The sequence below is a fragment of the Cygnus olor genome, chromosome 5 (genome assembly GCF_009769625.2).
Source record: "Cygnus olor isolate bCygOlo1 chromosome 5, bCygOlo1.pri.v2, whole genome shotgun sequence".
NCBI classification, from domain to species: domain Eukaryota; kingdom Metazoa; phylum Chordata; class Aves; order Anseriformes; family Anatidae; genus Cygnus; species Cygnus olor.
This window is the reverse complement of record NC_049173.1, coordinates 62026222-62270014: the sequence shown is the minus strand read 5'-3', so window position 1 is coordinate 62270014 and position 243793 is coordinate 62026222. Positions and strand designations below refer to the sequence as shown.

General features: G+C 36.4%; 2 long non-coding RNA genes across 5 annotated transcripts; one reads left to right on the top strand and one right to left on the bottom strand.

Moving 5' to 3' along the window:
* The first annotated feature begins 6001 nt into the window (after nucleotides 1-6001).
* Nucleotides 6002-155120, top strand: LOC121071423. 4 transcript variants are annotated; one of them, XR_005820590.1, is made up of 5 exons: nucleotides 6002-6184; nucleotides 58760-58897; nucleotides 111355-111452; nucleotides 154495-154634; nucleotides 154961-155120. It is a non-coding gene; the product is annotated as an uncharacterized LOC121071423 (long non-coding RNA). The 4 variants fall into 4 exon arrangements; XR_005820591.1 differs by lacking the exon at nucleotides 111355-111452; XR_005820593.1 differs by lacking the exons at nucleotides 154495-154634; nucleotides 154961-155120 and adding an exon at nucleotides 126631-126716.
* A 23923-nt stretch (nucleotides 155121-179043) lies between these two features.
* Nucleotides 179044-181187, bottom strand: LOC121071422. The gene is made up of 2 exons (XR_005820589.1): nucleotides 181101-181187; nucleotides 179044-179930 (listed from the first exon to the last, which is right to left on the bottom strand). It is a non-coding gene; the product is annotated as an uncharacterized LOC121071422 (long non-coding RNA).
* Between the last annotated feature and the right edge of the window lie 62606 nt (nucleotides 181188-243793).

The window sequence follows — 243793 nt, the reverse complement described above, 5'->3', positions numbered from 1 at the left end:
GTGATACAACTTGTTCTGGAATTAAGTTTGTTAACATTATAAATTGTCTCATTTGACCAGAGGTTTAAACACCTAGAAGATTTTATGCATGCAATTTCTTAAAGTATTTCATTTCCATTAGGCAGCTGCTGCTTTACAGTATTCCACAAATGAAATTGTTTCATCACATCAATAGCTGCACAAAACAACTGTGACAACAAGAAGACTGTTCTTGCCCCCATCTTGCAAACAACTATCATTCAAATCAATAAACTCTGGCAACCAGATAACGCCAAGAGAAGATATTATTTAAACTCATTTTTAAGCACATCTCCAAATGCTTACACTGATGCAAAATTCTAATTCAAACCAAGGAATTTTCATACTGTCCTGTTCAGTTTCTATAGAAATAATCCATTCAGTTAGCAGCATCTTAATTAGAAAACCAATAAATATTTTCATTTTTCTTTTCAAAGCAGGCAGTTTTACCGTATGTGATGTGAAGTTGTCATAATGAAGACTTTTTTTTTTTTTTTTTTTTTTTTTTTTTGCATATGATGGCAAACAGTGTGATTGAATTGCCATATTTTACCCACAGGGAGAAAAAGAAAGACTAATATTTTTCTTTTCTTTTCATATGTTGTCAGTATTACCATGTAACCGAATGTGATATCAAAAAACCTGCAAAGTCAGCACACCTTCTAAAACATTTGCTGTATGCTGCAAAGCCTTTGGGTACTTCACTAGTTACCTATGAGTTCATACTTGTGATCATATTTGACTAGGCTAATCCTACGTAACAAATAAGTCTTAGATGTTTTCAGTGAAACAAAATCAATAAGTAGTATCACTGAAGTTTAACAGTATTTTATTGTTAATTTATTAAAATCAGTTGGTGCAACTGATTGATTTGTTTGTTTGTTTTTTAATCACAAGCCTCAGGTGTCAGGGAAATTTCTGCAAAGTTGTTTTCTTGGGCATTTTTCCATATGTCTGCTGTTTTGCAGGAATTACACTGTTAGGCGTGTATTTTTCCTCAGATATCTATGAAGGCATGAATGCACATACACACACATGTGCTATGTTCTTTTTTTTTCTTTTTTTTCATACTCACACAGGGTCCAGATGTCCCCTAGCAACCTGGAAAAAGCCTGATCAGTTGAGGTATCAAAACCCATCCTAAAGCCAGGACAGGTTTTGGTCCTAAAATCTGTTGCAATGGGAGAGCTACAGAGAAGCACAAGAGAAAATACTGTCAAATTGCTAATTATCAGTACGATGCATTTACAGATTTTTTACAGCTTTATCCCAAATGATATTGCTGTACCTTTTTATTCAGGGCTGTAGTTGCAAAAATTATTTACAACCTCTTAACAAGGAAAACCTGAAGTGCTTGCTTAGGGAGTGGTATTTTGCAGTTGAGAAACTGAGGCCTGGGTCAACTAAGCAATTTTCTGAGAGGAAATCCATGTCAGAACTGAGAGTTGGAATTCTTCCACAACCTTGTCAATTGCCTTTATTAAAAAGGAATCCTTCCCTTATATCTGACTCTCCCCTAGACTGTGAATAACTTAGGAAAGTAACAAAATTTGTAAATTAAATATCCTGAACATTATTCATCACAGTATTCCCAGCCATTAGACACAAGCAACTGCCACTTGCATATTCTTCTGAAGCATGTGTAGCTATGTAAGAAACTCCTGATATAGGTGAATTTCAACACAGATTATCTTCAAGCATTAAAAATTCTAATTTTAGTTCCTTTTAAACTCAGAAAAGCTGATTTCCAAGTTACATGAAACCAATAAAATGTAAGTTTTCTTTGCACTTCAAAATGATCAGAATATATTTGGAACATGAAGTCCCCCAAAAGGAACAAGATTTGTCATCTGGTCAAAAAAGATCACTTTCTTCTTTCTTCTCACTGGTCATTAAAAATCACTTTCTTCTTTCCTACCAGCACTTTGACTATACAGCACCAGACTATACATAGATGTGTGCATATATACATACACAGATATATATGTATACCTATCTGTCTTACTCTTAAACTTACCCCAGCACAATACTTCTAACTGATAAACAAGATCTATCCCCTATAATACATTGCCTGCTTGATTTGATAGTGTTTTTTTCCTTGCTCTTCATTTGTCTGAGCTAGGTTACTTTTACCATTTGCTTTGAGGTTTTGAGGATCTCTTTATTCATTTCTGTCATTTAGTAATCTTTCCCCCCCATGATTAATTGAAATTTGCTTATGGGGGGGATAAGTTTACTGAGGTGCTAAGCAGTGTGTCTTCAGTCTTCACTGAGTTTTTGTGGAAGTAATGTTCCTATTAATTTCAGTGGAATTTTTGCTCGATTAAGGACTAAGGATTTCAGGATTCCATCCCCCCAGCCTCAGAAAACATCAAGTAAAATGTTTATTGCAATTATGCTAGAAATAAAGCCTGCAGTAATAAACTATCACAAGCACTGATAAATCACAGAACTACAGTAAAGCTTCTGAATAGATCAGGAGACACTTAAGGAAGAATTGTTGTTTGTATGAGCCCTGGAGTCATCAGCAGTATTTTCCTTTCATCAGATAGTGCTGCAATTGATTGTTTTGATGGTTTTCTAGCTTTACGTTACAAATGAGAAATTTTACACAAACAATTTTACCTCAATTTAAGAGACATAGGACATGAAAATTGGCAATGAAAAATGGTAACACTTTTGTTGCTTGTAAAATATCTTACTTGCATAAGTATTGATATGACACAAAATAGATAATAAAGACATTTCCAAAGTAAGTTATACCCCTGTTAAAACATAAAAAATCAAGTTTTGTTTAATATTCCAGCATTTTATTGCAGAAAACAGTAACAAAAACTATTGTTAAATATCTGAAGAGATTTAAAATATTTGTCATTTTCCTTATTGTTTGATGCTGAAATAAGCGTCTTCAAAATACTGAGCCAAAACAGAGGAAATGCTGAATTTTTACCCTGTGTTTTAAATACCTTCTGTGGGAAAATAAATATCAGGAAAATTCTGGGGTTACTATTCCAATATGTACACACTCCAGACACAAACAAGATAAAACAAGAGTTTTATCTGAACTCTTAGCCCACATTAGTCCTGTGCAGAAACTTGTTCCTGAAATGATGGACCTGTTCAGGTCCACGGATGGAACAGGAAGCTGTGTGACTTGGCATGTGTAATGCTGATTGAATCTGGGCTGGAGTCTCATTTCTTACACATGTAATGTGTACTACTTTCATCTATCACCCGATACCTTTAATCAGCATGGAATTAATGCAATGACGTACCTTAGGCAAAGACTAAGCCTTCCTTGTGTTTTAAGCTTATGAATCATCCATTTGAATACTGTGTGCTAGTTCATACTTTAGTTCGTATATAAGACAGTAACTGATCATAGCTTGAAGTAGCATTCAGCTTCTGTAAGGGCTGCAGAATCAGGTCCTCTGATATTTACAGAAAAAAAAAAAAAAAAGGAAAAAGAGGAGTGGGGTTTGATTTCAGTTATGTGCTTATAAATCTCAATAATTCTATTTAATTTAGAGAAGTCACTCCAGATTTACACCAGTGCTACTGCAAATCAAAATCTGGCCCATTGTCTTAGCAAAATACACCAAGTCAATATCAGTTCATTACAGAGAGGGAGAGAGAAAGGGAATGAGAGGGAAAACAAGGATTTCGTTAGCAATGCATTCTGTAGTATAAAAGATAAAAAGGAATATCCAATTAACACACCACTATAATTGCTTGCAGACATTCTTTTTTATTTAAAGATGAAATAGCTAAGAGTTCTCATCAAAACTAGGGTCACAGCCTACATATTAAATGAAAGAAATTGATTGGGCTTTATTACACCCTGACTACTGCAAATGTGCCTCAATCACTGATTGCTGTAAATTTATTCTTATAAACTACTAATTGCCCAAGTCATAATGGTAACAATGGTATAATGAAATTATCTTGATCAAGCTGATGCACAAATTTTGCTTGACAACATGAGCAGTGTGAGAAAAAAGGAAAGAAGACATGCATACAAATACATAATGTTTCATTAAAATTAAAACCAATGTTAAAGCAACTGTTCTCTGAAGTATACAAAGTTCTGTATTAGAAAGGCTTCCTTTAAAAAAATCATTTAAGAAGACAGGCATTTACATTTATAATAGAATGATCTTGCATTTTTTATTTGTCTTGAAAATTAATGACTTACTTAATCACATTTGATCAAAGGAGATAAGTTGATGTAGTCATGTGTTTCTGATTGCATTAAACCTGATCCAGAGTGGCATGATGGATATTTAATAGTCTTGCTGTCCCTCTATATCTTGTCACCATTTCTTGATATGCATGGATACTGTAGAGCACACCACAGCACAAAGCTGTACTTTTAATAGAACAGAATAAGTTTAGAAAAAAAAAAAAAAAAAGAAATTGTGTTGTAGCTTACATGGTGGAGCTTTTAGAAGTAGGTTATCCACTATCAGAATACTTTCCTAAAGACAAAACCTCATGCTCTATGTAGTTCAAATCATTTTCTCCTTTTAAAAACACATTTTGCTTCTTCTATGCTGGCTGTGTTAGAAGATATCCCTCTAATAGCTTTCAAGAACTAGGCATAGAGAAACTATGTATAAGCAAAAACAGCTATCCAGAAACTGTATGAAATTTCTAGAAGCTGGAATGCAGAGCATTGTGTAAAATGCCAAAAAGTGGTGCTATTTATGCTGAGCTAATAGCTGTTTCTACAAGTGTCAGCTGAATCATTCACAGGGAATGTTGGTATGTATGAGAAATTATTACTGAGTAGTTCAAATGTAGTCCCAACTGTTTCAGAATTAATTGTACTAAAAAATATTTAAATTCATGTCTAATTCTTTCTCAGTAGATGCAACATTATGAAAGTGTTTTTTTTTTTTTTTTTTTTTTTTTTTTTTTTTTTTTAATATGGGTGGGTCTAAAAAGCAGGGCTGCAAACTTTTATACAATGCCATCATTTTTTCATTTGTAAAACGAGGGGCTCCTAAACTTGGTATAGTTGACACAATCCTATGGGAACATAAAAACCAGAGCTGAAAGGGTTTCCAGGGGTCATGGAGCTAGGTCTGCAATCCTAGCACAAGCTGCGTGGAGTATTTGATAGGCTGCCTCCCACTGTAACTGCTGTGGTCTCTATTTTTGCCCCTATTGCCAGGAAGCTTTTCACTAATGGCTAACCCAATGCCCTTTTGCTGCAGTTTATACCCAGTGACACATACTTCACCTAGAATGGCCATGGAAAAAGTGGTTTATTCCTTTGCTCTTTGCAATACTTTTTACATACTGGAAACACGTGGCTCTGCATGACCTGTCCTTTGCACAGGTGCGTTGGGGCTCCTGCTTTGCAGGGTCCTACCCTGCTCCTGACCCCAATAACTAAACCCAAGGAGAAGCTCACCCTGGCTTAATTACGATTGGCAGAGCCCAGGTGCCATATTAATCCTCCTCAGCAGCAGTGTAACCCAGAGGTGATTGCAGAGAATCAGGATACCAGAATGAAGACCGACAGTAAAACCTGGCTGTGGTGGATGCTGTATCTGATTTTGTGTGCACGTGTGCTGCTTTCCTCGGGGTTACCCCCTCAGGAAGAGGGCCCCAGCACAGGCCGGCACGCTGCACGCACACAGCTAGCAGTGCAGGAGCACGTTCCCTTCCAGCTTCTGTGCTATCTGAGTCTAAGGTCTGAAACCATGACAGCTGTTTTTAAAAAATACGTATATTCAGGGGCAGCGTGCGAGAGCTCAGGACAGAAAATCTGCACCGTCAGCCAGGAGCAAACAACCTGCTTGCTGCAATGTGCAGCACCTGGCGGGGCAAGGGGTGACCCGTCCACAGCCACCCGGCCACACTAGGGAAAACTCGCGGCACCTGGGCCGCTGCCTTGCATTCTCCTTCCCCCCCCCCGCCCCGGGACGGGAAAGGAAAGGCCGTGAGTCCTCCCGGTCCTTCGCGCACCCCGGCGGCCCTGCAGGTAGTGGCTGGGGCTGGTTGTACGGGCCTCGCGCCCAAGGGCTGCCTGCCTCGCGGCGCCCTCAGTGCTCGGCTGCCCGTCGGCCAGCAGAGGACAGCGCTCCCTCCCGATGCCTCCTCGCCTTGGCTGCTGATCCCGAGCTGTGTGCCGAGCCGGTGGACAGACTGCGAGCAGGTAGGTACAGGGTAAGACGTTAAACAAAATTAGTGCCTGGGCGCGGAGGAAAAGGTTTGAAGTTTGTTTGTTTTAAGTCTTCCCTCTTCATCCCAGCTGAGGATCCTCGACCTTTAAGTCAAGGTTTTCTAAGTACGTGATGAGTTTTCTTCACTTTAGCCGATTTTTAACACACGTTAGTGGCTCGGTGGAAAGCCGTAGCTCCTTGAACTAACCTGGAATTTATCAGATAATTAAAAATGGCTTTTGTATGGGAACATCCAGCCTCTGAGCATTCCTTGAATAAAAGTACATGCATTGTTTCAAACTGCTTGGTTGTCTCAATCCACCTCGCATTAAGTGGATTTCCCCCAAAGCATTCACCGGCTGACTTTACCTCTCCACCGGGATAGATGGATTTGCTGGTTACCCCGAAGTGCTTGGGTTAAAAGTAGTTTTTTTAGGATTGATTTTGGGTGACTGGATTTTCTCCCTTGCAAATGGCTTTATTTAATAGAAGCAGAGTAATATTTTGGGGCACAAAATTACTTAAAGTACCAATGCGATAAAGATTTTGTTAATTCTGTGGCACTAATTCTCTTGCAACCAAGCGTGTGGTAGTAGCTCATAGGGTCTCACTGAATCACATTCCTGTGTTTAGTGAAGTATTAGAACTCTGTTGTGGTGTTAATTCAGGTGTGGGTAGTTCGTGTAGGCTTTTGTTTGTTTGTTGTTTTTAATAAACACAAACCATCAAATTTAGTGGTGATTGACCTTTCTTGGCTGCTCAGTGAAAGGCCAAGTGTTGTGGAACAAGGAAACTTAATTAAGCTCTATCACTAAATATTATTTCTTATATATTAATGAGACGTTCTGTAGGCATAAGCTACTCCTGCCTCTAGGTTACACATTCTATGCAGATATGCTATGCAAACATATGTATTTTAATGTTCACATTGGACCAGATTTTGTTTTCCATTATATCCATTCCACAGTTGCATAAACAATGGATACTAAGTATTATAAATGATGTGAATATTAATAGTTACTCTATGTTATTTGCTATCCTTTCTTTTATTATTATTCTAATTTTGTTCCTTTTTTTTTTTTCTTATTGTTATATTTTAGTCTGGGTGGATGGAATTGCTTTAGCTTTTATATATATATAGGCTGCTAGATGGAATTTTGTAGAAAAAAACATATTTGCACACCTGGAAGCCTCACCCTTCTTTTTCTCTCCCTTCCACTGGCTTTTCTTTATTATTATGCTGCTAATTTTAGTTGCCTTTTTTGGGTTGCATAGTTCTGTTTCCAGCTAGCACTTAGAAAGAAAGGTATGTGTACTTGCAAGTGGTCATGTTTATAAATTCAGATTTTGATAGATCTCTATGAGAGATAGTGGCCTGTACAGAGCATAGGCGGCCTGAAAATTACAAATCTCAAAATCAGTGTTAGAAGACAAGAAATCGTATAATAACACTCACATGGATGGTAGGGGTATTTCTGAAGTGTTAAAATCAGAATTTTAATCTGATGCCTACTGAGAAGCCAAGAAAATTCCTTAATATTATTAGTATGATCAGTGCATGATGCCTGGAATGCTATGCTGTGAAATGTTAGCAGTATTTCTGGAACTTGTACAACAGGAGTGCAAAAGCTGGATTTTCTAAATGGCCTGTTCATGTAACATTGTAACACTTATTCTCTGTCTTACTCATCCATTCATTTATCCATCCATCTCTCTATCTATCATGAATGACAATTCTAACTTACTTTAAACTCTCCAAAGGTATATTCTTAAATTTTAATGTTGGAAGAGCTTCGTGATGACTAGTACTTTGGCTTAATGTGGTATAGCTTCTGACAGCTGCCGCTGTAAGAAAAGCAAAGGATGACTGCATTACTGTCAGTTTCTGTCAGATTCTGGTTGCCAAACTCTTGCAGGGATGATGACAGTGAACCAAACAAGAGTGACAAAAGGAGTCAAAGCTGTGATTTTAAATAAGGAAGAGTGGACACTTGCATTGCATTTTGTTCATGGTGTTCATTCTGTTCTACACGTGGACTTCTTTGTGCCGTGGTCCTTGTTCCCAGTTTTTGAACTCACTCCTCAGGACTTTTACCTGAGAAATGTTGACAAGCACAGAGTGGTTCAGACTATAAACAGAAGAATAGCTCATACTGTGGAACGTACTTGAAAGAGAAGAATTGTCTCTGAGGTTTGACCCCAAGAACACTGAAACCCTTCTGGATAGCAGCTTGTAGTTATATGAGTAGTGAAAATGTGACTTTGCTTTCAAACCAAATGAAAGTGAGGGACGTATATAAAAGTAATAAACTATATCCTCATTAAACACTACTTAATGTTCTTCACGTGAATTTCTGTATCTTCATTTATCCCAAGATTGCTTTCTGAATGAGTTTCTGAACAACAGAAGCAGTATACTTCTGTGTGTTAGGTGCAAGTAGAACAGCTGGGGCAGGTGGTGTTTAAGCACGGGATAGTTATTGGTCTCGTTCAATTTATTACAGTATTTCCAAACCATCCTACTCTAAGATGTCAAAGTAGCAGAGCAAAGAAGCACGAGAAGTTAAACCATTTGTTTTTATACATTCTCAGTTTTGTATAATATACATGTGTTAAGGGTAATAATAATGTGACGCTACCTCCTTTTGCAACTAACTACGAATTCATCTTTGTGCCAGTGATCCCCAAGATGAAGGGTGAATCTGAGGCTATGTCTGAATCTTGGCAACAGAAGTCTAAAGGATGCCGTGCACGTATCTTGCATGATCGTATTTCCCTGCTTTCCCTAGTGTCCTCTACCCCCACCCTTTCTATCTGCTCATGATGCTAGAGCTGTGATGAATGAGCTGACTGAGGGGCAATGACATAGATATTTTGTTGACCTAGGGTTTAAAACAGTTTTTGCTGTACTTGTTTGCTAGGTAAGATTTCTATGGTGGTAGGTGAGCTTCTGCAATTGACAGAAATATGGCTAAACTACAAAAAAGCTCTGCACATGGTGTTACTATTTTATGGATAGATAAGCTGGGAGGAAGTAAGTGGGGAATAAAATCAGTAGGTAAGCACTGAGACTGTATTATCCCCGCTAAGATAACACTATTAATTCAGTACTCTGTCAAATGCTATTGAGAGTTGGTACATATAGATTACTCCCTAAATTTATATGAGAATGTTACCAGACTAAATCTACTATGTGTTTTGCATTTTGTGTCATTGTTATTCAAAGCTAAGATTTACTGTTTTCCTTGTATTCTCTGGTATCATCAGCTGAAACGTGCTGAACAGTTGCAGGAGAGAATACTGTAACACATTGCAAAATGGTGTTGTTTATGTTTCAAGATCCATTAGGAACAAGTTGTTTTTAAAAATATATATCAACTGTGGTATTTCAAATTCTGGGAAGTGTTTTGCAAAGGGTTTTGTACTGGGAGATAACAAAAGATTTGTTTAGTTCAAAACTAAGCAAAGTTAGTTCTTGAACTAGAGAATTTTTGTAATGTTTGAAGTGGAGCCTAGCTGAGCTACAAGCTTGCTCAATCTTGATGATGTGTGTGTTCCTAGTTCTAGCACAGCAATCAAATATCCTTAGAAAGAGGGCTTTACTGAGAACATATCTTGTTGTTTATTCTGGGAAAAACAAAATTCTATTGTTTTTCTTGGTATGTACTTTTTTGAGCATCAAAAGAGTCTCAAAATGTTGTTTTGTATTCCTAGGAAGGACACATGTAGCTCTGGCTGAGTTCCATGGAAACACAGCCCATGGTAGGCTACCCGTTGTTTGTGTGCACTTAAGACCAGCTTTGGGTTATCAAAGCTCAAAATTTGGAATCAGAGACAGACCTTGCATAAAGAAGGATTGTCCTTTTACAGACTTCCTTAACCATCATACTTGTACTTAAGTTTCTCTGCAGTGACAAAAGCCTATGTGGGTTGAGTGGTTAGATTCCTTTATTTTACTCTCCTTTGATTGTTGTGGTCACAGAAGAGCTGGTCAGCAGAGCCTTCCTTGAATCTTGTTGGCATCATGGTATTTTTGTATGATCTCACTGTCTTATGAAGGAGTTATGTGCATGTATGTTAGTTATGATAAAACTTCATGATTTGATTTTTCTCCCTCCTCAGACCCTTAAATGTACAGTATTATATTAGTGCAAAATATGCCATGGGTATTATTTCAGTGAAATATGCTCTCTCACTTCTAAATTTCTTCAAGTTTAACATAAGTACTTATAGTCCTAAAACAAGAGCATGATCAAAGGTCACATAGTAATTAACTCTTGGACACAATTCATTGACATTAAAAGGGTATCCTTCAGTTGTTTTGTGATGCAGAACAGATGCTTCATTAATCAGAAACATATCAACCTGAGACTGAACACTAATAAAATCAAGTGCAATGGCTCAACATTGCTGGGGACACAACTTAATACACATTTCTTCACACAATCTTCAGTGTAAGTATCCAGACTTTTTTCTTGAACATGAGGATTTTAGAAGACTTTTTTGCCTCTTTTAAATAACCCAAGACTCATGAAATGATTTTATGGAACCAAAACTACCTTCAGAACAGGAAAGAGTTACAAACGGTCACAGCGAGCTACATAAATACTGATTATGTTATAATGATTGTATTTTTTTTACTCTAGTGAAAATTTTCCATGCATGCAAGCTCTTGAATATTTTGTTCTATCTTTTTTTTTTTTTTAAATCTGGAAGGAAGGATGAAAAAATGAGACTAAGATAAAACTCTTTTTCCTAGTGGGGTAGAATTGGAGGAGCGGAACACTTGAAGTCAACTCCTTAGTTGCCTTGCTATTAAGCCTGGGCTCTGAACAGACGTAGTTTAGAGTGTGGTGAATCTTTTATTTATTTATTTTTTATCTCACTGTATCTTGTAATTTCAACATGCATCACAGTTTTAAGGAAAAACAGTGGAGCTAGCAAAGGGAATATTTTCTAATACGAGATACGTAGAGGCTTCTTAATACTGATCATTTTTCTCTCTGTATCAAACATGTTAACATATCCAGACCTGAAGAACAAATGTTTTTTTATTGTTGCTCTTAAGCCACCTTGAAAGTAGTTTTCTCAGCTGCTGCACTAGTGTTAGGAAAAAAAAAAGTCTGAACACAGACATAAGACTGGCTATCATAAATGAAAGTTGGCACAGAGCACTACAAATAACATCTTGTTGTTTTATGGATTGTTGGTTGCCACTTTGCCATTTTGATGACTATCTTTGGAATATGTTACTATTCAAATGTGTCATCACAGCACAAACCATTTATGACCTTCCTTGATGTTACCATCTGACTAACTCGTGTTCCTTCACTGTACTCCATATACTTTCAAAGAGCAGATTGTTATTGCTATCACTGTCATATTGTTTTCCATTTTGTTCTTTCTAGGACAGTGGTAGAAACAGACTAGGTATAATGTTTTGTAAGTGGATGAATGATTAAGATATCTTATAAAATAAATATTTAAGCTTTCCATCTGTTCCACCAATCTGTTTCTTTTGGTATTTGTTATCTTAGTTTAAAAGATTTAAAACTCCAAAATATTGTCTGAAGCTTCTAGAAGCTTCTAATGTTTACTTTCAAAAATGTATTTTACCTAAAAGGAGAAATACTGCAAAGATAATGCCAATACTTCTTTCTCAAAACCTTCTTTGTAATGTACAGGCCACTTTACAAATGATAGTATAAGGTTGAAAGTACAATCAACCCAAACTTCAGGGTTTGGGTTTTGAAAATTTATATTCTAAACATCAAAAAATGTGCTGCAATTGTGTTGCCAACTATGTTTCAAAACAACAACAAAAAGTCACAGTGGTAGGATTATTTTTAGTCATCAAAACCTATTTAGGACAGACCTGTCTGTCTGTCTTAATTAGACCTAGTGATGCTGAGCTGAAAGCCCACTGGAGGCAAGTCAGAGAACTTAGTTTGCTGTACTGGGGAGTGTGAAGCTATGTGCTGTGGAAACTGACTTGAACTGAGGTAATTCCTTAAAATCATAGTAGGTGTCTTTCTAACTCAACTGGCCACTGCTCTTGCCTTTCTCAGGAAAGTGTGAGATTGCCCTTAAAAGGGCTGCTGTAAGAAAATGTCATTTCAGGGATTGATGGGATGCTTACCTGAAAAAAGTCTTTCTCACACCTAAAATTTCAGTTGTCTTGGAACATAGAGAGATAGTGGTCTTTGCTGTCTTCAGTTGTTATCTCTCTGCAGAACAGAATACTGTGCTTTATGGAAAGAGAAGAGATTTTGCTCTGTTGTGAAGGTTGTTTTTGTTGTGTTTTTTTTTTTTAAGTATTGGAGGAGACGTTTCTTGGGACTTGGTAACTACGTTGTCCGAAAATTTCCTTATGTAATTTTTACATAATTTTTATGTGAGATTTCAGACTTATGGTTTCCTAATGAATTGTTAAAGAGATCTCTTATACTCCACACTAAGTTACTGGAAGAACTAGACAGTATGGGTTTTAAGTGTTTTTGCAGGCACTTCATATAGAACCCCACTACAAAGATGAGAAATGGAGCATGATAGAGGGTATAGCTCACCTGGAATTAAAAAAAAAAAAAAAAAAGTGTATTAAAAGTAGATGACAGAAACATTAGGATTTTTATTTGTACCATACAGTGATAGGATAAATTTTAAAAGTTGGTGAGGTAGAAAATATGAAAAGAGAAACAGAGTATTCTATAATTAAATGAAATGTAAGGGGAAAAATACTATTTGAAATAGAAGGGTAAAAATGCAAGACTTGTTAATTTTGTTGGTGTATGTTGCATATTGTAATGAGAAACAAAGCACTGATACCACGATTAATCATGATGATGTTCCTTTTTCACTGTCATGTCTAGTCTAGCAGCCTCAGTACCAACATCTCTGGTTCCTAAATTGATGAATAAATTCAGTTAATCAGCATAAAGTTCTAGGATGAAACTGGGCTCGTTTCTCTCCATTCTTAGAGAATCTTGGGTTCAAGTTATATATCCAGCACTTAGGAAAAGTCTGAACTCAGATCTTCTGCTCCCACCAGCTTTAAAGTTTGTGAAAACTGTTTCCAGCTCAGCTGTCCAGGGGGAATCTGTTATGTCCTTTGTCTTAACTACTCCTTTGAGAAGAACTCCACAAGCAAGCAGTTTTACTCTTCATACTTTGTTTTATCCCTCCATACTCTTAATCCTTCTGTCTCAGCGCTAAACGTAGTCGTCATGTGCTTCAATAGTTTTAACAGTCCATAAATTATAGACAATAAAATGCTTTGCACTTCTCCACCCATCCATTTGCCCCTTTATGTCCTTTGCTGCCTTCATGTTCTGATCTTTCCGTCCTTCTGCATAGACAACTGTCAGTGGTTTTTATTTCTGTTTTTCTGGCTTTGACTCTTCTGTGTGCAAATTTCACTAAACTAAACCTCTGTAGGGCTGACTCTGCATTCAGTGTCATTTGTCAATTTTCATTGATTAATCTTTGACCAGCAGTGTGAGGGGAGACTTGCAGAGTCAGCAGCTAGTAACTGGCCTTTTCTAGGATTATACTGTAAGAACTTCCAAATTAAAAACAGAGCTTTCTGATTCCTCTGCAGTGGAACTTTCAAAACAAATAAAAGTCTCTCAACCCTCTTGCTCCACTCAACTCTATTTTTTTTATTAATTCCTTCTCGTTTTCCATAAGATGACTGTCTTTTTGAAAATAAAATTGTCTTACACATTAAAATATTTTTTTGTTCTATTTCTTTTTAGAGTTGTACATCCATGCAAGTAAAACAAGAAAGCCCTTCATATACTAGACTATGTCCCTACCCTACTTTGCATAGAAGGGCACAATCTAAGGTGAAAGATCCATTTCAAGGACAGAAAGATACACAAAGCAAGAACACTATACACATGCATACTCACACATATCAGAAAGGGTTCTTTTACTTGCATTGTCTCCATAATCCACATAGGAGAGTGTGACCTTTTTAGAGAAGGCAGAACAGATGGTTAAGTTGGAGATTAATATCATTCACTGTCAAATATCTGATAAAGGAAATATTTTATTTCAACTGAAGAAAAATTTTTAGTGTTTTGACTGCTGCAAAGTCTCCTTAAACTGAATTTATTTTCTTAGAGGTTTGGAATTTTTTTTTTGAAGCATAAAGTCTCTAAATAACTCTTCACTTAGGACTTCCATGGGAGCTTGGATGAACAGTTCTTTTCCTGCCTTGTTGCCCCTCTTTCTCTCCCTATGTATATACTCCTGACTCTTGCCTCTTTGTCAGGAAGCAGGTCTGCCAATTCTATGTGAAGTGTCATTATTTTGTCGCAGCTAGAGGAGCTCAAGATTTGCACAGTGGGCAGTCGCCTATCTGTATTCTATATTGACAATTCCTGGATACTGCTGCGCTAACAATTCCATGTGAAGCAAATGCAATTGTTTGGAGGCAAGACATAGACCCTCCGCATTCCCTTCTCCTCATTGCTCTCTTTCGCCTTTTGCTATTTAATAGGACTTTACATAAAAGGACTTGTACATAGAAAGAGATGGAGTTAAGATGTCAGACTGTGCAAGCATTATTTGTCTGATTTCATACAGTGTGGTGATTTATCTAAATTCAGTAGTGAAAATACTGTTATGTTTGCATTTATGTCCCTGAACAACTGTTTGCAGACGTAAGGCCTGTGTTGTCTTTGGAGAGAATAACACAAAAAATTAATCCCTAAGTGAACATTTAAATAATGTAAAATATTATTGCCAAGAATGACAGGGGAATACATTTTTTTGGATTTAACAGTTGTGAAGACCTGTGCTTGGCAGATGATCAAAATACCTTATTGGTCTCTTTTCTGCTCTTCAAAGAGTACAGAGCTCTTTTGGAGGATCATCCTGGCAAAGTTTGTTAACTAATTGATGCTTATTTAGCAGGCTCATGATCAATAAAAGTGATGATGGTACTGTTATTTTGGAGGAGGATTTACTGAAGGTATTCTTGTATTCTAGTAACAAATGAGAAAGGAATCTTATATGGTGTAAAATCTTACGAAGTTGGCCAACTGCAGTTCATTTTCCTTAGTAAACTCTAAACTCCTTCCAAATGGAATTGTAGTTTGTAATGTTAAAAAAAAATAAATTAAAATTCCTTTGGGCTTAAAGATAACACAAACGGCTTTTCACTCTGTAAAGTTGATCAGCAGTATTTACAAACAAAAAGGACACAGGCACAGGGAAATGTTATTGTGTTATTTTGTTTTTCTACCGTGCTTTAGCTATTGAATCTTTTTAGTGTGGTACTGGTAAGATACAAGTTTCATATTGGTTGTCTACTGTTGTCTTTACCTGAGCAGTAATATATGAGCATCTTTCGAAGTGCTTACACCTCTAGAAGATTTAAATAGTATCTAATCTGCCTTTTGAAGGATTGTACAGCCCCTTTCATTACTGTGCTTCTACACATCTCAAAACCAGAAGTGTAGGAACAACAATAGTATGATTTCACCCTTCCAAATTGCTAGGGAAACAACATTATTAACTTACAAAAAATATGTTCCACTGTCATTCTTGAAAATAATATTTTAAATTATTTTAATGTTCACTTAGGGATTATTTTTTGTGTTATTCTCTCCAAAGACAACGTAGGCCTTAAGTCTGCAAACATTTGTTCAGGGACTTAATGTTATAATGATCTGCCCCCAAGCTCGCACCCACCCTTCTAATAATGATTGACAAGACATGCAAAGCTTGTAATGATATCTCGAGATACATGGGAATGAAAGAAGACAGATGCTGTAATATGGTGGATGCACAAACATTCTAGTAGGACAGCAGTAAGAAATGGGTCATTGAGAACGAAGAGAATATAGAATTGCACCAGCATTGCTGTAGTTGGAAAAAAAAAATCTGTGCTTAATGGTTCACATCTTTTTCCATAATAGAGATCTCTTGCAGTTACTACTCTTTAAGGTCCTTTTCAACCCAAGATTCAAGTGCACAATTCACCATTGTCTCAATCAGATTTACTCTAGTATAAAACTGGAAGAGTGCAGTGATAGAACTGAAGTCTCCAAATAGGGTGAGTGACTAGGAGAGAACATTATATCCTAGGCTAACTGTAAGGTAATTTGGTTTTGGTGAAGAGATTCATGTCAAATGTCACCATTTTATAGGAAGGTGATAATGGCAGTCTGAAAAAGCTACTGAAGAAGGATCTCATACTGCCTGAAAAATGATTTCAAACAAGCACGAAAAATCCCACAGAATCCTGTGGTTCATAAAGATGAATAACTGTCTAAATGCCTTAATTTTGGGATTTTTCACAGCTGCAAGCTGTTGCAAGCCTTTTGACTGTTTTGCTTGGCTTAATCCCATTAGAACAGAGCTAGGAATGCAGCAGTGATATAGACAGCAGATAGTACACGGGTCAGCTTTTTATTCTTATACAGGGAAATAGAAAGAGAAATTGTGCTGTCAGATCAGGACACTGGTTCTCCACTTATTCTTTATGGCTAAGATGTATTCCTTAGCTCTCAAATTTCCAAATGCCAATCATCTGTTGGGCACGATTAACACCTGTATAAGAGGCCTTATTTCTAAGCAATTTGCAGTCCTATTCCATGTTCTGTCTCATATGGCTTAAAAATAAAGCCTAAACAGGAATATTAAGCGTGTCAATTATTAGCTTTGATTACTAGAGAAACATGCAGTCTTGCAAGAACATGTAAAGCCTCTAGATGTACAATATAACATTTTGTTGCAGTTCAGATTGTAAGAGTTGGACTCTTAAGGCTAAATCTTTTCATTGACTGGAAAAGGTTTTGAAAGAATCCTCTTTCATGACAGCAAAATAAATGTGTAATTCAAACAATTTATTTTAGGGCTCAGTATGTTCTTTTGGTTATTTTTGTTCTGTTTTTAATACTCTTTCTTGCTGTGCATAAGGCATGCAGGATTGAGACGATTCATACATAAAATCTTCCCTTTCTCCTTCATGGGTATAGCACAGCTATGTTGCGGTGACAGAGACTATGATGTATGTGCTTGGGTAAACTGACTATCAGTGTTAGAAAAACAAATCTATACATCTAAGTATGGATTTTCTGTTGATTTCTTCATACAAAGTCAGTCGATACCTTCAAATATTTAAATAATCTGTTAATGTTGTGGAGAGTTAAGCAGAGTTTGAAATGCTGCTGATTTTACAAACTTAATAATAAAAATCTGCTGACACAAATGTATTAGAAAGAAACCTCTATAAAGGAGCAGTTAACCCAGAACTATTGTGAGATTTATTATATATTGTTTGACATACTTTCATATGAGCAAGCAGAAGTACCCCATCCTTTAGACTGTGGTAATGTGCCTTATTGTTAAATTCAATAGGAAAAGCTATTCATACTGTAGTATGATTGAAAAGAAAATTGAATCCTTTTGATGTTATAAATGTGTCTATTACTGCATGTGCACACAAATTTTCCATGGAAATTATGGTGAAAGTAGTGATTCTCCTAGAAAAATGCATTAGTGTTGACATGTTCAATTTTAGCCACATCAGAATATAAATACCCTTTAACCATGGTCAAATTGTTGAGAATGTATATAGTGTAGCTACATAAGTCAGTTGTCTATCTAAAAATACATGTTCCTGTAGTCCAGTTATGTTCTCTGTTTCAGTGGAAAGGGAAGTTAAAAACAGTGACTCACACATATCACTATTTTCTTACAATATCCCATTTTAATATGTGAAGTATATTTTCATGTAACAGTTCATGATTACTGTGGTTTTTCAAAATTAAAAATTACTTAAGATTTTGGTTATGAAGCAAATATGTGAGCAGTTGACTGTCCATTCATTTGCATGGCAATTGGTCCTGTGTATGTAGTGCTAAAATTACTTTTAATGGTGATAAAGTCTATGCTACTTTGCACTGACAATTAAATAAGAGTGTATCCAATAGCTAAAGATGTCTGGTAGTAGCGCTTTCAAAATTTGCAGTTTGTCCAGCATCGTAACTAGGAAAGACAAATGTTTTTTCTATGAAGTCTGGTGTAGGCAGTCAGCTAAAATTGCCCACTGCTTTAAAGTGAATCACTGAGGCACTTTACGTATTAAGGTACGTTAAGTAATATAGCATAATGCAGTAAGAACTAACCTGACATAAGCAGACAAGAAAACATTATTTATGCTGCATCATAATTATATAAAAGCACCCATTCTTTTTTAGGAGGGAAAACTTTAATTCTTCAGAGCTCACTTGATACATCTACAGCAGTAATGTTTCCTGTTGTTTTATCCCAATAAAGAGAAAGCTCTTTTTTTTTTTTTTCCAGGCTTAGTGGACAGATTTAATTTGCAGAGTATTATAACTTCGTAAAATGCTAGAAACCTTAAAGAGACTTTGAAGACCTTGCAGTTCTGTATTTATATGACAGACAATTTTGTATCATCTGTGTGTTTAGTGTCTGGCCTAACATCAGTTCCCCATACTACTGCAATGTAACTTTTTTCTGCTGAATTAATGGAACTAGTTAGTGAAAAAGACTGCTTCCAGGAGGTCTCTCTTCTTGTGCGCTTGTATTCAGCAACATCTTCAATATTTTTAATTGAGAAGCTTTTCTTTTAAGGTGACCGAAATTTTATTTTTTCCCCTAGAAGCCTGAAATTGCAGGGTTCTAAACGTTTATCCTTGGAGTGAATGACTCCTTGTGGCAGGCCCTAATACAGCTGTTTGCATTCTTGTAAGTGGATTATCAGTCTCCTAATATTTTGATCACATATAAAAATGTATGCTCAGCTTATGCAAAATCCTGCTAATTTCCTTTTATCCTTTAGGACACAATGCTGGAAAAATAATACAAAACTTCAATTGGTGTAATTTTTCCATATATTATTATTTTGATATTTAAAACCCAGTGAAAACAATGGAACAGAAATAGTAGAGTGATAAAACTAAGTAAGAAATAGTATACGTGGTTAATTGGTAGCATTCCAATACTGGAAGCAGCTGTGTTTCATGGTAAATCTCTAAAGTTCCTATTTAGCAAAGAAGAGAGCAGCCATCAAATAGGAAATAAATATACTAATTAAGAGGGAAGTACTTGTGCAAGGAGTGTACAAAGAACAGAAAGGGTCAATTTCTTTTACTGTAAACTGTGGATTCTTCTGACAATTCAAGCTGCCTTCAGTGGTTTAGACCCCTGTGAAACAAGGAACTCAGTATTAAATTATTTTTAACACAGTAACTTCTGAACTCTGATTATGACTTCAACAGTGAAAATGCCTAAAACTCAGTTTATTGCTTGCAACTTGGTGGAGACATGCATGAGTATGTGAGAAAAAAGTAAATCTTGTTTCGCAGAGGTAACATTTTACTGCATTTAAATGAATGATTGTAATTGCAATTGCAAAAGAAGAAAGACAGTGAGAATTACATTATTATATTGATTAGCTCAATTATGTCATTTGTTCTAAATCACTGGGAAGCTGTAGCTAGCTGAAGGAGGAGAGGTGAAAATATTTCTCTTTGCTCTACTTTCTTTTTTAAGAATAAGGAACAATAGGATATTCAACCATGTTTTAATGACTGGGGAGAAGGAATTCTGTTGATGTTTAATAAATCATACTCCTAAACAGCTAGGAGTTTTTTCTTAACTTCTTTAAATCTAGCCCATGGTTCCTCGTGTTTTAGTTTCCGTAACTCCACCAAAATATCTCTTGGTCTTAGTATCAGGTGAGACCGTCGTCGAGCATAGACAGTGATACCCTCAATGATTTTAGGAATGCAAATTTTTAAAGATCCTTCTTGTCTTCCTCTTAATACTTTATTTGCAAGATAAGCCAAGATATTTATATAAATAAATTATAAATTAGTGTTCAAATAAATTGCTGAATATATTTAAAAGTAAGTTAGATAACAAAAAATAAACCCCACGAAGTATCATAAGCAATGAATACTTACAAAGGCCTTGTGCAAGGAAAAACAGTGAACTTAAAACTCAAAATGAAAAACTCCAGATTTATGTATGCATTCTGAAATGCTACCACATCTGGAGGAACAACCTATTGGGCGTTAAAAAAAGTAATAATAATCCAGAACTACAACTGAGATAAACATAGCCTATTTTAGAGTTAAAATTTACTTCATACCTGTCTGATTCCTCCTGGTGTTCTAAGTTTGTTATGCTCTTTGGTACAGTTGAAATATTCTTTGTGATCTTTTAGAAATATTACCCCTACAGTACAATGGTAATTTCAAAATCTTTATTTATAGTCAGTTATCTACCATAAAATATATCTACTGTATAATTTTTGCTGTAGTACTTGAATACATTTCATAAAAATTAAATGTATGAATCTGTCTTTTTAACACTGCCAGCATGAACAAATTATAAAGTTATGATTTGAATGTAAAATGTATTGATAAGTACTTAGCATTCTCACAGCTTAATAAGATTTTGGAAAAAAAAATGTACTTTTCTTTGTTTTCATTCCTTAGCTTCTCCCTTTCTCTCTCTGCTTGTCAACTAAGTTAATGTCTCTTTTCTAAATTGTTCAGTATCCAAGTATGGGTGGATATATTTACACAGTGAATTACGGCTGGATGCGTTCCTATGTCAACATGTGCCACGTTGATTTCTTGTAAAGTAGATCATTATTCTGTGTGGCATAAATAGTATTACCAGACTGATATGATTAAAGCCAGTGAGTCATTAATTAGCATCTAATTAAGAGATGAGTAATGTACACCAGCTATTGTATTATGTTTTTCTTTAGAGAAAGTGATTCAGTTTTGCATGATACTGTGCAACAGTTATACTTTTATGTTGTATATTACATAATAAGGTGTGTGTGTCGGAGTATAATTTGTCAGTTTTGCTGAAAAATGTGTTAGTTTTACAGAAATTAAATCCTAGGCTATTTGATAAGTGTACTTTGGCAAGGGATATCTTTAAGGAGAAATTTCTCTGAACGTATTCAAGGTAGTAATTTTGTCATTGTGTGAAGGTACTAACACGTGAGTAATTAATGTTAACTTACATGAAACAGAAATACAGTCTTTTTGTGTTCTAAGATATTTGTAAAATAAATTCAAGGGGAGGAAGGAAATTGCATGAGTAGAATGAGCCTGCTTGAGCCTAGGCAGTCTCCTTATTTGCCACTTCTCATTGTCAATTGATTATTAGCAAATCATAATAGGTCTCAAACAGTGCTGGCAGTTCAGAAGAATTTTGTTCATATGAATAGCAAAGTATGGAGATAAGGATTTAAGAAAATCCATTAAGTGTGGGTGAAATATTTATACTAGTATTTCGGATTGACAGGTTTGCTTGAACATAAATTATAGTTTTACTGAATCACGTGATACATACTCATAGTCTGTTAATAATTTGATTTTATTCCACTGTTTAAAAATCCATTATTACTGTATTTTTAAGACTGCATAAATGAAACTGTGACCAGAATGTTATTCACATTGACAACTTCTTCTGACTTTAACATAATGCTTTAAATTGTTTTTGTCTTTCATGTTTGCAGCCTGTACTTGACATTTACATCGGAAAGTTGAGTGTGAAATCTGAAGACTTTTTGCAAATACAGATTTCAGACAAGTTCTAATAAATCATGATTTATACTGGTTTGTGCACTCTGATGCATCAGAAACAGTTTGGGGAATGATTTGTCCCTTGCTCAAAGCAAGATATAGGTTTAATTCCTATCAGTATCGAAATTTTCAAAAAGGATGTCAGAATCTTGCCTACAGACTCCCAGGTGCAGTGAACATGTAAAAATTGAACAACTAGACTTGTGTAAAGAATACTAATACCCACAATTTAGCCTTAACCTACTGTAGTGGTCATCTTTGGATAACTTTGTCCAAAATGTGTTCTTTCTAGTGTTTTTTCTGTCATTCTCCCCTATATCCAGGCTTCCCCTGTCACGTTATGAATGCCTTCTGAGGGTTCTGTAAAGTCTCCCATTGCTATCATTTAGGCTAGTATATTTTTCATTTGGGGTTCTCAGAGTGATTTCCTGGCATTAATTACTAAAGCTCATTAAGTCCCTGTTAGCTTATAATAGATGTACTTATTCAAGTTATATTTTTACATGAATAATTTAAACCCAACTTACTAAAATGTTAATTTTAAGCTCAATATAATGCTAAGTCTCAGATGTCTTGCTCTCCAGTTTTGAACCTTCTGTTAAATATGTAGATTTTTTTTTCTATGTAGTGCATAGGAAAGAATCAGAGTAGGACTCAAAATTTCAAGTTTCATCAGTGTGGAAGGAAAATACTAACAACAAATGTTTTCTGGGTATCCTTTTCAGTTTTATTAGGCGCCTCAGAGGACATTTGCTCTGTTGTACTCTTCAGTCAGGCCTAGTTTTCTAGATCCCTCAGGCAAGAAGTGGGTGAGAGAAGCAGAGCCTAGTGCTCTCAAATCAGAGAGAGATGGTTTTTGAAACTTAGCCATTCCAGACTTGAGAGGGCTTTGTTCTATGGTGGTTCCCCAACCCTGGTGAACACTGAATTTAGGCAACTAGATTCTGCTCATCCTGCTGTTGGTGCTGTTCAACTCCGTATTAGGGCTGGGAAAATTTTTAGTTGAACCTCTAAGTGAACAATTTGGCTGGGTCCAAAGAAGTCACATTTTAACAGAGCTGCAGAAAGCATTGTTCTGGTTCCATGTCAAAACTACCAAAATAGGTCTTGTCATAAGTCATGTAGTGCAGACAAATATGTTTCCTATCCCAAAATGAGTATTCAAAACCAAATGGAAGTCATCCCTTTTCCTTGAAAGTAATTTTAAAGGGTGTAAACCACAGAGTCAAAATTGCCAGACTTGACGTGGTTTCACCACTTCTGTGGTGCAGTTCTTAGAAACAATAGCTTTGCAAAGACTGCCAAAATAAGCTTTAAAGTAGGTATGTGTATACTTCATTTCTAACAACAAAGTGAAAGTAGGGCATTAGAGATGGATGCTCTTGTGAACGATGTGGGAAGAATCATTTAACATGGATAAGTTTCTGTGGGCTAATGAACATTAGGCATTCTAAGTTAATGCCTACACATGTATCCTTGCCCCCAGCAAAATAGCTGTGTCTCTTTTATTAGAAGGTTAGGTGGCTTGTATTATTTCATGTTTATTGTGGAATGTGTAGGACAGAAAAATGATGGCTAAGGTACAGAGAAGAAGCGGTTGGCACTGTCTTGTTTGTAAACCAGAGATTGCACCCAGTCCTCACTTTACCTTTCTACAATGATCACACCCTTAATTAGCCTTACTAAGGGTACAAGAAATGACTGAGGGTAGCTGAGTAGAGCTTGCTGTATACAAGTAGCACCCAGGAAAGTTGATAAGTAAAATGTCTAATAAATTTTTCACAGTTGTTGTTATAACAACAGTTTGAGTAACAAATGATGAATTAAAGCAACTACTTCTGCTATTATTTACCTTGGGGTAGGGCTAAGTCTGGAAGTCTGTAAAATAGGTTATACTTGTTCACAAGTCTGTGTAACTGATAAGAGAGCTTAATTTTCTTACATCGCTTGTTGCTTACTGATGTATATTCCTCACACCAGTAATATTTTGGGCCTTATTAATCTAGCAAGTGTCTTTTTACCCTAAATTCAGGGAATAAGTGATAATAAAGGTGGTGGTAAATAATAGTTTTATTCTAGGTGATTCAAGACGCAAAGGAAAATTTGATTAGGAAAATATCCATAGTAGCCATGCAAATGCAGCTTTTCAGTTGAAATCAAAGTTGTGGACAGTCAACAACTCCTTAGGAACCACACTGCCATCTCACAGCTGAGGGTGTCTAACTGCCCTTCATGTCACTGAAGTTTTAAGTAGAAGGAGGTACAAATTACTTTGTTTCTCATCAGTCAGCAACCTGTTTATTGCAGTAAATGAGTCATGGCCCTGTATTTCTACCATACTAGTTCAGAGGTCTACAGGTGTGATACCAACAATCAGAGATCTTATTATAGCCTGTAGGTGTAAAATTATTTCTTTCTTTGCATTCCTGCATAGATTTCATTTGCATTTTTTCCAGTATGCTTTCACATCCATCATCAGAAGTTCTCAGTAGTGATTATCAGCTTTTGTTGTTGTATGTTGCTATTCTGCTATCTGGTAGAGTCTACTTTTAATATTGCTTCTGACTAATGCGTGTGCAGGCTTGTCTCAGCAGTTCAATCCTGAGTGTCAGGCATTCAATTAAACAGGGTATTTTATTTGAGAAGACTGCAGTGTGTCTAGCCCAGTAACTATTTGAGTGAGTAAGAAGGAAGGCAAATATTTCTCTTGAAAATGGCATAACATCTGCAGCCAAATGTGAAAAGATCACAGGATTAGCTTTTCTTTAACACTATTATTTCCTTTCAATAGAGTGTAAAAGTTTGAGGGATGAAGTTTAATACTGTGTGTTATTGCAATAAGATTACTTTTGCATATGTGACATAGCAGCAGTAAATTTGTACATCAGTTTTGGTTAATACCACTTGGGTGTATGTGTTATCGTTTTATGGTTTTGGTGAGTTCTTGCACAAGATCATCTCATTTGTAGGTATGTATACATTGATCTGTGTGTAGTATTTTTAAAGTTTGAAATTTCAACAGTTTTTTTAAATACATTTGAAGTTTTTGACTTGGACATTGAAATTTGAATGCAAAAAGATTATTCAGATGTGATTTAAAAACAGTTTAAAATTCCATACTTTACAAGTATGGTACTGATGAAATAACTTCATATGAGTAGTTATTACTTAAGATGTAGATTTTTCTGAAGCACACTGTGACTTAGTAGCTGGTGACCTGCTTTTGAAAACAACTTTACATATTTAAGATCATAGCTGGGTTGTCTTTTTTTTAACTGCACCTTAAGTATGTTTCTGAAGTTCGGCATCAGCATCGCATTCATCACCTTGCCAGCATTACCTGACCACTGAAGTAAGAGTGAATGGAGGTGTTTTAAATAGTTTAAATACATTTTTGCCAAGTTGAATTGTGTTGGCTGAAACTGGTTACTAAGTGTTCCCAGGAGTAAGCTACTGTTAGAGCAGAGGGGACAGAGCTTGTATGAGCATTTAAATTGATGACGACTCAAGCTTATACCCCTTCACGTACCCCAGCTACAAGGGGAGAGTTGCCTGTGTCCATTACATAAAATGCCTTTGATTTGCTACAGGTCTACCATTTTTTTGGCTAAAAATGGTAGACCTAAATCCTGTTTTCAATAGTGGCTTTACAAATAATCACACAAAAAGTAGTCTTGGTACAAGAGTTACTCATCCAATTGGCATAAAATCTATATTGTTACATATATTCCTATGTAAACTTTGAATGTAAAATATCAAATGGTCTAAGTGATAGTACAACTAATAATTTTAGGTGGTTAGAACACTGTCAGCTGTTACTGTACATTTAGATAATGTACAGAGTGCTAAGTATACCTGCAATCAAAGCCTGCATTACAGTTACTTGCTGTTCAGTAGCAGTAATCATCAGTGTTTTCCACTGGAATATATTTGCAGGTCAAATGTCAGGAAACTGGTGATGTAAAGTTCATAGGTCCAAAAATTTAAACAGCACAAGACAAGCTTCCTACTTGCATACAGGACTAGTCAGCTGAACAATTTAATATTGTCTACCTAAAGTGGAATTGGCATGTGAGTGTAATTTTGTTACACAATGCACCCCTGGTTACCTCCAAATTTCAAAGATGCTAACAGATCTAGTTTTACTCTATTTCTATAAGCCATCTCTTGTTCTTACTCCTCAAGCTGATAAACTCTTACTTCTCAAGCTGTACTATATTTTTCAACCTTAATAAAAAAAAAAAAGTCAAAAGGAATGACTTTTTCCTCAACAATGGTCTGCCTTTTCTTTTCAAAGATAATGCCTTGTCAAGAGCTGAACTAGCTCCTGCTGGTGTATTAATTAATACTACCACCTGGATCTATCAACAGCAAGACAGGCAGATTCACACTAGGGGATAAAAAAACAATCTGCACCTTGTCAGCCCTGCCACACTAGGAGTAGTCACAGGTCTGCAGCCCCTGGTAATTACTCACCCGGGTCTTCACACTGCCTGCATTTCCATTTTGATTGTTGACATTGCACAGTACTGCCTCATCTGCCTAAAAAGGTGGGAAAAAAGTGAACAAAGTATGTCAGGCCTGGTAATTACACCACTGTCACCTTTCACTCTTCTAGCTATTGGACCCCATCAGCAAAATGATAGTTGTCAGTCTTCTGTTAACTGTTTCATTAAAAGGGAATGATTATGTTAAGTTGAGTGAATGAGTTGACACTAAGAATCAACACCTTCTGAGCAGCTGTGAAAACATTTAGAATGGATTTATGTACCAAAACCCTAAGTGGAATGAGAAGGAAAAACTACAGGTTGTACAAATTAATAATAAAAAAAAATCTTAATTCAAATTAATCTTGTGTGAGTGGGTGAAAGAATGGGGTCAGATTCCTGAGAAGAAAATAAAACCTGCATTTTTTAGGGTCTGCATATATTTAGCAGACAGCACCTATGAAGTCATGAATTAAACTCCACTGAGAGGATTTCTCTGTTTTGTGCCAGCTGATTTACATTTTGAATATATTCCACCCTTTTAAAGCATTTGTGGTTTTCATCTGTTGGTACCAAACAGTCAATTTGTTTCAGGACACGAGAAAGAAATGTCAATGGTTTCTGCAGGAAACAGACACTAGACTAAGAATATGTCAACAACTCTGACTCAAGTTTAAGGATTGGCGACAAAATTCAGTGCATGCTTCTATTGCAGGTTCCACAAGATTTGTCTGCAATGTTCATTAAAACTTGCTGTTTGGATTTCTTAACATAGGAAGTATATCAAAGCTGACTTACAGTATAGTTAACAAGCTGAGCTGGGTGAATGTGCCAGTGAAATGATTAAAGAAGTTCAGACATTCTTTTTTTTTGTTAATTCTATTCAAATTGTACAGAAAACACCTGTTAACAATGTTGATATGTTGTGAGAAGGCTATGGAGAGAGATATTTAAGAGGATCTTGTTTCAAGCATTTGAACATGTTCATCACTTGTGGGTTGTTGGGAGGTGACAGGAAAGGAGGTCTTTGAGTCAGAAATCCAGCATAAGACCATTAAAACTTGGTGTTGTTCTCTGTTTCTTAACAGAATGAATTGTCTCAGCTGAAGAGCAGCTATCTCTAGTTTAGATAAATGTGGAAAATGCAACCTTATGCATCATTAAGGGAATGATGGATAGATGCTACTTAATGGAAAGTTTGGTGCTTATATCTCAAACTGAGTACTTGCTGTAGCAAGATGAAAATAATTTTTATTTCAGAGTCACCTTTAAATCCAAGGGATTTCCTACACATAACAATAATCAATATGGCTTGCCTAGCACAGAATCATCTAGGTTGGAAGAGACCTCCAAGATCAGAGTCCAACCCCTGACCTAACACTAACAAGTCCTTCACTAAACCATATCACTAAGCTCTACATCTAAATGTCTTTTAAAGACATCCAGGGATGGTGGTGACTCAGCCACTTCCCTGGGCAGCCCATTCCAATGCCTAACAACCCTTTCAGTAAAGAAGTTCTTCCTAATATCCAACCTAAACCTCCCCTGGCGCAACTTTAGCCCATTCCCCCTCGTCCTGTCACCAGGCACGTGGGAGAATAGACCAACCCCCACCTCACTACAGCCTCCTTTAAGGTACCTGTAGAGAGTGATAAGGTCACCCCTGAGCCTCCTCTTCTCCAGGCTGAACAATCCCAGCTCCCTCAGCCGCTCCTCGTAAGACTTGTTCTCCAGACCCCTCACCAGCTTCGTTGCCCTTCTCTGGACTCTCTCGAGCACCTCCATGTCCTTCTTGTAGCGAGGGGCCCAAAACTGAACACAGTACTTGAGGTGCGGCCTCACCAGAGCCGAGTACAGGGGGACAATCACCTCCCTAGCCCTGCTGGCCACACTGCTTCTTATGCAAGCCAGGATGCTGTTGGCCTTCTTGGCCACCTGAGCACACTGCTGGCTCATATTTAGCTGACTATCAACCAATACTCCCAGGTCCTTCTCTGCCAGGCAGCTTTCTAACCACTCATCTCCCAGCCTGTAGCTCTGCTTGGGGTTGTTGTGCCCCAGGTGCAGGACCCGGCACTTGGCCTTGTTGAATTTCATACAATTGGCCTCAGCCTATCCAGATCGTCCTGCAGAGCCTTCCTACCCTGCTATGCCTACCCTTGGCGTCGTCTGCAAATTCATTATTCATTACTTTTTGTCAAAGAGAAGGTAATGTTAACAGTTATTTATGATCACTTTGTAGAAGCATGGAAGCCCTTTTATCCTCTGAAGGAGAAATCCCTAACCACCACCAAAAAAATAGAGTTCCAGACAATTTAAAACCTGGTAATGTCCATTTATCATATGCAGCTCTGTATTAATGTTCTGAAGCATGGATTTATTTTTTTAACAAAAAACGCCTCTTTAGATAGTCAAAATTGCAAATTTGTTGAGGCAGAACACTTCTAAAAGGGTCAAAGAGAACATGTTGATATGCTCTTATTGTCAAAAAAATTCTACAAAGGATATCTCCTAGGTGCTCTAGTCCAAGACAAAAGCTAAAAAAGAAAAAAAACAAACAAACAAAAAAAAATGTCAAGGCAAGGACCAGCCTTTCAAACAAAGTTGGATTTGCAGTCAAATACAATCATTAAATCCATAGAGAGACCTCAAATGGTCATACTGGGATATGCCACTGAGTAGGGCATACACCAATGCACAGTACTTGGCTTTCCATTTATTTCTGTTGAAATTTGTTTGAACTATGTGACTGACAGGTTTGGTCCTCATTGGAGAAACATCTCTGTCTGCTTTGAAATTCAACAATAAAGGGGTTCACACTGCAGCTCCCTCATATTGTGAGGCAGCTGTTGAGAGAGCTGTCTAGGTGAAATGGTTTTAACTTCGTAAGTTTATTTTAATTTGGTTGTTTTTGTGACCTTCAATGTCTTCTGCCAACTCTAAGTCAGGACGTAGTAAATATCAACATACGGAGTGTGAAAGATTGAAGGGGCATTGAATGTGTAGTTCTTCAGACTCTTTTGGGAATGGAATATTTCTCTAGAATTAGAAATGAGGGACGTGTTTCTTATACTACACTTCTCAGGCTGCTTTGGTGCTTGAGAGGGTTGGGATGGCTGGTGTTGCTTTTAGGGACCTCAAATCTTATGTCTCAAAATACTGTGTGTTATCGAATCTCTGTCCATTGTTAATGAGGAGGATGATTACCAAACCAAGAAATTGATAGGTGTGCTATTGGTTTATTGAAGTATGCCCTTCTTGTACCTGGTGCCAAAGTAATCAGCTGTGTATTGACTTGTATAGCACCGAATGAGGGAATCGGGAAAACCACCATAAATAAGTTAACCATTTTTGGCTGAAAGGTCCTGGTTCATGCAAAATAAATAAAAAGAGTTTGGAAGCAAGCCTTCCTGGAAAAAAAAAAAAAATGAATTCATGAAACCAAATTCCTTTATGAAATAATACACAAAATGATAAGCGTAATTTCTAATGTCAACTTGGTTAAACAAGAGAAGGTGGGAACAGTGCATATATTTGCACTAGCAGTGTTTCTATTCCAAATAAATATTGTGTTTATGTATCTATTCATCTTTCAAAGCAGCAAAATAATTATAAGAGACTGATTAAAAATTAATACTCTGACAGCACTTTTGTGTCCAAAAGTGCTGCTCGTTCTAGGCCATCTTCCTATTAACTTTTCTGTTCAATTTCTTTCTTCATCTTCAGCCATGTAGTTTTAGTATGAGAAGTGAAGTGGTAATGTAGTACTACGTCCTCCTTTTATTTCAACTCATGTTTTGAGTGATTGAGTCTAAATAGATTTTGAAATAATGTTGGAATGATGCTTGTAAACCAGAGCAAGACACAGTGAAGTGTCAGAGTGAAATTGCTGCACTACAATACTGGGGAATCATTTTAAAAACTGTGAAATGACTTATGATTTTTATTGCGTTTTGAAACGTGTTAAGGTTAATGAGTTTTTTTTTGTTTGTTTTGTTTTTTAATTTCATTTCTCTGCTCTCTTCCCTCCTTCTTTAAGGTAATTGTTACATCAGGTCACAACCCCCTTAAGTAGGAGTTGTATAATAGTAACAGAAAAATTTCCCAGCTTGAACTGAGTCTCTAGATCTGACTCAGCCTAGTGTTGAAGCTGGTTTTTTTAAGTCAATTTTTGGTATATCAATATACTCAGGAAAAAAAGGAGGAAAATGTCCCTTTGATCAAATTTAATTCATTATGAACCATAAACCAGGTCATAAATAGATGCATCCTAGTGATCTTGTACTCTGAGTATTCTTACCTCCTATCAGAGATTCTGGGAGTTCAGAAATTCAGAAGTGAAACACTGTCCGTAACTATTCAAAAACTGATGAACATTCAAAGGGAAACAGTTTACTATACAGAACTACCATGATACTATCTTTAAGGAGTGAGATAATTTGCATTTGAAATGTAGAATTGTTGGTACAAGCTATTCTCTTGGAATATTGCTTTGAGTTATAAACCTACTTTTTTGTCTTTAGTATTTGTCACAATAAAACTTTGATCGAATCTCTTCTCTTGCATATTTTCCCTGGCGTCTTTACTTGCAATCTATTATTAAAATGCTTATTTGAATTGTAGGGTAAAGACAAACTCTTTTCCTCTATTAAAAGTTTCTCAATGTGCAGGCAGGTACCTATGCAGTGTACTGCCTTGCTGAGTAAAATACACCTAGGAACATATAGATACAGAAAGAAGTCTTGGGAGTTTTTTGTTGATTAATGCATTCTTCCAATATAGTTTATCCATGCAAACAAATTTAATTTTTAAAAGCGTTCAAAATCTTAAACTTTAACTCTGTTGATGCCATTAGTACCTTATCTTCTGGAGTTCTTCCTCAAAATGTTGTTTTTCTGCTAGTAAAGACAAGCAGCCCACAGGTGAAAGTCCGATATATTATATTCTAAATCAAACACAAATTAACGTATGCTGACTCATAGACTGAACATTCTCAAATTACACATATTTTGTTCCTTAGCTATTTTAGACTATGTATGTTCCCATGTGTACGCTACAAAACCAAACATAAAACATTTAAAAAACACTTAACAGTTTTCAGTGGATGCACTGTTTCATACTCCTCTGATATAAACAATATGAGAAACATACACATTGTGTATGAAAAGGACCAAATTCTAGTTTTGATAGATAATTAATATGAGAATTCTGATGCATTTTTTCTCCTTCTCAATGATGCGTTTTTCTCACAGATGTCAGAAAAAATATTCAGTGCTTGTTTTTTTTTTTGCTTTTTTGTTTGCTTTGTGCGTTATTTTTTGAAGGTAATGGATACTGTGTGAGAAGACTATATAGATTTGTATTTGAACAAGCTATCTTGAAGGAAGAGCCTAAAACTATGTTTCTTCTGCTAAAAGTATTATTCAGGCTCCAGTGCTTTCCAGAGAGTTACATTAGATTAAAAAGGCTATGAAAAGGTGTGGCTTTAGAATTACTTATTCCTGAATATTTTATTTTTCAGAAAAAAAAGTCACAACATTCTTAAAGGGATATCAATTCTAGATACTACGCACAACCCTCTTCTTACCACCACCCCCATTCCCCCAGGGTACAGAGGAAATCCCTCCCGATACTGTAGAGCCTTTACTAAAAGTCAGTAAGATGAAATATGACTTCTAACCTAAAAGATTTTATTTTAAATAATGGGGGAATGGAAATAGACATATAAAACAAACAAGCTTCCAGAAGTAGTAGTCATAATATAGTTCTGGCAGATGAAATTATGTCTTCAGCTCAAATTTCATAGGATCTGAGGGAGTAAATCTCTGGCTCAGAATCTTAAAATTCTGCACCCTGTTTTGCAGCCTCCTGGTACAGAACTGCTACAGAATTAGTCCAGTTCCATGGATATTCTAATCATGGAGAAACTAGAATGCTTTGGGCTTAAGTCTTTAGATTTAAAACTGTAAAGAGAGAGATTCTCTTACCAGCATTATACTGTAACTGGATCTTGCTGAACTGAATCAATAAATCTGTATATGTTTCTGTTTCTTTCATAGCATGGAGAATTAGAACATTTGCATCTTGATCTAGCATAGCTATTGGAGTGGCAAAATATGAGTGATGGACATTGAACAGGACCAAGAACTAAAACGGGGAAAAAGTGTCTTTTTTTTTAATCTTGCATGAAATCTAAAGATGCTGCAGATTCATTCTTTTCACTTCGATGTTTACCTTTTTATTGGTTTAAGTGACAGGAGTCATTTGGCGGGGGGCTGGACCAAATGGCCTCCAGAGGTTCCTTCCAACCTCAGCAATTCTGTGGTTCTGTGAGTGAGAGCAACAACTAATTTTCTGCCTTGAAAAAGGTATATAATGAAGTGTTATGAGATTAAATGCATTGCTAACCAGGGAGAAGTTGAGAAATTTATCATGATGGTATCTCTGTAAATACACAAACTTTACTACAGTGTGTTTTTAAAAGCAATGATTTTGTGTGTCTTTGCTTGACTGGTTTAGTAAATGTTACAAGGTTGTAGTCAGAAGATAACTCTAGAATTTTAAGCTATGCCAGGCAGAGTATTTTGGCCTTTTCCCTCGTATGTCTAGTCAAATACCTCTTAACATTAGCCATATGTAAAACTACATATCATAATTCCTTAGATTGTAAGACCTGGAAGATGATACCCGTCTGGCACCATGTATCTAGCATCTGATTATTTATTTAATATACTACTGGCCTAACAGTGTTTTGTGAATATGGATTCATTCATTTTAAGCAGGCAAAATCATTACAGTAATAACACATGACAGTTTGGGGTTTGTATTCTTTCAGCATCTGTAATTAAAGCAATGTGCTTTTTCTTAAATTGTCAAATGTATGCATTTTATATGGCCTTTTGTATACTTACGTGTTTCCAACTCTGGAATCTACTAGTGAAGAAGCAAGAATATAAACTGACCATGACTAGATAGCAAGGTGCTAACAAACTATAAAGTATATAATTTGGCATATTTTTTGTCACTGATATGACCTATTTCACTACCATCATATGGAAATTAGCCACACAAATGATCTGCACATCAATATGGAAGATTGCTGTCTATTTTTAGAGATCCTAATTTTTAAGCAAGTCTGTCACACAGACATTATGCAACATGCATGTATGTGGATTTCTACACAATGAAGATATATACATTTCTTTGAACGATATTAGTATCCATATCTTTCCAATTCCCAGTTGTTCTCTTCTTGCTTGAGAGCTTCAGTCCAGCCATGTAAAGTCCATTTATGTACTGTATGCTAAAAAAGAGGCTCCCATGTGTGAGCAGAACTCCTTTCATCATCATGCCTGTGGAGGATTGAAAGTGAAGTGAGAATTTCTTTATATTGTCACAATCCTAGTGATTTAAAAAATAAACAAAGCAAACCAAAATAAAATTAAGCAGCAACAAAACAACTGATGTTTTACAATAACATTGCAGTTTCACTTTTAATAGCAGGGATTTCCATGACCTGTTTCCCTCCATTTAAAAAAACAACAACAACAAAAACCCTTCCAATGCAAATCAGAAAAGTCAGGACAATTGAACCAGTGTACTGAAACTGTCTTAGAAAATGCAGTTTCTTTTCTACACAGTACAGATGTGTATTTTGTTTTTATCCCCCTCCAGACTTTTTAAAATCACATTGTTATCTTAGTCTTTGAAATGTAAAAATGCTGGGACATCAAAGAAATATTGTGATGGTCAAAGAAATTTAGAAGGAGATTGTATATAATGAATACTTAACACTGGAGGTTTACTACATGTTTTGTGAAGATATCCATTGTAGCAACTCAGAGCTGGAAAATGAGGCATGAAATTGTTTGTAGAAGGTTCAGTAATTTGAATGTTAAGCATTTGTATGTTCGTTGCAAAGCTAAGCTTGAAGTTTTAGTCATAGCATGGGTATTTGTGCTGTAGCTTGTTTAACAAAAAGCAGATAAGAAAACCTTACAGCAGCTGAGGAAAAACATTCTGAGAAATACAAGAAGACTATAAAGACCAACTCTTGAAGAGAGATAGATGAGGATAGCCTATTTGACTTAAGTGGTGTTTTACTCTAGCTGAGGATCTGAGAAGCACAGCAAATTAACCTTCTCAAAACTTTTGCAATGGGATTCAAACCCAACCAGTGATCTAAAACCAGATAAGCTGACATTAATTACTATAGTGAGCTGCTCAAATCTTACTCCTGCTATGTTTATACAGCTTTTAGTATTTGAGGTTTTTTGTATAAAGCTTGTCAATGCCTTTGCCAATCATAGCATCGTTTAGGTTGGAAAAGACCCTTAAGATCATCAAGTCCAACAATCAACCTAACACAAGTCCACACCTAACCCATGCCCCTAAGTGCCACCTCCACACATCTCTTAAATACCTCCAGGGATAGCAAATCCACCCCTTCCCTGCACAGCCTGTTCCACTGCCTAACCACCCTTTCTTTGAGGAAATTCTTCTTGATACCCAGTCAACACCTGTGCTGGCACAACTGGAGGCCATTTCTTGATGTTCTATCATTTCCCACCTGAGAAAAGAGACCAGTCCCCATATTGCTGCAACCTCCTTTCAGGTAGTTGTAGAGAGCCAGTATCTCCCCGCAGCATCCTTTATTTCCAGGCTAAACAACCTGACTTCCTACAGCTGCTCCTCATGTGTTTTGTTTTCTAGTCAATTCATCAGCTTTGTTGCTCTTCTCCAAACGCATTCCAGCAAGCTAATGTTCTTCAGTCTCACAGTACTTGCCCTTTAGGAAGTTATGCTTGCAGAAGTCTGCATTTTCTCTTTTGATTCTGTTGACTTCAGTCAGGATTGTCTCTTTAGTACAAGATTTCCTCAAAGTTGGTAGTTGCATCATGTGATGAGTAGTCATGTTCTCCTATGACAGAGAATGCCACATGACCTGCTATATGACAAGAGGTACACATGATTGGGACTCCCAATGAATGTTAATGTGATGGATGGTGTTTTTGAAATAGGGAAAAAAATACCATGGAGTGGCCTGCTAAAGCTATTTATACCTCGTGTGTGTTTATTTTCTAACACAAGAATTCCCTAGGACAGAGGACAATATAGTCAAATGAATGTTTTGCTAGCCTGAGATTAGTCCATGTGCTGTAGAACATATATCAGTTTCTCATCCTTTTTCTCCAGTTACTATATAAAGCAACTGTAGCACCTTGAAAATTTGCATGAAGGTCAGCTAGCCAAAGCCAGCAGAATTGCTGAAATTGTTTTTTTTATTTCCTCATTGCTCTCCCACAACCTTCTGAAAATAAAGATTTAAATGTTCTCATGACACATTTCCAAAGTAAGTATTTCAGTCATCTAGAGTTGCTGTAGTCTAAGGAACAGATCTGTAGTATTACGAAATTCCATGGACTTGCAGTAAAGTTGAGTTTGGGTCTCTGGTGGTAGCTGTGCATTAATTATCAGGTAGTGTAATGAAGTCTCTGATCATAGTGGTAGTTCTGGTAGCAGTTAAAATATTTCAGGGAATAGGTTTTATGGGTAAAACCAATCCTGTGGCTTTTTGTATTATGTGATATTTGTAATCTTCTTTCTTACTTCCATCAATCACTTATACTGGGTTTGATTCTAGTCATCCTTACTGCATTCTGTAATTCTGTCAGCCTAAGTGTTTTTTTTTTTTTCTTAATCTGGAAGCTGCCAGGGTATTGCTAAAACTTTGATTTGTGCACATTACAGAACTAGCGAACATGATGATTAGTCATGCCTGTACTGTGGGAGTATTCACAACTAGGCTGACTAACTTCTGAGGACTCACTATGGTGTGTTGGATTTTGCTCTACTATCGGTGTCACTAAATTCATACAAAACAGGGAGTGGGTACATCATTGTGAAAATGGAAAAATGAAGTGGATGGTAAAGTTCCAGTAACTTGAACTGTCAGGCTTATTTGGACGTGGAATCCATGAATTATGTTCCAACACAGCTGTGTTTTTTTTAATTGTTCACGTAGATGTTCTGTGTCATTTTCCATTTCCCTCAGAAAATAGTTGAGATTCATGAACCCTTGATAAATTGATTTGATTTTTTTTGGTCTTTGCATTTTAAATTGTGTTAAAACTATATTCTGTACAGTACCTGAGCAGCTATTTGAATCTAAATATTATATTTAAAAACAGTAAGCTGCAAGACATTCAATAAGCGTTATTCTTTTCTCACTGGCATGTTAACATCCCAAATCTGTATTGATATCATTCTAGAGATTTATCTTTTCTGAAGGTTGTTAAATTACGTTCTGTAAATAGTTGATACGACTTACTCTTCATTCATCCAAATATGCATTTGCTTAGGTGGACAATGCTGTTATATTGCTTTGTCTTTTACAGAGGCAATTACTACTGTGTTACATCTCATCCAGTCACAGACATCTATCTACAAAGATTCCTATTATTGCAGACTGCTGTTTAGAATTCTTTTTGACTAGTTATTGTCTTGCACGATTTTTCTTTTCCTTTTCCTGACATTTTTCAATGATTTTTGACATCTGAGAAAAATATACGTTCAGATGATTAGAATGTTGCTGCCTGGTCTCTGCTCTAGTCAACCACAAGACAGCTAAAAAAAGCATTAGAGAAAGATCGTGTATCACTGCCTTTTAATTTCCTCTATTTTCTGTGCTGTTTATTGAAAGATTGGGGGGATGTTATCTAGAAAATGCTTTTGCCTTTCTTTTTTTTTTTTTTTTATTATTGGTTGGGTGTTGTTTTTTGTTGCTTTTTTGTTGTTGTTGTTTGTTTTTTGATCAAGGTATTCATGCCCATATATGTGAATCTCTGCAAAACTTAACATTGACTACTCTCCACATGTCAGATAAGGTCAATTTGGGCAATTTACCTCTGTGTTTTAGTTTTTATACTTGCCAGCATCAGTAGAGGCATTATGTAATTTTGTACAATGCTGAAAAATTGTCAGAATTTTTCCAAAAGGGATATCTTCTCCTTTTCCTAAGTGGAAAGAACGAATGCTAAGAATTACTATAGATATGCGAAGTTATCACAAGTAGCTATGAGGAGGACCATAAAAAATTAGTTTCTGTTTTGGTTTCTGTTTGGCCTTTTGTTGGGGATTCTGTTAATCACAAGGTCATGATGCATCCAAACCTTCTTTTTTTTTTTTTCTTCGTAATACTGTTGTACAAACATCAGTCCACCATAATACATGGTAACAGGCAATCTGTTTGCAGGGCAAATGTCAAATATTAAGTGTTTTTCTCCTTTAAAGAAAAAGAAAAGAAAAAAAAAAGATTAGACAGCTACATTAGCAATTGGCCCAGAAATAGGGTGGAAAAAATCCTATACCGTTTTTCTGTTACTCTTCTGCCTGCTTGCATACTTGTTTGTGTTGCTGTTTGACTTGTTTTACTTATTTTCTGTGTACTTTTGCAAGTGCTGAATTTAAAGCTGTTCACTCTTAAAATACCTTTTACAAATTAGCACTTTTTGTTCACTTAGCGATAGGTTTGTAAGGAAAACCAGCTGAACCAATAAGACAGGTTGGTAGAAATCAGCAAAACTGGAACACTTTGCACATAGAGAATCTCTATCTCCAAGATATTTTTAAAGAGTCCCTATATTCCTAATTTGGAGACTCAGATAAAGACAATGAAGATGTCATATTTGAAACAGAATATGATATGCAGCACATTTCATCCCTAGCCTACATCTTTCTAAATATTTGTACGTATATTGGGCTTAATTATCTTTCTTGTTGTTTTAATTAACGTAGAGAAAATAGTTTTTCTCCATCTAAGTTTTAAGTAGTTGCTCCAACAAAGAGAAACATAGCTGCTATGTGTATGGAACTGCTCAGTATATGCTAGCTCACCTTGTCAGGACAAGTGCAGGAAATATGCTGAGAATCATGACAAGGTTTACCCATAGTTCTTTGCTTTCCAGAAATCTCCAATCCATCTGCAGACGATTACCAACTACCAAACTTAAGAGCAGCCATCAATGGCTTTATATTTCATGGCATATAGTGATGCTATTTATGAAAGATCAGGAAATCTCATGAGGCTGTCTTCTCCCCTGCTGTGCGGTTTCCAACTATTACTGTTACTTTTATGGGAAAAATCTGAAGAGGGCAGAACATCCCTTCTCAATTTACTCCCTCATTTATGCCAAGAAATCTTAAGCCAGAGTTGTTCTGTGGTATTGTAGCTGAGGAAAAAAGTTTGAGAATATTGAGAAAGCTGTGAATTCACAACACATTTAATCACCATGTTTTCATGAAGCTGTGATTCAAAATAAAATGTCAGTGGAGCCAAGACTTCGATTCCAGGTGGATTGAAGAATTCTGATCAATTCAGATGGACAGGAATACTCAGTATATCAAAAGAAACCTGATTCCTTCCCCCGCAGGTTTTCTGAAGGCTGATGTCATATGTGATGTCAAACATGTTTGGACGTATTTTGATTCAGAATAGTATTTTCAAGGGAAGACTCCCAGTATAGGCAGAGTTTTTATGTACAGTGATAACAGATTATTTTGCATATTTAGTCTTTTGTTGAAAATGCATGTATTTGTTGTTCAAAATGGAATTTCTGCTGCTGTATATGAATTGCTTCAGATGCACTCCTCATATATACTTTATCTAACACGTCATTGTTTGTTCAAGTCATAATTCGGATACCAGCTTTATATGAAGTTTAATAACTTTAAGAATGAGCTATAAAATAAGTGTATTGGTGTATACCTATAATTCTATATTATCATCCCTCTGTAGACACATTTCCCAAGACATTAAGTAAATACTTTAAAGACTCAGGAGTAATTTTGGTCTTTGGTGCAGTACTCGAGAGGGTAGTTGAAGAAAGTCTATTACTCCTTCCTCCCTCAGGAAAGATGAAGAGTGGTGGGAAATTAGCTCCTATTGCCCAATTATACTTTATCCTGGAGGGGTAGTTGAAGAACTTCCATTCTTCAGTCTTTTGTATCATATATTGCATGCTGACTTTCTTCATTCACTGAGAAGGTGGTGGTTTATACAGGATGAGAGAACAGGGAAGGTAACATCCAATTGGTATCTCTCATTTACATGCACATCCACACATTATAATGTTAGTTAATTTTATCATGTTTCATTCATTTCAGCATATAAAACTTGTGCAATTCAGTGGCCAAGTTACAAAAATGTAATTACTTTTTTTTATTCCAAGGAGCAACATACGTTCAACATATTTGGCTTTTGAGGATGCGTAATATTTTAGGCCGTTTGAAAGATGCTACCAGTTTCAGAAGCTGCAGAGTATGAAGACAGAATGAACATACTCTGTACAATCAATCAAAAAATGTAAATTTGTTCTACTTTGTTTTCACTGATATAACTCTGTAATAATACATTACATCCTATCATTTTCAATTCTTTACAATGCAGCAATTTAAATCTGTTGTAACAAAACGTGTGGAAGGATTACGCCTCCTAATTTGCTCTCCCTTTTTATTCACTATGCACTGATAGGAGTTCTTATACAAGATATTTAATACTGGGGTGTCTCATCCAATCTATTAACTCCTGTCCACTGATTTTTACATCAATTAAAAAATAATCTTTTATGTAGATTTGACTAGGTCATCAAATGTGGCTGGATTTTCTATTTTGATAGATAAGTGATGGTATTAGCTCTTTAAGAGATGTCCCATTTACTTTTAGATTTTATGTTAAAAACATTTAAACTTTTTTTAACGATCTCACTATTTTTCAAAGTTCATCTTTTGATTCCTTAAGGAAAAAAATCTGTCTCATTGCAGTCTCGAAATGTGAAAATTGTAATCTTAAATCACCAAAGTAATATTGATTGAGATTTTTTTGATGTTCTAAGACCACTTAGCCCCACTGTAGATGAAATCATTTGTGCTTCTGCTCTGCACTGAGCTAGACATAATTCCAGCTGTTATATAGAAATATATAGAGAGATATATATATAGAGAGAACAACAATCTTAGTGACCACACAGTAGGTATGTGCTTTTTAAGGGTATTTTTTTCTTTGCTATTCAAGGCAATTATTGTTCTATAATTAGAAATCAGTCATATTTCATATTATACAAACAGTGACTCATTAGGCCCTACAGGATAGATAACTAGTATCGATAATTTCTCATTGGTTTCTGGATACTTTCCATCTGTATTTTAAGTGAGCTTTTGTTGTTCCGGTTAACAACAACAAAAACCTCAGCTGGATTCTGAGCTACTTAGTAACAATTGCACAATTTTCATCCTCACATCCTTTCATTTCAAAATTGCTTGTGCAGGTGGTGGCTATACAGCTCTCCTCCTTTTACACAACCGTAATGCATGTGATCATTGTCTATCTGGTTTTAGACCAGGCTACTTTGCAGGAATTGCACTAGCAGAAGTCTTTAATGATCAATTCCTTGCTGATCACTGCTAGCATCCCACAGAAGCATTCTCAGTGCCTGTTGTGGTAGGTCTGATTGACCCTTTGACGTAGTTGAACAGTCTATTCTTTGCAGCTTTTTTGGCATCAGTGTTCAAATACTTCATTTAGTTAAGTCTGAAACAAGTGGGTGTGCAAACGAAATTGTAGGAATTTGCTTCCAAATTTGAAAAGCTATTTTTCCACAATAGGTCTGTGTTCTGAGTCTCCTTTCTACTAATGTCTCTGTTCTTTCTCTTCTTCTAGTGTTTTTCAGTTGTATGTCAAAAAGCTCTCACATTCCAAAACACTATTTTTTCGTGACCTTCAGGAAAAGGACAGGACACGAGGAATGTTTCCAGTTAGGAAATTATGTTCTGCTTTCAAGATAAATGAGTGAAATTACATCTGTATCCTCTATTAATATTTTGATGTGTACATTTCTACATAAGTCATTACTTCTATTGCCAAGGAAATACAAAACCCCCATTTTTTTCTAGCAATGCACTCCAGTCCTGACTCAGAACAAGCTTAATCAGCGTGGTGATTTCTGTTCTTGTTGTATTCTTTCTTATGAACGTGCAATGTGATTGGCATCTTTAGGATATAAACACAGTACTGTTTCCAGGAGTTGGAAACCACATACTTTACAAAGTGTATAGCATTTTTTTAGATGGCTAGACACAAAGTTCCAAGGCAAAGCTATACAATTTTTCAAACTAATTCCATATCTGAGTCCCTCTTCATAGATGCTTATTCACAAGAATACCTTGCTTGTGCTTATGCATTTTTGCATGAAGACAAGATTGTTCATATAATGTTGCTTGCTTGCATCACATTTGAGAATTCATCTTCATTTGTTTTAAATGCTTTTGATAACAAATGGTGATTGCAAGTGTGATGTGACCTGCCTTTCCTGTAATACCTCTAGGAGGAAGTAATCAAACAAGGTATGCAAAGAGAGACAGCTTGGTTGTCAGCCATCTGTTTAAGAATAGGCCTTGTCCTTACAAAGTACTTAGAAGTTTTCAAATGGATAGCATTAGAAAAAGATAATTCTTATCAGCAGTTCAGGCATATTCCCTCCAGTAGAGGGCATTAATACCCGAACATACAAGTCTAAATTCTCTGGGAATAGTGTTACTGACAGGAGATAAAGGATGAGCAAGGCAGCATGTCTTTTGGTTTTTCAGGGTGGGAGAAAAAAATAATTTTGTTATATTCATAACTATGTTTTCAGCTGCATCTTATATCTCCGAAGGAACTGAAGAAACAATTATTTTTTCAGCTACCCACATTCAAAATGTGGAAAGCAATTTAAAGCAAACACCAATAGTAAGCAAAAGAGAACATTTTGAGGACTGCTGAAATTCGTAAGCTAGGAATATAGGAGAAAACCAGTGCTTGGTGTATATATGAGCTCAGTGAAAATGTGACCTATGAAGAAACCTGTAAGGAAGATAGTGGACAACTGTAGAAATGGTAACTGACTCTAGGATCATTAAAGTAAAAGTGGTTCTTTACTAGATTAAAACAAACTATCTTACTTAGAATCAGAAAAGTGTCATTAAGCATTATGGGATCTGAGCACAATGATGCATACTCCTAACAAAAACAAACAAACAAAAAAGCTTATCATTAGGAGATGGCTAGCTGACAACCAAGGGTGACAGACCTGAACAGTGACGGGACTGGAATCCTGGGCCTTGGTCTCATGCTCTGGTAGTAACTGGTCTGGCTTCTTCCTAGCATATACTCTTCAAACAGTTGAGTCCTGTTTGCAGAGCTTTTGCCATAAAGCTGTGGTGATACTCAATGGGAAGAAATAACTCGGTACAATAGGTATTCTGGGGAAATGCTCACAGTGCTAGATCATGCTGATTCAGTTCCTTACAGTCAAACAGTCTCTTCTTTCAGGGAGGAGAGAAAGGAAAAGATCAATGAGGATGACACTAGTGATCAAATACTCTTTTTTTTTTTTTTTTTTTTTATGTCTAGGAGAGATCTGGGGATATTTTCCTGTAGGAATGTGTTTAGTTTTATAGCCTTGTTTACTTATGCAAGTAAGTGACTGTATGATCTAGCAACCTGAGTTGAATAGCCAGTCCTTTTGGTCTTTCACAGGCTATGAATACAGTAAGAGCACTCAACCCTTCTGAAGATATGCAAATGCAGGCATTTAAAAGATTTACATTCATCTTTCACAGGCCTCAGAAATATAAATATGAAATATCCAGAACCTTGTCACTTCAGTAATAATTAAGCTGATGGCCTATTATGTTCGATTGCAAATCAATATAGTATCTTTTGGTGCCACTTGAGTTCTTGAGGGTTGGCTTGGGGCCAGCACTAGTTATACAATTGAAGAGCTGCAGCTGCATCTAAAACTTCTCTGCCATTTCCATTCAGAAAGAATAGACTGGTAACAATGGTGGCCAGCCTCTTCATAGTAATTGTGTGCAAGTACACATTTTGAAATAGTGTTTTTGTTCAGCAGGTGCTGTTATTTTAGTTTAATTTGAATTTTGAAATATGGAGTAGAGAAGGGGCCTAATCTTAACAGCATCTAACCTACAGCTGTTCAGAACAGGACAGCAAACAGCATATGTTGCTTAGATGAAAATCATAATTGCTCATTCTTCCTGGCATATTAGCAGACCAGTGCTGAGCCTCTGAAATTATCTAGCATTTTCAGGCTTTTACTTTTCAAAGTGATCTATAATACTCTGGAAGAACAATTCTAGAATATCTGACTATAAGTTTTCCCACAAGCAGCTATGTGGCTTTACATCAGAAAGCACAGAATGATTAGATAGTTCACCAAGGCAGTGTCAGAAGTACTGACCTCTGGGAACATCATTACTGAATTGCAAAGTCTGTTAGCTCAGTCCACTCCAAAAGCTGATGAAACACCTTGTGTAATGATGATTTATTTGTTCATTGGCCTCTTCTCCTTTAAATGGAAAGAAAGTCCATTGGGATTTGAGGAGGACAGAAGGGTCACAAATTTTTGGAGCATATACATTTCTCAAAATTTACTGTTTTTTTGTCCAATTTTCTTTTTTTCTATGACTACTTTGTTGTTTAAAATCTGAGTTTAACAATTTGTATTTCTTGGAAAAAAAATTTCTGTAAATGTTAGAACACAAGACATACTAGAAAAGGCAAAAATGGAAAGACATAAGAGGTGGGATTAGAGTCAGAGTTAACATTTAAAGTCTGATTATTATAAGTCAGTCCCCAAAATCTGCCTAAAAATGTGATTAAAAAGGTGCTGACAGTGACTTACCCTGAAAAGTCATAGATGTGAATTTTAAACATTCTCAGTCATTTGACAGAACTTGTGTGGTCTACATTAAGGTATGATATTTAGCTCTTTGCATGATCAGGTCTTAAGTGAGAATTTCAGGTGATATACATTTGAAATTGGAACACTTATTTAGATGCCTTAAACCTGATCCTTTTCCACATGTGTACCTGTTTATGCTTGAGTCTTCTTAGTAGTCAGTACAGAATTAATACTACTTAACTTCAGTAATACAATGTTTTGGCTCAAGCAAATTCATTAAAAAGCCTCAATAACCATTCCATGTATATAGTAGTATTTATTAATTTTTGCTTTTGGATTTATAAAATGAGTTTTTTTCACAACTAATATTCTGTCAAAGTCATCAAATCATTTCTAGCTGTAATTTCATTTAGACCAAGATCCTGAGGAGGGGAGAGACATACACGCATACTACTGTGCTGCTCGTAAGCCCCATTGAAGATACTGGTTTTTGAACTAACCTCTGAGAGAAACGTGAAATAATGCACCTGCAATTCAAAATGCAAATAAAACCAAAGAATAAGGTTTATTCATGAAATGTTTCCCTGGAAAGCTAGAGATTTATTTGTTGACAATATTAAAGGGGAAAAAAAAAAGTATGGTACATGTGAAATGCACTGTCTGGTTTTGACAAAATAACTTCTTTTCAAAATGAGGTGCTTTTTTCTTCGCATTTTCCAAAGGAAGGTAGAAAGTGAAAAATAGTGAATTATGAACAGGATAATTTTTTTCATGCAGCTTCTGGGAAGGCTGACTAGGTGAGGTGCTCATTTATGTTTGCTTCTCATGAATAAACAACTAGTTGAGATACAGTCAGTGGCAGTCTTTGCTGCAGTGGCCAGGAAATGGTGGAATGTAAGACCCAGAGGGAAAGTGATGAAGGTAAGTAGCAGAATAAAAACCCTGTATTCCACCAGTGCTTCAGCTTATTTAAGGAACTGAAATGTGAGGTCCCATGCAAGGCTGTTCTTCAGGGCAGAGAATTTGGTTGATCGTCAGGAGTAGCCACCTCAAAGCACATTAATAGCCTATTCCTGTGGACAGGAAAATCAGCAGGTGTGGCAGAAAGCCATCTTAATTGAACAGTCAACTCCTGATCAGGCTGAAATTTAAAAAGGAAGTGTATGAGAGGTGGAAGCAGAGAGAGATGGTGAAAGAGAAACCTGCCTGCAGCTTTGGGAATGTAATTATGAAAGCCAAGACTTAGACTTATTTTCAAAAACAGGCAAGAAAAAAGATTTGAGAAACAAGAGGCTGGTTAAACTGGAAAATAACACCAAAAGTCTTTATGGAAGCTAAGCACAAGAAAGACAAGAAGGTGTTTGGTGAGTCTGTAGACTTATCAGGGGGTAAGTCATTTCTGACCAACCTTGCTGCCTTCTCTGAGATGATGATTAAATCTGCAGAAAATCAGAAGAGCACTATGCATCACTTACTATGGTTTTATCAAAGTCTTTGTCATGTTTTGCACAGTATCCTTATAGCCATATTTGAGAGACATGGACTGCTGTGGATTGGTGGGGTAAAATGTTAGTGGGCAGCAGTTCAGTCTTAATTGGTGCTGGTTCTGAGTGGCTTTCATCTGGGCTGATAATGGGGTGTGATGCTTTTTTAGTAACCTCATCAGTGACCTGCACAGCTGGCCGGAATGTATTCTTGTCAAGTTCATGGCTGATCTGAAATTAAAGAGAGTGATTGCTATGATGAAGGTAAATGCTGCTGTTCAGAGGAACCTTACCGGGCTGGAGAAATGGGCTGACAAAAGCCTTACTGAAATTTGAAAAAGGCAAATGGAAGTCTTCTATCTGGGGCAGAACAACCCCATGTATCGGTAAAGGCCATGAGCCTTTGAAGTTAGCTCTGCTTGCAGATGACCTCCAGCGATCCCTTTCAGCCTTATTTTTCCTATTATATAGGCAATCTGGAAATTCATGTTCTTATAGGTCATTAAAAATTGGTATCTTGATTCTTCTCCTTCGATATCAAAGGAGGTATTTTGGCCTTTAACTTCATATGTTAAGCTGTTGTGATCTAGAACATTTTGTAGTAATCTTTCTAAGGATGTTGGTCTACTGTATATTTAATGAGGGGGCAGAAGCTTTACCCCTTCATCTCCAAAGTGACATATCAGTGTGGTTGCATTGTGTTAGTCAGCCCCATACACAATGTAGGAAAAGCTGGAACTAGTTGAATTGTTCTTAACATTTAAAAACAATAATGGCATCCAGAAGTGTTAGATGTTTCTTGTTTGTTGTTTTTAATGGAATTAACCTTACCATATCGTATGTAATTCCAACAGGTACTTTAAAATTGCAGTGATAATCAAAGGAAAATTTGTGTATCTGTGTTTCTCTTACTATTTTACTTCCTTGGTCAAAGAATATCTTTCTGTATTGTTTGGTACTTCTGACTGTTCAAAAGTTTGTCTAACACTTTGTTATGGGACAATGTTTTGGGAGCTTTTGAAAAGTTTTGATTTGCCTCTTGATTTGCAGTTCAGCATATTGGTTGCCTGCATCAGGTTGAATACGTTTGAGAGTATCAGCTAAAAGAGCTTAACTCTGTTCAAGAGAGAGACAATTTTAAAAAGGAAAAAAGTTTCAATAGCATTAAAAATTCCTATTGGTCTTTCCTATTAATCAACATATTTTAGTACTGTACATTTCTATCTTTGAGTGGTTTACTTTTTAATTGTAGTAGTATCTGAATCTAGTTTTTCCTCTGTATATTCAGGAACTGAAGGTAAAGGGGGTTAATCATCAATGATGCCACATGTTGCAGTGTACAAATGTTGTTAGAGCATTAATGTACGAGGCAGACCTGGAAATTCAAAATAAGGTCACAAGCTTGACAATCTTCCCATTGTGTATTTGCATAAATTTTACTGTTCTGAAACCACTTAGAATGTGCATTGGATGTGATTGAATTGAGCAACAGTAATAAGCAACACTGCTTTGTAATTGCTCTCTCAGTAACAGTTATGTCTTACAGAGAAGAAGCAGGGAATTAAAAATAACTAAATATTATCATTGAATTTTCTTGCTGAATGAAACACTGAGCTTTTTAAAGGAAATGTTTCATTCTGTGTAGGGTATGGAATGTAAAGTGAGACATACGAAAAAAGAATGAGTAAGGAGATTAAGTGCAGAAACTAGATACATAGATAAAACTGACTGGAAGTTCATACAGTGGGCCTCGACTTGTATTTACTCTTCTTGAGTGGGGGTTAGTAAACTGTTTTGTATTGCTCAAATGTATTATGGCAGGTTGACGGCAGAGCTGACTGTCTGAAGCCAGTATGTTATGAAGGCTTACGTGGACTGTAGCTAGCTACTTTAGAATGAGCACAGAAGGAGCCTGCTTTGTGCAAAAAGGTGTTTGAGATCTCTAGTTTGTCTATGGGCTGCCCAATGAACAGTAGTAGGCGCTTCTGTAGGTTCCTGTGGTCAGAGGTTGGAGAGGGTTAGGTTTTTTGTTTTTGTTTCCCACTCCTCTCAGTCCAAATAATAATAGAAACTGAACCACAAAATCTTAATCACATTGTCCAGAGTAACATGTACAAAGAAGAAATATTATAATTACTTTGATATTCCCTATTCAGTCCTGGATGTTCTTGTAATTCATTAGAACTGTCCAGACAATGTAGTAGTATAGTTCCAATTTTTGCTATTTCATGATGTGAGCCTGGATCTCATGACCTCATTACACTTCCCTCTCCACTGCTGTTAAGGATTGCACTGAAAAAGTTTCCCAGTGTTTCCACATTTAATATTTCCAAGCCTTTTTCCATTAGAGAAATCACCACAAGGTGTGTTGGGTAGATATCCTTTGATGGCAATTATAGTCCTTCAAAGAATAGAGCTATACCATGGAGAACAGAAGATATTTAGAAAGAAAGTTAGACCATGCATCAACTTTAAAAATAATTTCATCAATCATTCTAGAACAACAAAACAAATGAGTTATGTATTATTTCAGCTAGCAAGTTAGAAATAGGAGACTGAAGATAGCCAACAGATTTAATCATCAATGAGACTGCTTGTTGATGACAGTATTTTTGGTAGAAACTGGATCAACCAATATTTTACAGAATTCCTTTTCATACTGAAAACGATTCTACTCTTCTGTTCCTTCCTCTTTTTCTCTTTTGCTAGCATGTCTCCAGCTGGCCTGGGAGGCTTATCACCTCTATCTGGTTATTAACAGTCCATTTGCTTAAGTACCTATCTTAATTACTTTCTGTAGTTCCTCTGAGAGACACTTCATTTAAAGAACTCTAGGAAAAGTTCTGGTCTGACTGATGACCATGCAGTCACATATCTGCCACCTGCTAGCATCTCTTAAGCCAAAATAAGTTTGTGGGGAGAGATCCTGTGCTGTTCTGTGTTTTAAAGGTTTTGTTTCCCAGCTTTCTCTTCACATTCCCCAGTCCCCTTTCAAACTGCCTTCTTTCCAGCTTTAGCTCTTTACTGAGTATCAACAGTGTATTCCAGTACAAGCTGCTGTTCTAAACTTTGTAGGTAAGATACTGTGTAACACATACAAATTGGAGGGATTGCCTGAACTGAATTTACAGGAATTTGGATCAGAACAGACAAAAGAATACAGTGAGTAAAGGTCCACAGTGTCTCCTGAGGTATCTTGAGGACAAAAGATCACAAAATGGCTGTAGTGTGTAACACAGATATGGAGAATGATGTAAGATGTTCTTATTGTTCTTGAGGTATTTTTGCTAGCTTGTAGAAGCTGTATTCCTTTGCAGGAAACACAAGCATCTGGCTTTGCCTTGGCATGGTCATAGACTCATTAAGGTTTGAACAGACTTCACCCTACCATCACCCTACTACCAATATCACCCACTAAACCATGTCCTTAAGCAGCACGTCCAACCCATCCCCCTGGGATGGTGACTACACCCCATCCCTGGGCAACCTGTTCCAATGCCTGCCTACTCTTTCTGAGAAGAAATGTCTCCTCATTTCCAACCTAAACCTCCTCTGGCACAACTTGAGGCCATTTCCTATAGTCCTATCACTAGTTATCTGCTAGAAGAGGCCGACCCCCAGCTCCCCACACTATCCTTTCAGGGAGTTGTAGAGAGCATTAAGGTCTCCCCTGAGCCTCCTCTTCTCCAGACTGAATATCCCCAGTTCCCTCAGCCGCTTCTCATAGGACTTGTGTTCCAGGCCCTTCACCAGCTTTGTAGCCCTTCTCTGGACATGCTTCAGAACCTTGATGCCTTTCTTATGGTAAGGAGCCCAAAACTGAACACAGTACTCAATGTGCAGCCTAATCTCACCAGAGCAGAGTACAGGGGGACAGTCACTTCCATGGTGGCTACACTATTCCTGATTCAAGCCAGGATGCCGTTGGCTTTCTTGGCCACCTGGGCACGCTGACAACTCATGTTCAGGCGAGCATCAACCAACACCCCAGATCCTTTTCCTCTGCACAGCTTTCCAGCCACTCTGTCCCAAGCCTGTAGCATTGTATCTCTTACAAGTCTCTTCCTGAGTGTGTGGAATACTAAGCCCATCAAAGTCAGTAGAAAGAGTCAGTGTACTTGGGTACAAATACTTTATTTCGGACTTCATTTCCTTTTTTTTTTTCCCTGTGTTCCTAAGAACAAAACAAAACTTCTATATTATGTCAGAATTAGTAGATTCACTCTAAGAATTCTGAATGCAATTCAACTGCTGTTTTCTATAGGAAAGCAGATGTTTATCCACCAGATGTGACTATAATGACTGTAGCTATTAAAAAAAAAAAGTGCACACTCATTATGCTCAGGTTAGCTGATATGTAACATTGCAAACATTCTTGTTCAGTCATTCTAATGCACCACAATGTAAGCACAATAGATTTGTCTTGTGGCCAGCAGAGCTATGCCTCCTTATTTGTATTGTAAATGTTTCAGTCAAATTAGTGTATTGAAAACAAGTTTTGGAACCATGCATAAGGCAATAATATGCATCAGAGTTGACAAGTGCCATAAAAACGGCCTTTAGTGGGTCATTATATAATTTGTACCTATTTTGTAAGTTTTTTCTTGATAGTTCCAGAAATAGGAGCTTACACTGAAGACTGACAGAAGTTGAACTGGAGAGGTGTGAACAACATTACTATGGCAACACTAAATGTTGTGTATGTGAAGAGGCAGGTGAGACCCTTGTGGATCATCAAAAGCCAACCTGGCTATTATAATGAATGGTAATTGGTTAAATTATTAAGCATTCTATTGCTTATCCCACAGTAACTAAATGGCCTTGCAGTTACCATATAATTACTGAATGACTGATGGTCTGTTTTCTTCTTTGTAATTTTGTAGAGTCTAATTTGTCATGATAAGAAAAAGAGTCTAAAGCTTTCTTACCAATCACAAGTCCTGTAAGGTGCTGAATGCCTTTGGTTCATTGATAAATAATGAAGTTGGCACACTGAGTTTCTTTGGGGATTGGTCACTAGTGTTGCAAGGTATTCATGTGGCAGCAGGAAACTGGTTAAGATACTAATCTGAGATTTGAGGTCTATTTACACTGTTTGTTAAACCCAACGGAGCCTGGGTTTGCGCTCTATAACTTATCATGTATTCAGATTAGTAAAGCTCTGATTATAGCTTTTACCTGCATAAGCCCCAGGGTGAGTGGTAACTTTGTCCACTTCATTCAGCTCAGTTCTACTCTTTGAACAGCTGCTGAGCTGCAGCCAAGAGTCACGTTTGAGAGATGCTCTTAATTGCTTCTGAGCCATTAGGTGCCACTTCTCCGCTGAAATCAAAGCCAAATGCACATATCTCCTTTTCTTCATTGCTGAAGTGGCAAATTCACATCACATCTGGGAAAGGGATGCTGTTAGCTATTGCCTCCCATAGGCATAAGGGAGGAGTGCAGTCCTGTGTTTTTGCTTAGTTTTGGCTGTGAAGTTGTAGCTAACAGCTATGACTTCCCCTTTGAGACCAGAGCTATAGATTACCTCCTCCCCTCCATTATAGTGAAGTAAACTGCAGTATGAGCTGAGAAATATTTTCTTAACTCTCAATGTTAGCAGAATTTGATTCCCAGTAATGGAAAAAAAGAGAACTTTGTGCTCTTAACTCCAAGTTCCCTTGTTAGCTACTGCCTTGCTCAAACTACAGACAGTGAAGTCTGACTTTGAACACAATAGGACAATAGATTTGTTAGGTTACGTCTTCTGGATCAAACTAGATTTGATCTCTATTATAAACACAGACTTAAGAAATATGGATCCACTCTCAGGTTTGGCTACTGACTTAACAGATGCATTTGAATAAGTCTCTTTCTGTTTCCATACTCTATCTGTTAATCTTACATATAGCACTTTCTTTCGTCACCCTTTGTCTAGCTAGTCTGTTTAAAATTAGTGATGTGAGTGGGAGGGTTGTGGGTTCTTGTCTATTTCTGAAAGACTTGGTCACTAGACTGTCAATTTGGGTCCCCTGGGTAGTATCATAATACGTTGAATTTTGGTACAGAGCATACAGCTCATTCTGCTAGTCTGTTTTATACTGTATTTGATCCTCTTTACACTTGGCTGTAGTAACCACACACTGGGAGGGTGTTGGACACAGCTGTGTAATACAAGAACTGAGTCAGGTATGCCAATTCACTGAAACAGCTTTAGAACTAGTTATAAAAAGAGGTTATGAGTTTTATTCTGGGTAGATTCATATCCTTCTTTTCAAAAGGACTTAAAAATTCCAGGCTATCTAATCAAATGTAGCATCAAGCATATTTGAAGCAAGCTGATAACAGAGCAAAATAGTCTATCTTCGCGAGAAATGGTCAGGGTAAACGTGCCCTTAAAATAGAAGTCAGTGTTCCACTTTCTAGTGGAACCACTGATCTTTCAGGACTTACCATCTCCTGAATATAAGTGTTGATCATTGCCCTCTCTCGTGCCTTCATAGTTGAGGGTGGGGTTTGGGGATTTGTATTTTAGAAGATCTGGCAGGTTACAGTGATAGTGTTAGGAGGGGTTTTGAACCTCTCATAAAGAAGAGGGATGTGCCTAGTGATTATTTAAGGACTGCAACTGGCAGTAAGGACTCAGGTTGAGAAAGCTTGGGGCTATAGAACATGGACTCATTATTCAGCAGTGCCTCAGTATGACTGTGTATAGATAGCAAGATTCAAATAACTTATTTTAACATTTTTTGCAGCCTTCATTGCTATTTTTTGCAGACGCTTAGGCTGAGTTTTGAGAATGGAACTTATGTTTGTTAGTGGAAGAACAACAGAGTTGAGTTATTGCAGTAATTTGAAGGGTTCTGTCAAATAAATTGATGTCTTGATGTCAGATATGCATATCTGACACATAGCTGCAGTGCAGTGATTTATTTCTTTCCCATTAGGAGGGTAGTGGAGAGGATTAGAGTTAGGGAGAGTTAAGGACACAGGAGTATATATTTGAATTTTTGAAGGCAAACTGAAGAAGCTTCATCAACAGATACAACTTTTCACTTAGTTTTTCAAATGCCAGAGCATGCAATTTTTAATTTTTTTTATTTTTTTTAGTTAAGTGTGGTAGTTAGAGCTCAGCAAGACTGCAGCCTCTGTGCATGTACTGTTGACAACTTCAGCAGCATTCGGAGTCATAAAGTGTGAGTGGTTATCAATGGATATGAAAATCCATTTATTAAATTGCAGTCATTATGCAGTTCACAGCCTTTAGGGAAGGCTAGGATTAGGGATAGAGGCTGTAAAGCCAAAGTAGTTATTGTAGTTGGAAGTTCTGATGAAGAAAACTGTGAGTAGTTGTCTGTAGAAGTGAATGTCTTGTTCATTTTGGGGCTGTGGTGTACATCAACTCTTAACTTTAGCCTTAGTCTGCGATATAAGCAAGCTTAGGATTACAAAGTGCAGATCATGGCTGATTTCAGGCAAATGCACTCACACAAGCTCAGGGTGGCTAGCTGTTGTTCTATCTTCTAGAACCTGAGTGTTTTCCAGTTGGACCTGTAGTTGAATTTTAGAAGACCCTGTATTACTTCTGTTTATTTTTCATGTATCTGCAGGTGCCTATTTTGTATTTAACTCTCTCTTAGATGTCATAATCTTTCTCATTTTTTTTGTTGGCTATGGTTTTAGAGAGAAAACATTGTTTCTTCATTAGAAAAATATTTCCATTTTTCCCTAGCCTGGTATTTATAGACTTCAATATTTCATTTTTAATTTTGGGGAGCATTTGGTTGGACAGGCTGAAGCACTGACATGAGATGTGTGTGATGCTGTGGTGCATATCCCTCTTCCTGCCAGAGCTTAACTTTGCAACTCCCATGTGAGTGTCCTAAGTATCTGCTTATAAAGGAGGAATATGTTCTGTTCCCATGAAATAATTAAATATTCACTGGACTGAAAAGGTAAACAAGAAAGAACTTTATGACCCAGTGGGTGGGATATTAGTGTGTAGACAGGTGAGTGAATCTCTAGCTGCTGCTTTGGTGAATATTTAATATAAAATACTTAGATATTTTGGAGAGCAGGAACTGCAACCCCATGATGCTTCTGCCTCTACAATATTACTGTCCTAACCAGTGGACTATGGTGTGTTCTTTCTTTCACCTATTATTATTGCAAACTGGAAATCAGAGATTTAAATATCATGTAAACTGTACCTTCATAGTCTGAGCAGTCTGCAGTGGCTATAAGGCTACATTCTCTGAGATAGAGATGTAATTGTATGACTTAGAAACCCTATGTTTCCTATGTTCTGAGTAAGTATTCACCGCACTGTTTTGTTCAGGTACAAACAGTTAATACTCTACATATACTTCACAAAACCACGGACAGTCTCTGAGAATGCCAATATAGTAGAACCCACAAACCAAGTAGCTAGATGAATATTCACTTGGTGAATTCTTACAAGACCTAGACATTACAGCCACAGTGCAAGCAGAATAAACATTCTCAGTAGCAGGTTTTATTTAGAGCCACAATGGTGGCATTATAGGAACTTTTGACCCTGCAGGCACTTGGCAACAGTTGAGAAGAATTAAATGGCCTAGGATTTAGGCACTGGGGTGTCAACTCGATAGCCAACTCTGGTTTTGGATCTAGCTTTTTTCTTTTTAATATTTATGCACTAGGTCTAGTTCTGAATTAGGCTGATGAATTTAGATGACTTGTTAATCTGTCTTGAAAATGTTTTGGACCTTTTCTTAAAAAAAAAAAAATAAAAAAGCTAGAACCACAAAGAATAAAAGATAAAAAGCAAGAACTGAAATTTAGCCTGAATTAAGCTGAAAAATTGTCATCAAGTGGTGTTTTGTCATGGTAGGCTTTTTTAAGGAGCAAATGTAAATAGATGCAACTAAATAATTGTTATATGTTTCTGTTAAACCTGTTTCAGACTTGCCTCAAAGGTACCTGACAAAAACTGTTACAACAAAAACAGGAAATTAGAGACAGCTGACGTGTTTAGGGGATGCCAGTGAAGAACCCCATTTTAAAGATTCAAAGTAACTATGAAAATGTATTGAAATTGTGATTACATATTGAAAAAATGAGCCAAATCCACTGTGCACCAATTGCACCCTTCTTACAGCTCCTTGGAGTAACTCTACTGAAAGAGTGGAAGAAGAAAGGAGTTACCATCCTGTTTCTACTCTCAAAGAAAAAGTTTGGAAAATGCTAAAATGCTAATTCAATGGAAGCAGAAATATTTTGGAGATTTCTATGGGAATGAGAAAACAAATGCATAACTGTATTAAGCAAATACTTATTTTAAAAAGTTCTAATATCCTTCCTTCATAGAAGGATATGTTTATACAGGCTCAAGTTCACTAGAGATCTTAAGAGCATCCAACAGTGTTTTCAAGTCTGTTAATCAACAAAGCCGAACAACTTCAATACACAGCTGTAAGCTAATAATGTAGATTTCAAATGCAAACAGGTTAAAAAAGGCACAGCAAGAAGACACACCAAGTCCATGCTCTTCATCTGCCCCTCAGTTTCTGGATGTTTGATGTATTGAATGAGAAATATGTTTTCTACTCCCCATACTGATTACATGCAGATGTAATAAAGACATTTCTAGTGCTTCAGGCACATCTGTCATGATATCATTTGATATGCTATCAATGGAAGAAGAAAGTATCAAATGACTGAAGTAATTATGCTTCAATATTACAGGACAGAATATATATGCTCACGATGGGGCACGGTTTCAGGGAGTAGAGAAGCATCTGAATTAAATTCTTGATGTAGAAATGTTTTGAAGAGAGTGTGTTCTGAAATTGAAAAAGCATCTGCTGACCTATCTGAAGTCAGAGACTGCAATATGGCCTCTATTAGTAAACATAAGAGGTTATCATGTAGTTAAATGCTATAATAATAAATTAAAATATGTATAATAGAATCTTTTTGTCTTCAACATAAAAATACAGTGCTAATGATTAAATGATGCTGGAGTTTAGTATTAACAAAAATGTTTTATATAATAATACAAATCAAGATTTCTCAAACAGTTTAAAATATTTTAAATACATTATTATTAGCTATCGCTATTGTTATATTTTGTAAATTACTCCAAAGATAATCCTGAAAAGTTAATGCTTTTCACCTTCAGAAGTTCAAAATACATTCCCCTCTAAGGATTTGTCAGTCTAAGAAATAAATCATCAGTTGTATTATATTTTATATTTTGCAGGCAAAACCTCCAATGAAACTCTGCAAAATGTTTTTTGATTAAGGTTTGGGGGCTTTTTTATTTTTGTGTGAACATATTTGTGGTAGGGATATGGGGAAGGTCTTGTTCATAGATTTGTACTTTTTCTTTAAAAAAAAAAAAGGTCATTTTTTTTACTGTGTGTCAATGTTGTTCACTGTTGACAGTGAAAATCAAAAGATCTGATTTTCCAGAACAATTCAGTTGACGTTTCCTTTCCATACTCTAGACTTCCAGAATGTTAAGAGTATTGATTAAGCATCTGGTATTTTGGTAGTTTTCCCATATCTTTAAAAGAACAGCTCTCAAATGATCCGGAGACTGCAACAATGTGCTGTTGCTCATTTTAGAGTAATTGAACGTATTTTGTGCAGAGGGGGTGGGACATAAAACTTACAGGAAGTTTTTGTTGTTACTGTTTTTTCAATATCGTGTTCTATAAATGTGTGTGTGTGTGTGTGTGTGTATGTGTGTATATATATATATATATATATATATATATATATATATGAAATACTCCGAGGGCATCTTTTTTTTTTTTTTGGCATTTGCTATGCCTAAAAGGCTTCTTGGTCTTCTGAGGAAATGACAACAATAATCAAAAATATGCCTGTAACTTTCTACCATTATCTAAGAAATCCCATAGAGCATTATGTTCATGGCTGTCTAATCATTCTTCTGTCTCCAAGAGCAGCCAACAGTAGAATCCTACAAAAAAAAATGGATCAGTGATCGAGGAACACCCTGGGCCAGAAGTACTGCCTGACCTACTAATACTCCATGAACTTGTTAAATCCATTTTTGAATGTTTGTTCTTTTGACCTCTACAACATCAGATGGCAATGAGTTTCACAGTATGATTATATTATATACTGCATGGAAAAGCATTCTGACTTGATTTAAATCTGCTATCCCCATTATTTCCTGGGGGTGTTCCTTCATTCCTATGTTTTGTAAAATAGAAAATAATTGCTTCCTCCTCATGCGCTCCACATAATTCATGTTTCTATAGACCTCTATCATCAGCTACCTCTTTTTCCAAACTAAGAAATCCTGCATATACTTTCCTGGTATGGAAACTTTTAATTTTTCTTGTTGACATCCTGTGATGTAAATATTTGTATAAACTAAAAATACAAAATAGTAGGCAACAGGTGAAAGCAAAAATTGTCTGGAATTCTGCACCACGGGTGGACTGGGTTATGTTGCTAGTGCAGTGAAATTCTTTTTCTGGTTAAAATAATAGCATGTTTCAGTGGGGCCAGTTCTCACTCTGGAAGTATATAAAGCATTTCAGTTTTGATCTTTGCAAATCAGTTGTGTAAAACTTGGGGAATATTCAAATTGCTGATGTGCTACTGCAGCTTTCTTGTCGTCGCTCATTTATATGTTGTATCTCATGGTTTGTACTGTAGATACTTGTTTGAATTAGATGATGCAACCTAAGCAAGAACCACCAAAGAAGCACAAATGGAATTATCTGTTTGGTTTTATGGTGAAAGGAGGAATGTTTTCTTCAGAACTTAATCTAAAGCGTGAAGGTTTTTTTGTTTGTTTTAATATATTCAAACAAATTATAAGCTTGTTACCACAGTCTTATGTTCTCGAGAAGGAAAGGAAAAGGTTCGCCTCTGCACAAACTCCCCCTCCCCTTGTATGTTTATCAGTGCACTCATTTAGATTGCTTTCCCAACTGTTAAATCCATAAATAAAGTTACATATTTAAGTCACCACCACCATGCTCTTCAGCTGCTTGTAAAGTCTGAGGGCTGAATGAATTTCAAAACTGATATATCTCATATTCATAAGTTCCAGGACTCAACTTTTAATTCAAGATTTCTCAAAATTTAATCATTCAACTGTCAGCATACAGGTCATGAAGTAGTAAAAACAGGTCAGATATGTGAGCTGTATTGCTTCAGGTACAAACTTTCTCTTCTTTTTGGCCAATGTAGCTGAATAGCCAGGAATGGAAGCAGTTTTCAAGGTGAGCCGTGAATGCATGGAGCTCACATTAGGACTTAGTTATTGAGTAGGTTTTTTGGTGTTTTCTTTTATTTCTGTCGTGTTTGACACAATGAAATGTGATATAAAGAGAAAACAAAAGCTTGAAAAAAACTTGTAACAACAGGGTAATTGTTATATCACTAGTGATCCTAGTGCTGCTTATGGGGTGAGGGAAGACCAGCTGTATTAATAAAATCTAGTTAAAAATATTTAGTACGATAATTTTCCAAAATTATATTTTTGTTGAAATCAGTGTTGTCAGGGAATGTTTGTTTTGCCAATATTTGTAGTATAGAAAATAAAAAATAAAATGCATATGTAAAATATTTTTTTTTCTTAGTGTTTTTGATAATGATAGTGCAGCAATAACTTTTATTTTCAGGAAAATGCATCTTTTTGATTTTGCACTTTGAATTTCCTCTCAATGTGCCTATCTTTTAAAATGCATATCTTTAACATTATATTATTATATTCATTACCATTGTAATTATTTAATAAACGAACTATAGTTGCAACTGGAGTGGCAACATTGTCATATGGATAAGGTGCCTTGCTGGGTTCATAAAGAATGGATGTTAAGAGAGACACAAGTTTTCCAGAAAGACAGGTGTGTCTTTTTAAAGTATGTTTACTCCTTCTTTGTATAAAATTATACATGATTTTGAATTCTGCTCAAAGATTGAGAACCATGGGTTTTATCAGAAGGATTACAAGTATTCCTTATGTTCTAATGTGGCTACACATTTCTGGAATGCTGCATTTAGTTCACTACAAAACCCAACGATAACCCGTAGGTAAAAACAGCATGAAATCAAAACGTGATCCACTTTGAAGAAGATGCTGGTAAAATGTTGGTAATTTATGCATGGTGAGATGAGCATACATTTTAAAGAAAGATGAATTGTGTCTGACAGAATTTAGCAGTGGTAGCACTGCAAAGATCGCTCAGCTTGAATAATCATTTCAGACTTTTTTCAAGGTTGGTTCTAAAGCTCATGATTTTTTTTTTCATTGTTCCCAAGGAGTTTTGGATCAAGCTCTTATTGAAAAGTGGCTGAAAACAAGAGTTCTGGGATAGCAGAGAACTTCAGCAGAGCTTTGATTTTTTGCCTGTTTAATTCCAACTCAGTTGTCTCTTCTGGATCCTGAATTCTGAAAAGGTGAGAGAAAATCACTGTGGCTCAGCCTAATATAGAAAGTGGTTAAGGCAGTTAGAGAAATGTGGATTATTACTGCTACCAGTGGACTGTTCTCTTGTTCTTTCAATTTCACTCCAAGAACTAAATGGATCATTCAAAATCTGGCTAGCTACCAAAGACACAATCAAACATCTGTGCACCAGATGCATAGAGCATTATGTCCAGCTGTGTTACTGCAGCTACATCTGCAGAACACTGCATATGTCAATTGCCCTGGCCAGCAGGCTTTGGGAATACTATCTACAGGAATTAAAGCTTGCAGCAGAAGTAAGACGAGAGGGTGTTTTACTTTGTTTTTAATGTTTTTCTCTCTCTCTCTACATTTCTTAACTGATTTGCTTGCAAGTTTAAATTAATGGAGGGAAATAGTATATGATTTTTGCCAGTGGAGACCTCGCTTCAAGTTGTAATAAGGTTTTATAAATAAATGAATGCATCTCACCCTGTATTTCAAAGTTGTACTTTTATCTTAGAAAATAGTATGATGGAAGTATTCAGGAAAGTATTCTTTTCTTCCTTTGGAGCTAGTGGAAACCAGTATGTTAGCTGAGGAACTCTGAGAGGGCATTTATTCCAGAGGTCACTAAAGCAAACTTACAGAAAAATTTGAGAATTCATTTGATTTGCTGACGCAATGAGTATTTATCAGTGGGGTATGCCATAGACTTTTCCACAAAATATTCAGAAGCATATTCAGACTGCCTTCCTACTTAAAGTAACAATGCTGTTTCATTTATTACATATTTCCCTCATTTCCTTTTATATTCTCCTGAGGAATCTGTTGCAATTGTCATAAAAGTGTGTGGGGGATATATATATATATATATATATATATATATATATATATGTAGATCTTCTATTTCCCCTTCCTATCAGTATAACTGTGCCTTGATAAGGAGAGCAATGTCAAGTTAACAAAATAATAACATTTTCTGTTCAAAAAGGAACGGAAGCAGCACTTGATGGAGATAGATTAATAACGGTGGCTACTCTTTTGAGCTGGCAATATTCCTAGCAGTTTTTAGGAAGGTCTTTTTCAATTATATTTATAATTCTTAGGAAAAAAAAAAAAATGAAGTGCTAATTTCACACTACTGAATACATAAAACCCCTTTTTCCTACTGGTAAGCTTGCATGTCTAAACTTAGTTGGTATATTTTTAATTTAAAATCTCTTGTATTTCTAAGTGTAGAGCTACTACTGGAACAGTTCCCAATTCAGAATTTTTTTGTTACAAGGAAAAAAACAACTGTACTTTAACATTAAAGACTTATTGATCTGCCTTTTCAATTTTAAGTTGCTGAATCATTGTATTACAGAAGTTCTTTATCTTCAATGAATACTTGTGTTCAATATACTGGGTTCAAACTTGAGGCTGTATTGAACACAATAATGCATTTTCAGAATTTGACCACATGCAAATATGTTGAAAATTTAAAACAATTATTATTTGTGGATCATTTTATACAGAGAAAATGCATTGAAACAAGCTTAATCAAAACCTTCTAAAGTAATGACACAATGTTATGAAAAAAACACAGATTTGCAAAGAAAAATTAACATAAAATCAAGATGTTTCACTTGTCTACTGGTACCAAACCATTTGTACAGCTGCAAATACTAATTGCTGATTAGATCTTACATATAAAATCCCCTTAAGCTTTAATTTAGTACTTTTGCTGTTTATTTTTCAACCATCTTCCTCTCTGTTTTCTACTCTTCCAGTAGTAATTTTAGTAAGATGTGAGACACATCTTGCCCTGCATATTTGCCTTTTCTGACACTGTCAAGAGCAGAAGAACGTCATGGTAACAGGAGACATAAACAAGATAAAACTAATTTATTTTCTTTGACTCAAATCATAGGCAATGTTATCTAGGCTCTGAACCTAGTTTGTTTCCAGATAATAATGGGAAACAAGATGAAACATTTTTGTTTCCGTTCCAGGCCTCTTAGTAGCAGATATTTCTCATTAGAAGAAATGTTGTCAAGCCTGGTGATTTATTTTATGTTTTTTTGTTTATTTTGTTTGTTTCCCTTCTCTAACTTAATGGACATTTTCTCTCCTAAAATGAATGTTCCACTCTTCTAGTTAGTTGCAGCTTTTGTGATGCTTTGTATACTAAGCTTTCTGGAACTAGAATATAGGATACAAATTGTGGTTCACATGGGTTTGCTGATGAGGTTAAAATTCCTTATACATTAAAAATATGGTAGAATCAACACCATTAATATGATCTATAATAAAAATAAATAGTTGTTTGATTATTCTTGGTTAAATTGTATAAACTTGTTAAGGTTAGGGAGAAGAGAAGCTGATAGTGTTAGTCATAGTATTATCACATTTTTATTTTTACAGTAGTAAAAAATTAATTTTTGTATTTTACTTTTAAATGATACTCAAAAAATTCTCCACTGATTAAAACCTACTCCATGTCGTATGCAAAACACATCTGAGATAAAATTACTACAGTAAAAATGTGGGAGAACAGAATTTTGTTCCAGGATCAGTGTTTTCACTAAGGTTCCAAGCTACCTGTACACTTCTAGAATATTTCTGTATTGCTTTAAAGTTTTATCGCTGTATTTTTGAAGTAACCGTATCAGTCACACTTGCCTTTTGTTTAGAGTGTTTTGTCTCCTCCCTTCATTGCCTTTTGAGTTGTTCTGCAAAGAAAAGAGAGTGGAACTGTGTGAAAGTTTTCCTTTATTGTTGATGAATATTGTTCTTTTGATATGATAGATGTCTAGGACCTGTGCACTTCTGAGCTGAAACTCAAAACATATTTGTAAAACTCTGTTATTAATGTTCAGCACTGTCAGATATGCAAGAGTGCTTAAGAGTTACTATTGAAATAATAGATGGACAGATTAGGATAAACAGAGGAAATAAGGATGAGATAGAAGGTTACAAAAAAAAAAATTACAAATTCTTGATGTTCTGAAAATAAAAACAGTATCTTTCAAAAAATGTTTTAAAACACCTGGAAAGAACAGGGAAGAAAAAAAGTACTTCTGACAGCTGCAGTGAATATTCAAGGTAGGAGCATAAACAATGCTAGGTACAGCTGGAAGAGAGATGGTAAGACAAAATAGTATAAAAAGCTCTTACCATGGATTGTAAAGTTGACAAAAGAAAGCCTGAAACAGTTAACTGATCAGAGGAGGTTGTAATTACGGTATTATTGTTCTCTAGTTTGTATTAAGAACTATTCTCAGTGCTTTGAAAAAAAAAAAATAAAATTCTTGCTTATTCAGAACTTTAGCAGATCTAATATTTGTGTGATAGTATATAACAGATGTTAGAATTTTTTCTGTGTGACTCCATAATTGTGATCACAAATAAAAAGCATCTTGGAAGCAAAATTGAAGTTCTATAAATAATTTTGATTAATTTGTGTTAAAATAGGAGTAATAAATCTTAGCCTGTGATTTGCTTTGCTAGTACAGCCTTGCCTGGAATTTCAGGTTGGTAATTTTTGTTACTATCATAATCTTATAAAATCAGTCACACAGAAACATAAATAGGTAAAGGTGTCTTCAAATAACCTTTTTATCACTTTGTGCTGTAGAAGTGTAGGGTTTTATTCCCAACCTTTTGAAACCTAGGAGTGATCTACTACTTAGTACAAGTACTTTAGAGCTGCTAAAAGTCTTTGTTGATACATGAAGTGCTAACCAGTTTCCTACAAGAAATTGTTATGAGCTCGATTAACCTTACAGAATGATCATGAACAGTCTCCAGACTATTTGCTTGCATTTTTATGCAGCAGCTTTGTCAGGCTACCTAGAACATCTGTAGCTGACTTGTTTCCCTCTTTATCTACTTTTCTTTTGGAACACAAACGTTACCAACTTCTAAACTACCAAGATTTAGTCTTTCCTTGAAGGAAAGGATTCTGAAACAATGATTTTTCTCAGGTCAGTAACATCTCACAACCCTATTAATGGCCACAGTGGTAAAACTTTCTAACCCAAATTACTTGTAGATGGAATTTAAATCTTTTTCAGAATTTTATAACAGTTTTAAATTATCCATTGTATGGATACTGCCGTTTGCGTAGCGAAGTCCAGGTCACACTTCACTCGTAGACAGATAGAAATAGGGAATGGCAAAGAATCTTGCTTGGAATATTTCCACTAAGGTGGTATAACAGCTTTTTTTTGTGAACTTGCATGATGAGGAATTTTCCACCCAAGAATCTTACTTATCTCTTTCTTATAAATAGTAGTCAGTTGTTGTTTAGGAAGTGAGCTTATCTTGTGGTACTATAAATTCTCTATTTTCTGTATCCGTGAATATTCCGTGCTGTGTTTTCTTTTCATAATCATCTTGTTAAGACTGCGAGGTGATTCTTGTTGTTCCTTTCACATCATTTTCAGTCTTTCAGTTCACATATAAAATGTATATCCCTAAAGAAGGAGTCATTACTCTGAGATACAACATGGTGATTATTTAAATTATTATTATTTTTTCCACAGCTAGGAAATTTCTGAATCATCTGGGTTCAAAACTTTGTAACGACTCCGTGCTTTTTTTATACTGGTACACCATTGTCATTTACCTGTTATTTCCTCTGAGATAGAATTCTTGCTGAGGGTTGAATTTGAAACCAAAGATCATAGACACCTTCTAGTCCTTGCATTTTCTTAAGGACTTTTATGACCGTATCTCATACTTCCCTTTCCCCTTTACTACGAGGCTAAGTTTTATGAGATTTTTATCTCGTAAGGTAAGTCTCATGTAAATGAGGACAGAATTATCTGTAGATGTTGATAGTCAACATCTTCTAAAATAAAATCTTAAATTCTAAGTAAAAATACTACAATAATATTTTTCTTACTTTTAGATTTCCAGCTGTAGAACTGGTAGTCAGGTCACCAAGCCATGAATAATGCTTCCATCTTTTTTTTTTTCCTACTTGTATCTTGTTCATAGCATCAGGAACATTTTATTTCCTTCCTCCACTATTCTTAAAATTTGAGCCCTGAAAACATTAAACAGTATTGTGTTATATGCCAGTGTCAAAGGATAGTGTAAGCAACACATAGTGCAATTACTATAATCATTCATCTACAGGACACACAACTGAATGTAGTGGGATTATGCAAATGTTTCAAGCTAGGGGTGTTCTTTCTGGCCTGTTTTTAAAGGTAGTCATTCTGCCACAGATTTCTAATAGGGTTTTGTTTTCATATTAAGCAACTTGCTTTTGTAGCACTCTATATAGTGTTTTATATAATAACTGTTAGATGCAAAGAACTTCTGGTAAGTGAACTCTAATACATTAGTGTCATCCTGCTGTAAGCATGGGAGTTCTATTTTTAAATTGTGGTACATGTTCCTCCTTGTCTTTGCTTCTTTTATTTTTTGGTATGCCATAGCACTGATATCTGCTATGATTAACATCATGCCCTTGTAATTCAACATTCTCACTGTATGGATGACATTTTCCTTTAACACATTTCATAGAAGGGCAAGTTCTACTTTGTAGAGAGCATCACTTATTCAGAACTGGAAAAATTAATTTATTTGGTCAAGGGTTCCTAGGTCTTCAGTCAAGGGTAGATATTTTTTTAGCATCTGAAAAATGAAAACCCTTTTTGTTGAAAAGATTTCAGATCATGTGTTATTGTTATGCTTTGTTCTGTTTTATTTATGTATTTAGTTTTATTCTGTTTTTCTTAAAAAAAATTACCAACGAGGGTAAATAAAGTGGTAAATATCATAGGAATAAAGATTAAAGTCAATATGTTGTGTCGTCTTTAAGCAGTTGCAAATCGTTGCCTTGAAGCTTAGCAGAACCTAAATGTCATTGCTCTCTAACGAAAGCTCTCTGGACAGCATGAACTGTGTTGATTGTTTCAGTGCAGTTCTTGACAGATTTAAAAAGAGAAAGCTACAATGACAGCCAGACTGAAGCCATGGTACAGTTATTTAGCTTCAGCAGTGTTTCCTTCTTCTCAATTACTGCAGTACTGTGTTTTTCATTCCCTTTCTAATCTAGATGAATTCCCTGAACCACCTCAGAGTAGTCCACAGAGAGCTTTAGCACCACAACTCAGAAGTGTAACAGTTGTATAACAACTGTTGTGCATAGGTGCCATTTCAGTTGGTTTTGTGGCCATCAGCTTTGCATTGGGAAACCATGTCATCATCTGTGAAGACTACTGGTGAACAATACAGTACCGTTGCAACTAGCAATCTAGAGGAATTGTATTCTGAAAAAATTCCAACCTTTTTTTTAGCTGTGTATTTGAATAAAAATAGAAAATACATACTTGTTTCAGTATTACAAATTATTTTGGTACTATATTGAAAGAACACTAACATCCAGTTCTATTTCTATTGGACCTATAACTCAGTGTAAAAAATGAATGATCTATTTCTGTTACTAGATCCACTTCTGTGAATCACATCTTCTGAATATTCAGTCTGTAAATCTTGCCTTAATGTATTTGAGAAAGAGATCACACGTTCCTAAGACTTTTGTGTAAATGAAAATTTGCCATCCTGACTATTTTATGAAACGTTAAGCAAAACAATAATCAAGCCAAAATATTTTCAATGCAAAACATTTTTTCGATCTCTTTGAAAGATCTGGGTCTGTTGTAGTATTTGAAAGACATGGTCTTTGGTTTTAAACTACTTTAAGACTACAAAATACTTTAAATCTGAAATAAAATAATAATTCTGAGGTTGAACAAAATATTTATTACAGACTAAAATAAAGTCATCTTCAACTTTTATTAACATGGATTTCTAACGCTGCTTTGAAATTGAACTATTTTTTTTCCCTTCTCCAGAATAAGTAATGCATATGAATTTCAGTTTTTTTGCTGGGCTATAAACATCAAGACCTATTTTGATGATTACACTTCAGTTTTCTACCTTATTAGAATCTAGTCAGCTAGGAATAATATTTCTGATTTTTCTGTGGATTGCAAGTCCATAGCCATATACACAGGCTTAGGAAAAAAAAAATGCCCATGAAGTATTTTCAGTTGCTGTCCAGGTTTTTTCAGTAGCTACTATTCAGGTTGTTGTAAATCTAATGTATGAATTAGAATTTTGACACAGCTCTCAACATAGTTTCTGATGCACCATAGCAAGGATTAGGTCTTCTGGGCTGGTGTTAGTACATGCTGATCACTTTTCCCAAAAGAATTCTCAGGAATAATTTGTTTTTGTACCTAACCCAGACTGTCCAGTGAACTAGTCCTGTCTCCTAACACTTTCTTAAATGTCAGATGATGATTCACATTTCTAAGAACATAGTGCTTCACACCATGGGGCTGGAGAAAGTGTAATTGTATCCTACTCAGACACAGTTGCCTGCCACAGCTGTTCTAAGTTTTCTAAATGAAGTCCTTTTTAACCTACCATTTTGGATTTTTTTGGCCTTCCTTTACAAAAGTAGACCTGCAGTTAGTTATTACTAAGATTTCAGCAAAATTGGTAAATGTGCTGTTACAAAATGTTGTTGGTGATCTTGTTACATGTTTTAATCACAAGAACTGTGTGTCAGTGGTGTATCGTTTTTTGTTTCAACTTCTTGTGTAGTTGGTATTTTTTTTTGTTTGTTTTCTTCTCACTTGCTCTCCTTTGAGTACTCTTTTGTTTTCTTTATGCTAAGGACTGGTCTTTAGGGATTCTTAATGTTGCATGATCATTTGCGGCTTGGCCTTCTCTTCTTAGGCTTGTGTTCCATTCAAGTCACTGGCAGCTAACTTCTCTCTGGGTTTTTACGTACTGCTGGAAGGCAGAAAAAACAGTTTTATCCACTGTGAAGATGAGTTGCGTGAGATTACTTACCCAATCTGCTTGGGGAAAAAAAAAATTACCTTTCTTCTAAACATACATTGTCTATTAAAGGCATTTATAAGACTTGAAAATACTACACCATTTCAGAGAATAGTTTATGTGGTATGAAAAACAGTAGGTCTATTTGAAAAACATCAGTTTTGAATATTTTATGATTTTAAATTACATACTTTAAATGGATGAAGTGACATATCTTACTACTGGAAATCCAAATAAGCAAGTTGTTTTAAATTAGGTAGTCATATTCATTTAGAAATGGAAAGTAGAAATGTTTTCTATTGATAGTCTTCATGTGTGTTGTTTTTTATTTTTTTATTTTTATTTTTTGCTTCTCACTAAATATCATTAAGCTGCTAGTAGCTGCAAATCTTGTATGCAAGAATACAAGATAACTGCTTTTCCCCATCAGTGAAGGCATGTTTGCATTTTTGTTTAATAACAACTTTGATCCTTCTACTGTTGGCAATGGTCATTGAGAAATCCTGACATAAAGAAGGTATCTGCAAGATAAAGTTCTACAAGGGATGATTAGCAGCACTTAAGTTTTCTTTCTGTTGAAAGGAAGAATCCCTGATTGAACAGTGCATTGAATGATATGACAAGCAAGTACTTGATCCCTGTCCAGCTGGAAAGGAATTGTATTCATCAGCAGCTTTTTAGCTAAGGATGTCTTTATATTTTCACTCTTTGTTTGAGTCTCTCCAGATCCTCCCTGTACTTCATGTCAGCACTATATAGTAGGTATGCCAAGTGGTTTTGAAATTTAAATTACAGTCTCTTTTTCAGATGTTATTGGAAAGAACGTGTAATTTATAACCACGTGTTAAGAGTACAGGATGTTCATGGTTCACTGCCAATTCTTCTTTTGTAAAGTTAATAAAACTTTCATAAAACACTTATACACTTGTATATTTCATGGTAAAGATTTTTTTAAATCTCATAGGCTAATGTAAAGATTTATTAAAAACATTTTTTTGTTAAGAGGAGTGTCAATAGTTTGCAGCTGAGTGTAATTTTGAATTCCCAGTAGATGACAGTCTGACTGAAAATGACACTAACAGCTTTGTTGATTTAGCACTAAAAATAAAGGATTCTTTCAAATGATATAAAGCTCTAATACCCTGAGTATGCTGAAATACACTTGAGACCCTTAAGTAGAGTTGCAGTGAAATATTCTCCAGCACTACGGATTCCGGTGAACAAGCATTAGCATGCTTGCTGGCACTGACCCATTGGGCTCCCACCTAAAAATGAGTATGAAGGATTGAGATACCACACTAACAAGAGAATCTGATATGTCTAAATATGGGAACCATCAGACCTTTGGATAATGTCATGGAATAGGCTTCAGTAAGACTTGTAGTAAGACCTTGTGACATCATTTTTAATGTTTTTGTTCTTTTTTCCTCAAAAACTGAGTACTTGAAATATTTTATTCAGTAGCAACCCAAAACTACCACCATCTGAGAGCTATGAAGAGGTATGTGAAAGGAGCTGATGGTTTTATGCCAGCTCCTGCAGGATGGTTGTTCACTCTCTTTTTGTGATGTGATAATTGATAGCTTTGCCGGCAATCTTGGCAAAGAAGCTGAGGATTAAATAGCCCAAGAGATGGAACTTTCCTAGTCTCCTAAGTGAGAAACAGACATGTTGGCCAGGCAGTGTGGAAGTCTGAAGTGCTTCTGCTGTACTATGCTGTACTATAGATAAATACCGTAAGAGGTTTTCCTCCATCTTTGAATGGTCTTTATTCAAACTAAGAGTGCATAGAGCTATGTACTGTGGATCTTTGTCCATCTTTAACCTATTCTTCACTTTTTTTCTGGTATAAGCCAGGTAATTTAGTGATATCAATATTTTCCACAGTAGTCCACCCACCCTAAGCATCTATGTCAGTGTAAAGGAGGTACAAAACTCTATGCACAAAATAAATAATAATAAAAGAAAGTGAGAATGGGAGTCTGTTCTAGACATAACATCAGAGTTGGTAACAAGTGGGGACACTGATGAATTTGTTGCTTAAAGGATCCAGTTATTTTACACTCCCTATCTTCGTGGGAAATAAAGACAATACCTCTCTTAATCTGATAGCTACTACCTAAAGTAAATAAATAAAAATCATTATTTACTCTAAGCCTGCCAACATTTGATATGTCATCCATATGTTGTGACTACTGTAGTACATTTTTGCTGTCTTTAGTGTTGATTTTTAAAATGATTTCTTCCTGATCCACAAGTGGCTAATGCGGAGAACAGAAAGGCTACTTCATGTAATCTTTGCTAGATATAAATATCTGAAAATAGTAATAAAAATAATAATACCTATAAATGGTAATTGGAGCTGTGAAAACAGTAGCACTGAATACAGGAGGAAGCAGAGATTTAGGAAAAAAATAAGAAATTGTTGTATTTTTCCATTTTATCTTGCATATGTGATAAAAATAAAATAGGAATGTAGATCCTTAGAGAATCAATTAGTGTGCATAGAAATAAGGAGGTAATTATATAGAGGGAGTTAAAGACAAAATGGTTGAAAAATGAATGTTTATAATGCAACCTTGAGTGACTGCTGATTCTTGACCTAGATCGCATAATGGTCACAGATTTAAATAAAATCAGGTTTTTAAGTCATGTTAATCGTGTTTTTATACCATGGAGCAGCTTCTGAATTAAGAAGAGCTTGTGGATCATTCATATGTTTCTCAGACTGACCTCCCCACACAATGTGTGGAATGTATATACACACACCTACCACACCGTAAGCTGTGTTTCTGAACATAAATTGGCCAGGTGGTTGTTCTTTTCCTTCTGCAAGCATGGCTTTCCAGATTCACCAAAAAAAAAAAAAAAAAAAAGAGGGAGAGAGACAGATGATTACATCATAGAATCATAGAACAGTTTGGAATGGGAGGGACCTTAGGGCCAATCCGTTTCCATATTTTCCTAAACCATCTCTAAATTTCCAATAGGCTAAATGTGTTTGGGATATCATCTGAATTTCTGAAGCAATCCCATCAACTTTTCAGAAAGACTTTTGCTAGATCAATCTGCTACAATAGAGCATCTTGTGAATAATAAAGTATAAACTACTATAGCTGATATGTCATGACTGCGTTGTTAAAAGAGAGGTGGGCCTTATAGTGACAAAGAAGGGCAATACACTAGAATTTTCCCTTTGTGATATGAACAGAAGAGTTGCCCATGCACACTGGTAAATCTTCATTTGTGCAAAAGGCTGCTGCTTTCTGAAGCGGTGGTTTCACTGTATGTAAGGGGCCAAGTAAGCCAAGTGCTACCCTCATGTGATCTTCCACGAAGACTCCTGACTTCTGTATCCCATTCTCTCTCTTGATTGCTGGAGCCCTTTGGAAAGAGGTCTGCCATTGACTGAGTGTTGATGCTTCTCTCCCATGACAACATATTTTGCAACCGCACCTCATACTGAGCCCTGGAGAAGGCTGCCCAGCTGATATCTTTTCTCTGGGTGAATACTAGGTCATTGCTAACAAAACCAATAGGACTATAAAAACTAAAGGATAAAGCAAACATATTAGGCATAATGCCTTTCAGTGATGTAGTTACTTGTGCTAGTACAGACTTAGTTAAATGTTCAGTGAAAATATCTTAAGGTGGTTTGAATTTTTATTTTGTTATAAAATATGTTAGAAGATTAAAGCATGTACAGAACATTCCTCCCTCTCATTCATGTCAAAATGAAATTGATAATTGCCAGTTTTTAACCAGCTCAAAAGATGCTTTCACAGCCTTCCCTTTGCAGGAGATTACTTATTGTTGCCTTTGAAGTTGACATTATTTAATAGAGATCTTTTTTTCCTTATGAATTGTTTCAACTTGCTCATGCTGTCTTCAATTTAATGAAGCTTTTGAGAAGGAAACTGTAAACAAATGAGATAGGATGGTTTAGGAAGAATGTGAATTGTATTCTTTAGCAAGAATTGTTTATGATGATGGTTTCATAATATATAAAACATATGGACCACCAGAAATCCAAATGTCAGAGCCTTAGGTCTTTGATTTATTATTTTGTTGTTTGCATTTTATTCACGTTTCTAACCCCCCTCTCCCCCTTTCTCTTTAATATTTTGCTATTTGTAGCAATAGTATATTTATGAACAAGATAGGTAAGTGTTACAGGACTATGCTAGTCATTGAAAAACACAAGAAATGCTGAAAGCAAGCTACCAGAAGTTATGATCTTATAGCTTATAGGATGTCGGTGTTACTATTGAAAAGGACCATAAAACCTATCCAGCTTTTCTTGTGATCTCTTTTTAAAATGTATTAGCAGGTTCATCCATGATAGTTTTCCTGATTCTTACATTAAATCTGAGTCAGTTTACCATGCTTATTTATGCTTGCATAATATCTGTCAAAGCTGTTTGTGTTCTAAGAGTCATTCAGAACCACCTCTCTTTATTGCAAAATGACCAGAACCAAATCAGTTTTCCATATTCTGGCTTATTAACTGAGACAGTAAATCATGGTTTTCTGCAGCTTAATTATGAGTGCAAAAGTCTGTAAAAGTAAACACACTGCAGAACTATAAAACAACCACTTACCACCATCTTCATTTAACATTCATATTTTGCATGCCAAGTAGAGGAAAACAGTACAGAATTAGTGCAAACTATCACCACGTCACTTAATTTCTTTTATGACATGGTTACCCATCTAGTTGATCAAGGGAAGCCAGTAGATTTGTTTTACGTATTTATTTTAGCAAATCTTCCAATATTGTCTCTCATAGTATCCTTCTGAACAAAATGTCCAGTATACAGCTAGATGGGTGCATAATATGATTGGTGAACAAATGGCTGATAGGTTGGGCTTAAAAGGTTGTGGTAAATGAGGTTACATCAGGCTGGCGACCAGTCAGTCACTAGTGGGGTTTCTCCAGGACTCAATTTTAGGGCCCGTGCTCTTCAATACTTTTATAAATGATCTGGTCAAACGTATGCTAAGTTTGTAGATGATACCAAATTAGGAGTAACTGTTGAGTACCTTGAGGGTATAGAGGCCTTGCAGAGAGATCTTGACAAATCACCAACCATATGAAATTTAGTAAGAGCAAGTGCTGGATTCTGCACCTGAGCCAGGGACACCTTGGGTAGACATACAAATGGGAGGGCTAGAGGCTGGAGAACAGCCCTGTGGAAAGGAATCTGGGGATTTTGGTTGATGGCAAGTTGAATATGAGCCAGCAGCGTGCCCTGGCAGCCAGGAGGGCCAGCCTGTACCCTGGGGTGCATCAGGCACAGCACTGCTAGGTGGTCCAGGGAAGGGATTGTTCCACTCCATTCTGTGCTCTTGTGGCCTCACCTCAAGTGTTGTGTGCAGTTGGGTGCCACGACATAAGAAGGACATAAAACTATTAGAGAGTTTCCAAAGGAGGGCTACAAAGATGGTGAAGAGTCTAGAGTGGAAGACACACAAGAAGCAGGTGAGGTCATTCAGATTGCTCAGCCCAGAGGAGAGCAGGCTGAGGGGAGGCCTCATGGTGGCCTGCAGCTCCCTCACGAGGGGAGTGGAGGGGCGGGTACTGAGCTCTACTCTCTGGGGACAGTGACAGGACCCAAGGGAATGGCATGGAGCTGGGACAGAAGGTCAGGCTGGATGTTAGGAGAAGATTCTTCACTGAGAGGGTGGTTGGGCACTGGGACAGGCTCCCCAGGGAAGTGGTCACAGCACCGAGCCTGTAAGAGCTCAGAAGCATTTGGACGATGCTCCCAGAAATATGGTTTGATTATTGGATGTTCTTGTGTGGATCCAGGAGTGGGACTTGGTGATCCTTGTGGGCCCCTTCCAACTTGGTATTTTCTGTGATTATGGCATATGAAGCTTATTTTGATAATGCCAACAGATACCAGTGCGTGGGATTCAGAAGAATGAATTTATATCACATCCCTTTGCCTTTGAGAGTGTGATTTGTGTTGAGTTTACCTCAATTTTAGCATTCTTGGAAAACAAAAATGTGTTGCTTGTTCTATGCCTGTAGACATTCTGCTAATTAGCCACGCAAATTCAGATCAGGTATTGACTAACATGAATTAATTTGTTGCCCAATAAAAGAGAACCACTAGCGTGGAATTGTCATCAGGGAAAACAGAAAAGGAAAGAAGTTGAGAAATCTTTGATCCTGTTTTCAGTCAACCTCTCCTGTATGAATGAATGGGAGATCAAACATGAAAAGATGTGTGCTATACTGCGTTTTAGGAATCCAATACTCTAAGAATCATGTGCAAGTGAAAACAGGAAATCTGCCAAGAAGATAATAATTAGGTAGAAATTATAATTGAGAAATGCAAAAATGTGGCTTGCATATTTTCCTGGACTGCTGGACTTAGCTGAAGACTGTATTGAGCTGTGGTCAGTCACAGTTCCGTCTATGTATCGTATTAGATTTTTGAGACACGTGTTACCCAAGTAGAACATTGCTAATACGGCATAATATGATATTTTTTCTGTGGGTGTGTTCATGAAATCTGTAATTTCCTGACTATTTCATAACTATTGTCATTAATCACCTCTTCAGAGTTGTGCTTTGACTTTTGAATATGAAATGATTCCTTTTGAGGAGATTTCTGTAAACAAATCAGTTACAATGGGTCTTAAGGTTTTCCTGTGTTCTTTTTCAGCACAATTAATTATTTGCTTATTTTTAACCCTTTTGCTGGAAAATGAGGTTTTGGTGACTTAAGATACTTATATGTATTTTCACGTAGACTAAGGTGGTCTTTATACACTGTATTCTCCTGTAGCTTGTTAGGGTTACAGTCAGATTGGTTTTCTTTAGAGTTGAAATAATTCATACCTGTGAATATAGTTACACCACTGACATGAAGGTTTTCGTTCCCATGTAAAGCTAGGCTGGTAAAAGCATTTGTACATATGTACAGGAGAAGTATGTCTGTGTGTGGAGGAAGAAGGGTTTGCACCATGTTATTACATCAGAATCACTAGGCAATACACATTTTGTGTGTAGAGGAAGCCTTATATAAGCAAACAGGTTCAATGCCCACTGTGTCTCAAAGTGGGTAGCTGATAAACGGAGTAGCAACTGAAATCAGTAGAAAGAAGTTTCAACTAAAACGTTGGAGTGGATTAAACAATAATATTTTTTGTTGTTGTTTTTGTGTGTGTGCTTTTACAATCATATGTTGTTGAGGCTGAGGAGGCTTTGTTGTTTTGAATGTAACAGCTAACAAATAAGTCGTGATTTTGCTTCTCAACGCTGTTACCTTGCTCACAGAACTCTTAGTAAGGTCCTTCTGGTTCTTTGGAATGACACCTGTGAACTGCAGCTTTCTACAGTCTCCTGTGTGTATTTGTATGTTGTCTGTGTTCAAATATGTTTGTTAATTTCCTGCTGAGTTGGGGGGAGCAATTTTAATGAAAAGATATGAAGGCTAAAAATGAGTTTCAGGTGACATCCACCTAAGTACTGCTTCTCCTCCTTCTACTGCTCTCTGCTGCATCCTGCTCTTTCAAAAAATTGCATTTTTTCTAAAAACTTTCCACACCTTTGTGAGAAATTTAAATATTGAAGCATCTGGATGTGAACTGTTTAAGGATCTAGTCAGCTTCCTTTTACCACGTCTAATCCTTCATCACTGTCACTCCACCCTACTTACACTACCCACCCAGTCTTAATTTGGTTCCTTTCATTTGTTCTGTAATGGAAATATTCTGGATTCTACCTGTTACTGTATGTACCGTGCATTAAATGTGTGTTGAAGGGCTTTAAGAGAAATATTTTCCTATGGCATTTTAAGTTATAAGTTTTTGAGAGCTTTATTTTTTTTTTCCCACAATGTGCTGTGTTGTTGGGCCAGAAGGATATTGTTATATTTATGACTGGAATGCCTAGTCTTTCTGACATTGTGAAATGTGTTGATAAGTTGCTACAGGAGTTTTCTTATGGCAGCAAAATTATTTTCAACTAAAGATTCCCTTTTCCTTTCTCCTGTTATCTATTTATTTTTTATTCTTCTAGACTCTTGGTTTTCAAATTATTTTTTCAGTATTGTCTCTTTAATGTCTGTTCTCCCTGCTGTGATAGTTAGCTCCCTTCTCTCTGCCTTAGCCCACTAGGCTGCAGCACAGCCTAGATCAGTGTTAGGTCAGTTAATAACTGTGAGCATTCTTCCGCACTCAAGAAAACAGGCCTGTGCAAGCAGCTCTGGCTGATTGTGGGGCAACCAGGGAATGGAAAGCTAGCTTCAGCAGTAACTATGGAGCAGATTTTGTTCTTGTGCAATAGCCTAAGTGATGTCAATTCATAAAAACCTGCTGCACCAGTGCTGGGAAATCTACGTATGCTGTATTTGAAGTGTCTCATGTGGCAGTAGGAAAATAACAATTGTAGAAGGCCCAGCTGCCTGTCAAGAAAGACAAAGCGGGCCATTACATGTTCAGCTCCTATTCCTACAGCCTGTGCTGACTAAAATCTGATCTCCACTGCTCTGAGCCATCATGTTAGACCATCATATGTCATATTCTAGTAACACAAATGCAAAATATTTCTCATTCCAAACGACGATGGCAGCATTTTCCGTATATTTTACGGCGGTTCAAACTGATAGAATCAGTTTAGAATACGAACCATCCATTCAGCAACTCAGCTGCAACTGAATATAGATATCCTTTCACAGTAGTCAGGCACTCACAATGTGCTGCTCTATTATGTGAGTCAGACTAAGCCTTTTAGTGCTCTTCTGTGACTGTGCTTTGGTATATATCAGTGTGAATATATTGGCACATGAAAATCTCATTGTGGCTTTAAATGCTATAAAGTTGGTTTCTTAAGCACCAATGACCAAAGACAGGAGTAATTATATGTGGCTTGAACTTAGTTCTATTCAGAAATAAACATATAATTAGGAGATAATTATGGCTATGAAATAATTTGATATAAAGGAGATAAAAATGTAGATTTTTGGATAACTGTCACTACATTAAAAATCTTGTTTACCTGTTGTTTTGTTCAGCTTTTTAAAACAGCTCTTTCTGTTTATGACTTCTGATAGGAGGAATTAAGTGGTACAGAGCTATACTTCTGTATGGTTTACAGCTTGTTAATAACGTGCTAATGTTTCAGTGACAGATCTGTATTCTGCCCTTGTTGCCATAGTGTGAGGACTCCATGGTCCTGAATCAGGCCCCATACCATCAGAAACCACTGGAGAAAGACTTTACTCTACCAACATAGATTTGACGTTAATATCAGAGAAATATATATGCTGTTTTCTGGAGCTGGTACAAGGAAATGTCAGTTACACCTTTCTGTGAAACGAGGCCTTTTGAGCTGCTGGGAGGAACGATTTCCAGAACTGAATAGCTGGTGTTTCTGTAATTGGCACTTGGTTGAGAGCAACATAGGCAAAAGCCCCTTGTCAGACAATACCCCACTTTCTGAGTTATACTTGCCTCTGAAAACTCCTGAGGTGAAAGGACTGGTCAGTCTAACACCTCTACTGAAGATATTTATGCGCCTGTTAGCTGATTTCAGTTTCTTTGACAGTCGTAACTTTTGTGTTGCTGCAGTCTCCTAACTGTGTAAGAGTCTACGTCTGTCCTTTGAGGGCCACACCAGTAAGAAAAGTCTTTCAGGACTGAACTTGGTGTGTGTCTTGTGCTGTCAAGCTAGTTTCAGAAAATGGGATATAAGGAGTGGATACAAAGATACAATTATAAGCTATCTCTTACCCCCAAAGCATGTTGTAGATGTTGAAGCCTAAATTCACTACAGTAATGCAGGCAATTGTGGTATGAAATTCTTCAGCTACTTACTGGTTCAAAACAATGGGTATAAAGAAAGGTCAGTGGCCTTAAAATGAAAATGGTGTGTTATGTATAATTCAGTGCCTCTGTATTTTATTTCAGCTAAATGAAGTTGAATGAGACAGTTAATACTGGTGTAAGACAGTATTGGAAATTTTATACAAAACAGTGCATGGCTTTCAGGGAAATTTCAGTTGTGACAAATATGCTGGGAAATCAGGATGACTGACTGGTTCAGAAAACCAGTCAAGGTTTAGTACTGGCCAAGCCTCTACATGGTTTACAGCTTGTTAATAATTTCAAGTTACAGAGAGAGCTTGGAATCCCCAGTCAAACAGTAGAAAACCAAGAACATTAAGAAAGGTAAGAATGGAGCTCCTAGCCCTTTGTTCTAGCCATTACGTGTTACTTTCACATGGTTACAGACACCTTGGCTTTGCCAGATTGGAGCTTATTTCAGCGTATATAGCTGTTGCTCTTAAGCTCCCCTGGACTGTGAAAATTCCATTTCTACAAAGTAAATGAACATGTTCACCTGCAAAATATTTTCCCTAGCAAATAAAATCTTGTTAGCTTTCATACAGTGGATTATTTCAGCTCCTTTTATGTACTTGGGGTGTGGGGGGGAGTCCAACTTTTACCAACACGATTTTGTCTGCAAAAGTGTTTTTTTTTTTCCACAGTACTACTTTTTTTTTTTTTTTAGTATGCATGCCAGGATTTATGACTGAATAAACCAAATATAGAACAGACCACTTACATAATATTTAACATATGTTATAATGTCAGATGTGAGTTAATTTTAGAAAGAGTAATGGAGAGAACCAGACAAAATGGATCATCGCTCAGCCCTGAATGTGATTAAGCAAAGAGGAAGGATTCTCTCCCACCCCACCCATGTATTCGGCATAAATTTCCTGCAAGTCCTATAGCAGAGGAATATAAAACTCTTCCAAGTGAATATAGACAGATGTTGGGTGGTCCTATTTTGCACATGATTACTCAGTGCTCTCATATAGGAACACTGGTTCTCATCCAAGTAAAAAACCTGAAAAATAAATTCTTCATCACATTGTCCAATGTAAAGGTAATGTATCCTGTTAAGGAATAAAATTCAGCTAAAACATGCCACAGCTGTTAATGAAACATTAAAAATAAGATTAAAACCCATTTGTTGCAGAATTCTGAAATCGTGTAAGTGTTGTACTGCAGACTATTGAGACTCTTATTTTGTATGCACAATGTGTTACAGTGATGTCTTTCAATATTATTCATGTAGAAGAAAATTTGTTAGAAAATGTATTAAATTCATGTCTGAAAAGAAGTAAGAGCCAGACTCTGATCAATCCACATCCTAGATACCCAAGTAGTAACTGATGTATGTAGTCTTATGTTAATAGATGCTCAACACTGTGCATAATGTGTATTATACTCTGGGCATAAAATACCAAGGTCCAGTGTTTGGCAGTTTTCTCGTAGTTCACACTGAATCTGAAACACGCAATCCTGTGCAAAATGGTGAGATAATGAGAACATTTTACAAAGCCATGCTGATTGTTTTCTTTTGTTTTGCAAACCATAGACTGGTTATATTTAGGAGTATCTGATATACTTTCTCTGACCAAACTGTGAGTGGAGTGAAGAATATTATGGATGTGATCCTTTTGGACCCTGTGGAATTTTCTATGGCACAGGATCATCTCTTCTGGTTTTTGATACCTGTTTAAGGAAATAAACATGCAAGTCCCTTTTATATAGGATATATAGTTGTGAGACACCCAAAGTGGTTTTTTGGGGAAAAAGTAGAAAGTCCAGGAAACCTTTCTTAATTTTATCTCATTCTTTGTTACCGTTTTACTGGTTGTTTCATATTACTCCTTCTCCTAACGTTTTTTTTTGTTTGTTTGTTTGTTTGTTTTTACATTTATTACTTCTTCCCTTAAAATATTTGTAGACCAGTAATTTTTCATAGCTGTTTTTTGTTTGTTAGTTGTTGTTTTTTGGTTAAGCCAAATCATTTTAGGTTCAACTAATCTAAGTTTGAGTTCAATGAGACAGTTAGTACAGGAAGATCTTGGGAGATTAGTTATAGAAGGAATAAGTAATAACTCCTGAAGTTTTTGAAAAGTCTTTAGTTTCTGGGTTCTGTAGAAGGCAATACTTAAGATATAACAGTAATAGAAAATTTTTGAAGCACTTCAAAGTTTTAAATATGCTTCAGGTAATTACCTGTGCTCTTGTTTAACTTGCTTAGATTTTTGATTGTTATTTGTTGACTTAGTGACAAAACTTCAGAGTGATGAACGGATTTTAGAGCAATATAGAAATTCATAGAATATAGAAAAAGGTTGTTTTGAACTTTAGTTTTCGTATTTAAAAAACAAAACGAAATCTTGAAATAACTTTGAGAACTCACTTGTGAGGGGTGAAGAGATCATTCCTTTCAGTACTTTGACAGCTGAAAATTAGCAGGCATTCTGGACTGTCTATAGATAGATCAGATACTGTATTTTGAAATGTAGAATTTCAAACACCTCCTCCTCCACTAATGCTTTACTGAAAGCACTGTATAAGCTGAATTTGTAATGCAATATTCCTCAAGAAAAGTATGTGTACAGTTCAAAACGTCACAAGTTGTTCTATGTTCTCACAGTTTAGAAGAACATTTCTTAAACATAGTAAGAAATTAAGCTACCACTTTTGTAAAGCTATGTCAATTACATTTGGTAACAGGATATCAAATGTCCATCCTAAGGGCAGGTTTCACAGATGTCAGAGCCAGTGTTACTAACTGTAGGAAGACTTTTTCAGTCACAATGGTGCTGGGTTCTGTGGATGCTGAACTTATAGAATGTTTGTGGCCAGCACTTGCTGTGGCCTAACTGTGTGGTGGGCTGAGTCCTACATAATGGCTGGGAGTCCTGATGGAAACACTGGCTTGTTGTAGTATAGTTTGTTTTGGTTAAATGAGGTTGCAGACTACAAGCCTAATTTTAGGTTATACCAATGGAAAAATTACATGTCACAAACCAAAGTGAGCAGTTTAATTTGACCTTTCCTAATGAAAGATTGGGCAGTGAGAGAAGTACATGGGAGTATTTATTAACTAGAACACATGATTAGAAGCAATTTTATTTATTTAGTATTTTTTTTGCTCTGATTCCACAGAGCAAATAATAAAAACCTACCCCAGTTTTTAGGATATACTAAAGCTAGAAGGCCATCTGGGTACAGATCTGTGGATGTAGATAGTGTTGATTCCAGATTCTAATTTGTCGGGCAAATAATTTCATTTAATTAATGAACTTGTTATTTTCAGGATCTCTTACTTCTGATGTGTTGTTGCTAATGAATAAAAGTGACAAAAAAAGAAAAAAAAAAGCATCTTGCTTTTCTTTTGTAGTCACAGTATCTGGAAAACAACACAACTGTGATTAGTAGCATATATAGCTAAACAGGTAAGCAAAAGAAAACTCAGCTGAAATTTTTTAATAAATAAAATAATGGGTAAATAATTTCCCTTTTATTTTGCTGTTCAGATATGTATCAATTCATTCATTAGTCTAACAACCTGCTTGATAGTTTTTTTTAGCAGTGATTTTGTAGGTCAAAAAGTGAGCTCAAGTCTTGAGAACAGTCAACAAAAGCTCTACTAAATGCCTCATTCTCTTACCCTGTATTTAATTGTAGTTGACCCACTACAGATCAAGCTCTGAGTGCAGAGACTGCTCTTACTTAATCATATTACAGCTCTGATTGCTTTACAATATTAAAGTGAAAATAATCAAAGCCTCACTTTTGTTGTATTCAGATTCATTGATAAGATTTGAAAATTAATTAGGCAGAGAGTCTTTGCAGATAATCACTACAATGTTGATGTAAGGTTTGAAGGCAAAACTCTACTTTTATTTTGAATTATGGAAAGGGTTTAAAAGTCTGAACATAGAGCTTCATGACTGGCTGTCAGTGATGTCATGGCCATGTCAATAATGCCCTTTAAGTGCAGGAGTCTGACTCTCTCTTCATCTTTTTTAATTTGTAAGTTCCATTTCATAATAGCAAAGAGACACTTAAAGGAATGTCTTGGGTTTCTTGCCTTATAACACCACCCAAGGCATATAATAATCTTCTGAAAATGCACTTCAAAAAAAGCAATCTGTCATGTCTTATTGCTTAAATATAGGCTAGAAAAATCTGCCTTACTGGACAGGATGATATAAGTGCTACACTGGAATGGACTCTGAGGGTGGGGAAAAGTCTAACTATATCCTCAACTTCCATAGCAGCAGAATCCAGAATTGCTCCATTTAGAGTTCAATAATATGGATGCGGGGTAAGAATGCTCTCTCTTCACTAATGTTCAAATCATGCAATCAACATTAACCTTGGGACAGGCCAGTAGAGCAGCAAAGCATATGCTTCAAGAAAGCATGTTCAGGGCAGACTGCTGCAATGTCCATTATTTAAGTATATCCTTTGGAGTGTCTTGGACTCCTTGTTTTTATTTTGGAAAAAAAAAATGCTTTAGATCAAGGTGTAATGTAGTTTCCTAGGAGAACTTTGTGTTCTTAACAGAATAGTACCTATGTTTTAAAGATGAATATCCAAGGGATGCGTGTCATCTTTGGTGATGGGGGGAGTGGTGGAGGCAGGAAGGATTTCAGGATGAGAGTACATTCAGACAAAGGAACTGACTAGAGGAGTAGTGCTCTGCTTATATTGGCTTGTTGCCTCCACTTTATCCTTACCTGTGAAAGAACACTGTTTGGAGTCTGTGGCTAAAGATAGGGCATTATAAGCAGACTTGCTGCTGAAGGCTCTGGATCAGGCTCTTAGGTCAGGGTATATGTTCCGGTGGAAATGATTGTAGTTGATGGCTGGGGCTGCAGAAAGCTTTTATTTGGAACATATTCTAGCAAGTATCATAGGAGAAAATAATTTGGTAGGCCAAATTTACCTGTAGTGAACTATTGTCAAGAAACCTCTCCCCTTCTCCAGCCCTCACCTTGTTAATTTGACGGTTATGATTTCAGTTGGTTAATTTTTTAAAACAAACACAGTTTTTAAATAACTAGTTAAATAACCACGGGAGAACTGGAAAGTCTTTTATTTTCTTCTAGGAGGCTCTATTACTTATTTTATGCTAAGCTGGTGACATTCCAATGTTTTTTTGATAAGCATGTTAGCCACGACCAAAGACCATGGGAACAAAAAGAAAATGGCATTGTGGATTATGCAAGTAAGCATTTTTGTTTTAATTTCTGCGCAAGATGAGTGGTATTGCAAGATGATACAGACCAGAACTCATTGTTAATGCATTTTTGCTACGAAGTTCTCAGAAGACAAGGGGTTTCTGGAAACTAAGCTTTCAGACAAGGTCAAGGGTAACAAAATGTTTCTGGACACTATTCTTCAGCAGTCTAGTCTGTATTTTTCTCATACGCTGGCTGGAAAAAAAATAGTTTCATTATCTCAGTTGAAATTTACTGCAGCATGAAAAGTATACTGTCAACTTCATTAAAAGAACTAGCAGGTACTCTCTCTTTGCCCTTTAGTCTGTGTGCCATGTTTTGCCAATTTATGATAATTTTTCTACTTACAAAAAAAAAAAGTCTTCTCTCATTTCTCTCTGTAGGCTTTACCAAAAGGTGATAAACGGAGGGCACATTTGTACCATGCTATACAGAGAATATCTAGTGAAATGAATTTAAACCAAACAGATGTCAAACACACAAAGTAAATAAAATACACAGACTGTGTTTTCCCACTAAAACCTTTGTATTTACAGAAGTGCATTTTAGGACAAGAGATAAAACAATCTATTATGCTTCTATGTGCTAACTGTTCTAAATTGATCATATTCCTTTAATTAAAGCATTTATGAGCTAGGTCACTTATGTCAAAACATCTTTCTTTGTCTTTTTGCTAGAAAGAATCTTTTGAAAGATAGGAGAGCCCAAGAAAAGTGAAAGCTCTTAAGACTAACATTCATATTTAACAAATAGGTCTTTTTACATATGCAATAAATCACCTGGCATATATCACGTTATCTTCTGTAAATGTTCCTATGAAGTAAACCTTTTCTTTTTGTTCCTCCTTTAATATGACTGCCTTCAACTGCATCCTATAAGTCCTACTCACTGTTCCATTATCAGACAGCTTATTTTTTTTCCACTTAAAGACAGAACTAACCTGCCTCTTAGATATGAAGAAGCATATCTACAGTAAAGTTAGTGTTCAATTTCTGATTGTAGAACAATTGGTTTGTGGTAGAAAACTTAGATGATTCACTATTACAAATTAAATTTAAAATGGATACTTTGTTCTGTCTTTTAGACCCTTTTGTTATGTTCTCAGTAAGTGGATGTTGTGGTCAGTTCAAGATTTCCTCTTCAAGTAGAATTTGTGTACAGCTTAAATCTGAAAACAAAACCAACCCCTCCCTCTGAAACATATAATAGTTGCCTATCTTTGTTCTTAGGCATTTTTTTCCAGTGTGTGCCAATAAGTAGTGTTCTTCTGACAGACAGTTCTGTGTATAATTATCCTTCTTTGAAGTTGCTGCCAGTTACTTTTAATTAAAAGAAAACTTTCTGTAGTAACGATGCTCTCTTGCAAAATGACTTCCTTTTTTTTTCTCCAAGTAAAACTGCAGCCAGTATACGTAGTATAGGTGATTCCTGACAGTTCCATAATGTCTATTCCACTTGTTATTGACTAAGAAAAAAAAAAAAGGATGCATCCTTATGTTAAACTCATTTGAACCTTTAGCTGCAAATATACATGGATCATTTTTGTATGATTGTTTTGTACAGAAACTGTAGAGAAGATTTAACCTGTACTTCTGTGGCTATAACCCCATGACCATTTCCTGTAACGCTCACTGCAGCCTGCACCAAGAACATGGCTGATATTGCTGGAGGCAGCCACAGCTGAGTTTATACTTGCCGTGTCCAGATATGTTGGTACGAACTTTGCTAGCTTCAGAACACGGAAGTTGGCTCTAAGCTGGCTGCGTCCAGGCCCATACACAATTCAAAGGTGGGTTGCAACTGTCCTCTTGAAAAGGGCCTCAACAGATCTCTATTGATCTTTTAACACAGCAGTTTCCCAAGTCCACCACAAAAATCTTCATGAAAGATGTGTAACTGTTTTTTTTAATTTCATATCTTTAATTTGAGAATTCATTGCACGTTATAACAATATTCAAAAAGCATGACACTTTCAGATTTTCAGGCGAGAGTACACCTTTTTATATGGTACCCTTTTGAGACAGCCCCACTAAATGACCATTACAGATATCTTTATGTATCCATTATGGTTCAGATTATTATCGTTGTAATTTATACAGCTGTATCTGGCTGAGAGACTGTTCCTAGGTATGACTGCTGTCTACTCATGAGCTTGTTAAAATGTGTCAACAAAGATGGACCATTCCATATGGCAGAATATAAGCTGAAAGGAAGAATACAGAATCAATGAAATCTCTTCACCCCATCTCTTGTCCTCTCATCCCTTATTCCAACATCTTGTCACTTCTTCACTCATCCTCACCTTCTGCTATAAACTCAAAGGGGCATATTCAGTTTCAAAACTTAGGTGTAAGAGGTTGTTCCTCACAAAAAGAGCTTTCTGTGTGGAAAAAACAGCTTCCTCAAGGGCTGATCCAAGGGCCAGTGCTTGGAATAAGTAAGATGGTGCCTATTGTGTTTGAGTGACCAGTAGTGCTGGTTGAATCTCTGCCTTCTCCAGTCTCTAGTGGACTGCTAAGAAAATTACTTTTGTCCTTCATGCTGTTCCTCATCTCATACCATCCCTTTTGGCCTTCTTCCCTCATGTAGTCCTGGTGTTGGCTGAAGTCATTCCCCCCACCCCACCCTCTTGGAGGGGGCATAAGGATGGAAAAGCCTAGCCTTTGTTGCTCCTGTGGATAGAGCGTGGGACAATGCTTGCTAGCTAATGCAGGTAGTGTGCTTTGTATGGGTGTATGGCAATGCTGTGCTCTCAGACTTGTGCTTCCTGAGATGTGGTCTGCCATTTTCATCTCATTTCTGCAGGCTGACAGTATATGAAATGGCAGAGACTGTGTTGTTGAGTCAGTCTCTGAACTAAAGGCCCACTGAGATTTAAGGATACTACTGTGAACCCTGATTTTGGTCTAATGCATGTTTCCTGTTTATGTTTCCTGTTTTCGTGTTTTCCTAATGTTTCCTTTTTTATGTTTCTTGTGGAAAGTCAGAATGCAACTTGTCAACGTTCTTTTTTTTTTTTTTTTTTTTTTAAGTGAGGGAAGTAGGGGAAGATAGATGGGCAAGCATTGTTTTTCCAGGCTCTATGATTCACTCACAGCACAGTTCCACGAATTGTCAGCACAGTGAGGCTGGTGGCAAGTTTTGCAAAGAGTCAGAGGAAGAGCCCAGAGGCTTTAAACCAGCATTACTACTGAACTCCCTGTGTCATCAAACCATGACATAAAAGTTAATATGCATTTCAGAGGGAAAGCTACACTATTGTTAACATCTCCATAGATTTAACTTTATGTGGATCCTTCCTCTGCTGAAATACTTATGAACTTCAATTTTGAATATTTCTTATATATGTCTTTTCTTCACAAGGACAGCAGCTCCTTCTTAGAATACCAGTCATCATTTTTGCTCAAGAAACCTACTCTAATACGAAACTCACTCATTCAGAAACGGTATGGTTATGGGCACTGTCTCAACCAATTTCCCATCCTAAAAAATTCAGGAAGTCATGCAGTAGAAGTTAACAGAGCCATATGAATTTTGGTTAGCAGGAATACACCCCTAAGTTTTCTTCTTTCAAACCTCCAACAGAGAGCAGGCCTAGGATGTGGGGGGGAGACATTTACATGTAATTATGAACATTTTTGTTTTCAATTGCTGCTGAAAAAGATTCAAAAGGCAAGAAATTGAGTATATCTGAGCAGACGATGAAAATCTATTTTTATCGCAACATCTGAACTTTCAGAATTTATCTTCTTTGCTGGAATGAAAACAAATCTCTTGAATGTTCTTTTTGCACAAATGGAATTGAGTAAAGTAGAAGGGTGTTTTAGTGGACTGGGATATCTGACCTGTTTCTCACTTGTCACATAAAACTTTCGTGTTAAACCAAATGCATCTCTGCAGTCTAGCTTTGATAAAAACAGCCTTTTCAAAATCTGTTTATCAGAAGTTGAAAATATTTTGACTACTTTTAAGAATAAGACACAATGAAATACCCATGAGTAATTCTTACAGTTCAGGCTGTAATGTAGTTTTTACTGCAGCTAAATTGCAAATAGTTTTGGTTTTGTTCCCACAACAATTTTCACATCACATTCTAGTTGAAGGATGTCATATGTGTACAGTACATATACATAGTAATAATATGCACAGATTCAACATGACATGTATTCGGTTCTAGGACCTAATCTGGAACAGAACATCTGCAATAGCATCATTGTTTTTGCTATTTCTAGTTTTTATGTCTTTGTCTTGTAGTTATTCCAAGCAGATAACTACAGACTGAGGGATTCCCTGGATTAGCTTTTTTTTTTTTTTTTAATATGGATGAGAATGCTAGTCATAAATGAGGAACTGCTAGTCGTAAAATGAGGAATTTAGTCTCATAAATGAGATTAAATTGTTCCATGACAATTCACTGTTTTTAGTACAATGGATGGTCTTCTTCCGTAGCATTCAACGTATGAATGCAGGTAGGTCTGCACAAGCAGCCATGAATCAAGGGAACCATAGACTAAGTGCAAGGTATCTGTCTCAAAGCAAAAGTCTCTAAATATTCGTATCTGACTAATGTCTCTGGCTACGTGATGAAAGTTAAAGGTGCGTGTTTTTCATGAAAGGTTTTTTCAGAGCTTTCTGAAAAAAATGTTTCTTTAAATCCTTTTATGCTGAAGAAAGCAGGTCAGTTTTACAAAAACTAGGTCATGATATATACATTGCTTCAGCTATATGTGCATGTAACGTGGTTTTACTAGATTTTGAGTAGAGCCAGACCTAAGTATATTTTCAAAAAATGGCAAAGTGGAGATGATGATGTGTTCTGAAGTGGTCCTCTCTCTTGATATTAATAATGTTGATGTTGGTCTTTTAATATGACAGATTATTTTAAAGATGCTGAATAACTTGTGGGAACATGAGACAAAGTGGCATTTCATTGTTAAGGAGTGCTGTTAGGCCCACCCTTTTGGGCTTAATTTCAAGACAGTTGATATGCCCATGTTTCCCTCGACTTTTCTTTTTGGAAAGTAGAATCATTAGCCTGGTAAAATATACACATTTTTACAGGAATACTTGTGCTGTCTATTCCTATAAAAAAAAAAAAAAAAAAAAAAAGGCAAATTAAGTCCACTCTTGAGGTGACTATTTGGAGACTGTGTGGAGCATCTAGCCCACAGCACCTGTAAACTGCCTTTGTTATACTGCCTAGCTGGAAGGTGTCGTGCAACTTTAAAAATTAATTTCCTTTCAGTTAGCAGCTGATTACATTTGATGAACTACAATGTTGTTTTCCCTGTGAAGATTATGAGTCAACAGATTCAATCAGATGTTAAATCTTACTAAGCTCGGAAACAATAGGTGTAGTGATTAAAGTTTGGACAATTTGGTCATTACAAAGGAATCTTCCTTATCATCAGAAAGTAAGAAACTCGAATAGCTTGGTGTAGCCACTGGATTTGCCCAGACTAGACAGACAATGCAGGTAAATAACATCACCGGACAGTGGTCACTTTCCTGAAAAGAAATATCAAAGTTTGACATGATGCTAATAGAGGTACTTGGCAGTTCATGCACTTAAAAATAACTTTTGATAAGAGATCATTTTAGTCTCCTTTTTTTTTTTTTTTATCAGGAGCACTCATACCATCTGTAAATATGAATGTGTTCATGCATGTATTTATTGTTGTCCGAATACTGAAATGGAAATCTGATATTTAAAGGATTTCAGTTTGTGCCTGGAAGGGTTTTGCCCTGGTTGTTTTACGTTGAAATTAACACGTGGTGAAAGTTCCTTCTGCTGCATCATGAGGACACCTCAGTAACATTATATAAAGAAATAAGTTCTGTTGTGAGCAGATCAGTATTATCAGCTATTTAAATCTTTTTCTGCCTTGATGAGGTCTTCCTTGTAGTTTAGGCACAGGCCCAGGGTTGAAGAAATTTGGCTTTGAATTTCCTGTTTCACAGCATGTTTCTGCTAGGTGATGGTCCTTTCTTTCTTTATGCTTTTGGCATTCTTGATTGCAAGGGCAGTGAAACTTAATTTCACTGACTGATGCCATGGGGAATCCTGGGTCAGGGCCCATAGACTGCAGAAATAGAAATACCGAGAATGTAAGAATAATGCAGTATATTTGTCCCTTTGTCCCTCAGAGAGATAAAAGGCAGACCAGTTGTATTTTTAGATGGAAAAAGAACTAGTTGCTCTTAAGTGTCCTGGGACTATGATGTTGCTATGGTTATTTTTTTATTCATTTCTTAGATTTGAAATGACCTAGTTTTCCAATTAATAAGCCAAGTATGAGAGATGGAATAGAGACAGTTTCACAGTTCAGATCCTCTTGAGTCGTAGTTTGTCATATAGTAAAAGCAAAGGGTCATATTTTGGTTTTACTTTGTGAAATATGTGGTGGAAAACATAGTGTCACGGTGAACAATTCATCACAGGGAGGTAAGCAATATGACATCATCTCCACCCTTTTCTACCCTAGGAAAACTGTCTGTGCAGTACTGTTATCACCAGTGTATTGCTGGAGCGGTGTGATGGTTATGATTAGAAGACAACTGCTGTATTTAGCTGTATTTGTATTTAGCTGCTGTATTTGTCCCTCCTTTTTATCATCCAGTGAGCTTGTTGTACACTCTCCTGTGCATTTTCTGTTCCCCTTGGTAAAGAAAGCATTGAAGGCACCATACTTTATAGAGTAGCTGTCCTCCAGTGTTAATTTTCCTGTTAAAGACATCTTTTTTGGGGGAAAAAATGAGCAGCTGTTAAGGAAAAGCAGTTCACCATCTTGGTTCAGGATTGTTAGATTGAATTTCATCTCTTTTATCTGTCCACTGAAGTCCCAGTGTTTTTTGTCTCCATGTAAATCCCAGCATTCTAATGATGATGGTTGTTCACCGAAACAGTCGGCCGAAGGAGCTAGTAAACCCACTCCTTTGGATTTTTAAATGATTTATCTTAATTCCACTTTGGAGAAAATTCTACTCTTCATTTATAAAGATGTCAGATGAAACTGCCAATGTGATCTTTTCTGGCTTTGGAGTCTAGAGATGCATGGTAACTGACTGGAATTTACTGAAAGTGATTCCTGGTGCAGGTTTTTCTCCTGATATAAAACGTGGTAGCAGCTTTGGCTTGACTGGGATGTTGCCACTTCAGGAAACATCCTCTGTGCTCATCTTATGATAAGCTAGGTGGATAGTAGCACTTGGGGGGAAAAAAAAAGGCAAAAAATTATTTCAGACAGCCAGGAAAAGCGTTGTATAAAATTGTGTTTCTCTTGGGCCAGCAAAATGGCTGTTTATTTTCATAAAAGATTTAAGTTCAGAGCTTAGTATGTTTTCACTTACTATAGTGCTTACACAGGATCTCGATCCTATCAAAATACATGCTTAGAGTTTAACTATACTGATTAGGATCGACTGAAAGCATGCGCATGCTTAACCTGTGATCTAAGATTCTGTATGAGATTTTTTGTACAAGCCGTGTTTCTAAGTTTAAAATCCAAAGCTCTGGTTTTGAGGGTTTTTAAGTGAAAGTTCAGAATTAGTCAGTTCCTCTATCTTCTGCTGTGTTTCCAAGAACTCAGGCTTGGAACGAATCCCATAAAAAGGTCATTTACTGTTGGCATATTTCATAGAAATTATAGATGAAAAGTATCTGCTTGGTCATCAAGTCCATGCTTCTAATACTACATGTTTGCCCTTGTTTTGTTTATATATTCTTTCTCATAGGCTGCAAGTTAAATAATGTGTACTTTTTTTTTTTTTATAAGAGCAGCCTAACACATCTAATTTCTGCAATTTCTACCTATGGTTTTCCTCTTAAAGGTAATTTGTTTCCTTTCAAGTAATTACAAATAGTACATTTCCAGTCACATTATGCCAACGTCAAGACTGATAACTAACTAGTTTGATTCCACTCTTATCAACGTTTTATGAAAATGAGAAGTGAAAACATCACACTGGGACCTTTAGAGTTGCTTTAAGTTGTTTTGAATAAATGAGTCTCTTATAGCTCTAATGATTAGAACAGCTAAAAAGATTCCGCTACAACATAAAATGCGTCTCTTTTTATGCTTTCTAAGAACCACAGAAACCTGTTTATCCTGTTTATTTCACTTGTACTGCATAGTAGCATTCTTAGAGGTGGAAGTGAATACTGTTTTAGATTCTTGCATTGCATAAGCTATACTGCATTAGAATACCCTTCTTTTAACTAGTATTTGAGATAAATCCTATTTGGGGAGAAACATTTCAGATTGATTTGGTGAATATCCATTCACAGTTATCATTTAGGAGAATCATTTTTACTGTCTTTTATTCTATACAAACTGGATGTTTAGTGGTAAAATCTTTTTAAGAAATTGAAGATCCATGGTATCTCTTCATAAGAAACAGTGTTGCTGATCAAAAGCAATTTCTAAATTCATGGATGAAGCTACTAAAATTTCAAAAACAAATTAATGTCTTTTAAATGGTTTGAGAGAGGGAGAAAGTGGAGGAGCCAATGGTAAAATTCTTAAATATGTTTTTGAAAAAATAATAAGTACTTGTATTTTTCACTCGGATTAGTCATAAGTGGGTTTTCTATAGCATCTCTCTTCTACAGATTGAGGAGCACGTTCTAAATGACAGTTTTAAATATCTGTCCCAGAGTATTCATCTGCACTTTTTCCAGACATTAGACCAATAAATTCGCAAAGGAAGCCTAAAATACAATAGCAGTTCTGTAATTTCCTAAGAACCAATACAATTTCCCATTCTAACTATAATACTTTATTCTACACATCTCTTCTAAGGTTATCTCAAAGCACTTCCTAATTTCTAAAGAAATATGTGCAAATGCCATTTTTAGCAAGACTAGGTTTTTCTTTTCCTTGCACAGTAAAACTAGAAATCTAGAACACTTATCACAAGCTCTTCTGTCCTTATAACAACTTCAGTTGCCCTCAGACTAATTATCCAATAATTCAGGATAACTGACTGTTTAACAATAAAACGTAAAGCGTTCACTTCTCAGCTTTACACATGAAAACAATGCAAGGCTTCCCTCCAGTATCATACCTTTGCTCAGAGAGTCACTAAGTTTTTATATTTCTGTGCTATTTTTATGTATATGTACACAAATAGGGCATGTGAATGATGCAAACATAGAGTTAAAATAATTAAAATTAACAGATGAAGACAGAGACAGAGAGATGAACAAATATAGTGTCTTTGTTAATAAATCACCAACTAAAATGATTAAACAAGAAAATACAGTATATACCTATTTTCCAGTTCTCTGATAAGCAATATGGTGGGAATAATTCTTTGGCTCTCAAGTTACATTCCATGTTAGTGGGTTAGTAATGGGTCACACATGACTGATTTAACAGAATAAAGGCTAAGATTAGATTACTCTTCTTAATAAAGTGAGCATACTTTAGATGAGACTGTTTTGTCTATTAATCAAAATTATGCATGTGGTGCCAGGCATCCTCTTCTTTTAAATGTACCTCATTGAAAACACAGGGAGTTAAACAATCTGACCATGTGGAAGTATATTGTAGCTACTGTGTTTTTATATATATCATGAGAAAAACAGCAATGCGGTATATAAGGCTGGCTTCTAGATACCAGTTTCAAATATTAAACTAGTGCCTGTAGTATTTTCTTCATATATAAATGGAATACACAGTATTTATGTGCAAATAGCAGAAAGGAGAAAAAATTGTTACCAACTATAACAGATAAGGCTTTGAGGTTGAGACAGAGGTGGAATTCAGAAGATGTAACTTCTGATTTTCTTTGTTTTTATTGTTTTATTTTTTAATTGAGCCAAATTACTTCAGGCTAGCTGCTAGTTATAACTAAAGGATACTCAAGCAGTTGACAATTGCATTCCCTTATCTTAGGACCTACTGGCTATGAGGATGTGTGAATTTTGAGTTTCTCAGATGCTAGGCAAAGCAACAATATTGGAAAGGATAAAATATAAAAATGAGAATGGCAGCTTCTCTGTGAGGCAATGTATGTATTATCCTTTGATCACCTGTGAAATGCACTCATTTTGTCACTTAACATGCAATTCATGTTTGCAACTGTGAATCACAGAATGGCTTAGGTTGAAAGGGACCTCTGGAGGTTTTATGGTCCAACCCCTCTGTTCAAGTATGATCACCTAGAACAGAAAGGACCATGTCCAGACAGCTTTCGAATATCTCCAAGGACAGAGGCTCCTCAGCCTCTTCAGACAACCTGTGCCAGAGCAAGGCTATTTCCAGTGGTGCACAGTAATACAAGAGGCAATAGGCACAAACTGAAACACAGGAGGGTCCATCTGAACATCAGGAAGCACTTTTTAACTGTGAGGGTGACTGAGCACTGGAAGCTGTCTGATTTTTAAAAGGCCTCAGTTGGTTAGGCCAGGAGGTTGCGTTCAAAATATGGCATCAGAGCAGGTAACACCTGAGAGGGTACATGTGAGGAGAAGACCCAACAACATCTGGAATTAGTCTGGAAGGAGGAAAGTTGACAACAACCTTCAAAATAGGTTGGAACAATCAAGGAAAGAATGATGACCTGCTCTGTATGACATATTGCTGGGTAATGTTGCCAGATGAGTTAATAACGCCACGGCCTGATTAAACCACATCCTTTGCATCGTGCCTTCCTGCACAGTCAAGCTGTGTTCTTTCTGGCTTGTATGGTATCATCAATAATACAGATTCAACAACTACATCATCTGTTGGTGGTGCATGAGTTAAAATAGAATACAGCTCACTTCCTTTTTGCTGTATTTGGTTGCGCAGAGCTAACAGGAGTAAAAAATGATGACAATTTATTTTTATCACTTAAGTGAGTACATTTGGACTGACTACATATGGAGAACAGATCTACTGAATAAGACTTTTGCCTAGTAACTTTTTCTGACTGTGCCACATTTAATAATTGTGGATGAAATGCTGGCTTTACATTTGAAAAAATGTTGACAAAGTATCTTTCACAAATAGGAACATGCTCACATAATTCTAAACATATGCTACACTCCTTTCCCACATCTACATCTGTTTCTTTAATTGATAATGTATTTTAATTATTTTAGCTTATAAATACTCAGTAGGGCTGATAAACACGTTTTCTCTCAGATGTTTCTGGAAATAAAACTGTTTTCATGGTTACTTTTTTGTTAAAATATTTGTTTCCTATGGATTAAAAAAACAACCAACCAAACAAACAAACAAAAAAACTCCGAAACTTTATAATGGATTTATTTCTATTAATTTTTTCTGTGTAAAACTATGCCAAGGTGCAAAGTGTTCAAATCTAAATAGCGAGATGATCTCCAGCCTAAAAAAAGGAAGATCATGATAGGAGAGTGTGTGCTACTGTGCAGTACATTCATTTTTGTTCAGAAACAAAGAAATGATGCTATTATATATATATATATATATATAAATATATATATATATATAAACAAAATTAGCTACAAGTTAATTCTGGTGAATTGCTGAAGCAAAACAGCAGCAATGACCTATGCTGTAGAGTTCTAGCACTTATCTCAAGACATAACTGAAACAATCTAGAGTTAGAAAAAGCAATCAGTAGACATACTAAATTAGCCCCTGCCACTACTGACAGGTGAATGTCTATACCTGAAGATCTCTATTTCACAAGGTTATGTCTTTGCATAGTACCCAGTCCTTTTTCTTTCTCAATTAAATTCATGGTAGATTGATAAGGGCTTAATTTTTCAAAGAGAGGGAAAGGATTAGCTATTATGCCAAACATGGGTCAGAATTGCAAGTGATGTCCCACCCAGTCCAGCACTGATATTCCTAAAGGATTTCTTCAGTGATGGCCTTATCAGTCAACTGTTTGCTTTTATTTACTTTAGCAGTTCCTTTAAAAACTTATTCCAACATCTGACTAAAATCAAGAGAGAGAAGTAAATGTATCTGCTCTATCTCATTAGTTAACAGAGACATACAATGATTTGATATCAGTTTATGTCAGACTATTCTATAATTTAGCACAGACCATCATCAATTCTCTGTAAGAGTGACCTGGAACGTTGAAATGTTTTTAGTTTAATGAAATACAATTGAATTAGGATGAAGATTTTGGGCCAAATGTTTTGATGGTGTCTTGAGTCATAGCTCCACCAGAATCAGTGGAGTCTCACAGCAGCAGCAAATTTACCATTTTATGCAGATGCCTTCCATATTTTAATTACAAAAGCTGCTACTTCCTTATACTCAATTATTGTTTACATTTCAGTAGTGAAAGCCCTGACTTTTTAAAAATTCATTTAATGACTGAATGGTGTTGGCATCTTTAAGGAAATAAAATACCCTGACTTTGACCAAAGTCACAAATATGTCTTGAGAACAGCCAGACAGCCTGTATTCCCACACTGAGTGAGAAAGGCTGGCATATCATAATTGAAACGCATGGCTAAAGAAACAACTAATGCTATAAATTAAAACTCATGGTTTAAAAATGACTAATGTAATAAATTACAACAATTGAATGTAAACATGGAGTGTCAAATAAATTGTATTTTTTTAAGCCCCAAGTCAGTAAAATAGTTACTAACAGGCTTACAGATGATCTCAGTTCTCTTGAGATTCGTAGACTTCATCTTTGCCCAGAGAAGCTGTGGATGCCCCATCCCTGGAGGTCTTCGAGGCCAGGTTGGACAAGGCCCTGGGCAACCTGATCTAGTGGGTGGCATCCCTGTCCATAGCTGTGAGGTTGGAACTAGATGACCTTTAAGGTCCCTTGCAAACCAAGTTGTTCTATGAGTCTATGATATATGATCTTTGCTGAGAATAGGTGACTTACAATCATTGTTTCAGTGAATTGATCAGAGCTTGCTCTTTCTTTTTAAAGTGAATCCAGTGATGCTGATGTCCTCCTTTTCACAGTAGTAATTAATGTTTAGAATACTTAGAGAATCATAGAATGGCTTGGGTTGAAAGGCCTCCAACCTGGCCTTGAATACTTTCAGGGATGGGGTATCCACAGCTTCTCTGGGATGTTATCAGTCAACTGTTCCAGGGCCTCACCACACACAGAGTAAAAAAAAATCTTCCTTATTTCTAATGTAAATCTATGCTTTTTTAGTTTAAAGCCATTACTCCTAGTCTTATCACTACACTCCCTAACAAAGTCTCCCCAGCTTTCCTGTAGGCCCCCTTTATGTACTGGTTGTTATAAGGTCTCCCTGCAGCCTTCTCTTCTCCAGGCTGAATAATTCTGTTATTGTATGTTATTATGAATGTCAAATCATTTCTCTTCACATTTTTGACCTTTGTCCAACATATATCTTGAGTTTGTTCATTTGTGTACAAATACTTTTATACATGAAGTTCTGTGCCTATTCTTTTCCACAGTTCTTTTTCATTATTCTGTAGATTTTATTAAGGGAAATGGAACTGAGCATATGAAACTTAAGATGTTGTCTGCTACTAGGGAGCATAAGTAGCTGCAGATAAAAAGGTTATGGCAGCTTGTTTCCTCCTCCTCTTTAATTATGAGACCATTGTGGCTTCTGCTTGGTGTGTCTTTGCCTAGCCTGCAAAGTCCCATTCAAAGAAGGGAGCATTAGAAACACATTTTCACCCTGGTTACGTGGTGCAGGTGAGAACTGGCAGCAGCCTTACTTTCTGGAAAAATTGCTTACATTTGCATCTGAAATTCTTGGAATGCTCTTCTAGTAAGCCCACTGGCATTTCCCCTTTGAGCAGGAATTATTTTGGTTTCTTAAGATTTTGTATCCATTATACCTGAATTCTGCATAGAAATAAGCCTCCCTGATACATAAGGTAGACTGCTAAAGGTAGGGAAGAATGTCACAGCTTTATTGCTTTTTGTCCTAAATGCTGCTTTTGTGCTTCTGCCTCAAAGACACAAACAGATTATTGCAAGAGAAACAGGAGCAGAAAGCAGCAAACAAAATGCTGTTCCCAACACCCCTAACACTTTAGCAAGTACCATTTTGGATATTCTTCATGGAAATGCTAAGCACCTAAACCCTGGCTACTTTAAATACTGAACTCTGCATAAATTAGGTTTAATCACTCTTGGCTGTAAGCATAGTCAGAGAAGAGAAATAGGTACTTCCAGACCTTGACCTGTAGGGTCCTGAACATAACTTTTTTTTTTTTTTTGTCAAGAGTCACAGATTAAGCAGCTTCCGTGGATAACCACATGTTCCATTTCTCTTTCTTTTGTACCAGTACAACTGTGATGCTATACTGTGAACCCAGATGTGGACTAAAAGTAATTATTTTCATCATTAAAATATACAATGTATTTCCACTGAAAGATATACAAAACCAGAGAGCAACAAGCCAAACAGAAAAAGTCACAATTTCATATTTTGGATCAGAGTATACTGAATGAACCACCTTTTCAAAAAATATCTCAAGTTCTGTATCTCAAAAAAATATTTTCCTACTACTGAGAAACCAGTAGTGAGTCTTTGACATAAAAATATAATGAGGTCTATATTTTGGTCTGTAAGGAGAAATGTGTTTTACTGTTAAGTTGTTGCTAGATTTTTGTGGTCTTCTGCACTGTACTGCTTGATGATTTCATATATATTCATGACTTTTTACATTGTCAAAATGGATGTTATCCTATTCCTGTTCAAATAGATCAAGTGTATGGTATGTGCATGTATATAAAAATATTTTATTGATGTAAGATGGAGCCTAATTGTCCTCTGACACAGTGAATTGTTGTCTATATTTTGTGTGTAAGAAGCAGCAAGGAGACATTAAATGATTAAAAGTTTCATCTAGTATTATACCTATGAACATATTGCTGAGGGTCAGAACTGAACTATCCTTTGCCTCAGGCCAGCATATCTTTGCTTTCAAATTAAAGTTCTCGATTGAACCTAACATAGAATTTCCTCTATAATAGCTCAAATATCTGTGAATTTCTATGAGCTTGGTGACTTTAATTTTCACCGTTTGTGTCCAATAGGATGACAATATTAGTTTTCATTTATTTTCTCACACATTCACAGAATCACAGAATGGTTGAGGTTGGAAGGAACCTTTGGAAGTCATTTGGTTCAGCTCTTCTGCTCAAGCAGGGACACCTCGAGCTAGTTTCCCAGGACCACATCCAGGTGGCTTTTGAGTATCTCCAAGGATGGAGACTCCACAACCCCTCCGGGCAACCTGTGCCGGTGCTTGGGCACTCTCACAATAGAAAACTGTTCCCTGATGTTCAAATGGACCCTCCTATGTTTCAGCTTGCACCTATAGACTCTTGCCCTGTTACTGGGCACCACTGAAAAGAGCCTATCCTCTCTGCACCTTCCCTTCAGGATTTTATATGCATTGATAAGATTCTCCCCTGAGCCTTCTCTTCTCCAGAGTATACAGTCCCAGGTTTCTCAGACTCTCATTATGTGAGAGATGTTCCAGCCCCTTAATCATCTCTGTGGCCCTTTGTTGGACTTTCTCCAGTACACCCATATTTCTCTTGTACTGAAAAGCCCAGAACTGGACACATTACTCCAGGTGTGACCTTGCCAGTGCTGAATAGAGGGGAAGAATCACCTCCTTCAACCTGCTAGCGATACTACTTATAATGCATCCCAGGATAGCATTAGTCTTCTTTGCTGCAAGGACACATTTCTAGCCTGTGTTCAACTTGTTGCCCACCATGATGTCCAGGTCCTTTCTGCAGAGCTGCTTTTTAGCTGCGTGACTGCCAGTGTATACTGGTGCCTGTGGTTGGTCCTCCACAGGTTGCACTTGCCCTAGCTGAGCTCTGTGAGGTTCCTGTCAACCCACTTCTCCAGCCTGTCAAGGTCCTTCAGGATGGCAGCACAACTGTCTGGTATATTAACCACTCCTCCCATTTTTGTATTATCAGCAAACTTGCTGAGGGTGTGCTGAGCGCTGTCATCCCGATCATTAATGAAGATGTTGCATTGGATTGGATTTGGTGTTGACCCTGTGGTACACTACTGGTTATTGGCCCCCAACTAAACTTGCGCCACTGATTACCACCCTCTGGGCATGGCTATTCAGCTAGTTTTCAGCTCATGTCACTGTCTACTTATCCAGCCCATATTTCAGCAACTTTTCTCTATCTTATGGGATACTGTCCCCTCACCTAGCAGGCCAGTCTTTTTGTCATAGACAGCTATCAATCTGGTCATGCATGAATCCATGCTGAAGATTTTCTTGTCCTTGTGCCTGGCTTTCCAGGATTACCTGCTCCATAACCTTGACAGGGATCAAGTTGAGTCTTACTGGACTGTAGTTCCCTGGGTCCTTCTTCTTGCTCTTCTTGAAGATAGGAATGACACTTGCTTTCCTTCAGTCTTTGGGGTTTTCCTCCAGTCCTCATAGTGTCTGGTCACAAAAACACGACCAATATATAATACCCAAAAGCACTGAATGGGTGTTGAGATTGTGTCACAAAATGACAAAAGTACGGATATGCACAGTTAAGTGGAACATGTACCATGCTGGCCAGTACAACAGCACAGTAAATGAGGCACTTTAAGAAAGCAAGTGTAGTGCTTTCATTTTTCTTCTTCAGTATTGCTGACTTACTATCTAGACTCTAATGAAATCTTAGATTTTCTGCAGAACTGTCCCTTCTGGAGCTAGCCCAGTCCTAGAGCTAGCCCAGCTAGCCCAGCCCTAGTCCTTGGGTAAAACCAGATCCCCTGGGGACCTATTAGTGTGGTCATACTGGTTCTTTAAGTAGCAGTCAGCTTACAGTGCAGTCCTGAAAAAGTCCATGAAATCCAATTGCATTACAACTTTGCATTGTTAGGCTACACACAATTCCTCAGAGTATACTACTCATGGATCTGACCACAGGGAAAGTTTAGGGAAAACTTAATGTTAAGTTTATGGAAAATATATTGCCCTGTAAATTAGCACAAACATTGGAACAAAACAGTAAACAGATTTGAGTTAAAATCTAACTTCTCTACAGTTTCAAAATTCTGCTTTCTTGTTTTAACTTTCCTGTGCAGTTTTAATTTCTAGGCTTCACATTTATGCCAACCTCTCATTAAAATTATGGGAAAACAATTTTAGGAAGAATTTTATAATTATTATTTTTTTAATATTTGCTGTCTCTAAGTTTATGTGATAATTTCTTTCCCAGTTGTGTTCTCAAACTATCAAGAGGGAGCATTAGTAAAAAATAAGTTAGTAACCACAAAAACAGCTCATTCCTAACTGCACAATCATGTGTAATCTTGTTGGATTGTGTACATAAAAAAAATTAAGCATAAGCGTGTGCAATATCCAAAAGGGATGACAATAATCCAAAAAGACATAATTTACATCATTGTTACTATGAAAGTGTTTCTGTGAATAAGCGTATGAATTAACAAGCTGTTACATAAAATCTGCTCCTGACAGGTGGCCTAGCTAGTGATAACACCTATCCCCAAAAGAACGTGCTCAAAAAAAAGTCAGAATTTTCTTTATTGTTTGACCTATTCAAAAGTTTTATACTCACTTAATTTACTTAACTAATTTTATTGATGATTTTTGTTATTTTCTTACTATGATGCAAAACAAATTCTGAAAAATGATTAATACAATTTAATGAATTTTGGGTTTAGGTAAAAAGCCCATCCTTTTAGAAAACCAATATTTTATTACAAATCCAGGTAACTACACTTTAGGAAAGAGAAATTTTCTCAAGTATGCTGTTAAAACGTTACTGGTAATACACGTGATTATTTTACTAGTTTATTTAGTCATATTATTGTTATGAGAAAAAAAAAAGCTTAAACTTTGAATGCTAATAGGTGGCAGATAATTGAGTATATGTTCAGCTGAAATTGAAGTCCCAAACTCTTCAGTTAACAAAGTGACTTGAGACAGAACACTAATAAGGTGGCTGATCATATGATGTGCTGCTGCAGATAGACTATTTAGACTGGGAAAACTGGGGTCTTAGGGTTGTGGAATGAAGGTCTGGTGTTATTAGAGAAAGAATCCTGAAAGGAAATAGTGGTCTGGAAAAAAAGGTGAAGATGTCAGCCAGAAGAAGGATGCTGGAAGTGTGGGAAGACCGTGGAGATCAGAGAGATGGGGCGTGTCTAGGTATCCAGGCCACTAACACCTACCCTTGGTAACTCTGTGGCTGCACAGTACAAACAAGCATGACTTTCTGCCCAGTTTTCCTGGACAAGTAGGGCTCTCTCAGCTTGGAGGAGAAGTTGAGAACTAGTAAACATAAGGTTGGGACAGTAAGCAAGTGAGCATGTGCATATGAAATAATTAAGCAGGGTAAAAGCTCTCATCTTGCTGGTTCTTAAGTGAACCCTTGTATCCAGATCCCCTGGAGTCTGTCGTTCAGTTTGCCTCACCTGTGACAATTATCTGTTCTTTTTTCTGCTTTTGACTTCTTAGCTGTGCAATGGTATTAAGTATCACTAAAGTGCCTATAAAAGCAGACTTTAAACACCAGTTAATCTGATCAGTGTCAGAAAAAAAAATGAAAGAAAATTGAAAAGATAACCTTTACATAATTTTGGAAGATTACTTTTACATACAAGGGTAGTAATACTTTGACCAGAATTTATCTGAGCAGTCTCTGCAGAAAATAATTCCTTCTCTGTGTTAACACTCCGTGAACCTTGTATTCACTTAATGTGAGCACAATGGGATCAGCTGTCTTGTCAAGTTAATCTATAACATTAATGCAGTGTTTTATCCCTCTTTCTCAGGCTTCATGCACATAAAACTTTAATATATAGTTTTCAGCAGAATGTTCTTGTGTCCATCAGTTACAGATGCATGGTTTTATCCCTGGACCGGTAAACAGCCTCTATACCTTGCTGTTACTATGTATGGTTGATTCCTAAATCTTTTACAAAAGAGCCTGTAAATTAAAATGTCTTCTGTATGTATGCTGACAATCAGTGTCTGGAATGTGCTTCAGTGCATATTACTACTTATGAAGTATTTCTGGTTGGTTCTTATGCCAGTTTGATAGAAAATAAAATCTTTTTGGAAAGTGTGAGGTTTGCCTTACAAAAGAGACAGCTGTGGTAATATCTGGCATTAAAAATGCATAGTTACATTTTTCGGGGCTTGAGCTGAAGTGTCTTACAGTTCTTTTGCAGACTCTCTGTACAGGGTTTGAGTTTTGTACTTTAATCAACAGCTGGCTGTTAGGGCTGCCACTGATTCCTGACCGGTAATTACCCCTGAACACCATACTGCTGGCTGGCTTCTCAGAGTCTCCTGATATGCATATGCTAGAAAGTTGAAAGTGGCAAGAAATCCTTTGCAAAGGTACCGAGAGATTTGTACAAATCAATCCAAACTCTGAAAGCACTAGGCCTGTTCTCCCTCCACTCCCCCCATTCGTTTTCCCTTCAAGTTGTTCTCTGCATTTCAGGTTGTAATTAGGACTAACAGTATAAAAACAGGCAAGTTTGCTTGAACCTGCTTCCAGAAGAAGATCCACTGGCAAACTGAACGTGTAATGTCCTTGCTGATGAGGCCCATGCTTTTCTGGTTTTCTGGTAGACTAGCTGATAATGTGTTTTAGTAGAAACTGTGTAAGGTTTCTGATGTAATGCATTTATTTCAGTAAGTTGCAACCATACGTGCACTTCATCAGTATTATAGATTTTAGTTGTCAGGAAACGTTTACTTCATTGTCAACTCAGTCTACTGTAGTTTTGAATTTTGAACTGCGTAGCACTGCCAGCCACCAACCATGCATTTATATTCCAGGATGAATGATGATTGCCAGCTGTGAGTTAGTTTCAGTTCTCTAGCCCTTTCATCTGAGAAAAGCAACTTTTTAAAAACATGCCATGTCCATCAGGTATGTGTTTTAGTAAACAAATATTCAAAGGGAAGGCTAGAACAACTACAGTTTTCATTGCTGTTATTACTCATTCTGTAGACAGCTCCTTTTAGAGCTGGCCATGATAAATAGCTAAATCTAGATTTATCCTTTAGCTGGGGGTAATAGTCTCACATCTGTTAAAAGATTATCACCTGATTAGAACAACTGAGATCAGAAGCACTTTACATCAAGCTCAGGTCTCAGCAAAGCTCACTCTCTGGTCCACTGTCACAGTGCATGCAGACAGGATGCTTACATGGAAGGGCAGATATATTTTGAATAGCTACACTTTAAGTATTTGGTGAACAGGTGATTGGAACTGTGGATTGTAAGGCAAACAGCAAACATGGGAGTTCTTTAAAGATGAGCTTCTGTGCATGTTTGTGTTCTGTTCATTGGAGAATGAAAAGTAGATCCAAGAGTTTTTAGAAGTTTTCTGATTTTCCTGAACTAAACGATATGCTTACGCCTTTTTAATGGCTCAGATCTTTTTTTTTCCATGTTATCATGAAATGCATCTTTCAGTATTGCTACAGTCAATACTTTAATAACCACAAGAGCTTTACTAGGAAAAAAAAAAACACACTATATTATTAACATAGATTGTTGAGAAAAATCATTTTTAAAGTGAACAGATTTCCATTGAGAAAAATCCTTTTTAAAATGAGTAGATTTCCAGTATGTAATATTAAGTATTTTTTTTTGGATAATCACATTAACTAAGTCTAAAAAGATAATCAGATCAAATCCACAACAGTGTGGCAGAGACTAAGATGGAAGTCAAACTCAGACCTGGTTTAGGTTTTTGTGGTTTGCTTTGTTATTTTTTTAGTATTTAATGGCCCTTGCTTACCTGTTATGCTCACATTAATTGCCCTTTTCTAATCTTGTCTCCATTCAGGTACCTGAAATTCAACTACACAGATGCTGAACTGAGTCTTTATGTGTACAAACAATTTACATGTAACAGTCTTCACTGATTTAAACCAATGATGGGTATTATTTTCCTATAAGGTTATGACATGGAAAGTTTCTCCTCTAATTGAAGAAGAAAATTAATATGCAGCAGAAACAAGGGTTATGCTATTTAGTTCCCAAGAAATTTTTCTCCATATCATAGAAAAATGTCTAGGCTGTAACTGAATTTTGTTAATTCTTGCCCTTGTCTCAGAGTCATCCTTGAAATTTTCCCTATGTTTGTTGCTTAGAAGGTTACCTCAGTTTAAAACAAGAGGTTCTATTTCAGTTCAGGAACCTGACTGCAGATCTTCATAGGTATTTAGGTCTTAAGCTGTTTTGGTGTCTCTTTTCCAATTAAATTGGTAGAAGATATTATCTTAAATTATTTTGTGGTTCTCAATCTAAACCTGTTAGTTTAGCAGCAATCGAATAATCGTTGTTAGGTTGCAGTCAGTAGTGGAGGACAAATTCTGGCAATGCCATTATTGCAGGCTGATTACATATCTGGCTTTTAGAATTGTGTATGAATTTGCTCAATTTTAGTCATGAAGAAGATGTAAGTTTTTAAGATGAGTCCTCATAAATGGGTGACAGTAACTTCAGAGTAGAGAGAAAAAAAAAAACACAACTCCTGCACAGGTCAACCTAGGATTATGCACAAAGTTTGAAGTGGAGGAAGGAAAGGAACAGAGCATTGCAAGTAGCACAATTCATGGAGCAGAATGTTATTTATAGGGAGTTAACTCCTGAGAAAAATGCAGTAAGCTATGATATGGCCTGGTCATGAGGAGTGTGAAATTCTAAGTTCACTTGGCACTTTCAGAAATCAATTGCCAGCTGGTAATTTCAGTTACTCTATTATTAAGCCTCTGGTGGGGTGTTCAATAAAGAAAGAGACAACCCTGAAATGTGATCCCCAGTTACCAAAATGGCTACATCAGCCTATGCAAACTTCAAAAATTCAGAAGGAAATTACTGCAGCCATCAGAATGCTTGAGTATATATGTAGTGACAAGAGCTGTGCTAAAGCCAATTTAAAATCAGTTAAACGCAAAAAAGTGGTAATAAGTTTTTTTTTTTGTTTCCTACCACTGCATTTCATACTCAAGCATATGTCATCTACAGAACGGGGTGCATGCTTTTAAAATAGCATTTGTCTTGTTAAACAACGTGAAAAATGCATTTTCTGTTTAAATAAGGTGTTATAGTTAACCTTGCCATAGAGAAGAAAAACAAAAAACAGAATGCCTTTGAAGATGAGAGATGAATGAACTAAGATATCTGAAGTTACAAACTAGGATCAATAGAGCATTTTGCATGAAAAACAATACTTCAGAAATAGGAATTCAACTATAATTAATTTTTTGGTAAAAGTGTAGCTGTTCTGTTGTTTTATTATTTAAAAGAAAACTAATGACAACAGCAAAAAAAACAAAACAAAACAAAAAAAAACACACAACCCAAACCCAGCAACCCAGAGTGTTTTGATAAGTTATTGTTTGTCTTTCCTGAAGCTTTGCAGGAACTGAGGAGAACTTAATCCCAAAATGTTTGACAAACAATTTCACCTGAGCTCAGCTTTTCAGTTGCTCATCAGATGAGACGTAAGATGTATTTCCCTCTTGTAGGGCAGGGGGCAGCTTTCTGTATGTGTCTCACATAGACAAGTACTCAAGACAAGTCCGGGAGACAAGCCTATTGTCTGTTTTCTCATTCCTAGATATTCCATGTTAGAGGATCAACTGGAATAGCAGCTGCCGTTCTGTGAATTGAAATATAGACCCCAAAATAACAGTATACCCTGGCCATGTACAGTAGCAGATTCCTTCCCAGAGCTGTAAGGTTGTATACAAAATTAAGTCCTCAAAATGATGTGGGAGGTAAATTCAGTTTGATTGCCAAAGCCTTTGGAAGCAAGGATCCAAGAGTAAATGTAAAGAAACTCGTTATTTGGTTATTAGAGGTGACACTGTAGTTTCTATTAGCTTGTTTCATAACATATTTTGTTTTGCTGCCTCTGTGCTTGGACATTTAACTTAGTTAACGTCTCCTGTGAGTATAATCCACAAACATTTGAGACTGCACTGCATTCGTAAGAATATTTTGCATGGAATATAATTTAAATGGTCATATATATATACTTTGAGTTCTTTATCATGCTGTTTATATCTATTAAGTGAATTACCATTTTTTAAGTCAGTTTATGAAAATACTGTGTTTGAACATCTGTCAAGGGATGAAGATTAGCTGAATAGACATAGGATGCCAGCACATTATATTTTATGTTATCCTGTGTACTGTAATTATCTTGATCCTCAAACAACTCTGCTAAACTTACGAACACTTTTGCAGACTTGTTGTTATTGTAAATTCAAAATTTATTTCATTTGAATCTAAATTAAACTGGTATGTAATAAGGCTTTTTTCCCCTCTAAGTCTTCTCTTTTTTTTTTTTTTTTAACATTTATATCTATAGATGATTATAAAGCAGTTAAACACTGTCCTGGTTTCAGTTAGGACAGAGTTAATTTTCCTCCTAGTAGCTGGTAGGGTGCTATGTTTTGGATTAGGATGAGAAGAGCACTGATAACATGCTGATGTTTTAATTGTTGTAGAGCAGTGCTTACACCAAGCCAAGGACTTTTCAGCTTCTCGCTCTGTCCTGCTAGCGAGCAGGCTAGGGATGCAGCAGGAGCTGGGAGGGGACAGACCCAGGACAGCTGACCCAAACTGGCCAAAGGGGTATTCCATACCATCTGACGTCATGCTGAACAATATATAGGGGTGGCTAGCCGGGGGGGGGGGGGGGGGGGGGCCGGCTGCTCGGGGATAGGCTGGGCATCAGTCAACAGGTGGTGAGCAATTGCATTGGGCATCACTTATTTCGTACACATTATTATTATTAATACTATTATTATTATTATTATTTTCCCTGTCTTAATAAACTGTCTTTATCTCAACTCACAGGCTTCACTTTCCCGTTTCTCTCCCCCATCCCAGAGAGGGAGGGGGGAGGGTGAGCGAACGGCTGTGTGGTGTTTAGCTGCCAGCCGGGCTAAACCACAACAAACACACATTCAGATTTTATTTAAAAGGCAAACTTGTTAAAATTCATTCAGCTTTGAGAGAGCATAGTAATTTTTTTCTGAGATGAAATTTGTTTGAAGAAATGGATAAACTAAGTAGCCAAACTTGGCAGAAATGTATGCCACAGACAGTAGATGTTCATGGAACTGAGAAATACATCTGAATCTTATTGGCTGGTTTAAGAGCAAGTGAATAGTCATGGTACCAGGGAAAATTTAAAAAGAAAGGGATAGAGTCCTTTATCCACACTTGTAAAGGTGTTCTGTGAGTTTCCCTAGGTCTTCTTTGCAACCGCTGATTGACCATTGAGGATGAGTAAAATGTTTGGTTTAGTCAATGGCAACAACCTGCACAAAAACAATTAGTCATCATATTTTAGTTTCACTGATAGCAAGCAGACAAAAAAGCTGCTGTGATCTTCAGAAAGGTGTAATTCACAAAGGTGTACCTTTGGAGTAGTTCCATTCCCAGTGTAAGGATAAGAATTCTTCACCAATTGCGCTCCACCACAGAAACAGTCCTCATCCCAAGCTGCTTTGCTTTATTTTAGGAGTCATTTTGTTACCACAACACTGTATAAAACAATCAAAGAGATGGAGTGAAAAGGTTGTTAGGAGACTGGGAACAGGCCAAAGTCTCCAGGGCAGGCCAAGTCTTAGCTTCTGGAGTGGGGCGTGTGTCTGGAGGAAGACTGTGAAGAGAAAGGAAAGGAGGGAGATTGTCTTGAGGTCTGGCCATTCTAGTCACATTTCATGAAAAGGACAATAGAATAGCAAGCAACTCCAGTAATGTTTATGTGGAATGTAGAACCCTTTACCATTGATATTCACCAGAAAGAGAAGGGAACCCATCACTCCTCCTGATGGCAAATTTGTGAATCTGAGTATGTCAGTCATGTATTTGGGTGAATTTAGACTCAGTATTGCTCATTATATGCTGCTTTACATGAAGTGTTGTGAAAAATACAATAAATTAATAATACAAAATATAAAGCAAGACTATTTTGATGCCCCCAGTAACTAAAACTAATCCAGCTTCATGCAAGGTCATTACCTTACAATTAGGTAAAAATTACAATTTTCTGATGTGTTGAGCACAAAGATGTATACTGTTACCACATGCATTCAGCAAACCTACTGCTTTGTGCAAAGTCTAGTGGGAAAGCTAAGGCACAGGGGTTAATGTTGACATAAAGGCCAAATCCTGATTTCTTTGATGTTGAGAGGAAAGTTTTCATTGAGCCCAATGGGACTAAGCTTTAGTGTACATGTTCTTGTTTCTTTCAAGTTACTGTGGTCTTAACATTACTCACTCAAATCTATTAAATAGTCTTTACTAGTTCTGCTTTGTTGAATAGAAGAAACATTTATGTTCAAAACAACCTCTTTACTCAAAAGTGTGTACCTGCCACATACTCAGAATTCTGATAGTTAAAACTAGTCTCATGCATGATACCATGCAAATAATTCCTTTTTCTTGTGTCCAACCAAAAATCTCAGTCTGAGAGGAAATTGCAACTGGATTTATAGATACTGATTTTTAAATCTTTAATATAAGAAATGTTTTGATTATTTACTTCTTAACCTGTAGGAGTCTATAGCCATAACAAGCATAAAATCATGAACATTAAAAAAGGGTATTTATAACATATCCTTTCCATCCCTTCAAGTATTGTTTAAAGACCTAGTTGTTTATGTAAGCAAACAAATAGTTTATCTTCCACGTTAAAGGATTTAAAAAACAAATAATTGTAGTCAGAGGCTATGGTCTACAGCAATTTCTTACCTGAGATACTGGTGATGTAGTCATGTAGTCATTAAGCACAAGAAGCAGCTTTAATGCAGATACTCTTCATGTGATTGACAATCACTGTTACGAGCAATAAGACATATCATTTTCTTAAATGTGCAAGATAAAATCTCCTTTAAAATTTCTATGCTGGAGAAGCAGTTAAAAACAAAGCCATTTACAAAAAGTCAAAATGGCTATGTACTCCAACACAGAGCCCAGAAACAGAAATCTTTTATGTCCTTGTATCTGGCAGAGTACACCTCTTACAGAAAAGTACTGACTTGGAAATGAAATAATTTGTCATGTTTTTGAAGAGTAAAAAAATATTGGACATAATATAGATTGTAGGTTTGAAGTCTAGGGAGATCTATCTTGCCAAAATTTCAATTTGCATTTTAAATCATTTTCCCCCCCCAAAAATTTATAAGAGAAATAAGCTTTCATTATTACAATAGACAGATATGCTAATTGCACTGATACAGTTCAGAAAGCATAAGGTTGGAACACTGACAACCTAAAAATGCATTTAAAATTGCTGTCTGTTTAACTCTCAGCAAATTTGGTTTTAGTTTCTTGGAGTACATAAAATAAACCTAAAATTACATGTATGTGGGGCCAAAGTAACCTCTGCTGTTTGACATTAAGTCCTAGAACGTAATTCAACTGCCGAAAAGACATGGCTGAGCAGCTGTACAAGCCCTCTCTCTCAGCTGGGGTAGTTTCACATTTGCAATTACATTTCAGAGATCAAATGCATTAAATTCTAAAGAAGCACAGAAAGGGTGACTACTTCAAAGGATTTTTAAATTGAAAAATAAACATAAAACAAAACTCAACAATTTATACAAATGTTTTAGAGCCAGTACAACTAATTATGTATGGAAAAAAGTGCCACCTGTTCAGAGAAAAAAATTAGCTTTTACATTTAAGCTAACACTGCTTAACCATTCGTTATTCTTACCATTCTACTCCATTCAGGTCTAAAAAAGTCCATAATGCATATATATGGCTGCATATATCTGCGTAGATTATACACTAAGCATTTTGGTTTATATTTACAATTCAACTTCAGTTTCTCAAAAGTAGGTCTATTTGCATTGCTCCTAATTCTGCAGTAGGTGGCAGTGGGTAGTGAAGAATATACAGTTTTGATGCCATCATATTTTTAAGGGAAGCTTAAAAAATGGCCAAGTATTTGCTACTTTTGAGTTATGCATATATCAACAGAAAGGAACTGTCAAATAGAATTTCTAAATTGTCATGCCTAAGCAGAAGCTTTTGCAATGTGCTATGAAAATAAATTAAACTGATAATCAAGTCAAATGAAGATACAAGTGCAGTATACATTTCTGTTACTAAGTATGATGGGGAGTCCACACAAGAAAACTAAACTGAAAGCTTAAACTGAGAAGTTTGGTTCTGCATTGTGTCTTTATAAACTAGGAGAATATACTGAACACAGTTTACAAACAAAAGAAGAAAACAGACGTTTCAGTTTTACTTGTATGTCTTTGTAAATCGTTTGTATTAATTTTCAGTGTTGAGTTGGCTTTTGAAATAGCACTGTCATTGATGAAATGGAAAACAGGGGGCTGAGAGAGGGTTTAGGCACCATGATGGCAGTGCAGAGTTTCAGTAGGTTGATTGTGGGAGGATAAATAGGAAAGAATACAGCAGAGCTCTGATTTTGCATTCCTTGCACACCTAAAACATGGTAGCTTGAGTGTACAGAGAATATGAAGTTGGATGGAAAAGAAATCTGTCAAAGAAGAACACTCTAAGCCTAGTTTCTTATTGATTCTTGTTTCTTGCTTATCTGAAAACCTGGCTTGGTTGATTTCTATCAGAAGTGCTCAGTCAGCACTCATGATTATTCACAAAATTTCACCAGCCCATGCCAGTGTTTTTTGAGCTCCACGTACAGAGACTGAGACTCTTAGAAGTGCCAGGCATCCATCAGCCCACATCTCAAATACCTTGAGTTCACCAGTAGTTAGAAGCAGCTCTTGTTTTGTTTTGTTCGTGTTTTAATCTCCAATGTTTCTAAGTGTGGAGCTGGAAGATAACGAGTGCACAGTGCTTTAAAAAACCTGGTCATACATGCTGCTGGACTTGGACTTTGGGACTAACCAAAGTAAAACTCCCATAGAAACTGTACAGCACTTTTTTTTAGTTTGATTATGTGGCAAAACTCTCTCCAAAGAATTTGTATAGTTAAGTAGTAAGAAAACATTTAACTAAATAAAATAGTTGTACTATTGATGTTAATTCTCTAATCATACCTTTATGATTAGCCAGTGATTAATAGATGTTATCTATTGTGTGAATGAATAGTTTGTGCTACAAATAGATATCAGCAAATCAGCAGAAACAGGCAAAATGCTGACTCATTTAAAGTCAGCTGGAGTTTTGCCATTGACTCAGTAGTAATGAGATTATTGTAATCTCATAATGGTAGTTATTCATCAGCTAGCTATCTGTACAATTAAAAATAAGAGGAATATTTTGATAAAACCAATAATAATGAGTTGTTTAGAATGTTTATGTATTTATTTATTTATTTTTAATATGGAAAACATGCCAGAAATTGAGAAATAAGGTCACATACTGCAAGCAATAGGCATCCTTTACTTTGTATTCTGGTAAAGGAAGACTTCAAAGTTAGACCCCCAAAGTAACAGTACTTTCATTAAAAAATACCTATTTTTCATTTAAACTAAAAGGAAATAATTGACACTATTAAACTGTGGTGTAATACTTTCTTGATTTACTTTTGCATTAATCTAGTTTTATGCTGATAAACTGAATGCTCTCAATGAAATTGTGCTAATAGAAGGTTGAAATCATGTATTAATATCTGTATGTGTGCGTGTGCATGTCCTATTCCTTGATACCCTTGTACGTTAAGATGCGACAAACACTGCATTGGCCTCTTGCAAACAGAATAGTAAACATTTCTGTGATAAATCTCCACTCATGCTGAACAGTAGTTCCCAAGACATGTCGAAGTTCTCTATAAAAGTATCCAGATTTTCCATTTTCTATGTTGTTATTTGTGGCTTTTCTTATACTTTTAAATACATTAAATTCTTGTTGTCTGATTAAACTTCTTTTTTTGTTTGTTTGTTTGCTATAAGTAAAAGGTTACCTATCAGTGATGCATATTTAGTTTCTATTCATATGATTTACCATCAACGTTTCTGCATTACAAATCCTTAAATGACTGCTCTTGCTGTGAGTAATTTTAGCAATTTTTAAAATCTGGAAGTTACTATTTTTAAGCATCCAAGAGTTCCTAATTTTTTCATAGAAAATGCTGCACGTGTCTCCAAATTATTATAAGTTTCTTAGGGGGAAAAATAAAAATCATTGTATAGCATTCAGTGTTAGCTACAAATTTTGTCATTCAGAAGTAGCTCTTAACTTTAAAATAAATGTTAACTGAACCATTGCTCCCTATGTGTTAAGCATTGTGGTTTTTTTTGTTTGCTTGTTTTTGTTTCTTTGTTGTTGCTTTTTTCTCAGATTGACCACTGTGTAAAATTTTCAAAAAATCACTGTTCAAAAAATCCACTCTTTCTGAGGTGAGTAGGAAGAGTTTGGAAAATACTGTGGTGATGAATTGGGGGCAAGTCAAAGAACTGAGTATAATATTGAGATATGTAAAAATACAAGTAATGGAGAAGACAAAAGTTGATGCACTTTAACACAATGTAGTTTAGTTCTTTCAAGAAAAAAAAATCATAATTGATTATATATGTTTCTAATAGATTAATGTAAATAAATTAAACTAGGGAAAGTAACTTTGGTTCTATTCCTAACCCACCACCATCTTTCAGCTTGTATAGATGATTGCAGATAAAAGCTCTTCAAGACACATGAATTGTGCTTGCAATGTCTATGAACATTAGCAGAACATCTGTTCCAGACTCGACTTGAAGGCAAGGTAAACTTAATTTGCCCACGCACAAACAAGCAGAAAGAGTTAAAGTCTGAGAATATCCCAGAAATGGTAAGGGAGTGCCTAGAGGCTAAAAATTATGAATTGGCCTCATGCAAGTCACAAATGTTTTGCACCTTTTATGCTTTGAAACTCTTCTGCTCTGACGTGTACAAATCTCTGTGGAATTTTCAGTACCCAAATCTCTTTCTCAGTGCCTCTCTGCTGTGTTTTCTTTGTCTGCCAGAGATAAGATACCATGTGTCAGGTTCCCCAGTGAGATAAAATGCAACCAGAGCCAAATTTGGCCTAATCTCTGTCTCCATGAAATGGTCGTTACTGTGTCTTACAGTAGTGAAATATTTGAGTAGCCATCACCAGTTTAGCAGATCCTGAATGATAGTTATCCAGATGATAGCGTGGTATTGACAGAGATGTGCTCTGACTGAATTCTTTGTCAAGGACACAGAAATATGCAGATGAAAATATCTAGGAAAATTATTAATGATGAGAACAGCTTCCTTTTTGCAAACCCACAGTAAGCTCAGAGCTGGGAATGATGAATGATACAGAAAATGTGAGTAGGAGGTGGCATGTTCTTGTACAGAAAGTTCTCCAGCATACTTCCCCACCTCCCTATGCAATCTCAGTTTTTAAATGTGTATGAGAATACATGGCTACTTGTTTGGTAGTGGAAAGACAACTGTGGCTCAATATTAGCACCATTTTTCCTTTTCTCCTAAAAGTTCACAAAGGATAAAATTGGAATGTAATCTTTTTTTTTTATTTTTTTTTTTTTTTAATGACTTAAACTATCATGAAGATTGAATTAATGAGGACTCACTGTTTTGACTTAATGTGAACAGTTGCATAAGTTAGTGAACACTTAACAGAGGTATAAGGATGCTGTTCTCTCTGAAATGCACACAATAAAAATACAAAGCTTGGGAAAAAATACTGGTAAGACAAGAGATGAAGTTGACTCCTCTTAATGCAATTATTTTCTCTATGCATTGTTTTAGTTTTGCATACTTATGTCCTACTGCTACCCTCCCTGCATCTAAAATATTTGGAGAATCGTTTTAAAAAATAATTTTCCTGAAAATCAAAACTATCCACATTTGCCTTCCTAGCTGCAGTCATGTCACTGGCATGTTCATTCCTAACACTAATGTGGCTAATGAGTGATTATTGCTCATCTCCTCACTTTCCATTTGTAATTTTCCCCTCACCCCAGTCCTAGTATGCATGTTCAATGTTTAAATGTGTTAAAAAAAATAAGAACTGTAATGTTCAAAGGAGAGAGATTGATCAAAAATACTCTGTTATATAGATAAAACAGACAACTGGATGGAAAACAGTGTTAACATACATTATGAAAATTCATCTCTGGCTAGTGAAAATTTTTCATTTCTTAATAAAATCAAAGACCTACATGGCATTTTCAAGGTCTTGTGATGTTTGTAAACTGCTCTGAAATGAAGTGAAATCTCACTTTAGTCAGGTGTTTAGTCCAATACTTAACCACCAAGCTGCCCAGTTCAGTGCAGTGAAGAACAGATTGAACTAGCCTAATAAAATAATAAAGATTTAGGTACAGTTCTGAGGCTCACTTTGTCTCGCTGTGTTATTGGTTTGAAACAAAGCTGTACATTGATTTCTTAGTAACATGACAGGGATCTACGGCTTATTCTTTTTTCCTTTTTTTCTTAGCTTCCAGTTTTTCTTCCTGTATGATTTTATGAAGGGTTATATATCAGCCAGTTCTAACCTCTTAACTTGCTTTTAATAGCTGCCAAAGGTAGGATGTCTCTTCCACTACTTGTCACTTCTTGTTGCCACTTACTTCCCCTGCCAGTTTCGAGCTCACATGATGGTAAAGAGGGGAATTTCTGCAGTTGCTCGTTATTGGGTTTCATTTTTCCTAAGTTTATCACTCATTGCTTCTTAAGCAGTTTTGCTTTAGAACAGAGCTATTTTTAATCCTTGAAAAAATATTCACTCAGTAAACACTTTGACCAGGAATCCATAAACCATTTGGTTCTGTATTCTAATTCAGGAGATGATCTGTCAGAATAATTGAGAATGCCTTAATGTAATCAAGTCCAGTTCATTAGGCAAACATTTAAATTATTAATTTAAACACTGGGTAGTTCAACAGCATTTATGACAGTAACAAATACCAACGTATTTTAATTTTTAAATTCCTCCTATGTACAGAAGGGATATGCTGCTATAGCTACTGCTGCCAGATATAACTGGTTTTCACCTTGCTCATGTTTTATCTTTTTGGAGTCTGTTAAAGTATTCTGCTCAAAAAAAAAAAAAGTCTTTTTTTTTTTTCTTTTTTAATTGTGGCTTTTAAGCACAGAACACTTCAAATTAATTAAGTAGGGTGTCATTTTCATTCTTGTAAATCTTTTTTGGATTAAGTAGAGTTGAATCAGGAAGTTTAGTTTCACACCATTTCATCACATACAGAACATTGTAAATTAATGTACAATTATTTAGCATAAATCCAGTGCTTTAGTATTTAGCCATTCCCACTGTTTTAGTGTTGAGAAAAACTCTTCATAAAATGAACTAATTCTGCTCCCACTTTCAATTGCCTTCTACCACTGTAATCTAGGACATGAGGATTCCCTGAAAATGAAATAAATAGGAAGGGGATAAAAGATGAGGACAGTTGGCTAAGGTGTCAGGAAAAAGCAACAAAGTGAATAAGAATGGCTTTGGGTTGAATAAATAGCATGTCTTGGAAAGGCTGTACTCATTGAACCCATTCAGTTGCTATAAATGCACTGGCTAGTGTCTTTCAGCTGAAACAGACATCTAGTTGCAGGAGGTCACAAAAAGCTTGAAACATGTAAGGGGGAGCTGTGAACAATGGTTCCACCTCTAGATTGGGGCGTAAAGATCTTCTTGCCAGTAGCTCCTTATGGAAAATGCTGGTGTAAATTAAGCATGGTAAAAATGTCAGCCCAGATGAGTTCTTCTCATTTTGATCATGTGCAACTCGTGAAGCATACATCCAGTTACTCAAATATTCATGTAATGACTTGGAAAATTGCCAAACAATTTCGGCTGTTTTCTTCTTGTGTCTGAACCTAACTGTTTGGACTTCCTACAGTGACCATGATATTGTGCCTATGTCACCTTGATTTTCCAAAGGTAGAGAACCAGGGCAGTCCTGTCAAAATACTTTCTGAATTCTGTTGATGAACAGTTCGAGGGCACTCTGAATTTACGTGAAGACAGTCCTTAGGTTAATGATAGGATAGATCATTAGTGAAAGGCATGTGTCATTTGTACTGTAGGGCCAAAAGGTTCCAAAAATACAGAAGTTGAACTTTCAGCTGTGGTTCAACCCTACTCTTTCTCTCCCTTTTCTATAAAGATATGTTGACGTTTACGTTGCAATATTATACATTAGTGCCCCACAGTTGGCATCAAGTGAGGTGAGCGTTATATCAGACACGATTTAGGTTCAGTAGCATAGAGCTCTGCATATTTTATCCTTATACGGCCAGAGATGGTTGCCACTAAATGTGTCAAGTAAATATTACCTAAGATGTGGTTGTTTTTAATTCCTGCTCTCTGAGTTGCCCACCTTGGCAACTTTAGCAACGTCCCTTTGCACACTAGGTTTGCGTGCAATCCAAGCAATCACAGTGCTGCCTTAAACATATTTGTCTATGTGGCAGTGAAAGTAGATTCTGCGGGGCTTCTGCCTGTGAAAACACATGTACAAACAGTAAAGGAGCGACTAGTGTCTTTGCCCTGTATTCCAGGGGCATGGCATCTTCACATAAAACAAATGGAAGCTGAGAGGCTTGCTGCTGTAATTTCTGGAGTATGCTTGCTGATGGGCCTAGAGGACCAGATGTAAAGCTATAGTTTTGCCATATGTCACCTTTGCTGTGGGAATTTTAATGCACAGTTTGTTTGTTATTCAGCATTTTTGATTGCAAGAGCTTAATTTTGCTTTCAGTAATATTTCTTTACAAATTTCACTTAGCTTTGAAATATGTTTGAATTGTATGTCCAGTCTAGTCTTCAATTTACTAAATTGAAATGCTCTTAAGGTTTTCTCCATCTGTTTTTTATTTTTTCAATTATTATAGCATTGCCAAGTATGGCACAGAGTATTGTTAGCATCATTATTATTCAGTGTGGTTTGCTTTTTTTCCTCAGTGTTCAAGTTGACTTGAATATTAAAAATATTTGTTTAATAACGAGTAAGTCTTTGCAGCCTTTGCTGTTTTCTAAGTTGTAGCTTGCATAGGTTACATTTATAGAAATGTTTTGTTACAAGTGCCATCTAAAGCAGGGCATTTTCTGTCATTATTTTCTGTGTTGCTGGAAGGAAAATGACTGTGTCTGAAAAGAGTAAGCTTTACTTAATACACATTATGCACAGAATTAACAAAAAGAACATTCAAGCTTAATGTTGCGTTTTGAGCTGGGGAGGGATTAGTGAGCAATACTCAGATGCAAGAGATGGATTTTAAAAATCCTTCTAAACAGAAAGTGTACTGCATCAGAGAAGGCACAGAAACTGACATTGGTTTCACACATAGAGCAGAAAATATAGGAAGAAGACACAAATGTGGGTAGCATCTTTAGAAAAATGAAATGAACTGGGCAGAAGTAGTTAGCACCAGCTCAGCATACAGCCAACATGTAGGCACACCAGGTCCCGTGCTTCTAGTGTGAGACTCACTCACTTGTCCTCTGGCTTGCACTCCTCCTCTTGGCACCAATCTCATGTACACTGCCTGAAAAACTTGGTGATTTCTGTGTGTCTGCAGAATCCATTTGTCAGTGCCAGTTAAGAGCATGTTACACGTAACATCCAGCAAGACATGGGTATCAGTGCTCTGCTGCTGTGGGGGATGTTTCTCCTAGGAAGATGCACACAGAACAAAGCCTGGCAAGAAAGTTTGTTCCTCAGTAGCCTTACACCCTATGTCCTCTCCTGTCACTTGATCTAGCTCACGTGTACACACCAAGTGTGCATACACACACACACCAAGCACCCTTGGCCGTGTTGCTTAAGACACGTACATGCACACCCATTATGTGACCCGCCAAACATGCTATTTTTGCCTTTCCTCATATGTCCTAGCATGTACAGTTCTGTGCCAGTACTTTCAACAGCTGAGAAGCTTGGCTATGGGGAAATACATATATATGCAATAGAGTGTGACTTGTGATTAACTAATGTTATGAGTCACTCTGAGATTCAAAGACAAATGAATCATTTCATTCTCAGTTTGAAGTTACGTACAAACACAAAACACATATATGGAATTGAGTGGGGATTTTATAATGTTTTTCAATTAACAGATTTAGATGATTCTGTTATTGGAAATGGAGTATAAAAGTACTGCAGAAGCCTTCTTACACTGTGTTTTTTATTTGGCCTTATATTACTGGTATAATAATGTCATGCTTTATGCATACTTAATACTTTTACACCTAGATAAGATTTCTGCCAAAGAAATATAAGCAATTTATAAGTAGAAGCACCTGAACTGGGACTAAACTTTATCAAAGTGATACTGAGCATGGATTTTTATTTACAGGGACCAAGCTTGTCCAGCTTAGTTAGCTAAAGTTTCTAAACATCCGTCAGTAAAACAGGCTGTAACAACTGGGGAACATTCAGGACAGCACTTGAAGATCGTGGTGGCAACTGCTGAGTACCTTTCAGAATTGAGCTATCTTTATGGATATGTGAAAATACATTTTGAAATGTGTTCAGTAATTTTGCCCAAGCTTCCAATTGTAACATTCTGACAAAGTCTGCAGTATTTTTAAATTTGATTGATCTTAGTAGCCACGTAAAGGTTCCAGTACTCCTGTACCAGCTTAAAACATGGGAAACAAATTTTCTTTTATCACCCTTTGCTCTGTATGGTAAGAGCAGTCCATGGGAATCATAGCTACATCTGAGTCATTTTCATTCTCCCTCGTCTTTCTTGAAATTTTAGCATATAATGTGGAGAAGGCAATGGAAACTTTATTTCCTATCTTTCCCCCATTAATTCTATCTTCTATTCCCTTTCGACAATGGTGCCATTTGACCTCCTGTTGTAATATTAAGGCTTCCCTTCAAAAATGGTGTCAAGGAGAGTGGAAACACAAGACAAAGTTAATGAGGTGTTAGCATCTTCCCCTGGACATTTCATACCTCTGAACAAAGAGAACACATTTGACTCCATAACTCATTGACTGTTAAATCTCATTGACACTAAACAGCAAATAGTTTAAGATGGTGTGAACAACCCACAGTTCAGAAGTTATTCCTGTGTTTATGGTGTGTGTGTACACCTCTATATCTGAGTGGAAAAGCACACAAAAAATATGATAAAACTAGCTCATGAGAAGAACACCATTTTTATTTTTTTTTCCTGCCTATTTTAAACAATTTGCTGGGGAAGATTTCCCAAAACTACCGAAGAAAGTAAACAGCATTAATCGTATTAGAATTTTGGTATTCGTAAGTTCCATTGCCGTTTGAAAAATCTAGCATTTATTAATGTTTTTAGTTCAACTTTTTAAGATAAAAATAATGTAGGTTTTTTGTTGTTGTTGTTTCATATATTAATACAGTTCCAGCAGATATTTTGACAGTTACAGGACTTAGGATTTCAATGGTGAGATATAACAATCTGAATATTCCAGTCTAAATGTACACTTCCCTGCAGAATACCCAGACCACATGACAGGAGAAGCTCATTATCACAGTCACTTTACCTCAGAGCATCCTTCAAATATTAAATAGTCCTCATAAGAACTGTATAAACAAATTGTTGTTATGTATTAATAGGGTGGCTCGTAGATGAGGAAATGTAGCATGGGGGTTAAATTGCCTTGTCATGTTTACACAGCATCAGTGTCAGTCTCAGGAACAGAATTGACATCACTTGGTTTTAAACACATTGCCTACTACTGTTTTGTAAGAAAGGCCGATGTTTCTTAAAGGACTACTGTGAATGTTATTATTGCTTTATATCACTTCAGTTCTAAGTGTGTCCAATGTATTGAATAATGAATAAATTAGGGCCTGTAAAGGATGACTGAACCACAAAATGTCCCCTGGGGTCAGCTTATGTTTAATAGGGGGTCTTTTCTCAAAAAAAAAAAAAAAAAAAAAGAGTTGAGAAAAAAAGAAAAGAAAAGAAGAAAGAAAGGACCCCCTTTTTTTTTTATTTTTTTAAATAATTTTCTGCAAAAGAGCCAAGGTTTTTTTTTTTTTTTTTTTTTTTTTTTTAGTTTTCCTTTACCAGTATTTTTTTGTGTGGTTGACAAGCCCTCAGTTTTGCTCAGGGGAAAAGCCTCATGCTGAGAAGTAAGGGATCCCAGTTGTACACTTAATCAAAGTGGCATGCTCCACACTTTGTTTCTGAGTAATTTCCGTAGCTAACTCATGTGATCTGTATGTTTCACTTGCATGAATCAAGTCCAAAGTTTGAAACTGACTCAGTTGTTTCTCATGCTGACAGGCAAAGGAAAAGGTTTTGGGGGGAGGCAGGGGGATGGGGTTCAACTCAATTCAGGCTGCTGAAAGGAAATGAAAAGGATGATTTGAAAACCACGACTAAGATGAAAGATTAGAGATACTGAACAATAACTGTCCACAGTAAATTGTTGATTGGGGTATCTGTATTAAGTGATGTTTGTAGTCTCTACATGTAGGATGATGGAAAACACAGATTATGGCAGTGAAAGTAGAACAATGGAGTCTGATTCTTTGTTTCCACTTTTCAAAGGCTTTTTCCCCTTTCTTCCTCTTTTTTTTTTTTTTTTTTTTTTTTTTGATAAGGCTCAGGAAATTGTTAGCGACATGCTGGTGGGAACCTATGGAAAAGAATACACACTGTATCAATGGTGTGGTTCTTATCCCAAGAGCTGTGTTGGTGGGTGTGGGAATAGTGTGCTTTCAATGTGAGCTGTTGCAATGAGATAGCATTGAGAAACCGGGGCAGAGAACAGCACAGATTTAGTCTAGGGAACTAAGGGCTTTATCCAGCAGTAATGTGTGTAAGGGCAGACAATGTAGCACTATATTGGTTTAACGACAAAGAACAGTAAAAGGATTTGATAGTAAGGGATTGGCAGAAAAGATGAATGCATCTGCACAGTGCAATAAAATTTTTTTAAAAGGTATTTAAGTGATATACTCATGACTTAAAAAGACAGTATTTAAAGTTACGTATATAGACACGATTATTTCAGAGTAGGGTCATTTAACAGTGAAGGCTTTAAAGTAAAGGACTCAGGAGGCCGCTAGTGCTTTGTTGCAATATGGGAATAAGATGCAAGCACAGGCACATGTGGAAATGCAGGACTGATAGATTTTTACAAAGGTTAGTTTTCGTTACTGCATTTTGATTTCTGGATACATTTATGGCCAACATCACTGGGAAATTGTGCCCCAAATATTCATCTGTCTCCCATTCAATATATGCCTATTTTATTTGATATTTAAATGGATGCAAGTTTGGCTGAAACTTCAGCAAGATACTACATGCTCATTGGAGCTACTTGGGCTTAGCATAAGCAAATAGTTAATTGTGAAGCCAATATGTTGACGGGGTAAATATTGCTACAGAGGATGCATGCTGGATGTCCTTCAAAAGGAAATGGCATTCTCTTGTCTGCATGGCAGTTGTCATGACCATAAAAGTTAAAATAAGCTTTGTAAATTCTCGATATGTAACTACTGACATATTGGGCAACGTGTGAGTGGTCAAATGATCCTGTATCACTGGCTGTTCTGCTGCAGGAAAGATTACAGGATAGGAAAATGAGCATGGATCTGTCTTTTCCTTTATGTCTGAAGACGTCCTCTTTTCTAGCACAAGAAAATATTGTTCTGGTAAGACAGGTAAAAATTATTAGGAATGTGGGCAGCTTTTCCCATTTTGATATTTGATAGGCACAGGGAGAAACTCTGAGGATCAGAGCAAAGGCATCTCTTAACTAAAAAAAAGATCATTCAAATGGGTACTTAGGTTAAAAGTGTGTAGATCTTGGTGGCATGGTTGGTGAAACTTTCTATTGAACTGAAAAAAATATGTAGCTAACCTCCTCTGCTGTGTGTGGACCTCTCTAAACTTAAAGTCCCAAATTCTATTTTATGGTTTTGTGACCTCCATGACTTCCATTAGGGAGTAAGCAGAAGCATCTAAATCCATTGAAATACTTTTAAATGGAAAGATGCCCTCAGGAATCCCTCCTGTTGTGTAAGAAAGTACAATTATGTGGTTAACATTTTGAAAAGTAAGTGAATGGCTGCCACTCTGTCTATACTTTTAGATTAATGTTGTATAAAATGCTAGCTGCATTGTCAATCACTGTAACAGTGCATTTTTCACTTCTGATGTTGCAGAATAATACAGCATCTTTCTTACCCCTAAAATAGCCTACAGAGGTCTTCAGACAGCCTGCTAGATACTTCAATATTATATCATTTGCCAGGTAAAATTCCTAAAAACAAAAAAGAGAAAGTTTCTGTATGTCCATTCCAGTGTAAAAAACAAAGATCAAAACATAAAAAGGCAAATGAATCTAATAAACCATTTTTGCGTACATATGCACAGCAAAAGTGAAATGAGAGAAAATTAAGTTTTAATAGTTGTGCATGCATTTTTAAGATGCATCTTATAGAGGTATTCTGTTAACTCACAGTGAATAGACAGACTACATGATGTACATCTATAATCCATAGTTTCTTGTTGGACATTGATTGCTTGTCTGCAGGCAGCAGAAAGGCTAAATAAAATTAATGAGGGAAAATGGTGGTTTTTTTTTTGGATTGGGGTGAGTAGAGACTTCTTGGCAATATATTTTCATTTATTTCACTGTAATATATTTTTTAACTGCATACACTTCAAAGATAATGCAAAATTGGAATTACGAATATTGCTGCTTTGTAGTGAACATATTGCAAGATTCTTAAATAATTAAATTATGTGAGTTCTTAAAATGGAGTGTAATTAGTCATTAATGAGCAAAATCTGTTGCTGAGCAGAGTTGATATACTCCATGCAGGCTATCCTTAAGTTTTACGGGATTTGTTGTATTTCTAAAAGTGCATATATGTTAAAAATCTACTATTATACAACTATTATCTTGTACGATAGTCACTAAATTATCTAGTAAGTTACGTAATGTATTAAGCATTTAATTTTAGTATGATAAATTATGGATTTGTCAATGACTCAGTTTTGTGCTTCTATTTAATGAGAAACTTGGTTTACAAGCATGGGTAAAGAAAGATTTGATACTAACAAAGATTACTAAGTTTTAAAATGATAGGCCAGGCATACGAAGATGGCAGTTTTTCATTCATAAACACACAGTTTAAATTCACAGTACACAAGATCTACATGAAAGGCATTGTCATATAATGGCCACTGAATATACAAACACGTTATACTGCATCTTTTTATTAGTGGGACAATTCAGAGGTGTTAGTATTAGCAACTAAAAGCTTAGCTTTTAAAGTGTATAAGCATAAAAGATAAGGAATTAATGGAACATGATGTCCTGATAGGAGCTCTAAGCAGATGCACATTAAAGATACTGGGAAGAAACTTATATTTCTGCACGTGGGTTAAACTACTTAATACTGAACTAAGCACATGTCTTGTTGAAATCGATGAACAACACCCATCCTTAAGAAACGTTTAGGGTTATGTACATTGCAAGATGAAGCCAAGCAATAATGGAAGGATCTTTGGATTGTTTGTTTAAAACAATTCTTAATAAGCAGTAGCAAAATGGGAATGGATTCGTAGACTGTTTCATTAGGAAAACATGTTTTCCTCATGTTGGCACTTCAGTGGAAATACAGTTAATATTGGTTATGTAAACGCCATGTGTTTAAAACTGTGGTTAACATGAATAAATTGTAGTAGTTTGCTCCACAAGTTGGTCATTAAAGGCTCTATGATGAGTGCTCCCTTCAGTGATCTAATTAAGGATATTCCAAAGATATAGAGCTTTTTAGACTAGTGCCCTATGTTTTACTACTTTTTACCTCATTTTCTTTTCTTGTCAGTGGGTCAAATTATTGTTCTAGTGAAGTCTGCTGAATCTGTTTTACTCAGGTAGACAAATGAGTTACAGAAGTGAAATGCTCATCTTCAGACTGTATCATTTAATCTGTGCAAGAACTTCCTGACCCTTTAGTGAAATATACCACCTATGTACTACAAACGTACAAAAACTTCACACTCAGATGACTTTGATGTAACATATGCTCTCCGTAGTATCTTTGGTCATGACTAAATCTCAGTGATCATAGAATCGTGGAATGGTTCGAGTTGGAAGAGACATTAAAGATCATCTAGTTCCAACCCCCCTGCCACGGGCAGGGACACCTCCCACTAGATCAGGTTGCTCAAATCTCCATCCAGCCTGGCCTTGAACACCTCCCGGGATGGGGCACCCAGAGTTCTCTGGGCAACCTGTTCCAGGGCCTCATGGGCCTGGACCACTATGAGGTGGTGCCTCATAGTAAAGATTTTTTTAAGAATTCTTAAAGAATGTCTGATCTAAATCACCTTTTTAGTTTAAAACAATTACCCTTTGTCCTGTTACTACACTCCCTGATAAAAAGTCCCTCCTCATCTTTCCTTAAGAGCCCCTTCAAATACTGGAAGGCTGTTATAAGATTTCCCAGAGCTTTCTCTTCTCTGAAAAACCCCACCTCTCTCAGCTTTCCTTCACTAGGGAGCTGCTCCAGCCCACTGGTTATCATCAGAGCCCTCCTCTGGACTCACTCCAACAGGTCCATGTCTTTCTTACGGCTGGGTACCCCAGAGCTGAACACAGTATTCCATGTGGGGTCTCAAAAGAGCAGAGCAGAGGGGAGAATCACATCCATCAACCTGCTGGACGTACTTCTTTTGATGCAGCCCAAGATATTCTTGGCTTTCTGGGCTTCAAACACGTATTGTTGGCTCATGTTCAGTTTTTCATCCATCAACAATTTCCAAAATAAGTTTTAGGCAAGCCAGTAAAGATATGATTTGATATCTACAAATTTTATACAGAATTATGATGCTGGTTCAGGGAAGTTCAATAATTTTCCAGGGAAGTTCAGGGAAAATCAATAAATAGGAGATAATGAAATGAAAAGCTAAACATACAGTTTTGTGGAAGGATTACTCTTTCAATTAATTAATAGTTCACTTCTGAGGAGAGAGGCTCAGGATGCTAAGATAGTTTGGGTTTTATTTTTTAGTAAGATTATTCAAATTATTAACAATAAGCACATAGATGATGTGTGATAGTCAAAGTGAGTTCTGATTTGTGAGTACAGCATAGTCCTCAGTGTGTATTGTGCTTCCCAAGTTTCATAAGGTCCATAATCTTCTTCATGCAGGAACATTCCTGCTGAAGAGGGGATAATACAATCGCCTCATACTAGGAGACCACTGGTATTTGATTAGGATGTGCTGGCAGGTCTATCCTTGCCCTAAGATGTTGGGATTTGATATGAGGGATGAAATTATGTGGTGGCTGCATATTTGCTGAATAAATTTCTTGTATATTCAGTGGAGATAAAACTGCTGTGCTGCTAGTTTTGCTTGTATTCTATTGTTGCTTCAAATATTGTCAAACTCACACAGAATAAGAAATGCAATTATTTTCAATATTTTTTATGAATAATTACTGTTAATTAATCATTTAACAGTTTTAAGGCTTTTCCAGAGGCTCCTATGAAAGATGCTATAAAAGTGCAAAGTATGTCATTCAAGTGTATAGTAATGATTGTATCTACATTGTACCTAGATTGTATCTAAAGCAAAAAACTTCAAACTCTTAAAAAGTGGTAGATTAGCTGTTTTCTTAGCAGTGTTTGCAAAACACACACTGTAAAATGACTTGTTTTAAAATTTATGTTAAACTGGTAGTAAAAATACATATGGTTACTTTCACTGCTGAAGATGTGCTGCTGTGTGTTGATCATCCTTTAGTGCATTTTGAGTGATAGTTAGTCTGTGGGGACCAGTGAAGACCTCCAATTAATTATTACTGGAGAACATGAAATCATAAACAAAATTCCTTGTAATAAATTTTTAAAATGAGATTGCATGTTTTATTTACGGTACTGGTCCATTTTGGGGTTTTAAAATCTATGAACAAAAACAAGCATGCTTTTTATCAAACTGAAATAAAAAATATCAATAGTATTTCTTTCTTATCAAAGTAGGACACAATATATGAACTGGACTTCTAAATAACTACAGGGAAAAAAGCAAGGGAAGAGGAAGTAATTTACTTTTCTCTAATTCATAGAAAGTGATTGAGAATATATATAAACATACATAAACAGTAAATGCTTCCAAGCATAGAGATGATTATTAGTCATTAAGGTAGCTGATAAGATGGAATAACTTTACAAGAAGTGTTTAATAAAAGCAGAGTTATTAATTCAGAACTATAATAATTATCACATATACTTACAGCAGAAATTGTTTTTGTTTGTGACAGAGGAGCAGCAATGCTTAGGATATGCAGTAGTTTCAGATAAGTTTGGAACCAAAATCCTGCTACATATATACAGCTAAAGATGCTTCTTGTCCCATAAGGATCATAGAAAGAATTTCCTTCATCAGAAAATTATTTGGGTTCTTTTCATAATGCCATCAATTTTTGTTCTAGACAGACAGACAGCTATGTCCATGACCTATATTGGTAATTATACGTAATTATAAAGTTGCTAGCATAGTGTCAGGGCAATGCTGTGTCTCAGTTGTGTATCCTTAAATTCCTTTTATATCTTTGTGATACCATTCCATGTAGTTTATACAATACCTTTCTTCCTCATCAGAAAAGACATCATTAAATCATTTGCCTATGTCACCCTAACTTTCTTCTGGGTGCCTTACTATTCTCATGGAGCTGTGGCTACCTGTCTTTTAGTCTTTTAGTTCCTGGATCATAAACTGGAAGTTAGGCACAACACAGCAGTTAAGTTTTCTTGGCTCTTTCTGATGATGGGAGAAGCATTGCTGCAGCCTTTACTGAGGAATTGTTACTGACTGCTGTGAAGCTCTCCTTTCTCCACCAGTTCATAATTTTGCTTTTTGTTGCAGGAATGAGAGAGCAGTTGGCTACAGGCAACCTTATTGTTATGAGGCTGCAGTACATTTGACAGTAGTCAACTCAGTCATCCTTTTTCGTATTTGCTAAAGAAACAGGCATGTTTCTGATGTTGGGAGGTATTGTTCAGATTGGGCCACTGTTCCAGTTCACTGGAACTTTAATGCATTTGTCACTGTCATTTTTTCCAAAGTCCTATAAAGGTGTTTGAGAAGCGCAATGAAGGTACTAACACAGAATCTACAGTGGTGCTGCCAACAAGCCCATTTTATCAACATTCATACCTTTAATACGCAGAAATTCCTATGTCCCCCTAGGTTTTCAGGAAAATAAATAAATAAATAAAATGAAATAAACAGTCACAACGCTCTCATCTCTGGGCCCGGAAAGTGGCATCTTTCATGTACTCACTCTCAGTTTATTATGTTTTATTATTGTTGTTGTTGTTGTTTGTTTTTGTTTTGTTAACAAAAGGATTTATAACATAATGTGACTACTGAAGACGTGAAAATGTACATATAGAGAGGTAAAAATGTCCATTCAGTATGGAAAGAAGGATGGAAGACTTGATTAACTCCTAATACAACCAAGGACAACATAACTTGGAAAAGTAGATTACACTAACGTAGTAATAAGTAAATATTAATAATAGTAATAAGAAAAACAAAACATACTGACTTCAAAGTTTCCATACAGAACGATGTGGTCTTATCAGTCACTATTTAAGACTAGGGTTACCAGTCACCATTTGTGTGATAGCATATGGAAGATTTTCCAAGATCTTGGGCAACATGAGATTTTTCCTGAAAGAAATTCCATTTTGAATCAAGGCTAGGAGGATTCCATGAATGGTATGGAATACTGGAAAGAGTTGAAGGACTGCCTCCTTTGAAGAGGTAATGAGCTCAAGCCTGAATATCATAATTAGGATCATCTCACGTAAACTTAGGTTTAAGTTATTTGTTTAGGTTGTTTTGTTTAGGTTATTTGTCTAACATAATAAATAAAATGAAATAATATGTCTAACTTAAACTATTCTTCTGGGCTCATTTTACAGCTGAGAGAGGGGAAATAGGCACCTACAGACAGGAAATACTCCCAATTGCATCAGACAGCTACTTTAGGGAGAAATCAACACCTGGGCAAATCTAGACAACTGAATTAGAAAGCTAATATTTTCATGTCTGAAAATATTTAAGATACTTATCGAAGTTGTATAAACTCACATAGTTACATGAAAGTAACAAAGGTTTTGGAATCTGAATCCTCGAGTGCATGATTTTAAGGAAGTTGTCTGGAAAATAACTGTGATAGGGCTAAAAGGATTTATTAATGTAAACCTCTCTTGCTGAACGATCTACTCATCTCATACTGCAACAGTGTTTCAATCAAATCTAGAAATTGGAAGTCTAAAGAAAAAAATTTGAAAGATTTGTTAAGTAATACCATTCTTGAGGGATAAAAAATATTTTGTTATGAACTTTCTCCTTTTTTCTTGTTTGTTTTTGTATGTTTGTTTGTTTTGCAATACATACCATCTCTTTCCTTTCCCTTTCCACTATTTAGAAACAATTCTCCTCACATTTCTTGTGCTCTCTGTTTGTTATCATCTAAGGACCACTATTGTCTTCTCTAAGATGTTCCTCGCTTTGCTCAGGCAAACTCTGATGGACATACCTGAATTTTTAAGAAGTAGTTTAGATCAGGCTGGGGGAGTTGTGCTTAATATTAACTTCTGAGGAGATGGGTACATAGTATGTGCAAGGAACCCCAGCATCAGTGGTAGCCATGAAATGGACTGGCCACCCCACTAGTCAGCCCCTCAGACCTTTTCAATGTCACAGTACAGTGGACTGCTGAAATCATTATTTTTGGTCATAATTCTCATGGAGACAAATGCATATTCTTCACACTCTTATTAAACCCATTGTTACCTAAGTATGTTCTGTCCGCCTCACCCTCCCACCCCCAAAATTCCATTCAACACTAACCATCTAGAGTTGGGTTAGTGACTAGTGACAGTGAAGATGCAATTAAGTACAAAATTCATGAGTTTTGAAAAATGTCAGTCTAAGAAATCCACTTTGTCTTTATAATTAAAATTTCTGATATGTTTCCAAAATTTATTTTCAAAATGTTTAATGCTAAAAAAACTATTCTAAAACTATTTTAAAAGGAATGTTTTCAGTTATTTCTTTGGATGATGGAAGAAAGATGAATATTCCATTATGGTAAACACTTGCTTTATAAAAGTAAACAGATAGAATATTCCTGGAGTACTTAGCCATCAGTATGTGAAGGGCTGGGCAGCATCTGAAAGACAATAAATAAATAAATAAATAAATAAATAAATAAATAAGTGTATTTTTCCTGGTCTGCTCAGGGATCAAAAGGACAGATACTGTCTGCATGTATGTAAGGGTGGAGAAGTGCTCTCTGTACTGCCTCAGTTATCTGTTTATTCATATGCCTGTGTTTTATGTTAGACCTTCCTGTACCTGACCCTCTGTCATGCTTAGGAGAAGAAAAAAAAATTAAGTAGGTATATTATGCTGCTATTGTGAAAGTTTTCTTGTTAATCAGACCTGAAGAATATAATTTTAAAGTGTGTGAGAGGGAATACTAAGTCTGTTTTTCAGTTTGTCTTAAGCAGTATTGAGTTCTGTTGCCCATGACATAATTGTGGCTCTGACTTTTCACAAAAATTATGCAAGTGTTAAATATCATGCATAGGAATGTACTGAGAACCAAAATTGTCTAAGTGCCTGTTAATCTGATACGTAGGTCATACATCTAAATCCTAAATGACAAACCCTGTGTCACTAAATTTTGGAGGTATCTTTTATTGCATTGCAATATTATGTAGTTATAAACTACTGAAATTGGGTGAGGAATAATCACAGCAATATCATCCCCTTCCCATAAATGTCTGGGATTTGGTTTTGGGATATCCTAACATACCATAGTAAACTACAAACCATTTTTTCTCCAGAAGATAAAAATGTCTGTGAGGGTTATGTGAGGACTGATTGACTGGGCTCAGGAGGCAAACACTGATACTGTTCTTTTTTCTCTGGATGGAAAAAATAAAATCTGTATGTGGGTTCTTGCCATCACCATTTGTTTTGTCCTCACATTTTTTCAGATATGTGGGATACATGGTCTAACCAAGGTCAGTATGTGGCCCTGGTCACTGCCAAGAGGAATTTCACTATAATTCCCAACAGAGCCTGGGAGAAACTTCAAGAGAAACAATTTTATTTAAATAAGTGTTTCAGAAGGTTAAGAGCACTTCGTGAATGGACTAGGGCAGACAAGTGATAGGAGATCTCTAATAGAAGAGATTTGCCTCCTTTAATCTCTGTTTGAAGGCATTTCACAAGAGGAAGAGGTGGAGAGAAAATGAATGCTGATGTTAAGTGCAAATCATATGTGATATTTGTTCTGTAAAATCAGTGAGAATTTGTTAGATTTTTCTTGTGGAGGTAGAGTTACTGTCCACAGTCCAATTGACTTCAAAAGAGCAGTCTCATACCCTGAAATAGCAGGTGACCTAAGTATGCCACTCATACATCTCTTTGCTCAGTAAAATGATTGAAGACACAATGAAAGACCAATATTGGAAACACTTTCCAATTGAGAGATTAAGCAAGTCGTAAGTAACTGCCATATTTCCTACAAAAGTTCCTGTCGAAAGCATCCTGATTTTGACTATTCTGAGCTTCCATGTATCTTTCTCCTTTTCTATATAAAGAAAAAAATCTTTTAAACCTCTTTTATTTACATTATTCTTCTTGTACTAGACAGAGTACTGATAGTAAACAGTTTCACTGTTCCATGTGTATTTCTGATAGAATCTAAGCTGCTACTTATTCTCTTCCTTTTGCAACGTGAGACAGCTGTGTGCCACTACACAAGTCTGTGAAAGCTTTATAATGAAGGACCAAGAAGCTTAAGGTATCTGTGAAACACTAGTCTTAAAGTTATTCTGTTACTATCTACAGCCAAAGTCTGAGTTTCCATATTTCATTGATTTTGATTGTCAAGAAATTGTTCTAGTCATTCAAGTCATTATTTGAAGAGAATTTTAAGCCACCATTACTGGCCCTGCTGTCAACGGAAGTGTTGTTACATGTCCATTGATACCATCCTCATATTAACTTCTTTATGCTAGCATTGCCTTTTTCTGTGACTCTAGGATGAGCCACATGATGGAAACAATTTAAAATTAACTTCTTTTTTTTTCTTGGCTGAATGATTTTTCAACCTGAAACAGGCTTGTGCTGGCACATGGAGAGTGTAAAACAAGGCAGGGAGAAGCTACATACTGTGGAGGAATGGAGCCATTATAAATTTTCGTAACAGTGATGGAGTACAGTCTCAATTTATGAAACTTTTTCAAAGGACAGTTTAATATTGTTTAAGTACTGAACCCCAACTCCAGGCTGAAGTATTTACTCAGCTGTTCTATAGCCACTTCATCATGCTTCTCCTCTGTTACCAGTGTCATGCTGGTGACTTGAGAAGGGAGGAATTCATTTGTATTCTATATATGTTTTTATCCACGGGTTCACATGTGCATGCCAAAGCATGTTCCATCTTTATATTTTTCATTTCTTCACATATTTCTCAGTTACTTGTATCCTTCATATGCTGAGAACTCAAGGCAGGTGTTTTCTCCTTTTCTTGTGGCTCGTTTGGGATACTGTCTTGCTCTCTTTTGACTTCTAAGTCCACCCTCCCTCCCTGCTTTTTTTTGTTTTTTTTTTTTGTTTTGTTTTGTTTGTTTTTTAATTCCAAGTAATTACAGTGTAATTCCATGTTTACTGATGCTGAAATAAGAGCCTTTCCAAGTGAGATCACTGCATTAACCCCAGTGAGAATATGGTGTTGGTTTTTGTTTTTTTTTTTTTTTTTAAAAAAGACATGAAATTGTTCCTTTTAAAAATAACTCATTTTGAAGATATTTGTTTTCATTCTATGGCAGAAACTCCAACACTTTCAGCAGTACTTCTGTTTATTCAAAACTGCTCAATTACCTAGCCATATAATGAAGCAGTGTTGGCAAGGTATAGGAGCCCAGCAGGATGTTAGGTAGAGGCAGTCTTTCAGACTCTTGTAAAGATGAAGGCCAGAAAACAGAATTGAAAAAGCACCTTGTTCTACATTTAACAAGATTTCAATTACAACACCACTTCTTTCAGCATGGTCTAATTTCAGTCCTATCACAAAAACTGTTTCAAATTTTGATGCTGACCATAATGTTCAGTTAGTATTCGACTTCCATAATTGTTTTACAGCTGAATTTTCAGGATACTTCAACAAATCTGTGACAGTCATTTCGTACCTTTCCTAATATTTTAGCCAGAGGCTGAAGTCTGAAACTGCAAGAACAAGGGCAGTCATTCCTACTGTATTTTCCTAAAGTACACTGTATGCTACTGTGGAAGATCTCAGGTACCAAACTACCTGTATCTTGCCCAGTGGCTGAGTAGAAGCAATTGCAAAGAGGTTGGTCAACCATGTGTCATGTAGAGATCCTATTATATCCAGAGAATCTTTATAAATTGCATTAAGTACAAGGACAAATGCATTCAAACTTAGCTTAATTGGGATTCCCCAAAACACATAATCCTTATTCTTTATGGCATCTCACCATATTACGTGCTGTTTTCATTTAAAAGTCATTGGAAACACAGTATTTATGCAGTTTTTGTTTATACTTTCTCAATACTGAATGAGCTCATGAGGGAAAAAGAGAGGTTTGACATTGGTCTGACTTCATCCCAATGCCAACTTTCTCTTTTGTAGTTATCCTCAGCTCTGAAACAGAAAAATCTTCCTTCCTCTCTGATCAAAGATTTCAGGCTTTGTGAAAATATTTGTTTATTCCTTCCTATACAAATCCCTGCTTAGTTCAGTCATCAGCCAAAAAGCTCCTCTTGATGTTTGTTCTGCATAGGATCTACTTATTCTGCACAGAAGCTGTCTGAACAGCTGTTTGATACGGATTGCCAGATCACCTAATAAAACTGCCTGGTAGCTGGAAATCAGGGGAAGTCCTATATAACCCTGCATCAGAACAGACTTAGTAGATCTTATAAAAATGTTTATGCATATCTTCTGTACATAGATGAATAGGATAATACCTAAGGGTCTGGTCACAGAGACTTACTGGCTTCTTTCACCATGTGCAGATTTTGCCAAAATTTTCTTCATTTCTTAATTCTTAGAGATTCCAAACGTCTCATACACTGTTAATCTGTCTCCAAACACTTTAAGTGCAGCAGTGCAGCTCTTCCATTTTGTACTCACAGAGGATCTGACTCAAAATTTTCACTAGATTCATTGAAACATGAATTTGAACCTCACCTCGAGTACTGTGTGCAGTTCTGGGCACCACAGTACGAAAAGGACATTAAACTGTTGGAGAGTGTCCAGAGGAGGGCGACGAAGATGGTGAAGGGCCTAGAGGGGAAGACATATGAGCAGCGGCTGAGGTCACTTGGCCTGTTCAGCCTGGAGAAGAGGAGGCTGAGGGGGGACCTCATCGCAGTCTACAACTTCCTTGCGAGAGGGAGTGGAGAGGCAGGTGACCTATTCTCCGTTATCACCAGTGACAGGACCCGCAGGAACGGTGTGAAGCTGAGGCAGGGGAAGTTTAGGCTGGACATCAGGAAGAGGTTCTTCACCGAGAGGGTGGTTGCACACTGGAACAGGCTCCCCAGTGAAGTAGTCACTGCACCAAGCCTGTCTGAATTTAAGAAGCGATTGGACTGTGCACTTAGTCACACGGTCTAAACTTTTGGGCAGACCTGTGCAGTGCCAGGAGTTGGACCTGATGATCCTTATGGGTCCCTTCCAACTCAGGATATTCTATGATTCTATGAAGAGCTATGTGAGAATGCAAGTACTGATTCAGGGATGAATAGAACATGGGGAAGAGTTTGTTGTTGTTGTTGTTATTTTTCCCCATTCCTAAGTTATCAATTATGTAGTTAGCTAGAGAAAAAAAAATCCAAAAAATATGTTCAGCCCTCCTGTTTTTTATAATATTTTGGTTTGAATGGGAAATTTTCACTTGATTTTATTCCACAGCAACATTGTAAAAGGCAGAGCTTCGGATTGCTTTGGGTTTTTGGCTGAAGGCTTTGGGTTTTTGTAAATCCCTATTTGGGCATACATCTGAACAGGGTGTCTGTGCTTATATTGCGTTATTTAGTCTTTATCTTCCAGGTAACAACTAGTACATGATATCAGCTGATTATTGTGTTCATTGGGGTCTGGTGTCACCAGCATCACACTAATGCTCTGAAAAGCAAAGCTTTTAACTTATTTCAGAAAAGCTTGAGATTCATGATGAAACTTGCAAGATAGCAAGTAATGTTTATTGCTCTTAAAATATACCTCCACTATTAAGTAATTCTTAGAATATACCAGGTGAAGTATTTTGTATATCTGTGATATGATAGAAACTGAAGCTCATTGGCTTAAAAAGGACACATTTCAGTTGTTGATTGTGATACCTATTAGATACAAAAATCTTTTTTTCTATTTTCTTTTTCTTTTTCCACTTATTCTAAAATGTGAGTGTTCTGTTAGCATTTAAAGGTGGGTTGATCACCTCCAGAGTATTTCATTTCTTCTTGCATGTCCAGCAGTAATGTCTTCTTAACTTTCCAAAAAATACCTTTACCATTGTTATAAGTACATATCTAAATTCCATTGAATTAAATGAGTTGGTAGAGAAGTGAAGGTTGTTGCCCGTATTCTATAACATTATCTTCCTACTAGAAAGGAAAATTTGTCTAGTAAAATGCATCCTCTTTTTCTGTATGGAGCATCATTTACTATAATGGAAAGAAGATTTAAAGTACTTCTCTTTAGGATACAGTCCCTTCTCCTGTTGTGAAGTTTTATTCTGAGTTCTGCTGGGTTTGCTTCTCCTCAGCCTCTCAAAAGATGAGTACGAAGCTTTAAATTTGATCTGCAAACATTTAAGTTAATGGAGGAAACATCTCTTAAGTTTTGAAGCTAGTAATAAGGATTAATATGAGATGTGAAAAAGATAAACCATCCAACTACAGTAAAACCTTGTAGTTGAAAAAAATTGTAGGTGATTTGTGATTTACTAGGTTCAGGTAGCTAATATCTAGTTCTCCAAACCAAAATATTTTTAACCCAGTATTCACATAAAATACAAATACTAATAGAAAAGTACTTTATAAGATAGTTAGAAGCAGGATGTCACATTGCAGTACATTTTGTATTTTCCAGTATATTTTGTATGGATTTTGCTGTTGTTTTATTGTAATGTTGCCTTTTACTATGCAAAACCAACAAAATATGGAAAGCAATAGGGCACAGTCTTTACAGTTCTCTAATTAAGGACAAAAATAGAGCACCCCATCTAAAATGGAAGATTATTATTCATAACTGAGCTCTAAACCATTTGTCATTGGTCAAAAAAAATGTAGCTGCTCTGCACTCTTGACCCTTTGACTGTAGTTTACTGCACAAATTGTTTATTCATGGACAATATTTATGCAGGGGATAGACACAGAATAGAGGCTGAACAGAAACTGAGATGGAAGAAGGGTAAAGCACATTCTTTTCCTGAAGTATTTGCCAAGTAAGAAAAATTTAGATTTATTTCATCCTTTAAATCATTCTGCAGCTCTCTTTTCCCACCTTCCCCCCTAGTCTTTTTCAGAAACATGCAAATGCTACATACCATATTGGGTATTATTAGCGAGGGCCTTCATCCTTCTTTAACTAGGTATGGCTAGCCCTAATGCTACCAGCCTAAGTCTTGAACAAAATCCTAGAAGAGAATATTCTATTTTCTTTAAAATTCAAATAATTTCTACTCTAGCTTGTTAAGCTCCACCCATAAACTTGTGTGTGCGTATGCAGTCTTCAAACAAACATCACAATGAGCTCTTTATTTCTGAGCCCTGTAGAAGTCTCAATACGATACACATGAATTTGCCTTTAATTAGAGCTTCTAATTGAGATTACAGAACGGGATGCATCTACTGAAAATTAACTGTTTAACTGCCTTATGTCTCAGCAACAGTCTCATTTTTATGTTGGAAGACCAAATAAAGGGTCAGGATGCATCACTAGGAGAAGAAAGGAACTCTGACATTACTCTCAGATAGAGTCAACCTTAAACAAACCTTTTCTTTATTACTTTCTTTCAGGGTTTAAGTTGAAGCTGTAACTGTTGGGAAGTATCAAGAGTACAGATTACTACATATTAAATACAAAGTTCTAAATTGCCTGCTTGCATTTTTAATAGTAACCCTTTTGAAGTTATGTGCTAGCAATGATCATACTAAAATGTGTATTTAAGTCAAATAATCTAGTACAGATTTAAAAATCAAATAGGCCTTTCTCACACAGTAATTTAAAATTAAATGCAGTTATTAAATAATGAGAGAGGTCTTAACAACTACAAGAAAGATGCTTTGTCTCTTGTTTACATCTGTTCTTTATGAGTCCAATTCAAATACTACTGTTTTCTTATGATGAATAGTGTATTACACCTTCAAAATTTCCATCCCAAGAAAGGGGCTGCTCATGAAAGAGAAAGCGCTCAATGTGAGGGCAGATTGTACATTTTTTCTCCATGGCTACACTGGTTTATTTGCCAGAAGCTACTGTGGCACAGTTCCCATTAGCGGTTGTAAAGGATGGTCATGTAATGTGGGTAAAAATTTGCAATTAGAATGAATTTTACTTAACTTTAGGATGCAACAACATAGACATTTACTTCTGAAGCACACACTTAGGTGCACTTCATAGTCAGTGGAAAAAAATAAGGATTTTCAGGGGGTGGTTAATTTCATCCAAAGGGACAGCAAAAAATAGGTGAGGTGATCTACACCCTATATAGCTATTGACTCTCGAGAAAATCTAGAAACCTTAGCTCAGAAATGGACATATGCAATGTGGATGTCTAAATATAGATGAGATTAATCCAGTTCAACTGAGAATCTCATTATTTTCTCGAGAGCTACTCAGATTACCCTTCCGTTATATTTCTCAGATAAGTTTCTGGTCCTATGTAGTGAATGAATTTTGGAGAAGTGGTGTACAACAGGCAAATGCTATGATTGCTACAAGACTGAATTACATGAAGAAAGGTTCTTTCTGATATGAGCAGCTCTGGATGACTAAAGATTATGAAAGATAAAGTAAAGATTATGAAGATAAATGTAAGTGATGGTAATCTACTTTGAAAAAAACAATGTAGTGACAATTGTAACAATAAATAAAATTATCTATACTGATTGTACTGAAAGTTAACTATATGCAAAGATGTTTTATGTTCTACTCATGGTACAATCCATGATAGAAATGCAAAATAGTTTCATATCGTCCTATTTGAAATGCCTGCAGGTATTTGCGGGCAGATATAAGTATCTGTTGTGGGCCTTTATTCTCTATTGTAGAATTTTTAGTTAAAGTATTGTAAACAGAAAGACCATCTGGAGTGGAGACTGTTTCACCTGCTGAAGATTGTTAAGAGTAAATAGTTGGAAACTCTTAAAACAACCTTTCAATAATCTTAATGGTAATTCTGGTTTATTTTACACTCAATAATTCATAAAGAATTAGTAGCACCAATATTCAGGCACCTCAGGTGAACCACAATGAATTGTAAATCTGTATGAGATTAATAGATTTAAAATTTATTGGGCCTCACTCTTTCTTGTGGTTGTTTAGTTTTGTGGGTTTGTTTGTTTTTTTGTTTGTTGTTGGGGGGGTTGTTTGCTTTGGTTTGGTTTGGTTTAGTCTTTTGTTTGTTTTTCTGTTCTGTTTTGTTTTGGTTTGGTTTTTGGATGGGAGAAGAAACATACCAAAACACACTGAAAATGCGAAGATGAAAATGCAATGGGATGCTCTAGCTATTCAGTTTCTTTAATGATCATCCATTTCCAAAACACTGCCTTTGAAAGAATTGCAGTTTCACCACAAATTTTAAATCTAGCTTATGTCTGTCCCCTGACTTTGGCACAAAACTATCTGCTGGCAGGTGCTCTCAAATAGAAAGTGTGGTGAAGATAAAATCAAAAGGTATCAAAAATAAGTTGGGTACAGGTTAAGTAGTGTTTTCCACACCTTGAACAAAGTATGTGCTTGATCATATTGTACATTAGGAAGCCAAGCTGTTTTGTTAACATTTTTTATCTCATATAACTTATTTACTTGAAATGAATCTAATGATTTATTTTAATTTATTTTTTAGCTTTCTCATACTCTTTACTATGCTCCACTCCTCAGGTTGCCTAAAACTGAGGTTCATTTCCTTGAACGCATTTTCTTTTAAACCTATCCAACTTTGATCATTTCATTTTTAGTAAAAGCTGCTTCTGACTACCTCTAAAGTACATGACTGAGTTAGGTTATCCTGGCGTACAACTTCTGTCATGTTAAAAAAGTAATCAAAAGCTGAAAATACTTTTTTCTTAGATATTAACACAAATTTTTTAAAATACATATGATAAAAATGAAATGAAATAGCTAAGCATGCTTTAAAGCAAAATGAGCTTAATTCTCAAATTTTATATTATTTTGACAGTCTAAAGAAACCTCTATGTGGGCATCAGTTATATTTGCACCCACTTTCATTTGCTCCCTGGCCATAGTTTTAATGTTAAAACCATATTTTATGGTCTTTCTTCTACCTGCCTGATAGTCTTTCAGTTCTTTTTCCTCTCGCTGTTTGATGTCATTTGGCACGGAACATAGGGAAATACTCCTGTGTTTGTGTAATTAAGTAAATCATGCACATATTCAGTACTTCTTTTCTGATAGCCATATTAACATGGGAAAAACTGGAAGTACGTTATGCTGCATAAAACATCTGAATTTTGATGTTATCAAACTTATTTCACATTGTAAAACCCAGAGAAATTTCATTGCCTAAAAATAAGGATATGTCTATCAAGAGCATTAGCAAATTAACTGACTTTTGTTGTTGTAAATTGACTTTTATTTATGCATCACAGTTCAATTTTCAGTGCAAGCTTCCAGGTTTCACATCTGTAATCCTATCTTATTTTTCCTGGCAATTTATTAGTAGTGTGAAATTGTGGACACGATTCTCTGTGGGTGAAAAATTACACCTACTAAAGAGTAGGTTTGAGAAGCAAGCTTCTATATGCATTGATTACCGTAGAGCACAATGTGGTATAATAGGTAAGAAAGAACCATGGTTATAAAGATCAAGTCTATTGTAGGTACAAAAGCCTATTTTATGTACATTAAAGAGCCTTGATTATATAAAGGCATTTACACTGTTGGTTATTTTACACAGGTTATTTACACTGTTGATTAAATTGCTTGCAAAGCAGTCAGATTTCCATACACAAGTAGTCTAACAGAAATATTATGCAGCCAGCAATTTGCCAGTTGTCTGTTGACAAAGACAGAGAGTAAGCCACTTACTACTGTTTTTATACAATGAATCATTTTCGTAAAAATGGAGCAGTCTAATGAAAATTCAAATGTATTGCTTTTCCCAATTCAACCAGAAAACTAAGCACTTCTTATACTCTGGAAATAAGCCTCATTTGCCACAGTGTATCAACTAACAAGCAATTTCAGTTCCACATGCAGATTTTAAATAAAATTCTCCAAATTTAAACAGGTGGTTTCATGTTGCTTCAATAAACAGATACTTTCAAAATATTTAGACATCTGTGTATAATACTTTTTAAACTGTTTGTTCTAAAATGTAAATAGGTATCTCAGTGTTTGAGTTATCTTCCTCATTTAAGGGGAAAACAAAAAAATAATTCGAATAACTAGAGTCAGGAACAATGCTTACACAGCATGTTAGCATCTTTTTTTATACTTTAATTATACAATTTTTGTATTACTTACCCTCTGTAGCTTTGCAATACTGTTGATTTTCTTAATCCATTCCAGAACAAAGCCAAGTATTTGATGTGAAAATATGGGTAAAATCACAAACTGATGGAGTACAGGGGAAATGTGGGTAGACTGGCTCTACAATAGAAGTGAAATCGCTGGCAAAGATGAAATTGCTAACCACCTTGCTTAGGGTTTCATCAGGTGTCCTGTGCTCAGCTAACATAATCCGGAGCAGTGGCACTGTAGAGGAAGGTGTCTCAGGAGGAGACTGAGGAGAAAGGTGCTAGACCACTAGGCCCTGCTAATTTTCTCATTTACAGCACTCTAGATATTGGTGCTTTGTTGCCGCTATTGCCTCCATAAATGTATGGGATCTTTTGAATGTCTGGTATGCGCAGTTGTTACAGAAGTCTTAGGGATGGCTGTCTTCCCTACTCACCAGTGTTACTACACCATGCCATGTCCACCTGTCTGTGTGGTGCATGTCTGGTTTATTGCACGTAGTGCACACATCTGTTCTATGGCATATTTAGTTATCTGTTTTCTAATACCTAATTTATACATTTATTTACACCTAAATTTATGTATACCTAAATCACAGACATTTATACCTGAAATGATATTCTGTTTTTCATACTGTATATTTAGAATGCAGTCCAGCTGTCTGTGAAGTTACTGGAAGCTGGATCAGATCCTGATCATCAAAAATTTTTCAGGCACCAATTGGCAAAAATATTAAAGATGTCAGGTTTCAACCATACTTAACGTATTATTGAATAGGAAAGATTTATGGTGTATTAAGAAAACAAATTTAGAAAGGAGTAGAAACCACATGCTTTATTTTTCTCCTTCAAAAAGAAAAAAATCTACCTGAAAAAAATTGTGTACTCAAATTAGTATTTTTAAAATTTTCTCTTTCCCAATGTATTTCTTGTATTTTACTATACCTTGTGAGAAATCATCATTTTCTCTCAGATTCACAAGATCTCTCACATAGCATGAGAGAACACAAAGACTTTGAAAAGTGGTTGTAAGATATGGGAAACACGATTGCGAGCCCACAGAAAATTGGCACAAGCTTTGAGACAGATATAATACTTTAAACTGTTGTTGAATCAGTAATGGGAATTGACTGGACTATCATGTGACTGTGCTTTTTTTTTTTAATTTAAAAAATAAAATAAAATAAAAAAGATATATCCCTCCAGCAGTTCATTTTAAATATAGGGAGTTTGTTTCATCACTTTCACAATGCTACTAAAGTCTTTGGCAAAGCTTGCACTGAAATAAAGAGAGCTGTATTTTCAGCCAATATCAGAAATATTCTGCGTTTGTCCTCAGAAAGTTTAGCTGACAGGTAAAATATTTTTGATTTTAAGATCAAAACATATCTTGTAAGAAACAGAAGAAAAGACTATCTACTGTCAAGGCTGTGCATTTCTACTCAGAAAACCATAGGCCTCCACAAAATGATGGAGAATGAAATACACTTGCTAGGTAATGAAATATCACTTAAACACAGCTTGTAAACAGTTGCATTCCTCATGTTACATGATTCTATCACAAAACTACAGATATGTTATCGCAGATAATCAGTAATTAAAAATGATAACTGAAACATTTTTCTGGTAACTAGAACTGTGAAAAAACATTATGATCTGTGTGCCTTACAGCAAGAAATATAGAAGAATATTTGCTGGATGTGCAGACAGGAAATGATCTTGGGCATAGTTGACAAGAGACTGTGGCCATGCACTCAGCTTGACTTTTGGTTGTTTAAGGATCAAGGAAGTTGTGTATTCATGACTTATTATTGGGATTCTTCAGATTCTGTCCCCTGAAAGACCGCATGGTTCTTTGACCATACATTTTAGAGATACCTTTTTGTACCTTGGGATTTGTTCATTTTGTGCGTAATAGGTGGTATATGTAGTTGAAATATTTTAACTACTTTGGCAGAAGTTTTAGTTGGTTAATATCTGCCTCAGACTGATCTATTTTTCATTGTTTAAATTATTGTGAAGGAATACTTAGAAAAACATATTTTTCAGTGCTAAATTTTCTTACAGCTATTTCCATGTGATTAAGGTTGCTGTGCTTTAAATCTGGACTGTTGAATTGACAGTTGTCTTGGTAAATGTCTTTTGCCCTCTACATAGAACTTGTGCCAAATGCATTTGATTTTAAGGCTTCAAACGCATCCAGCAGCAAGTTGACTGAGTCTCACAATTGGTTTGAACATGCTTCAGGACAGTAGTGCAGCACCTAAAGAGGACTTTCTTTGCTCTAGCATGCCAGAGTTTACTGTGTGGCAGTCACAGAAAGTAGTAGAAAATGGATGGCCTCTTGTGTGCTCTCACGTGCTTTCTGACATCAAAGCAACCAGGAAAGGTAAAAGGAAGAAGAATGCCTTAATCCAATAGGAAGGGATAAGTAGTGCAACTAAACCTGTATATTACAAAGTACCTCAGACAGCTGAGGATTGCACAGACAACCTTATTTCTAGTATCTCCTAGCTTTTGATGCTTACTTTTGCAATCCTTTAATGATTTTTGTGAAGTAATGTAAAACTATCCTTGGTAAGGATAAGCTTTCTCATGCATGCCTGTGTCCAGTGGCGTAACTGGTTTATTGTCTTCCTTCTGATTTTTTTTTCATAATGAAAATGATCCAAAGTATATTTGCAAAGGAGTTCACTGCTTGTAGTTACAAATCCATTCGCAACGCTGAAGCTGGTTTACTCTGTGCTGTGTTGTGTATGTGTGCATGTGTAGCCCTATTTCAGGTTACACGGTTTATGTTTTATTGACTTAAAGTCCTAGAGGGCTTTTTCCCTCAACCCAGTTTGTGTGTGTCTTTCAGTTAACTTAACCTGAGCTACTAGCAATAATTATAGAATATCACAGTTTAAAAAAAAAAAAAAAAAAAAAAAAAAGTAGTCTGCGTTATTACACAAAAATGAGTAGGGTGAGAGGTCCAGAATTTCCAGCTCCTTCATGCAATATATGTGATCTTACAAACATCTGTAAATATGGTGTTCCTTTATTGCACACTAATATAAAACTGTCTTTTAAAAGAATCAAGAAATAGGCATTTTATCTGTATCCTTGAGATTGCAGATCTACATGATACTGGCTTTCATATGCAAGCCACTGTAAGAGATGTCTGCCTGGATCTACAGCCAGTACAGCTTGCAGCCTTCCCAGTGGCTGATACAACTGTTTGCAGGACAGTGCCACAAACATGAACCACTGAAATAATCTAGGCTAAAATTAAATTATCTTTCAGGTTTATTTTTAATCCAGGTCACATCTCAGATGGATTCATCAATCTATCTATAAGTGCATTGAATATGTATATGAGGAAGTATGTATGCATACTTCTACTATATACATACATACTACTATATTGTAATATATGTTTTGTAATATATTTTGTAATATATGTTTATACTTATATGAAATGTTCTGTGTTAGAAGGTGACTATCAACTTCCACAGAAATACTGAGAATGGCAAAGCCCTTCTCAGCATCTCTGGCAAGGCTGGAGGGCTTAGAAGATTTCTCCTGTATGTCTAATACAAAAATTGCTCTGAAAATTTCTAGTAACATTCATGTTTTTCAAGGAAATACTTTTTAGTCATTCGTAACATATCATTTGGCTAGTAGAAGCCCTTTGTGAATCATCATTAAAATTAATTATTTTGTAAAACCCCCAAACTAATGTAAATCATCTGCTAGAAGAAAATGGCTTTTATGTTAACCATTTGTGTTTTGCAACAGCAAAGAAACATCTATCCAAATAGTGTTGTTTTCCATATAACTGTTGCTTACTTGCTTTGGTACTTCGATAGTAACATTTCAATAGAGTCTATATAGCTGCCTAAGAAATACTTAATTTACTTTTTAATGAAGTTCATTACTTAAGACTATGATACACACAGTATTGCTGGGAGCTGGAAGATGACCCCACTTTGCCTTTTCTTTCTTCATATACTGGCTTTTATCATGTCAGTTTCACTCAAATGACACTGGAATATGGAGATTTTTCCGATCTTTATTTGTAATTTAATTTTTTTTTTTTAATCCAGAAGGAACTTATCAGTTGCAAGGCCTAGATTGTGAGTATGAGCTTTGATGTTAACAGCCCCAGTGCCTTTCTTTTTTTATTTGGGGCATTAAGTTCAATTACATATTCAAAGTATCTGTTCAGTGCGCTTTCAGTAGATTTTTTCAATAATTAAAATAACTGAGTTTTTTTAAGTACTTTTTCCTCAGTATTTCCATCTTAGTAGAGATGTAATTCAGACCAAATGCTGCTCTTTCCATGAATTTCAGTGATTTCAAATTTCTCTGCTGGTGTTCAAAGGCCAGTGTACTGTGTTTCAAAAGTAGTGTTTTAAGAGTTAGCCTGAAGACATGTCAGCCAGAAGGATATTTATTGCATTTTGTTTTGTGATGAATAAAATTATGAACTGATAAAGAACAGCAATTTAGAAATTCTTCCTCTCTGACAGATACGTTAATTTCACCTTGACCTTTACTGACCAGTACAATGAGAAGCAAACTATAAGGCTTTCAGTGTTTCAAAGCTGTTTTGCTTGCTTTATATTATAAACAATTGCTTCATATGGTTTAAGAGATTTAAAAAAAAAAATTAACTGAATTGCCACATTTAAATCCAGATTTTAAAACTACATTTGGCCACTAAACCTTTTAACAGAATTTTTGTGAGCCATTCACTTAACATGATAAGATAGCTAAACTTAAAAAAGGAATTTCAAAGCAGATGGAAGAGCTGTGTGAGTGCAGATATGCTGTTTCCACTTCAAGCTCTTCAAGCAAACTGGAAGCCTAGTTAGTTTGCCTCCAAAGCCCCCAGTTGGGAAAATAAGATCTTGAAAATATTATGTCTCCTGGTGTTATAACCAGATACTTTTTAAACTTAGAAAAGATTAAGATTATCAAGATTCATTTAAATCCTTAAAGAAGATAAAAAGGGAAAAGGGAAGAGAGAGAGAGAGAGAGAAAGAAAGAAAAGGAAGGAAGGAAGAAAGAAGGAAGGAAGGAAGGAAAGAAAGTGGTACTCCCACTTAAGGATAGTGGTGCTGGTAGAATAGTCAACAGATTCTGAAACAAAGGATTTTCTAAAATTACTGTTGCCGTTGTTTCTGGCATTGGGCTTGACCTTTATTTGCTCATCTTTTTCCATGCCAGATCCTTACAAATCTTTTCCAACTTTTACTGCTACTTCTAGACTTTTGAAAATCACCATGTTTCTGGCTTTTGTATTTTATAAACCTGTCCAAACAAATATAATTTTAAAATGTGTTTGATTTTTACATGTAACAGCCTGAGAATCAAACAACCACACTTCCATTAAATAGTACAATGTTCAATAAATAGTGCTTTGGCAGTCAGTATAAGTATTATACTGCTGACAGGGTAAAAGAATTTGGCCGTAAATGAATGGGGTTAGAATATGGAGAGAGGCTGAAAGATGCACAAGTTCAGACTGTACTGAAAAAAATTAGAGATGAGTCAGAAGTATAACATTCCACCAAAACCCGCTAGTCCCAGTTTCAATGAGTCAGTCAGAACGAGCACCTGAACATGAATTCCATGTTTGATTTTGGCTTACAAGAAAAAAAAACAAATCCTACCGATGAGGTTTCACAAAGCCAAAACCCTAACTTCCTCAACTTACTTTCTACAAAAAAAGTATAATGTGGAAATTACTGTTATGTCTAGCTTAAGCAGGTGAATATACAATAGTAATTTGTAAGGCAGGAAGCCAGGCATGCAACAAAGAAGTGAAAGTATTTTAAAGAGATGTGATAACACATTCAGCAGCTTAATTGAAAAGTAATGTTTTTGTTTTTTTCCACTACAGAACAAGAGCTTTTCAGCTAAATTAATCTTACTACCTTTCCCGTGATGTTTTTATCAGTGCTCTCCTTGCTTGTTGTGAGTTCTACAGAAATTTTTTCTCAGCCTGAGCCAGTGGTTCTGTATTTTCAGAGTATAGGGGGTTAAAATTATCTTTCTCCACATCTTGGCAGGAGACTACAAAGAAAGTGCTGTTTGGCTCACATCCCAAGGATGTGCAGTGGCATCAACAGAGAAGGATGCAACGGCAACAGCTTTTAGGACATCAAAAGTGTCAGCATCAGAAACAGCAGCAGCATGAGCAGACTGTGCTGATGGTGCTTCTTTCCTTCTCTGCGATGGAAAAAAAAGTTATTTTCTCTGACTGCATGAAGCTCCTCAGGGCCATTTCTACGTACAGCAGTTGCCATTAGAAAGTTGACATGTGCCAACAGTTATCACAAAGTGGAATCCAAGTTACCACAGTTATTTCTGGTTCTAAGTTTCAGGAAAGAGTTGCCCAGTATTGACAGAGATTGGAAAACATCTTTCTCATTACTAGATGGGGGGCCACAGACATCCTGGGTCAACACAGCAGCAGGGACTTGAGCAGAATTGTTATTAGTTAATGCTAGCTAGAGATCTGACCTCATGCTGTATGATCACCTACTGTAACACCCTTCAAAAACACAAGCTAGGTTCTCTTCCAGCCACAATTAGAGAAAAGCTTGGTAACAGTTAGAGTTACATGTAGCTCTCTGCCTTAATATAAGAGCTGTGAAAGACAAAATTGAAAGGGTATGTAGTTGGCTACTGCCTTTCTAGGATGAATGAGCTAAATTAGACAGGGAACATCCTCTTCCTGTGAAGCTGTAGTAGAAAAGAAATAACTGATTTGGTTGTCATTTTGCTTGAAAAGAAATCCCAAAAATCTTAGGGGAGGATGGTCATAATAAAAAAATACTCGTTTGCTGAACATTACCCAGGTCTGGCTGGATAGTTTTGAGAAAATTGTCTTTGATGAATGTTTTTGCAAAAAAATATTTTAATTTAAGACTATTCTTTTGATACATAAAAAAAAGTTTAAATATATTTCATGAGTTCTGTTATAAACCTTTATGGCTACCCTTAACCTACAGGTTGCTTAAATAATACAGGGGCGATACTCCAAGATACTGCAGTTCAACTAGGTGTCTTGTAGTAGGCTACATACTTTGAGTTTGTAGTAAAGAAAAAACAGGTAATATGCTTTAGTTTAAACTTTCTTGATGAGGGTCATGAAAGTTTATTGCTCTTAGTTAATGCATGGTAACTCAGCAAGGGAAAAACAAACAAACAAAAAACCCTCATCCCATGTGTTTTTACATGTAAGTGCTACCACCAGCTTTTGTGATTAGACGTGATTCTCCTCAGTGATCTGAAGTTCTGAAAACTGTTCATATATATGTAGGTAGTTTTGTCGTGCAATAAACTATATGTGTCGATAGCTCACCCTTAACTGAGCCAGTGGAAATTAAATAAGAAAACACAGCACTGCAAAGATTATAAAGTAGCATTTTGGAAATAGGAAGTTTGATAATTCCATTATGGCACTATTCAGACAAAAAATTCTTTAGTAAGAAAGACTTTTTTCCATTACTACACAGATACTATTTCTACCAAACCCATGTGTTCAAGATTTTTGTCACAGATGTAAGGTGAAGTAATAAAACACCTAAAATCAGCACCCTGGTGGGTGACAGACCTGTCTGTTACAAAGTGGTTCTTGCAATAACTTGAAGTGTTGTCGGTGGTTATAGATGAAGTTTTAAAATTAGCAGGCTAATGTGAAACCCTCAAATATCACCAAAGTCAAAATATTTTAATAATTCCTCTAAATGTCATTGGAATCATACACTTTGTATGGCTAACAAGAATTATTCTGACACCATGAATATTTTTCTTAAAAATATATCTGTATTATTTATGAAACCTTTCAGTGTGTATTAATTTTGGGTCAGAACTGATAGCTGTAGAAGCAAATGTGGAATCAGGGAGCATCCTTAGGGAATGCTGAGTGTAGCAAATACGTGCTGGCAATATTTGTGTCAAATTCATGTTATTGGTGTCTTGGTGTTTTTTTGGCTCCTCCTCATATACACATACACATACACACTGTAAGGTCAGGTATTATCTGCATAAGGTATGATCTCAGCCTACTGGTGAGCATGGCCAATACCAATTCTTTCTTTTTTTTTTTTTTCATCCCAGCCTTCCTCCCTCCAGCTAGACAGAGAGAGATGCAGAGAAATCCCTGTTTTCCCCTATAGTCAAAATATTAGTAGGCCTTTTTTTTTTTGATTTATTTTATCACATGCCTGTTAGATTAACATAGCACCAAGTAGGCAACAAGTAACTCTTTTACTTGGACTGGTGGGCTCCCATTTTAAACCACTTTGAAAAATTAAGCATTTCTAAATCTTTCTGCAGAGGCTAGCTGCAAAGGTATCATTATGAGAATAATGAATGTTTTTGTATAATTCAGTGCCCATCCAATCTCACTTATTAGTAATGCAGAAAAGAGAAAGGAGATATAATAAGCCTTAAGCTTATGTTCAAGACTGTCCCCAAAGAAATTCTTTACATATTTAAAAGTAAATGCAAGAATAATAGGTGAATAAAGCAAAAATGTAGCATAGCAGCACATCTCACAAACCTTGCTCTTTATTAAAGTTCAGCACAGGTTAAATGCAAACAGTTCCCTTGCCCTCACCTAGATGAAGATGAAAACCTTTCATGATGGAAGGATGGGAAGGGGGCTGTGCAGTCAGCACACAACAACAGCAAGAACAACAACATAAGAAAGATCTCATTCATAAGCAGTATGGGTTGGAGAACATGAGACCTTAAGGTTTGATGGGATCTTGGTTCAGAAATCAAGAGAAAGCTCTAACCAGGTCCAGACATATGGTAATATGGACTCTTTCTGGAATTGCAGTAAGTTGATGCAGTAACTTGAAGTCATTTATTGCTAAGGCAAGTACAGATTTATCTCGATATTCTGTATAGCATTTCAGCATCTAACTTCATTTTTTCCTGTTATTTCCACGAAAACAGTGTACATTCAGTCTTCCTTAGAAAAAAAAAAAGTAAGGGAATCCTGCCTGGCTGACCTTTTTCTTACCTGCTCTAAAGATACAAGAATTTGACGCAAATATCACATTTGCACTAACTAAATCAACACTAAATGCTCTGTGAAGTGGATTGAATGTGTTTTTGTAGCTGAATACAGCTTTCTTTGAGTTTCTTTTTGGGGCACTTTGCCTTTGGCTAGACTCAGTACAAGTCTTGATGTTTTCCAGGCTATTTTGTGATTCTGACGTTCCTTCTGAAGACAGTGTCTAGTCTGTCCACTTCTAAGCAAACAGAAAATTAAGAAAAAAATAAAAAAAAAAAACACCACACTACATTAAAACCATTAATTTAGCCCACCTAAATTTACACTTATTTGGCAGCTGCAACAGCCTTTTTTGTGATGTTTGGAATACGAATGCAAGATTAACAAGATAACTATTTCACCTCCTCAAAATCTGTAACTGACCTTATACAAAACTCCCTAAGGCCTGGAAATTGACCTTAGAGAGAGTGGTACTTTGTAATTACATATTTCACTACATTACACTGATGCCTCAGAAGAGGTATTGGGGAAGTAGTTGGAGTAACATAGTAATGTACCTGTTGAACAGCTGGTAGTGTAGTTCATCAGAGTAGCGGTGAACCCCAACTAGTGAAAGGTAACCTCCGGTTGTTATTTTTACAGGCCAGAAGTACCTCACAAAGAGGAAGAGGGAAACTTTGGTTATGTATTCATGTACAGCTAAACCTACTCTGTATTTCCAAACAGTACAAAGAGCTTTACAAATACCTGTATGTAAAGGTTTCTGGCTTCCTTAAAACTGAAGTCAGTGCTTTAGCTCAGTCCTTTAAGCTAGAATCCTGGCATTTTACATAACATAATATAGACATAAAATAAAGCCACTACTCATATCCAGGGCAGCAGGTCTCCTGACTGTCATTAGTTCATGAGCTAATCATACTTGGAAGTCAGTCAATCAGCAGATCAGCTGCCCTGTCAAATTCTATTAATACTGACACGATCTTTAAATAACCAAAATGATGCATGTCAATTGTAAAGGCTAGCCTGCCGTTACCAGGTAGCAGGATCACAGCCACAGAACCTTCAGGTGGGAGGGCAATCCCAACAAGTTTCTTTTTTTACAGAAGAGATAAAACTGCACAGGTATAGGAAGTGAGGTGAAGGCTGCAGCAGCCTTTCCCTTACAAGCAATATAATGCCAATAGCTTACCAATAATCCCACCCACAGCCAACACTGCTTTTCAGTTACAATGCTTAAAAATCCTCTGCTTGCCCAGAATAGCAGAGGCAGGAGGACTGAAATGTTTGCAAATAGTAGTATTAGCTGTTAGCATTCAAAGAATTATTATTTTCCCCTTCCAACAAATTAGAGAACATTGTGCTTTGGGAAATCTGTTTTGCCCAAGGATGATATTGTGGTATTTCTGTACTCATTGTGTAAGAGTGATTTAATTATAGCGATGTGCACTCACAGTCTTTTGGACAATCTATTGAGCACTAAAATGATACATCTTACTTGGAAGCCTAAAAGCTTCTGAAGCATGTGAAGAACAATCACAGATTATCGCTCCCTTTATTCTAACCAAACAGGAATGAGTCAGATGAGCCACAAAAAACAAGTACAGCTAGCTGTGTTAGACAGGTTTCTGTCCACACTACAGTGTTCACTGAACATGAAGGATTTTTTTAGTATAGGCAGTACTGTGTGTTGAGTTGTCTAATAGCATCAGGACCAGCACTGCTTCATGCCTGCAAGGTCAGAAAGCATGCGTAGCTACTCTGTGACTCTGCACCTTGTCATTTTGCTCACAGTAGTTGCAATTCATGCATCATATTTGGACATAAAAGAAAATCTCCGTACTATTTTTAGGAGATACATTGGACATAGTAAGGTCAATGGGTTGATGAGATCATCATTTAAAATTCTCTCTATATCTCCCTAGATTAAAATACATGATCTAGGTACAACAAACCTGAATAAGAGGCAACATTGTTGTTTTGATCAAAGTGAGGTTTTAAAATGCACCTTCTCAGATCAGGTTTCTGCTATTATATTCAATGAAAGAATAAAAGCTCAAACTGCATCTTTAACAGCTGTTGATATATTTAAGACGTCGTCAGATTTGGATTACTGTTTGTCATCAACAAAAATTACTGTGTTTTTCACTGCTCTGACACTTCTCATGTTAGAAAAATACAAGCCTAATATGATCTTTTATAACACTGTGTGTGCCACTGGTAGCGTTATACACAGAACATTTAATTTCACGTGTTAATCCCAATCAAATTCTCATATTTTAACAGTTATTGAGGGTCAGTTACAATTGAAGAGTATTGTGATTTCCATTATGAATCTCACACTTTTGTGCTAAGCACATATATTTTTAGTCTAATTACAGTGTGGAATTATAACCACATTTAGAATTAATATTATATGTTACTATATGCATTGTAATACCTTGCACAAAGAATCTTACATTGTCCTCCAGTGTCACATTTATCCAAAGAGAAGGCTAAACAATGCAGAAATGCATACATTACTAACAGGGTATAGAAAAGCCTACTTGTGAAACAGTTAAAAAGGAGCAAATGGTGTGGATTCAGAATATTCTGACTGACAGATGGACTGAGCTTCAAATTTCCTTAGAGGCATTAGCATAATTAGGCAAAGTTGGGAAATGATTTATACTGTTCAAAAGAGTTATAGTTCATCTCCTGGTGATCCAAAACCAACTTTAACTTTTAACTTTCATTCTCTTTCTTACTCAAAGCCAATAAGACTAATAGAAGAGTGATGTGCTCAGTGACTAAAACCAATACTGTTTTGTAGGTATTTACACATATACGTTTTTGACATTCACTTAGGTAAATACGATTAAATATTAATTCATTCAGAATTTTCCATTTGGTATTTTGGGAAGTTGGCTTACATTATTTGTTCATCTCTGGAGGATTTCATTATAATTGCCAATTCACAGAAGAGTGATATGATGTCATAGTAGGAGGTAGAAGCACAGAGATACCTGAAGCTGCTTGAAGATGCCTGTAGTAAAATCGTTAGTTCACATGACATAACATAATATTCAGTTTTAATACACGCTGTGTTTAGGTGCATAACCTATTTGTGTCCGCTCAAGTTCAGAGAGCTTTTCTAAGAGCTGTTGTTGAACCTAGTCCTTTTGAAGATGTTGTGTAGTGAATATTTTTTCAATATTTTGACACTCCTGCAGCTCATTTGCTGAAAGTATAAAGAGACAAAGCGTCTGTATTACATCAATGAATATGTGCAATCTTTATTAATGGGAGTGTGGCCACCTGAACCTGGCTTTGGGGAGAGACAGGGATGCTGATGGAGCAATATGGATTTCAGCAATAACCACAGAAGTATTGAAATCTTAGAGACCATAAGAAATCTTAGTCCAACTCACTGAACTGAAGTAGGTTCACACGCAGCTCAACTTTCCTTGTTTATTATTTGCCCAGCCTTTTCATAGAAACATTTGGACAAGAATGATTCTACCTAGTCACTAAGTAACCCATTCCAGCATTCCCCAGCCCTGATAGCTGTTTTTATATTTAGTGCCATAAATATGACTAGTAACTGTACACTAGAAGATGTGTTTGAAATAGGTAACAAGACAAATCATGAAGTCTCAAATGATTCTAAGAAAAATATATTTCCTACAGTCAGCTGCTTCTTGGGTCCTGATGAAAGTACATGGGCAGCAGCAGCTACCTTTTCCCTTCAGTTTACCCAGTATAAAGGAAATGGAATCACAAGGAAGCAAATTAATTGTACTGTAATTGTTGGACTGAAATTTGGTGAGGGCCTTTTATAGTTTTGCCTGTTTGTTTTTCTTTTATGGAATTACTATCTTTTTGGGTTGTTCTGTGGAGATAGCATTCATAACGTTTGTTTTTTAAAATGGTGCCAGAATTTCCACCTTGAAGTGTATTGTATTTTCTTACCTATCCAAATGGAGATCTAGCTAGATTTCTAACTGCTTAGTTAACTCATTTTTTATTGAAAAGTTTTTTTTTTTTCCAAAAAATTATCTTATTAAAGCAAACTAGACTTTTCCATCATGTCTCCAACTTTCTGCATGTAGCACAGATATCCTACAACACCTAGCTGAAGAAATTACCACCTAAGGTGTTTTAGCCAAGGAAAGTTCTATGGAAAAGTTTGTGAAAGATTTTCTCAACCATTCTCCCATTTGCCCTAAATTATGTATGTGGTACAACATTCAAATTTGACTTTATGGTTAAAAACATTTAAAAATTTATAGTTTTCTTTTATTAAAGGTACATTTGGCATTTATTAACAAAAACAGATTTTAGTGAATTATTTTAATTTAGTCAAAGACTATCCTTTTATTGCAACAAAAGGTTTTAATGAACTTGTTTTGAACCATTAGTATTATTGAAAGAGCATCTAGTAAGATATAGCAGCAGCAATGTTCCATCCATTACCTCAGCAGCAGACTTTTGCAGGCAGTAATGGTGGTTAAGTTGAGCAATGGGAATGATGGATCTGCAGACTCAAGGGGGTTAATGTTGACAATGAGCAATTATTATTTTTGACAAGAATACCAAAGGGTTTCAAGATGACTTTTCTAACTGAAAGCAGATTATGACTTGAGTTTTATTACTAACTGTCAAGCATAGTTGTCAAGTATATAAAAGTGTGATATAAAAGAAGATCATTTTATTATAGTAGGAGACAAAGCAGAGATTGAACGATGACCTTTTTTGTGGTTGTTTCTTTTCTTTTTTTTTTTTTTTTTTCAGTTACCCACAGGAAGAAGGAGGCAGAGTCCTAAGCATCTTAAAAAGGGAAATGGGGGGAGAAAACATCCGGGAGAGGACACTTTCCTACAGTTAAAAAACTGACAGCAAAAAAGCACAATATGATTTTAATGAAGTCAGCATATGTGTGTGTCTGTGGGTACTGGTGTGTGACTTCCGTGTCTTTCTTGTAGATATAATGTAATAGTATGCGGGTGGGACAGTGCCCCTCAGCAGCTTTCCAGGGAGTAGTTCTCTGGCTGACTGATAATCAGAGCTACAAGTGATTTTTTTGTTTGGTCTTTAGCTGTGATATTTTCCTCTCTCGCCTGTTGGTATGTGTTGTAATCTTGATCTTAGAGATGCTGGTCTTTGTCAGAGCAATTACTCAGCCCACACTTCTCTGAAAAAAGCTGAAGAGTATTTGCTAGAGAGAGCTCCACCTCTCATTTGTTTTATGTGTGCCTGTGACAATAGCAGATACTTTTGTTTCCACTGAGAAGTAATATCCTTCTGTCCTGAGCAGGTCTCAAGTGTTTCTTTGACTCCTTATCTATCACATTTACTGAAAAACCAAAGGCAGTTCTGATTGTAACATTTGAACTGAAATAACCCAGGACTTTAACTGCTGATCTTACCTCTAGAATGGGATGAAATAGTATCCCTTGTTGAAGCATCTTTTGCAGATGTTGCAAGGCAGAGACAAACTTCGCTGCTTTGCTACTTGTTTAACTGATCTTTACATGGATGAGAATTCATCTGCACTCTTCTGTGGACAAACCTGAACAAGTAAAAGATGCAGGAAATCAGGGAGGTAGAGCGTAACATAAAAGAGCATTACAATTTCTTTGAATGGATACAATGATTGAATCTGTTGTGCTAGAGAATGTGCTGACATCATTTGATTCTCTTCCATTACTCTGCTAGAGACTGTAGATCTCCTCTCTTGATTTTTTTTTTCTGAAAACAAATACAAAAGGAAAAAAAGGTTCTTTCACATAATTGCTTTTTTGCATGACTAAAGAGGCATTTCCTAATTACGAAAAATAAAAATAAATTGGCAAAACAAAGTAAGAAAACAAAGATGGTCTCTCATTGGCACACACATTTATACTCAATCTGAGTTAATATAATGTGTACTGAAGGTGCCAGATTCTCTGTGAATGCTTTTTGGAGAAAACCATGACATTTGCATACTGATTAAATTTATGACACAAGTAGAGCAGGTATATTGTTGTAAAGGCAACATGCCCAAAGTACATTTATTTAATGCTTTACTTCTCAGATAATTCTTTCATCTACAAATGTATAGTGGCTCAAACTTCCCTCAGGTTCTCTTTTAGATATGTTATGTAAGATCTGATCATATTAGCATCCTTTAAACCCACATGTACACCAGGTGTAAGCCTCTGTTTGTGGCTTACACAAACTTGGCCCAAAGAGCTAGGGGGATCTGCACAGCCATTTTTTTCTCATATAGCCTGAGTGCTAAGGTCAGTTCAGCCTGTGCCATAAGTTCTAGCAACACCAGATCATTCTCATTAAGACCACTACAGTAGCCTTGGTCTCCCCGAAAATACAGCTGCTGAAAACATAAATGGAACCAGTCTTACGTGAGAAGAATGCCAGGAGGTACATTGCCTGATATTGTTTAAAAGCATTCATGAGCAGTGTAAAACAAACTGCTTTTAGAATTCTACCAGCTAATAAATGTCTGTTATGTTCCTTGCATACTAATTTATGCTTCTGGTCCTTCGTTGCAAAGGATGCTCAGTACTGTCCTCTTATAACCTTTGCCTCATCTTCAGTTTGCTTATCTCTCTTCTCTGGTAGCTCAAGTAAAGTATACTACACAGTCTGGAATATGCAGTATAACCACATTTGCCAGATGATGTTTTATAATCGGGTTCAGAAAGGTTCATATCTTAGAGGATTTTGAGAGGGTTTCCAAACAGGAAAGCTAAAGGTAAGCAGCTGCCTGTTGCGCATTGACCTGAAATTTAAAAAAAGTGCTTTGGGCTTTCAACATGGAAGATGGTTGGATATCTTTACTGTTTCATAGATATAGTAGTGATGATTTTGAAGGTCTGAAAGACATCAGTGGTAATCTGCTTGAAAGTTTCCTGTTAAAACATACAGCTTAATATTTTTTAACATATTCCATCTTCTGTCATGTGGATCACATTCTTACTATGCAGAACAGGCTTCAGTTGTCACAGTGTCATCTTTCTTGGTTTTTTAGGACTGTGTAGATGGCTGCCAACAAGCTTCGATCATGCACAGAGGAAAACAACAAGGACTAGACCGAGTGGATTCAGAAGAGTACTGTCTCACATCAGATGAAGACAGAATCATGTGAAGGTCTGTCTCTACATCATGCAGGTGAGTGGAGGAAGAATAAACTTTTGATCCTGTTGCCAAATAAGATGACATTTTATTCTGTGGTGGGATAGAGGAAGGTTTTGAGATCAGGCAGACACTATAGAGACCAGGTAATTCTGAATTCCTGATGATCTTAAAGCTCCGTGGTTACATATTTCCTTCCAATAAAACATCACACATGAAAAAAAAGAGATGAAAGAAATTCCCCAACCCTGAAATCAGTAGTCTTTTTAACCCTTGCCCAATAGCACATTTCATGAAAAAGTGTTAGAATATTAGATAAATTTCTTAGGTTTTGATACAGTTATGTTTCCTTTCTCTTTCAGCATTCATCCATGTGCATGTGCAAACACACACAGACACGCACACATACACATCTATCTGTCTATATATAATCTTCAGCGGAAGCTCATGCATAGGGGAAATTCTGGGAATAATTAAGAAAAGGATACTGCATCCTCCAGCAGACGGAATACATCTTTTTCATTTAAAGCATTTTTTTTTTCTTTACCACCAACTTGCTGCAATTAGGAGGTTGTTGGAGAGATATCAATTGAGATTTGGGAACTGTTTTCTGGAAATGTTTTGAATTAAAATCTAATTGGTAGCTTTTCTTTGATAACTATTTTATTGTTGGGTACAGCTAAATGGAAATCAACCACAAAAGGAACTCAATTTTGTTTGTCATTAATTTTAACTCGATTTCACAAATGATTTACATATATGATATTTTCTCTATTTGTTCTGTACCATTCCTGAACTCCACTTAGAAGAACTTAGACTGATTTAGTGTTGTTTTCCCATTTATCTATTACTTTTAAATACTCTATATTACCTTAAACATGGGTTTCAACAGAATGGTTAAGAAGCAGTAAGTGGACCGAAATTAAACTTCTTGTACTTCGTGAAAAACTAGGAAATTAATGTCCCTGAAGACAAAATTTACTTGTTTTTGCCTAAGACATTTTTGAGTGCTGGAGTCAAAGAAAAGTCACCTACACAGCAAACATATGATCATAACAAAGCAAAATTTTGAAAAGATAAAATTATATAGTAACCATGTAAAAAGTCAAGGCTCGGCTACACAATCACGTTACCTCAGTTTAATGTGTTACCAGGACATCAAGTGAACTATGTCCATGTGTGATAACTAAATGTGAACTAATTCAATGTACAATATGAGAAAGGTGAAAGATACTTATAAATAAGTATTGGAAAGATTAATGAATAATTTTGCAAAGGGAAGATGGGGTACAAGCATCAATCACAGCAGAGATGTAATTTTACTAGCAATGAATGCCAAATAACCTAGGCAGGCAGGACCCCAGCCAAAACACACTTAACTGAGTCCAATTGACTCTATGGATATTGGACTGTGCCCATGGAATGTAAGAGAAAACAGCAATTTGGGGAGGCCTAAATCCTTACAAGGGGGGACATAGTTGATATTTGTCTGGAATAAATTAAGACTGTCGTTGGTACCAGACAAAGGCAGGTATATGAGGGTTTGCTTATTGTGGAAATACAAATATTGAAAGCTTTTTCTCTTGAAAATTGAGTTAACAGGCAAAGTACAATATTGGTTTCTTTACTTGAGTGTTTGCAACTGAAATACTGTGCTACTTAGCAGCAAAGAGAAGGATAACCTCTTGCTGTATCACTGTGTGGGAACCTAGCATGTCCTCTCTTCTGATAGATTTAGAAGTAAAACAGCTTTCACTTAATGGGGCATAACAACTGCAGTGATACACCTTTTCCATGAGTCCCTAAGCACAACACTGCTGCCCAGAGTACTCAACCAATACAGGAAAGCTGGCAGGAAACAGAGATGACACTGTGCATTGCAAAGTTTCTTAAGTAACAAACCAGCCACACCTACACTGTCTCAGTGCTGCGCATGGTGCTGTCTGAAAGCCTGTTTATAGTTGTTGTTTGGTTCTTGCTGTCATAAACTTTTGGCTCTGTAAGATATTCATTCATGTTAGGTTGTTTCCCTGCTTTATTTGGGTTATTTGAATTCTGGTCCCATTTCAAAAAGCATTTATATAAAAATGCAATCTTCTGTCTTAGCAGATGTGCCCCACAAGTGCTTTCAGAGTCAAAGATGTTACTGATTTTGGTGACTCAGATATTTCTCAAATTCTGTTTAACTGTGGTTGCACTGAAATGAGGCACTTGATTTATGTATCTTCTATACATTATCGGTATAACAGGCTCATATGCATGAAACTGAGGCTAACAGTTGACCAGGAATCCTCTCATTTTCTTTCTTTATTTTTTTTTTAATACTGATAGCAGTGCATAAGAGAATAGACAACTGGTTTGAAAATGCAGTCTTTTCACTTCTAAAATAAGGAGCTATAATTTGGAAATTGCTGTGAGACTGTAACTATGAACTACAGTCATATGGTTTTTACACTTCTCAGATGGAAATTGTACATATCAATGTTGCTTTGCATTAACTTTAAAATATTTGTCTTCTACAAATTATTTTTTCAGGATGTTTAATTAAATTTAAATGGATTTCCTCAAAAAAAATTCCTTTGATAATTAGGTAGTTTTATAAATTCCTCACTGTGAACAGAATTAGTAAGAGCTCAAGTGCTTTGAGATTGGCATTTAAATTGCTTTTCACATGACTTCTTGTTAATTTTGTCTGTGCTCAGGAAGCATTTTGCCAATATTTGTTGATATCTATCTTTGCTCATTCAGTGTTTCTTTCACCATTGTATATAAGTGATATAATCACAGGTTAGAAAGGCAGTGTTTGTTCAGAAGAGCCATACTATCAGTGAATAGCAAGGTACTTTGCATTACTTTCTGAACAGAGTTCTTTGCTCCCAGGAGGATGTGATAACAGTTCATCTGTAATTTTTCTTGTGGAAAGGTACCACTTACACGAAAAAATTGGGGCTCAGCCTTGCCTTTGTAGTAGGAAACCACACAGTGGAGAAAAGGCCACTGGAGAGCCACCCATTCCCAACAGAGGTTCTCTCTGAGATTCCTGCCTGCAGACTGCTTTGCAGGTTTTGCTATGGTAATTTAGCATTAGAACTTTCAGACTAATATAAAGAATGCTGCAAATGGACCAAAATGTAGAGAACTTGATGGGAAATAAATGCCTTTTTTAATAAACAATATTGCTGTCAGTTTGATCAGCTGTAAGAAAGAGAAGGCATTTCTAAACAACAGTTTGAAGAGGTTTCAGAAAATCTGTTATTGGTTAACTTTGGCCATTTAATATCCGTTTTAGAAATCTGGGTAAGGTGCTTTGGGCCACTACTTTATCATACTTCTGCACAAGCTCTGGAAGGGAGTAGAAGGGACTCATCTTTGCAGAACTTCATCGCTGAAAGCGTTTCAGAAAGAGGGGAGTGTGCTCACAGGGACCAGAAATCCCTGTCTGTGAGGGATGGGCAGTGCCTCTGTGGCAGAACTCTGCTCAAGGCTTGTAAGTACTCACAGATGTCTGGGACCTGGGAAGATTATTTTTATACTCCCCATAGCACCATCTTTGCAAAGCCAGTTCAGGCCTGGAGCCAGTTTCAGCTGGGCATCAGCTTGCTGACATACTTTCTTCCACCAGGGTGTGCCAATCAAACAGACTGCATTCTGTTGCATGAGAATTCGAAACAGTACTGGAGTGCATAAAAAATGCATCTAGTCCTGAGTGGGTGGTTTTGCTCAATACGTTTATGAAAGAATATTTGAAAGCAGATAAAATAAAATCAAACATGCATACAACAGACCAAAAAAAAATAATTAAAAAAAAACCTCTATCCAGGGTATTTTTAAGTAAAGGGTTTTTAAAAATCAGCGCAGACATGCTGGCTTTTTACCTCCTCTTGTTTTAACCTATGACTGATTCATCAGTTGAAGTGCAAAGGAACCGATCTTCTTATGGTAATTGATTCTCAGGGGCTATTAGTGTAAACGTAAATGCTCAACATAGATGTTATGTAGGTGGGTGTTAGGGGGAAAACATAAAGTGTCAGCCAAATAAGGCAGTCTGTTCATGCCGTGTGGTGAGAAAGTGAAGAATGTTAGAAATCAGAGACTCAGAAATGCCTCCCAGAGTCAGCTGTGAGTGGAGTCTCCCATTGTGAGTAATTATAAGAAACCTACTGTGCAAGAGTCAATTCTGGTCCTTTAGTTCAACACGCAAGACACTTACGTGAAAATAACAGAGATTTCAGGTGAGATTTGAAAAAGAGCTTACATGAGTTGAACACCTGGCTGCCATTGATCTTCTGTGGGAGGTGGGCACCTAACTTTTTAGGTATATCTGAAAACTGTTGGGACTCTGTTTTTTTCTATAGCCCTGGACTAGAATTCTTTTTTTTTTCTTTTTTTTTTTTTTTTTTTCATAACAGCTGTGATTTTCAAACCACAGAGAATAAAAGAAGAGCATTCCAGTGAAAGTCCAAGAGAATATTTTAGTTGACCTAGCTCATCAAAAATTGCAAGAGCAACTCCAAATTATTGGACAAAATTATAAACAAAAGAAAACTGTTGGTTTTGCCTTCTTTGTTTTTACTCCTTATAAGTTTATGATTTCCAGGTTCTCTTTGGAAGTTAAGGAGTTTAAAACATACTCTCTCTTTTTTCTTTTTTCTTTTTTCTTTTTTCTTTTTTCTTTTTTCTTTTTTCTTTTTTCTTTTTTCTTTTTTCTTTTTTCTTTTTTCTTTTTTCTTTTTTCTTTTTCTTTTTTTTTGTTTTTTATTATAAGAAGTTACATTATCACACAACTCTAAAAATCAGATCTTCCAAGTAAGCAACAAATAAATTTTGAAATTGATGATAAGATTAGGAAACTAAATCATACTGTATTTATAATTCTTCTTAAGATTATGGAGAATATAGTCAGCTTAATGAAGAACATGCTGTGTGTATGAGCTTCTCCCTTATGCTGCATTTGTCTTGATGGTGACAGCAGGAGAAAGTGAAAGGATGACGCCTGTCTGTCACCACTGCCCAGTGTGACTGTTGCGTATACAGCCTGACATAGGCTATACTGGAAGGAATGTGGTCAGCCCTGATATTGGGCGACTAGAGGAGGAATCAATCCCTCAGAACTCTTCCCCTCCTTGCATACACTTCACAGTCATCTTGAGAAAGGCCCTTGGGCAAAACTGGGTACTATAGAATCAAATCTGTACTTAGTAGGAGACATTTTACTTCCTTAATAATTGTGAAGTGTCAGTTCCCAGCAGCAAACACGTTCTAATACACTGCCTTTTTATGATGATGTGAGAACCACAAGGAGTCTGGGAGTCTAAATTCCTTTCAGATCCTTTATAAAAAAAAAAAGTCCAGATGGCTCACAAAACATTTAAAGAACTTTATTTGAAAAACATTTTCTTTCTAAATGGGAATTTACAGAGTACAATTAAACATGTTTTTCTAACTAAACATACTAGTTTGTATCTTGTGGCAGGGAAAAATAAATATGTAAAAATAAAAACAATCTGAGACTCAAAGTTAATCATGTTGTGTCAGCTTGACTCAGATTCTGTGATGGAGGGCCATGCATGCTCTCCTGCTGTAATTCCAGGCTCCTAGATCTGCCATAAGGACCAGGCTCATCAAACTGATAGGAAATACGTGTCAAGCTTCTTAAGTTGTGCTGGTCACCATTCTTGCAAATAGTAATGTACCTATCCAGACAATTACATCTGTGAATGTGCTGAGAGAAAATTGCCATGTGTCCAGCAATTTCAAGGTGCAACTGAACAATGAATTTTGTATTTAGTTTGGGACACATTATGCTTTCCTGACTTTTTGAGACAGGTGCTTTTCTAAAAGCCAGTCTATTTGAAGGCTTCTTTCCCCCTCTTTTAAAGACAGTTACTGTGTTTGCCTTCTCCAGCTATGTAGAATTTCCCCCAGCCTTTCCATATGCTTGAAAATGATCACTTCTGGTTCAGAGATTGCCTTGACTCACTGTGAAAATACTTGAAGGTGAGTTTTCTAGCAGGCCCTGCTGGCAGGGCATCTAACTCATCTAAACACTTCAATTCATGCTTTTCCCATTGCAGATGCTACACTCCTCTCTCAATTACAATTGGTTTTGCAAATAACTTTTATGATGATGATAGAGCGGAAAATTGTCTGTTTTGATACTGATAAATTATTTTGCACCTCAACCTTATTGATTGGAACATTGTGTACCAGGTTATTTCTTATTATCCATCTTCATTTACCACTGTTGCCATTGTGTTAGTATTTATTTTCTTTTGACTTATGCTAAAAAGTTCCTGAGTCTTCCATATTGCTTCGTTACAGTTCCTCTCCTTCTCCTTTGAGCCAGACAACTACTGTGTCTTTAATATTTAATGTCATAACTGCCACTTTCTCTGAAGTTCTCTTTACCATACAATTTCTTCAAAAGAGTCTATTACCAGATCCCTGAGTTGGTCTGCTTTTTTGTTTGCTTGCTTGCTTGTTTCATAAAACAGCCATCCTATTCATTTTATTTTCATCACCTTTTTTCCTGAACTCTTCAGGTTTACCTTTACATCCATTTTAAGATTTTTGACTAGGCACTCCTCACTGGTTGGAATGTAGTCTAAATTGCTTCTCTGGAACCTTTCTCCATCTTCTGAAATATGTGCATAGTACGAACCGGAATCACTTGCTTGTGCCCTGCTGTTTTGCCGCAGATATTTGGGTAATTAAAATAGATCTCTATCCCCTATTGCCCATCCATTTCTGTAGTTCTCCCTGTTCAAATACGTGCTATTGATCACCTTCTTCAGATTAAATATTCCAAATTCACCGTGATTTTTTGCATGTTCTTTTCCTGTTTTGTCTTTATCCAGAGATATATGTCTGTTCTTCTCTAATTCTAGAACTACAGGAAGAGCGTACTAATTCTTGGTGTTTATTGAAATGCTTTTTATTCTTCCTTGCTTCTCCTGCCTGCAACTGTACTATTCTAGATCAGTATTGTCACCCTGTGTTGTGTTCACCAGTCTCCGACTCACCAGTTAAGTGACTATTTCATTATGCTGTAAGACTTTGGTCTATTCCCTATTACTTTTTGCTTTTGTGTATAAGCATATTCATCATGTTGCCCTATTACTCCTTTTTGTCTCTCCCATGGTTCATATTTCACTCTAGGAGTCACTGCATTTTTAGTGATAGATGGACTTTTACCATCACCTTATTTCAAGCCTTGTTTAAAAAATTCCTAATAGGTCAGTGCCTTCAGACGAACTGCCTGGATTTTCACAGCAGAAAGTTTGTGGAACACTGCTGTTGTTGAGGGTAAAGCCCTGGTATTGTTATCATCTGTACCTCAAGGCATTTATCTCTTTCTCTGTTTATTCTGATGGTCACTTCTGGCAATCATTCAATGAAGATTTTATAAACACAGCTAAATTTAATGTGCTCAGGTTCAGTTATCCATAGTAGTTCAGACAGCACGACAGTGATGTGGCAAGGAAGCATGGAGTGAAGAGGGGAATAGCAATTTCTTAAGCAAGCTCAGTTAAAAGAGATTCATAAAGCAGCCTTCACGAGTGCTTCAGGAAGTAGGTGTTGCCATTCTTAAATTCTTCCTATGATGACAGCTGAAGTTGACGATAGCAAATGTAATACAGTGAAACTTCTGTCTCCAGATGCCAGAGGTTCTACCAGAGGGTAGTATCTTATATTTGGCCATATCTGGATAACACAGACAGTAACTTTTGGCTAAATGGAAACAGAAGGATCTTTCTTTTCTTTAGTTGTCATCTGTAGTGGTGATTACATTTCTATAATCAGGCATAGTTTCATTTTGCTATAGTTTGTTTCCACATTAAAAAATTTAATCTAACCATGCTACCTGTGCATCCTTTGGAATATCGTGATAATGACAGACAAGTACAGTGGGATGCTTCTGTTGAGGCCATTAAGTTGATAGTGTCTAAATTCAGAAAGATCCCTTGAGCTCTTTCAGTGTAATGCTGGGTTCAGTTAGCATTTTTTCAATCTACTGAGAAACAAACTCTGAATTTGCAGATGCTCATCATGCTGGAAGTGAAATTTATTTCAACAATATGATAGTATAAGAATATCTGTATGTAACACCAATGGCTTATAGTGGGAAACATTTTTAAGCACATAGGAAGATTGAAGTATATGGTATCTTTTTGAGATTATTTAATGTAGCAATCTGATGGGAAGCTGGTTTATCTTAACTTCTAAATGATTCTGTTTTCATTAGAGCCACAGTTATTGTAACAATAGTATTTTTATGTTTGATTCCTAAGAAAGTGATGTGGAGAGGACACAGTACAGAAATATATGTACAGTTTTTATATTTCCATCTCTTTGTCAATTATCTTTTATCTTGTTTGCATTCATGTCCTTCTGTACAAGCAAACGTGCAACTGATGGTTTCTTTTATTGGGTTCTATTGTGCTGTCAGGCCTGGTTTAAAACACAGTAATCTCATAGACGCTTACAATTATGAACTTCATATGAATTCACAAACACATTAAAGATGCACAGGTAGCAAATTAGCTGAGAATCTCAACAATCTGCACTTAGAGTAAATATCCTACTTCTAAAGAAGTGGGATGCCTTTAAAAGTCAACAGTTGTTTTGGAAGTACTTTGTCATATTTATAAAACACTGCGTTGCATTTATGGCACATAGTGTCATGATAAGTTGTCCAAAGTGCCTGTCAGCTTCCCTTATAAAATAAATTTTTAAAAAAAGGAACAACTGAAAAGTTTACCTTGTAGAGAGTAACAAGCAAGAGGTTAACATCTTTTTTCCCTTTTTCCATGAGATTCGAACTGTCTTTAAACTTTCTGCTTCTCTAGCTTAATATTTTTCCAATGCAATTTAATAGAAATGGACTATTTTAATTTTCTACCATGAAAAGTTATAAATAAAGACATTTTTAAAAGTAAATAACTTTTAGGAGCTTTTAAAAGCATGCAGCTGTTCTAACATAAGAGATCGTAGTTAACTCTTTTTTAATACAAACCACAAAGAGGTCAAAGCATCTAGATTTTTTATTTTTATTTTTATTTTTATTTTTTACTACCCATTCACATTTAATGCAAATTCCTGCAATGTATTCATGTTATTTCTTTAGGCACCTTCAGAATGCCAGCAGGTAATTGAGTAATCTGAGCTAATGGCGCTCATGTCAGGTGCCTAAAGAAACACACTGAGGATGACGTTTGGAGCTGGCTTATCATATACTCCTGTTTTACAACTAAGAAGATGAAACTATCAGAAATATAAAGAGTAATAATAGGAAAGTGTTAATAAAAACATTTTTTTCACTAAGGATTTTATTCATCATACATCTTGAAAAGGAATCTCTGATTTGACAAAAAGATGGCTAGTATGTACCACAGAGCAGAATAGACAACAGGATGGCATTTCACAGCATCTGGGAAACATAGTCTTGGGACCATTATTTCCCAGAATCAGAGCTTTACTTTTTATTTTATTGCGGAAAAGAAAGCCGTTAACTCTAGGATCGAAATAAGGTTTTAATAGATGGTTCCACCATAAGTTATTCAGGAGAAAAATAAAGTGATATTTGTGCCAGTGTTGGACAGGAGAAGTTTTGCCATGTGAATTACTACCCTTACAGCCATAGTTGTTAACATGTGAGAATGACAATACCATCAACAATAACACTTTCTTATTATAGTTTCCAAAACTAAATAAAAAAGATAGTAAGACAAGACTGTAGGAGTCTGGTACCCTAGGGTAGGAATGTGAGAGTTCATAGACAGTTTTAGCATGAAATACTAACAATCTGGTTTTCTGGAGGGAGGGTTTCAACTTTCTAAATTCAGGAAAGAAGAGCTTGTCCTGCACAGCCACCAGTTCTGGAACTGTTGTGGTATGGCCACCCCTGAAATTTGTTTCCTATCCTGTCAGCTATTATGCACCCCAAAAAAATGCTGTTACCTAGCATTTGAGATCATGTGAATCAGTTCCTACTTTGAGACATGGATTTATCTGAAAAGGTCTGCATCTTCCTGGCAATGAAGCTAGATAGTTGAGGTTGCCTGATTTGCCTCATTGCTTGCTCACTCAAGAGTTTAGGGCCCTTGGCTATCGATATCTGTTTGGTTTGGGTTGGGTTGGGTTTTTGTTGTTGTTTATTTGTTTGTTTGCTTTCAAGAAGCTTCATATAAATGTCTTCTATACAGCACAGCTTGAGCTATGACCTTCTTATGCATCCCTGTGTGTGCGATCCAAATGAACTGAGTTAGGAATGTTTTATTATAGATGAAGTCTTTCAGGTCTAACTTGTCAGTATCAAAGACCACAGAACAATCAGCTCCTAAATGACTCTGTAACTCCTGTTAAAGCACTTAGTGGTCACACTACTCTACCCTCTCCCGGCCATTCCTGTGCCCTGCTACTCCATATTTACATGCACCTGTCTCCCCATTAACACCTCGTTAAGGCACACACCTGCTGTGGTTTTACTTAAACCCATTGCACTGCAGCTATTAACCCTATATATTTCATTATGAGGCACTCAGCACAATAGCAGCACTGAGTAAGGTTCATTAATGAGTCATGCAGCCAACAAAAATTGGGTGTCTCCTTTACGTTCAATTTCTTCACACACCCGCTCACCCCTTTTTAATAATAGATTATGTATTAAATACATTCCCCAGAAAAAAAAAAAAAAAAATACATGAACACACGTGCACATGCATTAAATCCAGCTGAAATAGCACAGTTTTGAGACATAATATTAACGGACAGAAATGCAGTACATATTTATAAATGTTAAGAAGGGCAACAATGAAATCACAGCTCTCGGGCTTAGGAGACCTTAGTTCTATTCAAAAGTTTGTCAAACATCTGCAGTTTCATCAGCAAGCTGTAGCCTCTGCTAATGCTACTTCTAAAAAGTAAGTGTATCACTGTATATCCTTAGACTAGGAGTGCTACTTCTAAAAAGTAAGTGTATCAGTGTATATCCTTAGACTAGGAGGCATATACACCTCACAGAGGAAAAAAAAAAAAAAAAAAAAAAAAAAGGTCAGGCAAAGTACAAAGCCTCTACAGTAACAACTGTACTGGGAAAAAAAAAAAGGAAGAAGAAGAAACAGCGTTCATTAATATCTGTAGTAAAAGAAAAGCAGTGTGTTAGCAGCCAATATGATTGATACGAAGTTCAGAATCCAAACTGTCATGGCAATTTCTCCATCAGTTTCATTGAATTTGTTTCAAGATATTCTATTATGGTGTGACATTTTTAGGAAGAGAAACTAGACGGGCAAAGATGGCAAATGATTGTTCCATGACTGTGTAATCAAGAAATACCATAATCTGTTATTTGGTCACAATCCCGTGAATCTAGCCCAAGGAAAATCTAAGCTTTGGAGCTTGTTTGGGTCAAAACCTCATCTCCTTGTTGGACAGCTACATAAAACTATTGAATGTGGTACTTCAATAACACAGTAAGAGAGACCCTCAGATGTATCCATACATTTGATCAATGATTTGCTGCAAATTGCATTAAGTGGCCACAGATCAGTATTTCTTACTGAACATCCTTACAGAAGGGTAATTTGCTGTATAATTGCTTTTCATCGCTTCTTTATCATGGACTATTGCTTTGCTCAGTCAAATCTCTCATACTTATGCCACAAAAGACACAAGAGTTGTTCTTTCAAATTTCATAGTGCTTATGTTGCTTGGTAATACAGTGCTGTTTATACACACAAAGATACAGTGTGAGAAACTTAGAAGATCTCTATGCAACTTGCATTGCAATTAGAAGTGCAATGCTCTCCTCATTTTAGCTTGTTCAGATGAACCTTAATAGGATGCCTGAATTTAAAAGGGATCAGTTTAAAGAGTTCAGAATTCCTGCAACTGTAGTAAATTTAACATTTGCTGTTTAATACATATAATGCACATTTGTTCCACTGTATCTTCATAACAGTTTTTCCCTCAGTATCTTACTTTCTAATGGAAATCTCTTTTTATTCTTATCATTCAGTTGATAGATACCAGTTTTGCCAGTGATCCTGGATATTTTTGCAGAATTAAAATATAAGGAAAAACACCTTTCTGTATAGAAAAAGTTCCTGCACCTCTCCTTCCAGATGCTTACTTGGAATGGAGATGATAATCCTTGCGAATATTAAAAGTATTTACATACAGTATAAGGTGATCCACCTATAAACCAACCCATTAAATCTGGCTGTAGACTTTACACATTTCTTCAGCAGGGAAGCCCACCAATGGGGTGTTTTTAATAGGCATTGAAAGCTACACTTTATTATTCACTGAGTAGAACTGACATTGGATTTGATTCAGTAAGGAGCACTAACTGCATAAACATATGTCAACTGCTATTTGGTCTGGTGACCATGGACTGGATAAATAAATAGAAAATCTAAGAAGGAGCACAGAACTAAAGATTGGGCTCATCTTTAAATGACAGGAGGATGAGCTTACTAGCAAAATTTCCAATATACTGTATCACTATCCTTTGATGTTCATCTGGAAAGAAAATGGAGAGTAGGATTCTTGCTATAAAGGAGAAATAAAGCAGTAATACAACACTCATTAACTACTCCTGAGAAATGCGCCATCCCTATTTCATATATCATAGTCAGTACTTGGTGAGAGTCCTCAAAGAATATTATCTATGATACCACACATTAACTACCTGGAGCATACAGGGATAGAGTCAGCCAAAGTCAAAGGAAAGAGTACTGTTGAATTCTGTGGACTAAACATCCAGGCCCTTAGGGGCAGATTCTGTTCTCTTGGTGGTAAATCTTGCAATCCATTAACTTCTAGTGGCAACTGTGTCTACATGTTTTCTCCATTATGATTCTATATTCATATTAGTATGTAAACATCTGTCTCGGTACAGCCCCATAGGTTGTGCCCCATTCTGCTAAGCCCATTATAAATATATACTGAATGACACACTCTTCCCCAAAGAGCTCAGCCCTAGAGCTTGTCTCTAAATGCTGATTCTCTCTCTTGCTTCCCTGATGGCAGAGAGAGAGAAATCATACAGTAGACAGAAACATTTTGTTCTGTATGGTAGAAATTTCACTGTAACATAGAACCAACAAAATGCCTGAACATCAGTTCCTTTTCTCTCCTCTCAGTATGAGAAGCAGGGAAGGGAGTGCACATCATAGGCTAGCTTCTTATCCATCTTTGTTGCTGGAGGAGACAGGCAATTTGAGTGGAATTTAGCATTGTTTAATGTTATACCTCATCCAGTACAGCTGCAGCCCTGGTCTTCCCTCTCTCTCTCTGCCTGCCCCAGCTGCACTTTGCCTTGTCTCTTGCAATGGACTGAGCTGCACAGTCTCCTGACTGCAGAGCAAATAAATCCGTATCAGTCACCTGATGGAAAATTGGTGGGGACTGGTGAAGGGGATGAATGAGAAAAAAAATCACCAAACTGGTGCTTGTGTGACTTACCCAGCAGCCACACCATCATTCAACTGACGCAGGAGAAATAGAAACCTGTTGGCTGGAAGCAACCAGCAGAGTGGAATGGTTTAGACCCAGTCCTTTCAGGAGCCACTCACAGCTACACCGGAGAAGGGAGAAAGTGTAACGTTATCCTTTTGTTTACGGTATGGAAAGAACAGACCAGGGCACGGCCCTTGCAGCCTTCATGCTGCACTACACAAGCAAGTAGTTTAGAGAGCTTGAAAACACTGACAGACTCCATCCTCATACAACAAGGAGAATGCAGCCATTGCAAATCGTAGTCTCCCACTCACTCTCACTCACTCTCTGATCAGCCAAAGCTAATGACATTCATTGAATTGGGACTTTAAATCTTTAAACTTGCTCACTCTATAAAATACTCTACTTGTAACCACATATACATGACATTATTTGGAATTATGTAAATAAAACCAAAACCACCTGCCAGACAGTTTTTATACTGGGGAAATAGGGTCTCAATTTCAAATGGCATTTTAAAATTTATGTCATTTAATAAAACAATAAATTTATATTTTCCAGTTTTGTCATTATAAGGCTTAAAGACAGTTTCATGTGTGGCACCTACTTGCATTTGACTCATGGATTTATTACAACAAACATCACTTTAAAACAACACATTCACATTTTCAAAGGAAAATAAATAGTTAATGGTTTCAGAAATATTATTCTTTTCCACACAATCCCATAAAAAATTCCCAATGAAAAAGCTAATAGACCAATGGCAAGACACTTACATATGCAAATATGTTTCAGTGAAAGAGTTAAAGTGCTTTATAATATAAATTTGCTTTCAGTGCCAATATAATTAGATTGTAACAAGCAAACCCCTGCAACATAACACAGTGAAAATTTGAAAATTTGATTCTGCCTGGCAAACAACCAAGTCCCTGCGTGTGCACAAACCTGACATTAATAAGCTACAAGAGATTACATGATTTAGAAAAGAAGCACTTGGTGTTACAAAATCAAATAATAGATCTCTAGGCTATAATTAGGAGAATTGGGATTCAACAATGAAGTCATAATAATGTAATTTAGCTGTAAGTAACAGAGCCATGGAGTCACATTAGGAGGTGTGATCACATCTTTCAGCAAAGCTCGGCTGTGTAGACTTATTGCTGTACAGTTTAGTCTAGTACACAGCAACCTGTTGGCACAGAGCTCAGGCTGACAGCCTCTTGTTCTCTAGGGGCAGTATGGCAAAGTGCCACCCATGCATTTTTATTTCAGTCTTGTGACTTTTAAGTCAAAACAATAAAATTATATATACTGAGTGTAGAGTTGCCTGTGAATATTTATATAAATTACTGCACAGCGTGGGTTTAGGGACTGTTTAACAACAAATATATATGTGTATATAAAGAAAAGAAAAAAAAAAACCAGCTCAAGCAGGACGTCAGGTTTCTAGTAGGCTTCGTGAGCACATAGTATTCAGCTACTTTATTCATCCATTTCTGCTGTTAAGATAAAGGCCTCCAGATCAGCACCTCAGGGGAAAAGTAGGCCTGAGTCTCCTTTGCTTGAGTCTTTTACACTGCTATGATAGGGTTATTAGCTTGGCCCAGAGAGCGGGTGCTGCAGTGGTACTTCCAGTTGGCAGCAAAAGCCTAGCACAGGGTGCAGCTCACCAGAGCCGCAGACCCTGCTTGCTTCCCCCCGCCAGCCATGGGGCAGGGCCTGTAGCCCCCACACTCAGGCCAGCCCCCCAGCTGGCAGCACACAGGTGCTGAGGTGGCTGCCAGCAGCGCATCAAATGCAACTCCGCTGTCTGGTGAACGTTGTCATTTGAGTCAAGCCACTACAGAGAGATCCATCATACCAGCAGCCCCTCTCCTCCACCTGTGTATCACCCAGCCATGGCCCTTTCTTTGGCCTGTTACTAATTTAAGCTTACTTCACAAATTTTGGCCACAGATGTTTCTTTATCATTCACTTGTCATAACTAATAAAACAGATACACCACATTCACTCGGTGACCTCCCCTGTAGGAGCTGGTGTCTAGTTACAAGTGAAATGCTACCTACTCAGTCATTTATTAGCTGATTGTTTTCTCCTGTCCCTGCACCCTTCATGGTGCATCTGTTACAATCCCAGGGGCTGTCCCACAGAATCCTGTGTTCCATCCTGCACCCTGTGGGCTTCCTAGAGGCAGCTGAGCTGTGCACAGCTCCCAGAGCCCACTGTGCCCTGAGCTCCCTTTTGCATCCGACCTGAAATCTGATTTCCCCTCACAAAGGAACATATAAAGATTTAGTTGGTTGTCAGGTTCTGAGGTGTTAAAATCAACACTTTGTGGTTTTGGGGGTGGAATGAGGGGGATTGGTGTGTTTCTTTTTCATTTAGTAGCCTCCTAGATAAATGGAGGAGACAGGCATCGACTTTGCATCTAGAGTGTGAAAATTCAAACACGTTAGGATAAAACTTTGAAATGGGTTTGTCTATTCTTGTTATGGCTTCACAAGGTGGGGGTCCGTGCTCCAACAGCATTCCCATCTTTTGGGGAAATCTAAGAGCTTCAGCTTTCACTCAGTCTTCAGTATAAAATAAATCTAAAGTGTTCTTTAAGGCTGTTTTCAATGAAAACTGTTTTTAATGAAAACAGTTTCTTCCACCTGTTGGTGGTGTTAGTTTCATTTATTTGCAGTTTCTTCCAATTACTGTTCATTTTATTAGTTATGTTTGTGCCATTTTCTTTGTTTTGATGACATTTTGATTTGTTTCAAACTGCCCTTTATTTTAATTTTCTTTCCCAAGGATATTGATTTATGGTCATTTCTTCTATTTCTTTTATGCTTTAAATGATCTGTTTGTTTTATTTCCTTTATTTGCATAGCACTTACTTTTCATGACCTTTTTGTTGCTGCAGCTGCTGCTGCTTCTGGACTGCTGGCATTTTCTCCTACTTATCAACCAGGAAACAGAGTGAAAGTAAGCCTAAACCTGGTGAAGGCAAGCATCCAAACACAAAAATCTTTTCTAATATTTATTTATATTAATCACCAGTGGCTTAAAGGCATTGGGACTTCTCGGCGTACAAGCTAAAATGCTTTCTTTTTAAAGAAACATACTATAGCAACTCTCTCTCTATTCCTATCTAAAGGTCATAGCTGAACAGCCCTCTTTAGGCTGGTTTAATTCTTTGGCATCTCTCTTAGGAGCAAAGACATTTCTAACGGAGGTAACATGAAGATAATTGTGGAGGTGTTTCTTGAGGCTCTCAGTCACTGATGATGCTTACAACTTTCAGTAGTCTTCATAGAACAGAATACCTGAGTTGGAAGGGACCCACAAGGATCATCGAGTCCAACCCCTGGGTCAGTACAGGACCACCCAAAAATCAGACTATGTGTCTCAGAGCGTTTTCCAAACACATCTTGAGCTCTGGCAGGTTCAGTGCTGTGACCAGTGCCCTGGGGAGCCTGTTCAGTGCCCAACCACCCTCTCTGTGAAGAACTTTTTCCAAACACCCAGCCTGAACCTCCCCTGTCACAGCTCCGTGCTGTTGAAGCTACCAGCTTCACTGCTAGTGTGAAATACTGTATGGATGTGTAAAAATTAATATACTTGACCTAAGTAAAATTTCTTACAGCTAAAGTCTACAGAATAATATGTTTATTATAGCTATACGAGTGTGCTACCTGACAGGTATGTCTGCATATTAACAACATGCGGGGTGGGTGTGCAGGTGGGTATATGCATGTGTGTCTGCCAATAGGCATATATATGAGTATACTCATATACATACACACATTTATTTAAAAATTATAATATTTCTATCTGATATATCATTATATCTGCATTGTTCGAGTTATCTAATGTGAGGGTATATGTATAGGGCCTGTACCTATTACACATTGCTAGTTAAATGAAGAATAAAGGTAGTAACACTAGATTAAATAGATATAAACTACAGTTTGTAATCTCTTTTCAGTTAACATTTATTCTACAAAAGCTGATGTTATTTCATTTTTCTTAGTGAAATTACTGCTATCAGAATTATTCCCAAAATTGATTCTGTGGTTCACAGTAGAAAAACAACCTCCTGTTCTTTAAAGCTGTTGATGCTATTCTTCTAAAAACAACAACAAAATAGTGATGATATATTTAATCTTGTTCCTCATTTTCTGGTGCCATGTCACAAATTGGCATTTTGCCAGGAAACCAGGAGTATGTATCAAATCACCGTCTTTTATTTGCATGCTAGATGGTTTGCAGTAACCTCTTGAATAAAGTCTGCATTAAAACATGCTTTTTGGATGCTCCCCCTTCCCTGTTAAAAAGTTTCGTATTGCTTCTCCCAACATTAGTGTTTGAACCATTTTATATATGTATGTGTGCAAGACAAATGTATGTATTTACACATAAAAGTGCACGTGCATCTATAATGAGCCAAAGCCAGAACAACCTCTGTCTCAGCTTGTTTGCAAGTTATGCATATTCTAGGGAATGAAACTTGAATCCTGTTCACAGAGAAAGTATGTGAGTTAGCCCAAGGGCAGAAGCAACTCATGTGCAACAGGTTACAAGATTTTACATAACTTTTAGTGAAAAAAAAAAAAAAGAAGCACCTCATGTCAATATTGCAGGAAATAATTTAGAATATAAACAGTTGTCCTCACTGATTCATGCATGTACTTCAGTACTGTACCTTTGCTGTTTTCACCATAACACAATCTTTTTCCCATCTTCCCTCAATATAATCCATCAGCAAAAGAAAGTAAAATCAGAACATTCTCTATAGCTGTTCCTAGCTTTACTACCTGCTTTATTTCCAGGGTTGGCATAGGAAGACTGTGAGAGCAGTTTGGAGACAGGTTATTCTAATGGCCTTGTTTTATGCCACATGGCCAGCTCCTAGAGATAGTCTGGGCCAAAAGATACTAATTTTTTTTTACAAAGCCACACTGCTGTCATAGCTTCCTCCTCATAGCTCTTTCCAGACTACTGTCTTACTTCCCCAGCTTACAAGTCCTCGCCGTCGGACTTGCAAGCATCCTAAGGAAGAGGGCACAGGGTGAATGGGCAAGCAGTGTGGTCCCAGTTGTGTGGCCAAGAGGGCACATTTTTGAGATTATATAGAATGAAGGATCATAGGCATCTGCCACTGTCTTTGCTGCCTACTGCAAGCTAGCAGTGATGGTGGAAGTGTAGGGACCTCAAAGATATACATTAAATGTATTGCAATAAAAAGGAAAAAAAAATCTTTTTTCTAGCTTTTGTACCATAAAAAAGGCTGAGTCAAATTTCATAGTTCTCCGGAGAGAATACATGGGGGAGGAACACACACCAGGTGTATGTTGGTTACAGGTAGTGGGAAGAGTAAATGAGCCCCTATACTGAATAGTCTCTGGGTTTGCTCTCTGAATTCAGCTTAAATTAACTTAAATTAACATAGCTGCAATTGTGCTAGAATTCACAGCCTTGTTATGATTTTCCTTACATAATGCTCGTTTGAATACCACTAGTTCAGGCTCTTAGAGGAGTTTATCTGAAAGTCAGAGTTCTGCATCTCTTGACTAGAATGACTTTTAGAGCAAGACTATCACTCTGATCATGGTTTGCTGGAATCATTTTTACTCCACTGCTTTTGTGTGAGTCCTTATTGTTCAACAGTTATGTCTTTACTACTGCTACTAGTTTTACTAGTATTACAGGTAGCTCTCTGTAATACAGGTAGCTCTCTGCTCTCTGTGCAGCAATTACTATTTTTTAAGCACCCGGAAGTGTACTTAGGCCTTTCACTAAACACACACCATGGAGGCTACTATATAAACACAGCTCAGATAGATACTGATCCTAAGATCCTCATCCAAGTCTCCCTAAAATGAGCTGAAAGACTTCTTTTGATAGCACTGACATGGATCAGGCCTAATTACCTAATGGCTCATCTAAAGGTCTTTTATGTCTCTGTCAGTCTCTGTACTTAAAAAAAAAAAAAAGATAAACACACCTACTGAAACACAATTGCTCATTCCAAACTAAAGCTCCTGAACTGAGAGTATCTATTTACTGCAAAGCTTAGAATGTAGTCACTGCTCTGCTTCATTGTTTTTTTTTCAGCTTAATAATTCTTCAGTGTCCAGAATACCAGTGAATCTGCCATATAGCTAACTGAACTACTATACTATTAGAGAAAAGTAATTTTACATACAAACTATTTAAATTTAATCTGTGATTAGCTCTACATATAATCAATGTTTTCACTATAGGATAAGTCCTTTCTTTCTTAGAGAATTGCATGCGATAAATGAATAAAGACTTATAGGTGTGTATCTCACCACTTATACTGGGAAGTATTCCTACCAGAAAACTTAGAAATCACACTATTCCCAATGGTCCCCCTGGTCTGCCATAAAAATAACTAAAGACTGTAGTAATAGTTTTTCTCAAAACATGAAATGCATTTTATGCAACAATGCCTCAGATGAGACACAAACTCAACAGAGCTTACAAATATTCAACATTAGCTCCTTTCATACTGTTGCTTCAGCCTTATTGGTCATTGCAGATGTGCTGGTATTTTGTAAACCCAGTCTTTAGATTAAAAGTCATGAAAGATAGCTCACGTGCATAAATAAATAAGTCAAGGATGCAAAAATAAAGTTTAAACATCCATACAGTACTACTATCATTTTGCCAAAATGACACACAGCATGACTGTAAAATTTGCTATAATACGGTAATTGAGAAGAAAATCTGCCTTGCTGTATTGATGAAAAAGGTAAAGTATGTATCCATAGCTTTAATAGCATATTAACTATTCAGTGACCTTTTTAGAGTTATTGAGCACCCACAAAGCCTACTGGAGAGTATGGAAACATCTCTCTTAAGGTGAAAAAGGGCTCTCATCTCACAGCTAGCCAACAAAGATACTAATGCCTATTTCCACCATAATAGCTAAGCCAGGCCAGGCCATATGGGGTAGATACTGCAAGTCAGTTGCTCTGACTTGAGTTTATATATGAAATTAATAACTGAAATTATCATAGTAAACTTGGTGACACTACAACACTAATGAGGCTTTAAGGATTAACATGCAACCTGTCTGGTTGTCATACAGTGCTGAAATGAAGTAATGAATACCGATTTTTTTTTTTTTTTTGGGGGGGGGGGGTGATGCGGCATGACAACTTACTGATTTCATCAACATTTTCATTGAAAAAAAATGTGTGTGATGTTTATGATTGACTTCCTATTTGGAGGGAATGGGGTGGGGGAGAGAGAAGAAATGAAGAAATGTGGTAACTATAGTACTATTACATTTTCTTCAGAATGGCAAAAATATTTTGTGCTTATCTGTAATCAATTATATTATTGCAGTCAGTAGCCCTGTCTTAGGTCTTCATTATTGTAAGCACCCAGATAGAGCTGAGATAATATTTATTTCTGAGTACCGCCACTTAGTGTGACCACTGAAAAGTATGCTTTCTTTTAGCCAATATGTGCCCTACCCCTCCTCATTTGGGAGTGTTCATGTGTTCACAGAGGATTAGGACTCACTTGCCGTCTATGTACAGGCAGACAACCATACAGCTGTATGAAGAATTCACTGCCAAAAGCTTTTGATGATTTATGCCTATTTTTTGTAGTCACGAATTATCTATGAACAGAGTCAAAACTATTATTGGGCTGCAGATCATTAAGACATCCAGACCAGTAATAAATAGAAATAGTAGCTAACATACAACACCCTGACCAGTCTAATTTAGGAACAGCTCGGAAAAAAATTCACTTTTAAGGCCTAGCTGTGCTACTTTCATTCATGGTGACAAGTCCACTTTGTAGCTTATCTTCATTAATATCAAGAAAGTAAGTACCAATAATAAATAATCACACAGGAAAATAGCAAAATTTAAAAACAAAACCTCCAGGTTTATTAGTATTTTTATCATTAGCCTCAGGAGTGTGTTCAAATACTTCAGTCTCTGCAAGCAACAACAAACTAGAAAAAAAAAAAAAAAGTGTTTTTTGCCTTTGCTCATGAATAAATGTTCATAAGCATATTCTTCTCTATGATTCATGTGGGGTGTGATTCCATTAATTTGTTTCATTGGTAACCTCATATGACCCAGCAGGTCATCATCTCCTAGAATTAGACCCAGCAGGTCATCATCTCCTAGAATTACTCTTTTTTTTTCTTCTTCCTATATGCCAAATCTTTACTGATTCCTTACCCAGTAGAACTGCCTGGTTCAACAAACTGGACTGGATGAGCTGTAAGCCTATTCCTTGCATGTCTGCTTAAACAAGTGCTGGGGTTTTGGGGTGGGGATAATGGGCTGGGGATTTCTGTTTCTTACTTTCTTTCTTTTTTCAGTAATTTGTAAAAAATAAATAAATAAAATCCATTGAAAGTCCAAAATTACAAATAGAGGGTAGTGGACAGGAAGAATACCAGTTTGTGCAGTTCAAAACCATCCTGCTCACTGTAGACACGCATCTGTTCACATACTTCTCTATCAGCAGAACCATTCCATAGTGAATGTACTTGCTCCATAGCAGGTCTGTGAAATAACGAAGTTTTTGAGATTTTTCTTCTAAAGAAACATGCTGTATTGCTTATGCTAACTTGTCTACAAGTAATAGACTGCTAGTGTTCACATCACTTTTATTTTCTGAAAGAAAAACAACACATTTTTTAAAAACTGAATATTAACATGTCACAGAGATAGAGTTCTCACCTTCAGACAGATCAAAATTTCACAGAGTGGTGGAATTATGATAATCCCAGGTAGATTGCACTTTTAGCGGCTATCAGATGCTGACAGAGTTGCTTGACTCCTGTAGTCTGAGCTTTTTTTGACAATAGGCCTGCTACTGCACAGGAAAGGCGTGAACTTTTATAGCTAATCACTCTATGACTGTGCTTCAAATGCAAAATCAAAATAGATGAGCTCTAGGAATAATATTATGTGTCATGTAGCAGTCACAGCGCCCTCCAGCAGGAGACCAAAAGGATCCATTCAAAGGTTCTAAATGTGTTTGTGTCTATTAATTGAGCTAGAGGTTTGTCATTCTTTTCATTTTGGTCACAGGCATCAGAACACTTTTGAATGTCATGACTTGGTTATTTCATTAGAGAGAGAGGAACCAAATTCTTCCCTTATATTGTACAAATTAACTACACCTGCATTGCCATTGACACATCAGCAATGATACTGGTAAATTTCTACTGAAATTACTAGTTTGCGGGTGGATATTGTACAGAACGGTGGTCACTGATACTCTAGTAAAAGCTCTGGAACAAGACACCTTTTAGTTACTTCAAATTAATGCCAACTTCAAATGTGCAATTTAGGAAATAAAGACCTCAGGAAAAAAATGGGTAACTTGAAATAACTGAATCAGCTATTATCATCTTAGTTGGATATACTAAAATACAAAATTCAACAGTCGTATAATTATACATATGTACAAAATTATTAGCCAAAATAGTCATCATACAGTTCCTGACCCATAACAAGTCTTTTCCAACCATCAGCTCCAGAGGCCACCTTACTTTTTTTATATTTATTTATTTTATTTATATATATATATATATATATATATATATATATATACACACACACACACAAAGACTGCAATGATGATAGATTTCCATACATGGTCCCATGGGCTGTCTGCCTATGAACTATATCACAGAAGGTGAGAGAAGAGAATATTCAAAGCACTGAGGCTAGAAACTTACCCTCTTTTATAGCTAAGGTACCCAAGAATCTGATTTTCTTTTAGTACGTGCTTCTCAAAAGAGGACTCCATAGGAGGAGGAAAATAAAAAGTCAAACAAGACATCAGCATTCTCCAAACTAATATTTTCAAGTCTGAAAAATGAACAAGTGAACAGCTGCGATGTGTGCAAAGACAGCAGGGCATTTGCTTGGTATTAATGAACAGCATTCCCAATAACACAGATTTCTTGTGCTGAGTATAGGCATTGGGAGGTTTATGCAATAATGGTGGACTACTAATATAAATTGAATGCTAAAGACATACAGCTTTCAGTCTGCCTTTCCTTCTGTCACTTATTTTGTATTGCATGAATATTACTTTTGTGTTTCCCTGAGATGCTGGTTCACTAGGGTAGAGTGAGCAGACTCAATTTCACCGAAAGTAATGGAGTGAGATTATCCAGAATTATTTCCACTGGGCTGCGTTTGTTACATTCCTTCTGTTGTGAGAATATAAGTAAACAACTAAACACCTTTACTGAAAGCTGAGAATCTTCATAGTCATCACCTCTTCCTATTTCCTTGATTAGGCCAGCATTTTGGGTTTAGCCATGCTCAATTAACTCATCCAGGAATTGGTCCAGTCAGAAACAGTTGATTTAAGTGAGATAAACTGGGCATCTGTTTGGAAAAAAATGATTATCTAAAATATGCCTTTCATCATGAGAAAATGAACTGTGCTATCTCCATATTTAAAAACATATGCCTCTAAGTAGATTAGCTTCATTTGAAAGCTTAAGAAATAGAAAAAAATAACCACAACATTGAAACTGAAACGAAGAGAGATTCTAAGTCAAAATTAAGTAACCAGTGTGTTAACATTTTAATGTACTGGAACTTGAACTTGATACTAGCAACTTCATCAAACCACTATATAAACTGTATTGAATTAAAGCGATTAAAACTAGCAATAAAACCAACCACTGCAGCAGTGACTGAAATGTGTGGGGTACTTGCGTGTGTTTCTCCTGGTGCTACCAAAAATACTGCCATATTTAGTCATCGATTTGCTTTAGAAAAGAAATAAAATTGGCTGACAACGCACCCATGTTTTGTTTCTATTACTAAAGATTTTTTTTTTCTTAAAAGATGGACATAAGTTTAGAGACGTGGTTAATAATTAAGAGGTAACGTTCATGGCATTAGAAAATGCAAGGCAATAAATATCTTCTGCGGGTGATTAAATGCTGAATTGAAGCTGAAACATCGGATAACCTCAGAAGCTGTTTTATTGCAAGTGAACACCAATGCTACAGATATTATTGCTATGATACTAGAATATGAATCAAGAAAATAACACTGAAAAAAATAATAGTTTACTTTAGATTTTTTTTAAATCACACCATTTGAAAATGTTTTGCTCTTACTTCCTAGGTTGATGTGATACTAGCTAAATAATCTACAGCTAACAGCAGAACTGAAAGTTTGCATTTTGGTATGGGCCTCAGTCCAGCCTCTAAGTACATATACATGGTTTAAAAGCACAGGCATATATGGGTACAGTTTGTAGGTATGAAGTTTCTACGTGTAGCCCCTCTGTTATTGGTCTCCATGCAGTTTGGCTTTGGACAGAAATGGAGGTAAAGGGCTGACTACACACTCCAAATAACAGTAATGGAATGTCCTGTTGTACATTTAACTATATACAGCACTTAAAAACACTTGTTGCTAGATATAAAAAAGGTATTTTATTTTTCAGGATGGTCAAATCATCATTTGTATCATAAAATATAGCCTCATATAATCATGTTTTAATATGCCTGTTAGAAATGGATAGGACTTGACTGAATCTCACACACTATCCAAAGTACCCATTTGCAAGTAATAAAGGAAAATTTGCCAATAATCTGTGGTAAAATATGAACAGTTCTGTTAATTCAAGTAGCACAGATGCAGCATGTGCCAATTTAGAAACTACATAAAGCCAAAAGGCTTCTAGAATCAATCCAATTTGTTCTGAAGTCACGGAAATGTTGGCTTTAGATGTAGCATAGCAATGTACAGCATATAAAATAAAATGGGAGCTAACCAATCTATCAGGAAAGCAGACATGCAGAATGGTCCTTAATGCTCCTCATGCAATCCAGATTCAGAAGAGCTAAGAGAAAAAAAAAATAAAATAAAAGAAAGGATGTTATAATAGACTTAAAGTAAACCAAATAAAGTTATTTCAAAATGACTAAAGAGCAATAGTGAATGAAAAATGCCTTTGGGTACACCATCTGTTTATCCATTCCATATTATACCTTTTCATCACAATTACCTAAAGTGGTATATTTGTATTTCTGTAATATATGGAATTCATTAAATAGTTTTGTAATGAAATTATCACACTGTGGCTGGGACATCTGCACCCTGTCATATATCATTCTATTCATTTCTAGTTAATTTAATCCTAATATCTGCCTACATGACAAGACAGATGTTCAGCTATATTGTATCTTCCATAGTTTTCTGCCTTGAAGAAACTTGAAGTCACTGAAAGAAATGACATCTTTCAAACAGACATCTTATGGGTTTGGGAAGTATGCGTGTGCAGATGTGTGTGTATGTATGTGTTTGTGTTTATATGCCATATTCCTTTTATAAGAAGTGTGTTTTACAAAACAAAAATGTTTTACAGCATCTTTTAAATATAAACATATTTTCATTTCAGACATATGGGTGTCTTTTCAAAATGTGCTTTACTAATACTTTGGCATATTTATTCACTAGTATTCAGAAACATAACGTATTTCTGTTGAATTAACTTCTAAATCTCTTGCCTTGAGTGGGACAGATCTTTTCCATCATTGCTAATTAGAAGTCATGGGCCAGTCTTTCTCTTGACCTTCTGAGCCTTGGCCCTTAAAAATCAAATGGTAATTAATCTTTATGGCTAATAGGGCTGCACTTCATGTCAGCCATGAATGTGCCAACCAGAAGTACATTACATTCTCTGTGTTTTAAATCTCTTTGATATGAATTGGTATGAATTTATACCATTGGTCAGTTCTAGGAGGCAAAGAAACTCTAGGAGACAAAGTACATCTGTGTGCTTTGTGATCTTAGAGGTCTTTTCCAACCCAAATGATTCTATGTTTCTATGTGGCTAAAGTACTGACCACATTGTCTTGCAAAAGCACTTGCTTTTCACCACTCTTGGCACAGTCCTCTTCAAGTAGAGTTTTTAAGACTGCCAAAGAGCTTTGCTGTGCTTTTCATGTACAGCACTGACTTGTAGACTAGCTTTACAGAAGGACTTAGGTGAATGTTGGTATCTACTTACTCATCGACTCCCCATTCGCAACTCCTGACCCCAGTCTTAACATGGACACAGGAAATTCTTTCAGGCAAGAAACAAAGTAAATTCTTTCTGGCAAAACACATACAAATCTGTTAAAATTAAACCACTGTCACTGTAAAATAGTGCTGTCATTGTGGAAGTGCACAAGTGACATTTTCAGCATTTAGTAGAACACAGTAGAACTCAAAGCCATTACACTGCTCAGTACAACATAGTACAACATTCAACATAGCTGGACACTATCTGCCCAGTGAAAGAGTAGGACTGGAACATCAAGTATGTGAGTGGGCAGAGTGTTCACCAAATCTCTGTGCTATCCCATTAAGGTGCTAGCTGGGTAAACACTGCAACTATTGATAATCTGGTGGTATTTTGCTATCCTGTGAACGATCCAGGCTAGTAGCAGTGGTTGGAGTCCCACAGGTTGGGTAGAACAGTATAAATGCACATTACATTCTTTGTGTTTTAAATCAGTTTGATATGAACTGGTATGAATTTATACCATTGATCAGTTACCATATAAATGCACTTCACAACTCAGCCAAAACATCAAACACTCTCTACTTACAGGGTTACTTTCATGTTAACTATTTTCCAACACCTCTTAAGAATGTGTCTAAATTCTATTCCGGTAAACTGCCAGATAAGCCACAAGTAAATTATACCCGGCTGTTGTATTGGATAACAGCAACAGATTCCATAATGGACACCCAGAGAAAAACAAACATAACTTGTTTTAGTGTATTAATTATCTAAAAATGGCAACAGCTTTTCAAGTTGTTTGGGTGATGATGTAGATCGTGAAAGTTCATACAGCTTGTGGGCACCTCTGGCGTTAAGAGGATTTGAGGATAAAGTTCTGAAATTGCTTCTAACCCCATGAATGGCTTTCTTTAGTGTTTTCACGGTTTAGGGCTTTGTTATTCCTGTTTAAAAAAAAAAAAAAAAGTTAAATCCTTTTGTGTTGTAGCTAATTTGAACTAGGAGTAGGCTGAACAGGGATATCAGACCAGCAACTGGCTAACATTTGTTACCATCCATTTGTATTTTCAATTAGAATGTCTACTTCTATATGCTCTAAATATCAGTAGGAGCTACTGTTCATCTTGAATCTACCAGCTTCAAAAAATCAGAATTCACTGCTTCCTATGTATTTTGGTGGTAATGTTAACATCATTTTCAACGCTTCATAAATACATATATGTATATAAGCTGATAAGGTGTTTCAAACCAGTAATAATGCAAGGAAAACCAGTACCTCCTTTGGACTGCTCATTAATTATTTTTAGTTTGTCTGCAAATAATACAGCATATGACATTTGTCAACAGTTAGTAGTTGTGTCTGTTTATTTCCACATGCTTAGAAAAGGAAATTACTGTGGTATATTCTAGAAAGTACATGGTGTTCTGACTCTGTCATTGGATCTTTAGCTTTTCAGTAGTAACCACTGCAAGTTAGGTGGCAACAATACAGCTTCAGTAACCACCTTAGTGAAGCATCACTGTAACCAAAAATCTCAACAGTCACCAATGACAAGTTTAAAAAAAAAAACAAACAACAACTTTTTCCCAGTGAAAAAAGTGCAATGGGATGACTTTCAAGAATTAAGCCAAATTCTAGCACAGAATGGCTGAGTATTTGTTGGTAGGATGGCTAAATCATCTGAGAGGTTTTAGATTTCTTATATGGACTGCATTAACGTTGGCAGTGGGCCTAACATCCTTGCAAGATATAAAACAGTAGCATAAGCCCTGGGACCTTTTACAGGCTCTAGGATTATTTGTTTCATTAAATATGTTTAGATAGGACGTTTTTTTAGGAAAAAAATAGAACAACTATAGCTGGTAAAGGAATGAGAATTCCTGCCTAAGGCTGGTGCTTAAGATTCCCAGAATGGATCCTTGGGGACAGCTGATCTGTTTCAGGACAACATGTAACAAGGTTGTTTAATTAGAAACATATGTACTTGAATGAAAAGTGAGATACAACTGAAGTGAACAAAGAATTTGTCAAATCAAGATATCAGGTGGGAGATTAAATTACTAGGACAGTGAATTTACAAAAAGATTAGACGAAAATAGGTAATGCTGAAGAGTATGTAGAAAGACTGCAGAAAAATAAACATTTGATTTTTCTTTTTCAGACTGGATGGCTTAATTTACAGAGATGATCGTAAATTCTGAATAGCAGTAACAATTTTTTCTTCCACTGCCTTAAGAACTTTTAAGCATTATACAAGATATAAGTGTTTTGAAAGGATGGTTTATTTATCTTGCTGTACCATTTGTGTGGGTGATGGCTGTACTTGTCAGCTAAAATAAGACAAAACACAATTGTTATCACTGTCCAGCAGATTTGGGGTCTGGTTATTGAGCAGCAGTTGTTTTAAACACAGCCCAGGACACTTTATAAGATATGCTATAGAATTGTGCATTCAGTAATAGATGTCAGTTGTCTTTATTCAAATTACTTTTTAGTAATGATTCAGGCTTTTGAGTTCAGCGGTGTCTGTGGTGACAATATTTTGACAGTCAAAGTTTTAAAAGTTGGTCTAACTTCTGAGTCACAATGGGACACTGATCTTTTATGATTCAATAGAAAGAACTTAAAGTTAAATAACCAAATCTCTTTTTCTACTTTTGTCTTTTTTCTTGTGTTAGAAAGGGCTTGAATTACTTTGCAGTTTTGAGTTGTTGCTTCTTTAATAAAGAGAAAGAAAGAAAGAAAAAATGTTTTCCAGAGTGGACACAAGGTTATATTCTTTTTTGTAAAAAAGTTTAAAATACTGTTGCTGTTTTTCTTTAGTATGTTGGATTGCTTCGTGAATAAACTGTACACACATTGCCTGAAAAAAGAAAACTAGAACTCAAACTTCCAAATTCAATTCCTAACCCTGAAACCAACCTATTGTGCAATCTGAGAAGAATTTTACAGTCATGTTCACATTGTCTCATGGTGGTGTCTAACATTGTTCAGGATCCTCAGAAGCAAGCTATCAAGGCACAAATTTACAGTTATTTAGAAGCCTACCGCATCAGACAAACACCCAGAATCACAAGACCACCTTCCTCCCATGTGCAAATTAGTATGTTTTTGATTGGGTATCAATAAAAAGTGCTGGGTATTCTAATACCTAGCTCTTATTCATCTTATCAAAAGGAAAAGAGAGTGAGGAAGGTATCTTAGGCTTTAGTCTTATCAGGCCTTACTTAAGTACATTTTAACAGCATATGTTTAGAAACTTCACAGGACAACTATCTGGTAGCTATGAACCTTAGTTGGCTGTAGGGTTAGCAGACAACTGAACAGAGATTCAAAAGAGTTTTGAAGCTGAAATTAGGTATGCAACTTTTTGAAACTAGCCCTAAAGGTCTTTAAGGTCCATTCCAAAGAACATATCTGAAAAAATACATTATTTAATGAACACCTAGAAACTGGTAAGTCAAAAATGAGAACGTCAGTGAGGGTCAAACGTATACAGAGGAATTTTATGCTGTCTTAATCTGTGTTTTCATCAATATAACACATTAACAAGTTTGAGCTGCAAAAGTTAGAGATCACAGCAGGACAGTGCACACATTCAGCCTACTTAATCTCTTCTCTGAAGCACTGGCTAATTAAAAAAAATCCTTTAAAGCAAATTACAAGAGTAAATAATCATGGATTAATATAATCACACATTATAATTGTTTTATGTATGTCTCTGTACAAGTACATACATAAAAGATATACAAATTTTTATTCCTTCAATTTCTCTTATGTTCACTACAAAATAATTACAGACGTAAAAGCATGGAACAAATTTCCTACTAGTATGTGCAACCATGAGTGCTTGTATATAATTTGATAGTGATTTAAATATCTCCCTCTTATTAAATCCCTATATGCAAGGGTCATTGGACCTAGTCAGGTACATGTCTCATATAACTTTAATAATTCAACTGGAAATGAATGTCCAATCCTGTAAGGATCTAAATATTCTCCACAGTAAAATAATAAATAAATCCATAAGGGTTGCATCTACCATTGTGAGAAGCATTTTTTAGATAACTCATTTGGTTCCAATCAGTTCCACAAAACACAAAACTTGAATCAGAGACAAAATTCAAGTGAGCTGGTGTTGATGGATGGCTTTGATACATAGTAAGTGAAGCACATGGTTATATTTCTTTCCTTTCATAACTAACTACAGTTTTAATAGTAAAGGCCTACCTGGAGTGGCTTTCTGTTTAAAAATGTATGAAGCAAATAGCATAATGTAACCTCAGTGTCCACTGGGACTCCACAAAGCTATCATAGTACAAATATATAAAAATGTAGACTCATGCCAGAAAACTTCTTTCGTGTATTGAGTTTATTCAAATCTGAAAAACTCAACACAAATCAATGGCTGAGGATGAACTCTAGAAAAATAACTTGTACAGACCAAAATTATACATTTTTGCACGTCACCTTTAAAACACGAGAAAAGAGATAAAATCAATTCCACCAAATCTACAGCAAACCACTTAGCTGGCTGGACTATAAAAGTTACTAGAACAATCTTGCTTCCTCAGCATACACATTTTTTTGTTGTCAAAGCAACATGTCCTCACTTCTGCATAAAAGCTACAGAATATTAAGGACTAGACACTTGGATGTGTTTTGCTGGTGAAGAAGACTGATCCTGTGTAGACTGTCTTCATATGGAGCAGTCAGGCTCCCAGGAATGGTGCTGAGCATCTCTTCAGGTGCAATGTCTCCCTTTCTTGGTGGAACATCAATAAGCCAAAGAAGAATTTATATTGGCTATAGCCCAAAGGTATTTTGACTTTTAAAAGCACCTTTCCAGACTGAGACAAATTTTCCATTAGTCAGCTAAGATAAGGGAGGGAAAAAGAGGACCAAAATCATTTATTTTCTCTCCCTGAGACTAAGAAACTTGATAATTACGGACAATAATACAGTACATTCCTCACTGAGTTCCTCTAACACTCTCTCTCTCACAATGTCTGAACTGACATCCCAACATGCAAGCTATGAAAGAGAGGAGGAAAACTTACCCCCATACCAGTGGCATTTTTTTCCAAAGAAGCGCATGATTGGAAAGCTCTTCTCAATGTACATGCCAGCAGCTCCAAGGAACACTGAGATAAAGGTAGGCCTCTATTATATTTTAATGGTATCGTCTAGTTCAAAGGATGACATATATTACTCATTTGTACCCTGGGTACTACTCAGTATCTCCCATGAAATTCTGCACATGGACTTTCTGAAATGTATGGCTCTACATGATTACAGTCAACTGGATTCAGTAAAGTCTCTCCAGTACTATTTTCTGAAGGAGACCAAGAATGCCAAAATTTGCTTAGGAGGAAATAGCTTGAGAAATGTGAAAAAAAGTAATGACAAGGATGAAACTTCTTGCTTGTCACTGTTCCTGTTGAGTCCTGAAAAGCTAATAGTTATCCACACACTTTTCATAGCCGTAAGTTCAAGAGTCATAGGTGTGTTTAAAATTCTAAAAAATAAGAAAGTTTATAAACAAGGCAGAAGAGGGGACTTTTCTCAGTTAAGCTTCTTGGATATGCATAGATTCACTGCAGCAGAGAACCTGGGGCCCTGAATACAGCAAGCATGTAAAAACCTACCCTGCAGTTACATGCCTAATTTTATGTGCACATCTAGTATCACTCAGTCACTCACATAGATGAAGTTACATGCTATACTTGATTTAGTATGGGTTGGTTCTTCAAGGGAGCTGTTGTACAGAAAGTTGCAGACGATTTATAACACACTGAATGGATGCTCTCTACTAATGTGTTGTGGAACACCTTAGCTTTTATTCTTTATTTTTAATAGTCCTGCCCAAAATAGTAAGATAACTCATGCTATTAAATGTTATTCTAGGTATTAAATATGTGCAGAACAGGAACCCTGATCATGATTCCTTGAAGGCTTTATTTACTATACCTCTGATTCACTTTGGCTACTTTCACAATTTAAATGCTTCTGCTGACTGACTAGACAACCTTTGGTCACTTACTTATTGTTGCAGGTCTCTGAGCCAGTTGGTAGCTCTAAAAAGTTCCCCCCAAAAGTTGATGTTTCCACCCTGGCAACATGCAGGGTTTTTTTTTTCCTGTTATTTTTTCTTTTTATATTTAAGTCATTAGGGAGCTCTGAAGGCATCAATTTGTTGCTTCAATAGCACGAGGTAGTTGCTAAATTTATTTGGTTTATACTTGGTGATTAAGGAAGACATTCTTTTTTCCTGCCCTTTGACGGAGCCCATGGTGTTATGGGCGACATGTCAGCAATAATTAAGAAATATCCTGGTACAAATCCCAAAAAATACATATTTTTATAAATAATTCCCCAAGGAAAAAATTTTAAAATGATGCACTTGTTCTGAAAAATGCTTCAGGCCTTCTCTAAATAGATTATATTGCTGGGTTTTTTTAAGAGTGCTTGACTTGAGGTGCACATTTTGCTTGTAACTCATAAAACCACAGCACAGTTAAGTGAGGGGAAAAGCAGGAATAATGTGCAGTGAGCTTCAATGCCTCACAAAGGATTTATCATTCAGGCAATAACCCAGCTTCTTCTTTTGTTAAGTTGTAATGCAATGAGCAAAAGAGTTTCTTTGGCCAAAAACAGAAATGTATTTTGTTGGCTTCACTTTTTTTTTTAAATAATTTTCTCCTGTAGGCTTTCCCCCCATTTGGGCTCCATAAATTGAATTTCTTTGTCTCTTTAGAGGGTAGTTTTTCAGTATAACATAATTCAAAATGACTTTATACTGCACAAGGGCCTTAAGCCTTTTGGTGGGTGTGCTTTACACTTCAATTTTCCTATCAACTGCATAAAAAAATCATATCACTTAGCAGGATATGAACTGCAGATGCAGTCCTTATAACAATAACCTGCTGATTTAAAGATGCTTCCATTTTTTGGCTGTAACAAATTTTGCCTAATTTCAAAAAACTGAACATCAGATATTAAAAACCTTGCTTCAAAATGAAGCAACCTACCCTGTTCCATCTTCTGCTTACAAGCCAGTGAAAAGAAAAGGAGGAAGGGAAGGCAAATGAAGCACATATAAATTAAGATGAAAACAGAAAAGATGAGAAGAGGGTAAAGGTTAGAAGAGAAAAATTTGGAAAAAGACAGTAATTCAGTAAATCTGTACATATGAATTGACTTTTTTTTAATGCATGCCAGCCATTGGTGCTGACCACTGATAATATTCCTAATATATATATGGACTTTCTTTAGATATAAAGTTGTTTAAAACTCCTAACAGTCCTTAAGATGTTAGGCACCCTGTTTAAAAACTCAGACTCCAAGAAGCGTCCTTATTCATCACAGTAAATGTGACCTACTTTTCATACGGGCCAACCACCTTATTGAATAAATACTACGTGTTCCTGAAGGTAAGTTCCAACACTGAAAAGCTCACAGCAGTGCCCTACAGCCCAGTATACAGGGTAAGCAATGTGTGTCTGTAGATGTTCAGATGAAGATGGTAACATGCTGTACAGACTCCAAAGCTGTTTAGAAGCATCACTTTAACCTTATATCACATTACAAGCTTAAATAATGAGTGTTTTAGTGATTAATCCCATTATTACATAAGAAATCTATGGCTTAAATTGGAATCAGATCTTGTATTTTCTATATATGAAGGTATCATTCACCAAACAATATTCCTTACCTTAAAGGGCTATAATTCATTAAATGTATTTCTGTTCATTTAATAAAATCTCTGTGTTCTCTCTGCACATCACAGAATAAAATAATCCTAGTTATTTCAACAGTTGCTTATGGCACGCTGGCAGAAAAACGGGCAAAGCAAAGTCGAAAGAAACACATTCAAGAACGAAACTTGTCCTTCAGGCAATGAAGGTCAGGGCACGTAATGGAGTAGTCACACTGAGCCTCCCAAGGGAGATGCATTTGACACACCACATTTTGGTGCTATTTTCTGGTCCGTCATGGAGTTATACAAAGCACTGAGCATAGTTAAGAGCCTGCCTTTTGCCTAGCTTTCAAAAGGGAGATAAAAGAGGTAATCACAAAGTTGATTGTACTTTTATTTTACATGTTATATCCTTCTGATTAATATTCGACTATCAACAAACATCAAGAGCTCAAACAGCTGAGCATATCCAGCATCCAGGAATCCTCTTTGTCTTCACTCCACCAAAATTAATTATATTTAAAAATAATATTCTGCCCCCAAGTGATATTGTGTGCTATTGGAAGATAAATAAATATGAAGTCTGGAACAGTGCTATCACTGGGAAGTGACTGAAATATTAGAGACCATCACATACCAGTGTCCTCATATAGATGTACAAACAAGTGAGTAGCATTTCAGTCCTCTTACTCTATTCCTTCCACATGCATAAAGCAAGAATGATTAGACATAAAAGAAACTGCTCTTTAGAAAACAGCTGGTGCTTCAGTTATTTAGAAGCATGAGACTTCTACAGGATTTAAGTCCTTTTAAGTCACTTGTGCATGATTTCGCACAGGGTTAAGAGAAAGGAACATTTTCCTCACAAAGACACGAAGGCAGCAGTAGAGCCTAGTGGAGGCAGCAGAATCCTTGACTGCGACATACCTTATTCTATTGACATCCATATCTGTAATCCATAAAGTCATCCATCTCCAATCCATCTCTCAGATTACAAATCTTTCCTTGAAAGTTCAGAAAAGGGTAAACTACACAAAGCAGCATACTCACATCCAGCAGGATGAGAAAATCACATCTCAACTTCCTTACACCTCCACTGTGTATGCCCTACCTTTCTCATAATGATTTTTTTCTGGTTCCATTTTCAGGGACCCTCTTTATTTTGAGCAAATACCTGTGAAGTTATGTCTATCATATTTTCTTGCACAGGTACAAATTTTCCCTTGCCCTGCAAAACCATTCAGAAAGCCAAAGCAAAGCTACTTCAGCACTCTTCAGAAGAGCATGGATTCAAGAATCTGTGTAAAGTGTTCTCTTCCTTTAATCTTCCCACTATCTTCCATTCTCACTTCCAACCACTGCAGTTATGACTCAGTAAAACTCAAATTAAGCTAGTGTTTTAGAGAATTAGACTGGAATTTTAACATGTGCTTAAAGTTGAACATAAGTATAAGCATTTCACTGCATAGTCATAACTTACGATTGATACTTAGAAATGGGAAGCAATCAGAAATGGATGTCAAGTAATCAGAGACTCGTGTATCCTGCTGAAACAGGATGCATGTTACATGTCAGCGGTTTTCTGTAGCTCACATCAAGAGTGACCCCCTTCCTAGATTCAGTAACAAAGCCAGTGCAGGAAATACAATGATAGCAATCCTTTGGTCACAGTAACTACTACAATTCCTTAAAAAACACTACCAGAAATATCTTACTTTTACATCAAAATAAAACAAAACAAAATAGCTCTAATGATAAATCTCCTATAAAAAAAACATGTTTATAAAATTTAAAAAGCAACATTAAGATTCAAAAAGGATTATCATAAAATTACAGTGGTGATCTAAGCTTTGACCTGGAGTCTTAGATCTTATTTTTTTATTTTCTCAAGTCTAGGTGGTTGTTGTTTTTTTTTTCAGTTTATGAGGAAACAGAGACATGAAAATGGCATTTTTAGCCAGTAACTCATACATTTAGATTTCTGGGTTTAGGTTTTGGAAAAAATGCACCTAGTTGTTTTCTTATTACAATACTGCTGTTTTTGTTCTCTGGTCCATGTTTTTCTTGGAATGTGGTAATGTGGAACGTTTTAAATTATGGGGTTTACTTTCTTACTATTCAATATCTACTAAATAAGTCCATCATCTAATTCTAAAATGGTGAAGCGGCAAACATACACTTGTAGCCAGCAATACATATATTTTTACTCCAGAGAAATGCTCTTCTGTTCTAAATTTACTGCAGAAAGTTTCAGAGACAAAAGAAAGGCTCTTTGCCAAACCTAGCTTTGCTTCTTTTGTACTTTGGGTCTCTTCAAATATCCTAACAAAATACTGTAAACTGCTGAGAAGTTTCCATTAGGGCTATAATCAATAATAGCAGTTGCTAAGCTTCAGCTGACATAACATCGGAATCTTTTGCATACTATTGTTTAAAATGAAACAATGGAACAAATGAAGGCATTAGATTGGATGAAAATATTAATCAGTCATATTTTACACTCTGTAGTTTTTGAAATATGAGCCATGTATTATATTAAAAAGATACAGGATGTAATCCCTGCTACTGCAACCCACTGTGTATTTTGCCACCCACAACAATCACTATTGTCTGTTGCATACACATGCTGTTTGGAATATGTACTGATGGGTGCATTAAAAGTGTTGAGAGACCCTCAAGAGGTTTGGTTTTCTGGGTTGGTTTAGGTAAAAAATGTAAAGTTGGAATTATAATCCGACACTTGATGCTCTGGAAGGTTACCCATATGATTCCTTCTCTTAAACTTAGAGCTGTTGGCCTTGTCACTGAGACACTGGGTGGGGTTCAGTTCCCAGGTCTGATACACGCTTAATCTGCTGAGAGATTTTTAGTCCTAAAATTCAGGCTAATACCACAGCATTTCACTCCCCTTTTGTCTTATTCTCTGCTTAGATTCTATCTGAGTAGGAACTGTCTCTTAGTATATATACAAACAGTGTACAGAATTATGAAATCCCAGTCTCAGCTGGATCACTAGATACCACTGGAAACATCATTAGGCATATCTAATTTTCTCTTCTCTTAAGAATGACAAAAACTTCCCCTTCATCTCTTTGTCCATTATTTTTTTCAACAATTTTGGAGTACACAGCTTGATGTTGTCTTCCCAGAATGAAAGAAAAGGAATTTTAAAGTTCCAGTGTCTGCCTTCTTAGCAAGATATCTAAAACATCCATTTAGCCTAATGCAAACTGAAACACCAAAGTAAATCTCTTCCTAGATTGTCTTTCCAAACCCACTCAGCATGACTCTCCCTGTCTAAAAAAAAAAAAAAAAAAAAAAAAAAAAAAAAAACACAAGAAAAAAACAGTCCAGTACTTGGAATTACTATGGACATCTCAGAACCGCAAACTGAGATCACTTTCAGCTTGATTTGAATGCTCTTTGATTGACATTAATAGTGGTTTTGAAGAGGATTTACAAAGTAAGAACCAGAACTGTATCATTTTAGAAATAGTTCATTTGAAGAAACCTCCAAAATTACGTGATGTCTGTGAAGGTACAGACATTTACCCCTTATTTTGTAAGCCACTAGTTCAAAGGATCTTCATTTCAACAAAGAAAAAGGAAATTGTTCTTCACCTAGCTTTTTAGAATATTGAACTGTATATTGTCTTGAAGACCACAGACTTGCACATCGAAGATTGTACTGAAGAACCATTCAAGCTGCCCCCTCCTGCTCATCATGTCTCCTGCTTCCTCAGGCGAGAGTTTCTAATATTTTACCCTGAAGACTCCCAGTAATTTCTATCTGTAGTGTGGGTTTTGAGCAGGTGAATGTGAAGAACAGGATAGTTCTCATCCAGGTGGCATGGCCTGATAAGCTTAGGAATTGGTGCTGATGCACTGTCAGGGTGATAAACAATGCTACTTTATGGGTAACTATTCTTCCATATATTTTCATCTAATAAGGATCAACACTTGTACGGTCCAGCTGTCGGGGTTGTGGGCAACACTTAATACTCACCTAGAGCTATGGTGTTTTGTTTTATAGCACAAGATAAGAGGGGGGATCTTATGCCCTTCAAAATTCCATATAAAAATCTTCAAAACAAGGTAAGTTGGCATGTAATAATTTCTCATTAGAAATTCTTATTCTGCAAGAACTTCGATGACAAACTAGTCACCTCTCCCCCCCTCCCCCTACTTCCAGCAATAATGTATTTGTATATTTGGAAAGATTTATATTTAAGGTTTTGAATAGGTTTTAGCATACAGTAAGACCACAGTCAGCAACAGCAGACACCTAATAGTTTGTGACTTCTGTGACTAACATCAGCCTGCTGTGTCTATTATTACGGCTAGTGTTACCTTGGATTGCTCTTGGGCTAGATTTGTACTAGAAAGACTTATACTCACTGCAAGGGTTGATATGGGGAACTTGGAAAATCAAATGAGCAGGTAAGATAGTACTACTATTCTGTTCTTCTCATGTTTATACTTCAGCTTCAAGTCAGCTTGCGTAATAAGGAACAGCTGCAGAACAGGCAGGCTCTGTAAAAAACAGAAAGAACTAAACGTCACATTTTGGTAGTATTAACTGGTATTTTCATGTGCACACACTGAAGATTGTGCCAAACTATTTGCTTGTATGAGCATTCACCCTTCCAAAAACTTTAAAAAAAAATGAGTTCCTGTTACTATTCACCTATATTAGTTACTAGTCACTTTTAAAAAGCAAGATTTTCAGCCCACTCACCAGAATGCCACTAACTGAAGAAAATGCAATAAACTAAAATGAAAATTGATGGTAGAAAATGTTTTTCCTTCCACAAAATAAGTTATTAATTTTCCTTAATAAGCTAATTCCCAGAAGGGCACTGGAACAGGTATTTGCATTCGGTACTATGTTTTCCTCAGACCACTTTTCAGATACCCACACTTCTGTCAGAAATGCCTGGGATGTCATTTGTAAATATGATGGGAAGGATTTTTAAAGAACAATGTGAAACTAGCACATGCACTCAGACTCAGAGCTCGCACTCAAATAATTTATTGTTACATCAAAAAACTGTGTCTCTCACAGAGTTTTTGGAATTTCTTTAAGAGTAACACTGCATTTGTTTGTTTTTAACTACACACTTCTTTGTGTTCATTTCCTATGATAGAACTAGAACAGTACTAAATAGTATCTAAACCACATGGAAAACTCAGCTATGATGGCAATTATTTCACTTTATCAGATTACAAAAAAGGTAAATTTCCTTCTTTGGAAACAACTTTAAGATGAGAGTCTCTCTCAGTAGGCAACAGTCAAATCACTTTCCATTCTGTGCTGAAAGCCACACAGGTAGGCTTCTGCACCTGAACTAGTCAATAAATGCTACAGTTTCCAGACATTGATTAGATTTCAATACTAGTAAAGTTGAAAATGAATTTCATTTAATGTGAGTGACTTCTTGCATTCCAGTGTCAATCTGTAAGCAACCTAGGTCCTGCACCTGAGTTGGGGCAATTCTCATTATCAGTACAGTCTGGATGATGAACTGATTTAGAGTAGCCCTGCGGAGAAGGACTGGGGTATACTGTTGGATGTAAAATTAGGTATGAGCTGGCAATGTGCAGTTGCAGCCCAGAAAGCCAATCATGCCCTAGGCTGCATAGAAAGAAGTGTGGGCAACAGGTCAAGGGATGTGATTCTCCCCATCTGCTCCACTCTTGCAAGACCCCATCTGGAATACCGCATCCAACTCTGGGGTCCCTAGCGCAAGAAAGACATGGACCTATTAGAATGGGTCCAGAGGAGAGCCATGAAAATGAGCAGAGGAACACGTCTCCTGTGAAAAAAAGTTGAGAGAGTTGGGGTTGTTCAGCCTGGAGAAGAGAAAATTCCACAGAGACTTTCTTGCAACATTTCAATACATAATGGAGGCTTATTAAAAAAAAGATGGAGAACTTTTTCCCAGGACCTGCTGTAACTGAACAAAGGGTAATGGTTTTACATTGAAAGAGAATAGATTTAGATCAGATATAAGGACGATTTTTTTTTTATCTTGAGTGTGGTAAGACATTGAAACAGATTTCCCAGAGAAGTGATAGTTGCCATATCATTGGAAGTATTCAAAATCACATGGGATGAGGCTTTGAGCAACTTGATCTAGGGAAAGACACCTCTGCCCATTTGATCTTTAAAGGTCCCTTCCAACCCAAACTACTCTGTGAGTCTATCTATACACATACACACAATGAAAGAAAACGTGATTAATACTGTGGAGGGAGGAAAGTATGGTAGAGACCTTTTTCCTTGACAAACACACAGCCCCAGCAATCCACAACTGCACTTGGTTTTCCCTACTTGAAAGTAGCGTAGCAGCTGAAAGTTGTTCTAATCATCAACCTGCTCACTGGAGATGAAATTCCAAATTTTGCCAAACAAGCTGGTTCCATATACCACGAGGTAACTACGGTACAGTGAAGATGCGATTTTTCCTACACGCTACACAAGGAACGAGCTAAAGAAAATACAGAATGTGCACTCTGTTGCCCACAGTTTTAGGGCGTTTTGTCAGGGATTTAGAAAACATAACCAGGCACCAGTTCTCCCTCACTTAAAAACTACTTCCGCAAAACTGAATGGAAGCCTTCTCTTGGCAAATAAGGAAACAGGGTTCCCTCATTGTCGTTCTGAGAAAATTATATTCCAGTTGAAGTATCTAACTTCAGTTGAAATCCATCAGTTAGGAACTCCTGACTTAAGGGCTAGGAATAAAGGTGTGTTGTCATCATCCTCATCATTTTACATTTCATGCTCTGGCCAATTTCCTCCAAGTTCCACTCCTTATTCCCACAAGCAAGTGTCAATCTTTACAAATACTACTCTATGGTACTTAGTCTTTATAGTGCACAGAGAGCTTTGGATCCTCAACATGATGTGAATTCTCCCAGGTGCCAAAGCACCTGAAAAATCTTTGTTGAACTACAAAGAAAATGTGATTCCCTCTGTGATAACCTTCTGAAATATGCCTTGTTTTAGCTATGTCAATTACTATTTATAATTGTACATACTTTAAAGTAGAGCACAGATGCCCCAAATACTTTTCAACAGTTTTTTCTAGTCACTGCACATGCTCACAGTGAAACAGTTCTCACTTTAACAAACTTCCCATGTATGCATGCAAGGAAAACAATGAGAGAAGTTTGTACTGCATACTTCAGAGTAAAAAAGAAGACATATATCTCCTCCTCATTTATTTTTGCCAAAGTCATACTGCTACTGTAGCACTATTACTGTATTATCACAGTAATATTATGTAATTATTTAAAACACTTTCTTAAGTAGGAATACAGCTGATGTTTCATGGGTTACAGATTTCAGTGGCAACCGTTCACACATTATACATGCATTTAATTTTTTATACTGTGATTTCAAGATGAGACCTAAGCCCCAAGGTGTCTTCATTAATTAAATGTATCAGTTTAATGTGTGCACGCATGCATGCACACACAAAACCTTACTTGCAACAGTCTCTGTGTGTGTTACTACAGAGTTTCAGAAAAAAATAGGGGTGGGGAGAGCGAGGCTTTATCAGTAGTTTTATTTTTAAAATGTAGGTGAATCAAATAGAAGGAGGTTGTGTCAAAATGTACTCACCAGTTCTGTTGTGGTCAAAGGAACAGTTTTCTAAGGTCTTGCACTGTGGTTTATTTCTGCAAGGACTGGGGTCCAAATTTCAAAGGCTCTAGTTTTTGCACCAGAGACAGGTACAGTGGAGAAGCAAAAGAGGGTTTTAAACACCATAACGCTATATATCTTCAGGGATCATTTGGGGATCTAACCTATTTCACTACCCCAAAGATGTTCTTACTAACCTGACCTCCTAGGAGCCTTTATAAACTCCTGTTGTAGAAAATAGCTGGGTAATCGTTGAGACCAACTAGCTGACTTGCAGGATGTTCTGAACACTTGCATCTGGGCAAGTGAGGGAGGACTTGGGACAAAGGATTGCTCAGGGACTACTTCCATCCACTACTCTCTGCCAGTAATAACTGTTACAGAGGTGGGATTTTCGATAGCCAGAGCCATCTCTTTCAGTTATTGCAGTGACATCATAGTTCACCCCCTTCTCTTATTTTGTTGGGGTAGTAAAAAATTCTCAAGCCTTTGAATGCAGGCTGACCTCCCCTGCACTGCATGCCTACTTCTCCAAGGGGGCCTGCTGTCAAAGAATAAGCCTGTATGTTCAGTTTCTTAAATACATCTCTAGCATGAGTAGTACTTCTTACAGGACTTGTGTTCTTCAAAAGATAATTAGGTTTCCATGCTAGGCTTCTGTCAAGGTACAGATCTTTGTAAAGCTCCTGGTTTGGAGTGTCAACCTGCTGGCAAAATGTCAAGTTTTAAGCCTCTCTAACACCATTGGCTAAGTAGGCCTTGAGTTGCAAAAAGACAATACTGTTCAGCAACCTGACGTCATGTTGACTGGTGGCTCTGCATGATGTCAGTTCCTTGGTACATGGAATAATATGAAAGAATAAGCACTGCTGCATGAAGAGCACTACTTCAGTAAAGAATGCATTAAACCATGGCCCTCTGGAAACCCACTTACTCAGCTCAGGGCAATATTCAACATGAAGAATTCTCTCAGTAGGATTCAAAACTGAGCTCAGTCCTCTCCCACTTGCTTTACCACACACATCTTTTCCCACACTGAGGCTGTTGCACCAGGTAGCAAGCAATGTAAAGGAGAGAAAGCATGCACAAGTCTAAATCTTGTTTCCTGTCATTTTGTTACTATTATTATTATTATTATTGTTCATAGATGCACAGAATAGCTGAGGCACCTCTGGAGATTGTCTACTCCCTGCTTAAAGCATGGTTCCCAGGGCCACATCCACTTGGGTTTTGAATATTTCCAAGAGTTGAGACTCTACAACCTCTCTGGGTAACGTGTCACAGTGTTTGACCACCCTCACAATCTGAATGTTGCTTCACATATTTAAGTGCAATTTCTTGTATTTCAGTTTGTGTTCACTGCCTCCCATCCTGTCACTGGATGCTACATTCTTCAGTGATGGTCCATATTTCACCACTATGGCCCTACTGTCTTTTTTTTCCAGTATTTTTTTTTTCTCTTATACCTTCAACTTAAATTTAATTTCAGCTCTGACTCACATATAAGGAGCAACAAAGAAGAACTGATATATTCTAATACTGAATCAGGCATTAAGGGTATGAAGCCTCTCTTTCTTTGTCAAGCTTCTCACTACAAGTTTCCCCACTTAACTTCTAGCAGCATTTCTGTGACAGGAAATAAATGGCATAAACCACAGCGTTCTGTGAGAAGGCCATGCTCACATCACTAGAGCTCTCTCTATGAAGAGTTAGCCCAGGCTTCCATTCCCCCTGCAAACCATCAAATAGCTGAGGTATTTAAAAATTATTTAAAAAAAAAAACAAAACCTCTGCTAAGCTGAGCGCTTTTCCTGGCAAGTTCATGGCTGGAGTCAATTTTTATGGCCATGTTACCAAACAAACTAAAAATAAAAATACAGGGCTTAATAATGGAAAACCTGACACTACCTAAAATATAATGGAGTGGGCATGCTGTTATAATAATTCTGTTAAGCCTACAGAAACTAAGCAATGTTAATTATTAATCAAAAGCAAAGCACCCATTTTAAGCATTTTTCAGGGAGACACACTCATTTAATTTCTTGCTACCATGTATTATTTTATATCAGTAATTGTCACTTAAAGCCAGCAACACTTACACAACTGCGAGGACACTGCTCCACAACAAACATAATACCCGCAACACGCATGACACAAGGCCTAACATAAACATTGAACTAATCAGCTGTACAATCTTCTTGTCTTCCTATGCTAGTGTCTCTTCCTTTCTGCCCACCCAAACACTCCATGATTACGTGAGCTGCTGTGTTTTATTTTGTACTGTGAGTAGTTCAGAAAATGAGCACCCCTGTCAGTACTATATTGTTTAATCACTGGAGCAAAGACTACCTAAGAAATATATACTGAGCCAAAATCACTGTGTGTGTTTCAAGCCCATGGATACCAAGGAAATTACTCTAAAGGTCATTTTGTTCCACAGTGTTGTTTCTTAGCCTTTGTTGTGAAATACAAAAAATAATTTAGTCTTCTTTTGTTTCTTGCCAACCTCTTACCTGGGAGAGTTGGGAAAAATCAGTTTGATAAGTAACTGCTTAGTTCTGAAGAAACATCTGGGAAGGAGAGGTGAAAAAAGCCCACTAATGGAATGAAAACTGTAGTCAATAAAAACTAACATGGATTTTAAAATGACACACTGTCAAACAAAGGCTTTAAAATGCAGATTTAAAATGTTTTTACTTCAATCTTCTCTTACTCATTCTTCATCTTCTCTTATGATCTTGGTCATCAGTCTGGAATGATGTACCTTTTCTGTTCTCACTACAACCCTAAGATTGCTGTGAATTAATTGTACTCATCCTTCAGTCCTCATTACAGTCTCTGACACAAGAATGAGTTTTCACAGAAGTGAATGCCAGGGTGTTCTGATTCTCATTGAATATTCTCATTAATCCATTCCTAGGACAAAGACTAATGATATAGAATAAGCACAGATATTAATTATTTTATTTCTCATGGCAATCCCAGGGATGTAATGAGAATGGAACTATCACCCCTTTTTGGTTCTTAAAGTAAGGTATATTTTTAAGGACAGAAAAATATTCAAAATTAATTTATTCTTGTAATTAAACTGTGATAGGACCATGAGCTTAAAACACATCAAATTAATTCATTCTCATGGCAGTTGTAAGGGCCCAAACCTGTAAGTGCCAATTAGAGTGAACAGAAGCAGAGGATACAGGTCAGTGGAAAGTAGAGCATCACAGTTTTTTAATATTTATTTATTTATTAATATTTATATGCTGAAAATAGATAGTGGTATAGTCCTAAAATGATAACAAGATGTAATAATCTAGATTATCTCTGTTTGCATTTTTGCTCCTTTCCAATAGATCGGTGCTGTGCGTTAGCACAGTTCTTTCAAAGACAGCTAATACATGGCTAGTTTCAAAATTGCTTAATTTGGAAGTATTCCCCTGTAGATAGGAAGTGCCAAATTATTAAAAGGTGACAGATATTCAGTGTCATAACGTGATGATGCACAGGTTGAAAGCCCACAAAGCACATAAAGCACAGTGCCCATGTGATCATCACGGTCTCAGCCACTTCCAGATCAGTCTTCCACTGACCTTCTTACCTTCCACATACAAAATTCAAGGACGTACCTGCAGTTGGCCCACTCAGGGATCCTTAAACAAATACAGTGTATTTCCCTGCAATTGCAAGTGCTAAGTTTCATTGATAGTTGCAGGTTTATGATACGCCATTCAGGTGCTAGACCTAAAAACGTAAAAGAAAAAATGACAAAGGTTTATTTGAGTCTGTATTAATTTGGTAACTTTCACTCTTTTAGATGTTAATCTGACCGTCTGACTTCAGCATTCCTCAGAGCTGTTCATGAACAGCCCAGTGCCTGTGATAATTAATCTAGTGTCTAAGCATTATACTATAAGGCGTTTCAGAATAAAAAAAAAAAATATATTTCATGTGCTCTCTCAAAGATGAAAGTGATACCAATGCAATAAGAATTCTTATTCCATCTGTATTCATGAAAACAATACCAAGCAGTGTCACATAATAGAAAAACATGAGCAAGAAATCCATCTGCAGATTTCAGAACAAACCATGAAAATCTCTCTAATAGAGGTCCCTTTTTAAAATTAATTAAGGGGAAAAAAAAAAAAAAAAAAAGTCAAACATCTCAAGTTGTGCCAGGGGAGGTTTAGGTTGTAAATTGGTAGTCATTTTTTCTTAGAAAGAGTAGTCAGGCATTGGAATGGGTTGCCCAGGGAGGTGGTGAAGTCACAGTCCCTGGGGGTGTTTAAGGAAAGTGGTGCTTAGGGACATGGTTTGGTGGGTGATAATGGTGGTAGGGGAATGGTTGGACCAGATGATCTTGGAGGTCTTTTCTAACCTTAATGATTCTATGATCCAGGAGGGTATCTGTTGAAAGGAATCTACCTCTGCTTACTGCAGGTTCTCTAAAGACTCCTTGCAAGACAACAAATCCATAAATGTATCTAAACTGTGGAGGGCGTTGAACCAACAACAGGAATTAGCAAGACTTTGCAAAGAAGTTATAGTACTTGTTTCTTAAATAAAGCAATTTTAAAAGCCCCGAGGCTAGAGAACCCCCTGTGTAAGAACAGAGGGGAATACTGCAGGTTCAGGCTTCATGTGAAATAATTTATTTTTCCTCATTCACAGCATCAAATTTGGGCACTAGAAATAAGCAAGAGTGTGCAAGCAGAGATCAAAAGAAATGTCTGTGGTCCGCCTGCTAACGGTGTCTTTATTATAAAATGAGTTATCAGGTAGCAATCAGGAGACCTGAAACCTATTTCCAACACAGTATTTTCTGGACAATGCTACATATGCAATACACCTCTCCATCCAACTACAGGAAACAGCCACAGGTGCGCCACTGGCTTGAGATCCATTGATGAAGAGTGCTAGAATCAGAGCTAGCTTTCGTTAAGGTATCTGAAGAGGAATTAAGAGAGATGCATCCAGTTCTTTGGCAGGCTCTCATCTCATTCAGCTAAACTCATCTTTAGCAGTAAATTAATATTAAATTTGTGTTTAAATCTTGCTTTATGCAGTGTAAATCTAACTCTGATTTCAGAGAGCTTTGCAAAACAAAGATGAGAATAATAAATTAATTCTTCCTAGCCACTCAGAACATAAATTCTAAAAGGAAGGAATTTTTCCTTAACTATATACATATTGTATCTGATTTTATTTTGGCTTTGTTCATGTTCTCTTGGTGAGATTTTCATAAATATTATAGCAGACTAGTTAAGGAATGGGAATATTCACCTATTCATTGAACTTGGAGTTTGATAAAACTAACACCAGAAGTAGTAGCCTTCAAGGCACCCTTACACTTATACGTAACACTGTATTGAGCAGCATCTTATTCACATTAAAAACTTGGTTCTGAGATTTTTTTCATACAGTTAGGAAACAGGATTGAAATGTCTGACCCATTTCCTTACGCAAAACAGCTCAAACATCCATTTGTACCGGCTAGACATTTGCAATGAATAAACCACACACCAAGAAATTACTTAGCAAATCATTTCTAATTCTGAAGAAAATCATATTTTGCAGCAAGAAGAGGGGTGGAGACTCATAAAGTATTGGTTATAGTCCATTCTCCCAGCTTTGCATCTACATAACAAATTTCCCCAATTTCTAAACAGTGTGTTGTGTGAGCCAAATTTATGTGATGTTACCTCATTGACTGCCATTTGAAATATCTTCCATGGCATTACACCAAAGGTGAATGTAGTCACATATCTTTTCATATAAAATCTATTCCTAGTCGAAATATCATGGGAGGACATTAATTAGAGTGCTTTCCTACAGTATTGTAGCACTGACTAAAGGAGGCCAAAAAAAGGGAAAAACATGCCTCTGGGAGTTGGCAGAGAATTCATTGGGACAGGTAAAAAGCTTAGAAGATTTTGCAAGAGTAAAAGCCAAAGACTATAAGAAACTTTTTTGTTGTTGTTGTTTATATGTAGTGTTTTAAATAAAAATTTCAGATGAGAAATTAAAATTTAAACAATGTAAGTGCCTCAGAGAACCAGGCTCTAAAGCAGTCCCTTAATGGGACTCCAGCACATCCGTTATTTTTTTAATGTGAAGAAGGGAAAGGATTTGTCATTAAACTTTAAAAATAATCAAATTTAAATTTTTATTTTTTTATGTTTTTTTTTGGTGGGCTGGCAGTGTTACTAAGAATGATTGTGTTCACTTAGTGGGTGTGGATCAGTAAGGAGAACCTTCTTATGTCTAACAGGGATTAGAGATCCAAATTTAAGCTTGTCTTGACTGTCCTGGAGTCTACATATTTTTTCAGTTAATTATGCCAAACTTCATGTCGGAATTATCTGCTCTTCAACAATAACATCTTAACACATGGTTTCTTTGTCAGCTGTTAAGGACTCCCTGATTTTAGAATATGAAATAGGAAATGCCATGCGAGACAATCATATGAAGTGGGTGCCATGTAGAAGACCAACACTTGCTGTCTTTCCTATGATTTGTAGTGAGAAGTACAACAATCACACCTAAGTATCAATACTAAACACTTTTATGCTAGACAGTTACACAACTTAGCATAAACCTAGAGTAGATATAAAATGACCATCTTCCTGTTCTGTTATCTAGGTATCAAAATTCTATACTCTGCAGAAAGTTGTGCAAAGAAAGGAAGACAATATTAGACAATATTCATCCTTTACTCTCCTTTTCAGTAAGCTGGTCATTGTAAAATGTAAAAACATGTAGAATAGCAACAGGAGACACTGCAGTTACAGCACCGAGAAAACAAGTACATTCATAGAAGACAAAGCAAAGCCAGCCTGTAGAAGGAACCCTTGGCACTGGAGGCCCTGAATTTCAACATCAAATAAATTAATACAGTAGGGTACCTCATAAACTGAGCCTTTAGGCCCTGTTACTACCTCCATGTCAGCAATTAAAAGTAAATGAAAATAAATACACAAGCAATGCTCCTTGATCCATACAAGGTTTAACATATGCTGATGAGCATCAGTATTTCCAACAACAAAATTATGCCTTTCTACTCATCACTGGTGGACCTTGTTCTCACAATATTGCTACTTACTTTCGTAATGAAAGTCATTTGAAAGTTGAATCTGCAAGTGAATATGCTGTGGTGTACACAGTGCATAGTTCCCATAAATTTAGCACACAGGAATTTATTTCAGCAGCTACAGCTTTCAGTAGTTCATCAGTTTTGTTTTGCATGAATGTAATTTACCTTTCAGCCACCAAAGGCTTACAGTACAGGTCTTGTATTTAAACAAAACTAGTACTGTAACAGCACTCACATCATGCTCCTGAAGGGGGAAAAAAATCCTCATATTTATTCCAAAGTTTTCCAAGCAGTTAAACTCAAGCGCAGATGTATATCTCTGTACATTTTTAGAGCAGTGTTAACATTCTGGTTGCACAAGGCTAGTAAAATTACAGTTTCAATAATGCAGCTGTAATTATTTCTATAATACGGTGATGCGTAGTCTTTTTTTCCTCTCTTTAAAAAAGAAAAAAAAAAGAAAAAAGAAACCACTGGAAAAGAAAAGTCTGTTGAAATCCTATCATATTGTATAGTCACAGGTCTAAGAGAAACAGAAATGCTGTGGTCTAAAGTGAAATAAATCACTGAGTTTCAGAGACAGTCTTATCCATTGGAAATAGCCACAAATGAAGGGGAAGACAGACATTTCAGTTCTTGAAAGTGCAGAGATTTGTGGTGATGTTTGGATTTATAAACTTTCAGGAAGAAGGACCCATTTAATTACTGGAAATTTTACCTTACTAAAGCATAGAGAATTTGGCCAAGTTTCTGCAATGCATGTTAGCTTCTTTCATAAAATATGGGCCAGACTCATTTTCCTTGAAGTCAATGGGATTTTTGGCATCGATTTCAAGATGAATAGCCAGTGGGTCCTGAGTAGGGAGGATAAGGAAACAGACATACTACCTCTTACCAAAGTACAGTTTAGATCAAATGCTGTGAGCTTCAGAGGTGTATTGCCTGATGCTCTCTTTGTGCCTTAGACATTGCTGTTCACAATAAGCAAATTCTTCTACAGTCAATTTTACAACTACATTTGTGTTTTAGAGAGGAAACCTAATACTAACCATGGAATGCTGTCAAGAATTCAGTAAATCAAGTGACTTTTTATGGCATTTTACAAGAAAAAAAAAACTATTCAGGTAAACTGACAAGTCCAAGTAGGAATAAGAGACTCCAACTAAAGCGTATGTTATGAATCATAGTCTACTACCCCTGCTGAGATTGAGAGAGAATCTCCAACCCAAAATGAATTCAAACCAGTTCACAGGGATTCTTAAAGTTTTGCTAAAAAGGGAAGCCAGAATGATGACAGCTTTATTAGAGCATATAACTCAAAATAAGCACCAATGCATTTTAAAAGACTTCAAGGGTATCTTTCAATATGAATCTAATTCCTTTTAAGATACTGTTGAACTTCCTAGACAATAGTATTTCTTTATACAATTCAGTAGGCATTTTATTTGCATCAGAATGAAATATTTTGTTAGCTGGGCTAAAAGTTGTTTCTTCTGTGAGTATTCCAGTAATGTATGTTGAGTTTTAATAGCTTTTTGTCCGTTCAGGACTGCTATGAGTTTTAAATACTACCGTGTTCAGGATCATCTAAGAATCTACCTAGCTGTGACACTTCTGTGTTATGAGACCTTTATATAAAACAAATGCAAGTAAAATGTTATACATCTCTGATCCTCTACATGTACTAGGTTCCACTTATGAACATCATGGAATTTTGCCTCAGCAATCTTCTACAACTGTAAAGAGTGCGCATCAGAGAGATTTAAAGAGATATTTACGATTTACTTTCTTTTAATGGTGCATGTGGACACATATATGAATTAAAAAAATCGTTTGATCTTTTACTGTAATCTCAAATATTCGGTAGAGCACTAATAAGCCTTTTTGTGGCGCACGAGTGCCAAGACAATGCTGTATGAAACTTCCAGACAAGTGCTTATTGCACATCCATCTGTGACTGTGAGGTAGAGGGGAGGAACTGGACTTTATGTTCTATATAACACCACTTAGGCCTGTGTTTATTTTGCGTTTTATTTGCCAAAAACTTAATTTTGAAATGGGCTTCTATCACCATGCATACCTGTCTCAGCTTATCAAGCAAATGTCATGATAGGCTTGAGTAACAGATTAATTAGTTTAAAGCAAAGAAGATAGATAAGTTAAAGTGTAAAATAATATGAAAGATACTTTACTGTTAAAACGATGTCACAAATAATTACATTTCTTATTTCCTCACAGAAAAAAAAAAAATCTGCTCTCCCAAGTATACAAGAATAGATCACATTTTAAAATCTGAATTTACTTCAAGTTCTAGTATCTTAGTAAGGAGGAGGCGGTTCTGCCTTCCACACTGATTCATTTGCCCTGTTACAAAATAGAGAGTCCTCAGAATATTACTAGAATGAAAAGAAATCAATCCCTTATTAAGCGTGAAAGATGAAGCATCTTAACTAGGTTATTCTATTTAATGTCCCCATAGGTACAGTGGACTATTTTAACTCTATCAAAGGTCAAAAGTCTTTTCAGAAAATGCTATACTTGATATATTGCAAATCAGAATTCCAGGCTAAATTAGTACAGGTTCATTGGGACAGAGGACGTGGTTCACTGCACCCAGGCACACAAGTTTTTTTGATACTTGAGATGTTCCTCCTTCTCTTCCCTTTACCATTCCTTTTATGCCCCAAGCTGCCTTCTGCTTCACCAATTGTTTCACCTGTATTTTACTTTCCAGAAATGTGAAGTGTGCTGCAAGTAATATTCAAGCCTGAACCTATATTATCTGTCAAGCAAATGTCTTGATATGGATATATGACAGCCTAATTGATGTATATATACATATATACATATGTATAAATATACATATATAAAACCAAACACACCTTACAAAAGAGGAGCAACATTGTAACACTATAGGGAGCATTGTAGGTAACTGCACATTTTGTTTTTTTGATTTTTTTGTGCTGAACTGTTAGGAACAGCAGATGACAGAGCTGCATGCTTGCATTTAATTTCCATACCCTTCAAGCCCTCCTCGTCTTGTCCTTATTATAGCTACTGCCACATCAGCCTCCTAACAAGCTTTATAACCAAGGTTTTTCATCAAGCAACATTGTTCAAAGAATTGAGGTGAAACTTGCAGTTGCTGACCTCTTCATTCACATAATAAATCCTGATTATTCTAGGGTTACAGTTCATGTAAATAACCTGATCGTTATATATTTTACTGGGCATTCACACCTAGCATAATATTTTTATAAGTGTATGAAAATTGAATAAATCATATGCTTAGGTGTTGTGGCCAAAAAAAAAAAAAAAAAGGGAACAAAAATGAAAAAAGAACTGACAAGCAAGTGTAAAATGGAGATGATCAAAACACATTCACTATTATGCAGCAAAAACAAAGAAAAAGACTTCTTCCTCAACAATTTTCAGTAATGAAATACCTGTTAGGGATTCCTGTTCCTGTTAGGGAACAGGAAACCTGTTTAGTTTCCTGATGCAGCTGGTTAGTGAGCCTACCAGGGAGGTGCCCTGCTAGACCTTCTGTTCACAAACAGAGAAGGACTGGTCGGAGATGTGGTGGTCAGGAGCTGTCTTGGGCAGAGTGACCAAGAAATGGTAGAGTTCTCTACTCTTGGCACAGTCAGGAGGGGGATCAGTAAAACTGCTACCTTGGACTTCTGGAGGGCAGACTCAGCTGTTCAGGACACTGGTTGGCAGAATCCCCTGGGAGGCAGTTCTGAAGGGCAGAGGAGTCCAGGAAGGCTGGGCACTCTTCAAGAAGGAAATCTTAAAGGCTCAGGAGTGGTCTGTCCCCAAGTGCCCAAAGACAAGCTGGTGCAGAAGAAGACCAGCCTAGCTGAACAGAGAGTTGTGGCTAGAGCTTAGGAAAAAAAAAAATAAGGTTTATGACCTTTGGAGAAGAGGGCGGGCCACTCAGGAGGACTATAAGGATGTTGTAAGGCTGTGTGGGGACAAAATTAGAAAGGCCAAAGCTCATCTGGAGCTCAATCTGGCTACTGCTGTTAAAGACAACAGAAAATGTTTTTATAAATACATTAACAGGAAAAGGAGAACTAAGGAGAATCTCCATCCTTTACTGGATGCGGGGGGGGAAACTTAGTGACAAGAGATGAGGAAAAGGCTGAGGTGCTTAATGCCTACTTTGCCTCAGTCTTTAGCAGCGAGACCAGTTGTTCTCTGGATACCCAGTACCCTGAGCTGGTAGAAAGGGATGGGGAGCAGAATGTGGTCCTCATAATCCACGAGGAAATGGTTGGCGACCTGCTACAGCACTTGGATGTACGCAAGTCGATGGGGCCGGATGGGATCCACCCAAGGGTACTAAGAGAACTGGTGGAAGAGCTGGCCCAGCTGCTTTCCATCATTTATCAGCAGTCCTGGCTATCAGGGGAGGTCCCAGTCAACTGGCAGCGAGCAAACGTGACACCCATCTACAAGAAGGGCCAGAAGGTAGATGTGGGAAACTATAGACCTGTAAGTTTGACTACAGTGCCAGGGAAGCTCATGGAGCAGATTATCTTGAGTGTCATCACACGACACTTGCAGGGCAACTAGGCAATCAGGCCCAGTCAACATGGTTTATGAAAGGCAGGTCCTGCTTGATGAACCTGATCTCCTTCTATGACAAAGTGACACGCTTGGTGGATGAGGGAAAGGCTGTGGATGTGGTCTACCTTGACTTCAGTAAGACTTTTGACACCATTTCCCACAGCATTCTCCTCATGAAACTGGCTGCTTATGGCTTGGACTGGCGTACGCTTCATTGGGTTAAAAACTGGCTGGATAGCCGGGCCCAAAGAGTCATGGTGAACGGAGTTAAATCCAGTTGGAGGCTGGTCACTAGTGGAGTCCCCCAGGGCTCAGTATTGGGGCCAGTCCTCTTTAATATCTTTATCGATGATCTGGATGAGGGGATTGAGTGCACCCTCAGTAAGTTTGCAGACGACACCGAGTTAGGTGCATGTGTTGATCTGCTCGAGGGTAGGAAGGCTCTGCAGAAGGATCTGGATAGGCTGGACCGATGGGCTGAGGCCAACTGTATGAAGTTCAACAAGGCCAAGCGCCAGGTCCTGCACCTGGGGCACAACAACCCCAAGCAGTGCTACAGGCTGGGAGATGAGTGGTTAGAAAGCTGCCTAGCAGAGAAGGACGTGGGGGGAGTATTGGTTGATAGTCAGCTGAATATGAGCCAGCAGTGTGCTCAAGTGGCCAAGAAGGCCAACAGCATCCTGGCTTACATAAGAAACAGTGTGGCTAGCAGGGCTAGGGAAGTGATTGTCCCCCTGTACTCAGCTCTGGTGAGGCCACACCTTGAGTACTGTGTTCAGTTTTGAGCCCCTTGCTACAAGAAGGACATGGAGGTACTCAAGGGAGTCCAGAGAAGGGCAACGAAGCTGGTGAGGGGTCTGGAGAACAAGTCTTACGAGGAGCGGCTGAGGGAGCTGGGATTGTTCAGCCCGGAGAAGAGGAGGCTTGGGCGACCTTATCACTCTCTACAGGTACCTTAAAGGAGGCTGTAGCAAGGTGGGGGTTGATCTATTCTCACACGTGCCTGGTAACAGGACGAGGGGGAATGGGCTAAAATTGTGCCAGGGGAGGTTTAGGTTGGATATCAGGAAGAACTTTACCGAAAGGTTTGTTAGGCTGGAAATGAAAGGTTTGGAATGGGCTGCCCAGGGAAGTGGTTGAGTCACCATCCCTGGAGGTCTTTAAAAGACATTTAGATTTAGAGCTTAGTGATATGGTTTAGTGGAGGACTTGTTAGTGTTAGGTTGGACTAGGTGATTTTGGAGGTCTCTTCCAACCTAGATGATTCTGTGATTTCCCAAAACAAAACAAAGGTCTTTAGGTGAGACTGTTTCATTCCATGTTCAATTAAAATATTCACTACAGGTATAAAAACTGCATCCTGCACCAAAAAGAAAATCATCACTTGACACATGCAAAAGCAATTTGTATTCTCAGAAACAAGCCTATGGAGAGAACACCATGCCCATTTTCTTGCCACTCCCCTGTACTACTGATGATACTGCTAGGTTTTCACTAGTTTTAAAACAATTTTCCTGTCCCTCTTTCATCTGCCACTAAAATCCCAAAATTTGTCATATATCAGAGATATAGGCAACATGCTTCTGGACTTCAAAAGCCCCCTCCCATTAGTCTCTTAATTCTTAATCCAGTACAGATGAATTTGCGTGTACAACTATTCTGAATCTGCTGTAGATTGTACAACAGACCAAACTCCCATCAGTAGCCTCAGGAGCAAAAAAGAAGATACGTCTGTTGTCTTCCTGTCTTCACATTTTCATTTTTGATAGAATTGAACTGGGCTTAAGTATCAAGCACTCTGTGGCAGCAGAACCCTCGTGCATGATTAGAGCTGGTCAAGAATGTTTCAACAAAACCTTTTTCTAATGAGAAGCTTTTGATTAAACAAATGTTCTCTTGAAAAATGAATGCTTTTCAATAAATAGTCATCTTATTGAATATTTTTAAAACTTTAAATGAGAAGAACATTTTTATCTGCAAATTTAACTCTTCTCTAAAACATTTAAGTCTCATCAAGCCTATTCACCACAAAAAGTTATGTTTAATAATGCTACAAAACAATACTATTTTCCTTCATTTCCATAAAAATTTTATATGATGGGAAAAAAGATGTTCCAAATTTGTAGAAACTTTTTCTCTTTTGTTTTCTTCATAGATACATAATCCAGATAGATTGCAAAGGTTAGCACTTATGATTCAGTTTCATATACACAAATTAAAAAAATGCAGTCAAATGCCTTATCTCCTGAGTTATACAACTTTGTAAATAGCTCATCTTCATCTGTGTAGCCTTCTGTGACTAGTATAATCCCATTTTAAATTCAGAAACAGAAAATCTTCATTGTTACCTACTTGAGGTCATTGCAACTTTTTTTTTTTAAACTATCAACGTAGTCTGAGATCTTACATATCATCTCTGCTTATCTAAGGCCCAAACACAGCACAAGCTAAGAAAGTGCTGTGTTGCAAAATAAACAAATAAATACATAAATTCTATGAGAGTGCTTTCTAAGAAATCAGAGAGAAGAAATTACAGGAAAATCTAGCCAGTTTTGTACGCAGCACAAAGAAGATGACCTTAGTAATGAATTAGCATGTACTAAATTTGCAACTGCCACCTAACTAGGAGAGGCTGCAGGCATCAGGACAAGAATTCAGAATGACACAAAAATAAACATATGAAATGGGAATGCCTGATGTTCTAATATCCTGTTGGAAAAGATCCAGAGGTAGCAATTTGCCAGAAATTATTGAAAAAAGGAGGTGTCATGGGTCACAAGCAGAAGTTTAGTCAGCAGTGCTACTGTTGGGGATAAAAGAAATAAACTTAAAAAAAAAAAAAAAACAGTACACAGGAATAAGTATAAACAAGAGCATCACCAGAAAGTCACGTAAGAATTTCTACACTTCACAATGTGGTTTTGCCACAACTGGAATACAATGGGTGGACTGGGTCATGACATTTGATTAGAAAGCAGCCTACGTTGGCCCACTGGAGAACAAGAGTGAGCTGGAAAACACAGTCTGTGAAGAAAGACTTAAAGCACTAGAATTATTTAGTCTATACAAAAGAAGAGTGAGGGGAAGGTATGAAGGCAATATTCATATTTATGTATATATACTCATATATATAAAAGATGGCTCCAAAGTAGGGACTAATGATTTGTTCTTGTCCACTATAGATATGACAAAATGGCAGGCTTCAAGTGCACTGAAGAAGCTTTAGTTTGGGCATTAGGGAATACAATCTTCCAGTAGCAAGGGTAGGCTAGTACCTGAATAAATGATTGCTGCAGAATCCCCAAGCTTGCTGGGTTTAAAGCAAGCAGTTCAGGTATAATCAATCCCACCTTGAGGCTGGATCTGTCATCTAGTCCACGGTAAATGACATATTTAACAACCCTTCTGATCTTACTGAGTATTAATGGCTGCAACCCCCATTGTATTCAAGAGGGTATCATTTCATATCCACTAGTGGTGGTGTAATTAACAACAGAAAGCAAAGCAATGGTGAGTGAGGCCCAGTACAATATCAGAAATAGCTTGAAGCAAGCAGCATACTGTGTCAGGTCTTGTATCTAGTGCCCCACATAGGTGCAAGTACACAACTAAATTATTCCAAAATTCTGGTAGCACATTTGGAAAGACACAAGCCTTTCCTTGATTCTAACTGTGATTAAGAACAACTTCAGGACTAAGCTCTTGCACTGTAGCTTTGCTTACATGGCAACTTTTGAGGTTTCTTCATGGCGGGGATAGTTTTTTAGAGGAATCTGTTCTCTCTCCCTAAATGAGTTCTGTGCATGTGCATATATACTTGTAAAGAACAGAAATTCTCATTCTAATAGCAATCCATAATTTGTGTGCTACTTTTCCAATGAAGCCTCACAGCTTTGTTTTAGAACTACAGCTTTGTGAGTACATGGTTTACTCTTCCTGTATTGAACAGACATGAAGCTATGTTTCAGATTTTAAAAGGGTAAGAGAACGAGTGTCATCATTAGTGAAAATATTCAATTTTGATACTTGGAAATTGCTTCTAATATAAACTTTAGGGTTTACTTCCTTGTCTCCTATGAAATGTTTATGAAAAATCCATGTTTCTTTTGCTTGACATTTTTTGGGAAAAAATGTAAGAGTCCATCCTCCTTATTCACATTTAGTGTAAAGACCAAAAGTTCAAACCATTAGAATCGCAGCTTGAATGCACGTTTGCTAACCGAATTTAAATGTAATCTTGATTGTCTCCTTCGTTATGTTTGTATCTTGACTCCATGTAAACAGTGCTTAGACCAGGGCATGAAATGGTGCCGATTTCATCCGGCTTTAGTGAAATTATCCTGATGCTACCAGTTTAAAAGTAAAATAAGGTTTACTATTTACTGTTTTTGTACTTTTTGTTTTACCTTTCAGCACAATACAACAAGCAACAGAATTGTATGTTACCTCACACAAACCCAATTCTTAAAGACCTGGTGCACTCACAGTAATTGCCTTAAAGGCATTTTTATTTTATGCTTATAAAATATTACCTTGGCTTTGAAAACTTGATGCCACTATACAAGGTTATTTATTTATGTTCCTTCTTAAAATTAAATTATATTTGTGTATGCAAATGCACTATGTGGGAGGGTTTAAAAACTCGCAAGCAAATCCTAGTGCACTCAGAGGTGGAAATTATTATCCATTTATCTATAATGATTAACAGTTAAAATGCACTCTCTGCTGTTCCCTGTGTCTCAGGAAGAACAGAAGCTTTTGTTTTCCTGAAATGAAAAGCCCTATTTCTTTTTACAGTAAATGCCTTAAAAAGGGATTCTCATGGCACAAAGCCAGATAAATTTAAAATACACCCATCACATACTAAAGAATGAATTAAATCCATGAGCCTTGTTTATGAGACATTAACTCAAATATGGATTGACAATATATGAAATTATAGTTTCCTTATATGTATTAACTTGCATAGGGTACTTCAGAGCATAAGCTTTACATACCACTTCATAAAATCTAAGTGTTGAAAAAAGAGCACAATAAGCCTTTCCGAGAGCAGGAATAGGCCTTAATGAGATGGCACAGTATCTCCTATTTTAGAAACATTATTTTTCAGATGGCCACTATGCAAAAACAAATAAACAATAACCCCCCCCCCCAACTGAACAATGTAACCAGATGACATTGGAAGCATTGAATCATCTGTAAAGAAAACAAAACATGCAGTCACAAATGCAGAATGAACCGTCAGACAACATTAGAACACATCCAGTCACCCAAGTGATATTATGAGGATCTCTTGGCTCTAGCAGGGAAGAAAGGATGGGTTTGATTTCATTTGTGTGTTTTTTTTTTTTTTTAAAAGAAATGATTTTGCCTTTTTTTTCATTTAGGCTTCACACTTTTCCTGAGGCCTCTGGGCTCCTGTCCAGGCCACGATACTTCACAATTGACTTTGATTTTCTGAGGTAAGTGATCTGTCGCTTTCTGAGCAGTTATAGGAGGGGTCAGGAGTGAGGTGGCACGGTATGGCCTCACTCTGGCTCCTGCCTCCCTGACATTGTACACACTAATGCAATGTGAAGTAGCACGTCTAAATAGCCTGTCAAACTTTTTTGATGTTAGCAAACCCACAGATGGGATTCATTTCCATGCTGTTCAAAAAACGTAAACGATACAAGGACATTAAAGAGCATTAAACTACTTGATGACATTTTGGTCACATTAATGAAAAGTGGCGTTTATAAACTACTACAAAAAGATGGGGGGGGGAGCAGAGAGAGAATGTAAAGAGAAAGGAAAGGAGAAGTGAGGAGGGGAAAAGGAATTAAAATCAATTAAAAAAATCCCAGAAGGAGCTGGGTTGTCTCTGGACACCATCAAAGAAATTAGGGCCTTAAAATTAAATAAACCCCAGAGTGAACTTTTCCCTATATGTGCGCACATGTGCCTGTGCTAACACTTGCGTGAAAAGACCCACAATGGCCAGGGATTCCTGAGAGGGAAGTGTAACTGCATGCTTTTGGCTACGCTTACATCTGTTCACTCATAGAGTGTAACTTCCTCACTTACAGAATCCCATTGATGATACCAGTGATGAAAATGTTGCTGAATGTAAGAAAGGGTATCAAAATCCAACCTCACCAGCTTAGTCCCACTCAGCTGAAGTCTAGTTTGTCATTCAGTGACATATATGAAGACATTTCCCACAGCATCCAAGAGCATGAGGTCACGCTACAGCCTGTAAACCTGCAAGGGACTCTAGCACACGTCAAGAGAATGAGAGCTAGCAATATGAAAACATTTGGATATGGAAAGTTCTGAGATCCAGTCCTGACACTTATACAACCTGTTAGGCATGTTCAAATAAGGACTGGAACCTGTCTGGCTATAAGGGTTAAGAAACTGCTGGTTCATCTGCTGGAACAGCAGAGGCCTTGGAGCTGGCTGCACCCGGATGCCAGCCTTGCTGGGAAGAAGGGCAGACAGAAGACATGCTGCTCTGGCTACGCCAGTCCCACTAGCAGCCGCAGCATATTTTTTTTTCCAGTATTCGCGGTTACATTAATTGCTAATGACAAAGGCAACCTTCACTCTGTGTGGTTTCCTGCCCATATTTGGATCCTTTACAAGGCCCCCCTTTTTCTTCCTCTCCTCCCCCTACCATCATGCCTTCCCTTTTTCTGATAGGAAATGCAACCCGAGATGTGCGAAAAAACAGTGCGCATATTGTCATTTAATTGGCCCCTTGCTCAGGCGCATCAGGCCTCAGCGCGTGTGCTGTAGGGTGTCTGCTCCACAACAGGAAAGAATAAACCCAGACTCAAATCATAGGAAATTCATCAAATATGCTTCTTAGAGTTCTGTCTTTCAAGGTCTGTTTCCCTGCCATATGATCTCTATAAACCAAATTACTGCTGGCCTGAGTACAAGACTGGAGGCGCCTAGGGCTAGCATATAATGAATGCCAAATGCATGTGACAATAGACTGATCATGGAGAAGAATTGAAAATTTTTTAAGTAGTTCTTTTACTTCATTTATAAAAACCAAACTGACTACACTTAATATCTTTAAAAGGAGCCAATCATTTCCCTGCAGTTCCAGACGTGCATAACAAACCTTTTATATCAATCCCATTAAACAGCTAGGACACAAGATACATTTGAATAACACTGAATAAAGTATAAAAGAGAAAGTAAATGAAAAATACCTTGTTTTAGGTGGGGAGGAGTATATACATTATTGAATTAGCTCAATTTTTCCTTTTATGAGCCTTTGCACATAAAGATTTTGCCCTTCTCTTGCGATACAAGAGGGTAAACTTATGCTGGAATGTATCTCCCAGAACTGAGATTCTAAAAAAGTATAAAAGCTGCTTAAAGGCTAGACTGATGTAAGATGAATGATTTTTATTAATTTGTGCAATAAACAGTCAACCAGAAATTTCTATCCCTGTGTTGCCAATTACTCCAAATAACCTAACAAATGTTGCTATTGCAGCATCACAGGAAATGTGAAATCTCCAGAAGAAAAAATATTACATTCTTTACTACAGACAGAGGGTAATTAATACTGCTTTTTAGGTTTTAGAAAATACTGCACTTAGAACTGCGTCAACTAACAGACCGTCTATAACCTATAAATGCTTCCATATTCACAGACATCAGCAGTCTTGGAGTTACAAAAAAGTAATAATACATACATATTAATGGATTGCAGTTTGTCCTTCGGGGAATATATTTTTTAAAAGGGCTAAGGCAGCAATAATAGCTCCTCTAAAGCCTCTAAATGCTATAATTGTTTTATATGAATTACAGTGCTCGTATTAATTAATGATGAATGTTTTGTGTATGTAAGTATTTGATGGATGCAGCCAAAGAAAAAATGAAATAGTCTGTCTTTTAAGTTGACATTAAAAAAAAAAAAATGCTGCTGTTTGAAGGTTTGGATCTGGTTAAATACAAGATTATTTTAACCACATTTCAGTGAGGAACATGAAATACGGCCCATGAGGTCATGCAATTCAGCAAAACATTTTTTTCTTTCCTTTTTTTTTTCATAGTTAAATAGAAACAAAAGTAAAATTGCCAGAATACCTCTTTAGTCATATTTTATCAAAGTGCTTAAGAAAACTGCCTGTAGCTATTAAGTTGTATCCGTAGTGCAGTCTGTTGAAAGACTCTAAAGATGCACTGACCTGCAAACTCCTAGTGCTCCTCTTGAAAGCGGTAGCTGTGTTTGACGTGCTAGGAACACACATGGACAATTAGGTCTCAGTCCATATTGTGGAGAGTCACTGCATGGAGTGAAAAGGAAACTTGAAACAAGGTAAAGAGAAGAGCTTTCAGGAACAGCATTGCAATTCTGGAAATCTCTCTCTAATTTCTATTAGATAGAGTCATTTAATTTCTATTAGATGGTATCCTTTTTCTTAGGTATTGGTTGTATCTACAATCCTGTACAGAGCAGGTTCTGTTCTTCTGTCACTGTAAATCAGTTGGAAATAGCTCTACTGAAATTAGACATATTTACCCAATATAAAACCACCAGCAGTGACATGGGGATCAGTAGTAGAGCATCTGTTCTATGTTTGCTTTGGTGTGTGTGAGCAAAGGAAATGCTTTTTCAAGAAACAAAACAAAATTGTGTTATCTCCATTCTGAAGTCAGAAACAAGTGTAGAATTATTTTAATTTCAGTTTAAGGTATTTATTCCCACCCATAGAACTTCTTTAACCTGGTGATAAAAACAGGAGCTAGCAAGATATTAGTTTGCATGGAAATATTTATCAAATACTTGTTTCTGATTTCATTACACAGAATGCCATAACATACATAAACACAAACGATTAGTTATTCTGGACTATAAGAACAGCCATCACATGAAACATTCTCCATATTTCCCCAAGACATTTATAGACAAACAAGAATATCAATAGGCTACTTACATAATAATGCAAAACAAGGCGTATAGTGACTAGAAAGTCATGCTTTTTAAATGTAACAAGCGAGCAAAATACTTTTGATGAAGTGTTGCACTCTCATAAAATCCCTTCCATGATTTTAAAACACCTTTGCTTCCTCCTCACTGAGAGTTCTTTCAGAAATTTCAGTCTACACGTATTCATGACTAATTTATATCAGTTTCATCTTGTACCAATATTATCGCATTCATAATTTCATTTACCTTCATGTCACTAACTATCCTATTTAAACAAATTTAGGAGAAGTCAGCAGAATACAACTTTTCTCTCTTGGCCACTGCTGCAATCAATCTAGAACCTCTGATTGCTCTCCATCATGCCATCTGTAGGGCCACTAATCCCTAAGCAGTCACCTCAGTCAGGTCACTCTTTGTCTACTGTTTACTGCCAATGAGGTGCAGGATGTTTGAACTCTTCTGCATCAGCATGCTGAAACTTACAATGGCATATGGCCCTGGATCATGAATTTGCAACCTCAGAGATATTTAGAGCAGGTTCTCAAACTTTTTGGCTGTACATGTGGCAGATTGTTGCATTTGAGATACAAAATTGCCTACGGCATCACTGAATCCACAGAGATTTGGACAGACATTCAGTTGTATCAATAACAGTACAGTACAGCAGAGAAAGTATAGTACAGTAGAAACAGCTATCATTACTTGGAATTGCCACTTCAGGCTTTGACATTCTTTTCTACTTCTATAAATTCCCTTGGCAAACTGAATATATAGTCAGCAACAGAAAAAGCAATCTTTAACAACAAATAATCTAGATTATCTCAAATATACCGGGTCTATTTCTTCAGGAATGCATATGCATTGTATACTTTGCAAATATTCAAAGTGTATTTATATGCAAATATATATATATATAAACTATATATATATGCATTGTATGCTTTGCAAACACAATAATCAGAAGTATAGAATTTCTTATTGTTTGTGTATTATATACTAAGTAACTGTTAAAAGAGTGATGTTACAAGGGGTGAAAATTCAAGACCTCAAAGGTAGAAATAAAAAAAAAAAAAGGTTGCCTGCATAAACTTAATTCAGCCTCCTTACTTAAAATCTGTCAATTTTCTACAAGCTCCTGCATCTAAAAATACAAAGGAATACTACCGTAGCAGCTGTTCAAAATTTTTTCTCTTTATTGTTCAATGTACTGCCTCTGACTTTATTTATAAAGTACTGTCCAAGCCCAGTTTTGAAAACAGAATTACTAAGTCCTCTGTGACTTTTGGTAATACATATTGTAACATTCTGGGGTTTTACCTTAATACATATCCATGAGTTAAGGGAATATTAACAGCTCTTACAGATAGGAACAGCACATAAATTAAAGACATCTACCTTCTTTTGGTTCTAAATCTCAGGTCCAAAGTACCTGCTTCAGACTATTTAGCTCTATGGATCAATCAGTTGCAACTATATATACTTTAACAAATGAAAGTATTGTATCTCCAGCTAGGTCCTCCAAAAGAGAAGACAGACAATGAAGTAACTCCTTAAAAGCATCGCTTGACTGAGATACATAAAAAATGCTATGGTAAAGGACAACAGTCCTGTACCATAACCAAGAAAACATTCTTTTGTCCTTCTTGCAGTCTTTTAGTGAATTAATGCTTAATTAGTGCTTAATACCTTGAACTGCCACACCTGGAATACAAGGAAGGAATTCTAACTATTAATACGCATGATAAATTCTATGGGATTGACAGAATTTACACTACGGTGTCCAAGAACGTACCTTAGATACCAAATATTTAAGACTGGTTATTTTTTGTAAAATAATAAATTTGTAATTTATTACTGAACAGAATCAAAAATGGGCATTTCTGTGTAAGCATAGCAACACCCTGAAATTAGGCAACTGCTTCTAATAGGAAAATTCAAAAACCAAACTAGGTACTTAAAAACAGACCTCAGCAACTGATGATCAGCCTCAGCCAAATGTCTTTTTAATTGGTATCCAATACTGAAAGGCTCCATAGAGCTTCTCCTTGCTTTACTTGAGATTCCTTGAAATACACTCCATGACTACATTTCCATTATCTTCCAGAAGGACTTTGAAAGCAGCAAAGGAGTGATGATGGAGGGGCAACAGTCTCATTTCCACTATTATTCTTTTCCTGAAAATACATGTGCAAAGTACTTTGAGGAATAAAGACTTGAAACAGTAAAGTTTTAAGGCCCAAACAATGGCTGGGACCCAACTGCAATGTATACTTTCTTAAAACATATTAGAAAGCAACTCCAGTCTGAAGAAATTTAACTGGCAAGGCAAAGAAAGCAAAGGATAGCAAGAAATCCAAAAATAGAATCAGTGAAGGAACCTGACCAAGCTGACGACCAGCAGTTCTGGGAACAGGCTCTACGTTTCCTGAATACTTGTCTGCTGCTGCTGTTGACATCTGGCAAATACTAGGTTTTGGGGAAAGATGAAGTGGGAGGTCCTTAAAAAGTGCTCATCAAAACAAAGTAGAAATAAAGTTCTCCCTGAATTCAGTCACCTTCCAGATTATTCCCCAGGATGAAGCATTATCTTCTTCAAGTGACAATAGTTAGTAAGAGATGCTTGGTTTGTTCATATGTAGAAATGATCTTTTCACAAAAATCACTCAGAACTGTACACATTTTTTCAATAGAAAACAAGGAAATATAATGCTGGTTTTAAGCATGTAAAGGGCTGCAAAGTTAATTGTAGTCATAATCTCAGTCTTGACAATGTAATAAGTTTATCATTGCTAATACTAATCAAGATTTAACATACAGATAAATGTAGAGTATCTTGTTAAAATTCAGCTTTTAACAAAGTTATCAGAATATTGCAAGAATAGTTATCACAGATTCAGATCATAATGGCAACCACTGAACCATAACTATTGTATAGGCTAATTCTGAAAATCCATGAGGCACAGATGATTGAGAAAGAAAAATCAAAACCTGCCTACAGTTCAAGTATGGAAATTAAAAGGTTACATGCATACAAAAATCCAAATGAGTTAACAAACACTTCAGGACAGCCAAAAAATAGTTTAGTTGAACATGTGTGCTTCTTGTTTATGCACACTTTTTGAAGAATGTTTTTCATAAAAGAAATATAGCACTGTTCAATGCTCATTCACTGTGTTTCTGGGGATATGTCTTGACTGCGCTATAATCCAGAGTTTAGACTATTACTGAAAGAAACAATTCTCTTCTGAGGCAGTCATGATTTAATTCTCCTATTAGGGTAGAAAAGTTCTTTTTACCCTGCATTTTCCCTCCTCTTTTTGCTGTTACTGGGTGCACCTGCTATCCTTCAACTTCTTGTTACACATATATACAATAAATACCAACAGAAGCAGGACAAGTGCATGACAACATCAACTTTCAAAGGACAAATAATGTAGAAAAGGTATTAGAAAGAAGCTCAAACCATGAACGCAAGCATCCAAAAATGCATCATCAACAGATGAACAGAAATGATACCACATAGATTTGGCAATTTATAATATGAGGGGCCTATGAAGAACAAAAAACAAGATTTCACTTCATACTACTGAATGCTCAGTGCTTTCAAGATTCGTGTACCCCACTGGAGTCCTTCCATGTTATTATGATATAAAGCTAGTTAGAATTTCTCAGGAAGAAGGAATCTCTTTTCAATTTTATCCACTGCTTGCAACACCAACATTTTTCCCCCCTCATAACAGTTACCTTTTAAAAGCACTCAGGATGAATTGCTGCTCTTACTCATCATATATTCTTCAAAGCATGTGCTAAATACTCTAGGTGAAACTTTGTCACCACCCTCCCACCGCCTTCACCCCCCACCCATTCCCTGTTTAACTCAATGGGAGTTTTGTTACTGAATTCAGAGACACCAGGATTTCATTCCTTCTCATTAGAAGGTGTTCAGGCACCACAGGCTTTTGTTTGGCAAGATCTAGTTTCCATTTTATCCATACTATCAGAGCTCCGGGAACAGGCAAGATCAACTTCCCGATGAATTCTGAGACCATTTTGTGTACCTTTCAGTCAGCTACAGAATCATGCTCACTCAACTGTCAGGTATTCTTTAAATAATTTCTTCTTTAGATTTTAAGCAATAAGCTAAGACAATGGGACAAATTCCATTTCCAGTGGTCTTAACATAAATCTAAAGGTCCTATATTTATACTACTGATGAGTAAGGTATTTGTCTTTAGTCCTCTCTTTGTGACAGAAATCATTACACAGCCTGAAAATCTATGAAGTTAATTTTACTAGGCTCATCTAATTGATTACCCTAATTCCTCAAATAACTTTTACACAGAATACAAGTAAATATTGCTTTTCTGGAAAACACAATTCAAGTACGCTAGTTAGTCTTTAAGAAGTAAACACAACAACATCTCTATACACAGACTGTATCCAACTGTTTTGTAAGCTAAGTTTTTCAGTGCTTAAGCTTTGTACATGAAGTAGGTAATTGTACAATTGTCAAATTTTCCTCATCTTGATTTTGAGAATCTTAGCCATAAAGATGGCTCATCAGAGCCTTTTAAGTCACTAAGACAAACTAGCTGTTTTATACAGAGGGTAAATCAGTTAGTGATTTCATAGCCATTTCACTTCCAGAAGTGTCATATATGCAAGTGGGTGAGGCCACCCACATGGTCCAGTGTTGTGGTCTGGTTGCTCAGTTGGAAAAAGCAATATAAAGTCAGCTTTTGGCTTCTGTCAGTGCATCCAGATGATTTCAATTTGTTAGGATTCCACTAGAGTGGTCAGCATTACTTTGACAAAGCTGTGCCAACAGACAACTCTGCAGCTTTAGAATTTAAATACACACTGGGACTAGGCAGAGGTACAGAGCTTTCTGCTTTACAGTCCATTACCCATATGGCTTCTTAAATTTGGGTCTATTAGGTAGCTCCCATACATGTGAGTGCTTATTATGTGGCTTACACACAATAAACACTTTACTTACCTCAAGTTTCTACTGATGAAGTAGGGAAAGATTATGACAATAGCTGTACCTTAGGGAACTGTACATTGAGTTCATTTTTAAGTACAGCTCAGGCTCCTGAAACTTACAGTTACATAAGAGTGAACTTGTCCATTCGCAGTCAAATCAGTGTCAAAACAATTGACACTACAAATTTTATGCTTATTTCTAAGTAATTTAATTTGTGTATGGTGGGCAGCATACCAGAGAGGCCATTCTCTTTTTCAGCTTGTGTTTGGCATCCCTACCTTTCAGCACAAAAGTCCTTAGGATCATATAAGATTATCTATTGATAACATAAAAGTTTAAGCATTGACAAGGTGCTCCTTGATTTTTTTTGATAGAGTATATGGTAAAAGAGTAAAAGAGATAGCCTATATGGTAAAAGAGAGGAAACAGTCTTGGCACTTCTTATGTTCCTGGTGTTCAGCAAGTTAACCATCAGTATGAATCCAACTTCACATTAGCAAGAATTTCATGTTCTCAGAGTTTCCATCCACTGGTTTCTATTTTGTTAGAGAGATGGTGTGTGGAGAACAAATGGATTCTCCTTCTAGACATTCTGACTATTGTATAGGTTGTTAAATCATCAGAAGAATTAAGTGTTTTAAAAGTATCTGGGACTGAGACTACAGTGCATGGTATATAAGAAACATTTCTTAGCTAAGTACTGTATGTACTTGGAAAAGCAAGTAACATTGCAGATGCCACTGATTAACTCATTACCTGCAACAGAATTTCCAGGTTGGAATCCTCCAAGAAGCAGTTTACTATGCAAAATTGATAGCAAATGCCCTTCTTTTTACTTCCTTGTCTTGTCCTTCTTCACCAGAACATGTAAAAGATGACTTATAGAAAGTGAGATGTTTCTACAACAAAGTCTAATATACAAGGTACGTGCCTGGACCGAGACAAAGAGCATTTCGTGACACTCCATTTCCAGCAGTCAGGGAATAAACCCATCAACTAATAGTAACCTGACTGGTAGACATTTACATTCTTTCCTGTTTTTTATTAAATTTATGGACTTCCTGAGCCAAATATGAATCTTAAGTTTACAGAACTGCTAAAGGCTTGGAACATCTTACAGGCCTGACATTGAGCTGATGGTCTACCCAAGTTAATAGAAGCCCGACAAGTAATATAAGTGGATTTTGCTCCCAGTAAAAGCTTGACCTATTTAACAATAGGAAGTCAGGATCATCTCTGTGTCATTTCAAGTCCATTTTGGAAAACATGGACAATAAGTAACTGATATTACTATGAAGAACTGACTATTGTATGCAACAGCAGAAAGGACCAAGCAGATAGTACTTCTCTTGACTCAGCAAATATCAAGCTAAAAGTTCCAAAACTGGGACAGCCAAAGCTATTACAGTTGAAAGTCTTATGAACAGAACTAGAAACTGAGGTTTATGAAATCTATAGCTTCTCTTGAATCTTCTCAGAATTAACTTGGGAAGCCACTGGTTTGAGGATCTGAAACTCTGCCACTGGTAGAACGTATACAAAGAACAAAACATGAACCACAACAAATATAAGAAAATCATAGGCTACAAGGTAAAAAATTTCTCTTTCCAGCACTGCAGAAACCAAATAAAGAAGCTATACCCTTACACAGTAAGTCAAAGATACAAGACCCAGTGTCATCCTTCACATACACATGGAAACTAACAGATACGAAGTTCAACTCACTCAAACACAAAACAAGTTTTTTTAAAAAGCCAAGAATATTACTCTAAGCAACTAACAACTGCAACAAACTACTATAAGAGTTAAAATCTCTACATTCCCAAGTGATTCACAAAAGATCACAAGTGCCTTTGTATTCATCTGAGAGCGAGGTGCTCATCCTTTCTGAAGTTGTTCAGCACTACGTATCTATGCTTACTGTGTCAAAACCATTCAATAAAGAAAAAAATGGTAATCTGATTTTTTCAAATAAAAAGACAAACTCAGCCTATGTTTCATCAGCAAAGAAAGATTTTATTCTAAGTGTTCTCATCTCACTGGAACTAAAGAGACACCAGCTGCATAGGAAAACACGCTTAAAGAAAGATCATTTTGGAAAAACTTTAAATATCCATAGATCCTTTCCACCTTGTGATGCCTATTTAAATGAGCAGCAATATATCAAATTTGAACTCTTAGAATAAACATCTGAACAATGCAATTACTATACTTAGCATACAAGTAATCTCAGGCCAAGATTTAGTCTTCGGAATATTTGCTACCGTTGTACCACATACATGTTACTACTGGGAGTAACCACTGTTCAACATTAGGCATTTTTGTATTTTAGTCTCCAAACATGAGAAGTAAATGAGGTATTTTGCACAAATTAAAAATGTACAATGCCTAATAGTAGTACATCCAGGCTTAGCTTAGGAAATGATCTAATAGCTAACACAGGCCATTCTCCCACCTCAGACTTTGTGAAAGCACTGAACCGCAGCTAATACTTCATCCAAACACTTCTGATCTACTTTTTGGCAGCAAGCCCTTAGAACAGTGGCCTTCTCCACATTTTTTCTCACTGGGGACAGAAATAATTTTCAGAAATTTCAGACAGAAATAATAAATGTCCATCTAACAGTTTTAGTATTCATACTAAAAGAATTAAGTTAGTTTTAGTTGCAATTCAATAACATTCTATTTAAATGGAAAAGGAACATATAACTTTTAAAGTATCTAGTCTTGATCTAACGGAGTGGCTAGACTTTAAAAAAGATTGTGAAGGTGCTAACCCAGAGTGTCTTTAAGGATCCTCTGATATGACATACTGCAAACAACCTTCTACCTGTGATCAAAACAAAGGGAGAGGTTTTCTTCTTTCACCTTCCACAAGATGGGGAGGGTACAGATGCTGTTACTAGGATGTGAATTGAGAACATATCAGACAGAAGAATCTGAAAAAAGCTATGCTGTTAAGCACAAGAGACTTCAAAACCATCACAGAGAGAACATCCATCGCTAGGATACAAAAAGACTAAATTAGAACAATTAATCTGTGATTTACATCCAATAAAAACATATGTAGTAACAGGAAAATGATTGAAAACACAAAGGAGAGGAACTGAATCCAAAGAGAACTTAAAAGAAAAAAAATCAGATGTTTAAAACTGCACCTTTATCTGAAAGTTATAGTGCAGACCAAAGCATAATGAAACACACACATTAAGCTTGTTTTCCAAGGTGTGTATTGTTGTTGTTTTTTTTTCCACACAAATCCATCTACACAGACTTAATTATCAATACTATATATTTGGAGCTGGTTGAAAAAATTCTGTGTGATTTCTTGCCGGATACAAATCATATGCCTTGAAAAAGGATTAGCTGGATAACTCACAAGTCCCCTAGGGAAAATATGTTGTACAGACTATTCCTCATAAGTGGGGATTAATATCAAATCCCACAGGAAGTCATGCACTGCAGTGTTTGTTTTCATTTCATTTATATTTACTGGCAGTTTATACTGTTCTTTCAGCTTGTGTTAAACACTGCAGCATGACAGATTTTTTCAGCACATGTAACATCATGTCTTACATTTTGACCATCTGAAAATATTTACTTGATATAATTGTTGTCCAGTGGGTCTTACAAATTACAGATAGTATAAACCTCAATTTAACCACATGGAATGTTTCTCCTTATAGAATTTTTATGCTTAAAACATTTTCAAACTTAATACTGTATTGACGTGACAGCTGCTGCCACTGCTCACCATTAATCTCACTGTTGATGTTCTCACCCTCAAGCAGTCTTCATTCATTTTTTACTCTCATTAAACCCGGAAATTTTCTCTGTATCTGTACATTCCCTATCACTTTAGTTTACGGTTTACTTTATGCCACTTCTGGCCAGCTCTAATTACTCTTTTTGTACCTTTCCCCACATTTTTCAGAACTCAGTTCTTCCCAGCCCCATAACCAGCCTGTCCTTTGAAATCAGAAAACAAGTTCTCATTGAAAGTATAGTGAAAAGGCAAGAATGTCATGCAAAGCAGTATTCAACACATCCCAGCACTAATACCGCAAAGTCATTTTCCTCTTAAAAGCCTCCAAACTGAAGGAATTGTTTGAGCTATCTAATCCAGTACTCTACCATCAGCTAATTTTAGACAATTTGTGGTAGGCATAAAAACAAACAAACAAAAAAATGGTAAGTAATTTTTACTGTCAGTTTCCTCAGAACTCTTCCTTCAAAACTTGGCTGGATGAGAGCTGCAGCACCACTTGATCTAATTTCAAAGCTGGCCCTGCTTTGAGAGGAAAGGGAGAGACAGGGTGTGGACTAGATGATCTCAATAGAGCCCTTCCAGCTGAAATTTTCTGATTCTTTTCTTTTAACTACGGCTGCCCAATACCCAAAATGGTATCTGTAATCATTAGTTCGTGATTATAGCCAGAGCAAAATGTCATTCATGTAGTAAATTCAGGTAAGAAAAGCATGACAGAAGAACAGAGCTATGAGCCAAAATACGTATTACTGAGGTAAAATGAAAAGTCAGGTGTTATCCTATAGACCTTCTCAGAAATGAGAGGAAAAGAGGATAAGGTGATTGTTCTATGGGTATTTTTCTATGTACAGTCTTTTGACATGGAAATGTTTCTAAAATGTGACCGTAGGAAGTGTGGAAGAAGAACTTTGTTCATTCATTACTAAGAACCACAGAGACTGTGAATGGACAGTACTAACTGCTTTAACTACTAATAAATGCCACTGTACTAGACAAATCTTCCTTCGCATTACCTGAGGCTCAATATTTGTAAATCTCTGTTTGACTTAGCAGTCTTACCTTTATGAAATACTCATACACATCAATTTACCTGAGCAATGCAACGTTATAACATCACATACACCACCCGTGTTGTGTGTACATTTATTGTCTGAATTCTTCTAGGTTTAATATTAATCATCTTTTCAGATTCTTCAAATTAAATACATTTTATTTCTCCATAAATTGTCTTGACCTGCATTACTGAATACTGTCACTATTATTATGCTGTACAAGAACCTGTTATTGCACATTTTGTATACGTTGCATCTTCAGTCTCTCCAAAAAGAGAACATGGACGGATGGAATAAACTGAAATACATGTGATAGATAACTGATGTTGTGCCATTATACAGAAAATGTCCTTGTATCAAAACAGAAGTCTAACTTTCCATCAAGTATTGCAAAAACACACAAAAGCCCTTGCCTAAAAAGATATAGTTTTAGGATATGGTAGTGCAACTCTGCTAGGTAGCATAGGGAGGGGAGATGGAAGGCAGTGACAAACTTTAGCATATGCTAACATCTTCTTAAGACTTTCTCTGGAAGTTGCCAGCACATGCTAAACCTCTCATTGCATGTAAGTGCAAAACATTGCTAGAAACATTAAAAACATCCTGTTCTGTAAGATCATGTGTAAACCTTCCCTACAGTGTTCTTCATTCCATGACTGCTTGTAAACCCTGGTAATATTTTATTTATTTCTTATTGTAATAATTTTATTGCAAACAATAAGAAGAAATCCTTTATGATACCAGAGTTGGTCATCCATAGTCTCTCAGTGTGGCAAACACCCATTAAATGTGTCAAATGACTGATTAACTGAATTTAACGGGGTAAGAGAGGGAGGCAGGAAGAATGCAAAGAGAATGCTGCACTTGTCTGAGAAGTGGTTTGCATCTAAAATACTAAATGTTTCCTTTGACCAATCAATATTAGCATTACATGAAAGCCACCTACTAGTACTGACAGTTTTTATTTGTTCCTTGCAGGTTTGATGTAGGGGCTTGGTGTTTTCATTTGTTTTTGTTTGTTTGTTTGTTTTATGTGTGTGTGTGTGTTTTGTTGTTATTTTTAACAACGGGATTTTCCAGGAGCAATTTTAACCACAGTTCCTAGGCAGTAAGAAAACAATTGAATACAGGGTCAAGAAAATAGATTCATCTGTATACAAATTGTCAAAACACCTGTTTCAATCCTATAAAGACAGGTAAACAGTATTCAAGCTTTGACATTCTTTATGAAGTAATCAGTATTAATTTCTTCTGTTCCGATTTTAATTACATACCATTGCCTTCCTGAGAGGCCACTACTAGAAGTATAGCTGTCAGATGGAAATTAACTTGCTAGTAGATGACCACATACTTCATGAATTATACATGAAACTTTGTCTCTCGGCGACTGTTGCTAAACGACTTTTTCATCATTCTTATGTTTAAACAAACCACAATAGTTTTTAAGTAAGTCTGATCAGCAGTAAGGAGATCATGATAAAATGCTAAGAATGATTTCTAAAATAGTGTTTGAGGCGCATTTCATATTGATATGTTTAGCTGCAATTTGGGTCATGTTCCTCTGCTCTTAGTTGTTAGCAGAATGATGGGCAGGCCACTGCATTCACTTTCAAATACAACATTGATAGCTGGATTTACATTTCTTTTTAAGACTCAGCTTTTGCAAGCAAGCTTTAGATTTCAGACATAATTCTGTTATTCAAATGGGAGAAGAGTTTGATAGCTATGCTAATCACTTTTATCTGAGAAAACATAACTAATAGCTTGGTTTACATTTGCTTACATTTATGAGCATAATTTTAGTACATAATTTTATTGCTCTATAAAACATAATACTGCATTAGTCCGCTCTTAAAAAAAAAAAAAAAAGGTACCTTAGAGTGATTTGCACTTAAACCTTCACACTACATTTAAATGACAGTATCATTTTAAAATTTTAACCTTTAAAAATCAATTAAAAAAGAAACAACTCATATAACAATTAATCCTACATGGCTATTTACTCTGTAGAGATAATATTCAGTGAATGTATTTAAGGTAGTCATAGCAGCATTGATCACAAGACTGTTTTGAGTCAGTTCTTCTCATGTATAAATTGGACTGAATGAAGATAATTTGTTCTTACGTCGCATGAAAGGAATCTCTTAAAATTCTCCATTGCTGTATACATTAACAAATTATGTGGAAGAAAAGAGGAATGATCCACACAATCACTTTTTTGCATTCAGTGTTTTCAGCACTGGAAACTGAAAAGGAAATAATGCCATACATTTTAAAAGGGTCAGTTATTACTTTCAGTGGCCCATAAAAATAAAGAAAATATGCTCTAAAGAACTCCATTTTGTAGTATTGTACTTAACATTTCCTCTTGGAATCGTCATGGCTAATAATGATATGAGAACTATTTTCCAGGATGCAACTATGCCAATTGACACAACATAGTGATCTTATTACTAATAATACTCTGCACACATGTAGCACCTTTCCTCTGAGAATTTGAAAATACATTTACAAATTTAACCTTACCATTCCCTTGGAGGCTGAAAAAGTGATGTGTAGAAATGCTAGACTCCCTGCGAAACCAAGAAATTATCTGTGACAGGACATGGATTTTCATGTGTCTCTCATTTTCTAGTCAGTCTTCTAAATAGTCTCTAAATAGTCAATTAAATAGTCTTAAATATTCAACAATTGGCCTTGCAATTGCATGCTGAATGTAATGCAATTTTTCCTCCTCACCAAGCCCCTTCTCCTCCACAGTAGGTTTTCTTCTGCAGTATGGATTATTGCAAAATTAATACCCCTGTGCCTACAAATAGATATCCAGGAAATTAACCTTAGCTACACAAGTCCGCAGACTTTGTATCTTAAAGGTAACCACAGGCATATTAAGGGGATATTTTGTCTTCCCTAATATTACAGAAACATTGTTTTGAAATGGCTTCCCTGCTTACTGACTGCAAATTAAATTATACTACTAAGCTAAATTCTTGGTACTTGATTTGATAGTTTTTTTGTTATTTGATTTTACAAGATCTTGGTAACTGTTATATACTTCATATGATACATTACTGCATTAAGAATACAAAAAAGCCATATTAGTATTACAGCTATTCTATGACATTTGCAGACTCTTGTCTGGTCGAGATTTTGATAAATATGCATGTCAAAACCAGAAACTTTTTTGCTAAATTGAGCTAAACACAACTAAACAGAACCTTTTTGCATTGTACTGTAGTACCATGCATTCATAGTAAGGACAATGGGAAAGCTACCCATACTATTTTAGCTTAAGAATAATGCCTTTTCCCAAACTGAATCAGAAAAGTTAAAATACTGACAATTTCTAGCCCAGAGAATATAAGCTGTAAATTGAAAACACCACATGCAAATACAGTTTACAATTCATTTTAGTAAACAACATTGCCAGATCTCAATTTTATATAAATCTTCACTACTTCTGAGGAGACATACTGTGACCTAACTGTAGATGTCCAAAACTAAATAAACTGCTTAGATCCTGCTAATGGTCTATTCAGTCCACATTGCTGTGGAATGTAGCACTTGCTGGAGATGCTTCTGTCTCCACTGTAAAGCCCAATTAGACTATTTTATTAGTCAATTTAGATGAATCCTCCTAATCCTTTCCTTTAAAAATGTAATTTCTTGATCATATCGTTTCATATGAATTCTTTTCTTTTTTTTTTTTTAAGAACATAAAGTTCATAGCCTCATGGTTACAAAAACAGCTTTCAAAACATGATTAAAAGTCAATTAAATATTGCAGAATGAAGAAAGCATCTGGAAAGGAATGCAAATAAATCATTTAAGTAAAAATGTGTAATTCTAAACTCATGCTATTGGTATTCAAATCCAAATACCTGGAATGCTGAATCTTATTTCAAATCTGTTATTACTAATGATCTTAAAACTGTGCAAGGCGGGTGAAGAATAGCCTTGAGTATGACAGCACAGGGTAGAAAGTCTTGAGCAGGACAGAGCAGGAAATGGGCATTTTCAGTAGTGCAGACATGAAAAAAATGATAGGTTTTTCTCTCCCTACAGCAGCATGAAATTCCATAAGGAATTTCAAAGCAATGCAATGTAATTTTTAAGACCGTATGTATACATGTGGTGTAAATACTTGGTACTAGTCATTTCTTTTTCCTGTTACATATGCATGAAGGGAGGGGAAAATGGAGCAATACATTCCCCCTGGAAAACTGGCTGCAGAGCCCAGTTAAACTGTTGGTGAAACAACCATTGTGCACTGAAGAATTTGGCTTTCCATTCACATTTCTTCTGCCACATAATAATACAGCATACAGAATTTGTCCTTAACCATAATATATTAGGAAGAATTGCGATGGATTCCATGTAAATTTGATGTGAGAGGAAACCAGGACTCAGTAATTGTATTTGCACAATTTTGTTCTTACTTCTTCCGATTTAATACTAGACATTTATGATTTAGGAATAAAGCAGTAGCCCTTTCCTTCTATGGTCATACAGTAGTGGTCATTGTTAATGTTATTGAGGACATTTTTAATGACCTCAGCCACCACAAGGGCACCATTAAGTCTTCCACCCATAAAAAAGGCATATCAAAAAGCTGATATTCAGAAGAAGGGCTCACATATATACTTATACCAAACTTCTATCTTTCACATGCATACACACACACATACCCCTGATATAAGGTAGTATTATATTTATACACACATACACATTTGAAATGTTAGTGCCCCAGATAATTACAGTTTCACACTCGCATTCACCTGAGAAAATAGAATAATTGTATTTCTGAACATGAAAGATAAGGCACGGCATTGTAGAAGACTGGCAGCAAGATTACATAGGAAGTCTATAACCAGATTTGGGACTAAAGCCTCAGCTAAAGCAAAGATCCCAGAATCGCATTCACCTTTTTATTGTTGTTTTGGTTTTTATTTTCTCCATTTCATTTGTGGGTTTTTTGGTGCCTTTTTTTTTTTCCTAAGTTATCTCCTAAATTCATTCTTGTGTAACATTTTTATCACTTAAAAATAATTAGACTTGTCAAGATAATAAAAACAGTATGTCTTCTGTCACTCTAATTTTGTCTTATACTCCATTTTGTAACTGTGATAAAAACTTTCAGACACACTCTGAACTTCAAAATGGATGCACTGCTAGACCTTGAACGTAACAGCATGATATAATATTGACAGAATATCTAGTTCACTTAGCAGTTAATAGTTAATTCATTTCTATAAGAACTAGGTTCACGTCCAGATGACGATGAAGCTTCCAGTCAGATAAAAGTGAACAGCAACTTGAGTATAATATGAATGTAAGAAAATTAAAGAAAAAGGAAATTGATAAAGCCATTTTGTCCATGATGGTCCATCTAATTATTTCCTAAATGGGAAAATGCTTTTGCCTTACCTGGTTGGCCACTCTGCACATTCAGCATGAAAAATGTGTCCTGACATCTGTTCTGAATTTTCATTTTATTTCCATGTATGCTCCTTTGTCCTGTCATCTGTGTCAGCCTGAAAACAACAACATGAAATGACAGGTTCTAATCACCTAAATGTTGAAAATTGTCCCTTTTTTTCTTAAGAAAAGGTTTCAATGGTATACTGTTTCCTCTGTCTCAGTTAAGTGTCTTCTAATTGCAGTCATGTTACAAAGCTCAGTAATACAGAACCAAACAGAGGTTTCTAACTGAGAAAATATGGGCTGCAAGACACAAAGAACAAAACTCAGATTTACAGAGTGGAAAATAGGTTCATTGGAAACATTGATTACCCTACCCTTTCTACCAAACAAAACAATTTCTAGCATGAACACTTATTTGTGGGTCTGTCTTGCATTTCTTAATTGTCCATTACAATTATTCCTATCACTCTCCTGGCACTGACACAAAGAGTTTCCATAGCCTGAAAAGAGGCTGCAGTTAAGAGTTACCCTATCTCAGGATAACTTCCATGTGCTAGAGTCCACGTGTGTTTCAAGACCAGGTTGGATGAGGCCCTGTGCAACCTGATCTAGTGGGTGGCATCCCTTCCCATGGCAGTGGGGTTGGAACTAGATGATCTTTACGGTCCCTTCCAATCCGAGCCATTCTATGATTCTGTGAGTCCTTCTGCATTAACTCTATACCAACAGAGTGATCAAGACAGTGACTCCAGAAACTTTGCAGCTTCACTGTAGTATCTATGTGCTTGGTTTGGTTCACATCCCTGGGAGCACCTAGAGACTAAAACCAGGTAAGTGCATGGATAATTCCCAGTGGTTTAAAATAGGGTGGATTCCAAATATTGGTCATTTTTGTGACAAGAAAATAAGGTTTGCAGAGTTGCCAGTCAGTCTGTTTTGAAGATCAAGTGAGCGTCTTGTCAGACATCCACTATAAGGAGAGGAAGGCTCAAATATCCAGACCATCATCCCAGTCTTAGGCAATTAAATTTGCAGTCCATGTTAATATATGGATACATGTACAGGGCTTAAATCAGCAAGCTTTTCTACTGAACTGAGGCTGGCATACTGGTCAGCTTGCGATAACATTTCATCAAGAAACGGAACCCTGATCTGTATCTTTCTCCTCCAAACTCAAGATAAGCCTGTTGAACCTTGAGTGAAGTCAGGGCTTAGCTCTGTCCTTTTTTTCTTTTTATTCACAAAAAAGCTAAACAAGCTTAACATGAGATCTGGTGACTAGTACCAATTTCAGCTAATCCACTTGGCTGCCGACTAGTTATGAAAACATTGATAACATTCTCTGATATGAAATAAGTCTATAAAATATAGGCTATTTGCTAATCTCACAAGTCAAATCCACATAAGTATCTTCTAGGCCTGATTTAATGAAAAATGTTTCACACACAGTATATAAATTATCTTCTACCCAGTAGCTAACAGCACCATTATTTTACTTTCCACAAATGAAATATGGGTATCTGGAAGGCTTCTTTTTTTAATCCTGTAAGAAAACTGATGTAATGTTTGTAGCTGGAATTTGCATCTAGCCTAACAATAGCTATCATTGTGCTACTTTGCTGCATGGAGAAACATATCTGAGAGCAGGCTCAGATTTCTCCTTTCATCCTATCCAACAGTAAGTCTTAGGCCCCAGTCCTAAGAAAAGATTTTTGCCAACTATCTCTTCACCCATATGCTGCCTCACAGGCAGTATAGGTCAGTGGACCTTTATGGATTATGCACAAATCTCCCAATTTGAGTTTTTTACTGAAGAAGGCGATAGTGAGGGTTTTTATCCTCTAAAAGCGTTGATCCACGTTTTCCAGTAAGTCCTGCAGACTTGCAGGTTTTCACTTACTCCAACCTCAGGCCTGGCAAATTAATTTATTCTAACCTTAGGTATAAACATGTCAGCACTGCAAGTAATGTCCTCTGTGTCTGCAGTTATGGAATTGTTGCTGCTGTAGCAATACTTCATACAAGTTTAAAGACTAACATTACATATTGGGCACAGCTGGTGGTCCCATCTGATGATTTGACCAACACTGGTTAGATACAAATTTCTTTAAATACATGAAGACATTAAGAGTCAAAGACTTCAAGGTTTTATTTGTTGTTGTTGGGTTTAGGTTTGGTTTTGCTTGTTTGTTTGCTTTTAATACCTAGAATAGGGCATCCTTCAGTAAGAGTCTGCACAGTCAAAACTGGTGATGCAGAAATATATATAAGCAAAAAGCAAAGTAGGAAGAACAGCTAGGATCTGTGTCAAAATATGTCCATTTCAGAACTAGATAGGCTTTACCTTACTGCCTGAACTGCTTAATTTGTACTAAAATTCACTGTATTCACTGTATTTTCTGATTATTAAAAGACAGAATGTTTATTTAACTTCATATTATTTCAATGCATTGCTAAATAGAATAGACAAAGCATAGCTTTGACCTGGATCTAAATGGAAACTAAATTAACATCTCTATTTTTGAGATTTTTCCAAAGCCTACTGAACTCAGTGGGTGTTTTTTCACAAACCTCACTGAGTTTTGGATCAGGCCCTATAAGAAAAAATCATTTAAAACCAGGAAAATCTTTTATTTTCTTTTTCTTCTTCACTGTATCTTATTTTTGGAATGTTCATATAGTGGTTCACTCAGGAAGGAGCCATTTCTCAGCACAGGAAAGGCAGAAGGAAACAGTTTAATTAATTGCAAAACTCACCCAGTGTATGATAGAGGCTCCACTTTTGTCATGAATTTACATGTCTTTGGAGTACAGTCCCCAGAGATCAAAAATAAAAGATGTCAAAGTTGCTGCTGAGCTAGGAATTTACTCATAAAAATAATACCGTGAAAACTTTAGTCTGTATGTAACAATGAAAAGTTAATGCAAATGGTCATTGACTTCATTATAGAAATCTTTGGCAACAACTTTTCCAGACTCATGTTAAGCCTTGAGAGAGAAATGTTTCAGCACATAACCACTTAATCATTTATATGAATGAAAATGAGTGCAAACAGAATGCTGAGATGGCTTTAAGATCACCTCTTTTTTCTTGTATGGAATACCCACTATAATTACATTTTGCTTGTCAGTTCATAAATTTTGCTTATTACAAAACGGGCATTATTGATTGCTTTTTAAAAGTACTAAAACTAAGCTAAGAGCAGTAGATCTCTCAGCAAATTCAAAACATACTATCTTCCAAACTAATCACTGGCAAAGGGACTGTGGAAAAACTATCCAAGTTTATTGTAAACCCAATGCAAAAAAAAAAAAAAAAAAAAAAGTTGCCATGAGTTTTAGGTTAGTAACTTGGCTTTGAATTTAGCATGTTTTAAGCCACAATGAAAAAAAAAAAAAAAGATAAACTTATTTGGCAAAGCCAGACACTTTTAAAGCCAACATCCTGTAATTGTTTCCTCATTTGGCCTGGCAGCTTAAACAAGGATAAAAAGAGAAGAAGAAAAAAAAAAAAAAGGCAAAATGCTAAAAATTTTCAGAAAGAAATAAATGGAGGGGAACAAAGAAATCAAGGTATTTGTCTCATTTACGTTAAATGAATATGTAAATGACATTTTGCTCCTTTTGTTCTTCTCTTAGATAGGATTCAACAAAATGAAATGAAGGTAATTCTCTAGTCTTGTGGGAAAAAGTCTGAATTTAGAACTTTCTTGGTATGAATTAGTGCAAACAGCAGACATACTAACACAGGTTGACCCTAGCAATGCAGAAGAGCCAAAGTGACAGCAGGCAACATAAGAAGGCTTGGCCTCTTTGAGATCAGTTGATTAAACATCTCCAAGTGAGATTAATACACACTAGGAACATCCTCATTTAGAACCAGTAAGAAATAAAAGAGATCAGAAGGGATTTAGAGTTGCCATTCTCATTAAAATAAGGTTAGAGGCTGACATCTACAAATAGTTATTGGAGAGCAAGGAGAAGTCTTATAAAAAAAGAAATTAGCAATGTTTGCTATTGGATTAAATCTAAACAATCTCTGAACATACTAACTTTTACTTCTTTTACGGCTGTATTGTTGCCAGTCCTGAGCTAACACTGAAAAAAAAAAACCCATGAAGTAGCTACTGATCTGGCTGGGAAACAATGTTCTATTCAAAGCTAGTATCTGTTCTAAATATCAAGCGACAAAATTAACTGTCCTCTGTAAAAAGAAGGAAAAAAAAAAAAAAAGAACATTTATGTCAATGTCAAGCCAGGAAAGCAATTTTGTATTAACCCAAGAAGTTAGCAAAATGGAATACATAAACATATTTGTAAAGTGGAAATAATTTAAGAACCTTCTAAATATCTGAACAGTCCACTTGGCTACACTTGGATTTAGGAAGCAATATTTTACATGCAGCAGCAGACTTTTTTTTTCCTCTACAGTTTTAAATCCAAAGACAGGGCTGTATTCCATCAAAAAATGACAACAGCAACCTTAATGCCACTGTGAAAGTACGAAATTTGACAGTAGTTAGAAAATGGCCAGATAATAAGGCCATGATCCAACAGATATGTTGAGGGCAGCTCTGTTTGGAACAGTTGCATGCATGAAAGAAACCACTGACACGTGGTCCCAGTGTTAGTTGAGTGACAGCTAGAAAAGCCTTTAGTCACTAAGCTTTTAGACACACCAAAGCAAATTCTGTGGAATTATCTGTGAAACCTATTTCAACAGCATGTATGCTAAATGCCTTTGTGGCATTGGTCTGGAAAGAAAGAAAAAGAATAAAAATGGCAGACTTGGGCTAGCACTCATTGTTTTGCACCACACTGGTGATCTGAAGAGACTACAAGGTATGCTTATGAGGTATCTGATAGCTGTGTAATGCACGTAAATGATATTCTGATAAACCATTACTGAAATCAGAAACAATCTCTCCATATTTTCCATGTTAGCAATCAAACACAAATTTCCCAATATGTAGCCTAGTACGAAACCCCATTTTCTCAGGATGCAACATGAACTATGTATCTGGACTGAGAATACCCTAGAAATAAATAGCAGGAATGTGCTGGGAGGCGGGTCCTGGTCTGCATGCCTGGATTTTGCTTCCCTGGCAACTAAGGCACAGGTGACTGGAACTCACATGTTCCCAGAAAGCTCAAGAGACCTGAGGTCTCTCCCCTCCTTTACCTCCAACTGAGCACCTGCCGTCAAGTGGACAGGGGTGGTAGAAAGAGAGAAGAATTCAGTCTTCCAGCTATTCAGTTGTGTCCCCTGTGAAGACCCGTCAGCTACAGAGTGACAGACAAAGCAAACTGGAAATTCAACTAGCTTTTCGTGTTCTTTGTGACACCAAGTTAGAGCAAAGTGTTAACTGTTGGGAAATCTGCCTCCTGACAAAGTTTATGGGTCAGATTCATTGACGAGCTGTGGCTGCACATGGGTGGAAAGGAGCCTACTGTCCAAAGGATACATGAGATAAAGTTCTTCCCCATACTGGTAGTTCTGGCTTTCCTACGACTTGGTATTTTCTATTATTTCACATGGTGTCTACCCATCTCACAATTACAGTGCACAGTCACATTTCTGTAATGGTTCTCCATCTTGTACCACATAAAAAACTTTACTAATTCCAGTAAGATTAGATATATTTTTATACTTTAGGAACTTGATCAAATTATCAAAGAAGGACATAAGACTAGTCTGTCACCATCCCATTTCAATTAATATTGTTAACTAACCTTTCTTTAAAAAATTCATGCATAAGTAGACTTAGAGGTCTGTACGTACTCCAAAGCTTCACCACCATCCTAAATACAGACACTATGTTTGTTATTCTCCAATCATTTGCAGCCATTCACAGGTGTATTACAAGCCCTTGAAAATCAACTTGCAGCTTTATTTCTTTCAATGTTCTGCTGTAAAGCACATCTAGTTCTCCCAGTCTAAGCATATCCAGCTTTTCCAATCTTATTTTCACTTTGGTTAAGGTGGTTTCCATTTCTATACTGTTATTCCCTGTTTATTTTGCCGTTATCTCCATATTATGCTACTTCCTTCTAATTGTTATCATTTCCAACTTCATAAATCCTGCTCTAAATAGGATATATTAGATTACATTATCGTAGGAATATTTGATACACATCCATTAATTACATTCTGCAAAACATTATGAAAAAAACAATTGCAAGCTAACAGGAAACGTGAAGCAGCTTTACTGCAAACAATGAGAAAACACCACAAAATCTTTTGTCTTCTTGATTGTCACCTGCCAACAGAGCAAGTTGCTCTTTGTGATTCAGAGAAGCATAGAGTGCCAATATCACAAAGAACAACACTGTCCAGCAAATGTGTCATAACCGCAGCAGTTCTCTGGTTGTTTTATGTAAGTATCTCAATGTCTCAGGGATTTTCTTATACCTACAGCTATCACATCACGTAACTGTGCTCAAGTCAGCACATTCTGGGACATTCTAAGTGCCATATATAATGTCTCAGCTGCTAAGAATATAGAAGAGGGAAGTGTTTTTGTTGTTTTTTTGTTTTTTGTTTTTTGAAGACAGCATAGCATCATGTATACAAGGATGAATCCTGTTACAACTTCATTCTTATTAGCTTGGTTAAAATAAGAGTATATTCACACATTTAAACACTTAATGTGAAATCAACATATTAATTCTGTGGTGTACGTAGGATCTCATGCCATTCCCAAATTATTATGTTATTAACAAAGATCCTACTTTCTTCAATTGTGCTGAAAACCCAAAATGTTCCAAATGTCAACCAAAACCACTTTCACAACACTTTTCCCATATATACTATTTTTACATACTATTTTTATATTTTTTTAATATACACTATTTTTTTTTTTGCAATAGACAAAGTTAGTAGAATCAGCTATATTATACTTAATTACAAAGCTGATGAAATTTGCACAGATGATTCCTCAAGATTTTTAGTAAATTGGACAAAGTATATCAAAGAAAGAAATACTAGGTCACACTAATATATTAGAGTAACTATGACTAAGAAAAGTACAAATACGTGACTGTAAAAGATGTGAAAGCTAGACTATAACTCATTTCACAAAAGGAAAGATTCACCTCATCCATTTTGAGAATCTTCTTGATAAATAAGTCTGTTCTTAACCGAGAAACTAGTTCATTAGATGAAAATCTAGGCACTGAACTCCAGATAAACAGAGCAAAACATGTAGGAATTTGGTAAGTCCATGTTATTTTTAAACCACTGAGCTTTGAAGTTTGAAGTCAAAGATGGAAATCCTCTTCTTCAGAAAGGTAGAGCATGAACATGAAAAACCAATGGTAAGCACCATAGCAGAAACCAAGTGTGTTGTCATCAATCTGTCTAAGAAGACTTGTAAGATTTACCATGAATCAGCACTGAATGCCAAGCCTTAATGCAGTGTGTCAAGAATCTGTAGTAACCCCTGTGGAAAACTAAAAATCCGTTGAACAAACTGACTAGAAAAGTATTTAGCCCCTGTCAGTAATGACAACTAGTACCCCGGTGGTAAAAACAGAAATAAAAACATCTTAGAGGGGAAAAGAGAAGTCTTACAAAATGTATATTTTGAGAGTTTGCTGTGATTGTTTAAAGCAGTCAGGCTATTCAGCTGGGAGATGGTGGGTGTCATGCTGAAAACAAATTACGGTTTTCCACCATGACAGAATCTCTGGACTTTCTGCAAAAATGCTGGTTTTGTTATTTCAGGGGGTGCTGAACTGAATTCCCATAGAGTGGAATAAGCAAGATCTAATCTAAGTCACGGTTTCAGAATAGGCTCTACTTGGAACAGAACACAGGGATAAGAGAACTTAGTTCTCAGACTGGTAAAAGGCTATTCCAGTTGACAGAGATTATGCTAACAGCTTCTGTGCTGGAAGTTTGGCATAAAGGCTTTAGGGAAGCTGTCTCTTTGCTTTCATTCATATTTCATACGGATTATATGTATGCACAGAGAACACTGCATGTATTAGCCTGTGATTTTCTGTCACAATCATGGTCATCACACTATATATGTAAGTAGTCGTGACATAAAAGGGACATTTCAAATCTTATTTAATAGTCTCCATTCTTATATTCTGGCAAGAAGATCTGAGGAACACTACCTTACCATGTTAAGCACTACCCTAGGACCTCACAGTGTTCTTTCTCCTAAAGCAGATACCACTTCCAGTGCAAATACATGTGCTTACAACTTCAATGTTAGCTGTCAGTAGGTACTCAAGCATGAAAAGTTAACATTTGCTTTCTATCAGGATTCATGTGACTAGTGCTCAGTGGCTTGAGTGCTGGAGAAAAGTGAGTACAGAAGGTCCTTGACACCAGGGTAATAAAGATTTTCAAGTTCAAATAAAACTTTACAGATGTTTTGGCATTCTCCCAATACAATTTAAAGAAAGTAACAACAAAATCAAGAAAGTAAGCAGGTAGTTAACTAATTATAAATGTTTTTCAGTTGCACCTCAGTGCAAAGCTTACTCCTCTTGTGGTTGTCTGAAAGCCAGAACTAGCTAATGCTGCATTCTGTGATACTGAAGACATTGCTCAGCAGCAGTTCACCTATAAAATCCAGTATTCAAGGCTTGTTCAAGACTTGTTTACAACGGAAGATATGCAGAATTTTAGAAGCTTATAAAAATAACTGGGTGATCCAGCAGCTGGGTGATCCAACACGGATTCAATAGTTTCCTTCCACCGGCTTTCACAAATGCAACCCATGTCAGATCTCATCTAAAATTTAACCCACAGAAACCTGAAATAAATCCCCATGTTGAACCAGCTTATCTTTTCAACTGTATAAAATTTTTTTACATTGCAAAAGAGCAAAATGATCTAGACAGATTTTTCTAAAAAACTGAAACAAAGGACAGTGAGATTCATAGCCTTGATAATTTCTTTCTTGATGCTTAATAGAAAAACAACTTGTTCATGTAAAAAAAAAAAAGGGGGACTAGCTAAACAAGTTATCCCGATTGACCTTGTTTATCATGTTTAACCTCTCATATCCCAAATGATGAGACAGCCCTGATGACAAGTTTTATATGGAGAGTGATAGTAATTGCATTATCATCATTATACCTTTTGTGCCTTAGATGAGATCGTATTGTTGTATTTCTCCAGATACTCTTTGCATTTTTTCCTTATTTACTTACCAGAAATAGTAAATTTTAGAGATTGGCAAGACTTGCAATTCTAAAGAAGCTTTTTATAATTCTGACTAGTTTTCATTTCCTACAAACATTAGAAGTCAAAATACCATTTTTAAAAAAGGGATTTTTAAACACAGAAATGTCAGATTGTTTGTTTCCAGCATTTCTAAACATTCTAGCATTCTCAAATCAGAATGAAGAACAGTTTGCTATTTTTTTCCTCCAGCTCCTGGACTGAACCACCCCTCTGAAGATTTACTACATTATTTTGACCTAGCCAGAATGACCTACCACTTTCAATATACTGTCAAAAAGCTCAATGAATGAGCCAACGCGAGCCTCATGACATTGAAAGACGATGCAAAATCTTGAAGAAATACCCATGCAAAAATACAGGCTGGGAACCATTTGACCGTTCTGCAACTCTGCAGGAAAGGACACAGGGTTCAAGTTTAAATGGATCTTTGTGGAAAAGAAGGTCAACCACCTACCACTCTGCATCAGCAAGAGTGTGGTGAGCAGGTTAAGGGAAGGTACTCAGCACCTGAGAGGCTACACTTAAGAGTAGTATGCCCAGTTTTTGACACTCCAGTATTAGAGATTAACAAACTCCTGAGTCCAGAAGAAGGCCCCTAAGATGGTTAGGAGCTGGAGCAAATGATATTTGAGGCTGAGGGAACAGGATTTATTTAGCCAGAAGAGAAGGCTAGGGTGGCATCCAATTGCAGTCTTCCATTACGTAAAAGCAGGTCACAAAGAAGATGGAGACAAAAGTCTCCATCTTTGGAGTCTTCCCAAAGCAAAAGAATAAGAGGCAATAGTTATAACTTGCAATAATGGAAATTAATGTTGGATATGAAGGAAAAAAATTGTACTGGCTGCAGTTAAGCAGTGGAATAGGCACCCAGAGTGCCTCTGGAATCTCCATCTCAGGAAATTTTCACAACTTAGCTGGATAAGACCCTGAACAACCGAGTCAAATTTTGAAGTTAGCTCAGCCTCAAGCAGGAGCATAGACTGGATGATTCCTTATTTCCCCTCCAACCAAAGTTTTTCTGCTGCTTTGTGTATCAGCAGGAAAAGACAAATAAGCAGACTGAAAGCATCATTACTCCACCATATAAACCCATTATTTACTTACTCCTCAATTATGGTGTGCTGTTTGACTCCCATCTCAAAAAAAAAATAATTTAGAACTGGAAATAGTTCCTTCCATATTGAAAGGGACTGAATAGATCAGAACTCTTCAGGAAGAAAAGACAAAAGAGTCTAAAAGGTAGAATGATAAGGATAAATCATCATGAGTGGTATGGAAAAGTGGATAGGAATCATTTGTTCACTTTGTCCTAATACTAGTATGAGAGACTACCAAAGCTAGAAAAACAAAGGGCAAAAGAAAACAAAAAATGGGGTTCTTCATACAATGGACGGTAGGCCATTCGAATGCTTTCCAGGCAAGAGCACAGCAGCACTTTGCATTTAAAGAAACACACTGCAAGTTATTAAACAAACAAACATGAAGCTCAGGTATTATGAGACTAGGAGAAAGCTGGGTTAGAAATATGTATTTGTCCTGTTTTATTCTGTGCTAAGGCTTATTACCACTGCTGGCTAAGGATGCTAGGTTAGACAGATGCTTAGCCTTAAATTAATGCTGTCATTCTTATGATAATGTCTTACAAGGTTCCTAAGCAGGGACTGGCCATACAATCATAGCTCTGAAACTTTTGAGTTTTAGTCACCACCAAAAAGAATTATCTGTGTACAATTGTAGAACCCTTTGCGTTCGTTATGAGAGATTCCAGCTAACACACATCCATGGCACCTGGATATCTTACAAAGAACCTGAGACATAGGCAGTGTTTTGGTACATGTTCTGTGATACCAGACCATGTAATTTATTTAAATATTTTCATATGTCAGAAATACATACAGATAAGAACATGAAACACCAAAAGATGCAGCCACATGAATAAGGTTAATAGAGATATGCTGATTTATGAGACAAAGATGTGAGCCATGATTTAGATCAATAAACCCACTGTTGATTTATAGATGTTCTGCCAGAGCAGTAAAGGTTACAGTAGACTGTGTACCCAACAAGCCTTGTAGACAGATGATGAAACATGATGAAACATATGAAGCAAGTAAAAAAGATCACACCGAGTACTGAATGCATGCAAAAATAGAGCTCATGCCAGTTGTGTTAGTATAAAATTGTTTCCACTTTTACTTTACATTACAGTGTGATCAGGCAAAGATGTTTGTTATAGATGAATAGAGTTGATTGTTTGCTGATTACAGATGCACTAATTAACTCAGTGTTATTTGTTCCAAAACTCTAT